Source organism: Pangasianodon hypophthalmus, chromosome 17, assembly GCF_027358585.1.
Source record: "Pangasianodon hypophthalmus isolate fPanHyp1 chromosome 17, fPanHyp1.pri, whole genome shotgun sequence".
Classification (NCBI taxonomy): domain Eukaryota; kingdom Metazoa; phylum Chordata; class Actinopteri; order Siluriformes; family Pangasiidae; genus Pangasianodon; species Pangasianodon hypophthalmus.
This window is the reverse complement of record NC_069726.1, coordinates 17,988,712-18,277,069: the sequence shown is the minus strand read 5'-3', so window position 1 is coordinate 18,277,069 and position 288,358 is coordinate 17,988,712. Positions and strand designations below refer to the sequence as shown.

At 37.7% G+C, this 288,358-nt stretch overlaps 1 protein-coding gene across 3 annotated transcripts; it reads left to right on the top strand.

The window, feature by feature from the left end:
• The first annotated feature begins 75,100 nt into the window (after window positions 1-75,100).
• Window positions 75,101-273,118, top strand: cntfr (ciliary neurotrophic factor receptor). Of its 3 annotated transcripts, none has more exons than XM_034312931.2 (9): window positions 75,101-75,410; window positions 164,265-164,346; window positions 194,671-194,904; window positions 231,765-231,882; window positions 234,775-234,941; window positions 237,416-237,579; window positions 261,200-261,389; window positions 264,514-264,637; window positions 267,318-271,860. In XM_034312931.2, exons 2-9 carry the CDS (start codon window positions 164,265-164,267, stop codon window positions 267,433-267,435), a joined length of 1,197 nt encoding a protein of 398 aa, XP_034168822.1. In that variant the 5' UTR covers window positions 75,101-75,410; the 3' UTR covers window positions 267,436-271,860. The 3 variants fall into 3 exon arrangements, with proteins under 3 accessions (XP_034168822.1, XP_026798664.1, XP_034168821.1); XM_026942863.3 differs by lacking the exons at window positions 75,101-75,410; window positions 267,318-271,860 and adding exons at window positions 104,530-104,805; window positions 271,896-273,118; XM_034312930.2 differs by lacking the exon at window positions 75,101-75,410 and adding an exon at window positions 104,530-104,805 and having other exon boundaries at window positions 267,318-271,859.
• The last annotated feature ends 15,240 nt before the right edge of the window (window positions 273,119-288,358 follow it).

The following is a 288,358-nucleotide window of genomic DNA, read 5'->3' as shown; positions in this document are numbered from 1 at the left end:
AAACCAACACAAACTGCTGTAATTCCTGATGTCCTTGTAGAATGTCCTGATCTTGTCCTTGTAGAATGAGGATATCACTGATAAATTAAAAAAAAAAATCTCTCTCTATATATATAATATCCAGCATGTCTCAGGTTTGAGGACATGGTCAATTAGCTAGATAGACAGACAGACAGACTGATAGAATGATTGATTGATTGATTGATTTATCCTTGAATGAAATTGTACAATAAACCAACAGAAATTACAAGGACACAGACTATGCAAAGAGAATACAAATTACAGTACTTAGTAAACTAATTAAGTAAGAATAAAATAGAATGCTAAATAGCAACAAAATTAAAGTGATCATAGTACAGGTGATGATGTGATGGTCTTTAGAATGTGTCATGAGAAAAAGAATCAATAATAATAAATACAGTGTGGCTGTATGTGTGTGTGTGTGTGTGTTTGGGGGGTGAGTTGTAATTGTACAGCCAACACAGAGTCTGATATTGGTGGGTATGGGGGTCCTCCTGTACCGCTGTTTGCTGCACCATGGCTTGCTCAGTCTGGGGCTAAAAGTGCTCCGCTGCATGATTAGGTGTTCATGGTGGGGGTGAGAGTCATTATTCATGAGGAGCAGCAGTTTAACCAGTATTCTGTCCTTCAAAACTGATTCCAGGGAGTCCAGATTGGTCCCAATGACCTGTCCAGCTTTGCTTATCAGAGTGGCTCTCATCTGATTTGATATGCTCTTCCTTTCAACTCTCATCTTCTTTGTCTCCTTCCCCCCTGCTGTCATTTTAATGACTCGACCACCTCTTATTCTTACACCTTTACTTCTCATCACTCTTTCTCTGGATGTGATTTGTTCAGGCTTCACAGTATCCTAATATAGCTAATTGCACTTGTGGTTTAAAAATCCAAGCTAAAATGACATACACAGTTTTCTTTATACTGTTTTGTTTGTTGTGCTTACATAAAATGGCATATACATTATTTGGATTTATATGAAAACCATTAAATAGTTATTTTAAGGTTTGAGAACTATCGCAAAGGTTTTAGGTGGGTGGATAACTGTTGGGTGTCACGGTGGTGCAGTGGGTAGCGTTGATGCCTCACAGCTCCAGGATACCTGATTTGATCCTGAGATTGGGTTACTGTCTGTGCTGAGTTTCATATGGTCTTCCCATCTGTGTGTGGGTTTCTTCTGGGTTCTCTGGATTCCTCCAACCTCCCGAAAACTGCTGCTAGGCAGCTTGGCTATACTAAATTAGCCGTAGATGTGAATGTGTGTGTGCATGGTGCTCTGTGATGGACTGGTGTCTCATCCAAGTTGTAATCCTGCATCAACCCCAGTGTTCCTGGTATATGTCTGGTTCCTCTCAAGGATTTTTGTCTCATAAAGTTTTTCTTGCCATTGTTGCTTTCAGATTTCTGTTAATCTGCTTTGTGACCATGTCTATTGTTAAAAGTAGTGTACAAATGAATTGAATTGAATTAAACTGACCAAAACAGTAAGTAGCACTCACACAGGGCTTCCTTGTTATTTCCCCATTATTTTTATAATGTTGCTTGATGCTCAGTGTTGCATCAAGAAAAATAAATGGCTTCATAGTTGTCCACTCAACCACTATGCATTGTCCAAATCATGACCAACGAAAAATTAGAGATGAAAGTCTCTACATACTAATACTGTTATAATATTATTATGTACTCTATTTACATTTGCAGGTGACAATGTTTCAGATAATTAGGTTTCCAAGAGATATGATGACTAGATATGGTGATGAGGCTTCTGAAGGTAAGTCTTATGAATGCCTCTCTAAACATCTACCAAAGCACTGCTGATCTTGGCTTTTTTTTTGTTTTTGTTTTTTTTTTGTTTTGTTTTTTTTACTACTGTCTTTATAGATGTTTGAAAGTATGGGGGAAATGTGAAACAGATCAAAATACAACTGTCCTGTATGTTTTTTTTTTCTTCTTTTTTTTCATATATAGCAAATACATTGAGAAACTGAATACCTATAGCAATTGTCTCCTATGTCTTGGAGACCAAATATAAGTTAACAAGGTTGTATGTCATAAATCCGATTAAAATTAAGGTTTAGCGGTGAAATTAGCATCCATGTCCTGTCCAAATCTACATAAATGCAATCATATCACCCATGTTCAAAATCATACACATTTTTCATCAGGTTTGTTAAAAACAAAACAACAACAAAAAATATGGCTATAAGCATTATATTTTATATCATTTTCCAGATAATTCAATCCTTTCATAGATATTTTCTCTTAATTTAGTCCATTTTAAATATATGAACAGACACAGTGCATAATCATATAGTTATATCATAGCAGCTTTACTTTTCTAAATAGATGAACTTTCATCAGCTACTGACTTGCAAAGGAATTTAAAATAAAAAAGAAAAGATCCAAGTGACACAAAGACCTTATAAAAGATTTTACCTATTAATTAAGACACAGTATTACAGTGCAGTGTCTCAACAGTACTGAAAAGTTCTTTCTGCTATTCTAGTCAGAATTTTCTTTTAATGTATTAACGGGCAAACACACACACACACACATACACACACACACACACATGCAGCTCAAGAAAAATGCTACCTTTCTGCTTCATTCTTTTTATGTATGATGCCAAATATATGACATTAAGAAAGGGTGAAATAACGTTTTGTTACGGAAATGAAAAGTCATGGCTGCTCTAAAGTCCATTGCTCTCAAAGTGTCCAAATAAACACACTGGACTTCAAAGAGGAGGAAAAGAGCCAGTTAAAAGGCAACACTGACATGCTGAAATGGAAACTGTTTTTTGCTTTCCCTTAGGAAAGCATGCTGCTGTTGAAATATTAACAGCAATGTTGACACTGCAGCTCTGATGCTTTGACTGGTGGTTAAAGATGTGGACGTCTGCTGTGTCATCAACACACTGATGAGGAAAACTCATGCTGTTAGAACAAATTATGGGGTAGTGTGATGCAGCCTGAAATAAAGTGGAATTACTGTTACTAGCCTGAAGTTCATTATTTTCCTATGTATTTTATTCAACTTACAACACAGCAATTTTTTTTTTATTCAAAGAATAACACATATATTTTATCCGTTTATAGTTACATTTAATGTTGGTACAAGTTCCTCATATCACTTATATAGCAGCTCTAAACAGTCGTTCCCTCATTTTCTCTTGAAGTTAATAAGAAAAAATGCAAATTGTTATTGTGAAAGTTAGTTAAGTAAGTTTCATCTCTGACGCTGAAGACTCCTTCCAAAAAAAAAAAGAATTTCCTCACAGAAAATTATTACACACATTCGTTCATGTGGAACGTCATTCTCCATTCATGTTTCTGCAAATGAGTTGTTACTATAGAAATGATAAAATGCTATGTTATTAATATAAATCTGTGATTTGAATTACAGCCAGAATTACTGTCCGAGCTGCTGCTGTATAAAATGAATCAACACTTTCTGATCAGTCGAGTAAGGAATAAAAGTAAGGAATAAAAGTAAGGAATAAAACATGACTGGACATTCTGTTATAGGAAAATTACATTTACAGTCACAGTTGCATTTAATGTTGTGGAAGTTATTTCCTGTTATTACTTATGTTATAGCAGCTATAAAAAGTTGGTCCTTCACCAGCTTCTCTTTTTTTCTCTCTCTTTAAGTTAATAAGATGAAAAATGCAGATTGTCTTGTGAAAGAGAAACCCAGAAAGTGCAAAGTCCTCTGTCTTGAAGACTTTCCTTTGGTGGAAAACTTACTGACTGTCACAAAGTACTGACACTGGAGACTCTTTTCAGAAATGTTAAACAACTCCTTGCAGAAAGCTTCACCATGTAAATGATGTCCGAGATAATGTATAAGAACAGGAACTGAATCAAACACAGTCAGCAGTGCTGTGGTATAAAGTGTTTCTATGTAGCCAAACTTCATGAAATGCAGAAATTCCTTTCTTCCATTTATTTAAATGGATAAGAGAGTATGCACCAATGGTGCACGCCCAATGAAATCCCCTCATCATGGTGTGTTCAGAGGTTTTTTTATGGTTAAGCGGTTAACTTTGTGTCAAAATCTCAAAATAATGAAACTTATTCAAGTGCTGGGTTTTAACTTGAAAAAGAAAAAAGAAGTTAGCAAAGTGAGTTCTCGGTTCTGGTGTAGAGCCTAATTAAATGCAGTGGCTCTGTGGGGAGGTCGGGAAGTCTTTCTAACTCCACAACGTGCATTGCCTCCTTTGGAGCAATTAGCCTGCACATTCTGGGGTCCTTCTACTGAGAGGTTCGAAAACCACTATGAGGTTTCTGTGAAGATTCCAGGGTGGCCATTTCTATCGGGGGAGGCTAATCAGGGGTACTGTGGTTAACTTTGGTTAAGTGCCACACACACACACAGACACACACACAGACACACTCACTGCAACAGTCTCCTGCTACACAGCTGTTCATACTCAGGCTTAACACAAAGGATAATAATATGGGAGCTAAAGTGTATAAGGAGCAGTTATTTATGGCTTTAAATTATACCAGGCTATGCTGAGGAGTTATAGTGAGGAGTTTTACCATGACTGGTGATTGCTGAACAAGTGCATGTGTTTTAACTTACATTTCTTATTTGGATAAAATAGTACAAAATGCAACAACAACAACAACAACAACACACTTGATTGTTCATATGAAATCAGGGTAATTAATTAACAGTTAAATCACATTGCTGTTTTCTACAGCAGCAGCTCTGACAGTTGTACCAGGTTTATAGTAATATGCTTGTTCTAATGCAATACCATTCCCATAGTAAGAACTTACACAACCTGTATGATGAATGCTTAAAAAAAGATTTAAACACGTGTATAATTGTTGATATGGTAAAGTTTCCTGTGAGGATTTCTGGCATGGGAAAGTCTCCATGACAGGGCTTTGCGGTTTCTCTGTAACATGATAAGATGCATTTTTTGGTCTTATTAACTTCAGGAGAGAGGAAAGAAGAGGCTGTTTTTAGCTGTCATAATATGAGTGACAACAGGAATTAATTGTATTTATTTGCTAAGGTGTAAAGGACTAAAACACTTCAGGACATGTTGCTATAAGAAAAAGATTAAATTTCAGGGTGCTAACAACATGCCCTGTCATGGTTTATTTCTCACTTAGTAAATACTTTTGACAGTCTAAATACATATGCTCTTTACTTTATATGGACATACATGCTGTACTTAAAATGAAATCCTAAAAAATGATATCCTCCCATTATTATTTGAAACTAGCAGCTGATGTTGTTGTTCTTCTTTCGGCTGCTCCCGTTAGGGTTTGCCACAGCGGATCATTGGGCTGCATATTTAATTTGGCACAGTTTTTACGCCGGGGGCCCTTCCTGACACAACCCTCCTGAGTTTTATCCGGGCTTGGGACCAGCACTGGGAGTGCACTGTCATGTGCAACCCCAGTGGCTGGGGTTGGTTCCCTCGCTGGGAGGCGAACCCAGGCCGTGGCTGCGAGAGTGAAAAAAAGGCCTAACCGCTAGTCCTCCAGGGACCTATTTGAAACTAGCACCTGATAATGATGAAATAAAGCTGGCTTATAGATCAGGAAGTACTTTAGCTTTATTGTTGTATCAGGGTATTTTTTTATTTAAATTTCTAAATTTCAATGTCCTTGTTTTTTTATATGTTTCCCCTTGTTTTTAGAAAGCACCTTCACTTCCAGTGCTTCATTTTAAACATGTATCTTAAGGCATTATTTCATATTTTATTGCAATTATACTGTTATACCTCCTGCAATTAACAGCCCAAGAAACTGTACTTCAAACAAGTCACACATTCCCTAACCAAATTGCCTAAAATAGCTTAGTTTTCTCCTCCTTGGGGGCCATTAGAAGTCAGCGATGGCCACAATAGAGACAGGCCCGTTCCCTTCACGCTCAACAAATTACCTTTAATTTCTCTCCTGTGGCTAATTTACCCAGGTTTTGATGTACCTTTTTATGGGCAGTGTATTAAAGGCTGTGGCACGCAGTAATGAGGAACTGCTTCCGTTTAATGTCAGCTGGCGCATTATTAGAATTCTCTGAAGAACACCTCCAATCTCTCCATTTTTTCAAAAAGGAAAATCCATTGCTAAAAATTAGGCTTTATGATTATGTCCTCAGACAGTCAGAAATTGCCAATACTGGCTGTCATCCTCATGTATTTATAATACCATCGGTTCTGATTGCTCTCTCCCTCAATATGAATATCATAAAACGTCCCCATTTCTAATCGTCAAGCCCAATATTGGGAGCAATGGAACCCAATCGGCTCTGTGGAGCCCCAGTGGCCAGTTTGTGTTTAATACACTTGGAATAATATATATATCTCTCTGGGCTGTCATATCATTTCCATATGACCCACCTGATCCCAGTTTGCGCTGCATTGTGAATGAGTTTTTAATCTTTAATATGCTTACTGTCCGGAAAGTGGTATTATGCAAACGCTCATGATTTTCATCCCAAGCCATAAGAATAAATTATGCTTTAGATCGAAATGGAGACAGAGGGAGAATAGGTAAGAGAAAGAGAGAGAAATTTATAATAAAATGTCTTGAATTGCATCTAATAAAGCGTTGATTTCGTTGATGGACAGGGGAGAGGTGGGGCTGGCAAATTGTTCAGAGGAATAACACAGCAAATAAGTGTACGTATAAAGCAGATTGTACCTAGTAAGGTCCCAAATCACTCATATATAAGTCTAATACACTAAGGGCCTGATTTACTAAAGTTTTTTATATATAGAAACACATGCGAACTTGGTAACACCTGCAAAAATGTGCAAGCTGATTTCCTAACAGGGCCTGTGGAGGATTACATCTTTCATGACCGAAATATGTGTTTGTTAAGCATGTTTTCCTTACCTCAGCTTGCGCTTCTACCTTAAGGTACAACACACAGAACACTGTGAATGCAAACAGATTCATTTTGCACCGGCAATGCAATAATACAATGCAATACTATAATAATCATGTAAAATAAAACATATGTTGTAATGTGAATTTTGCAAGTATTTTAATTGTAAAATTTACAGTACATTACTGGAAACTACCATAAAGTAAGATACTGTAAAATAACAGGCATTATCTGTAAAGATATTACAGTACTTTACTGTAAATATGTTTTACAGTTATTTACTGTAAATTTAAAGTGCTTTACTGGCAACTCTACTGCTGGTAAACTACTGTAAATTTTACAGTAAATGTTATACAGTGTATTAGACATTAGTGTATTACAGTTTATTGTTTTTTTTTACAATCTGCCTACATTTCTTTACTGTCTGCCTACCTGTTTTTTTTTCTGCTTGACTACCAACAGCAGTGACTAGTGAATATATTAAACTAATCATCCACATGCAACCCCTATTATACTTAAAAAAATCTTTAATCAGTATAATAAATGTTAATAATACTGCATAAATAGTTTCTGTTCACCCTTCTTTTTCCTACAATCATCCTATTCTACTTTCAGGGACTAGGTTATTGGTGTTAATGGAATAGATAATAATATGTTAAAAATTAATAGCCTTAATTTATTGCTCTTCAAAGGCTCAAAAAAAAAAATGCTAATGTAGCCTGGGCAGAATTTTAAGTGTGACACCCCTGGTCTAGACACTATTTCATTTCACATTCATAGCATATCACATTCATTATTTTGATCAGATTTTCAACATCTCACAGTGTCTTTAATCACTGTTATACTGGAGTGTAAATACATTTTTTTGCACTCACATAGAATAATTTCTTCTGCACTGTGGATTGATTGCGCTATTCCATACGTCACTTTCGTGCACACACTATGTTCAACTATTTGCTGTTTTTATGATTTGATTTTGTTCAAAAACAAAACGCATGTGAAAACTACAAACATTTGTTTTAGGCTTCCTGGACTGTCTTTCATTTGAAACTGCACGTGAAACTGCCCAGAGCATCGCGCTGCCATATTCAAAGGGTGATCAGTGGAAGCAGCGTATTGCAGGGGAAATCGCTGATGACAGAACTTTTCCTTACACTCAAAGGCTAATAGAGAGCACTTTAGCTAAAGTAGATTACGACAAGGCTTAATCAAATATTAGGATTCATCCAAATGCACACATGAGAAATCAGGGGTATTATATTCATATTTGAGATTAATTGCTTAAAAACCTTCATTATTAATCTTAAGACAACTCATTATAGAACATTCATTACATAATATTCAAAGTTTCAAAGTAATATATTAAGACTAATTTATATCAGAACTCTCTCTTTTCATGCCTGTATATATCACAGTCATGCTCATCTCATTCACTGATTCATTTCATGTATTTTATAGCATTATATATGGAATCCACCTAAGATCCAAGCTTCATTCTTAATAGAAACTTAGGGCTCATATTCGAAAATTCATGCAGAAGCATTAAGCCTAAGGACATGTATACATTATCTGGGATGGCTAAGGCTTGATCTCTGTTTGGGGAATAGGATACCTTTAGCAGAATATATTACAGGCTTCTAAAATTGCAAATGCACCTACATTTATACATGTCATGTTCCTGTTCCTGTCATTCTAGGCTACACATGTAAATAATCATTTGATATGTACATAGTAAGAGAATTTTACAATGACTTAAACAGTACCCTTTTACGAAAACTCTTAAAGTTTCTGTCTCCAGCCTTATAAGAGACAGTCCGAATCTGCCATCAATCCAGGAGTCACTACATCTCCACATTACATCAGTTACTCTCACCTGATTACTGACTACACCTGTTTCCTGTTTCACTCCCATTTCTTCAGTGTATTTAAATGGTGCACTCATTTCACTTCTTTGTGTTGTTTTGCCACTTTCCTTTGCAGCTCTGATCAGGTGTTTCCAGGCTTTAAACTTCTGCTTTACTTCCTGATCGCTTAACCCCTGTCTGCTCACTGTTTTTGGCTTTATCAGACTATTTGGAGTTGTTAATAAAGAAGCTTGCTACTTCATCCACCCACTCGCGCTTCACGACCGTGTCTCCACGTTAGAATTGAGAACCCTTTTCTATCCCAAAGAACGCTTGAGGAACCCTGGTTCTTTTTTTTTTTAAGACTGTTTGCTTTGTGATCATTGCTCTGTTGAAAGCATTTGTTAACAGGTTAAAATGAGCTGCTCAGTGTGGGTGTTAAATCTTATTGTAAATTCTATCACTTTTTATTTCATGTCTATAAAAGCAGAGGTGATTTGAGTCATGTGATTTGCTAAGCAAGGAATAGAAGAAAAGGGGTGGTGCTGTTATAGGAAAATAATCAACGGATGGGGCGGTGTGAAGTGGAGTTACTGTTAACAGCATGTCCTGAAGTGTTTATTGCTCTTATATCTCAGCAATTTGCCAATGATTACATTTTTAATTAATTAAAGAATGACATATCATACGTTTGCTCAGCTTATAGTTACTTTTCATGTTGTGGAACCTCCCTAAGGCAAGTTAGTTCCTGTTATCACTTTCACTGTAGTAGCTATAAATGGTTGCTCCCTCACCATCCTCTATTTATTTTTTTCTCTCTGTCTTGAAGTTAATATGACAAAAAACACAGCTGCTTATGTTACAGAGAAACTGGAAAGTTCTCTGTTCTGAAGACTTTCCTGTTATAAAGCACTGACACTGGAGGCTCCTTCCATAAGTCTTCCCCTGTGTAAGTTGTTACTATAGAAACAATATATATGTTAGAAGGAATGCATTAATAGAAACCTTGCAGCTGGCTCTACTGCTCTAATTTTTTAGTTCTAGAAATTTAATCAGCAACACAGAATGTGTTTATTCATTTATGATTCCTGTACTATTTCTGTTTCAGATCATCTTCCACCTCCTTTTTTCACAAGAACTCGCAAAGCAATACAAATGTAATTGCTTTCTTTCTTGTAACTTCCAAGAAGTATAATTAAGTTAAAATGGTTCACATGCATGGCATTGGCCCATAGCTACAGATTTCATGTTGTTTTCTCACTCGAGTTTGTTGACTTTAAGCTGACTATTGCAACAGAGGAAAAATTTGCATTTGAGAAGGAGTGTGGGAAACACATGAACGCACACGCACACATTCACACACACACAGTGAGAAATGTGGTGATGCTTTTAAGTTCTGCTACTAGGCTGTACTTAGAAAAGACATCTACATCCCAAATAAGATGGGAGACAGCTTACTCTGCGCACTCGAAGCTGTCAGGATATGTTTTACTGTGGTGACTCTTATGGCATGCACACAGCGGTCAGAGTGAAAGCGAAGCTGTCTCACTCCTCCAGAACACCATTAATCATAAGAATGCAGCAGGACATTGCAGTATCCGAGAGAGAGGAGGAGAGATATGGGAGATTAGCCGTCTGCTCCTCTTAAAGTCCAGATGTGTGATAAAATTTACCTTCATTTCAGCTCTACAGCTCAAACCCAAAAGGCCTTGCTCACATAACGATAGCTCAGTTCTCATCACAGCTAAAAGAACTCACTTATTTATTCTCTTTTCAAAAAGGCAGGTAGATACTTAAATAAATATGCACATCTATAGCAGTTATAATGGTTTATAATGACTTTTCTGTGATAATTATTTACCATTCTTCTGTTCAGTGACAAAAGTAGTTTTTTTGTCCAAATCTTTAATGATTATGTCTCTTTCCTACTGAATGCCAGCACCACTGAAGTCCTTGATTTTAGTCACAAAAATGGTAAAAATACACAAATTCTTTACTCAAGTAAATTGCAAATATTCATTGATAACTTATTCTCATAATCGTTGAAATAGTAAAATACAAAATTACAAACCCTTTACAAAAAAGTTACACAAATTTTACACATTTTACTTGTAAGGGTTAGACACGTTATTGTTATTATTATTTTTTTTATTATTATTTTAATTAGTAATACTTTTATTTTTGATGTTTCACATGATTTTATTTATTTGCTGTATATACAGTATGGCAATGTGATTTTATTTTAAGGGCACGTGGTTTTATTTTACAGATATGATCGCATATTTTTCATATGATGTCAGAACAATTTACTTCAGTTGATATATGCAAATTCAGGATCCAAGATCTTTTATTGTCATTTGCACAAGCTGCCTTCTACAATGAAATTCTTAGTTTGCACGTTTAAAAAAATGTGCTAGATGTAGTGCAGCTGGGAACAAGATTGGAAAAGCAATATGGCAGAAAAATAGGAAATGTAGAAAAAAACTATTAAACATAACTAACAGTGGTGTTAAAAAAATACAGTAAAGGTACTCAATGTGAAATTAAAGGTCATATTTATATGAGGTATTGTGCAGCCTTAGGCAGATAAATATTGATGTGAACATGATATGCTCCATCTGCACCTTAAATCATACATTAATTGTATTTATTGAAAGTATTTGCGCTGCTTTTCAGGAAACATAGCTATATAAATAAATCTCTCATGTGTTAGCTAACATGATAATGACCTGCTTCTATAAACTAAATAAAAGCAATACAGTATGGATCAAAACATCACCAAAACCATCCCTAATGCTAACCATCCCTAACTGCCAAGCATGCTGAGGAGTATTCAAATTATCCAATCTCATTTGGTCATTTAACTCTATGTCTTTTTTTAAAATTAGGTTTTCGTTGGTGGTTTTTCATTACTTTTTAGCAAAAAAATACTGCACTTGCATGAACATGGACAGCCAATCACACATGATATGCAGAAATGAAGTACATAAAGAGATTGTTCACCCTCTGTCCTTGCTGTCACATCCATTGATTTTTAAAGTTTTTAGGAATTTTAATTTGACTGAGGCAAAAAAAAAAAAAAAGTTTTTTCCTTTTTTTTTCTTTTCTTCTTCTTTTTTTTAATACAACAAGATTAGGTCAAAAGTCTTAAGTGAAAGAAAAACTGTCTGTGTTTAAATGAAGAATTCCTTGTTTGAGTGTATAGTTGAACTATGTTGACTGATGAATAGTGCACACTTAAATCTCACTGCTCAGGAAGCGTAATGCTTAGTTCATTGTTTATATAACAGTAGTAATCTGTACAAGTTCCGGTGTAGATGCAGAGTTTCTTTATTTATACTTATCCATGAATAAATGTTGGGGGGGTCACGGCTCTGACAGACATCACTGACAAATCCATACTTCAAACCCCGAAAATGACTAGTGCTAGCAGACAACAGAACATACACTCTTAGAAAAAAAGGTTAAACCTGGAAGACTAAAGGGTTTTTCAGCTTGTTTCTCTGGGGGAACCCTTAAAAGTTATATATAGAGCTCTATAACAGAGAGTTTACATTTCATGAAAGATTCCAAGTAGAAACTATTTAGAAAGCTAGAACTGTTAACCGTCCAAAAAACCCCAGAGCAAACCTTTTTTTTTTTCCTAAGAGTGTAGGAACCCAGCGCAGATAGTGCCCTAAGCCTTGCATTTCTCCTCCATGTTGACATAAAGTGAGAAACTACAATGCATTAGACTACAAGGAGGAATGAAGTTCAACACTGATCATTTGGGACACAGTCATGATCTTGACACGTCATTACTCAGTTGAATATTTGTGCTGGTGAAACGTTTGTCATTTTCCAGTCAAAGAAATTCAGAGTCATTTCATTAGTCTTTTCATCAAAACAGATATTGGTTTTAACCATTTACTGTGGCAAGGGTTGTCTACTGGCAGACCATGGTCTGGATGTGGACCTAGCAAAGTATTTCAGCATATCAAACCAAGGACTTGAAAAAATACTGTATCAATACTGAACCAGTCCACCCATGAAACAAACTGATCGTAATTCAGTGGGTTCTGTTTTGTAAACGTGAACCAATGCAGCTTGTGTAGCATATCCTCTGTTGTGGCCAATCACATACATTTATTTAAATATATGCATGGTTTGTTAATAAAAACACACCAAATACTCAATGACAAATGTTTGAAGAGGATTGGACAGAGGTGCATGCACTTTTTATCCATTTCAAGTTTAAAATAGGCGTATCTCATCAGAGGCCAAGTCTTTACCTTAACTAGTTGGCTTCATTTGTGCATTGCACCAATGATTAGGCTATGTTTTCTTCAAGAAGGAATTAATTATTGTCGAAGCTTAAAAGAAAAAAAAAAAAAAACAGCATAAGCATTACTTTTACAAACTCTCAGAAGAGACCAAGACCATATTTAGTGGGACCAGTACCCAAAACTAAATCCAAGTACAAATAGAAAGTTAATACAGAAAACGTCTTGAGACTGGACCACCACCTCCCGAAAACATGCTGGTAAGTGGATTGGCTACACACACAAATGTGTGTAAGTGTGTCAATCCATGTGATGGACTGGTTTACTATCAAGCATGTATTCTCGTTTTGCACCCAGTGTTCCGGAGATAGACTCCACATTCACAATGACCCAGGGGCTTCCTTCCAGTTCTATGATTTCCTCCCACCTCACAAGAAATTGCCAGTAGGTGGATTGGCTACACGACTGGCCATGGCTCTAGGTGTGAGTGAATGAATGTGTGTAACTCATGTCCCATTCAGAGTGTATTCCCACCTCATGCCCAGTGTTCCCAGGATAGATTCCAGATCGCTGATAATTTTTGCAATTTGTGTATTTGTACAATAACTGATGTATGGCATTTGTGTATGTTATGTGCATGTTTGGTTATTGTAAGGTGTGTATGTTTTGCTGTTTATGCAGATCTGAGTGCAATTGCATGTCAATGTAGTTTGATTGTATATGTGTACTATAACATCAACTGTGTTCTCTCCATTGCCCAAGACAGATTTCTACTAAGGGAGACAATAAAGGCTAATCTAATCTAATCTAATCTAATCTAATCTAATCTAAGCTAGATAATGTGCTTACTGAAAATGAATGAATGAATTAATGAATGACACATTATGATATACTTGAATATCAATCTATTTATTAATTTTTTAAATTTTTACATGCTGGTCTCAACAAACCCCTGCTGTGTTACTATCTGATATTGCAAAGGGGTATTTTGTAAGAAATCATTATTGAGTCTGCATTAATATGGGCATCAGCAAAACATTAAGGGCTCACAGAGTACCCTTTTGGATCACATAATAAAAAACCACAAGTGTGCCACAAGTGTGCCGCAAGGTATAGAACTAGGAACCAGCTCCTAAAATAACACTAGCAAGGGAGTAGTGAATAAGAGTGAAAAATAGATGGGTTATGTAACCGTTTAGCATTCTGAGAAGGCTCTTGTGATTCACACCTAGGTTCAAGTCATAGAACCTTTTCCTGCTTTAAGTAGCCACACTAATCAGGGCATTTCTCTGGAAATGACAAGGAGTTGTAAGGTCCTGAGAGATTAATGTCATTGACTGAAACACTCTGTAACACTATATAATACACATCTATAATGGGAAAAGCACACTAATGTGAAATAATTAATGTGAGCTGTACATAAGGAGTCATTTTAGCAGAACTAATGTCTAATTATGTAATTTCAGCTCAACTGCTGCTTTCACATTGCTCAACAATTGACTCCCTATGATTTTACACTTATTTTTTATAAGGTAAATTATGTATTAAGCATGCTGTGTTTAAGCATGTCCCACACGTGGCAGAGAGATATCTGTCCCCATAGAGAGTACTGTTGCAATCTTTGAAAAGCACATTAAAGATTTAATTGCTAAATAGAAGCATTACTATGGAGCCATATATCACTGTCATCATGATTTTATCCCCCCAGAAATCTTGCTTTGGAGCATTAGGGAGGCTCGATGTTATTTTCAAGATGTGCTTGAATGAAAAAGGGCTTCTGTGACATCTCAGTTACATAACAGGTTGGGCTGATTTATCTCTGCCCTGTGCATCACTATACTGCTTCTACCATAATTCCCTATGTCAGTTCTTGTTGGAATCCATTCTCTGAAGACCTGAACAGTTCCCTTAGCTGTTTTCTCTCTTTTCACAAAGAAAACACAGATTTGCAGCTCAATTGCTAGTCTAAACTCCTGTAGCTCTGCTCAGATATTCTGTGTAAAGCTTCTTTGCCTGTCGGCACCGTGGGACCGATTCCAGAGCTGAACTCCGAGTGGCGGTGGCACATCTGGGTTATCCAAGAGCGTCTCAGTCCCACTGCTTTTTTCTACCGAGCTAATTATACATAACCCCAGGGATGAGCCGACTGTGGTCTGACATGCGAGTCAGACACGCGTTTAAACCAGCGGGTCCTCCTTTACGGAAATCCCTATGTGCCCTCTTCTCTCCTGCATGGCTACCAACTTAAGCTCCCAGTTACAAATGAGAGAAATGCTGCTATCCCAGTAAGGGAGTAATTGGAAAGCAAGAGTGGTGGCACCTGAGAGGGAGTGTGTTGTGTACTCATGGAACACTGTATATATGGATGAGGGGAAGGTCAGTGAGTCATGAAATTGACTTGGGAGATGGCACTCAACCACACTGGCTCCCAACCCACTGCACAATCAAGGTGAGTTAAACTTAAATGCAGTGCATTTTTGCACGCAACTTATGGCTCCTCGACCTTCTGGCCATAAAACCTCCAGTCACTGAATTCGCTGAAAGTAAAACCACAGACTTTTATGAAATCTGTAAAAACAATCTAAAACACATGGCTCCAGAGTCACGTCATGACTTGTTCTTTCTCTTAGCACTGCTTTATACGCTAATCCTCCCATGAAAAAACCTCCTTGCCATGGAATTGATAAGGCTCGTCAACTTTCACAGGTAAGAAATGCTTGTTTACAGGCTGACTCTTGAAGCTAAAGTAATGACCCAACAGCCCCCTGTACGACTATGTATAGGGCTACTGCAGGGACCCACTTAAAAATTGAGAATTGAGTTTTCTGCCTCATATTGTTCAGCATCATATTTGCCTGCTGCCCACAACTAGGTTCTACATTCAATTATGAAAGACCTCTTGAATACCTACCGGGGCAGTTTCATATTTATTAGCTGGGGATGCGTTACAGAGCTGCTTCAGTGGTGCATTCAGAGAAGATGTATTTCGAATGAGGTTTTCTGAATCACAGAGTATTCAAAAAAAAAAAAAATTCACCTAATGATAATCTCAGTTAATTATCAAATAATGCAGCATTAATTGGTTTTGGATCAAAAACTCTCCTATTCATTTTTGTACCTGAGCCTCTCTTATGCTCTCATTATCACTTACGGTAGCTGCCGGTGTTTCGGGCCAATTGTTTTTGTTACTCAGACTTCTAATCTCATTGTACATGATCATTTTTTATACAGTGTGCTCCCTTTGTTATTCAGTGGTCTGAATACCAATTGACTTTGTTAGTTAGCATTTGTAATCAGTGGCTTGGAGGCTGAAATGAACTCCACGGGTTTAATAAATTGGATATGGTAATAATCGTAAAAAAACAGTTGGTCACTGTCACCTATAACATTCACATTATTGCTTTAAAATATATACTAATAATAATAATCATGTGAGGCAAGTGTGGAACAAGCGCAGAGATCGGCAATCATGTTAAGATCACATGGGTGATTTGTTTTGGTCAGAACTATTGACTGCTCCAAAATTTGCCATGGGCTTGTTCTGGGAGATGAAACTCATATGAATATTTTCCACAGAGTCTGGAGTATGAGATGAAAACTCTTAGGTAAAGCATGATTTAGCCTCATTTCCTTCATGACTGCCAAAATGTATCGTGTATAGAATCCTTGATGGGGATGGTGTGATCACCCAATTATTTCAGTTGCTGTCTGGGTACACATGGAGGCCCATCTAAAACTGAAGGTTCAATTGAAACGTATATACAGAAGCATTATGCATTACGGGTTGTGTTGTCTGAGATGTATATGTCGGATGCATCGTGTTGTGAAGAAACTCCAAGAAATATTATTAATACATGTAAATGTATATTGCAAATAAAATGATTCTGATTCCGATACACTCATTGGCCACTTTAATAGGAGCAGGCAGTTCAGTATTGGATAAAGATCAGGTAATGTTTTTCTAATCTTCAGCTGTCCAGTTTTGGTGAGCCTGTAGCCTTAGATTCCTGTTCTTGGCTCACAGATCGTCTGTGTTTGTAGCTCATCTACCTCAAGGTTTAATGTGTTGTGTGTTCTGAGATGCTTTTCTGCTCACCACGGTTGTAAAGAGTGGCTATTTGAGTTACGATAACTGTCCTGTTCCATAGCCTTCGTTTCTAATATTTCACTTTACTTACAGCGTGCAAATACAACTAATAATGTTTTATAATATCATGTGTTCGTCAATAATTGAAACTAATGTATCAAATGTATATACATTCAGTTCAAAAATCAGGGCAGGTTTCACTGGGTCTATAGCGTAATGCTCTTTGCCAACTCGTTTCTCTGGTTTCTCTGGTATTGGTAATATAATGTTATGAAAACCACGTATAACACATTTTTGTTTACAGTTCATAATGTATTATAACCCTGGCTCTAAAGTATAATTCAAAAGTAATTATAACAAAGTGTAAAATGACTTATAAATATATTATAACATGTTATGAATCTATTCATAGTTCATTACACATATGGCCTTCATAGAATATTACTGAGTTTATTTTACATTTTTTGAAACTTTTTTTCTTTCTTTTTTTGGCTTGTATATGAAAAGGTTGTGGGATTGTAGTTTCTGTAATGTGAGAAGTTTCTGTATAAGAAGTGTAAGACTCTAAGATTTTTCATTAATTTTGTTTACTTCATTTACTGTTTATTGCTAAAGTTATTAAGTAACCGAGTCTCTCTTGTAATTTATTTTTGCTCTGGGCAAATATGAGCTTATAACCAAATTATTATTATTATTATTATTATTATTATTATTAGTAGTAGTAGTAGTATTGTTGTTGCTGTTGTTGTTATTATTATTGTCAAAAGGACTCACTGATTTACTCTGAACTTTTCATGATAATTGAAATGCACTGAACCTGAAGAGTAAACAAAACTGTGGATTATTTAATTTAGTTAATATGATAGGTATTAGCTGAATTTGCCACAGTGAATATCAATAATTACTAAATGTTGAGCTTTGAAGTGAAGCTGTAATGGCTCCCTATTGAACATACAGTATAGAGCACTTGATGTGAAAGTCCTTATTCCATATCTTATGTAGTGTATCCATAGAGTTATTAGGGAGCTGTGTAGCAGATGGTGAACTGTTGGAGATGTAATGCACTACATTGTGTGTAGAGGACATTATTTCATGCTCTGTGTACTGCGCTTGTATAGGAACATAAAAAAAGATGGTCTGGATCATTGCAGTGAAAAGCGAGAAACAGTTTTCTTCCTATTATGAATAAAAATAAAAATAGAGGTATGCTGTCAAGAAAAAGGGAAGCATTTTCAAAGCAGTGGAATGTTTTTTACAGAGCAGATGTTGCTTTGTTTCAAGGTGAAGCCACTATAATGATGATGATGATGATGATGATGAAAAGGTGAAATTCTTCTAGAAACTGAGCAGACTGAAATTTTGTTCATCACATTCTAAGGGTTAATTAGTTCAGTCAAAACAACATTCAACACTATGATTCGAGTATCTCAGACAGAATTGCCTGGACTGTGTGACATGATATCAGAAGAATATGAAACAGAAGCCACTTCACCAGTGTACACTATGTGATCAAAGATTCTGTTGAAAATTTATTGGGTGTATCTGGGGTTTTGGTTTGACCATATTTCGTAAAAAAAAAAAAAATTTTTGCAAACTATTAATGAAATCTTAAAAAATAAAAAGTGCATTATGTTGTGCGTTTCAAAACCAAGTATTCTTCAATAGCTACTGCATTCAATTTTAAACATTACAGTTTAACAAACCCATAACTAATGGTTCCAATATAATATATGATACTGTATATCATGCCTGAGCATAGTGTGTGACTCGGGTCATAATCATTAATGCTTTTTCATACAGAAAGCATTGCATGTTTTTTTGAGATTTTTTAAAATTTTTTGACCATTGCTAAACTTTCTTCAGATGTGAATGCCTGTGAGGTTTTTGTGGACGAGTCAGCTGCTATTTTAAAGGCACCTAATAATATATTTGCATGTCTAGTTTGTGATAAAATGTTCAGACAGTAAAGGAACAGAGGATGTGGGATTTTTTTTTCTATCAGCTTTCATCTGGATATTTTCTGTCAAACATCACAACACTGGGTTATGCAAATTTACAGATGACCTTGTGATTAGGCTGCAATAGCCAGTTTAATCAGTCTGGAGGATGATGCGCTTTTGAATAACTTTATCGCTTTTTCACTCACAGTGAAGACAGTATTGGCGTGATGTGACCTATAACCTCTGAATTTTTAAGAGACTCAAAGCATACATTCTTTTGTGATTGCCAGAAGGATGCTATTTAAACAGTCTAGATAAGTGCACAAAGCATGCAGAAGCAGGCTACTCGCTACTGAAGGCTTGTGAAAAGGTGCAAAATAAGCTTTTTTTTTCTGTTACTCATAATGGCAGCAATATAAATGAATATAAATATACAAAAATAATGCTCGAGGAAGATGCCAGTACACAGTGCTGCAACATTTACATACATAGAACTGTACAACATAATATTTTGTGAGAATTTATTCAAATTTACTACATTTAACAGATAATTTCACATGTTCACTGAAGGAAAAAAAAAAACGAACAAACATCTGAGCATTCATCAATGAGATGTCTCATTGTCATCTATACTACAAATCCCACATCTCACATCTCAGTGATCAAACATGCAGCCGTAACTGTTCTGCAGAAATGGCTAAACTGTGTATGCAGAGGCAGAAAACTTCTTACCCTACTTTACTGTTCCCTTGATGGCTGTGGAGTACCAGAAAGCAGAGGTAATGACAACATGGCTCCAGGCAGCCATGTGGCAGCATGTGCTATGGTCATCCACACGGCCAAAGGCCAGCTCTCCCTTGTTAATGAGGTCCGAGGTCAACACTTATAAAACCTGACCAGGGTCTCCAAAAACACTGTCGAAGGAAATGTAAGATGGCTGCTTACATGGTGGCTCTGCTACTTTTGTCATCACTCACCTTCCCTGCTGGTGAAAAGGCTGGAGATTGCAGGTGCTCAGAGCATGGACATCCTGGAGAGCTTATAGCCACTTAATAAAGATGAAGATAAAGAGCAAAGAAAAAGGAGCTAAATAGAAGATGGATAAAAACACCTGCTGCACAGCCCACATAGAGGGAATAGAATATATACAATATATACACTATATGGTCAAAAGTATGTGGACACCTGACCATCGCACCAATCTTTGGGTCTTCCCTAAACTGTTGCCACAAAGTTGGAAGAACACAAATGTATAGAATGTCTTTGTACGCTGTAGCATTGCAATTTCCCTTCACAGGCCCATTCTGGTTCCAACATGACAATGCCCTTGTGCACAGTGCCAGCTCCATGAAGACATGGTTTGCTGAGGATGGTGTAGAAAACTCGAGTGGCCTGCACAGAGCCCTGACCTCAACCCCTCTGAACACCTTTATTTTGGATAAACGGTAATGCCAACTGTGTGCCAGGCCTCCTCACCTGACATCAGTGCCTGAATTCACTAATGCTCTTGTGGCTGAATGGCTAAATCCTAGGGTTACGTCCCATGCTCCATATATATATATATATATATATATATATATATATATATATATATATGGTGAACATATATATATATATAAATTTGTGTGTGTGTGTCATAAGTCCATATATATATATATATATATATATATATATATATATATATATATATATATATATATATATATATATATGTGTGTGTGTGTGTGTGTGTGTGTGTGTGTGTATTAAGCATTAAAAAGTTTATGTAGGTTTATGTCAGTTATCGTAAAGGATATATGTAGGTATCATGTAACTCTATGCACACTAAACAGTTTATGTAGGTTTATGTCCATTGTCATAAAAGACTAGGTAGGTATCATGTAACTCTATGCACACTAAACAGTTTATGTAGGTTTATGTCAGTTGTCATAAAGGACTAGGTAGGTGTAATGTACCTCTATGAACACTAAACAATTTATGTCAGTTGTCATGAAGGACTTATATAGGTGTAATGTAACTCTTAAACAGATTATATAGGTTTATGTCAGCCCAACTACCAAATGCTTAAAATAAACAAACATTTTACTTTGAGTTTGAAATATAAATAATGACTATGACACCATGGAATGCCCACATGTGCAAATTCATATTTCTGGATGCTCACCATATATCCATTAACTGGTGCTGTATTCACTACAAGTGCTGGTAAGTGTGTAAAATCACACTTCTCAGTTCCATGCTGATTACTGGCTGATGAAAATCAGAGCTAAAACACTGTTGGATATGCAATACATTGTTTCTTTAGCTGTCCCTGTAGTGTCAACATGAAAGTGAGAAATCAACTGTAACAAGCTGTTGCCCTTTCTTCAGAAGAATCTCTGCATTAGTGTAGTGATTGAAGTGGTTTTTGATACAACAGCGCTGAAATTGATGAAATCTGTACCACTCGGTGTGTTGCACTGACTATTCACTACTGTTATGAAACTTCATTGCTTTGTCAGATGAAACAATTTAGCAAGAGTTGCAGTATGCCATGATGATAAGAAAACATTTGCCTTTTTATTAAGTTGAGCGGAAGAAAAAAAAAAACTTTTCACTTGCCAGACTAAGGTAAAGAAGTATTTTGGCTCCAAATTTATTGATGTAAATGAATTGTTTATTATGCCAGCAATGCACTTAGTCTTTGGAGTGTTTCATGACACAATTTCCTCGCTGCACTCTGCATTAGCTATTCAAAGCCGCTGCTCAGAGTTGTTGAAGGAAACCTACTAGGTAGGAAGCTGATGCGATTGGCACTGACAGGATTGGCATTATATCACCTTGTTGATGACTAACTGCCCACGCATCAGTGGCTGATGAAAATCCTCCTGCCAAAAGCTTGGCCATGGCTAGTGTACTAGCAGTGTTCAGTGGGTTGTCATTGCCTGAGATGTCATTGGCCTTTCCCGGTTTGTGTTGTTATAGGTGGCAATTTTCTCTCTCTCTCTCTATCTCTCACTTCCTCCCTCTCTCCTTCTTTCTATTGCTTTCTCTCCATCTCAGTCTGACAGACTGGCTAACTACTCAGCAGGGAGATTGCTGGAGCAGCACAGCTGGTAACCAACTGCCTTGATTTAAGGCTCCACAAAAGCTCCTGCAGATGTCCTGCGTAACGTGTCTGGCAGCTCCTGTAGCGCTAGCCCGCTATGCCTGCCACCGCTAATGTGGGAGCTAGTGCCGATACCTAATCAGCAGCATGAATATATACAGCCTGTCACCTCGAGCCATGAATGGCCTTCTAAACCATCTTAATACAAAGGTAATCAGAGACAATCAGGGTGCAATCACTCAAAAACGGAGTTAGGGCGAATTACGGCGCAGTATATCACGTGTTGAGTTAACCGCTATCACTAGCAGGTATGGTTAAATTTAAATATAACTATGATATATTGCTTGCCAAAAAAGGGGCCTACTTTGCTAAAGTTGTGATGGGACATTATAAGACATGACAAGGCAAATGGTTTTACTCATAACTTCTAGCATTACCGTTTTTATGTGCTCTTTTTTTAAATGAGTAACCAGCAACACATTGCCCATAAAACCCTCCTTCCACTTTGGCCCTTGGCCTTGTCTTAGCCAAGCAACTTCTAGTAAAAATCAACCAATCCATACGCTGGTGGGAAACCTGTGAACTTTAGCCTCAGACTAGGTCAGAGACAGGACACTGGTGACCCCTCGTTTTAAGTGAATGTGATTCTTACCAAAAATTGCATTTATTTTGGCAGTGGCTTGCAAGGTAAAGCATAAAATATCTAGAAGATATTTTAGAAATAGTGCCTTGAGCTTTAAAATGGAGATGTCTGTTCTGCTGTGGCTGCCCTCTAACTATGCCCTGATGTTGCCTTCTTAAACGCTTCTTCACTTACTACAGAAAATACAAACATTACGTTTAAAAGAAATCAACTTTGATTTTGATTTTTGATTTTGTGATCACATAATACACACCAAAGGTTTGTTAGATTCATTCCTAAAAATAAAGGTTTAAGAGTAAGCCCATGGAAGAAGCATTTCTAGGTTCACAGAAGAACCTATTACTGCATGAGTCTTTATCCATTTCCTACCATAAAGAACCTTCTACCTGTCTACCTGATATAAACATTTATGGTATTCAAGACAATGTGAAACTAACCAAAAGCTGGTTTATCCATCAAAAAGCTCTCTCAGCAACTATGGGTCTATGGCATCACTTTCAGTCTGTTCAATTTTCTGGAACATCTGTTTCTGTTTTTAAGAAGGTACATTTGCTTTCATTGGTTTCTGGAGAAGGTTTTCTTTCCTTTTTTTTTTTTTTTTTTTTTGGTGATTAGGGTTTCTTAGCTTCCTGAAGGTGTTCTGCTTAGAACTTTTCATGAAGTGGACATCATCTGTTGTATGGTTCTACATGGAACTATTAAAAGTTGCCCCAAAAGGACAAACACACTATAGGACGCTAAATTTAACCTTTAATAGTGTATATTGGTTGGCTAGTAAAATAGGATCATACCACAGTCCTTTTGAATTCTCATATCTGATTCATCAGAAGGTTGATTAATTTCCTATAACAGCAGCTCTGACAATAGTTCTGGCTCAACCACATGGTTACACACATTCATCATTGTAATCCAATATACAGTGTTCATAAATTTGTCTACAACTTTTCCCTTTATCTCGAGGGATTGCAATGAGTGTTTCTGACATAATACATCCACAATGGGGTGCTTTCAATTTTTGAAATACAGCTTTGAAATCGGCATGAAAACTGGACATTGATATCACCAGCACTACTGCTCATTCATCCAGTTACCGAGCTAAAATGTCAAAATTTAGTAAAAATGATATCACCTACTGGGGGCATGTTGGCTTAGCGGTTAGCACTGTTGCCTCGCACCTCTGGGGTTGAGGGTGGAATCCTGTCTCTGCACTGTGTGCGTATAGTTTGCATGTTCTCCCCGTGCTTCAGGGGTTTCCTCCCCAGTCCAAAGACAATGCGCTGATTTAGCATTTCCAAATTGTTCGTAGTGTGTGAGTTTGCGATTGTGCCCCAAGTACCCTGGGACAGGCTTCAGGTTCCCCTTTTACCCTGTATAGGATAAGTGGTGTGGAAAATGGATGGATGGATAACACATACCTTGTTTTTGAGTTTCTACTCTTGTTACTCTGGTAAATTTTATTTTGTTGTATTTGTTTGTTTGTTTTTATAGAGAGTGATAGTCTTATAGAAGATGATAGTCTTATAGTAATTTCAGATCTAAGCACGTGGAAATGTTTACAGTCAAAAGTCATTAAATTTATAGTTGTAAAAATAAAACCATTGTGGTCAATAGGTGCTTCTACTGTTACCTTCAGTGGGAAACTCAACCGGCTGGTAGATGTCCATAACTCCTAATCTAATGGGTGAAAAAAAATTAAATGCTGTTGAATGTGATCCAATTTATAGGAATTTACATAAAAATCATTTTTTGCACAAGCAGTTCATTGTTTGCCTGTTCCTCTCCATCTAATATGTTATTATTCATGGGGTCTCAAATAGTACAGATTCATGGGGTCTCAAATAGTACAGTGAATGTGCTATTTAACAAAGAAAAACATGTAATTATTGATATGGTGAAGTTTTCTGAAAGGAGATGTTTATTTAACATTTATGGAAGGAGTCTTCAGTGTCAACACTTTGTTACTGTAAGTTTTCCACCACAGCAAAGTCTTCAGGATGTTGAGCTTTGTGGTTTCTCTGTAACAAGAATGAAGCAAGAACGAGAAAAAAGAGAGAGGCTGGTGAGGGGACTACTGTTTATGACATAATCGATAATAGGAATTTGTCTCAAAGATATTCCACAGCATATAAACGGTTAAAAGTATGATGTGTCATTCTTTAAAGAACTATAAATTGTAATCATTGAAAAATGCTGTAGTGTAAGAGGAATAAAACACATCGGGATCCGTCTTTGCATCTGGCTGTATTGTACCAACCCATCATTGATTAATTTTCCATAACAGCATGCCTAGTCATGGTTTGTTGGTGGGATTCTCACCAATGAATGATCATATCAGTAACTAAAACCAACTGGCATTTGCTTATACAAATGATATTGGACTTCAACTGATCTTTAAAATCAATACCAAAATTTTCAATTTAGTCCTAGTGCACACACACACACACACACACACCATCTCTTTTATTAGTATTTGTTATATGCGTGCATTATTAGCTTGTAGGATTATGCACTGTAAATATGAGACTGGCTGTATTATATTCAGTGCAGATTGTATACAGTGTTTTTTTTTTTTTTAATGACAGTTCCTCATAGGCTTGTTCTGTTATCCATGCACAATCAAAATTGATTGCAGCTGGCTGTCTCAGATGTGTGCATGTATGTGTGTTAAACATTGTTTTTTTGTATTCTAAAATCCTTACACATTTCCACTTCTTGTTTATTTATATTTCTTATCTTGTCCAATTTTTGATCTGTATTACATTTGTCAGAGTTGGTGTCCATTAAAAGGAGTGTCTCTTATCCAAATACATCATCCTGAATGCTACAGAGACCCCCTCAGTCCTCCCTCTTCTTCCCCACAAACTAAACAAAGATTTGTGCCCTGAGGCACTCGCAGACACACTATCACTTTCATAACACCATAAGAAGAAAATATCAGATCAGTCAGTCTTTGGAGATACAGGCTGAGGTGACCACAGCAGGAGGTGGTGTCTCAGAGAGATATTCCCGAGGCTTGGATGTGCAATTTTAAACAAGGTGCTATCCAGTTCCATGATCTCTGTGGATTGTTTCTTTGCTCCCAGGCATCCTTGGGGTCAGAGTATTTCCTCATGTTTTTCCAACGAATAACTGTAGTGAAACCAGCTGAAGCAAACAGTCTTTAGATGGTATCGTGGCATTTAAATGCAAACAGGTGCAAGAGCATCACCTGCGCCGACTCCGATTTCATCAGCTTGTTACATTCTCGTGGTCTGTTGGTATGAGAGATCGTATCCCTGATCTCTTCTCTTTCTTTTTTGAAGTATGTCAATAAGACACACCCATGAGAACAGAGTCAGGAAACTTTTTTTTATATTGTATAAACCTCATTGGTGTTTTTTTAAAATTCAGTTTTGTGTGGATAGGCCTAGAAGCGGAAGTCTATCTTTAGTTCCCCATGCGATAGGAGAGAACTAGAGAACCAGAGAAACATTGCTCATCCCCAGGGAAAAACTGTCCTTCACACAGAAAAGAACCCTGACTAACCAGCCGATGAGCAGCAAAGACAGAATCAGCAACAAGACCAATAGTGATTTAGACTTGAGGTTCTCCCAGAGGACAGAAGGAAGAAAAAAAAACCTCCCATGTAAATTTCTGTATATTTGTGTTTAGCAGTTTGCAGAGGGGAGATGAGAGTTAGCTGAACCATATCCATAGGTGCAGCATAGGCAAGGCCAGAGGCAGTATGTGCTCAACATGTTTATTTCTGCGTTGGCATGACACATAATCATCTTAAGGGTCAAAATTCCAAACACCGGCACACAGAACAGGCGAAACATGGACGAATTCATAATTATAGACATTGGAAACAGGCAGATAAGGTCAAAGATATGGTAACACAGGAATTTTGGGTAAACACAGGAACAGGAAATGAGGCTCAGAAACACTACATACACAAGCAGAGCTTCACAAAGACATGAAGGAAAACAGGGAGCATATATACAGACCATGATTACAAGGTTAACAAGACACAGGTGCAGGTGATAATGAGCAGACGGTGCTTGGGTGGAGCAGGAGCAAGAATGGACCAATCAGATACAGTCGGGTCCATAAGTATTTGGACAGTGATACAATTTTGGTCATTTTGCCTCTGTACGCCACCACAATGGATTTGAAATGTAGACGTTCAGCTTTAATTCATGGAGTTTGACAAAAATATTGCATTAACCTTTTAGGAATTACAGCCATTTTTTACATAGTCCCTCCATTTTCACAGGCTCAAAAGATATTGACTAATAAGCAGTTTCATGGCCAGCTGTGACCTGTTTCCTTATTATTTCATGACATATTAAGGAGATAAAAGATCTGGAGTTGATTCCAAGTGCTGAATTTGCATTTGGTAGCTGTTCATGGGAACTCTCAATATGTGGTTCACAAAGATGTCGAGGCAAGTGAAGGAGGCCATCATTAGGCTGAAAAGACAAAACAGACCATCGCTTCATTTCAAATCCATTGTGGTGGTGTACAGAAGCAAAATTATGAAAATTGTGTCACTGTCTAAGTACTTATGGACCTGATTGTCTGTGGAAATCTCATAATTCAAACATCTGAATTAACAATTTTTGTCTAAGATTTATCAGCAAAATAATGCTTGAGAACAGCATATTCTAATAACAAAATGTGACCATCTGAACATTAGATAGAGAATAGGTTTGCACACACCATAGTTTTTTAACGGAAAAATGGGAAATGTATGTTTAACTTTTTAACAAAAAAAATTCCACAAAAAAAATAAATAAATAGAACCAAGAGGTTAAAAATGAAATGTGGGTGTAACCTGTAAACAAGTAAAACTCAACAGGAAAATAGTTGAAACCCTGACCTTCTCAGATTCCTGAACTGATCTGTAGAAAATAGTGCATGACATCTCATAGAGTTATAACAGATATGTCAAGAACAGATAAAGACAAAGCATTAGGACAGAAATACCAGGAAAATGTGAGGGGTTTTACAACAGAGAGAGGATCTCAAAGCTGTTCAGGGGATATAAATAGTTTGAAGGAGAAGTTATAAAGTTATATAGTTATAAAGCTGGACATACAAGTTATTAGAGAGGCAAAAGTTGAAGGCAGATGCGACGTTTGAATATCATTTAAATTTATCCACTATTAATATCCTAACACCTTGTTCCTATAAATTAAGTATTATCTTTGTTTTTGTCCTAAGCGTATATAAACTTGCACTTGCACTCGACTCTAGTCTTGCTGCTTCAGTAATATGAGTAGAACATGCACTCAGCTCTGATATGTTATCTTTTTCATTCCAAGTGCTTCCATGCAATGTTCTTAATAATTCTTAAGTGCTACCACACAATATATGATTCATGTATTCCATGCTGAGATAATTCAGCATAAATAATATTTGATGTATGTAGATAATGCAGATAAACTATCCCTACTAACCAGCCTAATGGCAGCTCCTCAAACTGAAATTGTCCGAAGCTGAAACATTTCACAATGGAGCTCAAACAGGCCAGATACCACCTTTTCCAGGAAAAGCTCAGTCATCTGCTTGAGTCTCTAAAGCCATTTCCTTTCATTTACTGTCCATGTGCTGTGCGTTCTGGAGGCTGTTACAGGGGCCCTGGTCAGGCCCATTTTGGTACAAACATCTGCTCCAGGCCATAATGACACCGTAAATGTGTGAGGACTCGTTATATTGCCGAGAGTGGCTCAGGCAAGAGAATCCTCCATTCATTCAACGGATTTGTAGTATACAGAGATCATTAATCAGTAAGATCATTGATTAACTCATTTTTGTCCTTAATATGTTGATAATCTGGAATGGATACATGAGTGGTATTTGTCAGAAAGAACAAATTAAGCCAATTTGGCATGGGCAATAATTTCTTCATTGATTTCATTACATCCAATATAACCAGCTCTAATATATGCACATGTAAAATATGAATAAGCTGAAATCTATAGTCTTAAGAGCTTGAGATTAAAATATACTGTATATACTGTGTATACAGACATCACTAAGAAAAAACTGGGGACAGTTGCAAGATGAAAAAATATGAAACTATGCAGAGTCAAAAATAGTCCAGCAGTTTTTCCACATCTTTGAAAGAACTTAGATTCATTGATGGTTGTCTATTCTTTTTGTGAAGGTACATCATGTGAAAAATCATTTTAATTATATGAGAAATTACAGGCAACATTCAAGCTATACAGGGAAAAGGAGGACGTTTTAGATTTAAGGATGACAGTTGTTGTTGTTGTTGTTTGGAAAGTGAAAAATACATATCTAAAAAAAAGAATGAACACCTTCTGAGACGTATCCGTGTACTTAGGACATACAGCTCTACTGTATAGTGTAAACCATCTTTCCCTGAATTAGTGTGTGGAAAAATACAGTCCTTGTTTAACTAAATGTATAATATCAAGTGGTATCAGTGCTTTGTCAGGAGGTTTTCCACCATGGTGAAGTCTTCAGGAGGTGCTTTTTTTGCCTTATTAACTGGAGGCTGGTGAGGGAATGTGTGTTTATAGCTGGTATAACTTAGTAATGACAGGAATTAACTTGTCTCTTAGAGGTTTTACAACAATAAATTTAACTGTTAATGAATAAAAAGTATATCACTCAATAATTAATTAAAAATTGTAACCACTAGGAGTTTTTAGGACATGCTGTTATTGGCATTGTAATGTATAACTAAAAGTTAGTTTATTTATTTATTTTTATTTTATGCAATGCATCACAAAAATTTGTTTTACCTATTTTACTAGCCTAGAAAACATATATGGAATGTCATTTATAATGGTAATCAGTATACTTTAGTCAAGGAGAAAGGTAATAGTGAGACTGGTAATAGTCAGCAGTTCATGACAAGGCCTTAGGATGGCATAGGATCCACAGGTTCCATCATTCTGGCTGTTCTCAGCTAAAGAGTAACTATGTACCATATGTCAGTTGATCAGTTCTCTGTGTTGCATGAAAGATGACTTGTATGGTGCAGAATGGTCAGCCAAAACAGACAGGACCCCCCAAAGCTTGTGGTGTCTAAATTAGTTCTAATTCTACCAAATTCACTATGTTTCATGTATTGTTTATGTCAAATACCCTGCATTTTCATTCACAGCTGTGTCTTCTGAAACATTAAAGCATGAGCATCGCTGGCATTGCAGATGCTTATCAAACACTATCAATCAACTCAAGGCCACACACTTCATATGGAAACTGTTGACTGCCAGATCTTTTGCTATGTGTGACCACTTAAGCTGGCAGTCTGCTTGCCTTGGAGTTTCAGAATTAGTTAATTTCAGAGTAAATATTTGCTCATTAGAACCACTTTAAGATTTTCTCGCTCTCAAGCCATGTTTATGAAAGGGCCATGCCTCCTTCCATGTGTCATACATTGTTTACTAGAGAGCCTGGGAAGTAGGAACATATGTTGAGGAGATGGCCAAGGCATTTACGGGCTAACCAGAAGCCAACAGGAACTCTTTAATCTTACCCAAGGAAACGTTTAACCCCCGAAATTTATCTGGGTTACACCTTTAAAAGAAAAAGCTTAACGTAGAATAATTTTGGAGTTTAGATTTGGAGCACATAGCCGCATGGCTGCTCTGATTTCAACTGGTGATAATGTGACAATTTGATGTTTTAAAGTGCAAAGTGTCAAAGTGTAATTAAACCTTCAAACCTTCTGCTGGATGCATGATATTACTTTAATGAATTCTTCAAGTTGAAAATAACTGGTCCATATGTGAAATGGACACCATTTTCTCCTCAAATGCGAACGCTGATTTCACAGTGGCTTAGACATCAAGACAACCCAAAGCAGACTTCATTATAGATTTGATCTATTTTTAATGTTAAGGGTGATGTCTTGAAAAGCGAATAAGGAAAGGAAATTTAAATAAAATTCAAAATAAATAATCTGAGTACAGGTTAGATTTACACTAGAGAACAATTTATACGTGCAAATGTTTTCAAACTAGCATAGTCAACATATATTGAGATGAATATAGAAGTAGCTTATACTCTAATACGTAGATTCCTGAAATAAAGAGAGTTTAATAAATAGGCAATAAATAGAGGTTGTATCTAATTGATTCAGGACAGTATCAGTTACACAGAATGTATCCATCTATGTAGTGGGGGAAAAAAAATAATCACAGAAGAGTTCAGATACATTTAAATATTGAAGTCCCCCCAAAACACTTTTTGCATGTATGTATGAGTTTCAGCACTTCTCTAACCACTAATGAACTGCAGACTGTGCTGTGGCTGAATTCTGGCCAAAAACACCAATTATGAAACAACAGATTTTGACCAAAATTGGGTTTTTCACTCTATAACACACTTTGAAATCTCTACTTTAGGAAAATATAAAAATTCCCCTAAAAAGTACCAAAAAAGATATGTAATGATTTAATGCCTAGGCTGTCTGCAAAGAATTACATTAGGTCAGGGGTTCCCAAACTTTTTGGCCAAATGACCCCAAATGGATATTAATAATTTTCTGCACCCCCAAGCCACCCTACAGTTTTAAAATTTCTAGATTTATAATATCGGACTACTGTAACATTGGACATTTTATTATGTTAGTAACATGTCTATGTGTAATTCAAGTGACTCAAAACCAAAGGAATATTCCTTGCGCTGACTTACCAGTTGAGTAGGAAGTGTTGTGTTGTTATAGGAAAATCCATGCTGGGGTGGTGTGGTACGGCCCAACACGACGCAGAGGAGTCTGGTTTATACCTGATGCATGACGTGCATGTACAGAAGCAGCAACAACATGAGCAGTATTGTTCACACACTCACTGTGTATCTTCAGAAGATTTTAAAGCACCATTTGTTAGATGGCATGTCAGAGCCAAAACATCCCTGTCCATCAGGTTTCCAAATTGAGCTGTATAATGTTTAGTGATTTTATGCACCACGACGTTAAACACACTGACAAGCTCTGTCTCTCTTAAGCTTTCCGTTTGATTGTTGTCATGGGATGCGTCTCAAATCTAAAACTCAGACCTTACATTCAAAAGGATTTGCTAATCTAGAAAATCCATAGGATTGGTACACAAAATAGACCTTTTGGTAGGTTTGAAGGCAACATGAGAGGTTTTTAAAATTCAAACACTAACTATAATAATAAAATAGGCTAGTATTAGTACTCATTAATGGTCTAGAATAGTAAATAAGTATGCGATTTGAGACCCAGCGCTAGTTTGTTTAGTGGAGGTAGATAGACAGTGATATTTGCCCATTTTTATTTATATGTTTTATTGTAACTATGCTAGTGAAGTGTGTCACAATAGCGAAAAAGACTAAAACATTACATTAAGTAGATGTGGCAAGTCTGAATGTGACTCCCAGTAACATTTTAAAATAGTAATACACAAAATCTATCTTCAATATTTCTAAAATTAATTTGTAAAATAAATGAATGAAACAAAAGAGGAGATTGTGAGTTTCTCTCGTGACCCCATTTGTAAATCTATAACCCCACGTGGGGTCAGAACCCCTAGTCTGGGAACCCCTGCATTAGGTAGATAAGGAACCAGTTTAACAAACATAGCTGCAAAAACAGCTATAGGCCACAAATAAAAGTGGTTATAAAGAAGGACATAGTTCTGATATATTTCATAGTTCTGTCATATTTTTTAGTTTAATGTTTAATCTGTAAAATGAAATGCAAATTAAACCAATAAATAGCATTTGCTTTTCGACAATCAACGCATTGGTGTCTTTCAGGGGAGTCGGAATGAAATCTTTAAATGAAGGGTTTTTCCAGGCCACCACACATACACTTTAACATTCTCTTCATTCAGGATCACAATCTCGCTATATTCAAAAGCTTTTCAGTAGTCCACAGAAAGTTCAGATCACAGCAGTCACAGGCAGCTAATTAGTCAGATCCACAACAGACAGGCAAAACTGGAACCCACCAAAAATACTAATGATGAAGAGAAGAACAGTTTAGAATCACGGTTCATATAAGCGAGATACAGACACAATAAGATACAGATGAGAAAAAATAATCAGAAGGAGAAAGACGACAAAAGGTCTTCCATGTTAAATCTCATTAAATTAGACTAGAGCAGTAATTTCAGATAGTTTGAATCTCCCTAAACATCATCATCATCATCATCATCATCATCATCATTAGTGGGCACGGTGGCTTAGTGGTTAGTACATTAGCCTCGCCCCTCTGGGGTTGGGGGTTTGCATGTTCTCCCTGTGCTTTGGGGGTTTCCTCTAGGTCTTTAGTTTGCAAAGACATGCATTGTAAGGGGATTGGCATTTCAAAATTGTCTGTAGTGTGTGAATGTGTGTGCAGTTGTGCCCTGAGATGGGTTGGCACCCTGTCCAGGGTGTCCCCTGCCTTGTGCCTCAAGTTCTCTAGGATAGACTCCAGGCTCTCCCATGACCCTGTGTAGGATAAGCGGTACAGAAAATGGATGGATTATTATTATTGTTGTTCATGTTATAGCTGCTATTGTGTTTGTTATTGAGATTGTTTTGCTATAGTTGCTTTTTTGGTATTGTTTGGTTGTTGTTATTTTATTTTGTGATTAAGCTAACTAGCTGTAGTAGTCACAGTACTTACCAAGCTTAAGGTTTGCAGTTATGACAATCATAATAATATGAGAAAATATTACCAGTAATTGGTAATCCTGTATCACAGAGTAGTGTCAACGCTCAGCAAAACAGCCAAAGACCAAAACAGCATCTTGAAGTAATATGGTGGAGTGAAGGTTACTAGCATATTATTTACTTTTTCAAAGTGTTTTGCTCTACATCAGTGACAGTGTGTTTGGTTTTCTGTAGTAGCCATCCTGTAATTGCACAGAGCAGTCATATCTCACTGTAACAGCTGCAGCAAGGTGAGCAAGTGAGCAGGAACTCATGAGAGAAACAACAGAAACAAAAAATAAAAAAGAACATTCTTATCACTGGAGCAGAAGGTCTGTGGAAAGTTTGGTGTAGTTTGTCTTCAGTCGAAAAAGGCCAGTTTGAAAGAGTATGGATTATTAAGGGTGTCCCGAAAGTCTCCATACATAGGGGAAATTAACACTTTTTAGCAAAATGTCTTTCAACATTTTAAGAATGCCTTTGACGAAAGAAGAACTTACTGAAAACATTCACATGGCTGGATTAGGAAGCTGTCGCAAGATTGTGCTGGACATTAACAGGAAAGCACGTGCACATCAAGGCAAGCACATCACACACAACACTGTTGCCAAACTTATTAACAAATTCAAAAAGACTGGAAGTGTTGTGGACCAACTGAGAAGTGGTCCATGAACATCCACTGAAGAAGGCACAACCACCGTGGTGCTGGCATACACAGTTCCTTATGTATGGAGACATTTGGGACACCCTATACATGTCATTACGCAGTATGTAATTACGACAATAAGACAAATCAATAATAACACAAAAAACAGCTAACTGTCTGCTGACACTGGAGACAGCTTCTAAAAATGTTAAATAATTACTTCCTGACAGAAAACTACACCATATTAACAATTACACATCTTTTTAAATCAGTTTATGTGACGCATGTACCATACAAATGCCTTTGAAAGTTGTTATTGGTAGTAATGATTATGTGTTAGAACAAGAATTATATTTTTCTATTATAATAAATTAATCAGCACCTTCTGACTCATCAGAAGCATTCAACTTAACTGTGGTATGACTACTGTACCTGAAACACCCATCAGCGCCACACACACTAACATGCCATTACCATATCAGTGTCACTGCTGTGCTGAAAATAATCCATCACCCAAATAATATCTATTTAGTCCTGGTCCTGTGGTGGTCCCTTTCTATCAATGGAGGGAGTAGATAGGAGCTGACAAACTGATGTGTACGTGTACGCAAGATTAAACAGCATCTTCCCCTGAGCAACATTTTTACATTCAGTAGCTTGTCATGTCATACTAACAGGATGTTGTTGATGTGCTGAACATTAATAATGCATGCTATGTTTTTAGGCTTGGATCAAAAGTGTTCACGCTACCATGCTTATTTAGAAAACCCTGCAATAATTTGGAAAAATGGAACGTTCGAGAATGCCTTTCAAGGACCATCATTTATTCCATGGACGTCTCATCTCTTTTCCTTGGCGAAAAAAAAAAAATAAAATGGAGGGTGAATGTTTTTCCAGTGTGCAGCTCAAATAAAGATCAATTCCGGCCAGCGGAGCATGCCTTTTCTTTTGGGTGTATTTATAGCTTCTGTGATTGCAGATTGTTGCACATACACTTTCCATAACAGAGCCACTCAGTTTGATTTATTTGGTGGTGACCATGAAATATTTCATTATAAAGTAATATCAGGGGAAAAGAAGAGTTTAGGGTTGGTTTATATTTCAACAGATTTAAGTACGTGAATGGATCTGTCTAAAGCCAGGCTTCTTCATTCCCTCGTTCCCGCCTCCCTCGTGGCTCAGCTCAAAGCCGACGTCTGGTCAAAACATGGCTTTAGTGGAGTGTCCCATCTGTTTTAATTAGAGGACCACACAACTACAGGAGTCTGGTTGTATGGTTGTTGTGCTCCTCCTGTCGTTCTTTTATTTTGAGCTTTCAAAAGCTTGTTTTGTCTGTGTAGGTGTATGTATAAACATGACTGAGACAGACCGAGACATAATATCTTTCATTATTATCAAACAATGGCATAGGCTGTAGTCTCAGTGGTATTGTCTGATTCGTATTTTTTATTATTTCTCCTACAGAATTTTGGCCAATTTCATGTGTCTCAATATGTCTCTGTATAGTGTAGCTGATATTACTACTGTTAATGGACATGCCAAGTCACATAAACAGTACATAGTACACCATTATGGTGTGTGTGCATATTGAAAATATGTCCTCCAAATGGACATTTCTATGCCACATCATCAAGTTTTATATATTTATTCATTCATTTTGGCAGCAATCATCTCAGATGCTGCAGCAAATACTCCGAGTTCTCCAGAGTGCCATAAAGAAAGCAAATGTGGTTTCGCTGTGACTATCTATTGAACATAGGGAGCTCTTTATAAAATGAGAAGATAGTATTATGGCCCTCGTGCGTCTCTTATGGCTGCCTGTGATGCTTATTAATTCTTATAGCAGCGTTCAGAATTGAGAGCAGAGCACATCGCCATGCACCAGCTGCTCTGAATGGACACAGACTCAGACTCTGAGGGACAAAATGTAGCCTGCAGGGTTATAAAAACAGTCCAAACACACTTCGGTTTCACATTAAAGCCACACGTGCAGTGTATAAATACAAGAATGATTATAGAAGTAGTGCTTATATACTGTCACTTATATACTGTCACAAGTCTCACGTATAGATGAAGTAAGATTTCATTTCCACAGACTAGGCAGTTGCTCTTGACTTTTCTACTTTACTTTAAAATAGACTACACTGAAAACATCATTAAGCAGTTCATACTGTTAGACTATATAATGACATATAGTGTTGTTGTTATGAGGCAGCACAGTGGTGCTGCTGGTAGCGTTGCCGCCTCACAGCTCCAGGGTACCCGGTTTGATCTTCAGCTCAGATTACTGTCTGTGTCTGGAGCTTCTGTGCATGTTCTCTCCATATCTGTGTGGGTTTCTTCTGGGTTCTCTGGTTTCCTCCTATTCCCTAAAAACATGCCAGTAGGTGGATCTAGGTGTGTGTGTGTGTGTACAAGGTGCTTTGTGATGGACTTTTTTTCCTATTAACTTCCAGAGAGACACAAAAGAGGGTTGCCCTATTCCCTAAAAATAGGTGGATCGGCTAAGATAAATTGCCACTAGGTGTGAATGTGTGTGTGCATGGTGCCCTGTGATGGACTGGCATCCCATCTAGGGTGTATTCCTGCCTCACACCCAGTGTTCCCGAGATAGGCTCCGGATCCATTGTGACCTTGACAAGGATAAAATACTTATTGAAAGTGAGTGTATGAGAGTGTTGTGATTATGTTCTCATTACAACAAAACTGTTGCCAGCACATTACATTAACTAGAGAATTGTAGTAAGCTAATTTAGCATTATACAACAGCATTGTTGAATGCTCAATTCTCATTGTTCAGAAGGGTGTTGATTAATTTTCTCTCACAGCAGCTTGGACAGTAGTTCCGGCTGCAAGGTTTATATTAATGCACTTGTTCTAAAATGTAATTATTTCTATAGTAACAATTTACACAGGGAATGCATGGCAGATGCTCAACATAAACATTAAAAAAATATGTAACTGTTGATATAATCAAGGTTTCTGTGAGCAGATTTATGGATATTTAGCATTTATGGAGGGAGTCTCCAGTGTCAGTGCTTTATAGCACTCAGAGGAAATGATGTTCCTTTTAGTTTTCTAAAAGCCTACTGAAAGCCTTCAGGGACAGATAACATAACACGGTGCGTTTCCTTTGTCCTATTAACTTCCAGAGAGAGATAACAGAGGCACTGGTGAGGGAATGATGCTTTATAGCTGTTACAATTTAAGTTACAACATGAATTCAGTTGTTTTTCGGGCGTTCTGAAACATTAAATGTAACTATAAATCGATGAACTGTTTTGTTCTTGAATAAAAAAATTGCTAGAGTTGCCAGATTTGTGTGGTATAACAGAAATAAAACTCCTCAGAACATGCTGTTATTGGAAAATAATCAACTTTAGGGTGGTAACAGTAACTCCACATATACATATGGATATGGAAACTCTAACGTTCTCTTAAAATTGATAGATGTGACTTTCTGAAAGTATCAAATATTGCCTAATCCAGATTGGTTGATAACTAGGGGGACTGTAACTGTACATAAGACACAGGATGGTCAAAATTCTTAAATTATATTGTTACATTTAACTAAGTTCTAGCCAAAATAAAAAAAAATATATAATAATCATTGCTACATCATATAAACATGACTACTGACCTCTTTCAGCAATGATTCATTAGCCTCTGGAGCATGAATTCCTGGTTTAAATACCTGCAGAATCATCTCCTGATGATGATCTTGGAGGTGGGAGAATATTTTAAAAGACTATATTTTACGTGAGAGCAGATATTTGCACTTTAAATTTTGTGGATTATGCTACAGCATGCTACTGGCATCTTTAGCTAATGCAGATATACCAGAGATTAACAGTAGAGAAAGCTCCTGTAAGAAGCTAAGGGATTCCCCAGTGACTTTATGCCTTATTTGTATAAAGGCATACACGTGACAACAATACAAAATCATGACTTTTGTCAAAACAGCAAGACTGAGAGAGAGAGAGAGAGAGAGAGAGATGGTGATATTGAAGATATTAAAAACTAGTTTTACAACAAAACACCCCATTAACTCCTACTTAGCAATTAACTAATGGGGTTTGTCAGTACACTTACAGAAATGTATAATATTTTGTGGTTGTTTGTGATCTTTAAACTTCAGATGATTAAAAGATTGAAGAATGTGTGTGGTGATAAAAATTCAATGGAGCATGTACCCCTTCTGTCTTTACTCTTCCTGTCTTCATGCCTCCCCTTGTTTCTGACAGTCTACACTCATGCTGTGAATTGAGTCTCTCACCTCAGGCCTGGACATGTCTCTTTTAAAATGTGAACATGAGAGGAAATCAAAGAACCATATTTCCATCTCCACATCACTTCACCAAAAACAGAGGCCTGACAGGAAAACAGTCTCTCTACATCTGTCTTCTCTCTCTATCTGTCTCAAACTCCCACTCTTTCTCTGTGTGTCTTAATCTCTTTCTCTCTCTCTCTCTCTCTCTCTCCCTCTCCCTCTCCCTATCTGTCTGTCTCACTCTGTCTCTCAAATTCAAATGGAAATAATTTTATTGTCATGAGTTGTAATTAATAACTGTTAACTCTCTTTCTCTGTCTCTATTTTCTCACTCCCCTTGTCTTTCTCTCTCTGTTGGTCCCTGTCCCTCTCTCTCTCCCTTCTGTCTTTCTGTTCCTGTCTCTCCCTCTGTCTCTGTCTGTCTGTATCACTCTCCCTTTGCCTCTCTCTCACTCTCACTCTTTTTCTATTTCTCTCCCATCTGTCTTTCTCTCTGTCTCTCCCTCTGTCTGTCTTATTCTCTGTCTCTGCCTCTCTCTTTTTCTCTTGCTCTGTTTCTCTGTCTCTCTCACTCCTTTTGTCTCTCTCTCTGTTTGCCACTCTCACTCTCGGTCCCTCTGTCATTCTCTTTCTTTCCCTTCTGTCTTTCTCTTTTGCTGTCACAGTGTCTATCTCTTTCTCTCTCACCCCCTTTCTCACTCTCTTTGTCTCTCCCTTCTACCTTTCTCTTTCCCTGTCTCTCCCTCTGTCTCTGTCTGTCTGTCTGTCTGTCTCTGTGTTTTGGTCTCTCTCTTCCTCTCAATTTCTATTCAATTCATCAGTGCTTTATTGGCATGAATATTAATCACATTGGCATAATTCACATTGTTCCCAAAGCAGATAGTGCAAGTAGATTAGAACAAAATTTATACATTTACAGAATACACATATCTCAACATTTATGCATAAATAAAATAAACAAGCAAGAAACAGGTAAGCCACTCTCTCAGTCTCTCTCTCTCTTTCTCTCTCTCTCTCTGTCTCTCTCTCTCTCTTTGAAAATTTTAGATGTCAAATGTTTCCCTCCAGTGTGCATTTAAAGTAGACATCTGAACAGTCAGACAGTGACAGGGAGAAATGAAGTCTTAGGAGAGATTTACTCATTATATTGAAGTAGACACTGTTAGACAAACACAGGTCAATAGTCCGATAAGTGTGAGCTTCCTGTCAAGCAATTTAGTTAATCACAAAATAACAAAGATCAGAGATGTCTGGGTAAGACAGGACATAGCTTTATTACTCTGTCTGCATAACTGTTTAAATTAAAGAATTTTTACTGCTTTCCAGTTTTATGCTCACTGTGTCTAGGGAGACAATGATGAAATAATTACTGTACATAATGAAAAAGAGAAAGATGTTTTGTGAAGATTTATGTAACATTTATGTAACAATGTTTCTTTACTAATCACAAGTAACACAAAATAATAAATAATTCATGTTAGGGTATTAATTCATTCATTATGAGTAAATGCCTTATCCTGGTCAAGGTCATGGTGGATCCAGAACCTATCCGGGGAATACTGGGCATGAGGTGGGAATACATACTGAATGGGACATCAGTCCATCACAGGGCATCATGCACACACACACTTTCAAAAACTCATTCACATCTACGGGCAATTTAGCATAGCCTGCATGTTCCTGGAAGGTGGGAGGAAACCGAAGAGCTGAGAGGAAATGCACTTGGTCACACAGAGGACATGCGAAACTCCACATAGACAGTAACCCGAGGTCAGGATGAAACTGGGGACCTTTGAACTATGAGGCAGTAATGCTACCCACCCCATGTTAGGATATTAATTAATTAATAAATCTAAATAATATCAGTTCCTTTCGGCATATGATATAAATATGCACTAATACCTTTTATAATTATACTTTATAACCTTTTATATCCTTTATAACATCTCATTTGCATCCTCTAAACAGCTAGTACCTCTCAGTTATAATATTTGTACCAAATTTCCCTAAAATATCAGTTACAGCTCTGTCAGATATAATACTCTGCCTTATTCAAATCAGGTCTGCTTTTGCTTTTGGTTGATTTTGCATTAGGTTTTGGATGGACATCCTGTTGCTTTTTAATAAATCAGTAACAAATAACAAACGCATCCTTTATTTCCCATAAACCATGAGGGATGAAAAACATTTGCACTCAACAGTATTCATATAGCTTACACTATATGGCCAAATGTATGTGGACACCTGACCATCACACCCATATGCGGGCTTTCCCCAAAGCTGAAGGCACACAAATGACTAGAATGTTTTAGTACTCTATAGCTTTAAGATTTCACTGGAACTAAAAGGCCTAAACCTGTTCCAGCATGACAATGCACCCGGTGTAAAAAACGAGCTTCATGAAGGCATGGTTTGCCAAGGTTGGAGTGGAAGAACTCGAGTGGCCTGCACAGAGCCCTGACCTCAACCCCACTGAACACCTTTGGGATGAACTGGAACACTGACTGTGCACCAAGTCTTTTCTCCCAACATCAGTGCCTGACCTCACTAATGTTCTTGTGGCTGAATGGGCAGAAATTCCCAAAGCCACACTCCAAAATCTAGTGGAAAACCATAAAAAAAAAAAAATGGAGGCTGCTATAGCAGCAAAGGTGGGACCAACTTTGGAATGGGGTATTCAATAGGCACATATGGGTATGATTGTCAGATGTCCACATACTTTTGGACATTTAGTAGTGTACTTGGTGGTAAATTTTATAGTAGCATTTCTACTACAAACAAAAAATACCACTGGTGATTTTTAACAGCATTGGAAGTCAAGGCAGTCTTATGAATAAAATATTAGTTTGCTGCAACACAACAGAATTCGTTGCACTAATTTACAGTCTTAATGTTGTTTATTACATTAACTCATGCAGTGAGGATCTGTTCATATGGTGAGTTACTTTAATAGGACTTTGTGTTGGATTTCATTTAACACTAGTGATTTTATTGTTCAGGTAATGTTTTAAAGACATTCACATAATGAGATTTTTTATATCATCAAGCAGACTTCGCAGTCATTCTCACAATATACTGTATCTCTGCTCAACACTAACTTGCAACCTGGTGTTTGAGCAATGGGTTTAATGTAGCATGTGGCACATTTACATAATACAAATGTGCACAAGTGAGTATGAGTGTGTATGGGAGTGTGTGTACTGTGTTGTAAGGGCATAACAGTAGGACACAAGGCTATGAACTCTTTCTGGGTTTTATACCATTAAGGTCATTTTGGGTGTTTTAATTATTTATTTAATTTGCATATAAATGCTTTCTTCTGAGGCACCGGAGGCTATCAGCAACAAAGCAGAAATTTTCCTGTTTGTGTTTTCCACTGATATAAGTTTTGTGGCTCCCGACAGCACACTCAAAGAGACTATTAAGAAGAATAAAAATGGCAATGCGATCCTGCTGAGAATAAGGTAAATCTTAACTGAAGGAAGATGCTGCACCAGCCCTGCTTTCGGCTTAAACTAATCATAAGTTATCTTTCTCGCTTCAATTTTCTGCAGTTCAGACCCCGGAAAAATATCCACATACAGCAGATTTTAACTGATCCCATTTCAGAGTATAACACACTAATGCAGCTTTCAAGTGCCTCTCAAATGCTCCCACTTGCCAAGCCGTAATTATGGGTGTTCATTTGCAGAGCACACACTGTTCTAGTCTCGATGAGTTCTCCGCTTTATCTAATAACAGCTTCTTGATAATTTCCACATATAGCCTTTCTTTGGTATTAGTGAAGTGACATTAATGACAAAGTTATTGAAAATAACCCCCACGTTTTGCACCACGTTGATAGACATAATGTCCAGCATTGCAAAGGCAAGCACAGCAGCCACACCTAACAATTTTTGAACATTTGAACATTTACTACGGTACAGTGGCTTGCATGAATATTCGCCCCTCTTTAACTGTTCCACATTTTGTCGTGTTAGAAATGGAACTGAAATGGACTGGATTATATGTTATGAATCTACATGTCTATTTTTGGCTTGTAGAAATACCTCAGTAATTGCATGCTTGTATCACCGAGTCATTCGAAAATTCCGGGTTTGAATTCGTCTGGAACAATGTTGCGTTGAGGTCAGTGAGATTTGATTAATCACACAAGCATCAATATCACAAAAGTGTCATGATGCAGGAAGAGAGTTTTTTCTTGGTGGAGTCACTGAGGGACATTCGATTTTGAGTCTCAGTAGAATAGAGCTGGGTTTGTTAATAGAGAAGGAGTTGTAATTTCTCTCTAAGCACTCTGTAGGCCTGCATACAATAAGGCAACATCAGGAGCTTGTCGTAACTGACCTTGATTGAAATTCTAAACCCTACTATGCCAAATTGAGAGTGGAGTATTGGAGAATTGGATCTACAAATTGGTGTAATGGTTTCAGCACCTACTTCAGTGTTATTTTTTTAGCTATACCTGCAGGCTACTAAAAGCTCTGGTGTACTTCCCAGTCCTGTGTTTTAGTTACCTGGAAATTGAATAGGCCAAAAAGTGTTAGCTAACATAAAATAACACAATATGATATGGTGAGTTTGTTAGCTAGTTAAATGCATTAATAAAAACTAAGGTAAACAAACAAGTAAGCTATATGTCTCTTTATGACTATCATCCTCTTCTAGCAAAGCTTCTAATATAGTACATCTTGTTTGCTCACTTGACAAAAAGTCAACAAGTCATTGGCCAACGTTTTGGATATGAGATGTGGTGCTCTGTCCTCGCTTCACATGTAAAAGACATTACTAGAGCCTGGCTAGCATCTTTATTTTCTGTCAGTATGTTTAACTGTGCTAGCCAGAGAGTTGTATGACAGCTTTATGCAAAATTTTCTTTGCTCGGTGTTGTCTTATGTTTTTAGACATTTGCGTCTTGCAGATTCTGGAATGATCATATGTCATTCATGCAGCCAGAGTGCAACTCAGCCAGTGTGTGTAGTGCAGCAGGTGGTTGGATTTGGAAGTACACGCTATTTTGAGGTGTGTCACTCCACCGTGACGTTAAAAACAAAAACAAATAAAAACTTACGTTTTGTGAAATTCAAGAAATTGTGAATTTCAATTTCAAATCCAACGAGGAGTGTTTTTTTTTTCTTTCTTGTTGTTGAACATATTTGTCTGCCGGGCAACTACAAGTCAACAACTATTACCCCAGATATGCTATTTCGACTGACTTTCCCTGGTGTATACTTTCTGACAGTAACCAATCTTTTCCTAGGGACAATTTGTCAGTCCCTCTCTCTACCCTGTCCACCTCTACCTCAATCCACTTTGGATCTCTCTCTACCATGTCCACTAAAGGAAAGAGACCACCATAGGACCACTACGGACCAGATATTATTTGGTTGGTGCACCATTCTCAACACAGCAGTTTGTAATGACAGTCAGACACTAAACTAATTTTTTTTTTCCATTCCCAATCGAGCTCTACCCATCAAGCACTGTCACTTTTGACCACAGGTCTGCTGCTGGTTGTATATTTTCTAGGTGGTGGACTGTTTTTCAACCCAGCAGTCACACTGAGGTTTTTTAGAAATCCCAGAAATGCTGCTGTGCCTGATACACTACCACACACACTACCAAATCAGAACCACACACTACCAGGTCAGTGTGACTGCTGTGCTGAGAATGGTCCATCACAATAATGATACCTGGTCAGCAGTGGTCATAGAATGGTACCTTTTCAATGATGGACAGGGTAGAGAGTAGCTGACAAATTGCACATAGCCACAGATGTCAGTCATTTTTATTGACAAAGTGATGGTAGGTACATCTGATAAAATGGCCAATGACTGTAAAAAAAAAAAAAAAAAAAGAAAAGAATGCAATGCATCAAAGACAATTCATGATTTCTGTTTATCTTTAAAGAGAACAAAAGGTCCACGCTTAAGAGTGTGGTGTGGAAATAACAGGCTAGGTTGTGCAAGGACGAATTACCCTTATCTTACTTTGATTTATGTAGCTTTAAGCTAATATTAAATGGTAATGTCCCATAATTACCCTGACCTACATGAAGCATAATTCACATTCACTTTGTAAAGGTCCCCTTTGCCTTTCTTTCATTTCCCTCCAGGTGAAAAAGGTCAGCTGATATAACTCGGTGGCAGCTGCCTAGCTTTTATATTCTTCCCTTTCAGCTAATCCTGAAATTCACAAATGTCACAGACAATGTTTATCTCAATGAATGGAAAAATGAAACCACACTGCACAGTTTTTAGTTTAGTTTAACTTGAGGGATAGGGTGAGCTTTAAGGGTCTTATCTCATCTTTTTCAGTTATCTTTTGCCCGTCTGGGCCGAGACTCCAGGGAAGTAACCCTCTGAACAGTCGGTACCTTCTCCCGAAAATATACAACTCCTTGAGATCATAAATATTATTTCCCCATTTTCTTAAAACAATCTGTTCTTTCTCAGGTTTGAACTGCTGTGTTCACAGAACAGTTAATATGTTAGTAAATCTTAATTTTCTCCATATGGGCTAAATAGATACCATCTATCTTCACCATGTAGTTAAGTGAATTGACGTATTACAGTCTTACATCCTGTAATCTGCTGACATATCAGATGGACGTTAGGCATTAAAGCTAAGATATGATGATTATAACATAATATGTAATAATATGTGTGTATTATGTATATAATACATTATAGAATAAGGCTGAACATTCTGTACAATAACAGTATAATACATTACCATTTATAATTGAAATGAGCTCAGGAACCAGTGCTTTTCTGACTGAATTAATAAGCAAGTCTGTTTCAGTTCTTCTGAATAGAATGGTTTGAAGGAAATATGTATACACAGCACATTACTATACAAAACACTCAAAATAATGAAATGGACAGATTCTAAAATATCAAAAATAGCTCTATAAAGAGCAGTAAATAATTTTTTGAAAATAAATATTTGCTCTGACCACATTTAAAACTGCATCAACATGATTGTGCCTGTAGGAAATCAGTTCATAGGTTGTTCCAAACATCTTGGAGAACTTTCCTCTGTTGTGCTGCAGACTTTGTCTCTCACTCGCTTTCTGTATCTGCATGTCCCTGAACAGCCTCGATGATGAGATCAGGGCTGTGTCAAGGCTATACCATTAGCTGCAGAAAACATTGCTTTTTTTTCTTTTTGCTTATTTGTAGTTGTGAAAATATTTTTCCTCCAACACTAATGCAGAAGCTGTGAAATAAAAAAAAAACTCTTTGGACTTTTGACTTTTGGACAGTACAGTAATTGGAAGTAGACTGTATAGATCATGGAAGATAAATTTTATGGACCCTTTCAGTACAGATTTATTTAATGAACATAATCTAACTATTGAAATATTTGGCTAATTATTTAAATGTGTACAGTCACATTCTGACTATTATTGAAGTCCTAGACCTTTTTTTTTTGAACGTTCCAATGACCCCAATGAGTCATTTGCTCTGTGCTGATATTATTTATACTCTAACATGTTTATGAGTTTCTGACGTTCGAATTAAAACCATTCAATTCAATTGAGCAGTCAAATAAGTGAATAACTACAAGAAATCAAATAATAAGTGTGTATATTAACTTTGATAATGATGGATTGTGATTTTCACCACCATAGCGAAATTTTTAACTTTGAGAACCACTGGTATAGTGGTGCATCTGCAGAACTGCTGAAACTATAAGAAAACCTTTCTCCTGTTTTATTTTTTGGACTGAATTCTTCCTTGTTTTTTTCAGCTGTAACCTTTTTTGTTCTATATTTAGAATCTTCACTATCATCCCACGGCCATCAATCTGTAAGTGTGAAGGCTCAGCTGTACCTCCTTCCAATGTGTAAAAAGCCTGATGCAGCACCTTTTCTACCTCCCAACCATGCAGCATTGTCAAACACCTCAGTGCGCTTGGAGGAAAATTCTGCCTGCTCGATCACACCACACTGCAGGTGCCTGGGCTTCTGGGACTGTGGGTACTTGAAAAGGATGTACCATTAAGGGCAAAGAGATAGAACAGACTGGAGCTAGGTTTGTTCGTGAAACCACATCTAAGCCTAAAGCAGTCATCAATCCAAGCATAAATAAAATTTGCCTATCAAAAAAGCCAATTCACTCGACTGTGAAAAGACACAGACATTAACACTGGTTTAAATACCAACATAGCATTTTAGACAGTAATGCAAAGTAAAAGATCACAGTGCTAAATTGACGATGCACATTACTTCCTGATAGCTAGCTTTCAGAACATGACAAACCATGTCAAACAGAATTCCATGCCTAATATTCACAATTTTCCCCTCCAAACTGCATACTTACTCATTTACAGTCTCATTTTGAGTGATTCTCTTCAAATGATCTCATTGTGCAAAAATGACCTGCAAAAGTAACCTGATTAATATCCTGTGTCTAAAAGCTTGTCAGCAAAAAAAATAAGACTTTGATGCATTTGGTAGGATATGCATCATTTAACACTCATTCCATAGAAATTATGCTAATATGGCATCATTCCACATTTGATTGATGGTCCAAACACATGGTTCTAGCTGTCAGGACAAAAAAAAACACGAAATCATACCCTAGCAAAATCACATGCCAGCTAAGTTTGCTCCTGTGTAAAAATAGATTGGTGTAGCATATGCTATGATTTTTTTTTAGAATGTAGTTGTTATTTTACTGTACACTTTAATTAGAACAGAGAGCAAAGAAAGCTTATACATGGATAATATTAACCTGTCAAAAAAAAAACAATTCACTGAAAGCAAATGGAATTCGGTTCTAATAGCAGTTCATTTAGCTGAGTTCATTGAGGTGAACTTTAACCTCGTGAATTTCTGAAGCTATTAAGTGTGATATAAAGCAAAATAGAAGGAACTGCTAATTATTAAGAAGCACTCACACCAGCCTAGTGTCCTGCCATTTTTTTTAAAATCCTGCATATTGCTCACATTCACAAAACTAACCAACCAACCAACAAACAAACAAACAAACAAAAACTAGCTAGCAGGCTAGTTAACATGATCTCACATCACACATGTGTTTTTGTGATTTTAATTTTCCAGATATTTTTATCTTAAAGGACTTCTAAGATTTATAAAGGGCAAAAGCACAATGTGCACTTGAGCTCATTTTAACAAGTTGACTTTTAGAGATGCAGCCGAACAGGAATACATTATTCAGACTGATCATGTGATTTAAATGAATAGGAGATGCATTATTTTTTTATTATAGAAAGCTGGCCAGAAAGATTCACAGGGGATTGATATGCATCGGGACCGGGATCCTGCAGACAACAACAACAAAAAAAAAGCAGGAGGTTTCAACTTTGATGCGTGAGCAAGCTGTCAGATATGAAGCTCAAATAAAGAGCACAGTCGTGTTAATGCGGTCCTTAGTAACTGCCTAGTCAGGGTCACGATGGTTTAAATTAAGCTACTAATTTGTTTATATTTTGGAAAATAGAACCAACTAAATCCATTTGAAAATATTGCAGACAGGTACAAATAAAACCAACCTTGTGAGCGAGATTTAAAAAAAAAAAACAGTCCCACACACACCGAGACCAATTATGAACTGAATAATGATGCTGAGGAACAGACAGAGCCAGAATTCACAGACCATGCTGACGGTGCTGGCATGTCTTCCTCAGTTTTTTCCAGTGTTTTTCAGTGTTTCCAGTATTTCCAGGGGCAAAGAGTTCATTTTTAAGGAAAAAAAAGAAAAACAACAACAACAACAATAGCAAAAAACAACAAAACCTTCCTGTTTAAGCCACACCCATTTTGGGCTTAAGTCTGAATACAGATACAGATATGAAAAATTGAAGCTCCAAACAGATACAGATTTTAAAAGACAACAATTTTTCCATAGTGCTGTATGAAAAACAAAGAAGCCAGTAGCTGATAGTGCTCTGATATCGACATTATATCAAGACAACATTGTTGTCTGCAATTATTTGCAAGTACTTGCACTTTACTGCATTATCTGTCATTATTACTGTTATTTATATCAGACTGTTATTTGCACATTGTTGCAATTTGCTGTATTTTTATCCATTGTATGTATCCACTGCATCATATTGCATGCATCAGGCTGCCTACCTCTACCTTTATACTGTTTATCTCATTTAACTGCATCATAATTCTTATTTATTCCATTTAACTTAATTGCCATTTGCATTACTGATATGCATCATATTGCTCACCTTTACCTGTACACTGTTAACTTATTGCATCATAACCTCGTTACCTCATTTTAACTTATTTGCTATTTGCACTACTGGTTGGTTGCTAACTGCATTTCATTGTCTCTGTACTCGTACTCTGACAATGACAATAAAGTTGAACCTAACCTAACCTAAAAACAGAAATACAGTGTCTAAAGTCTGCTATCACTGACCACATGCTTTTCTGCATCATGCTTTCCCATTATATAGAACTGACAAGAGCTTTTATGCACATGGAAAGGAAAACACATGCTAATTGCAATTCATCACAAGTGATAATTTTCCTTCAGAGGTGCCAATCTAACAACAAGCACTCTTTCTGTTGTTTTGTAATAGATTTTCATGCAGGTACATGTTCTCAAGATGTCGACAAGCAGCTATGCAGATGATGAGCTTCGGTATGAAGTTGAGGGTGCTTTAGGTATCAGGATCTTTGAAGTCTGATATATGTACAAGGCTAAAAAAAAAGCAGAAAAGCTTTTGATGTCTTTTGCTTTAGCACCTTTGAGAGCAAAAGGAATTATAGAGTTTGTTTTGGAAATACCAAAGGTCAGGAACTCGATATTAGAGTGGAGCATTTCTTACTTTGATCAATGATGTAGGCAACAAAACTGGACCTTCATCCAGTTATCCAGTGGAAGTAAATATAATATATAATAAATATAATTATAGAAGTACAAGTGTAGATGTTGTAACGTGAAGCAATATGGTTAAGTTAATACACAGTAGATGATTTTACAACATTGTAAGTAAGAAGTAGCAGTGTTTCAACACAAGATTTAAAAGAATAGGTGCTAGTTGTTACATTTAGACATTATTGAATATTAATTAAAAAAATCTACAAGTCTATATAAGTTTGCATGTCTATAGTAAGGTGTAAGATTATTAAACTTAACACTTCACAACATTTTATAATTTATATCATCGTTTATAAGTTCTAAGTCATTTATATTATTATTTGTTAGACTAGGTAACATTTGAATAGCACTTACCATAGGAACATTCTGATATTGTTGGATATATATGAGGTGGACTGGGGAAAAAAACAACAACAACTGTTGCTATGGCAATAAAATGACAAAAAATACTTTTTGACCAAATTACATTTTAACAAAATGATGTGTAAATGTTCTTCCTTAGGTTACTTTCTAACCTTGCCTTGGCATCTGCCTGAAAAGATCATGTTGGATCCCATTTAATGAGGATATCTCTAAAAACAGTCACTCTCTCTAAAGACACCTAAAACCTTGCTAGCTAAATGCGATTTTCTCATGGAGTGAATGTCATGTTTTGAGTAAGTTGTTGGATAGCTATGAGTCATAGTGCAATGGCCATAAATACATTTCACCAAAACAATATCGAAACACTTTCTGCCTGCTAAGATCACTTAATGTAAATAAGTACCGAGTTTAACAAATGCATCTGTAAAAAATAGTCAGTCTGCCTAAAGATGATGTATTAATTGCTAGCTTGTTAGCTAAATGTGCTTTTCAAATACAGTGAATGTCAGGCTTTGAGCAGGTTTTTGGAAGTTTTTATAAGTCTAGTAGATTCAGTATACTGTAAATATACTACACACACCTATCCACACACATGCCTACACACAAACACGTGCACAAACGCACCTTTGCTTACACTGTTTGTGGCATTGCTTAGAAAGAATGCTAATCAAAAAAAAAAAAAAGAAGGAAATTTAACCAACAGAGCAAAACTTACTTTTTTAATCAGAGATTATTTCAGCATTGAAGTAAGAATTAACATTGATCAGTTGAGTCAAGAGGCTCTAGTTTGTCAAACACCGTGACTGTGGATGATGTTTATAATCAATATCTTATTTATTATTTTTATAGCTATTTTATTCATTACATTTAATTAAATGAAAATAAATCAAGAAATAGCCGTTGCTTCTAGACAACATGTTTGTGTCTTTCACAAGAGTTGGAATCGAATCTTTAAATGCAAAAGAAAAACATTTTTCAGTTCAGGACTATATTTAGTGGAAAATATGAAAATTTGACCAGGTTTCTCCACGCAGCCACACATATTTGAATAGAAGTTATCTTAGGGACATGATTTTATTGAATATATTTGAGGAAAAACACTCATAGACTTACACTAATAATTGGACTGCTTATCATTCATCATTCTATCTAAAGTGAGACAGCAGCAAAAAAAAGGAGAGATGTTTACAAGAAATAGCAAACTGTCTATCAGGATCTTGACATAAACAGCCCAGCCAAAGCATTTCATTTATTTTCACTTCGAGACGTTTTATAGTACAGGCAGATATGCGTGTTGGGCTTGGCTGAGTTTATCTTATTCAGAACTCAAGTGGCATGTGCTTCATGCTGAACACATACACAGCAGGAAACAGATTGTCATAAAAGCAGCATGCTTCTTTTAATGGAGGCATAAAAGGAAGGAAACTGTTTCTGTGGCTCAAATCTATAAATTTCAGATGGACAAATGATGGAAGCTTTATGATGGAAGGGAACATTTTCCAGAAGTTAAGCACTGGAAACAGTAAAACAGCAAAGCTCCCATGAGACCGCATCCATACTAGTGGGCAGATTATATATTATATATTCATAAGTATTTTGGATTGGTAAAGAACTTATTATTGCTTTGAAATGTTTTGGAATTAAATTTTTTACATTTAATAGGCAGATGGTATTTGCAGCTGGATGAAAAAGACATAATCTTTACCAGTTCCCACCCTTTAGCTTGATCTCCCTCCAATCTGAACACTAACACTTCTAGCTAACCTGCTTTACACAATATAAAAGCCTAATGTTAGCTACCTTGCTAATGAACCTGGCTAATAATTACATACTAGTTAATAACCTAAAAGCCTAATGTTAGCTAGCTTCTAGCATAAGTGGGTAATGGTTTTCATTATATAAAAGTTACCTAGCTAGTTGTTTAGTTTGCTAGCTTGCTAGTGATCTTGGCTACTGATTAATAACACAAAATATAACTTATTGTTAGCTACTTTGTTAGGTAATAGTTATAGCTAACTATTGCCTTGTTGGCTAATAATTACATAATAATTAGCCTAATATTAGCTGGCTTCCAACATATTTGGATAATTGTTTTAATTATATAAATGTTATCATAATGTTAGATAGCTTATAGTATACTTTGGATTACACAATATAATAGTTATTACAAGTTTAACTACCTCGGTAGCTTGGTTTTATGATACCTAGTGGGTCATTAGCTAGTTACAGAACTTGAGTTAACTGCTAAAATCAAAGTGCTACTGCTGGAGAGTTAACATTGGCTAAGTAACTAAATGTGTACACAACAAATTTGTGTGTGTGTACTGTGTAAATGTACTGTGTGACTACTGTGACACTCTCAATTAATATTAAAGTTTAAAAGTAGACAGATGTTCATCTAATACACCTCAGTGATTGACTGTAAGCATTCTTTCATTCAGTGTGCTGATTAAATTTAAATGAAATTGAAATGTATTTCACAGCAGCGTGATTTCTCAACGGCTTCAGTCAGACAATGTCTATAAACAGTCCTTATTAGCATTCTGAATTTAATCTAATGAATGTTTGTAATATCCCCCCTACAGCTTTGGCTATATTGTGTATACTTTGAATACTTTATTTCTTAATTAGACCCCATCCATAATGGAGAACTGTTTCCTTGAAAGGGAATTTACCCACAAAGGGATTACACAGTGGATTACATGGATTATAGAGTTTTATTTTTATAGCTCCAGTGAGGCAGAAACACACACATGCATGCGTGCACACACACACACACACACACACATCCATATACATTCATGTCGAGGTTTGACGTGCGTTTTTGACATGCTTTTCTGCACAGCACGATTGTAAATAGTGGTTACCTGAGTTACTGTAACCTTCATGTCAGCTTGAACCAGTGACCCTTCACCTCTGACCTCTCTCATTAACAAGGCAATTGGATGTTAGTTGTTTTTTTTGCACTATTCTATGTAAAAACAACAGACTATTGTGCTTCAGTTGATCAGTTGCTTCTGAAAAACCTCAAACCATTGCATCCGGCACCAACAACAAGACCAAGGTCAATGTCACAGAGACCACATTTTTCCCACCCTGATGCTTATCTGAATCTGCATGATTTTATACACATGATTGGCTGACTGGATGCAGTATACAGTACAGTATATCAATGTTCATTCTATATTTCCTTTTTGGTGTGTATCTGTTTAGAGCTCCAAATATTCTTATCTGTATCTGTATTTAGATTTAAACCCAAAGTGGGCATGGTCCACATTGTGTGGCATATAAATAAACTAGTAGCCTAATGTAAACCTCTGTGACCCTGACCAGGCAATTACTAAGGATGAAAGAACCTTGTAAATGCATCGCATAATGACTTATGTTCATGTTAATGAATGTGAGCTTTCTTCATTTCTTCATATGTAACTTTTTGTTGGGTTCCTAGTCCCTTGTTGAACACTTCTTGTCTCAACCAGAGATATATAAGAGAAAGAAAGAGACAGCATGGAAACACAGGTTAACACAGAGAAAGGGAGGAAAGAATTGTTATGTTGTTGTATTCCCACTTAATAAAACATCTGTGAATGTAAACCCCAGTTCTTCTAATTTCCTTTAGGGTATGAAATGTATTTTCTTCTTGTTGCTTCTTCTTCTTCTTCTTCTTCTTGTTCTTAACATTATATTAATTCAGATTTCTGCATTAGATTATGAGTGGCCAATTTATCATGTACAGAATAATGTGTGTGCACATCATAGATTTTTATTCCCACAAATCTTTGGCAGTTAATTATTAACGTGGCTATGTATATATATATATATATATATATATATATATATATATATATATATATATATATATATATATAAATGACCAGACATCCGTACTGTCATTCCTTTACCACAGGTTTACAATTATGATTTTATTTTTATGCCCAAATTACAGAGGCGAATCGTTATTGGCAGTATGAGCCACAGAAATTCTTGGCTGGGGTGTGTGGGGAATTAATTTTACACGCAGCAGCAACCATTTGCTCTCATCTGTCATAGCTCACCACTACATACTCACACACATACACGCACACACACACTGAGCAAGGCTACGAAGAAATGAAAATGAATTGGAAACTGTATTATGAAGCTGATCCGGCTCTCTGAGCCTGTATGGCTGAGGCTATAAAGAATCCAATTTGCTGTAGGGGTAATGGGGAGGATAGCACTTCCCGAGCACAATGGCGTATCTATGTGTATTTCTTTTTGCTGATATCTGCCGGTGGATTGTTCCTTCTCCTTGAAAAGACTGAAAAGACATGACACATCTTACAAAACACCCCTCCTGCAGGAGAAAGTATCTATCCCTAATGTAACCAACAGAGTGAATAAATCATCTAATCCTTCTAATATGCATAGTGTGACATTTCTACATATTTCCCTCTGCCTAATTAATTGAGCTTTTCCAACTAGATTGGCTGGTTTGCTGCTTGTCTATTTCAGGCCTGAGAAAATAGCTGGCAGGCAGAACGCTCGTGACACTGCCCTGCTCTAAGCTGTGATGGGCGTCAAAGCTTTTAAGCTTACGGTACTGCTGTCTGCTCATCAAGCATCAGGCAGAAGAGAGTGTGCTGATCCGAATGAGTGTAATGGGGCCTGGCTAACACTGGTCAATGCGCTGAGAGCCTGCACAATTGATGTGCCCGTGTGCCAGCAGGCCACATGCTGTCATGTGGGAGCTGCTGCTAGAAAAAGCGTCATGATTAAACAGCCTCTAATGCTGTTTCGCCCCTAATTGGTCTCCCTTTAGAGAGAGAGAGAACATGGCTGAAACTAGGACAATAGCTTTAACTCTTAGAAAAAAATTGATGCACTGGAGCTGAAGCTTCTTTTCAGTCTGATATTTTCAGTCTGAGAGATAGTACAAACTAGATAAAGAAAAAAATTGCTTCACCTTCACATGGTTAACTTAAGGGAAAATCCAAACTAAATGACTTGCATGCCAACATTTATTATCAATATGTGATCTTCACTTGAAAAGATTTATTTTATAATGAAATTCTGAGCTTTAGTTTAAAAAAGGGGCAGATTAGGGCTGAAAAATTTCTGGCCGACACTGGGATATCTTCCTTGACTACTTCTTGTGATTTTACAATGAATAAGATGACAATGGAGGAGCTTACATTATTGTTAATCTTGTCAATATGAATATTATGAGATGGTACATATGGTACATATCGATCATGGACCTGTTTCCATTTATTTTTGTCAACTTGTAATATCATAGACATTTAACCATGGACAAGCTCTTCTAGCTTCGACTCAGAACTTTCTGCCTTTGTTATTGTGTGTGTCAGTCTGGTGCTGTACCTGACATCTTACTATAGGGTGCTATACCTGACACCTTTCTATAGTACCCAAAACCATGTTCATTTCTGAAAACACGCGTAGGCGACGCTCTGGCCATAAGGTATGTGTGGCAGCCATGTTGCGTATGCATAGTTAAAACTGCATTGTATAGCTGCAATGCATTCTGGAACTTATTCTATGTTAGATTTCACATTTATATAGCATTCAACATCATTGGAAAATAGTGAGTGAGAAAAGAAGCTTTTGCTCATTTGTTTGTAGGCTCATTTGTTGATGGTTATCACTTACGTTTGATATTGTTGATTATTTTTTCTCCTATTAAACTCCATTGTAACTGCACTAGCAATAACAATGTCCCCCTGTGATGTCACCATGACGCACAACTACTAACTTCCTATGGGAATAACAAAAATACAGCACCAACCAACAAATTAGCATTACAAATATTTCAGGCTGGAGCTTTCCTTTACATATACACAAGTTACATCTACAAAAGTTCAAAGCATCACACAGCTCTGGCTGCTTTCAAGCCTGGTCTAGACAGCCTTCTAACACAAGGAATATTGTGCTTGTTATTTTATTTCGTCTCACAGTGGACAAGGCAATGCCAAAAGAAATACCTAGGGAAAAAATACACTTTTTCTCCCCCCAGGTGCACTTGCGTGTGACACATCATGGAGGAAACATGAAATTCAATATTATATCTCATTGGAATCTGCTCCTCAGGCACTGTTTCATAATGTGTTGTGATTCTTTTAGCGCTGTAGTCACAGATATAGGTGTAATGTCAGTGTTTCATGATTTGACAAGGAAATTCAAAGCATGTTTGAGTTTTGAAGTGTTTCTCCTCGAACTGAAGGCCATTATCGTCTGAAACATTCTGCTTGTCTAATCAATTACACTGGATAAGGTAATGTAGAATACAGAACTGAGAACTGTGTGTGTCTCTGTGTGTGTGTGTGTGTGTGTGTGTGTGTGTGTGCACTCTCGAGGGAGTTGTGTACTTCATGCACATTATTTCTGTATTACAGGAATCTTGATGAAGTGCTTTTATCATGGCTCTTTAAAAATATAAAGGACTCTCACCATTAAGCAAATCTGAATGCAGCTATTTTTATATATAGGTTAGATAAAGAACAGGCAATACACCCTGGATTGGAACGCCAGTCAATCACAGCACATCACACACACATTCACACACTGATTCACTCCTAGAAGCAATTTAGTCTAGTCACTTCACCTCCTCCCAACTATTTGGAGGTGGGAGGAAACCAGAGAACCCAGAGGAAACCCACATGGACACATGGAGGAAGAACTCTGATGCTGCACCACAGTGCCACCCTAGTTCTTTTATGGGCTTCTTAAATAAATTAAGTTGTACATGGTATACATAGTGCTTCATAACAATGTTATAAATGCTAAATTAATTACCACTTACGTTTGAGAACCTATAACTCATTCATTAGACTGACAAATGAGCATCTTACTAATTTCCTCTATAGCCATGCTCAGTCACATGTATTTTGGTTGGGATAGATAGATAGATAGATAGATAGATAGGTAGAAGTGTCAGTGCAGTACTGGAATGTTAGCAGTATAAAGTATAAAGTGGATATAGCCTTATATACACACATCCTCTGAGTGATGTGAAAGTGTCAGTGCAGTACTGGAGTGTTAGAGGTATAAAGTGGATATAGCCTTATATACACACGTCCTCTGAGTTAATGTGAAAGTGTCAGTACAGTACTGGAATGTTAGCAGTATAAAGTATAAAGTGGATATAGCCTTATATACACACGTCCTCTGAGTTAATGTCAAAGTGTCAGTACAGTACTGGAATGTTAGCAGTATAAAGTATAAAGTGGATATAGCCTTATATACACACGTCCTCTGAGTTAATGTCAAAGTGTCAGTACAGTACTGGAATGTTAGCAGTATAAAGTATAAAGTGGATATAGCCTTATATACACACGTCCTCTGAGTTAATGTCAAAGTGTCAGTACAGTACTGGAATGTTAGCAGTATAAAGTATAAAGTGGATATAGTCTTATATACACACGTCCTCTGAGTTAATGTCAAAGTGTCAGTGCAGTACTGGAGTGCTAACAGTATAAAGTGGATATAGTCTTATATACACACGTCCTCTGAGTTAATGTCAAAGTATCAGTGCAGTACTGGAGTGCTAACAGTATAAAGTGGATATAGTCTTATATACACACGTCCTCTGAGTTAATGTGAAAGTGTCAGTGCAGTACTGGAGTCTTAGAGGTATAAAGTATAAAGTGGATATAGCCTTATATACACACGTCCTCTGAGTTAATGTGAAAGTGTCAGTGCAGTACTGGAGTGTTAGAGGTATAAAGTATAAAGTGGATATAGCCTTATACACACACGTCCTCTGAGTGATGTGAAAGTGTCAGTGCAGTACTGGAGTGTTAGAGGTATAAAGTGGATATAGCCTTATATACACACATCCTCTGAGTTAATGTGAAAGTGTCAGTGCAGTACTGGAATGTTAGCAGTATAAAGTATAAAGTGGATATAGCCTTATATACACACGTCCTCTGAGTTAATGTCAAAGTGTCAGTGCAGTACTGGAATGTTAGCAGTATAAAGTATAAAGTGGATATAGCCTTATATACACACATCCTCTGAATTAATGTGAAAGTGTCAGTGCAGTACTGGAGTGCTAACAGTATAAAGTGGATATAGCCTTATATACACACGTCCTCTGAGTTAATGTGAGAGTGTCAGTGCAGTACTGGAGTGTTAGAGGTATAAAGTATAAAGTGGATATAGCCTTATATACACACGTCCTCTGAGTGATGTGAAAGTGTCAGTGCAGTACTGGAGTGTTAGCAGTATAAAGTATAAAGTGGATATAGCCTTATATACACACGTCCTCTGAGTGATGTGAAAGTGTCAGTGCAGTACTGGAGTGCTAACAGTATAAAGTGGATATGGCCTTATATACACACATCCTCTGAGTTAATGTCAAAGTGTCAGTGCAGTACTGGAGTGCTAGCAGTATAAAGTATAAAGTGGATATAGCCTTATATACACACGTCCTCTGAGTGATGTGAAAGTGTCAGTGCAGTACTGGAGTGCTAACAGTATAAAGTGGATATAGCCTTATATACACACATCCTCTGAGTTAATGTCAAAGTGTCAGTGCAGTACTGGAGTGCTAGCAGTATAAAGTATAAAGTGGATATAGCCTTATATACACACATCCTCTGAGTTAATGTGAAAGTGTCAGTGCAGTACTGGAGTGTTAGAGGTATAAAGTATAAAGTGGATATAGCCTTATACACACACGTCCTCTGAGTTAATGTCAAAGTATCAGTGCAGTACTGGAATGCTAACAGTATAAAGTGGATATAGCCTTATATACACACATCCTCTGAGTTAATGTGAGAGTGTCAGTGCAGTACTGGAGTGTTAACCCTAGGGAAGATGAATGATTAGTGTAATATATGGTGCAAACAGTGCAAAATAACAGGTATGGAACCACAGATTTGCAGCATAGTAGCTATGATCAGCAGAGCGACCACAGTTGTACAGTTTTACAGTGCAATAATATGATGAGTGGCATCAGTGCAGTAAGCAGAATGCAACCCAGTGCAAAAATGTAGCTTATGTCCAGTGTGCTTAATCTAGGAATAGGCTCTAATGCACAATAATATCCTGACTCATTAATGAATTGCTGTACAGGGTGAGCGCCATTGGCACCTATACCGGTATCGACTGGACCTTCATAACACATTCATAAGCATTGCCTGCATCTTTTATAAAGCCATGCTGCAGGATTTATAAGGCTTTAAGGCTTATGTCCAAAATGGTTCAAACATTCATGAAGTTTTACAATACAACTTCATGAATGAAGTATCATGTCATCTAACTTTTATATCTACTTCATATCACAATACTGGCCATTTGCATTCAAAATGAATATAAAGGTCTGTTCCAAATACAACTATACTTATTTAAAAAGCTCATATGTCATATCTAGGGTGAATGAATGATTCTCTTGTCCTCAAACTTAACTGGTAGTTAATTCTGCGTTCTTATATCCCAGCACTATTGAATTTTCAATTCTGATTGGTCAGAAGGAGTTGATTAATTTTCTGTAACAGTAGCTCTGACAGTAGATTACAGCATTAATGTACTTGTTCTTATATGTTATTGTTTCTAGAGTAACATCTAACACAGGGACTTATATGGCAGAAGCTCCACGTAAAGTTAAAAAAAAATTGTACTTGTTGATATGCTGAATTTTTTTGTGAGGAAATGTTTATATAGTACTTTTTTGAAGGACACTTCAGTGTCCGCACTTTGTAACAGTTATAACAGCTAACTCTTCCAACACGGGAAAGTCTTCAGAACAGACCACTTTGCACTTTCTGGATTTTGAATGGCAAATGTTGACATGCATTCTTTTGTTTTACTCGCTTCACAATAGAGAAAGATAGAGAGGTTGGTGATGAAACTACCCTTTCTAGCTGCTATAATGTAAGTGATAACTTGTTTCACAGACGTTCCACAACATTAAATGTAACTTTAAATTAATACATGTACAACATGTCATTCTTTCATTAATAAAAATTGTAACTATTGACAAATTACTGTTGTATAAGGGATTAAAACTCTTCGGGATGTGCTTTTAACGGAAAATAATCAACTTCATGGTGTTAAAAGTAACTCTGCTTCACAGGCCACACTTACACCATCCAGTCATTGATTATTTTCCTATAACAGCATTTCCTGTCATGTTTTTCCTTACAAAATGCTCTTATGAAGCATTATGTATAAACACTTCATAGAAGAATATTATGTAGTTACAAACACTAACAAGTGAAATTATGATATTTGAGGGTTATTTGTTTTTTGTTTCTCTCTTTAGCACATAAAACCTGTAATGAACCATTTATATATCCAGTACTGCTTTATGCAATACTTAATGCCCAATGTGCAGTATATATCCTTTAAATCAGTTTTTCTTCACATAAAATACCTCTGGTGCATGTGAGTCATGTGTTTTATGAGTCAGATAATGTGAAGAATATCAGATTTAAAATACATTTTATTCCTGGAGACGATGTCAGACGTGCAGCATGCACACTGCCTTGACTCTCTGACTTCCTTTTCTTATTTTATCTCTAGGCTTGTTATGTAACCTGTTTGAAATATATAGAAAGATTCAATGACCCTGCATGACTTTTCTCTTCCACTTTCTGCTCCAACCTGGGTATTTTCTTTTCAAACAGATGGTGTAAATGGCAGCAAATTGCACAGGCATTACTTTTTGGTTGACTACATTAAAGTGCAAAAGTGAGATACAGTGTAGTCTGCAGGGTGCACAGTAATTAAACAGATATGATTTTACCATGCTATTATGCTGATTAGGTTAAAGACTGTTTACTGAGTATAAGGACACCACCACCACCACCAGGTCTGATGCCACCAGGACAGTCATCATTAATAAGATGCTATGCACTTACATAGCTGTGGAATTGATGGCAATTTTTTAAAGCAATTTCCCACCATCCATTCAGCTGTTAAGACCATGGGGCATAATAATTGTGAAAGCACATCTGTTTGAGGCATGGAGGCTAATTGACACAGCACAGTTTTTATCCTTTCCTCTTTGCTTTGTCAGGCGGGCCTTCTACTGCTGCCTCAGTAAGCAAATCTTGTCCTTGCCTTTGATTTTAATTTTCCCATGTCACACAGTACTGATTTATATTTCTAGCATTTGCAAGTAGGTAGACCGAGGATTCTTATGTGCCAGAATTACTTATTCATCAGTGCATGGTGTCAAGTGATATTACAGAGTGCATTAGCGTAAAGAGCGAAGTTTCTCAACCATCTCTTTCAGAGGGAGACATACAGGGTTGGTATCCTTAAAACAAAACATATACAGTACCCTGAATGACTTGACGTTAATTCTGAGTTGAACTTCTTTCTTTACAATGCTAGTCTATTTTTACTTTAATTAACCGTTTCTTACATTCCCCACAATGCTGTCTGACTACCTGCTGATAGTGGTGGCAGTGGGATTTAGCCCTTGCTTCATCTATGACTAAAGAGAGTGGCACAGTGGTGCTTTAGTCCTTTTAGCTTTTGTTATAAGTAAGAACAGTAATTCCTTATGCTGAGAAATTTCAGCATTTATAATTTGAAGTGATGTGGTATGTAAGGAATAAAACACTTATAGTCATGCTGTTTGAGGAAAATAATAATCCAAGACACTGTGGTGTGGTGTGACCCTATTACCAACCTAAAGCTGATTAGCTGATTTAATAGCACATCCCAGAGTAATTTATTCCTCGTATACCAGGCAATTTGCCAACACTTACAATTTTTAATTTCCTAATGAACAACATATCATACTTTTTATTTGTTTATATTTGCATTTAATGTAGTGGAATGCCCGCAAAACAAGATAATTTGTGTTATCACTTATGTTATAGCAGCTATAAACAGTCGTTATCTCACAAGCCTCTATTTTTTCCTCTCCCTTGAAATGAATAAGACAAAATCATGTCACATAGAAACTATAAAGAACAATGCTTTCAGTCCTGAAGACTTTCCCGAGGTGGAAAATGTAAAGTTACTGACACTGGAGACTCCTTCCGAAAATGCTTACAGAAAACTTCACCATATTATACACGTTAATGTTTATGTAACACATTTTTAATTCATTTATTTGGAGTGTCGTTACAATAAAAGTGATAACATTTTACAACGAGCACACTGATATACACCTGACACTATTGTCAGAGTTGCTGTTATAGAAAATTATCTAAAATGATCTACTGGCCAATCAGAATCGAGAAATAAACAGGGCTATGGTATAAAAATGCTTTAATATAGCTATGATAGCTACCTACAAAAGCATCTCTTTTTGTCCTAGATTAATTTGTCTGTATATATGTGTGATGTGTGTATGTTTGTGGTGTTCATATAGTCTAGAAACTCTTCAGCACCCTTTCCTATGCAGCATGGATAGAAACGGAAAAGCTATGAGAAAGAAGTGACTTTTTTTACAACCACACAGAGACTGAAAATCACTGCGGCGGCACTTTGGCATAAACAAACTCCAACACAAACGTCCTTTCTGCTCTGCGATATCTTTAAAATGCCTTTGAGTTTTAGGCCACACTTTGATGACTTGAAGGGATGATGCTGGTGTGTGTGTGTGTGTGTGTGTATGAGTTTGGCATGTGCATACACTCTAAATATATTTACTAAAAGCATTGATATTGAAAGTGAGGCATTAGCCATAATAGCTTTATGTTTATCCTCCATGATGCTGTAACTCCATTAAAAAAAAAAAAAAAATGGTTCTCTAAAGAGTAATGGAAACCTGGAGTGTTCTCTGAAACCTCAATGAATATTGCTTTTTACTAATTATGTCTGAGTTGGCTATCATAATGAAACATTTACCATTGTCCTGGGCTTTTTTTTTTTATCTAGCATTGTCAAATTAATGGCTATTAAATTATTGAACTGAACTACAGAAAGAATTAAATTAAATCAGTTGAATTCAATTTTATATGTAAGTATTGTAGCTATTGTAACAAAGAAGCTGTACAGAAATTCAGATGTAGATTTAAATCCCTAATGAGCAATCCAGAGGTGACAGAGGTGAGGACAAACTTCCTGAGACAGTATTCGGGCATTGAAGAGTAAAGACAAATAATACTGAGTGTGTTGAAAGGATGTTCAGTGTGAGCATATTGGAAATAAGAGTCCTAGGATGAGCGCAGGACAGTCTTTATGATTATGGCAGCATTACTTAGGTACAAGTTTACAGTATCCATGTGAGATTATCTACTGAAGCAAAAGTGATTCTTGGACATAATCTGTATTTGGGAAATGTAACTCTTTAGGGTATCCGTGTGAGACCATCCACTACAGCAATTAATCAGTTCCATTCTGCTTTAGTCTACAGTGAGCTCTGTTTGTTCACCCACAGACTCAGCATGGGGCGAGACACACTTAGTGCTTATGCAGCCAAAGCCTGCTTCATTTGAAAGCATCTGTGTGTGTGTGTGTGTGTGTGTGTGTGTGTGTGTGTGTGTGAGAGAGAGAGAGAGAGAGAGAGAGAGAGATGTATATGCATGAAAGCGATTACAATACAACAAACAAGCAGATGGGGGAATGTTGATTGAATTTGCATGCTGAGAAACCACAAACAATGTCGACAAATTGGGATGGTCTCGTGCTGTTAATATTCTAATTAATATCTCTACTTCTAAATAGGTCTCGTTTGTGCCCTTGGAGGCAGAACTGGAAAATATTGCATAACTTGGGTATAAGTTAACTTTATTTTACCTACTGCTCATACTGTTTCAAGTTGTTTTTTCCGCCCAGAAAAAGGTGGAAAATGTAACCTTTCACGGCTACAAGTGGCAAAATTACAAATGATCTTCTTGGCTCAAATGCTTCAAAGTGAGCATTTGATACACTTAATGTAGTTTTATAGATATGCTCTAGCCTTTTGAGGGGCTTATGTAAGATTTGAATTGACTCTCTCCACCAGCATGCTCCTCAAGTGGGGTAGTGGGATGGTGGCAGAATAAATTAACACATTAATATATACTTAGATTTGCATGATCTTTTAGGAATGTGATTAATGGGAAGTGCTTGAAGTCTCACATGCACTGGACCTAGATCACTCCTGCATATCAAATGTTTATTCTTTGAAAAAGTATTTGATCAGCTACAGTTAATAGAGTATTTTCTTAGAGTTTCTCACTGATTACTTGAAATATTTCCTTATACCATAATACTGATTAAACAACACAAATGATTGCATTCAGTACAGATGAGTGCAAAAGTTCATATCCTTGAGTGAGAAAAAGGAATCACACAATAGCTACCAACCAGGGAGGGTGAAGGTTAACAAATGCTTCCTTCAAAATGTGAAGCAAGCCAACCGCATCTTTTTGAACTGCTATGTCACAGGGCAGCATAACACACTCAGAGGACAAGTGCTATTTGCCCTCTTCCGCATACATGACCTCACAGATGCATGTGATTGGCTGGTGTTGCTGTGATTGACAGGGGTGAGTGTATGCTGTCCCTCCCAGCCAGAGAGCACGGCCAATTTCTCTCCCATAACTCCTGGTCACAGATAGCTCTGACATTATTGGGATGGATTATCATGTTTTAATATTCTCTACTTGTGTTTTGATCCATGCTACAGACACTGACTGTGACTAATCCTTGGATTTCTCAAAGTAAAGAGCATGCTGAATAGCATCCTGCCTCTCACTACTGCATATTACACCAACTTGTTTACCGATTATGTACTTAGCTCATCAGCAGTTTCAGCCGCTGTAACTCTCCCCTGTGTACCAAATATCTTACAAAAGTCACCCCTCAACTGATCAGTTTTAACAGATACATTCATCTTACACACTATAACAAAAGTATTGTTGGTAAAACATCAAAAGGCTAATCAGTATCAACACGTTATTCCTTGTTGAAACTATTTTAGCCTGCTAGGGATTTTGAGACAAGCCGGAAGGATAAAGGCTGATGCAACACGTGCAAACTCGTTTCTTTGTCAATAATCCATATTTATGTGTTATCTCTTAAGATGTGCAGCTAGCTTACAAGCGAATACAGAGGAACAAAGGTATTGAGCGAGCTTTGGAGATTGAGCCCAATTACATCATGTAGTTCTACTACAACTAGTGTGCTTCATTAGTGCAATGCACCAATGATTAGGCTGTTTTCTAGATAAAGCAATTACTTCATGTCAAACTTTGTGCGTACAAAAAGAAAAGACAAGGACATTCTTTTTACAAACTGCGTCAAGACCAAGACCGTTTTTAGCAAGAACAATGCCCAAGTTCACGATGAGTCCAAGACTAGGACTAGCCAAAATCAAGTGAAGACCAAGTATTAAGGGGGTTTTGGCCAAGTCAAGACCAAATCCAAATGAAAGTGAGAGTGAGTCAAGATCAAGCCAAAAACCATCAAATCCTATTTGAGGCAAGCCTTTACTTCAACTAGTTGCATTGCACCAATTAGGCTATGTTTTCTACAGAAATGAATTACTTCTTATCACAAAGAATAGACAAAGATAAACATTATTTTTACAAATTCTTAGTTAAGACCAACACCATATTTAGCAAGACCAATGCCCAAGGCTGAGACAAGTCCAAGTACTAATGGCAATATTTCAGAGATAAGTACAAGTAAATACAGAAAATGTCTCAAGACTGGACTCGAGTCCTACAGCCCTATGTACTGTATGTCTATGGCTAAATAGTGGCCTGAACTGATAGGAGTACCAGATTTAGATTTAAACTGATCAACTCCAAGAAATCAACCTGTAAAATTTTTGAAAAATTAAGCAATCCAGTGTGTTGAGCTCCTGTCTGGAGTTGACAGCATGCGGATAAATTGGTGATTGTCGAGTTTCTAAAATGGATTATCCAAATGAAGTGGTATGATGCGGTCCAATGTGAAGTACCATTATTGTTACCAGTCCAAAGTTGATTATTTTCCAAAAATACAATGCTTTATTCCTCTTATATCACAGGTAACTCTTTATTAATTAAAGAACAACACAAGATACTTTTTTAGTGTTGTGGAACATCCACAAAACAAGTTAGTTCCCAGACACTATCCTCTCTTTAAAAAAAAATGAAGCAGCTCATTATTCTACACCAATCCACTGCTGTCTTTATAGTCTAGTTGGAGAATTACAAAGAATGCTGTATGTGTCAAGTCTGCCTAATTCATCTGTTACATAAACAGCATTATTCATTTGGATCCCACATATGCACAGGGAGTTCAAATCTAAACCCATTTGTGTAGCTTGAATTTCAGACTGATTTCTTGTAGTAGTAAGAGCTAAAGTATCTGAAGTGAAACTAAAATCTACAGGCACCTCTCTTGAAATAAAAGCACAGGGTTTGTTAAAAGCTCATTAACTCTGATGATTAACTCTGTCATGGTAAAAACAACCTCCATCAGCCTACCTGTTATTCACAAAAATCATGAATACTAATTTACATTGTTAAATAACAGCTATTTGTCTCTGAGCAGCAGGGAGGTATAATTTTTATTTGTTGCACTTACATGTATCGGGGTTAACATGCTGAAATAAGTGAAAAAAGCACAAAGGTATTATCTGAGCCAACTGCAAGTAACATCATATTCACTTAATGTCTTCTGATACAGCAATTTAGTTTAATTTTAAAACAGCCATTGTCTAGTATTAATTTCCATTCTTACTGTTGTTCAACTAGACCCAAATAATATATAAGACTTGATTTAGCTTGTGAATTATTGTGAAATGTGGTTTATTATATACACTGCTAAGGAGTGATATTTGAAGATTGATTCATGTTATTTAGAGACTTTTTGGGGACTTTTTTTTTTACTCTTACATATACAAGCTTTAGAAGATTTAGAAACATTTATTGGCAGATTTGAGGATATATAGAGAGTTATTTGTACTATTTGTAAGCTTACCTTTGGAGAACCTTGGAGAAAATTAAAGACATTTTTGTATTTTTTGTAATATTTGTTGGGAGATCATTGGGGGAAATTAGAGTTATATTTGTGTTATTTGTAATATTATTTGTTGGGAAAATTAAAAAATTAAATTATTTGTGCTTAGATATATTGGAAGTTTGTCTGCATATTACCAACTTTTTTCAATAGTTTTTTTTTTGTTTTTATTTGGTAAGCATTTATCTTCAGACCGAGTCTCTGAAATAATTTTCAAACCCAAACAACAGCTGCATATGCACTGAAAGTCAATTTGGTTCACAAATACTGAATGTTTTAAATCTGGCATGCTATTTGCGTAAAACCCATCAGAGCCATTTTGACTTTCCTCCCATCTAATTTCACATTTGCTTTGAAACATGACTTGTTTATCAAATCCTCTTATGATGAAATAGGCCATATTCAGGTCAGTCCACTCTGACTCCACACAGAGACACAACAAGGCCTTTATTTCCATGTTTGCAAGTCATTAGCTGCTTAGCTGACCCGCTAAACAAGCCTGGTGAGCAGGAAGTTTGCTAATGTAAATGGCATGCATTACCAAAGGCAGGAATTTAATGCAATAGTTAATTAGCTCCTAGTGGATTGTGGCTCCTGTGGTGCCTTTCAAAGGCAACTGTAGTCTGTCTTGCGTTGATTAAGATAAAATGGATGATGACGCATTAATTGCATGACTTGTTAGCTTTGTTAACTTAATGGTTGAGAGAGATTTCTAAATGTTTATAGTGAATAGTGCTATATTGGATGTCTGGTCACATAGATTAAAGTATATTAGTTGCAGTTTGACACCTATTACATGATTCCTACCCTCAGTAATGCCTTAAGTATGGATTGCAAAGTGCTATACTGTCATAGATTTGTAGTATTTATACATGTATGCTTTGATTGCAGTGCCTAATTGGTGGTAGAGTATTATAGTTACTGCAATGGTTTCAGTGGATCCATTGCCTATCTGAGGTGTGAATACACCCTGGATTGGACACCAGTTCATTGCAGGGCACCACATACCTTCACAGTTTAGTGCAGCCTATTCACCATTTGGGAGATGGGAGGAAACCGGAGAAACCCAGAGGAAGCCTATGGTGACATGCAAACTGCGGACCCTGGAGCCATGAGGTGGCAATGCTCCCCACTACACCATCAGGTCACACCTGACTGCTGCATTATGAAGAAAATACTGTAAAGGTACACGTAATGATGATGTCTTCTCAAAGGTACAACAATGGCCTTCCAAGTCCTTACTGATGTTCCTTACTGATAATTATGTGACTAAAGGTACTCCCGAGTGGCACAAAGATAAAATGTTGACCCTAGCTTTGGAAGATTGCAAGTTTAAATCCCAGTGATACCATAGTTGTCCATGGCTGAGAGTCTAAAAGAGCATAATTGTCATGCTCTGTGTGTAAAAAAGGCAGTTCTTTCTTTCTGTTGTTAATGAGAATGATACTAGCTCTTAGCTATGTATGTGGTAAACCACAGGTTCCCCACCCTGGTCCCGGACTTCCCCCTGTCCTGTGCATTTTAGTATGCTCCCAACATACCTGATTTGATGAATCAGCTAATTAACAGCCCTTCCTGAGGTGGAATGGGTGTGTGAGAGTAGGGAAAACAGTAACAGAGTACTCAAGGATCACTGTTGGGATCATGTGAGGTAGAGGACAGTGTCTAAAGAGCAGCTTGATAAGATGCAGTGGCTTTAAGTGTCTTCGAGGAAGCATGTGTTAGACATCATCTTCCCTGGTTGGTAGCTGTCATGTGGGAGAGAATAAGCCATTGGGTGGGATCCAAGAAAATCCAAGAAAAGAAAATACAGTTTAGCACTTTTTCCCCTTGGAATTAAGAGAAAATGCAGGCTGACTGGTAAAATTTGTCTGAAAAGATTTACAAGATGAAATGAAAGAAAAAACAAACCAGGATCAAGAAGAAGGTGTGAGACTAGTAATGATTATTTCAGGTGGCAGTATTACTGGTGAGAATTTGGTATTTGGCCATATAGCACTTCCTTCCCCAAATGTTAGTTAGGACTGTGAGATATGGTGCAATGATTTGTGAATGGAGGAAACTATGTGCTTTATTTCAGGACCATGGACAGCACACATGTGATTATATCAATTAATAGCCTGCTTATTTTATATGGTGTAACTTTTAAAACCTTTTGGATTATTATAATTAAATAATTATAATTAATAATGCACAGCAACAACATACTGTACAACATACTGTACTGTAAATATACAAAATGTACCTTTTTTTAGAGAAAGTTAAAAAAAAAAATCTTGTTTTTCTTACAATCCTGTGGGTCTCCAGACAAGATTAAGGGAAGGTAGTCTAAGAGGTATGGTATTCCTATACTAACAGAGAATTTTTGATACAAAACTGTATCTGTAACCTATTAATTATACCTTAACATATGTCATGTGACTATTTTTGTTACATGTGATTATAAAGGAAGATCTGTAAAACCCAACACATTAAATCTCTTGCCATGATTAATTTTATGTCTTAGTCTTCTTCATTTTATCCTAAGCGTGTGCAAACTTTTGCATTTTTCAGGTCTACTGACTTTCATTTTCAGTAGTTGAAACTTTAAGCTGAACTCACAGGAAGAAACGATTCAATTTTGTGTGGGGTTTTAGCCGTGCTGTGTGTGTTCAGGCATTCGGTAGGTAGTGATCCATGAAATGTATGCAATCAGGAACTCACATTTGTGTTAATTCTCAAGCAAATGTCAATGCTGAACAAATAAAGTAACTCTGTTATTAGTTTAATAGCCCATATTTCGCAATCTATCATCACGCCTGGGTGTAGACTTTGCTCCAGAGAATAAGCTTTTCCCCCGGGTCCCATTTTTTAACTCAAACTGAATTAATACGCAAATGAATAAACCAGGCAGAATGCATCTGAGTGCTTTACAGTCAGTATTTATGGTCAGGGTGACCTTTCCTACATTATTTAGAAACAAACAGATACTCAGGCTTCTAGGGTGGAATGGTCCTGTGTTACTGGGAATGTAGCCATTTCCATTACAGCAGTGCATGGCTGAATGGAGTAATGGACTTTCTATAGTAGCGCATCCATCACAGTTTATTATGTGACAGCGTGGAGTTTGTCGTGTGCAGTGACTGACAAGAGCTTCGTGTTGAATTTGAATATAGGGTTGAACATCATTGTACCTCTTAAGTGGGCACTTATCAAAACTGACACTAAAGCTCCCACCTGATATGTGTCTCACCATAAGCTACACTTTTCATAATAAATATGCAGATCATATACAGTGCCTACACTCACTGTCCACTTAGTAACACCTCAGAAACTCCTGATCTGTGATTTTCATGCATAACTTCTCTAGAGTTTACCCAGAAAAAAATTCATTGAGCAGCATTTCTGTAGACAGAAACACCTCGTTGATGAGAGAGATCAGAAGAGAATAGCTAGATTGGTTCAAACTGACAGAAATCACTATGGTAACCACTCTTTACAAATGTGGTGAGCAGAAATGCATCTCATGTCTGAAAATGTATTTGCATGTCTCATACTGGTGAGGTAATTTCTTATTCATGATACTATACAGTATACAGTATAGTAAAATAACACAGAGACATGATTAAAGATGCTGATGAGGACTTAAACACTGGCTAATTATTCAGTCTTTCATCCTACAACAGATTTACTTTTTTAGTGCAAGCTCTTGAGATACCTAGAACCATCCAAAGAACCATTAAAAACTTTTGTTCTATGAGTATAAGTATTTATACATACGTATAATGTATGTATACATTTGCATATGTCTATACATAACCATACAACGGTATGTTTCCCTAGTAAAGAAAGAATGGTGAATTGGTGAATAAAGAATGGCCAGATTCTTTAAGGGTTCATCAGTTTGTTACTATAAAAAGGTTCCTTTTAACCGTTTAAAGGTTCCAATAGAACACTTCAACAGAAAAAGCAAAACCTTTTGAAAAAGGTAGATAAAATACCTAAACTACTAAAGAACCCTTCAGGAAAAATACCTTATGTTATGCATTACATGTTGTTTGTATATAGTATCTACATAAAACAATATAACATAGTGTTTCCTTATTAAATAGTAGATTCGAAGTAGAACCCATTCGGCAGAACCCCAGAACCCCAGAAGAACCATTTTTGTAACAGTATACCATATGAGTAAGAGAACCATTTTCCCCCAAGAACATATAGTAATCTAAGAGAAAAGGTCTGTCATTACTAGACAGCAGACAGAATGGTTAATTCTTGATCCTTTAAGAGTTCTTTGGTTTGTCCCTTTAGGAGAAGCCATTAAAGGTTCCAAAAAAGAAATCTTCAACAGAGGCTCTCCCATTCACAGACACTTTAGATAGCTAAAACCTTTAATATGTCTAAAGAACCCTTGAAGAAAAAATGCCTTGTGGTATTCATTTAATGTTATTTGTATATTTCTATATGGAAACATATAACAGTGTTTCTCTTTTAAAGAGAGTTCTAAGTAGAACCCACTCAGCAAGTAAAAAAAAAAAACATTTTTAGAGGATACGGTAATCTAACATGAAAAGATATGTAATTACAAGACTGTAGAAAGTATGGTTAAATCAAGATCCCTTAAGGGTTCTTTGGTTAATATCTATAGGGATAACCATTAAAGGTTCCAAGAAAATTCTTGGACAGATTGTCTTCCTTTCAGAACAATTTAAGGTAAAACCCTCACAGGGTCCACAGCTCCATCCACAGCTTGTTTTTGTGCTTTTTCTCAAGTCTATGTAGGTGTCCATCAAGTTCTCTGCTTTCCTCCTACCTACCAAAAACATGCCAGCAGGTGAATTTGCTACTCTGAAATGCCCCGAGGTGAAAATGTGTGTATACATGATGCCTTGTGGTGGACTGAAATCCTATCCAGTATTCCCACCTCACACCCAGCATTCCCGGGATGTCCAGATCCAGCACAGACCCTGAAGGTAAAGCACTAGCAGAAGATGAATCATTGAAAATGATGCTATAGTGCATTCCATATGGCCGTCCCTGCAATTCTTCAAACCCTCATGGCTAGTTGTCTCTCTATAGTCTTTCTTCAACTGGTTTGGACTCAGCTCTGGTCACTGTCAGCTCTTATGGAGCCCTTTGCTTTGGCTGTGTTCTCTCACATGTGTCAATTGTGATAAAATGATCTGCCAAATGAATAAACATAAATGTCAGAGTCTCTGACCAAAATTAAAAAAAAAAAAGTCTCAGTAACAAAGGTTTAGTGTATTGAGTGTGTGCTAAACATAGAAAGACCTCAATAAATCTACTATTTCCTGAGATTTCCAGCAAAAAATAAATGTCAGACTTTCCAAGGTAATATACTGTATGTCAGGAATGTCATAAATTACAAGAGCTGAGGCCAGTGCAAGGAAAAACACAGAGCTTTCTGCACTATCAAACAAAGGCAACCTTGATGAGACAAGAGAGTATGAATAGTATGCTCATTTTTATAGTTTTAAGAGAAGTAATGCTACATTAGGAGTGCATAGTTTCAGTCCTAGAGGGCCAGAGTACAGCACAGTTCGGTGATTTTGCAGCTTTAAGACACCTGATTCAACTCAACAGGTTTAGTGTGTGTATGTGTTAGTGCAGAGAAAATCACCTCCAGGATTGAATGTGTGCCCTTGGTCTAGGAAAAACCATCAGATATCGCTATTGCTGAATTCTGGCCAACAGCCAAAGTCTGGGTTTTAGCCAAAATAGCATTTGTAAGATTTTCTGCCTATATCATACATTGATGCCCTGATTTAAGAAACCATATATTTCACCAAAATGTTTTTATTTACTTTTTTAACCTTGCCTAGGTTATCTTCCTGTAAAGATCATGTTGCATAAGGAGCCAGTTTAACACGATGGTAAAAACACTCAGTCTGTTTGAATATGTCTAAAGCCTTGCTAGCCAAGTGTGATTTCCTCACATAGTAAATGTCACACTCTGATTAAGCTGTTGTATAGCACAGCGGAACTGACACAAACCTAAACAGTTCAGCTTGTAATCAGGTACTGGCTGTCAAAATGTCCGCGATACTCTTGCACCGCAGTTGTAATGAAATCTTTTAATACAGTTTTCTCCTTTTTCTGCGTTTAAGGGTAGCCAATGGTACAACTTTACTTGTGGCTGAATTACATGCAAAAGAGGAAGAATTATACAGTATACAGTAGAAAATGTCAAAATTTCACAGTGTGAAGGGTTTTCCAGGCCATAATACATATTCTAGAGCTGTTTGTTTTTTAAAAAAACAAACAAAAAAAAAACCTGTAATAAACTGTACTGTTTGAGTGGAAGTGAGTGTGAGTGAACATTCACAGTTGTCTACCATTTACCTCAGGGGCATCTGTTGCTATGCAGTACACACAAGGGTGATGTTAATGTAATGTGTGTTGCATGTTATTTCTTTTGTGCAGCTCAATATATTGAACTGGCAAGTTTGAAAATATAATATAAAAAATGTATGTGTTCTCAAAATCTCTCTGTGTACAATTATTTAGTATCTATGACTTAAAAGAAAAAATTCTTATTTTATATTCTTACAGAAAAAGGTTTTCCATAATTATTCACCAAAAAGTGAGGACATTTTCTTGTCTCTAAATGTCTTCTGATTTTTTTTTGACTATGTCACAACATCCACACAATTCAATTCAATTCAATTTTATTTGTATAGCCCTTTTAACAATGAACATTGTCTCAAAGCAGCTTTACAGAACATAAGAAACAAAGAGCATGCAAACAGAAACAAAAACATGCAAACAGTCCTAGATGTTAGACAAAACTATTATCCCTAGTGAGCAAGCCTGAGGCGAGTGAGGCGACTGTGGCAAGGAAAAACTCCCTTAGATGATATGAGGAAGAAACCTTGAGAGCAACCAGACTCAAAAGGGAACATCCTCATTTGGGTGACACTGGAGAGTGTGATATGAACAATGTCCTTTCTGTATTTATTTATGGTCATGTAGAATTTTATGTGTATATTAATTTGGAGGTTGTTGTCTTCCTCAAAGTCCACATAGGGTTGGCAGCGTTGCTTTGAATACCCAAATCGTCACGAGGCAGAAACCGGCTGGAGCAGGTCCATCTCTGGATGCCTCAGGATCCTCGTAGGGTTGGCCTCTGTCTACTGGAGCTGGCACAATCTCTATGTGCCTCAGAATGGGTAGAAGAAGGGAAACGAGTGGAAAGGAATTAGTGTAGCTGCTGTTCATAATATTAGTAAGCCCTAAATCATAATGTGCAATTAATCAGATGTACTGAAGTAGAAGGTTATGGTAGGTGTTAAGTGTATGCCTGGCTAAAGAGATATGTCTTTAATCTACATTTGAACTGGGAGACTGTGTCTGATCCCCAAACACTGTCAGGAAGGCTATTCCAAAGTTTAGGACCTAAATACGAAAACGCTCTACCCCCTTTGTGTACCCCATGTGTGTATCCCCTACACATGGATGAAATATATAATAATAATTAACCAATAAGATTGCATCATATTTCACCTCCCCCTTGGCCCCACCCCCAGCTATCCTCATGTGGGTCTAACACTATATATGTTTGTTTTTGGAATGGTCACTTTTCACAAGCCAATCAAATCACAGTGTATTAAATCTAAATGTATACCTACATTATTTGCCACCCAGATATCCTGTTTCGCTTGGAAATACACAATTAAATGTGTTAATGCTAAATTAACGAAATGAAATACACCACATTAGAAAAAACAAGCAAAAAAAAGTTCCATCTATCTCTGTAAAGGACTCTTTGCTTTGTCCATGGTGGACCCCTTTTAGAACAGGTGCTTTTGTACTTTTAAACACGTTCTCAAGTAGAATATATGTTGCAAGCAAAAACTTTAACCATGCAAAGAGCCGTTGAAGGGCCCTTTTTATCAGACTGTACGGAAAAAATGCTTTATGAGTTTTGTATCATATTTACACTATGTGGCCAAAAGTGTGTGGACACCCGACTATCACACCCATAGGTGCTTATTGAACATCCTATTCCAAAGTTGGTCCCCCTTTGCTGTTATAATAACCTCCACTCTACTGGGGAGGAAGACTAGATGTTGGAGCATGGCTGTGGGAATTTCTGCCCATTCAGCCACAAGAGCATTAGTGAGGTCAGGCACTGATGTTGGGCGAGGAGGCCTGGGGCACATTCCAACTCATCTCAAAGGAGTTCAGTGGGGTTGAGGTCAGGGCTCTGTGCAGGACACTCTAGTTCCTCTACACCAACCTTGGCAAACCATGTCTTCATAGAGCTCTCTTTGTGCACAGGGGTATTGTTATGCTGGAACAGGTTTGGGCCTCTTGTTCCACTGAAAGGAAATTGTAAAGCTATAGCATACAACGACTTTCTATTACACAAATACAATTGTGTGCTTCTAACTTTGTGGCAACAGTTTTGGGGCAGAACCACATATGAGTGTGATGGTCAGGTGTCCACATACTTTTGGCCATATAGTGTATATATGTTATGTTTGTGCTTATACAAATGTGCCTGACTTCACTTTCCAGACTACACCTCCCATGATCCTTTGCACAAGACCTCATTACAGTCAAGTTCCTATCCCTGCTCACACTCACCTGATTACTAATGAAACTCACCTGTTTGTGATCACACTATTCCCTTTAAAAAAGGACTCTCAGTGTTACTCAGTGTTTCTGCCTGTTTTGGTTTTTGTTTTGAGCACAGCCTACTTCACATTTACAGAGTTAGTGTTGTGTTTATGTGGATTTGCCTAGGGTTAGGGTTAGGGTTGCCTGACCAGATGCCTTCCTCAGATTTAGGAGTATTGTCTAGCCCTTCAGTTTGTCTGCCTCATTAAAAATAATAATAAATAAATAAATAAAAAACAAAACAGTAAACCTGCATTTGTATCTGAACATCTGTCTACTACATACCTCCAAGAGTTCCTAGGTGTTGAAGCTATGAAGCCACGCTGTCCAACTACGCTCACCAGAGACAAGCGCACATAAGAAGCAACTGCAACTGGTATGTCAATAACTAAGAAATTTCCCTGATATTAAGAGAGAGAGAGAGTAAAAACAAATTCATATCTGAAACTTTGTCAGGTTTAACTAACTTCTGTTTTCATTGCCAAAGACATACTGTAAACCCTTATTGTATTAATTATTAATTTGATTCTATTGGTTTATTCATCGGGGACACGATGACTTAGTGGTTAGCACGTTTGCCTCGCACTTCCAAGGTTGGGGGTTTGAATCCTTCCTCCTCCCTGTGTGCACAGAGTTTGCATGTTCTCTGCGAGCTTTGGGGTTTCCTTCAGGTACTCTCTTTTCCTCCCAAAGACATGCGTTGTTGGATGATTGGCATTTCCAAATCATCCGTAGTGTGTGAATATGTGTGCGATTGTGCCCTCTGATGGGTTGGCACCCTCTCTAGGGTGTCCCCTGCCTGTACCCAGGGTTCACTGGGATAGACGCCAGGCTCCCCCTGCAACCCTGTGAGGGATAAGCAGTATGGAGAATGAATGAATGGATGGATGGATGGATGGTTTATTCATTTTTAGCCATTCAGGTACTAATTGATGAGCTTTGCACAGGAGTGGGTCCTACCTCATTTCTCAGAACCACATCTGCAGTATTAATAAGAGATGTGTCCTTTGTATCAATCTAACTGATGAACACGCTTACATTGCTGGAAATTACCTTCTGTACTTTCTACATTAAATCACAAGAAAATATAAATCAGACATTTTAAAAGGACCATGATACTGCATGACAAGCATGCAACTGAGTATTTTAGCTTCGAGCTGTTTTAGATTTGTAGTGCTAATAAATTAGAAGACTGGAGGCAATTTCACTGGATGCCAAAGCGCACAGCATATGTGCAATTTTTTATACCACAGCACTATTTTATTATGTATTCTGATTATTTTATTTCTGACTACTGCAAGGCAAATCACAGATTTTTATTAATGCACTTGTTGTAACATGTTTCTATGGTAACCGCTCATTCACAGAGACTTGTATGGTGGACGATCTATATAATCTAAGCCTAATAATAAAAAAGATTAAAACTGTATTCTTAGGTAACAACAAATGTTATAATTGATATGATGACATTTGCTGTAAGGAAACTTTTAACATTTATTGAAGGAGTCTCCAGTGTCAGTGCTTAGTAAATGTCAATAAGAGCTCAAGACAGATGACTTTGCACTTTGAATTTTCCAGTTTTTCAGTAACATGACATGCTGACAAACAAGTAACTTGTTTCATGGACATTCCACAACATTAAACATAACTGTAAATGGATAAAATGTACATGTTCTTTAGTTAATAAAGAGATTGTAATAATTGGCAAATTGCTGTGATTTGAGAGGAATAAAACACTAAGAGGTGTGTGGTTATTGAAACATAATCAACTTCAGTTTGTCAAGAGTAAGTTTGCTACATCACATTGATTATTTTCCTATAACAGCACATCCCCAAGTGTTTTAATCCTCACTTAATGATGAGATATACAGAAGCTTTTTGTTCAGATCTTGTAGGTATGTCTATCCATTACATTCAATCTTACAGTAAGCCAATGGAATTGTACTTTATTATAATAATAACTGACTGATATGAAACTGGGGGTTTATTTAAGGAAAAATAACGCTTTTGAATTGCAGTCATTTTGCACTGTTATTGTGTTTATATTTATATTTAGGTTTATGTCTTTGTTGATTGAATGGTTATATTTTGGTAGCAATATAGTTCTCCTTTATTGTATGCCATTTTAATAGTTCTGTATGTCTGTGTGTTTGTGTTGTAAGAGTCGGGCAAGGGTTAAGCATCTGTCATTCTGAATATAACTGCACTAAAAGCGTTCCCCTGTTGCATTATTGACACAATTCATTCATTCTGCAACTTTACTAACTCATGGAACACACTGTAACTATCAGACTAACTCCTACATTATTATTCAACCGTAAAATGTACTTGGCTTGGAACTATGCCATATTCTAATGAAGCAAAAGAAGAAAAACAAACAAACAAACTGATCAATTTTGCTCCTGAGTACACACGTGGTACTATTCACAACTGGCGTAGAAGAAACGTGACGCATAATTCAGAAAGCTGTCTTCTGCGTTTCACACAGCAGGGCTGATCTGCCGACATGGGACCTGAAATTTACATGTCAAAGAATGTTTATACAGGTTGGGGTGTGACATTGTGCTGCGTCCACAGACGGTTGTGTTTTACTTTACAGCTCTGGGGCCCAAAGTAGTGTGGAAACTCTCAAAGACTCTCTCAGGACAGATAGACAGTAGCTGTTAATATTAATTATTAGTGTAGCATTGGAAAAAAGGGGCCAGGTGAAGTCTGAAACCAAAATATATTTAAATTGTGGTTGTTGAACAGTGGAAAGAATTTGCACTATACTGTAGCTTGCGTCATAAATTTCAAGAAACAGCTGGAAACTCAGCTCTTCTCTTTAGTTTTTGTTTGTTTATTTTTGCTTTCTTGGCTATGCTGCTAGCTTCGGACATGATTGATCATTCGTGTTCCTCCCACTTACATACTCCATATTACTCTACTATTATTATCCAATATAGATAAAATATAATCACAGCCCTCTCATTTCAGTAGACATTTCATAATCAGAAAATGGTACATAATCTTTATTACTTGGTTTTAACACAGCAGTTGATTGCAGATCCATGCCAGTCGATGATTGTTTGAAGTCTGTTACCCAGAATCACTAGCCTACACTGGATGTCTTCCAGATTTGCAATGCAGTCATTATTTTCAATCCTGAATGTTTCAGAAGCTTTTTTGCCTTCCATTTTGTTTTCAGTTTGCTCAGTGAGGTTGGGATGACTGGGATGAGGTTGGGATGAGGTTGGGTGACTGACTTGGCCAGTCTGGAACCTTCCACTTTTAGGAAGCACTAACTTTTGATTTGACTGAGTGTGTGTCTGTGTATTTGTGTGTGCTCCTTTTGCCTTGTTGCTTTCTTTGAAGTCATAGATGACATGTCATAACCTTGAAATGATAAAATTATATATAACAATTTACTATTTAATGAATGGCAAAGTAATTGGAAGCAATTTTTTTAGGAACTGGACATGTTTATTTATAAAGACACTAGACTTTTTTTTAGGATTGATTTTATTATATATTTTATTATACTTTATACTTTATTATATGTACAATGTACTGTGATTTTTGTGTGAAAGTTACTTGACTCTGATAAGGGGGTTATACAGCTTATATATACACAGCAATTTAAGTGTGAAGTGAACTGAATAACAATTAGGCTTTCATATTCTTACACCCACACACATACATTGACCTTACTATCCTTGTGAAGACCTTCCATTGACATAATTATTAATGCAACTAATTAATGTTATGCCCAGGGGCCTAGGTTCCTTAACCTTAGCAACCAAAAGGAAACCTCTTGGATCTTTTAGTCTTTTTTTTTTTAGGGAGAAAAGCAGTTTTCCTTATGGGGGCCAGCCATATGTCTCCACCAGGTCATAAATGTCAGATATTTTATTCTTTCTGGAGACATTTGGTCCCCATCAAGATACTATAAAAACATGCACATACAGATAAACCCCAAAACACTAAGAATTAATATTATTAACAGGAAAAACATGTAAGTGATTGAGCTTTTGCTAGTTATTATTCTCTGTGCAGATAACAGTGTATATTAGTCGGTGGAAATACAGTACAATCTGTGTGTAACTGGAGGATTACACTGCTTTCACACTAGCAAGCAACATGTTGCTTGTAGTTTATCTCTTGCGAGTGTGCAGCGAGCGCTACTTTGCTAGCTTGTGGGCGTCTACCATCCGTTCAAAGTTTTTAGCTCGGCTGAGAAAAGGTAGTGGCCAAAATGTAGCCTACAGCAAACATTTATAGTGTATTTAAAATTAATTCTTATATTTTAATAAAGTAAAAAACGTGTGAAAATTGGTTGTTTAATGTACATAGGCTTTGTATTAGCTTTGTTAGCAGATTACCAGTGCAAGCTAACTTTATTAGCTACATACACTCACCAGAGGTGCCGCACTAGGCCTATATATCTATAGATCTTCTTACTAGTTAACCACAAACTAAATAACGCATTAATCAGTGTGAAAATTGGTTGTTTGATTTATGTTATGCTACAGGCTTCGTGTTAGCTCTGCTTCTTTCTTTCTTTCCCAAGATTTATTTTTCTTTGTATTGTACACAATGAAAGGTTGTACAGGATAAGATAAAAACATAGTTATACATTTTAATTTTTAATTTTTTTTAGTCAAGCAGTACATAGTAACTAATTGCAGATTGAAACTAAAGTTGTGACGGGGGAACACGCACCAGACAATTGATCCAAGGAATCATTTAAGCCAATCATTTGGACTTGTTGATCTACTGCATCATGGTAATTTGCACAAATTCACTTTGTATTGAGATATAAAGCACAGGTAAGCCTCAGGAACATGAAAGCCGGGTTACAGTTTGATGAAAGTAGCATGAAAAAAGTCTGAGCTCTGGGACTTATGGGCAGATGTGACAAAGCTGTATCAAAGTGATGGAAAGAAGAACGTGTGGGGGGAAAAAAAAAATAAACTTCTCACCTCATCGGTAAAACACGCTGCCATGGGCATCCATGGCTGTCAGTCTTGTCATTTATTGATGATGTGACTGCAGGCAGAAACAGCCAGATATCTGAAGTGGATAGAAGCAAGTTAACCCCTTAAAATCTCAGGAACCTGTTGTGGAACCATTAACGAGTAATTTAAAGCCCCAAAAAAGTGGTTCTTGGCTGTCCAAATTCCCACCAGGCTTCATTTCACTTACTCCAGACAAGACTGAAGGTTGAAATCCTTGAAAACAAGCAGGAACTAAAAGCAACTGCATTGCACACAGCCTGGCAGAACATCTCCATGGAAGACACCCAGCATATGGTGATTATTATGGTTCACAGACTTCAGGCAGTCAACAACTAGCAACTAATTAAACCAAGTAATAAATATTATGTTCCTTTTCCCAATTACTAAATGTGCCCATGAAATAGGACTGTTTATAAAAAGAAGCCTGTGGTTATATTTCATCTGATATAAAATTACAGCTGGCATTATGCATTTTAATCTCACAGTGACTGTGCAATTATGCAAAGCCTGCACTATATAAAAAGAAATGAGGTCTTTGCTTCATATAGTAGAAGATGCAAAACAAACAAACAACAACAATCATCATCATCAACCTGGGCATTTAAGTGATTTAAAAAAAAAAAAAAACCTAAGTAATAATAAACTAAACTAAGCTGTAGTTAAAGGAGTAAAAATGATTTTTTTGGTTATCTTGGGTGTTTAAGGGGTTAATTTGGTAAAAAAAAAAAAAAAAAAAAAAATTGATCCTGGGCCTTAAAGTGGTGAAAATGATTTTAAAACAATGTAACCTGGGTGTTTAAGGGTTAAAATGATCGAATACAATGTATCCTAGGAATTTAAGAGATTAAAATGATAAAAACAAACAATAAATGGGAGTTTAAAGGGTTAAAATGATCAAACAAATTGATCCTGGGAGGTTAAATGGTTTTAAAATAGTGTGTTTTTATGGGTAAAAATTATGAAAAAAGGGATCCTGGAAGGTTTAGTGGTTAAAATGATTGGGGGGGAATCCTGGGAGTTTTAGAGATGATGTTTAAAAATAGATCCTGGTCATTTAAACTGTTAAATTATTATAGAAATGGAGTAGATTAAGGGATTAAGATGATGAAAAAAATAGAGCAAGAGATTTTAAGGCATTAAAATAGAAAAAAAGAACTGCATCCTGGGAGTTTAAGGGGTTAAAATGATTTTTAAAAACACATCATGTGAATTTATGAGGTTAATTTTTTTGGCTCTCTCGACCTTCTCCACGCAGGTTTTTCTTGTTTAGTCTTGTTCTGCAATGGTCAGGAGGCATTAAATTATCACAAGGATAACATTGCTATATCTTACTTCTCAAATTAATTAAATTAATGAATCTCACAGTAAAAGCTTCGCATGTTTAAATTACACGTCTAAGTAAGCAATATTAATTAAAAATTTAATCATAGAAGTGAGTCTGATGGTGTATTTGCACGACTTTTGTGACTTTGCCGAGATTAAAATGGAAAAGGTCTCACAGTGCATTGGAGCAATGAAATTAAACTCGTGTTTGACAAATTCATTTAGCCTCCAGAAGTACACAGCAGCGGCCCTGTATAAATGTATATCTGCAGAAATCTGCACAAGTGTTTAATGTTTTAATAATGCATAATGTCACTGCGCATCTATCTATCTATTTATCTATCTATCTGTAGGTTCTTTTTTTATTAATCTTTCAAACGATTTCGCAAAAGATAAGCCACTTTCCTGGTAAAGATTTTGGAACATATATAGGGTGGTAAAGCAGCTTACTGTCGGTTCTTCATAATGTTTCTGGACATAAAATCTGAAACACTTTATACAGACTGCAATCATACTTACCCCACAAACTAGGATGAGCAAGATTCACTCAATCACGAGTATTATTGAATTCATTCATTCAATCGTGAGTTTGATCTGAGTGATTTTATAGCCATAATGAGCCCTTTTCACACTTCCACACTTCCAGGTTTTTGCTTCTGGAAGTAGCATTGACGAGTACAATTCAGGAGGCAAACAAACTGCTACAGCAGTGAGTAGAAATGGTTCGCTGTCTCAACAAAGCTAATCTGTCTCTCTGTCCAACTACATTTAACACTAAACAAACAAAAAACACTCATGATTCTCACTGCAAATGTTAACTTGTTTCTAAATTATCTAATAATACACCTCGATAAGGTTAGCAAAAGTAAGTTTTACTTTACGTTAAGTTTTACTAACTCTTTTACCTTTCCACAATTTTATCATTGTGCAGTGCGATTAAAGGAACTATGGTAAATCTGAAATAATACATTCACAATATCAATTAACTACATACACTCACCATCCACTTTATTAGGAACACCTGCACATTCATGCAGTTATCTAATCAACCAACCATGTAACAGCAGTGCAATGCAAAAAAAAAAAAAATCACACAAGGGCTTCATGTTCACATTAAACATCAGAATGAAGAAAAAGGGTGATCTTTGTGACTTTAACCGTGGCATGGTTGTTGGTAGCAGATAGGCTGGTTTGGGATCCTGGGATTTTCACACACACAACAGTCCTAGAGTTTACACAGAATGGTGCCAAAACCAAAAAACACCCTCTGTGCAGTGGGTCTGCACACACCTTTTTGATGAGAGAGATCAGAGGAGAATGACCAGACTGGTCTGAGCTGACAGGAAGCTGATAGTAACTCAAATAAACATAACCGTGCTGTGCAGAAAAGCATCTCAGAATGAACAACACACCAAACCTTGAGGTGGATGAGCTACAAGAGCAGAAGACCACATCGGGTTCCACTCCTGTAAGACAAAAATAGGAATCTGAGGCTATCATGGGTACAGGCTCATTGAAACGGGGCAGTTGAAGCCAGTTGAGGATCACCTGGTCTTTTTCCAGTCTTTTTCCAGTCTTCAACTGTCCAGTCTGGGTGAGCCTGTGTCCGTGATAGCCTCAAGATAAACCCAAGTATTTCATTTTACCTCTTACTGTTGGAAATGGTTGTAAATGTGTTGGATTTTTTTTAAGATAAAGATAAAAATTATGCCAATAAGAATATATCAATAAATCCGAAAGTTATACTTCAGTGAACAGAATATTGGGGTCTCAGTGTTGTTCCTCTAAACCAATGAGAAGGCGGCAGTTCAGGCACAGCAGACTGATAAGCTACAAACATAGACAGTGTCATTCTCTGCTTTATAAACAGAGATCTGTGAAGATGAAAATAGCATGGCAGCACAGTGAATATGGCAAATGAGCCAATATCTTTCATGCCATCTTTGTGAGGGAAAAGCAGCACAGACTGATATTACTCTTGTCATAGATTGGAAGGTTTTGTATTTTTCATGCATTAGATGAAAACGCTTAGCCATATTTAAAATTCTAAGAGCTAAACACTGCCACACTTTATAATGATGACTTCCATCCACACTGACATCCTACCAGAAAAAAAATAATAATTTGGCAAATGAAACAGCTGTAGCATGTGTTACTACTACAGGCTTTCCTGAACTGAAATATGTTCCTCTTTAACATGGATCTTAATCAGAAGTAATGTTCTAGCATTATAAAGTCTGTTTTTCCCCAAAAATTACAACAAAGAAAATTGAATTTTCTTTGAAAATGAAAGAAATTAAGATTTCATTCCAATTCCACTGAAAAATGCCCTGTTTACTTCTACTTTTGTAACAAATCTAAAAAACTGTTATTGACAAGTTGTAAAGAATTATAAGTTAACAATAGGAAATGAGTTTTCACACTGATTAAAAAGTTACTTAGGGCATTTAAACACAAGCCTCACAAGACTCCTGGGCAAAAAAAATGGGCCATGCACAAAATGGTAAATATTAAGCTTTTAATGGTCTTAACAATAAATCCTTGGTCAGAAAATTAGCAGGAATTAAACAAATGCACTCCTGAGAGCCCCTGTGCTACAATTTGCTGGTTTTCTTTTGCTGCAGTGAATTGTTTGGGGGAAAAGCTAGAAACAGGGAAATTCACTTCTATAGTCTTCTTGTACACAAAGCTAGAATCATGATAATCATTAAAATGTTTGATTCACTAACACGCATCTGGGTGTACAAAATTTTCCAAAAATATCTTCTGGGATGTTTTTTTTTCTTAAAAGATTAGTTATCTTTGGTTATTATTATTTGGTTATCTGCCACACCTGATGCACAAGGGCCACAAGGCTTAAATATTTAAAGAAATCAAATGGAAAAGCTCCCATACTAACTTCCTTTATCTGTTTGTTCAATTCATGCTAATTTCCTGACCAATGATTTGTTGTTAAGACCATTAAAAGCTTAATATTTTGCCATTTTGGCCCATTTTTTTTTTTTGCCCAGGAGTGTATATAGAAAACTTTGTCTGTTGTCATCTGTGTAAGTAGGTGCTCTTCTTTGTTTTGATGATGTATCGCTTCAACATTTTGACAGACGGTATCTGATTTTCTGCTCCTGTCCATTTCTCACACAAACTCCAAAAACTTGACCATTTAGACATCTTTTGGTACACTGACTGTTTTTACTGTTGTTTCATGAACTGCCTGCTTTTCCAACATGATCTATGCAGGCAGACGCCAAGGCAAGGTTAGAAGTAGTCTAAATAAAAACATTCCCATGTTGTTTTGGTAAAATATTGTTGCATCAGTGAGGAAGAAGCTTGAGCAGGAACTTGCTCTTTTATTGGCAAACACACACAAGGCACGAACATTAGGATTGGTGGTTCTCCGCAGAACTTAACTAGCCCATAGAGACCAGTGGGGGGAAACAAAACCCACCAGTCTCCACAAACGTAAAACATACTGGCACAGACAAAACAACACAACAAAATCCTACAGTAAAATCCAACATTAAACAATAACAATTAACGTAACAAAAAAGACACTAAAAAGAATTTAGTAGCAATGGGCGCTCATGGATGTGCAAATTAGTATTTGCGTTACCAAAATTTTTTAAAGTAGACATGGCAATGTATGTTATTGGCAGAACGACATTATCAGTTTAGGCTGTTTTCTAGAATTTACTGACATATGACTGATTTTCCCAGGTCTCTTCAAATATATGGTAGCAGCATTATTATTGGCTAAATTGCAGTTATGGCCATCTACTTTTGTAAAACTGCAGGCTTACCATGTCCTCAAGGTGGACTGAACCTGGCACTCTTGCTTAAAAGAAACAAGGAATCTTTGAGAGCAGGTTGCATGGCTGTGCACACTTGTGGAATGCAAATCATTGGACCTTAGATTACCCCAAAATGTGACCTTTTACGGTAAAAAAAAAACAGAAGCTTATTTGTGCCATCTGTTTGTATGCCGTGGTTTACCAGAAGTGCGAAATGTGCTATGCATGGCATGGGCTGATTACATAGTGTAGATGACTCCCTGGTGAACGAAGCCCGGATTGTGGTTGAGAGTCTGTGACGGTGCCAATGCCACACACCTTGTGCCATAGATTTACAGCTAAATGCAAAAGTTTGCACACCCTTAGCAATAAGTGAAGAAGACAAAAACTTAATGTCTATCAACAAGACATTTGCTGTTAGGTTTCATGGTACCATCATTATCAGTATAGAAGTATATCAGTATATAAGTAACAGTCACAAGTTATAGTGGAAAAAAAAAAAATAAAATGACAGTTCAAAAGGTTAAATAAATCAGTTCAAAAGTTTGTACTCCCTAGTCTGAATGTGATAATATTATCTAATAACTAGCATGCTCACTCTTTTCCTTTATACCTGCCTCCGATCTTTTTCATATCCTCTGAGAAGCTCTTGTATACTTTCAGTTGTAATATTTACCCTCCTACACCTTCTTTCTGACATTTGCTTTAAGCGCCAGGTTGCTCCACCAATCTTGTATAATACCATATATGATTATAATACTTCAGATTATGTCTGGAGGTGATGCCATGATCATGGCAAGAATTTTGACTTCTTGCTTTTGGTTCTTTTCAAACTATTTACTGCATTATGTTTGGTTTGTCTTATTGCAGGATGCCTGCACATTTCATTTTTAACTTCTTGAAACTTATTTGAGATTCCTTTGTGTTTCTATTAACCTGTGCACCAAAACAACCCACATAACCTAGAAAAAAAGCACACTAGACTACTAGATCACTGTACATCTAAAATCCAACCTTTAATGAATTGAATGACAGACAAGACTATGCCCCAGGCAGCTGTACTACATTTAATATTTGCTTTATCAACATATGGCAACCTTTCATATTGTCATCTATGGAATATGTAATTTTTTTTAGAGGCATAGATACGTTTTAAATTAGAAGCCCATTTCTATTTCTCTGATCCAGAAACCATGAGGGTGTACAAACTTTTGTACTAACATGTTAATGCTGTATATAATCCTAACTAGAAAATGCCTAAAGGAATTACTTATGTTAATTAGTTTTCATAACAAAGATCTATACAGGACCGAGGCTAGCATGTTCACTGGAACCAAGGCACAGATAAATGATCATGTCTGAGGAGGATTGTAGACTTAGATCAAGAATAATCTTGTTTTTAATTCAATCAGAGGGAAATCTGCATCATAATTAAATTTTTTTCCTTCATGGTCAGCCCTCCCTTAGGAACAGGCTAAATATTAAAAGTTAAAAACGGCATCTTAAACACAGAGGGGTGTTTTTCAAAGGCCAACGGAAACCAACCTTTTCATTTGGTTCCTCAGAAATGCAGCTCTATACCAACTCCTTAAGCCCCGTGCAGTTAAAAACTGTGCTGTCATTAAATGTAATGATACACTCAAATGAAGAATTGTGGCAAGTTTCAGTTTTATGCCACACAGTAATTTCAAATGGAGCTGTATTATTACATTGGCCTCTATATATAAAAATGGATTTAGAATAAACTTAAATAGCTGTTTAATCATTTCTTGTACTTGACTCTCTGAAAGCTCACTAAAGGAAGTACAAGGGATATGAATGAGTAAGTGCATATTACAATGTAATATTTCCTATATCACTTTCTGCCATAATTACTATACCACTATCATTTTTTAAAATGATTTTATGTCTACGTAGGAGAATTATATTACTGAGTAATTTGGACTAAAGACCTCTCCCTGAGACTCAGTGCACTTAGGAAGGACAATAGACTATGGTGCTTTCATTAACAACAAACTTACATTTGAAACCTATGCAAAAGGAGCTAAAATGTATTATCCATTATGGCCAGACTACACAGAGACGTGGAACATAGTTCGCTGTTCAGAAATGTAATTTGCGGTGTAGGACAGCCCAGTATGACAGATGGTTTGTCTTCAGCAAATCACATAATCATTCTATATACAGTAAAACAACTACAGTACACCTGCTTATGGGAATGTTTTCTTGGCACACATTGGGCCCCTTAATACCAATCAATCAACATTTGAATGCCACAGCCTATCTGAGTATTGTTGCTAATCCCTTATGCAGCCATTATATTTGCAGGAACATGGTAACTTTCCACTGGGTACACATCCTCACTAAAAAACGAAGTATGATGTGTTCTTTTTTTTTTGACGAAATATTGGTAAAGCAAGTCAAAAGTCAAAGCTAAAAGTCCCAAACTTTCATTTTGTCAGCCACTCCTGCCGTGAAGACGTGATCTCCTGTGGAACACTAAGGCCAAGGCCAGTATGCCACCCTCATCCATCAAAAGAATTGCACTGCCTCCACCTTGTAGTTGTCCCAGTGTACTTTTAGCTGAGATAGCATCAGCGCTAACCCTCTCAGACATGCACTCACTTTGTCTCTGGAACACTCTGCTTTTCAGAAAGCCAGCCTCTACTCGGTGAGGCATCTCACATTTTAGTGCTGGTTCACAGCAGGAATGCATGTCTGGGTCACGGAGAGGAAGAATGGACCACTGAGCTCTAGGAAGCTCTTTGTGTTGGACGTTAATGGTCAGGGAAAAATGGCTTGGAAAAGCCTGATATGACCTCAGTGAGGTCTTCTGCTCAGAAGAAAAATGTTTCTTTTATATTGTATCTCTTTATATTCTCCAGAAAAATATGCATGCAGCTATAATGTAGCTACTGCAGATGTATGCAATTGTACACATCTTATGAAACAGAATTTTTTCCCAATAACTTTCAGATGATGTTAACACTAGCTACCTGACCACTAGCATGCTAACTAACATTATTTAATAATAGCTAACTACAAGTGGATATTTCAGATAATGCTAGCTAACAGATGTTAAAAACAAGCAAAAAAATTTAAAACCATGCCTCTTGTGTTCAAACAGTGCAACTGCATTACATGAGTTATTAAAAGAATGCTGATTTTCACTGTGTGAATCGCACATTTCTTACGATGCACATCATCACGTTTTTGCATCTCAGAGCTTCGTGTCATGATGTATCGTTACACCTCTAATATATATTGAGATCATAAAACACTTTAATACTTCTGATGGCAACTGCTTGCACCAGAACTTTATCAATAATTTTTTAAACTGTATTGAGCCCAACCACCTAAATATTGTTGCATTTTATTTTATTTTTTTTGTATTTTGTATATGTTTTGTATATGACATATAATTCCAATTAAGTCCATTTCATTTCCAGGTTGCAACATTACAAAATGTGCAAAAGGGGGTGAATACTTATGCAAGGTACCCTACTACATATTGTGGTCAGTAGTGACAACATTCACTACAGTTTCTCTAACGTCTTAGATATCTTTTTGTTGTTACCAAACTACAGATATTTTATTGCATAGTAGGATCAGAAAAGCACATTCAGGTTACCTGACTGTGAGGAATATATTATTTCTTCCTGTTGTTGCTGGGACTTATCGGGGTTTTGTAGGAAAAATAAGAAGAACACTTGAATCTCGATGAAAGGTATTTAACTGTAATAACACGTATACAAGGTGTAGAATTTGCTGAATGCTTTCATGTGTCTGTTCTTGCAATTACCTGATTCTAATGTGACTCTATGACCTTGAAAAGCCCCCCCCCTCAAAAAGGGTAATTTTTAAAGTTTTATACCAGTTTTGAATTCTCATATCTGATTGATCAGGATTGTTTACTATAACAGTGGCTCGGACTGTACTTCCAAGGCAGGTAAAAAGGCAGGTTTTGTTGCAGGTTTATATTAACAAATACAGGTTTATATTAATGGGCTTGTTATAATATGCTATAGTTTCTATAGTAACAGCTCATTTACAGGGAATTGTATGGTGGACGTTCCACATAATCTAAGAATAAAAATAAAAAACAGATTGTTTTTAAAGTGAAAAACTAAGTTTTCTGTAAGGAGACTTTTATTTATCATTTTTGGAAGGAGTCTCCAATGTTAGCACTTTATAACGGTTTTCCACCACAGGAAAGTCTTCAGGATTTTGTGGTTTCTGGTTTCTTGGTAACATGACAAGCTGCGATTTTTGTTCTATTCAGGAGAGAAAATTAGAGAGGCTGGTGAGGACATGACTGTTTCTACTGTATGCTATAATGTAAGTGCTAACTTGTCTTGCACTCATTCCACAGCATTAAAAGTAAACTGTTTAACTTTACATTGTGAGTCCTAAACTAGTCATAATGTACTCTTTTCCAAATTTGAGGCCAAATTTAAGTAATAATTAAGTAAATTTACACAAATTGTGTAGGCTTTTTTAAACTGCTTTTCATCACTTTCTAGACAAACTTTATAATTTAATGGAAATATATGGGTATTTGAGAGACACATAACTGTTACTATAAAAATTCAATATTTCAGTTAAATTTTACATGAGAAGGGTATCTATCTCAGTTCAATTTGGCATTGCCTTGGGATTTGCTTTGTACAGCTTCAAATGCCGAACAAAATTTGAAGTTTTTGTATGGATTTTGCGTCTGATATTCTTATACCACAGGTTCTAAATATCGCAACCCTCTTATTGTTGCAAACAACACAATCTTTGGGAGCATGGTGATCGCAAAGTGTCTCTGCTGTCAGGGATTCAATGGCCTTACAACTTTGTCGTTGTTTAGTGCAAGTTGTTTGGCTGTCTGAATGGTTGATTGTTGACCTTGGAAATGAAGACTGATACTGATTTGCTGAAAATTAATTGCTTGTTGGGAAGAAGAACAGTTGATTCACTGCACATATTTAAATGTATAATTTTGAAACTTTGGTTTTGAAAACGTAATAAGCCTTTCCATGTCAAAGGGCTCGAGTCCAACTGAAGTCACGAGTCATCGATGTTAAAGTGAATGTTGAGTCACAAGTCTTCTTGTCGAAAGGCAGCAAATTTGTGGCTCGAGTCCAAGTCATGTGACTCGAGTTCACAACACTGGTAAAAATGAAGAAATTACCAATCGTCATTGTTGATAACTCAGTATAGTATAAGAACAATAAAACCCTTCATGATGTGCTGTGATTGGAAAATAATCAACTTCTAGATGATAACATTAATCTGCTTTGAGTCTGGCTGCATCACACCACACCGTCATTAAATATTTTACTCTAACAGCATGCTCTGCTGTATTTTATTCCTTAGATAATATCAATGAGTTTTTATTATTCATTATATTTCTTTTTTATTTATTATAGAACAGAGTGTTGTGTTCTTTGTAAAAGGTTTCATTAACTCTAACAGAGATGTTTGTTTACGTCTAAATTAATACACTCCATATTTAGTAACACAGTAAACACATCACAGTGGCATTATGCATTTCTTCAATTCCAGGCCTGACTTCAAGTTCTAAGTGTTTTTTTTTCTAGGTCACCAAATTGAATTTAAACACATGCCACATCGTATTAGAAATTTAATTTGAACTCCCCTTTATACTTTTAGTTTAATTACCTTTCTAAATAACTCACACCCTGATAAAGACACACACAACTCTTTCTTTCCACCATGGCTAATTTTAAATTCCATCCTTTTGTTGTGCATTTTTATTGAAGAGCATTTTCTCCAGGCCTGAGATAGCAGCTCTGTGTCCTCTTCAGAAATGGGAAACACAAGATCTGCTATTCAAAAGATTTGGTGTGAAATATATATGAAGATGGGCTTCATTTCAGAAATCGACTGCAACATTTTGAAGTGCTAAAAACGTCCGCCGCTCGGCTTCAATTAAAACCAGATGACTTGCCGCAGCAGTGACCGCAGCACACCCGAGCTGGAACCGCCACTTACTTTTCCTCATAGACTCGTACAACCTCTAACCTTAAACTTTCCTAAATTGGAGAATTAAAGAGCGGTCGCATTATTCCGACGCATTAAAATTATGTTCCAGTGCGTCCTCGAAATGAGTCACCTTTTATGACCACTGCTAAACACATGCTGCTGAGGTCGTAAAACACGTTTAGTGCTGGATTGCACATAAATCAGATCCTTATTGAGGCTTTGAAAATGTGTGTTTGGGCCACTGAGACATCCACCCTTTCCTCCGTTGACTAATTCCCTTCCCTCAATGAAATTTCCTCCCTTTTGGTCTTTTAGACTCACACTGCAAACTGGTAACACTGAGGGGAAAAAAATAAAAACAAAAAAAAAAAACTTCATCCAGGGGAATTAAAGCAGCCCAAATATTGATGCTCACTAAATGCATGTCAGAGAAAACCGAGATTGAGTTCATATGGTGTGCGAGCCGCAGGGTGGAAACGCAATCTGCTAATGAAATGTAGCCTGTACTGCAACTTCTACACTCTCTCTGTCTGTCTGTTTCTCACTCTCTTTCTCTTTCTGTATCTTTTTCTCTCTGTCTGTCTGTCTCTTTGTGTCTGTCTCTCTCCCTCTCTTTCTTCTGTCTCTTTTTTCTGTCTGTCTGTTTCTGTCTGTTTTTTGTTTCTCTTTATCTTGTTCCCTGTCCCTCTCTGTCCATCTATCTCTCAGTCTTTCTTGTGCTCTCTCTCTCTCTCTCCTTCCCTCTTTCTCTGTCTGGCTGTCGGTCTTACCCTCTCTATCTCTTGCTTTCTGTCTCATTCTCCCTTTATCTCTCTGTGGGTCTTTCTCTCTGTGTCTCTCTCACTTTCTCTCTCTTACTGTCTTTCTCCTGCTCTCTCTGTGTCTCTCTGTCTCTCTTTGTCCCTTTTTGTCTGTCTGTCTGTCTGTCTCTCTCTCTCTCTCTGTGTGTGTGTGTGCGTGTGTGTGTGTTGGGGTTGGGTCTGTGTTTTATCTGTGACCAACCTTTAAATATTTTCAGACGTCTCTCTTGTTTAACCCCCACCCCCCTCTCACGGTGGGACTTTGCCACGGAATGTGTGAAGCTCAGAAGTTGCGGTTAGGCCACTACAAACACACACACAGACACACACACACACACAAACACCCCTGTCTTCAACACTACACATCTTCTACCCTTGTCCACTTTTGATGTTGTTTGTGGTCTTTAATGCGGCTCATCTGGATGAATTGTCTACTTCCACTGTATCGTCTCATACCAAACAATAAGCCAGACACAATATTTCAGACAATGTAAAGCCACACATTGTTATCATCATGATCATCAGGAAGTATAGTGACTTCTTTCTTTGTTACACTTTTAGTAAATAGAAGGACACACTTAAAACTAATACAGCATTATCTGAAACGGAGTCAAGGATATGGTGACCTTGCGAACTACTGAAGAGAGAAATATTAGCAAAAGAGATGTTGAGATGTGTGTGTGTGTGTGTGTGTGTGTGTGTTGTGCTGAGTGATATTTCTCCAGCCCCGGTGCCAAAATTGCAGTTTGAATGTAACCTGTAATTAAATTTCACCTTTACAAGCTTTTGGTGATGAAAAATAATCACAGAAAAATGCAGTATGTCAATATTAGCTGAAAAGAGGTTGCGCTCTGTAAAAGGCAACATCCACTCCGAGCTCAGCCCATATTCATTTTAAAGGACATGTGCAAAACATTGTGGCAGTACGGGAGAAGGTTTGAGGCTAGAGATTACTGAAAACCAAACATTCCTGTCCTCCCACAGGAGAGCTACGTGTTTCACATTGGATTATTCAAAACCGGTGGCGTATCTCATGTAATTCCTGTTACATGGCATTTTCAGCAAATTTTTTCCAGCCTAGTTTACGAAGACGTCATCTCAATCTAAATCCCGAGGCCTGCTTTTCTTCCAAACTGCCAAATGTTGACCCTCTCTGGCTGTAAATGTCAGCATATGTGACTTGTTATTTTCTGCCTTCTAATTGGGATTGGTTAATACACAGTATTATGTGTAAAGACAATTAACTGCAGCACAATACAAAAGCAGCTGAATGTTTTATTGGTCTTGACGTAAGTAGCAAACTCAGACAAATGTTTATATTTAGCTGTTAAAGATAACATGACCTCATAATTTCAAAGTTGGAGCAATTTTCATGAATCAAGTTGGATAACAGGATTAAGCTTCAGAGTGGTGACCTTTGAAACAAAACCTTGAATTCATAGGAATTGCTTATTAGATCAGGTTCATCTTTAGTAGTTTGTAAAAGAAGGGCTTTTCTTAGAAAAGCCCAGTGTCATGGTTTCCCCCTTTGCATTGTGGTTCCCATGGTAATAAACACCATGTTTGTTTTGGTTCCTGCACTAGTCCTGTCTCCTCCCCTGTCCTATCATTGGATTGTTGCCTGACTGTGTTCACCTTTTCAGTGTTTACTTCTTATTATTTTGTCTATTTTGCCTTGTTTTGTCATTGTATCATTGCAAAGTCTTACCATATATTTTCGCAGGAAGCGTTTTTTTCCCAAGCTTTGTTTTCTTGTCTCCGCATTCCTTCTGGTTTTCTATGAAAGGAAAAAAGAGACATGAAAATGTGAAGAATGTGTGCTGATTGACTAGATAGTTGATATCTGATGAGCCTGGAATTCAAAGAACTGATATCTAGTCAATCACTAGAACACATTCTTCAAATCTTTGTCTCTTTTTTTTTTTTTTTTTAAACTTTCTTTGGATGTCCCTGGGTAGTGTGGATGCTTAACTTATTAACTTTAGAAGAAACAGCCTTTATTTTGTCACACATACATTATAGAAGAGTGAAATTATTTTCTTTGCATATCCCAGCTTGTTAGGAAGCTGGGGTCAGAGTTCAGGGTCAGCCATGATACAGAACCCCCGGAGAAGAGAGGGTTAAGGGCCTTGCTCAAGGGCCCAACTGGGGCAGCCTGGAGGTGCTGAGGCTTCAACCCCGACCTTCTGATCAGTAACTCAGAGCCTTAACCGTTGAGCCACTACTGCCCTACAATTTAACTTATTATTACTTATTATTAACTTATTTAACTTAATAACTATTTAACTTAAGTGTTTTTTTTTCATTGTGAATTTATATCTGAAAAATCTGAATTGCTGAATCTGAATTTCCAAGCACTGAAAAAAAACATACCATACAGTAGTTTCTTGATTTTATTATAACATATGAATTTTAAAATCTGAATCTCTGAAATAGAAATAAATCGACTTTGAATTTAGACATGGACGTTCATTCAAAACAAATACATGCAAATTTGTGTTTGCGTATATATATAATCTCCTATTTTTTAGTATAAAAATTTGTTATAGATTTCATGTCAGTACAAAAAGTTTTTAGTATTCCAGCACAAAATTAAACGTTACAGAAAAATGTTTGTATGACAGCAAAGAAAGCAGCATATTAAATAAGAGACCACTTTTCAGACAGAAAGTGTAATGAAGGCAAGTGCGACAATCAGAGTCATCAGAAGAACTGTGACTGGTTCTGCAAGCTGCTCAGTAAAACTTACCCGCTCATTTCCTTATAAAACTGCTCAAACTGTCCGAGACTACTCATTTTTTTAAAGCAATGTGTCATCATATCAGATATTGACTTTGTTTCAATTAATACTGTTTTTTGCCCTTTATAGTTTTTTAAAATGTAGAAACATTTAATTTCATTATTTTTGAAGGGATATTTGCTCTGATATATATATACAATACTCATGATATGATACAATACTCAAGGAACAGACTGAAAAAAATAGTAATTATTTCATTATTATAAGTAAATATTTAGTAGGAACAATTTTCTTTATTTGCTGGTCTATAGTAAGAAGATCATCATATAATCTGACAAGAACATGCTATCGCAGAGTCTGTTATGCAGTTCAGTCCAATCTTTTTTGGGATTTCATACAGTGTGACAAGTAATAATTTTAAAAGACTGCTGAAATTGCACCAGTCTAAAACTCTTTCACCTGCCTGTGCTTTGACCCCTGTTATGAACTCTGGTCATGATTTTTGAATTTGCCCAAATAAAGCACATACCGAATTTATGCACTTGCGTTCTCCCTCTACTCGGCGCATGTTACAAGTGGGCTGACATTTGATTTATTCCTTGCAAAGCTGCAGTTGGACATTATCATTTATCAAGGGAATGGTGGTCAAGCATTACAACCGCTTGGGAATTTCATCTATCTACAGATATCAAACCTTCCAGTCCACCTGTAAGCCTTTTAAAACCTTTCTACCTCCCGTCATGTTTCAGAGTGAGGCTGGGTCTGCATGAGAATGAAGTGGAGATTATTGCAGAGGCAATGTGCAACATGCGCAGTACACACAACTCCTCTATTATGTATTGGCCCAGACTTTTTGTTATTGCATCTAAGCGGGCTTTCAAAGAAATTTGGAAATAGACTTCAAAGTGTCTGTTAGAAGGACAGAAGATGAAACATGTACTAGCTCCTAGATAATGGCCTTGCTTTTGAATAATGCCCATGCCTTGCTCTTTTTTCCAGTCCCAATAAATTACTGACATGAATCTGTGCACTGAAAAAAAAAGGAACAGAACAGACCCTCCAGGACAGTGTCAATACAGAGCTAGTACACGTGTACACTCCTGGGCAAAAAAAAATGGGCCAAGCCCAAAATGGCAAATATTAAGCTTTTAATGGTCTTAACAATAAATCATTGGTTAGAAAATTAGTAAGAATTAAACAAATGCACTCCTGAGAGCTACTGTGCCATCATTTGCTTGTCTTCTTGTACACAAAGGTAAAATCATGATAATAATTAAAATGTTTGATGTAAAATTTAAACTGACACATGTCTGGGTACACAAAATTTTCCAAAAATATCTTCTGGGATGTTTTTTTTTTTCTTAAAAAATTAGTCATTATGTGGTTATCTGCCCCTCAAGGGCCACAAGGCTTAAACATTTAAAGAAATCAAAGGAAAATCTTTCCCAGACTAAGTTCCTTTATCTATTTGTTTAATTCTTGCTAACTTTCTGACCAATGATTTGTTGTTAAGACCATTAAAAGCTTAGTATTTTGCCAATTGGGCAATTTGCTATTTAATATTTTGCTCCTTTTTTTTTTTTTTTTTTCCACGGGAGTGGATTTGTGGAAAAACTTCAGTCAAACCTGTGAAGTATAGTATAGAAGCAGGGACCCTCACATCTTGTTTAGAGAAATTTCTCTACATTCATTCATTACACAAATCAATGCTGGTGCTGCAATAATTACTCAACAGTAGCCTTGTCATTTTCTTCCTCTTCCATTTCCATCAACTGTGCTTATCCAAACGCAAAGGTCACAGACTGATCACTCAAGTGTCATAGAATAAACACTAATATATCCAGCAAACAAGTCGATGGAGTTGCTGGAGACTTTCCCGTAATTAGTCTCTCATTCTCATTACCTATGGATGAACCATTCAAACATCCTGTCTAATGAGTTCCAAAAGGTGGATCATTGTTTGTTTCACTGTTGTCTGAGATTCCTCCCTCCCCAAATTGTATTCACAGCAGAGTGAATACGTCTGAGAATACGTCTAACATCACAATGTTTGCGGTGTTATGATTCCAGTGAGTCCAAATTCCATGTTCCCTTAGATCGTGTACTGTGCTTCAGGGCAAATTATTAATTTAACAAACACTGTTGCTTGTAGGAAGTGTGGTTAAAACAGTTAAAACAGATAACAATTTCTCCAGTAATGAATATAGCAAAGTTAAATTACAATAATCGAATAAGATAAGTAAACACAGTAATAAATATCGGCACATTAAATTCAAAAGACAAAATAATAAAGTGGGATATTCATCATAAAAGACTGCTTATATTACAAGTCTAATAAACATTTATGTGCTTTTCTGAAAAAGTAGCTTTGTCTTTGTCTGGAATTAGGACAGGCTACAGGGAATTTAAAAAAATGCATTTTTCCCAAGCATGCTGTTAGGTGAGTGGTTAGGGTCCTAGCATATTATTTCATGAAAACTGCAAAGGCTACAGCAAACAGAAAGTGGAAGATTGCCCTAAATCCTTAAGGTTTGGTGTATATCAGCGCTTTGGCTCCCTGGTAAGTTACAATGCTGATGGCTGACGAGCGTTGGATAGTGTGTGCCAAATCCATCTAATAAGAATACCATACACTAGCACTAATACCACGAACACATCCTTCTTGCTGATTCAAAAGAAATCACTGCAAAGTTTAGAAGTCTGTATCTGCATACAGTATATGAGACTCTACTTTGTAGTAGAGAGCGCAGGATTCAAAAATGCATCTAGGGCAAAAGCGAGCTAATTGACTCAGCATAACTAGCTTACAGCAGAATGCAAAAAGCAAAGAGAGTCACACCAGTGAAAGCTTAGCCAGAAAGCTAATGCTGAATTAGCCATATTTAATTTTATTACATTCTAAAGCACAGCTAGCTTTTGTTTTATTTGCTTGTTATATGCTGCTAAGAGTCAAACAGGGCTAAGGCACGTATTAAAGTAATGCTTATTTTTTGCTGTACCGAAAAAATATATCAAGACACCTCTGTATCGTATCGTTACACGCCTAGCATTTTGTTGTCTATTGTCCAGTGTTATGGCACAACTGTTCCCAATATAATTCCTCATGCAGAATTTGCCACTAGATTGCAGACTGGGCTGTTATTAAAACTGTCTCTAACAGTTTTAATGAACCAGGCGAGATGATAAAGAAATTAAATCTCTCGACACACAGTTTTGTGGTGAAACTTTGTAATGATGTAATGTGGCTGAAACACAATGTGCATTTCTCTCTGTATTAAAGTCACCCAAAATTTGTTTTGAAGTGCATTTTCTTTCTATATTGAGAAATAAATTGCTTAGCATGGCATTTAAACGGAAAAGAAAATGTCATTAGACAACAACAAAGGTGCAGAAGCACAGAAACATGCCTACACTTTTGCCCCCATCAACAAATCCCAATGCTCTGAATATGCAAACTGAAAGTGCTCCCAAAACTGATGAACTGGTTTAATGACCACAAGTCATGTTAGATGAATGTTTCCGCAAACATATTAGAGCAAACTGTCGCTCTGATGTGGGAGTAATGTTACATTAAAGATGTGAGTGAATTGCTTGTTCCGTAGATTAGCTAACATTTATTTACTCACTGCGGTCCATTCTGGACCCTACGCAGGCCACGTCCACGGCAGCCATTTCTGTCGTTTAAACTGGAGTGATGAAATGCATTTGCTTCAAAGGGACCTTGAAAATGGTTGCAGTTTGTGCTGTTTTATGCAGGGTGAAAAATAACCTTGGCAACAAGCTAGCATAAACGTAGATCAAGTGCATGTAAGAAACATTATATTTAGTTAAATTATTTAACAAAAATAAGCATTTTGATATACAGTTTTCATGTTTCTATTGCTACTATATCTATGTATGCAGTAGCCCCCTCTAGTGGCAGCTGGATAGCATCTTAGATACAACAGTAGTTTAATTCATTCATTCATTCATCGATTCATTCATTAATCATGGACGCCAATCCATTGCAGTGCACCATACACATTCCACACACTCATTCGCGTCTAGGGGCAATTTAGAGCTGCTAACCCACTGGACACGTTTCTGGGAAGTGGGAGGAAATCGGGAAACCCAGAGGAAACCTATACAGACACAGGGAAGACATGAGAAACTCCACACAAGCTCAGGTCCGAACCCAAGAGCTGTGAGGCAGCAACACTTCCCACTGCGCTGTAGACTAGCTTATGTGGCTAAATGATGTATGGTTGCTAAATGATAATTAACTTTAGTACGCCAGCTAGCTGTTACACCTGCCTACTAAGGTTTCTGTTTGGTTAAAATGTTGCCTGAAGGATGGAACTCCTTCATAATCATTAGCATTTTATTTTACAAATCTACATTCTTTCAGTCTGGCAGAACTATCATAGTATGTCTGAGAGCCACAACTCAGAGAGAGCCCTCAGCTGGCACCACTCAACACTGTTACTGTTACAGCGCAACAATATAGCAGTATGCTCTGAGAATGACTCGCCTAATATACCGTGTTTTTATAGTAATTTCTGAGAAGGGGAATTTGTACATTTGGCACCCGTACAAACATAAAAAGGAGCATAAGGAGAAAAAGAGACAAAAAACTCACAGCAACAGCCTGAGAGCAATATAAGGACAACCTCTTTGTAGTATGGTACCCCATTAGCATCTACCTCAGAATTAGCAATAGTTAGCTGTTAAGGTACCTGCTAGTTAGCAATCACAGCTACAGTTTACAAGGCTTTTGATCTTTTAGCTTTTTTTAAATACTTATTTTAAGCTCATATTAGCCATTTATTTTATTTATTTGTGATTTCGCATAGCACAAAACCCTTTGCACAAACTAATCAGGATGTAGGTGATAAGGACTTTGTGGTTACTTAGTCATGGCCGCCACGTAACTGTGATTTTGAAACCTACTTTGTAGCCGTAATAGCATATAATTCACCCCGGTCTTTGTATAGCTTTGCAGGTTGTTGTTCTTTGAGCTTAAAGGCTTTTAATGATATTGGTTTGGAGTAGAACAAAGACTGATGTTTTATGAACATTGACTGCTGTGTCATTAGTGAATGATTCAGTGAATTGCTGTCTGACCATTTTAAATGAAACTACAGCATTGTCATTGCCATGGACTACTAGCAAAACTTTTGTGTTTTGAAATTAGGATCCCCTCCCACTATGTGTCCATTAGTGAAACTATCACAATAGCCTTCAAAGTTTGCTTGAGAAATTTCAAATTCTCCTGATTTGTTAGCAGCGTATCCAGCTGTACCTGTTTATTTTCTAGGCCCTTACTAGTGTCTGTTCAGTTAAACAAATCAATACATGTTCATTATTCTCTTTTATCAAAGTTTTTAATGTAGCACAGCATGATTACACACTCTGCATGTAGTTTGCCAACATTTCGGGTATGAACTGCAGTGTTCGGTCCTCATGTTGCACATAAAAGATATCATTCACACAAGTCTTTGTTTTCTCTCGATATATTTAGTCACTGGGTTAATGTTATTTATAGCAGAAGAGTTATTTGACCGCTTTGTTCTAGAATTTTTTGGACTGTTTTTTGTTGGTGTTTCTATATACCTATGTGTTACTCATTCTGAAAAGATCGTCTGTCATCCATATTGTATGAGCTACTTAAACCACTCTCCTGTCAGCCAGATCATTCCTCAGCTGTTGTGTGTAGTGCAGCAGGTGGAGGGATTCTATGCTATAGTTACAGCAGCGAGATGTGCCACACAACTGTGAAGTGCATTACATTTAAACACACATAAATGAAAAGGTTTGTTTGCAAGTCACTGGCTATTTTTTACATGCACATCAAATTCTGTTTAAGCTCTATATTCGGGTTGCAGCCATATTCCAAATACAATGTTTACATACGTACAAGCATCAGAATATTCCTGTATACATGGTTGTTGTAAGAATGCATGAGTTTCCATTCTTAAATAACTTGCCTACAGTTAAGCGTCTGTTAGCACCCACAATTCCTTGCAGACTGAGCATGCGCATATATCTCCTTTCAGTGGATTTTCTGAATAAGGTGTTTACGTCCAGCAAATTTCCGATTAAAAAGGGCATATTCCAGGGGTGGGAATCAGAAATTGGAGAATCAAAATATTGTCTTAATCTGAATTGGGAAATAGGATCGCGGCATTTACATGACTCAATATTAATTAGAATATTGCCAAATTAAGATTACGTGATGTGCTGTAGATTTTTTTTTTCTGGTTGGTGAACCTATTTATCCAATAGGCAACTATGAATAAAAAGTGATAGCATGGATATCTGACAATCTACTCATCCTACACTATATACCTCTGTATATAATGTGTATATAGTATGCATATGCATGTTGCGAACTCATGACTGTTGACTGACTAAATGCTTCTGAAATGTGATGGTGTGTGAGTTTGTGCATACAAGCACATTTGAGAGAGAAATGCATAATAAGTACAGGGCTCCGATGTGATGCATCCACCCAGGCACAACAAGACAAACTTCCAGCACTGCTGCTGCGATTACATGGCCCTTGAAGGAGAAAAGTTCAAAGCATTCATCATGGCCCAGACCCAAAGTCTGACAGACATTATTGCACTAGGAGCGACTTTTGTCAGGATGACAGTTTCATCGTGTACTTTGGCTTGTTGCTTTCAGTCTCAATGCACTGAAGGGCTTGCGGTACTGCTTATAGTGGATCTCCACACTTTAAACATGACAGTAAGACAGATAAGGAGAGATAGTTAACAAAAAAACACATTAAGTGGTCCTAAACAATGGGATCTTGTCAGAATGTAGGTCACATTTGAGCAAAGATGATGTTTTCATGCGAAGTCATGAAAGCATAAGCGAAGGTACAAACACAAACCGTGGTTCTAATTCTAACATCAAATTTCATATCATTTTTTATGGCTTGAATGTGTGAATTTTTAAGAATTTGCAAATGGAAAGAAATTTATTTCTATACTGTGTTATGGCTGGTTTTGTAGATGGCTAAATGATGATGATTAGTGACTACTCAAACTAAGGGAATTTAATAATATACTCCCCTTATTGAGAGAGATACATTCAGTTTTCTGAGTGAATCATCGGTTTAGTCAGCAGTTTGGGAACACTAATAAAAGATGGATTTAGACCTATTATAGAAAGCCTGCAAACAAAAACCACACTATTAAATTACAGCTACATCAGATCTTGAAGACAGATTTACAACCTGAATCTGAGCACATTTGAAACTGATGATAATTCCTTTGTGCTTATGGATTAGGGCATTGGTTTTGCCAGCAGGCTGAGCTAGTGTGGATCCGTTGCTAAAATGCTAAAATTCAAATTAAACTCAGACCACTGTCTATTTTTTTTCTAACAATTATGGGTTAGGAATTTTCCACATCAAGGGTTTTCATGTATGTGTCCTTATTGAGTGAAGTAGAAAGCCAACCTCTTGCTCTTGAGTTGCTTATAAAATAGTACTTAATGAAGATATTCACATTCAGCTAAAACCCATTTATTACTTGTGTGGATTTATGTATTTATTATTACACTTGTGAAAGTCTTTTATTTCTCTTATACTACAGCAATTTGCCAATGGTTACAATTTTAAATTTATGAACGAAAAGCACATTATATTTAAGCATTAACCAGAACCGTTTATAGTTATATTTAATGTTGTAGAATGTCTGAAACAGAAAAGTAACTTGTAGTTCCTGTTATCGCTTGTGGTACAGCAGCTATAATCAGTCATTCCTTCACCAGCCTCTCTATTTTTCTCTTTCTTGAAGTTGATAAGATAAGACAAGATAACAGATCTTGTCATGTTACAGAGAAACCACAAAGCACAAATTACTTTCACATACTGCTGTTACAAAGCATGGACACTGGAGACTCCTTCCATAAATTTTAAATAAACATCTCTTTTTAAAGAAGAATTTAATAATTAGACATTTTTCTATATTAAATAATAGCACTTTAAAGAGCCATTTATAACAGGCTTGGATTATGTAGCTTGCCGGCCTGTGAATGAGTTGTTATTATAGAAACTATAAATTATTAGAATGAGTGCATTAATATAAACCTGTGATTTGAATTACAGCTGGTACTACTGTCAGAGCTGCTGTTCTAGAAAATGAATCACTTTCTTAGCAAGCAGATTGGAGCATTCTACAGAAACAGTGGTGTAATAGATTATAATACAGTGCTTACAAGCAATCCTTGGTGCATTTGTTGCAATTTGATTATGTAAGTATATTTCAGTATACTTTGATATTTCAGTTATTCATATATATTCATACTCTGCTGAAATTCATATATTTCAGCAGAGAACTAAGAAGAACATAAAAGTTGCAAATGAGACCAAGATGTTTCAGTAATTTGGTTAATACTTACATGAGAATGTAAGAAGATACAGGTAACAAATGCATTGTTATGGTTTTACCATTATATAATTATTTATTACTGGTTGTTGGAAATATTAACCTCAATCTCAGTATATCTAATGCTGTATATTTGTTAATTTATGTTCACATTACATACCATGTACTGCCATTTCCTACTTGCAAACCTTGCAAAGGTTGTACCAAATATTAGTTACTGTATTATTACTATATAATTACTCTAATTTTCGACGTTAACTACTACATTTTACTGTGAAAGTATTGCTGATAATATGTACAAAAAATATTTAAAGATGCAGTTTATAATGCTTGATTGTATCTCTTTATCATACAAATAATATAATTTAAAATATACTTTATTGCAACATTGCTTTGTAATGGATCTTGCTAGCTTCATGTAAGGCTTTTGTTCTCAATGTTTTCCATGTGGAACCTAGCTCCACCCCAAAATGAAGAGAGATTCCTGTCCCTCTTGGATAAAACAAAACTCAGGAGACGCTCAATAGAGGAGTTGGGGTCAGTTGGGGGTAAAGCTTATTAGCGTGTTTATTGCAGTTTACCTTGCAGACAGCAGAGGGCTCTAAAAATGACAAACGGCACCTTTAAACCATTAATTAAAAACAAAAGTATTAAATGTTTACTGGGTATAAAAGATATATGCCCACAGTATATGTATAAATATGCTCAGTCTGAGTGAACAGAAGCCCAGCACATGTCTTGTCTCTGACTGGCTACTGAGTTGCCAGTCTTTAATTCGCAGCCCTGCTGAGCTCGGTGTATTGATTTGTAAATGCACACCATGTGTGTTGATCTGGACTAGATTCTTGGCCTTGTTTCAATCTCTCCATTTGCATAGAGCGAGAGGCAGCAGGCTGGGGGGTCGGAGTCAGAAGTCAGAACATCTCATAGACGTGGCTTAGCCTCTTCCTCTGCTGAAAGACATGGCTGAAGAAAAGAAGGAGAGAAAAACAGAGGGTAGAAAAGGCAACAGAAAGAGGAATGACATGAGCACAGGTTTGATGGACAGAAAAGAGGGGAAGATTTGAAAGGGTGTGCTAGTTGTGCCGGGGATTTCTGCCACACAGAAACCATCTTCAGTCTCTTTATTTAAAGAAAAATACCTCGTTTTTGTTGGCTGTTTACATATCATGTGATATCTGTCTTTAATTTATGAGGAGTATATAGTCAGTGATAAAGTATAGGAAGCCACCTGTTTAAAAGCAGATGATGGAGCACTTCCCAGGGTACTTAAGCACAATCCAAACACTGTTTTCAGCATGTGTGGGAATGTATCGTGTGTGTGTGTGTGTGTGTGTGTGGTTTTCACGCAGCATACACTTCCTGAAACAGTGGCTAGGGGGTGCACTGTGGCTGGAGGAAGGAGCATTAATGTATTCATGCCTGGCTGCTGGGAGCTGGTCACATGGGGAGGCTGAGCGAGTTTAAAAGTGCTTTAGCTCCCCTTCAGACAGAGCAGTGTGAGCCGCCAGTTAAGACATACACACTCACACACACACACACACATACACGCACACAGACGTACACATACACAGTTACAGAGAGACGCGTGCAGCACACGCCGTGCCTACAGCAGAGCAACTTTGTGTGCTGGAGCTTCACAGAGACGCAAACTGGTCTGCATATACAGATACATTCTGTATTTAGTGTTTCAAGAGGACGGGAGGCAGTGTGGAAGTGAGGGACAGAGAGGAGCAGGAGAAAGCATCTAAGTGAGTACCTTGCCTTGCACTTTTTTTTCTCTTGTCTTTCATTCTTGGGGTGTCTGAGGAGAAATGTGCACACGGAGATGTAGGTGGTCGGTGATTTTGGACAGGAAGGACGGTACAGGCAGTGCGCACTTGTCAGGATTTTCCAAAGCTCCGCTGATGGATTGTTTCTAGCCGCCTGTCAGCGGTCCTGACTGCTTGTAATGGCAAAGCACGTGAGGAAGCGATATGAAGGGATGCCATCTAAGAAACGAGATACATGCCTTTTCTGAAGACAGGGAGCTAACAAAAGTGGAGGACTAAGAAGGGAGCGACCGAGCGAAAAAAAAAAAAAAAGAAAGAATGAATAGAAAGAGGGGGAATTAGAGTGAAAGTGGCAGGGGTATTGAAAAGCTCTGACACTGGGCAGACAATTAGCCACGGATTCTGTTATCTGTGGCTTTTCTGCCTGCGGCTGCCCTGAAGGCGCGGGTCAGGGGAAGAGCTGACCCGGTGTCAACACTCCTGCATGGGAGCCATTATCAAGCCCTGATTGATTAGTTTTAGCGGAAATCCCTTCTTCGGCGCACCTCGTCCACTTTCTGCTGCTGGCTCTATTCTTTAGCTGCTCAACCTCTCTGTCCCTTCGTTTTTGCATAGACCAAGTTGACTCTGATTTTTCTGCTACCTATGTGTCTCTTTTTCCTCACCCTTGATCTTTACTCTGTCTTTCTAATCTGCCTGTCCATCTCCATCTTGCCGCTATTCCCTGAGTAGTCTCAAGTCTTGCTGTAAAAGTGGGGGACATCCTTGTATGTGATGTTCTGCTTATATACACCTCCTCTCTTTCTTTCCCTTTATCTTTCAGGCTTTAAATAAACCTCTTGCCCTCCCTGCATAAGCCTCTGTGGGGAGTAGGGGCATTAACCTGACTAAGTTGACAGTGCTTTAATGACTCCCTGTTACATGCCTTGTTGAGGGGAATGAGAGGAATGTCTGAAAGGGTGCAGGACACCTCTGAGGCTTTTCTCCTTCCCAGAGCAACCTTTCTATTCGTAAATCCCTCATTCTAAGTCTTTAACAGAGCTGACGCTTAGTCTCCAGGTCTCTTGTGTCAGTTGGACAGTGTAGTCTTACCACGTGCTTCTGCTTTGACTAAGTAAACAACGAGAGAAAACGTTGTGCCACAAGCTCAGTAGGATGTAAATAGAAAAGTGAGTTTCAGTGCCAGGACGGAGCATGCTTTCTTTAATTAGGAGTAAAACCTTGGATATTGTGAGGAGCTGACCACAGTTAGTTTTGCGAGTTCAGAAGAATCAGAGTCATGCTGTAGGCTAGAAGAGTGTTGTTGTGACCGGTTTGCTTTCACGGGGTCCAAGCACAGGCCCCATGCCTCACAGCCGTACCCTCTCCTCTGTAATCCCGCCGTCCCACCTCAGAGCGGTGTTTATGGTTTAAACAGAAGAAAAGTGAAATAACACTAGCATAATATTTCCTTTAACATACTTACCCCTAGGATAAACATCCTTAAACAGATGTCGGAAGGGAGGGAGATCACAAGCAGTGGGGGGGTACAGATGCTCCCCTTTCTAACATATACAAATTCTACAAATTAGAAGCTGGTGCTGGAGGAATCCGCCACTTCTCACCTCTCCATCACTTCGTTTCACGTTTTACCTTGTATATTCTGGTTATGAGTTTATAGTCCTTCTGTTTGAGCATGACAACGCATCTGTCTACACGCTTGTACAACTCCACCTTCCAAAGCAGCCACCAGTCACCCACTGGGTGATCAAAGCCGGTATGAATATGCAAACCCTTAACTCAACTCCTGAAGGGGATCAGATTTGCCTCCCCCTTCAAGCTAATTAATCCCGGAGCTGCATGAAATCTATTATTCTGCCCTTTTAAACGCCTCCACAAAACCCTGTCTGTTAGCTCAGTCACATCGTTCCACGGCCTGCATTACAATGAACCCATTTAGCCCAAGTATGCGACTAAACCTGGGCATGCATGTCAGCGGCTTATTTCCATACCTCTTGACAGTGAAGGGATTCCGCCGCTACATTATGACATCCATCCCTCTTTGCCTGCAGTCACTCTAAATGAGAACGACTACTTTGTGCTCCTCTTTAAAGTGGCTGACTGGTCCAAGGGAGCCGTGTCTGGCAGGCACAAAAGCGCGTATGCCACGAGAGCTGTGCACGCTCGTAAGCGTGTTCAGATGAAGATCTTTGAAAAGTCAACTAGCAATCACACTCAAGTTGAGGTTGCTTTGAAAAAAAGTGTGCAACAGGCTCTTGGTAGGAATCACCACCTTTTACTTCCTTTAATTGCAACTTCTCTTCCAGCACTTTCATCATTTCTGAAACGAATGCTTGAGGATGTGATACTCAGTGCTCAGAGTGCACCAAAATAGTTAGAGCACAAAAGAGGAGCGAAATGGTCCTAGCCCCAGAAAATAGCGAATCTACTGCCTGGCTCTCGCATGGGCTTTTAATCTATTAACTGCTGAATCTTAAAACACTAATCAATGTGGCCTTTTATATTTCCATTAAACCAGTGAGGTAAGTGAATAAATAAAGTGTGCAGTCACGGTGGATGGCCTGTTCCGCTCTGAAAGCCTCTTTAGTAGCATCTGTAGCATGTGCGTTACCTCAAATCACGTTAGCGCAATAAGACGCCCCTTATTTGCCCGATTTAGTTTTTTTTTCTCTCTCCCTGATGGAGTGTCCACAATATTCATGATTCCGCATTCGATAGCAAGCACGCTCGATTATTAGTGAAAGAACGTGGAGGTTTTTCGAGAGGAGAGAAGATGTTAAGTACCGGATGGAAAGCAACAGCTCTCTTAATTGCATTTGCATTTTCCACTTGGCACCGGAAAACGCCAGAGTGCATGCACCGAGTTCCTTTCAGTGTGCGAGTGAAGTTTAGAGATCCATCCAGCCCAGTCCACATGTCTTTTAATCGATTCTGCCTCTCCAGACGTTCCCCTCCCTACAGCCTGAATAACGTCGTATTGTTAATGAGCAGCACAAATACTGCGTACTTTTGTAATAGGGTTCTTGATTTAATGACTTTTGTTGCCTGAGGGAAAGAGAAAGGAAAGTGGCAGCCTAACGTACATTAGATTTAAATGAAGCGCAAAGAAAGCGATGTATCTCAGCAGTGAACAATGCTGTTAAATCATTTCGCTGGCACAAACGGAAAAACCACAGATGGCGTTAACTTCATTTAAGCGCGTTCATTTCTGTTTGCTTGCATGACAGTACATTCTCTCTTCGCCACTCCTGTTCTGTCTAGGGTTATTATTAGACGTTTCGAAAAAACAAAAGCTGAGCTCCTTCCTCCATGTTGACCTGCTGCTACTTCTCACACCTGCCTGTTTAAAAACAGATTGTAATTGAGAGAGTCTGGCTTTATTAACAGCTCTCAAGGTGGGCTCAATCTGTCCCATAATCCTGACAGCGGCAGGATGATAAGATTGTCTCCTCTAAGCATGTTGCATAAGCCTCATTCTCTGCAGCTTTACTGATGCTTTTGTCTCAAAAAAATACTGCCAGCACAATCCTTTAAGCGAGACACCCTTAGCTCATTAACATGGTTTAATAGTTGTGCATACTTTATCCATTTGCATGGATTCCATCAATGGCCCGATTAAGGAAAAAAAAAAAACTTTGGGAGGTGAAAGACATGGAAAGCTTCAAATATAGTGAATTCACAAGGGGACATTTCTGGACAGAAACGGACTCTAGTCATGAGCTCGGTATGATATTCAGGACGGAGAATTGCCATGACGGAATTACCATGTAATTTCATCCAACGTTGCTTCCAGAAAGCTTTTCTCAAAGCAGTTTTTCATAATACCTGCATGTGTTTCGATTTACACAGATACCACTTTAAGCAGCCTGACATTTCTCTCATTTGGAGATATTTATATTCTATTTAATTTAGTAGTGGAACTTAATGAAACATCTTCTCTGAAGTCAATTTTATTACTTCATTAAATCGCTCAGTACTTTAGGTTGAGATCGAAACAAAAGAAAAACATCGTTATGACTAAAAAGAGGATTACTTTGATCAGATATTGTCATCTCATGTCATAGGCACTGCATGTGCAAAAGCTTTATCAAGTGTTACTGCTACAATGACAAAAGTATCAAGATCAGGTGTACCCCAGCATGGAGGCCAGATTGGCTACTTAATATAATAGGATGCAAATCAAATATAATTTGTTAAATAATGAGGAGGCCACAGTGAGAAATGAGAAATGTTGAGCTCCATTACCAGTTTATTAATGCTGCATTTGAGCTCAGCAGGTTTCAATAATAATTGGACTATGATTGCATTAAAATGTCTTGCTGAGTCCGAAGCTTATTTTCAGACTGTTTAGACACACACATGCCTTTATTTATTTATTTATTTATTTTATTTGGCCCTACAGGTATAACCTGTGCAGCTTATTCATATGTCTTCCTTAAGATGTTTTTCACACCCACTGAGGGAAAAGTGCAAGGATTCTGTGTCTAAGATCAATCATAAATGAGCTCAGGGTCAGATATGCCCCTTCGTATCATGTTTTCATTCAAGAACACACGCTGTGCTATAAAAGGATGAAACGCCTTTTAGGGGGCAAATGAACACTTCAGCAACAGCACTAGATTCCCTGTAGTTCCCTTGCTTGCTTCATGGACTAGCTATATAGTAAAACAGAGCGGTCATGGTTTGATAATTAATGGATGATTTGTATCAGATGGTACAGATTTTCACAGTTGCGTCATAAACTGTAATAACACATCAGAGACAGCGAATAGTGTACACATGTGCTAGTCGGAGGATTAAGTTCTCTCTCTACGCTCATAAAACGACACTGCAGATTAAGCTTCAATGAACACATCAAAAGCTTGTCTGACATGGAACAGCACTTAAGCTGTGTTCTCGCCTTGACTTGCACAGCCACACACCCCTTCTCTGCTGCTTTAAAGTGGCGGGAAGAGCGTTTCCTCGTTGTAGTGGGAACGTGACTCCATTAAACTTGTAATTTCATGCGTTAAAGTTTGAAAGCTTGACGTTTTGATGACGGTACAGCATAAAACATGACAGAGTAGTGCTCTTAGAGGAAAATAATCAACAATGTGAACAACTCTGATGTGAAACAGAGTTACTGTTACCATTGACTGCACCATTATTTTACAAAAACAACACATCCCTAAGTGTTTAATTTATTGAAACATGACACAATTTTTTTTTTTACCTATTTATAGTTAGATTTACATCTGCGAGACAAGTTAGTTCCTGATATCGCATATAACAGTTATATAAACAGTCATTCCATCACTACCCTCTCTTTATGACTTCAAAAAAGTAAACCAAAAAAAAAAAACAAGAATAAACTCGTCTGTCCTAAATCTTTCCATGATGGAAAACTTTTTACAAAGCGCTGACACTGGAGACTCTAACAAAAAAAAACTTCACATTACGTCTTTCGTTGTTAAGTAACAGCACACTTAAAAAAAAAAAGAAATCTGTTTATTATTAGCCTTAGATTATGTGAAGCGTCCGCCGTATTCAGTAAGTCCCCGTTTTGTTACTATAAAACCGCTAGCATGTTAGAAGGAGCGCATTAATATAAATCTGTGAGCCGGAACTACTGTCCAAGCTGCCGTTAAAGAAAATTAATCAAGACTTTCTGACCAATCAGATTAGCGAATTCAGCCGTGCTGTGGTAAAATGCACTATAAACCATGTGCTGAGTGCATATTCATGTTGGTGGTCATGTCCTGTGTGTGCGTGCGGAAGAAGGCATCCAGTTTTTCTCAACCAGCGCATATTGGGTAACGTTTCTGACAGGATGCAGATGATCAGATGCCTGCGATCTGTCCCTCAGCAGTACTTGAACTAATTCACATTAGCCAGCTACACAGAGTCAAATGAAAAGCCAAAAGCCACATATTTTAGGGCCTCATGAAATATTTACCTCATTGAAAGGCACTTTGTAGTTCTCTGGGTATGTTGTAAATACATGCCAAGTGAGATTTTTTTTTTTCAGGAGAATGTAGTGTTTATTTGACTGATCTTTTTTTTGTAACATGTATCTTTAAGGGCAATTGCTCAGTAATTATAAGGTGTCATCCAGATTGACGTTTGACAGAACTGCAGCAGCCCACAATTGAGAAACTCATCAAGTTGTGCACGTTCAAAAATAACCAACTACACAAGGAAAGAAATATTCACGGCTGGTTTTACTCTCCCTGATGAAAAGGGGCTGATTGAAATTTGCTCCTCATGTAGATATATGGCCTGTTCTCCACCCATTTCTTGTCGACCCTGGTGTAATTATTCCTCACCTTCCTCCCAGGGGAGTGGTTTTCATAAGGCCATCATTAATTACTGTACAAATGTTAGCTTTCACACTGTAAATAGCTTCCCCCTACCTTTTTCCTGCTAATTTCCTGTTGCTAATATAAGAAATGTCTGACAAATGTTCCTTGGTGCTGCAACGGGAATCAATTTATAGCGCCCCTTACACCTCCAAAATACTGTTTTCATCTCATTTGATGTCTTCTAAACTAAATAGACCTTCTGATTAATAAGCAAAGTAGCAAGCGGGATAGAAAGTAAGCAGCAAGTGTGCTAACGCTGGCTGAAAATATTACACGACAAGAATGCATTGAACAGTGTATAATTTAAGGGCAGTGACAGTTTCAGTGGTAACGCTATGGAAAATATAGTGTGACATAATTTACCTGCAAGAGGGCAAAGGCAGGCCATGCTTAGCAGGAGGCAAAGATTTAAACCTCACACGATCTGTCTGATCGGTGGATTTATGCAAAGCACATAAGTCTCGGTTAAAAGATTCTGGCAAGCGTGCGTGCGTGTGTGTGATCTTTCAAACAGCGTTTCCTATAAACCACATCACTAAATGGCTTTGTATGTGGATATTTACTGCTTATAGAACATGAATGTTTTTTTTTTTTTTTTTTAAAACATACAGCACATTGAACTACTTCCTGTCTTTTTCTGCTGCTCTCTTTGAGTGGATAATTCAGAAACAGTACCACTAAATATAACACATAGCTTTCTATAAATAGAATTATGAGCTTGTAATACACTACTAGTGAAAATATCTTGAATATGGGTGAACATATCTGATATTTCTCATTATGAGATGGTGAGAAAAACCAGTTATATGATTATTCATTATTAATTAATTTATAAGATTATTAATTATTAATTAATTTAGTTTCATTTCAAATCTTATTTTATTGTCAGATATTTGGCATTTTATTGCAAGTGTATTATTTCATTGAAAAAAGCTTAAATGTAAGTAAAAATATTTTAAATACAGGTGAATGTATCTGATATTTCTCATTATGAGATGGTGATAAAACCGATATTAATGATATTAAAAGATCATTAAACTTATTTCTAGGCATTTTTTCCCATTTCAGGTTTTTCATTGTCTTATTTTATTGGAAATATATTAAATATAGGTGAACGTTTCTGATAAATCTCATTATGTGATTATGATAAAGCCAATTATAACATTATTGTTCCGATTTCTAGACATTTATTCTCATTTCAAGTTTGAATGTACTCATTCCATAACAAATATATTAAATAAAGTTGAAAATATGTTAAATATAGACAATTTTTAGTTGAATTTATCAGATATTTTTCATTAACTAATTATGATAACCATTATGATTATCATAATTAGTTAATGAAAAATGGTTATCATAATGGTTAGCATAATTAGTTAATGAAAAATGGTTAAGTTATTAAGCCTATTTCTAGACGTTTCTTCTCATTTCTCAGATGTTCTCAGATAACGTTCATGCCGAGTTTATGTTAAAAACAACTTCAAGATAATTAAACCTTTTTCTAGGCATGATCTTGAATATAAGTGAATTTATCAGATATTTCTCATTACGACATGATGATAAAAACAATTCAAAGTTTATTAAATCTATTTCTGAGTACTTATTCTCATTTCAAGTTTGAAATGATCTTTTATTAGCAGATAATTTCTGCTTATTTCAAGTATTTTGAAAGGAGCCATTTGAATTAGTCAATTTAAAGCTTGTAGTTAGAAGTAAAAAAAAGAAATAATTGTAATTATCTTATATTTGTGTCTCATAATCTCATGTGACATGAGAAGTATATTGACTTGATAAGATGTCATTGTTTGCAGAGTATCTCAGATGCCACACTGCAGATATTAAACGCTGTATGAATTGCTAGACTGAGAGTGAAAGTACGAAGGTGCTGCTGGTTCGTTTGAATTTATGCTTGTTGTGATTCACCTCAAGGGCACAGTGAAGACATCGATAATGTTTGCACAGGATCGCTGAGGGACTTTGTCATCTTGATGACATTATGCTCATTGAAAAGCTTGTGGATCTTCTGTGTTTCAGGCTTTACACACTGTAATCACAACTGGTGTGATATCCATCGGTGATTTCTACTCTATTGACTTTGCAAATGACGTGTGAAATGAAGAAGTGGAGGGAGTTAAGAGGTTGACGGGTGACATTGTATATATATATATATATATATATATATATATATATATATATATATATATATATATATATATATATATATATATATATATATATATGTGTGTGTGTATGTGTAATATATATATATATATATATATATATATATATATATATATATATATATATATATATATTAGATAAATATCAATAAAATAGAAAAATGACGCCTTATACCATCCATCATTGCTTGTTAAACACAGCTGACTCCTTAATATTTTATCAATATCAGGGTTACCTGCAAATATTTCATACCAGATCCAGCCCAGTTACCCAATTTCTCACAACACCAGTTGTTTTTTTTAATAACAGAGCAGCTCAGATGATAAAACATCAAATAACTCCCTCTGTTTTTTACCGTGGAGTCCAGGACGATGGAGTATAACGCCAGCTGTATTAGGGTCAGCAGGCGGGTCTCTCATGCAAGCTCATGCTCTCGGAAAAATGGCGTGTTCTGCTGGATCAGGGTATAATTGTGTGCTGACAGCAAAAACGTCCATTCCTACAACACATTGCATTTTTTTCCCCTTCCCATTAAGGACACATGCTGGCTAGACATCCAGTACTTTCAGTTTGCATGAAAAGTTTGATGAAGCCAAATAGGGTTAAGCTTGTGGTAGATGGTCTTTTATTATTTCATTTCTATGAAATCACATGAAATCTAACTACATCACGCTTGATTGATCAGATTTTTATGAGATCACATTGATTGAGGCCAGGTTGGATGGTTTTTACTCCCTCTGTTCAAGTAAGTCTACGTTTTACTCTTATTTTGCTGAAAGCAAATACAAATTAAGCTAGAGGCACTGGGAAAAGGAAGGACAGGAGATTATTAAGTTTGCAGCAAAGAGGGCAGGGAAGTGAAGAGAAACCCAGAGAAAACAAAGCTAAATAGATTGATGCTAAAAATGACCTCTGGTCACTGATTCATGCACTCACTAACATGGGTAAATCTAAAAAAAATCATCTTACTTATCCATTAATGCCTTTCCATCCAGGCTGAAATGCCATTTTTTGACCACCAAGAATGACCTGTGTTACTGCAGACTAAATCAGAGGTGACAAAAGTGGTGGAGTGAAATTCATGCTAGTGGACTGTCCACATATGTCATGAATTCCTCCTCTTCACAGCACATTTCCCAGCAGGTTCTTGCTTTTTCATTTACATTGACATGTACCTTTGTTTTGGATTGAGTCTTGTCTCCACCCTGTCCTGTCATTGGTGCGTTTTCCAGATTGTGTCCATGTGTTCTGAGTTCATCCCTTGATTACCTTTCCCATTTATTCCCACTATGTATTTGTCTCGTTGCGAAGTCTTGTCACTTCTATCATGTAATTCTAAGTGTTATTTTCCTGATTCAGAGTCTAGTATTTCCTGGTTTTGCCCCATGTGGATTGTCCTTGTTTACTGTCTGCTTGTGATTTGACCTCCGACACGGACTTTGATTTTGATTGTTGGATTTTACACACTTCCATCCTGACTCCTCTAAATACTTATTAAAGCATGGGTAGTTTGAAATGATTTTAAACCTCTTCAAGTTCCTTTGCCATTTCCAAACCATGGACAAAACAAACTTTGGGCCTAAATACACTTCCTACAGGCAGGTTTGTCCACTCGACAGCTTTATTGGCAACATCCAAGTTTTGAAATCACTGCTAAAGTCAAAAATGGCATAAATAATTTGTATTGAAATAATCTGTAATAATTTGGTCCTTGCCTCAGATAACACTCATAAAAAGTGTTTGTTTCCTTTTGGGAGGAAGGGACATTTTCCAAACTGTTAGAGAGAATTTTCCTTTTCCAAATAAAATCAGCTTGAACTCGTCCCCATTGTTCAGTCGGCCTTGGACTAGGCTTTCGTGATGAATGAAAAGTCTTGTCAAACACTTCTGTGTGCCATAGCTTTTTCCCCTATGAGACCTTATGAGTCTTCATTTTGTATGAAGCATAGTATGAATCACTTTAACTTTTTGTTTTCACCGAGAATAATGACAAAAGAAAAAAATCAGTGTGTTGTGTATGTTCATTGTGCTCTAATACAGTTATAATAATGCTTATGCTGCCATGTGACATGAATTTCAGGGTCTTCTGTCTGAAATGTCAAAATTAATTGCCGTGCACAAAGGTTTCCGTTGTTTGCGGAAATTATCAAAGAAACTATCATTTGATGTGAGACATCAGTCTGATATATCAGTGGCTTGTATTCAGTACAAGATCAAATAAACTTCAATCAGCTCCTGTCTTTGGCCATCAAAAGCAATCCTTCTTAGCAATCATCTAACTGAGAAAAAAAAGCACTTATATTACAGCCTGGTCCTCCAATGTTATTGAGTGAAAAATAGATTGACCCGTATGCCAGAGGTCGTCCGTCCTTGAGCTCCTCATTGCACAGATGTTGTACGCTGGGTTTCCTGCTGCTGTTGTGGAAAAGTCAATGGATCACGAACTTGGCATCAGCAATAATGTGCAGCTTTTATCTGCTTCTACCGCTGCTTCTCCACAGCAATCACGACCTGTGTGACATTGCAGCGGTGTACAAACGACCCCAGTTATTTAGAAAGTCTCATAAATGCACCAAAGAGAGCTGGTCATTCCAGCACAGGCTATCAATTATGTTGTGTGGATGAGCCCTGCTAACCTCGGTAGCACAGACTCTACTAGCCAGCTGGTCACTTACAAGAGTCTTAATAAGATCTGCCCTTGCTGCCTCTCCTTCTCGCTGTTTAAGTGAAATCAGGATTTATGTTGCTGGCCGAGATGACCCTTGCATATGTCAGGCCTGGGAGAAGACAATTGAGGCCAGTGGACTCCCATTAATGCTGCCGTGGCCTTGAATGGTGATGCATACATTACCCAAAATGTCAGAGCGTTTTATGGCCCTGTGGGATATAGATGGCTCGGTGGAATCATAAGCAGCTGATCTATAGACAGCAGCCGCTGTGCTGGAACATTGAAAATGCGAGTAACGCTGGATATGAATCAACTCAGCATCCCGTTTATAGCTTGGCCGCACGTGTTACCCGTCTGTAAAGGATTATCTGTGTTTATTTGCGTGTTTATTTTCGTGGTCAACATCTTTTTTCTTTGACAAATAAAAGCGTATATTAGTGCTGTAACTCTCCAAACATATGAACATATTGCAGTTTAGCATGTATCAAGATGCTCGTGCTTTGTGTTAACACAGCTCTCCGAATATGCGTCGCAAGTGTTCGCCAGCCGCTCCATCTGTTTCGGGTCAGATGAGAGCGCCGTCTGTCTGCTTTGCTTTCATTTCTGCGTTCGTGGCCTTGCATGTAAAATAAAAAAGATACAGACTGGTAATATCAGCAAACACAATCAGACAGAAGGCTGCAGCTGCTGATACGGATGAGGAAAGGTGAGCCTCTGTGTGGGAGAGCTGAGTGTTCCCGAAAGCTGGCCGTCTCAGCGATTCTCTAGCTCTTCTCTGCACTAAGCACTTTTTACCTGCACTGGTGTTATTCGAGTCCAGGTGATGTATTGAAGCTGAGCAGGCTGGTTAAATGAGTTGGACTCAACATCAAAGAACAAGGCAATGCAATCACAGAAAGTGCCTGATCTTAGGTAAAAATACAGTGAGTGGCGCAACAAAAAGTGTTCGCTCTATTGTCTGGAGATCTCGAGTGTGAATCCTGACGATGCCACAGCTATCCATGGCCAGGACTCACGAGGCTGTGCTATGTGGATGGCAGGAATGGTGTACTCTGTCCCCTTTCACTCAAAGCAACACGAGGCAATTGTGGGTGTCTTGTGAGTTTATGTATGCGGAAGAGGGCAGATAGAGCTTTCCTCTGAGTGTGTTATACCGCCCTGTGACGCAGCACGAGCAGCAGCTTGAAAAGATGCATAAGCTGGCTTCATGTGTCTCAGATGAAGCCCATGTTTGGCCTACCTTCCCCGGAAGGTAGCTGTCATATAATGGGGAGAATAAGATAGTGGGTGGGAATTGACTGAGTTGGGAAGAAAATAGTTGGAAAAAATGGGTGGCATTGTGGATCAGCGGGTTGTATTGCTGTGCTGAGTTTCCTCCAACCTATCGAATACATTCCAGTAGGTGAACTGGCTACTCTAAATTAGTCCAAGGTGTGAATGAGTTTGTGAATGTGAGTGTGTGCAGTGGTGTCCTGTGATGGACTGGGTGTATTCCAGTCTTCTGGAGCTAGATTTAGGATCCACCATGACTATGGCCATCTTAGTAAGAGACACCAGGCCACACACACACGCCATGTCACTCCAAATAAGCTCCAAATAAGTTGTAGCTAAACATGACAGTTTTTGCTGCGTTGAAATGGAGAGCAGATTTCACATCTGAAATCAAGAAGATCATGAGCTTTATTATATAATTTCTCATCTGCTTCATTCAAATCTTTCAGTAATCATGACCCCTCTACTAAAGACTGTTTGATTGGGAACTGGCAGAGAGGATTTATCCCTTGATGACTTAAGACCACTTCATTTGAACAGGAAGACTTAGCATAACAAGCGTTATATGGCTTCTCTAATGCTGCTAATCTGTGTTTCATGCCTGCGAGCTGGAAAAGAGGCCCAGGAAGCATGTAATCACCCTACCTGTGAAGTGAAGAAAATGTTTTCTCCATGGCTCGCTTTGAGCCGACACGCTCGAGAGGCAAACACCTGCTTGCTCGAGCACAGTATAGAAAACACTCTGATGGGTTTTTCGAAGTGAGCCGTGCTCTGATTAGGACAGGCTTTTAGTAGCGCAAATACTTGAGGGACAAAGGTGAGGTCTAAGCGACTCCTGCAGAAGCTGTTGACAGGAAGACGCATGGCTGTCTGCGACTCGGTGGCATGTGGTGTTGTTTTGGTCGTGTTGCTAAGTGTCTGTTGCTGCGGCGGGCGATGAAAGTGCGTAAGGACAGGGATTGTGTTTCCTGACATTTGACCAGAAACAGAGTCGAAGACGGACTGGTGAGGAGTGCAGCACGCTAAATTTGGAACCAGATTACATTTAGCCAGTCACGTGACCGTTTGTTTATGAATGGGCCAATAGATGCCGATTCACGTTCTCAGAGTTACAGATCACAGCTTTATCCATACTTTATTCAAGACTTTATATCTGCGAAAACATTGAAGTATAGGATTTTTATTTTTAATTTTTTTTTAAAGTAGGATGTGTGATAATACAAGATCTCCGTAGTCTCACTCTCAGAAACTCCGCCCACAGAGCAATGAATGTGTACTCAATTAAATTTTATTTGCACAGCACTTTTAACAATAGTCACAAAGCAGTTTTACAGAAATCTGGGGGTAGATTTCGATCCCTTATATGCAAGCCAGAGGCAACAGTGGCCAGGAAAAACTCCCTGCGATGACACAAGGAAGAAACGTTGAGAAAAACCAGACACAAAAGTGAACATTACGATGTGCAGATGTAGAAGACTAAAATCAAGCAGTTCTCAGTGTGTTGAAAGCATGTTCAGTATGAACAGGCTGTGAATAAGAGTCCTGGGTTGAGAACAGGATAGTCTTTATGATTACAGCTCTTAGTCCAAATCTACAGTGTTCAGGTTAGATTATGTAATGCACACACGGAATTTTGACTTTTACCATCTCTTTGGCTTTATATAGTCATTAGATCAAAAATGGTTCTGAGCCTCATGATATCCTAGACTTTTTTTTTCCTCTTTTTTTCAACACTTGCCTCTACATGTCATGCACAACTGTCTGTAAGGGTCAAATTTCCTTTTCCTGTATAAGTAGGTAGTTATTGGCCAGGCTGAGTGGTGAAAATGAACAAAATCTCTAGCAATTTTTGATGGGAAAATGATTCTTTTTAGTGATTTGAATCTTTTTTTATTTTTTATTTTTTTTCAAATCTTTCCACACTGACTTGTTCTGCTTTTTCTTTTTGGAATTGGTGGTGAATAGATTCACAGTAGTATATTATCTATTACAAAAGACTTATTATGACTTTAATTTCAGGTCATTGGCCATGCTGAGTGACAAAAATGAAGAAAATATGAGTTGAATCATTTAAATTATTTGAGTCTTTTCTTACTGATTCTTTTTTCAGATTTTTCTTCCTTTTTTTGGGGGGGGGAGGTTAGGGTGATTTTTTTTTTTTTTTTTTTTTAGAATATGTATACAAAATACTATCTTACAAAAGGTTTCTTATGACTTTAATACTTTAATTTCATTTCTTTCATTTCATTTCTTATAAAATACAGCATAAATATTTTTATATTATTAATTTCTGTAATTAAGTCTTTACATTTTCCTGTCTATTATTGCCTGTGAATGGACAGTAACTGTTTCCTAATAGATCTGTGTAGGAAGAGTTAAATTTAGTCACTAGATATGTGAACAAACGAGTGTTTGTGAATGAAAAAGCTGAATGAACAGATCTTTTAGAGTGTAGCTAGAAATCCAGCTTAAAATAATAAGCTCTCTGTGACGAACTAGAACTACCATGTGCTCAGGAAAATGTATCTAACTCCTTACGTCTCTGAGATTATAAATTGGCTGTCAAGGCTTCTGAGTCAGACTCCAGTTGCGTGTGATTGAGCAGCATGTTATCCCTAACATCCCTTTCTTGTTTTTCGCTTGCTGGGGTCTTGAGTAGTGATGGATGGTCTAATCCGTCCTGCAGTTCCTGTCCTGGTCACATGTGTTCAACTCCGTTTGGGTGTCTCCTGCTTTGGCATGACTAATTCTCCCAAACAGTGTCAGGAGGCACAAGGGTCGTCTTTAGCTGTCACAATGTCATGTCAATATGTGAAGCAGGTGGAGTGGGAGTCATGCGCATCCCATGAGCCTTTGGGGAAACCAAGCTAGTTTGTTTTTCTCCAGTCGCCAAACTCGCGTCCAGAAATGGCAGGTTTATTTTCTGTTGTGGTGAGACGCTTATGGGCATATTTTCCTGTGCAAAAAAAAAAAAAAAAAAAAGCTGTGAATGTGTGTGTGAGAGAGAGAGACATAGAGAGACAGAGGTGTCATTAGATATGATGCAACTGCTCTGTAATGTGTATGGAGACTGGATTAAGTTTATTACTCATAAATAATGCAAAGAAGGGATATACGACTGTATAATTAAGTTTCTTTCAGGTTTGAAAGCCATGACATTGACAAGTTGTGACCTTAGTATTGTCTGGTTCTTTCTGGTAAATAAATAAATAAATAAATGGGAGATAGACTTTTATAACACTAAGGTCATAAAATGTATGTCTCAGGTAGCTGTATGCACTTTTTAAAAAATATTTATTAATTTATTTATGATTTTCCCCCCAGTTTCCCCTTAATTTGGTTTCCTCAATTCCAACCCACCCTCAGAGGAAAGTGTGATCTGCCCTCTTCCACATACATGAGTTCACAGATGCCCATGATTGGTTAGTGTCACTGTGATTGACAGAGCAGACAGCACAGCCATTTTTTCTCTCTTAGCTCTCAACCGTGGACTATTACAGCATTATCAGGATTTAAACTCATGATCTCCTGATATTAGGATAAACACCTTTCGGCTTGCTTTTTTTAATCACTGCATTTGTTCTAATATGTTATCATTCCTATAGTAATAGCTAATTCACAGGAACAAGTATGCCAGATGCTCCACATAAATCAAAGCTGATAATAAATGAAATAAGAAGCTAGTTGATATGGTGAAGTTTTCTTTAAGGAGGGAGTTTTGTATCAGTCAGAGTTAAATCTGTTCTTTTATGTTTTTCCCCACAGGAAAGTATTCAGTCTATGATTTGTGGTTTCTCTGTAACATGACAAGCTGCAATTTTTTGTCTTATTAACTTCAAGACAAAGAACAAAAGAGGGGCTGCAGATGTTCCGCAACAGTAACTATAAATGGATAAAAAGTAGAAAATGTTGTTCACTAATAAATAAAAACTGTGTAATATTTGTCAAACTGTTATGGTATAAGAGAAACAAGACACTTCAGGATGTGCTGTTATTACACTGGGCTGCATCACACCAACCTCGGATTGATTATTTTCTTATGACATGTAAGACTGAAATATATAAAAGAAATCCCACACACAATGCTTTTGGGTAGAATTTATGTTTCAAAAGATATGTTACGTTACATTACGATTCTACACTTGACTTACACCATGTTGTCAGCATCGTGACTGCATCCAGACAGGACTGAGCCATTCATCAATTTTTTTTTTCCTTCTTTTATTTCTGAATTGCTCCAGTTTCCACATTTTGCCCTGTTATTTTTCTTCACTGACTTTAGGCTTAAGGCTTGAATGTTTAAAATCACATCTTTTCAGTAATGTATTACTTTGTTTACTCATGACTTCTCCAGATATTTTCCCTAAAATGTTACTAAGCCTACTCCTAGATACTACATCGATCTTCCTTGGGTTTTAACCCAACCCCTTGCTGATTAATTACTTGTGTCAAATGGCTTCCTTCTAACAACATCTATATAGACATTCTGTACATTTTTGTGTCCCTGTGTTTGTCATGTTGTATTTGCGCTATCCTATGTGTGCTGTTCACGTGCCACCATGGGCAACAGCACAACAAATGATGTACAATATCCTGCTCCATCATGCGCTAAGGGAGCTGGCGTCAGCACTGAATACTCAGGTGTGAGCAACTTAATGAAGTTAAACAGACCCCCAACTGAGCACAAATTCAGTAAATGAAACACCCAAAGGATTTTTCTTTATCTTTTTAGCTTGAAAGGAGGAGCTTTTCTTATTCACAGCCCTGACAAAAGTAGCTCAGTGGTGTCCTAATTCTCTTTTGTGCCAGTCCAGCCCTGAGACCTGTGTCGTTAACCTGCATTCACAAAAGACCAGCCTCCATAACTGCGCTGGCTTTTAGTCCACTTTACAAACTGTTACACATTGTAAGTCTTCAGGAACGAAGGCCTTCGAGGCTTGGGCTTTCAGGATAATACACTGATATAATCTGCTATCACAATAAATTAAAAAATGAGAGTATTTTTACATGGATAATAACCATGATTATGAAATGTCGCGTATCATCAATTATCTTAATAATATGAATTAATGATGCATTTCCCGAAATTATCAACTTATTCAAATGTAATGTGGAGTGGAATTTAATGTGAAATTCTACAATGTTTTTGTGTCCTTACTGTGTGTTCATCATGTTTAACACATTTGTAGTAGTGCGTTGCCGTATTGCCTCAGGCCATCTCTTTAAATTTTATAGCAGTACACTTCTAAGTTTTTTTTTTTTTTTTTTTTGACTATTCGCTATATCTTATCTTTTTGTGGGTGTGAGTGTGTGTGTGTGTGTGTGTGTAGGAGTGTAAATAGGAGATGGAGGAGGTGCAGATTTTTAAATACTAATCATTTTAGCACTTTTATTTCACTAGGCTCAAGGTGACCTGAACATCGTGTCTGGTATAAATATGATTTAAAAACAATGATTAGAGAAATTTTTAGAGCCTTTTACCAAAAAAAGAAAAAAAGACAGAAATGTCATTCTGATCCAAACTGGTCTTCATTTCCCAGAAACATAAAAAACATGAATATAATTGTTAAATGGTAAAGCGAGCATCAGATTGAACATTTTTCTTACTAATAGTTAAGATCTGAACTTTTGGAAATCTGACTCCAGAACAGAAAAGTTCATGGAAAGTTGATGGAATTACAGTTTATGCTTGCGTAAGTGATAACAAGATGTTCGTGATGACAAGATAACAAGATGATAATGATGTTCCACAACATTAAATGCACCTATAAATGGATAAAAAGTGCATGTTCATTAATAAACAAAAAAAAAAAAAAATTGATTGATCACAAATTGCTTTTTTCAGTTTTTCTACTGACACAAGACTTTATTTTCAAAATCAAAATCAGGTATTTACTTTAGCCATTTCATATCAGTACACCAGTTTGTTTTTAATATAGATCAGGGCAAATCACAATCCCAATATACTGTACATCAACATAATAGCAGTATAAAACATAGTTTATAATGTACAGCCCTGGTGCAGTAAAAAATAAAATGATAGTGCTGGACTCCTGCCTGGCAAAGCCATCTGCATGTATTAAAATACAATATGGAACTTCTTCTCTCCATATCGAGTCTGCTTTTTGTCCACAGGAGATAAAGGGAACAAGTACGTCAGTTAGCCAGACATCTCAGCCCATGTGAAATGACGGCGTGTTTATTATTCCATGACCCTTGTTTACACCAGCCACAGTTACACTCGGTAGACGAAAGAAAATGGCACCAATTTTTACAGTCTGATTGCCGAGCTGTCAGAAAATAAAAATGCACAAGACTGACCAGCAGGTGAACCAGCAGGATGTGCTGCTCTGATATCTGAAGACTAAATGTAGCTGACAGATTTAGGAGAAACTTCTAGAAAAATGGGTTTAATTTTAAGTTTTGTTTTTTGTTTTTTTTCCCCCTTTAGTTTAATAGTAATTAACAAAACATTTAAATCTCCTACATATCACTAAGACTAAAGCAAAAACAATCCTAAATGGTTGCTGCAAGCGATTCAAGTGCAATCGAGTTTATGTGTTCGAAATATTTTAAAATAATGAGTGTTATAAAAGACATTTTATTAAACTGATAGTCTGGGTTCCAAAATCTAATTGGCTGAACCACATTCAAAGCTGTTGTAATATCCTTGATATACACACACCCAGAGTAATGGAATTCTGTATTAATGCACTAGGTTTTAACCTAAGAAAAACACTTCTGTTCATTTCATAGACTATGTTGCTTAGCAACCAAAGCTTACTGTTAACAGACTACAGTGCACGTATGTGCAAACCATGTCTTCATGGAGCTCACTTTGTGCACAGGGGCATTGTCATCCTGGAACATTAGGGAAGATATGGGAAATTATATTGCTACAGAATTCAAAGATATTCTAGACACTTATGTGCTTCAAACATTGTGGCAACCACATATGAGTGTGATGGTCAGGTGTCCACAAGCATTTGGCCATATACTATATCATCTCCAGACTGTCGGACAATTCAGTCGGTTTTCCTTTAGATGTCTATAAGATGCCTTTAGATGGTTTAGGGTTGAGACTGCTACATACTGTATGAGCGCTGTGTAAATCAATACTCTAGTTAAATCTAAATGCCGATAAAATCATTATTTCTCATGTTTTATGAATCACCGTCATTCATAAAACAGAGTGCCCATAGCAGCATAACAGAATGTGTGAATAGATTTTCAGAAGAAACTCTTATGTAGAACTTTAGGTGAGTTTTTCGTTGGCACTAAAGATTTTTTTTTGTGAAAATGACCCCAGGACTTTGTTCTTCTGGCAAAGTAAGGTAAAATGAAGATGGGTTCAACATAAGCTGGCTGAAAGTGTTATGTTTTTTTTTTTTTGCCAATTTCTAAGAAATGGTGCAAGCAATTGGATTTAAGCTTACTGCTTCTTTTCAGCGTCTCGCTCCCTCAACCCACCCCGCAGCATCTTTTATTTTGTCGCCAACACACTGCGATCGATAAGGTTGATACGGACGGGTCTGCTCGTCAATGGCGAAACCGAATCAGGCACCAGAGACAGAGAATAAGACAGAGAAAGAGATTAAAAGAAACAGAATGAGACAGAATGTGATGAGTATGTGATAGAAAGAAAGAGAGATCGAGAGAGAGCGAGAAGGAGACAGACCAAGGACCGAGGAAGACAGAGGATGAAGAAGTGAGCATGAACTTCCTCCTCCATTAGCTCAGTCGTGCTTCTATGCTTAGTTATGCAGATGTCTCTCCCACCGTGACTGCACCTCCTGTCCCCTGGGGAGGGCTTAGTGCAGATAGGAGCCCTATGGCTCCACTAGCATTGCAACAGTGTTCAAAATTACCATTCAGAGAAGGAATCAGAGAAGAAAAACAAATTAAATGAGGAGAACGGAAACAGAATTAATATGCAAGAGCCGAAATAACAAATATTCCAAATGAAATTAAATGAGGTACAAAAGCTGTGATTGACAGGTCTTCATTATGTAAGACCTAATCATAATATTAAATAAACAGTGTGTAAAATTATTTGTATAATATATATATATATATATATATATATATATATATATATATATATATATATATATATAAAGTTGATGTTCCTGAGCTGCTGCGAATCGCTCTACACACTCAGAAATAAAGGAACCACACTGTACTTTTCCATGTCACTGGGGTGGTTCCATCAATGGTACATAAACCATAGGTTGCAGAGCCACAGAGACATTGATCGTTAGGTAGTACTCCCTCCTGCTGCTCAAGCAAGAGAGATGAGACCGATCGACCTACCATCACAAAGCTATGTGTGTACATCTGTGGTCTTTTTAGTGTTGTAGTTGGTAAGAACTTGCCAGAACTTGAGGTTGTCAAGGGTGCTTGGACCCCACAGATTGCTGCTGGTAACTATAGTTTTTTTTGTTTTAGCTCCTGAACTAGCTGGTGATGTACACCATGTACACTCTCCCAAATAAAGGTACCAAACTGTAATTTCCTTGTCACTGGGGTTGTAACATCTTTTGTACCAGTAGCATGTATGTTTTACATGGGAAATTGCATGTGGTGTACCTTTTAATTTGCTTTTAGAGTAAAGCTTTATTGTTATATCACAGGTTCTTAAAGTCCAGTTAACTACCTTAAATGATTTTTAAATGTATAAATATACATAGGCATGAAAGAAGTCAGACTACATGGTGACAGGCAAGAGTTGGCAACAATCAGGGAGACAAAGAGTAAGAGAAACCAAACAGAAATGAGTGAAAGAGTCAATATGACACTATAAGAAGAAAAATGATTCAGTTCTGGTGGAGTTTTAGCTTTTTTTTTTTCTTGCTGAACAGATATAGCATTTATTTGTTCTCTAATTTGGAAAAAGCTTGCGAAAGATGATAGTAGGCCTATTTATCCTCATTGTGGAATTTGTGTCATTACCCAGTTGTTTTTTGGGGGTTGTTGTTTTTTTGCTAGAGAACTCATGATAGCTGGAGAGTGACTAACAGGAGGTGTTTGTGTGTTTGTCTGTATTTTTGTCTTTCAAACTCGGTTACATCAGGCGAGAGTGAGTCATCCGGGGTGTCTGCTTGCCTCAGTGTGTATATTTGTTGCTCTGTGTTTTAGCTAGCATGACACTATTAACTAATGTGTTTGACAAGCTGGAGAAGAAAATACACACATTGGAAGTGGCCAGATGTGTTCTCTGCACTGTATTTTAGCTAGTGAGGGCTCATGGGCTATGTCCATTGGCCTCGGATATGCTCTGCCGCCTCAAATAGACGAGATATCGGATAGACGAGAGCTAACAGCAGCAACAACAAAGCAGCCGGTTTTGCTCCTTTCTGTTTGACCTGGTCCTCAATAACTGTGACAGAAATAAAAAGTTACTTACTCCTGTAATATCAAGGAAAGGTAAACAGATTATATCCTCATATAATATATCCAGAATTATATCCTGAGATTAGTGAATGTTTGGGCTGCATCCCAAAGTGTACACTACCATGGTTAATGGTTATCAGTACACCAATACTATATAGGTACAACTTAGTGTGCATTGTGTGATTTGGGATGAAGCCCTGAATTCTCTCTATGTGCTTTACTTGGCACTCACAGACATAAGATTAATCTTATGTTATGAATAACGTTAACCAGGCCTGCTGTAGAGTGCCGTCAATTCTGTAGAGAGTCTCTGTTTGAATATAATTTAGATCCACCAATGCATCATTAATAATATTTAAAATAATAATAATATTTAACTTGTAAAATAATAAAAAATAAATTAAAACCAAATAATTATTATTACTAGTTTTTAAATTATTTTTTCATTATTTTACAAGTTAAATATTACTATTATTTTACGTATTATTAATAAATATTACTATTTATTGCTATTTCTTAAATAAATTGCAATTACTATATATCATTATTATTTTTTATTATGTATCACAATTGTTCCACTCCATTTAATTCACCTTGAACTGCATCCAGCTGCTATTTTTAGTTGTAAATTACAACTGAGCCTACTTAAGGTGCAATATTTGTATGTTAGGATGGTAATTGTGCTGTGTTGTCTGTGATGTGTGTGTTGAATGTATCATGCTGTGACCAAACACCAAGAAAAATTCCTAATACATGTAAATGTATATGGCGAATAAAAATGATTCTGATTCTGATGCACCATATTTGAGTAAATGCATTACATTAGCTCTAGGATATCAATTTCATTAGTTTTTCTTCTTTATAGCTCGCTGTGTGCACTTCAGTGGAAGACAAAAAAGACCTTTCTGAGGTTAAACAAGGTTTATAGAGTAATCACATATCTCCAATAAAGTCGACCTGTTGCCCCTGAATAAATATTTAAATGCATTAAAGTTGCAGTTGTTGTGGCTTTTATGAATAATTGATCATGCATTTTAAAATAGTGGCTTCCCTCTGCAAACTCCCGCGTTTTTTTTTGTTTTTTTTTTTCCCCACATCATTGTGATTAACAACGGAGACATGTGGCTTTAAATGCAAAATGTGCATGATTAATAATATATTATTAAGCTAGAGTGTTTACACCTCGAGAGGTTTGCCAGAGTGTGACTCTGAAGCAATGCTGGAGGTGTTGCTTATGCAGTAACACATTTTAATTTCATTAATTATCTAACGAATAACATCAACGAATAGCACGCATGATAAGACTGAGAAAAGCTCTAACATACTGCATATGATAAATATGTTTATTTTTAATCAAGTAATTAATAGGATGTGTTTCATGTATTTCATTTAAAGTTAACTTTGTAACTAATGTGCATATGGAATTGCAGTACTTTTCATGATAAGGTTATTTCTTATTTCTTCATTAATATTTGTCCTTTTGGAGACAAATCGATATATGAATTTGTAGTCAGGAGTCAGGCACAGAAGGACCAGGAGGTTTGATTTTGCTAGCAAACAGACTTTATTCATGTGCTATCCAGAGGTCTAAGATGTGCAGCTCTCAGATGCACACACACACACACACACACACACAAAGTGGTGAAACTTTTAAATACCTCATCTCTATACAATTCTCTGAATTTTCGCAGTTATGCTCTGAACTTCACCTTACACTCTCATGGTGTAAAAGCAACATGCTGAACCATTTGCTTCATCTTTTGCATCTGTTCAGCACAAAGGTGAACACATGAGCAGGAGATAAATGCAGAGAAAGTAACATTGTTATAAAACATAAGGAAAATAGTGAAAAGAAATAAGAAGTGTATCCCGCAATGCTGTACTGTATATACTGTGTATATTTTGCACCATTGCATTATCAGTGTACGTATTCATTCCTTTGTACTGTATACGGTATAGTATAGTGATATAACTACATGCAAATGAATGACTTCAGACTTGTCTTGGCATTGATATTATTTTTAACTGTCATATCTCACTTTCAAATAAGCACTATTAAATTGTTCTTGAAACCAGACGAGTGCCCTTTCGCAAAGGATAAAGACAATTAAGTCTAATACGCTGCCTATGACTATTGATGGCATGTGGAATATCTATTGTATTCTATCTATTTTTTTAAAATAATCACCTATAATAATATCCTAACATTTATCAAATGCTAATCTGTGTAGTACTTGACCCAGAAAGCGTTAATGATCAAAGCAGGACAATTTGCGCGAAGGAAATAAGAAGTTCAGAGAGTCATATAATGATTGTGTTGTCAAATGTGTGGAACGTGGCTTATGAGAACACTTAAAATCCAACAACACAACATGTGCAGAGGCATAATCATATAATCATTCTGACAAAGACAGGCAAACACAATTCACCCCACCCAAACACCCCCTCATTTTCCACATCTCAATCTCTCTCTCTCTCTCTCTCTCTCTCTCTCTCTCTCTCTCTCTTTGTTGGGAGAAAGTGTCTATGTTCCTCCTCTCATCTCTAATCTTTATCTATTCTCCTCTTTTCATTTTTCCCCTGAACTCTCCTCTTCTCTCTACCTCTCTTCTCTTATGCTCTCTCATGCTTTTCCTGTGTCCTCTCATCCTACACTGATGTCCTCTCATTTCATTCCTTCATCCTCTCCCTGCCCCCCCTCTTTTTTTATCTCCCCTCCTCTTATTTCATCTTCTCTCCTGTCTTCTTTTACCTTTCTTCCTTCCTCTCATTCACATCACCATTCATCCTCCCATCCTCCATGAATCTCTCCTCTTCATTTGTTGTCTCGTCTTGTCTCATTTCATCTCGTCTCCTATCGTCTCGTCTCCTCTCATTTCATCCCCTCTCTGTATGTCCACTCTGATCTATTTATTTGTCCTTTCCTTTCTCTCCTTTAATCTCCTATCCACTTGTCTTTATTTTCCTATCTCCTGTCTTTTTAATTCAATTAGACTCCTCTCCACTTCTCTCCCCTCTACCTTTCTCCTGTCCTCTCTCCTCTTTTCCTCTCCTCTAGTTTCATCTCTTCCGTTCTCCTCTTCTCTCCTCTCTTTATTTCTCCACTCCTCTCTTCTTGTTCCATCTTCTTTTATTTTGTGTTATAGTCCTCTATCAATTTATTTGTCCATTCCTTTCTCTCCTTTAATCTCCCCTCCTCTCCACTCGTCTCTCTTCTCCTTTCTCGTCTCCTCTTCCCTCCTCTCGAGCTGATACAGCAGAGCAATGTGATCTTCCATATTATAAAAAAAGAGGCCAGAGCACAAGGAAGTTATTTACTCTGCAGGTCAGAGCCCAACCCTCTCTGCCGCTCCCGTGTCTGACAGACGTCTCCAGTAATGCGTATCCTCACGTTTCACCCCCCGCCCACACGGCTCCTACTCTTCTTCTCTCCTTCTCTGTCTCTCCTGTGCGTACGCCTGATACTTCCATCCATTACACAGTCAGACAGTAACCCAAAGACTCCCGGCTCTGCTCACCTCCGCTGCTTTGATTTAATAAGAAGCAGGGGGCCGAGAGCTGGCAAATCTCACCGGAGCACCATGGCGTAGTCCGCGTCTGCCAGTGGACAAAACCTGGATAAACGACCTGCCATTATACTACTGCACATGGAACACAAATATCGGATATTTAATGGAGGTTGCGATATGTTATCGGCAGGTTTTCAATAAATGAAGACTGCAGAGTTAATCATATATTAATAGTGATCATGATTATTGGTATGCTGTTAAATAATTAAACATAATCGACTGATATTGGTGAGCTTGACTACTTTGGATTATTAGGTAAAATTTATAAACTCAACAAATAATGAGCTAAATTTATTTATTTATTTATTTATTTATTTATTTATTTATTTACAGTCTAATTATTGACATTGATTTCTTTTTTTTTTATTTATTTCTGTAATTTCATGTTGGCATTTATTTATTTATTTGTTTATTTATTTTCAGTCTATTTGTATTGACATTTCTTTATTTTTTCAATGAGCTTTTTTATTTATTTCTGTAATTTATTTATTTTCACTCTAATTACGTTGACATTGATTTATTTATTTTTATTAGCATTGACATTTAATTTTGTATTTGTTTTAATTATGTAATTTCGTTAGTGCATTTATGGCATTTAACCAGCACACCACATTAATGAGACTAATTTTTTACACCTTCAGAGAGGCTTGTAAGTTTTCTAATGAAAGAAAATAAAAGTATTCCGTTACAATATGAAAGATAAGTGCATTAAAACTGTTTTGTTCTTCAGTTCTTCTGAAGAACGGTGATAAGTACTTGACAAATAATGATTCATACATCATAATCCTTACATATGCAGACTATTCCTACAAAGCTACAATGTGTACTTTGATATTATAGGTTCTCTCGTTTTCCTTTGGTCACTGCATATTCATAAAAGGCGATGTGTATCAGCAGACTGTCAGCCTACTAATCCCTGCTTTCTGATTGGCCGGCAGACAGAAGTGTGATCCTGTAACGTTGGCCACTCCCCCTCGGTGGGCGTATTAGCAGGAGGACGTGTCGGTCGGATCGGCTTTCAGATCTTTAGAGCAAAGCCGCTCAGCTGCGTATATCCTCAGCCTGAGTGTGAAGCGCTTAAGCCAAAGAAGTGAAAGTGATCTATTAGGTGAAGTTAAGTAACGCAGAGATCCAGGAGCACGGGCTTTTATGGATGACAGTTTGAAGTGCCTCCTCAGTGCCTCTTTAAACAAGTAGCCAAGGTTGAGAGGAGGTCAACGAAATGTGTGAAACAGAACATTCATACCTAACAGGAGCTGACGCAGAGAGATTAAAAAAGAAATCAGAATCTGCACATCTGCTCCAGTTCTCTATATATTACTCACTGACTGAGGCTCAGTTTCCTGTAAGAATTCGAGAGAGACTGCTCTGTGTGAGCGTGATGCTCGTGCTACCATTTTTGTGCTGCTGTGATGCTTTTGGGAAAGAATTTATTACTTGATTTTTTTTTTCAACATATTTAGTCATTGCGAAGATTTCTGCTTTATTTGATTTGATTTTCTATTTCATATGCATAATGTCCCTTCTTCTGTATTATGGATAATGTGAGTAGTTACTCCCATATTATGCTGTGTGTGTGTGTTTTTAAGAGAGACAAAGTGAGAGAGATACTTGCACTTCTTAAAAGCTTCAAACATTCAGAAGTCCCTGGGAAGCTTACTTCCTCATTTTGTGAATGATGGTCATGTGGCCACAATAACACAACGTGAAAGATGGCTGACTTTCTAATGTCTTCATTTACTTAATCAAAATTTCTCACCTTTTTTTATTGTAACGTAGGCAGGGCTAAATTGAGTAAATCTTTCTCCCAACATTGCTAACCAGAATATTCAAACTGACTCTGCTTGTGTCATTGTGTTTAATTGTGCTTGAGTGTCCTTGCCAAGTGAGATCTGGGACACACGGATGTCAATAAAGTGTGCATTAGCATATTAGGCCACACCCATTAGAGCCGTTATCAGACAGCCTGATTAGACAATTCAGCTGATTTCTGAGCTTCTGTTTTTCATTTGTACTTTGCTTTATGTTTATTATAACCCTGAAGTTTGGTATCATATGTATAATTATTTTTTTTTGCACTATTATGCCTTGCTGTTTCTCTGTAGACTCCATTTGTTCTTCCTTTTGCACTCTATTTATTTTTTTTTTTGCACCCTTTATTTCATATTTATTGGATTTATTCATTTTCATTTCTGTTCTGATCCTTTGATCTCTGATTCACATAGGCTTGCATAACTCATGTTAAAACATATCTAGCTTTCAGGAGCCATGCTGTCATGCCAGAGGGGCCATTTGGATTACAAAGCCGTGAATCTGTGGCCATCACTCATCACTCAGTTTTAGCTATTCCGCTCATGAGCCCATAATCATGCTGAAGCGAGCAGAATTAAAGGAGCACTGTTAAGGACCTCCTTAATGCCGCCGTGATGAAAGGAGCTTAATGAACGGCATATTAAGCCGCTGTTTCCTCTGGGTGAGCGCAGGGAGATGATACCAGGAAATCATCATGCAATTTGTGTCACATTAATGAATCAAAGACCTTGTTACGCAAATGAATGGGTGGCCATTGATTAGTGAACAAGGTATGTTTTGATAAGCAAACAAGGTTCCTGGTTATGGTTCTCAATTTTGTGTGTTTGTGTGTATATATATATATATATATATATATATATATATATATATATATATATATATATGTATATGTGTATATATATATATATATATATATATATATATATATATATATATATATATATATATATATATATACACTGCACATACATGTACACTTAAGCATGAACACAGTCTGTACTGAAAGTTTTTTTCAGTAACACATTTTCAGACTTGGCTTCTGCACGTGCTTAAGTTGATTTTCTGGGCTCCCAGATTATGTAAATTAGCTGCATGTAGTTCACTCCTCTGAGATGGCCAGATTTTTCTTGAGTAGAAGCGTCTGAGGCTGTGTTTTTCAATAGTGTACTTACCTTTAAGAACATGCCCCAAAAAAAAACAGGGGAAAAAAATGCTGCATGGAGAAGGAAATAGCATTTTTTCCTTTTGTTGTAAAATGTAATGATATAACATGAAACTAATATGATGATATATGAATGAGGAGATAAAATCTAATATGATAATATATGAATGAGAAGATGACAAGCATAAAAAAAACGTGTGTCTAGTATAGTCCTAGTTGTAAACATCACATTAATCACGACAAAATTAGCTTAATTTAGCAATATCTGACAGCTGAAAAAAATAGCACTTGATCCAGCACCTTGTATTATTTTACATTATTTTTCATTCTTAATATCATGTGCCAATTGTCAAATTTCTAAAATAATGTCAGTGTTTTGGTGAATTCGGTGTGCTCACCTCTAAAGAAAACATGCTGGTGGTTTGAAGGATAAGCTGACCAAGCACTCGTCTACTACACTAACAGCTGACATTAAGTGATTATCCATAAAATGCTTCGTCCTTGAGATGAGCCATGTCCCTGATTAAGACTCTGTCTCCTCTTCTGTCCTCTGTGTGAAAAAGAAAACTTTTTATGGAGTAAAGGGACGACACTATTTAATTAATAGTGTCATATTTATTTATGGATTTGATATTGGGCTCAAATAGCATTCTGTAGTTTCTCTGAGTGTATTTACAGCCCAAACCATAAATTCCACTGTGACTGTGACATATTGTGGTTAAATCAAACTTTAACACTTTTTATGCTGCTTTCAATTCTGGATGAAGCCGCTTTTATGACCTACATTGTCGTTATGTAGTGCCACATTCTGGCTGAAAGACAGGGTATTTGAGATTGTCCCCTTTTTTTCATAGCTTTTCTGCTTCTCCAACAGAAGGCTGCTGCATGCTTCATGCTTGGGTCGGTGCATGCTCAGTACGCACCATTAAACGACAGGGCCGTGGTCATGTATGGTCATTAGGCCGGTGTGCATGCATGCGAGATAGATGAGAGACAGAATCAGACAGAGGAGGAGAGTGAGAGAGAGAGAAAGCGAGAGAAGCTTTGTGGTTAAGCATGTATAGACTGTTCTAACAGCAGCTTGGATTTAATTCCATCCATTAGGGATTTTGCCATAAGGCGCTCTGCTCAGCGTTCATCCATCAATTCTGTTTTTCCTACAGTAGAATGACACACATGAGTACGTTTGGTGGTTGTAAACAAGGGTACCTTTGGCTTTGATAAATCTGTGGGTACTGTGCTTTTAATCACACCGTCTCTGTGTTTGCTTCACACACTAATACTCACATTTGGATTTCTCTGAGCGCATTAGTGACCTTCTTATGCACCAGACATCATTCTCCATGCCCTTCCTCTCTAATCCTCTGTATTGTCTACTATAGCAACATGAGCAGCATGCCAGGCTCTACTCTCACTACTCTGCCAGTTTTATTATGCTCCTCCATCCCCATGGCCCTCAACACATCCCCCCCTCCACACACTCCTCCACCTGTGTTTGTTCCAAACTTGGCTCGTCACGTACTCCGCCGCACATACCTCCGAGCTGTAATCCAAGCAATGCTGGAGAGCTCCTTCTGCACACGGCTCCCTCTGCCTGCTTCTCCATCTGCCTCTGCGTTAGTGCAACTCCAGAGGGCCAAGTCTATCTGGCTGTCTCACCCTCTCCCTGGCCATCTCTCTCTCTCTCTCTCTCTCTCTCCCCATCTCCATGCTTTCTCACTCTCTTCTGAAAGATTTGAGAGCCTGACAGTTAAACAATCTCTTATGACCACTATCTCCGAGTATGGAGTGAGATGTTGGGGTTTGATTTCATGCACAGTACTTTCACTTCGAAGAGATTGGATAAAGGGGTGTCTCAAATTTGTTTGAAAGGAAGGAAAAATCAATGTCTGGTCCCTGTTTCTAAACCATTTCCAAATGCTCCTCTTGTTTGTCAAGTGATGTTTTGGAAAAAAGGCTTTTAAAAATAATAGCCTGGTACCACTTTGCGTTAAGTTTCCATTAACTAACATTATTTCTGCACTATTTATCCTTAAGAAAACAAACAATCTTCAGCAGTAATAGAAAATAGGTATTATTAACAATATAACAAATTAAGTTAGCCCATGTGTTAATTGATTTTTGTTTAAATGTCAATGAAATACACTGCAATCAACTCTTTATTCAGTCCAAGTCTAAATAGGTCACAGCATATTCTGAAATGAACTTAATTCTGGCCTCCAAGTGTAAATATTGGAACTGAATTTTGCTAAATAATAACCAAAAACCATTCATTAATGGGTAATTGTGGGCTTAACTTTGCTTTGTTTATCTTTTTAAAAAACATCATTTAATACAAGTGTTAGTTACTTTATTAATGTTACTTATGGTGTATAAGTCATTTGTTGATGTTAATTAATGTATTAGAGATAATCAATATCTCCAAGGTATGAATTAGATAGGTGTTTGAAGAGTTACTAGTTTAATTAATTAACAATTAAATAGCTAATTTAACTAATTAAATAACTCTTCCCAAACAAAGTAAAGCCACTATATGGACACCTCTACCTCAAATCTACCTCAATCCAAATTCATTCGCTCTCTAAATAAATAAATAAATAAATAAATAAATAATCAAAACATAACTAGACAACTAGTTTTGTGAATTTCAGACAACTGTTGTGAATAATACATTATTACATAAGCTTACAACATTTAGGTTATTATGATAGTAGTGTAGCTTGAATATCTGACGATAACCATCTGCTAATAATGTATGACATCCTTATCTAGAGCGACATACAAACATGATTTTTACATTTATTTCATTTAAAGAACGGAGCAAGGGCCTTGTACAAGGGCACAGCAGTGGCAGCACTGGGATTTGAACTCACAACCTTCTGATCAGTAGTATAATGCCTAAATGACTGAGCTACCCCTGCCTTATCTAACTTGGCTTAACTTATCTACCCACAAGGTTAGCTAGCTACCTATAGCATGGTCAATCTAATTATTTGTGGCTATTTTGGTGCATTTTTGTACCATTTTTCCCTATGTCTATTATTGCATGATATCTGTTTTGCAGAGTGACTCCTGAATGCAATCTTAATTTGCAATCAGGATACTTTAACTGCCTATAGAAATAGAGGCACTGATCTAAAACTAATGAATCGCATTAATCAGAGGTTCAGAGCTTCCTTATCTCAACATTTTCTCACATTTGCAAATGTAACATTTTTATGCCCTTGTTAGTTGATTTGGGAATAATTTTGATTGAGATTGAGATGTGGTTCCCTTTAACTGTACATGAATGTGACTTATGACTCCAACAGTGCTTGCTAATTTAAATTGTGGATCCCTAGCTAGCAGAGTTTCACTCACGGGAATTAAACAACAAAACATTAATTGGCAAATACTTTCTTCAATAAGCACTCTATTGACCTACGTTTCTGGGCTCCAAACAAGAGTGCTTTAGTCCATAGCAGAAAAAAAGCATGGTCTAGCACTCTGAATGTAGATGACTCTTTAATTTTCCCCTGTGCTGGCTATGTCTGCTCGATTAAGCTGTCTCTCCTCCTGTGGATGGCAGACACCAGCCGCCTGTCTTGCTGCACCACCATTTGCAGCAAGGACAGCTCGGCTCTGAGGCCCATAAACAAGTCCACCACACATGTCCATCAAACCAACGCAGGACAACAACCTGAGGTAGCTCGGGGAACTGCTTCTCACTACTTGCTATCTGCTCCAGAGGCTTTTGTTGTCTTGTTAATGGATTTTTATGTAGATTAGTATTGATTATTAGCTGTGAGTGATTCATCATAATGGGATTGATTGCAGTGGCTGTGTAAAGGTGAAAACTATGGACATGGCCAAGAGAAAAGACGTGCCTCTGGTGGTTTAAATGTCTGATAATCACCATGCTTCATCTATCCACCCACTTAAATTAACTTTGCACTAATGCCAGTAAATTAGTCCCAATCTCATTTGAATGCAAGTCATTCGGTAACTGCTTTATCCAGGTTAGTGTTAAGGTGAATTCTGAGCCTAGACAGCAATACACCTTGAATGAGACACTAGTCCAACGCAGGGCACCATGAACAGACTAATTCTCACCAGTTGACAATTTATTGCGTCCAATCCACCAACTAGAATGTTATTGGGAGGTTGGAGGAAACTGGAGAACCCAAAGAAAACGCAGGCAGGCATGGGGGGAGTAACTATCTGTGTGAAACTGTACACACAGATAGTAACCCAAGCTTAGGATCAAACTCGGAACCCTGATGTGGCAAAACTACCCCCTGCGCCAACATGCCACCCGAATGCAAGTAGCATGTGAAATTACCCAACTAGCCTTTGGATCCCTGCTTCTGATCTTCAGTCCTGGAGACCTGCTGTCCAGTTTCGAGTTCAGCCAACACAAGATCTAGATCATGAGTCTTCTCGATTCACTGCATCAGCTGTGTTGACTTTGGTAGGTATTTATTTCAGAAGAATTGCAGATCTCCAGCAGTTGGGCTAGTGACCCTGCCAAAGGTCAGGGTTTTTGGTTTTTATTTACATCCTGGAGACTCACTGCTCTGCACAGTTTTAACTTTTCTCCACTCCAACACAACTGATCCAGACCTTGATAATGTGTGAGTTGGAAACAGGAACTGGACTTAGCTCAGGGAGTCTGCAGGATTGAATTAAGCAACACCTGTTTTAGATTAATTCTACCTTTCACAATTTAGACCAGTTTTTGGCATCTGTACCATGCAAATTGTCCTTGATAGTTTGCTCATACAAATTTTAAAGCCTTAATCCACTGGAAAAATGGACAGGAATTCCTGTCTCTCTCTGTAAAGCAGCATCATAATTCTACCAAAAAGGCAAAGCCTTTTGATGGCGGTATCTCGATATGTTTTTATTTTACCTCCTGGCAACTTAGCACCCATTTCGTCCATGAAATGTCAGCCCACAGAGTCATCATAATGCAGCATGTATCTGTGTAATTACACGCACTCAGCATTGGCTAGTACCCTTTTGGCGAGTATTGCTGTACCCTTTTCGGCAAATGCCTGGTTGAATGTCTCGCAGCTCATTCCAGTGTGAAAGGTCATCATTTCCTTCAGCTGAACACATTTATGCAAAAGGTCTTGGGCGAAATTCCAAACCCCACAAGGCCAGCCAAAGGCAGAGTGACATGTCCTCAACCTTTTCCCCAATTAAAGCAGCACTGTGAAGCACTGTGGGGTGTTGTTTATGAGGGAAGAAGCTCAGAATAAGTCGAGATCAGAAATATGAACGGATTTCTTTCATAAGAGGACTAATTCAGGCATTTAGTATGAAATCGCATGGAGACAGCTCCAGGATCTGAACATGTATAGGCCCTCCACACTTAAAACTGGCTTTCGTAAGGGGTCTTTGGACGATTATGGTCCTTCCTCTCTAAAGTGGGTTTGTTTAGAGCCTTTTGTGAATGGGAAAGCTTGTGTTGTAGATAACACAATCAGTTGTACACTGATCCTACATAAAAAAGAGATTCCTCCAGGGGCACCAACCGAATGACCTTTAGAGTGAAGTGTGAGCCTTCATTTTTGGTGACTGATTAGGCAATATGGTTTACTGATTTTTAAAAAAAAGTGTAAAAATTGCAAAAGTGAATCAATATTGATAGTTATTAATAGTTAATAGCATAGCAAGAGTCTGGTTTAGTGCTGGAAGTTTTTATTGAATCTAGAGTCCTTAATGGTTACCCTAACCCTGACTTTTGCCTTACCTTCATCTATTCACAACTATTAATGTTGCTTGAATTGCACAAAATATTTCAGGTTATCTACTGTGAGCTTCATCCCTCAACGCATAAGGGTCTGTACAGAGATCCACAAAAGGGCAGGTGCTCAATGTTAAAAAGGGACAGATGGATCAAGATCTTAAAACACCACAGCATAACTACAGCATAACTTGTGGAACTATAGCAAGCAACATTCAAGCAGAACATAACAAACCACTACATATTATATGATTAGGCATTTACAAATCACATTATGATCATTATTTCAAGATTAGATTTCAAGACTGCAGACTTCTTTCAGTTTCAGGCTGTTAGAGGAGAGAATCAACAGTTCCCTTTGTGCCTTCTCTCCAACTGAGGCACCTTTGTATTAAATACAGAAGGAATGATAAAAATTTCATATCTCGAATAAACCACAATTTAAAAATAAGGTTAAAATAAAAAATTCTAGCACAAGCTAGATTTCACACACACACCACACACACACACACACACACACACACACATATGGATATATTTAGCCAGTTCGTAGCTTAGTTGCATGATTTCATAATGAAATGTACCACTGTAAATATCACATGACAACTGTTGGCCCAAATGATTTTAAACACTGTTAATTCTCCACGTTCACATGGCAAAAATGTAGGGTTGCAGGTTGTGGTTACAGTCTACCCTCAGGTCACATGATGTCGAATGACAGATTGCAGCCAGGGCCTTTTATGTATAGGTAAATTATTATCAATTGAAACTTCGTCTCATGAGAACGGCCTCTGGCAAGACTTTTCCAAGAGAAAAAAAAGATTTGGGCACTGAAACATCAAGGGGCGAAGGGGCAAGTCCTCGCAGTTGAAAGAGTTCTTTTTTCTAACATTGTATAATTTAATTACATGTAGGACATACATTGAAATTGCAGTCACTCTTACAAAACATGTAAAGTTAGGTTATCTTTTCCACATATCACAAAAATATTTAAAAGCAGTGAAAAGTATTGACAGATTGATTAAATCTTGCTGACAGTCTCTTGGAAATCTTGGTACGTTCCCTATTGCTATATTGGAATACAGCCACTTATGTCATGTTCCTTGCGCTTTGGATTAAGTTTCAGTGGGAAAAAATCATTTTTTTGCATTCTTGATGAGCTTACTATGTGACAGGCTCCTTAGGCTGAGATTTACAATTTGCCTGCTCAGCTGTAAAATTAGAAAAAAGGGGGAAAGCTTAACTCTCGGTTCAAGCCATTGCACTTCAGGGACGGTAATTAAAATCACATTATCACAAACAAAACATCTGGAATGTAACTGCCAACCAGCGCTGGCAGTCTCTCGCTCAGTTTAACTATGGCAATCAGAATTATTCAAAGTCAAAGATTTGCTTGCTGTCTCTCAGTTGTGTGTGTGTTTTTTTTTTTTTTATACATCTCTATAATTCTGTCTTCAAAGCTACCCCGAGACAAGACAGACGTGTAAGTGGGTGTTTTAGGCTTTTGAACATAAGTAGTGTAGGTTGATGTCATTGGTTTTAAAAGAATTAAAAAGATCCAAAATGAAACAGTCAGAAAAAAAAACGCTTCATAGAGTTGTATTACACCCTTAAGTGCAGAACACTGTGTTTTCCAATTTTTCAATAATATAATCCACTTGCCTTGGGAAGTCTTTCAGTCCAGTCTGTTGCATCCTAATGCCGAAGTCTCAGCTAATATGCAGATGATCATGCGGCACATGGTATGAAAGGCTGCCAAATTTGCAATTCATCTCCAGCATTTGCGAAATAATCGCCATGCTGCAGTTTTAATGCCATCAACTTGATCCATAAACGATGGATTAACTACAGGTCTGCATGTGGCGCGTCCTGACATGCGTGTGTTTGTGGAGGATTGATCACTGCTAACGAAGATATGTGGGGCCAGATGGGCAGTTTATCGGTTCTTCTGGCTACTTCCTGCCAAATGTGCCATCGGTTCCATGGCCGGCCCTTCCAGAGCCTCCTCTGTGACATTATTGCCTAATGTGCATGTCAGTTTAAATCAGCCGAGTGCACCAGATGGCAGCTGTACGGCGAGGATGAGTCTGCCAGTTGATACACTGGCCAAGCCAGATGCATGAGCACATAGTAGTGTGGATCGGATATGAGACAAGCCTAATCTGTAATGTCACTGCTGATAAATTCATCAGTTTAATTTTAATCAATGTGTTTTAACAGATAATGAATGTAAATGGGAAATGGGAGCGGATATAATGCAACGTTATTAGCATGCCTTGCAAAAAAAACAAACAAACATATAAATACAATGCAAATGAAATCCGTCCTCGGTCTTAGCAGCCTCAGAGGTAAATTTACATTGTTTAACGCTAATGAAAGAAGCATTCAGTAGAAAAGCAGCTGAAACAACATGGGTACTTTACTTACTCTATTTCCCAGTGCAATTTTACATCTGTAGTAGCTCAAGTAATTATCTAACTACGACTCAAATAGCCATCAGTAAGCATGCTTGAGTGAGTATCATCACGGCTTTGGCTTGCTTTGCCACCTTCTTCCCAACCAGCCATCAGCTTTGAACCTAATGATACCGCTCTAGGAAAAGTAATTTATACCGCCGACTGCTCGCTCTAATTTGACAAAGCTGAGAGCGTTTAATTCCTCTTCTGCAATGATTTCTCAAATGACTTCCACTGAAAAGGCAGTGCACGTTTTTTTCTTCAGTTTCCAGATAAAATACATTAAAAAAACATCTGGCATTGGGATGCACTACAATATTATTGGAATGTGTTTAATAAACAAAGGCACTACAATATAAAGGCAAATACAGTATTGGAATGAAAAGCAAACGCATACAGTACCTATTCCTTACTGAACTTTTTGGAGAAGGGATCTAAATATAGTATGCGACTTCGTGTAATGTTGTCTTAGCATTGATTGTGTTTGTAATGTTTGAACTAGCGTGACTCACACTATAATCCTCTGTAGAAAGTGACGCATAATAGAGAAAGAATCCACTCGAGTGAAAACTTAAGCTCTAATTGAACTTACTACTACAATGTAAGAGTCATCTGTATGAGGGGTTCTTAAGCTTTTGTAGCTAGAGAATCCTTTAACTGTGAAATAAATTCCACTGACCCTCTCATTTAAAGGTCATTTAAATGCATGCAATAATAATTTGCCTATTTATTAGGGTACGTGTATAATGCATGCTGCACGAACAGCTCCTTTCTTTGTGGACTAAATGATTTTCTTATTCAAGTAGACTATTCTTTTAAACTTGAAAACTTTCTAAAGAGGCACTGGGAGTGAAATGTTTTTGTGAAGTATGATAGATGGTGAAAAAAAATCTTCCTTCTTTATTTTCTGTCTATTTACAGAGATATCCAATGACAACTCAAACGTGCTATTTAAAAAAATGAATGAATACACAGATGAAAAGCTTAAAACTGGTGAAACATGGATTGGTGAAAGATAGAGGAAGGGGGAAGCAGACAGAACTATAGGAAGGCAATACAATGCAAACGGACGCAATAGCGTACAGACAATAGCGTACAATCTTTTGTCTGTTTGGTCACAGCTACGCGGCTGCCGCTTGTAATTTGCATGAAGTTGAAACCAGCTCAACTATTTTCGCCTCTCACTTTTTTCCCGCACATTTTTTTTGCTACTCCTCATTGGAAAATGAATGGGAGTGAAATTTGGGGTGATGAATTTCCTCAGAGTGGATATTGCATCCTTACAGCCATAGAACTTTCCAATCCTGAACTTTCACACTGGAACAAATTAGGTCCAAGTTAACATGTTTTTAAGTTATTGAGGTTTGGATTGAACTCATTCAATTCAAGGGATCAGTCAAATATTCTAATAACTATAAGAACACAATAATAAATATGCTAACTTTGATAATGGGTTGTGATATTCTAAATTAAAAATCATGGACCCTCTGGCTACACTTCACGAATCTCACTTTGACAACCACCTGATGTATATGAATGATATACAATTTCATGTAATTAGTATAAAAATACCTACAGGTAAATGTATAAGTAGTGTTATTGAAAGACTGCCTGCGCAGTATACCTTTTTTTCTCCAGCTTCCTTTTTGAGTTGTATTTGTTTGAGTGTCTGAAAATTGGCACGTTGGGATTGGGAGTGTTTCGAAAATCGCCCAAAGCGAGTCATCTTTCAGCGCTCTCACAGAGTAAGATCCCACTGATCCCACTAATCCCTCTGATTAACGAAATTTAGCTTGACTTATCCATTACAATAGTAGCCTCTGAAGGCCTTTGATATCTCCATTACATGGATACTGTAGCCCTAGCCGCATTAAAAAAAAAAATACCTTGGTACTTGTCTATTCATATACAGAACATTGTTCAGGTGCAGGTGTGGCATCATGGATAATCTTTCTCATCTCCGGTGGGTTAAAAAACCTTTCATTTTTCTCCCGCTTACCTCTAAATTTCTTTGGCAATAGGATCTGTCTCTGAGGGATTTGCTGCCCTGGCATTAACAAAGAACGTCAACCTCCGCTTCCACCATCACTGTCGTGCCGCTCCCCTCTCATTGTCATGTTCAAGTCTCTGATTTATTGCTTGTGTTCTGTTTGCCCTCCTCCAGTGCCTTCCCGCATCACTTTTCACCCGTGTTATGTATTCTGCCCTTTTTTCCCCCCCGACTCTGTATGAGGCATAGCCCATTTTTTCACAGTTCGACTAATTAGTTTGGTCAAGCAGCTTCCCTTTCCAGGTTTCCCCCCCTCACTAATCCTGCACTGCTACTCTTCCAGACCAGTGAACCTGGGTGAGATTTGCAAGCTGCTCACTTTTTAAATTAATGAAACACCCCCCCCATGCCATCTCCTTAATCCACCGTGTGTCGTGCTGCGTTCCTGAGTAAATCTATTTAATGTGGCTTCTTCCACAACGCCTCGTTGGGCGTGGTTTGTAAACCTAGAGCCTCGGATGCCGTGGCCCTCCCGTTTGATCCAGTGCCACTGATGCAGCTGCTTGTGGGCTGCTTGTGGTCTTCGTATTCTCTTACTCTGCCCTGAAGTTCACTCAAACCTCGCCTTTTCTCCACCCCGGCCTGGGATGACTTGCAAAACATCAGTGCTGTGAACCTGGAATCGCTTTCTTGTCTCTGGTCCCTGGTGGTTCTCTGAGCCGGAGGATCCATCTCACTCCCATTTAAGGAGGTTTCCCTTTCATCCATGATAATATGAAACCGGATTCAGGCAAGGACGCAGTGAGTGCAGCGCTGGCAGCCTCTCGCAGCGTTTTTTATCGACAGGACTGGACTGGACGAGCTCACGGGGTTTTGCATGGCCCGCGGCTGTGGCCGGCCTTCTGATGCGATCGCATGTAAACCAAGCCCCGCCATCCGCTAAAGGTCATTGTTCAAAGAGCACTTTAATAAAGAAGCAATATGATGATTTTTTTTTTTCACAAAAGACCAGCTGCTAGTCATATTCAGCCACATAAATTGTATGTGTGGATCTGTGTGTACATGTGCATGTGCATGTGCATGCATGATTTATATTCCGAAGCTCAATATAGGAGCTATGTTTGTAATATTTTATCATCACAAAATGGTCAAAGGGCTTGTCCATAAATCTACCATAAGTAAACAAAATTATATCTGAGAAAAGAAAAAAACAGATTGAAATACACCCAGTTTAACATGCAATTCATGTAAGCAAAATAAATAACTCATCACATATCCTGTCAAAAAAAAAATGTTTTCATAATTAACATTTGATCTTCAACGGCATCCAAGATTTTTTAGTTTTAACTTCTTTCAACAGCATGTTTTCTATTTTCACTTAACAGTTGCCTACATTACCCATTACCACAACAATATTTACTGTGAATTTGTCCTTTTTGTCCATTTTGACCTAAAGAATGCGATGCAGCAGCGCTTTAGTCCTTTAGGCTGTTCAGCTCTCTCACCTCCTCATCTGTACACTCTGCTCAAACAGATCAGCTCCCAAAGCTTCATCTTTCATACTAATACCACCATCAACACCTTTGCACTTGTCATCTCATAGATAGCTATCTAGCCAAGCTGAGCCTCAGCGCAACCCTTTCATAGAGTCGCATACTGTATGATGTCACTGGAAAACAGTGAGTGAGAAAAGAAGCACTTGCTCTTTAGTTTTTCAGAGCTAACAGCAAACTCTCACTGTAGTTTTTGAGATTGTTGAGACTTTTCTCCTATTAAATGCCGTTGTAACTGCGGTAGCAATGTCCTCCTGTGACATCAGTGCAGAAAACAACTGCTAACTTCTCACAGGAATAAGGAATAATGAAAATACATTTAGCATCAGAATCGCTAAGCACATCGCAAATATTTCAAGACCATCTTCATTTCGCTTTCTTCTTATTTTCCTCAGCTCTTAAAAAGTAAGCTTGTGACTTCTCTTCCAAACGATTCGCAGTGATAAATGCTTTGGCTGATGATCTCAGAAAGACAAGGGATAGATGTCAGGGATGGGGGGATGGGGGGTGGGGGGGCTGGGGCATAAAGGCAGAGTGTTGCTTCTTAATCCTTTAAAAGCTGCCATGAAATCCTCTGCATGGACTCATCTTTTATCCACTCTCTGATCCCATGAGCAAGTTTTTCTCACCTATCCCTGTCCTTCATCAAGGAACGTTCAAGTAAATACAACCAAACACACGGATACAACCGACGGCATAAAAAGTTAATGAGAGTGCGATGCGTTTATAGGCGAACCGCTGTTTAATAAAGACTTGTTTGCCTGAATGTTAATTACTTTTAGAATTTCAATCGGCAAATAGGACAAGAGAAGATTAGTCTCCTGTTGACTAAAGTCTGATTTAAATTATTTATTAGGCAGCATCTCATTACTTTGATCCAAATTGATTTAACCGACACTACGTCTGATGTGCGATTACCTCGTGAGTTAATCCTACGTGTATTATAATGTCCTTATGGTCATGTGTATCGGTACACCAAAGGGCTCCTAACTATTAGCATACAGCACAGTCCTAATTAAAAAGCACATTATTCTGAAAGGCATGATAGAAAAGACAAAGCACCACTTTCTGCTTTCTATTTCACACAGGTGAGAGAAAGCTTTTATCATTTGTAGTGATGTGTGGAAATGAAAATTCATAGCAGAAGCCAAAGCCAAAATTTTGGCCTGAATACCAAACACTGAACAGCAACAGAATCCCTAGCGCTCATAGTTTTTGGAATATCGCGTAAATGACAGCAATTTTCAATGAAGCGTGACTATAAAATTACAAGGTAAAATCTTACATGTACAACATGAAATCATTGTCTATTCACTCGCTGTAAATCCTTCACTACTTTTAATCTAAACTATTCATTAAAACTAGGGTCAGTCTTTTTCTTTTCTTTTCTCTTCTTTTCTTTTTTTTTAAAGTCAGAACAGTTTTTGGTGAGGTTCTTCTCATATTTTTGCAGCTGTCAATAAAGTATCTGTGCAGAGAAAAAAAATAATAAAACACCTCCACATAGATGGTGTAAAACATATTGAGTGGACCAGCAACATCCAATCAATCAGAATAAAAAGGGACATCTAATTATAAATCATTTAGGCCTTCTTGCCTAGACATATGTTTTGAGATCATGGCTTTGGAGACGCCACTGAAGTGTATTTGTATTGTGCTAACTTCTGCCGAAAAACAGACTATTTCTTTAAGCAGCATGCTATTTAATAGCTAGAGTTATGCCTATATTAACATGAAACAAGCAAAAACAATAAAAACCAATGAAGATTAAACAAAAGTACCCAGCAAAGTATTTCAGTGAACTCCCAGTGCCGGTCCCAAGCCCGAAATTGGGGAGGGTTGCGTCAAGAAGGGCATCCGGAGTAAAAACTGTGCCAAATCAAACATGCAGACCAATGATCCGCTGTGGCGACCCCTAACGGGAGCAGCCGAAAGAACAACAACAACCCAGCAAAGTATTTCAGATCGAGCCAAGCACTCGAAAACTATTGTAGCCGAACCGATCAATGTGTGAGGTCATAGTTCAGTAACTCTAGTTTTTTTAAGCATCATCATTTGTGGCTTCTGTAAAAGATCTGTCTGTACTTCACATGCATTTATATAAATTTATTAAGCTGAAGACAGCTCATTGAGAAAGGAAAGTTTTTCAGGCTTTCTTAGATTTTTATTATGGTTTCGCAATATCTCAAGAACGAGTGGTTGGATGTTTGTAGGATTTATATGGAACTATCACTGTAACCTGCAGATGAACCGATTACATTTTGATCCAAACAGGGTTGAGGTCACAGCAAGGTCAAACGTACAAAATATTTTATCTTCAATCATTTTATCTCCTTCCTGTTTAAAATGTATTTTAAGGCTATTTCAGTCATAAAAGTTAGTAACAAGAAGGGCTAGACTTGATGACACCATTGGCATAGAGTTCTACATGTCTCTTTCATTTATCCTCTCTAATCTGGTTAGTGAAGTGATGACATGGCTTGTTAAACAAGTCAGTGATGATGACTGAATGGAGACTTTTATTTTATCTGCTTCAAGGCCAAAATAGGGGTCTCATCTGTTCAGTGTTTGTGGTGCTAGTCAAAAGTGTTAGCTAGTCAAGAGCTAGTGAGAAACACAGCATAAACCTCTTCCAACTGTCATATTTATAGCTAAAAACTAATGATTAAGCGTTAAAAGATTTGTACATAAGCCTTTGTTAGCAAGAAATATTATGCAAGTGGAGCGTTACAAATTCTAGCTGAATACCTCTGGTATAGATTACACTTCACACTCCAAATCACTCCACAACCAAATCAATCAAAGCTAGTCAATCAAAATGTTTCCGATATCAGAATAACATGTTAATGACAATGGCACTCTTGTGTTGAATATTGCCTGTGCTCGTTTGGTAGCAGTAACTTTGATGGACAGAAGCATAGTGCTCACACATATGGAGATAGATAACCTAGCTGTAAACAGAAAAACAGCTTCAATTTCACAGACAAATGCATTTTACTATGACAGTGTGGATTGTTCTGTTATACATTACAGGCCTTTTGATTGGGGTCTCGCATGGTGGAGAATTTCTCTGGAACTGTGCTATCTGCTTGAAAGAGCTATCAACAGTAACCCCGTTGAAAAAAAAATATTAAAAACATAAAAAATAAACTTCCTAATGGGAATCGAGTTGATGGTTTTCAATAACCGTAAAAAATCATTAGATATTGATGGAAACCATTAGGCCAGTATCCATAAGAAAATGTTTCTTTCGGATATTTATTTGACATTTATTTGGCATCATTTGGTTGAACACTGAATGCCATCTTTTTACTCTTTTTTATATTATTATTATTATTATTATTATTTGATTTGATTTGGATGAATACATTCAGTGGCTGTGCATTTGATGTTCGCTATTCATGAGATTTTTTTTTTTAAATTTATCACTTTACACCTTTAGCAAGAACAATTTGTAATTAGCATTTCCTTACTGATGCTTCAGTTGTAATTCTTAGTGATGCGCCTGTGCCTCCCACAACGATCTTTGAGAAAGAGGCTATCCAGGAGTTACTTGACCTCACTGAGTGGGGAGGTGACCGTGGCTGCATGCATCGAAGCTAATTATATAAATAGCAGAGGTCACAGAGTGCTGGTGTTGCCACTTCACTTCTCAGCTTCATCAAATCAGACTCATCAGACACTTGAGCACTTCTTCCCATCACCTGACCTGCGAAACACGAATCAAGTCTGTATTCATCAAGAAATAGCCCAATGATTCATCTGGCACAACATGCTCACAAGGAAGCAGTGAGAATAAAACCTTGTCATATTTGCTTTGTTCAATTCATGCCTGATAATTTTCCCTCCATTTCACCATCGATCAAAAGCCGCAGCAGAAGACAGGAAATGCCTGCACTCCGTCTCCGTGGCTGAACTCAATATGCTGATGTTACACAAGCTTTCCAGTGGCTGAGAGAGCTTGAAGGGCACGGCGGGCAGAGTGTGTCCCTGGCAGCGTGCCTCTCCACCAGCACTGGGTTCATCTGGCTGGAGCTTAGGAAGCAAACCTCATCTGAGTTCCTCATATAAAACTCTGCTCTTTGATGAGAAAGCGGAGCCTGACAATTACAATTACTGCATTATCGATCAGCTTGATAGCTTAAATAAAGAAAGCCAAGGGTGTAAGTACTATCGAAATTCAGGAGAGTGATTTAAGCTAAGGTGTAATGTTTTATTTCCCCTCATATATCACTGTCTTGCTGGAGCCTTAGTGGGGTGTTAATACATTTTAACATGTTTAAAAGCTTAAAAAAACATGGTTTACTTTTTTTTTTTAAATTCCAATCAGAGTTGTGTGATAGATTCAGTACTAATAACAAACCTTAACGGCACCAAATCAAAAACATTATTTTATATTATAATAAATATTTCATAATATACCATTTTAATACTTCTACTACTACTACTACTACTACTACTAATAATAATAATAATAATGTGACTGATAATAAAAATGTTCTGTTAGTGCCTTACAGGCATAAAAATAAACTTATTATTATTATTATTATTATTATTAAAATGGTATAATGTAAATTATTTATTGTAAAATAAAATTATCTAATTATTTTGGCAATAATAATAATAATAATAATAATAATAATAATAATAATGAGTTTATGTTCACTAACAGAACATTTTGTCTTTGTAACTGTCCAAAAAAACACAAAAATTGATGCAATGCTTTAAGAAATATCTGCTGTAAATAATGGTTTGGTTTGCTATGTTATTGGAACATTACTCACGCAACCTTCCCAGATACGCTTCCCAGTTAGGTCAAGTGATATTAATCTTATGCCTTAAAGGCACCAATATTATAATATAAATATCACAGACTGACTGTTATCTGAATCAAAAGGTAATTACTGCTGTTTTTTTGTTGTTGTTGTCACTGTTGTTGATTGTTATACTATAATATGAAGGAGAGCCTGCTACATGTAATTTCGCCTTAACTGAGTTAAAGTAACTGAGATAGAAATGCATGCTGACAATTTAGCACAAAACAGCACTGTAGCAAGATTTCCAATTTAAATAAACATGCTGAGTGCCAAAAGTCACCTGTAATGTGAAGCATCATGTGATGAAAGAATAGACAGCCCAATATGGCTCCCAGTCATCTCTCACACTAACGTCTTTATGCTTCTAATATACTCATATCTACGACTTTCCTCGTCTGGACACCCACTAAGAACTGTTTGTAATTATGTAATGTAGCAGTGAAGCTTTGGCTGAGATCCAGGGCATGGAATAAAATGCACGCTCCCATCCTGTATCCAGGCTCTCCCTGGCTTTTTTTTCCCCTGTAGCTGTAAACCATGCTCAGAGGCGATCAATATGCTCTCTGGTAGAGCAGCTAATGCACTTGCCGCTGATTCTGCTCAGCATGACAGCAGCAGACAAGCCTGCATAGAGTGTTTATTACAGACTGTCCAAAATGAGAGGATTGGGAAGGAGAGCCAGTCAGTTGTGCACCAGCACATGACAGAACCAGTTAAGTGTCAGCAACTTCAACCTTGAATATAGATATACAGATATATAGAAATAAATAAAGCTATCCTGGTTAATATGAGGTAAATGCAGGTGCCAGTATTTTTATTTTTTTTCCCAGTTGCACATCCATGCTGCATCCTTGATTGAACAGCAGATCATTATACAGGGAATCATATTGGCATGTCTCAGCCTGTCTGTTTCCTCCCTTAAACACAGCTTTATCCCCTCCTCAGACTATCAATATGCTAATATCCTCTCTGCTTGAAAGGCAGAGTGTCATTTTCTTCCCCAGCTAATTTTCCTGTGATAAAAAAGCGCTTTTTGAGTTGCAGTTGGATCAATAGATCAGTGAAGCTTGAACTATATTAGCTTACAAGCTGAAGGTGACATAGATGAGAAGGTGTAAAGAATAGTATAGCCTCACATCCTTGCTAGATCCTAGTCAATAGGTGCACCAAAAGAGACTCAGCTCCATTAGCTGTCCCTATTAGCATGCCATTAGCACTTAAACTTTTGTGCTGAGTTGCATTCATGAGAGAATGAGCAAACATGCAAGAGGTGCTGTCAAATTTCAGTGCAATCAAATTGCATGCAATGAATTGCTATCAAAAAGCATCTCTAAATTTGCTCAATTTAATCACTTGTTTATCATTAGCATGTAAAGTTGCCAGCTAAATGGGTTTGTCACTAGATTTGGTATTTGATATTTGTTCAAAAAAAGATCGTAGAGAAAAATCTAGCATATTTTGAGCAGACGTTAGACACTGTTTGCACCCTATATGGGTTTCCAGCTTGTATCAGAGCTGCTGTTTATGTGAGTTGAGAGAGCAGGGTCAGTGTGCAAAGCCTGACAGTGTTGCGGAGCCTCTGTTCCCAACGACCAATCACTGATCACCGTTGTTCCCAACAACCAATAACTGATCATCATTGTACCTAATGACCAATAGTGGATCATTAATGTTCAAAAAAACAATAACTGATTACCGTTGTTTCCAAAAAAACAACTGATTACAAAAGTTTCCCAACAACCAATAACTGATCACCATTGTTCTGAACAGTCAATAATTGATCACCATCACTCCCAACGACCAATCACTAATCACCATTGTACCCAATGACCAATAATGGATCACTAATGTTCCAAAAAACAATAACTGATCACCATTGTTCCCAATGACCAATCACTGATCACCACTGTTCTGAACAACCAATCACTTATCACAATCATTTCCCAACAACCAACAAGTGCTTACCATTGTTCTCAACGACCAATCACTGATCACTATTGTACCCCATGACCAACCATGCATCACTAATGTACCAAAAAAAAAACCAATAACTGATCAGTTGTTTGCCAACAGCTGATCGCTGATCTCCATTGTTTCTCAGCAACCAATCACTGATCACCACTGTTACCAACCACCAATCACTGATCACCAACCACCAATCACTGATCACCACTGTTACCAACCACCAATCACTGATCACAATTGTTTCCCAACAACCAATCACTAATCACATTGTCTGTCCATCTGTGCATTTCTTTGCTCTTGGGGATATTTGTTCCATCCGTAATCAGTTCCTTCATGTCTGTTTCTCAAATCTTCACTACCACTGCTTTGTTTCATCTGCATTTTTAATAGAAATTATCAAATTTTGGAAATACATAAATTTTGCATATTCTATTCTATTCCATTCATCTTCCAAAAATCTTCCATCTTCATGTAACACGTTTTGGTATGCAAATGATCATGATGATTCAGTCTATGTGCAAATCAGTCTGTGACATCATCCGAGGACATCTAGTGTCTCTTTGAGCATGCATTAGATACTTTCCACTGAAAAGAGTTGGCAACGCTGCTAGAACGCTTCTAATTGCTTTTGCACTCATTACAGATATACTATATCACATGCTTTTTGCAAGCGGCAGCCGATCAGAGTTTCCACTCTGTGGAATGGACGGTGTAAGATAAGATGGGAAAGAGCTGCCATCGTCTTGACTTTGAGGGCAATGATGGAGAGGCAGAACCAAATCAATAATCTAATTCCAAGACAGACGTTCTTCAGATGGGCATTCTCTAATATCAGTTGCACTCTAATGCGTCGAGGTGTTTTTTGCTGCCGTGAGCATTCTCATACTCACGTGCCTCGCACTCCTAGAAGACTTTCAGGTCAGTAGACAGAGGTCATGCCGACTGTTTATGCACTCGTAATTGAGGAGTGAGGATCAGTGGATGAGCGAGCAAGTTTCAGTTTTATAGAAAGAAAAGAATCGACTTGTTAGAGCTTTGCTTGAATTCTCTTTGAAGCTTCGGTCAGCTTTTTGCTTCAGGTTTTGGCAAAGTCACACTCCTTCAGCATCGATGGATCTTGTCTTTCTCATTGTGAAGCTTTTATCTGTTTTTTTTTTTTTTTTTATCTTTTTTCCCTTATCAAACAAAGTTTCACTCTCTCCAGCATATTTCATTCACTTCACTTGAGATGGCAGCCCACCAGAGCAGGGAGTGGTGGAGTCTGGCTACTGATAATCTCATAGTTGCTCGGTCAGGTGGGCCGTGCTGAGGTTCGACTCTTCTGTGCGAGTCAGTGCAAAATCGATGGACTCTGTCAGGAAGAAGGGTGCAGACGTGACAATTTCCAGGCTCGCTATTGTAATCACGCCTACTCGCTGGGTGTGGGATGCTTATCCCGCAGTTCTGCAAAATGAAATCTGAAATTAAACTCGGAATGGCTATGGAAAAGAAACATGGTTTGTGTAGCAGGAACAATCCCAGTTGGCAACAGTCAAAGAGAAGCAGAGAATGCACATGAGTCGCTTCATTTGCTTCATGCCTGCTGGCTCGTGTTCATAAAGCTTACACATAATCATTTGTTAAATAGTCCGTTTCATCGAAAGTGATATACAGGAAAATTACAAGCATAAATATACCACTTTATTCCCACTTGATGCTGTTGGATTTGTGAGTTTCATTGTTCCTATATCCTAAAACATGATTTTCAAAAGGTTATGAAATTGCCAGATTGGTGTTTGGGTAAAATTTTGTTAGCATAGCACTAGATTTCCTATTATTTTTCAGTACTCAAATAGCCTGATTCACACTGTACATACTGTATGAGCTCAGATGGACCTGGCAATAGGGTCCACAGGCTGAACTTATCGTGTCCTCTACGCCAATTATTACAGGATGGTACAAGGTTCCAGGCAACTTTTAGCCAAAGAACCTGCATGCTAGTAGCTAGTTAGTGTCAGCCTCACACGATCTCTTTAGGGAATATCTGATAATTTTCATGCAGTTAGCTGGACGCTTACACAATAAGCTTTTCATAGCACGAGACTGAAGAAGGTTTACAGCATCCTGGTATCTTTAAAAAAAAATGTGTTTCAGTCAGTGTTTTATTTGTTAGTGGCAAGAAAACAAGATAAATGTGTGTATTGGCTAAGAGACTGCTGAACGTCTGTAGTTGGTAATTTGCAATGTCTGGCTTCTTCTTGTTGAAGTAGGCAGTTCTTGGGTTTTGGTTTAGTGATGAAAATGACCAGACTCTTTAGCGATAACTGGACTAGACACCTGACTTGCGAGACTACTAGCTAGGTAACAATTGTTAATGTTGGTGGGAATATGATGATGCAAATCAGGACATATTATAGATATTGAAATCTCAAAATCTAATGAGAGCTAGTTTATGCCCTTTTATGCCAATTTTAGCTTAGTAGAATGTTGAGAATGTTTAATTTATCCCGTTTTCTGAGAATGTTTCTGCGATTACATAACGTTTATCATGTTGCTGAACATTTTTAGTTGTAGGAACTTTATTTGTTTGTTGGATTTTGTCTAACTGACATTCTTTGTGCTGTTTGGCAGAAAGACATTACATAAATCATTTTAAATAGCGTCTTGTGTCAGGTTGTATTCCTGCTTCATGTCCAGTGTTCCTTGGAAAAGCTTTGAATCCCCCAAGACCCTGACCAGGATAAAGCGCTTACTAAAGATGAATAAATAAATGCTCTTTCAAACATACTGAACATATTATTCTACAAAGACCATTTTTAATGATTTCCAATGACATGTCCTTGGATACTATATGCAGCAACTGCACATATGTCTCCATAACAAAGTGCAGTATATGATTTGAAGGCTGTTCTATACTTCTGTCGCTGCATTAGCCTCATTATCTCCTGTTGCTTTTTTTCTTGACATTCCTTTTCTCCACCTCATGTTAGTGCCAGAGAGTGCAAGTGCCCATGCTGATGGAATATTTCCCCGGCGTGTAATTTGGGGGAGCTGGTGTGGCCATCCTGTAATGGATTGTATGCCTAATAGGCAATGAAAGGAGCAGGGAACTGGGAATAAAATCCTAATGACTCTGTCAGTGCCGTGACGAGGACCAATGCTCGCCAAAACCTGGTATCTCGGCCTCGGACGCCCCCTGGGTGTCTTTCTAATTCTGCAGGCTGCCTGTACACTACCACTAACAGTTCTGACGCTGCACTTCGGCCTCATGGGATTGCCACATACTGGTTTCGGAACAGTTTATCCACACTCATCCACCTGCACGTAGCTGCAACCTGGGAAGCTTATTATGTAAACTGAGCCTCGACAGAGCTGTGTACACACACATAAGCTCCATACATACACGCTTAGTGTATGTGTATATATATATATATATATATATATATATATATATATATATATATATATATATATATATATATATATATATATATATATAACAGTACTCATATGCAGTGCTAGCTATGCACAAGAAGAGAATGTATACTGAGTTATGTACCACGTGTCAGGGTTCTCTGAGGCATCAGCGTCGTGAGAATGAGATGAAGGAAGTAGAGAGCAGACACACACACAGGCTGTGTTGTTGACACCTGCACTCACTGACTCACAGAAAACGCTCTGTGAGTGACAAAGTGGCAGCATTGGCTTGCTTCAGGGAGTGCGCCGAGGTGAAATGGTTTCTCTGCATGCTAAAAGTCAAAAGCATGTTCAGTTGCTCAAGGCTTGAGTACACACTCTGTCTCTCACTCCGTCTCATGTTCCTCATATTTTCATATTTCTGTCAGGTTGTTGCATTTTTTGTTATTTTGAATTATGCTAGTGTAGTGCTTGTTTCATACGGTGCAGTAATTTATTGGCTCCTGCTCGCTGGTTTGTCAGAAGAACAGATGTTGTCTTCCTGTGGAGGTGGCAGGCACGGGCACATTTAGCGTGCGTGCTGCAGGGCATGGAGCCTGCCCCTGCGCCAGCCGCGAGCTGGAGCTCATCCGAGACTGACGCCTAGCACTGCCACCCAGCTGTTAGCGCTGGTTTCACTTTCAGCCTTATTTATAGGCGATGTTCTACAAATAAATCAGCGAGAAAGCAAGACCAGTGCTTTTCTGGTTGACATGGTTGTGAAGTTCATTAGACACCGGTCCAATCAGAGCAACCAATCGTATAGTGACCTGATTGGAAAAAGTTCACAATGAGCTGTCTAAAAGTTATTCCAGAGATTAGAGTTAAAACATATCCTGCATATTTGCAGAGAAACTATAGGAACAGTCTTCGTTTGGTGTTTTGATGTCAATCAAATCATCTCTTCCTATGAAAGCATGTACTTTTAGAGACTCTGTAGTGATAGCTAGACGTCTACCTTCTAGCAAAAATATATGATTATGAAATATATGATTATTATTATATATTATCAGATATAAATGGGGAAACACTTTTTATGAAGCCCATATTCATAAATTGTTATAACTGTGCTTAGAATTCTTTGTAAAATTTTATCATTGGGTGCATCAAGTTAATTGAATATGTTAAATTATCCCTCAATATAGGTACATTGTAATACAATATTTATTTACAAAAGTTATTTTCTAATATAATAAGGAAATGCTTAATTTTTCTTTTATATTAAATATTTTTTCAAATTTTTTTATATTTTATTTTATATTATTTTATTCTTACTTTATTTGCCTTGTCTTTTAGGTATGTTGCTGGAACACTCTTATTTCCTCTTGGGATCAGTAAAGTCTTATCTTATCTTATCTTATCTTATCTGATCTTGCCTTAATTGCAGATTAATTACAAAAATGATAAAGATACACATATGTATCATTGACTTAGAGCAAACACCCCATATTTTTAGAACAACAGCAAAAAAAGTTTTAGAATAAAACACCCATGTACGTTATTTATTTGTTTGTTTGTTTGCTTGTTTGTTTGTTTTAATTTTGACAGTTCAACCTCTATGATGTGCCTGTATTTTTATTGTAATTAATCTGGAGTTAAGAGCTTTTAATGTAGAGTTTATATTATTTTTATAATAGTTTAATGGTTAATGGATTTATATAGTTGCATTATAATTATTCACAGGTCAATTATTAGTTATAATATCTTACCTTCTAACCACGTGGCATTATAATGAATAATACAACTTTTGTTCCAACATGATTATCAGTTTTCAAGGAATTATGTATAAGCACCATGTTATTAGACATTATGAAGCATTATTATGGTTTATAAACTGACTAGGAATCATTACTAACCTAAAAAAGCACAATTTTAAGCACAGTTATAATGATTTATGAATATTGGCTTTATAGAAAGTTTTACCTTAAAGTCTTACTCGTGTTTTTCTGTGATAAAACTGAGCTAAATTTTTTTTTGTTTGTTTTTTTTTTTTTTTTGGACTGCATATTCATGTATACTCGTAGGTCCTGGCATTTTTAATGATGATAAATATCCATTTTTAGTAGCTTCTTGGCTGTTATAATGTATTAAACAATGTATTATTCTATATAAGTTATTCGTTATTGTTTTAATTTGCATGTCTAGGTGTACTATGAATAGAATTTGCACTATAAATAGATAAAAATAGACGAAAAATGTTGCATCTTTAAAAGTTATCCTGGAGATTTGTTTACAACAGTTAGCATGAAACAATATGTACTTGCATACTTGCGAATAGGTTATGGGAAAAATTGTGTCGTCCTGAAAGAATGTTGTTCCTGGGCACATTTAGTGACAAAAAAAACAAACAAACAAACAAAAAAAACTAGACTAGCTACCCAGACTATTTGTTAGCTAGAATGTTAGTGATGCAAGTGGGACTAGTTTAGCGCTCTTGCTAATGACAACTCTGTGAGGCATAACTCCTCTGGCAAAGCATAGATATTAACATACTGTTGTCACCTTCTTGGAATGAAGACAGAAATAGAAATATAGAGACATTTTCATACACCCATCATTCTGTAACAGATGCTCACCTCGGGCTAGAAAACTGATCATTATATCACAAGCCATGCATCACCGAGTCAGTGTCAAATAGCTCCAGTGTGCTTCTGTTCAGCAAAGACAACCCAAAAATGAGAAACCGCAACAGTCTGATCACGATGATGATCATCATCGTTCATATCCATGCCTCTCACAACCTGTTCGAACACTTGAAATGACTCTGGCGCCATTATTGCCTCTTGGTACACGGTAATAGCTTTTCAGCAGAAGGGCGGGATTCATAAACATTAGACAACGCTGGCGTATTGGTGTCGTTTGGACATATTTTCTCCCGACTCGCTGTGGAGGAAGAAATCTGGGCCTGCCTCCAGAAGAACGCACAAGCTGTCCAATCTGCATTCTGTTTACCAAAACACAGCTTTTCCAACACCACCCCCCCATTCTGACCATCCAAAGATTCATACGTTTCGAGCTGCTATTCACAGCTTTGCATTCATTTTATTATACACTTGCACTAAACAGCACTATAATTATACACCACCACGTCCACACAAGCTTCCTTATAGAGGAAAAAAAGCATCTTGTGTGCATCCTGCTGGTGGGACGCTTGCTTATTTAGCCTCTCGGTAATGGGATGGGCTGCGCGGTGTGGTTAGCGCACCGGGTGGTCAGGGTTGAGCCTGAACCCCGACCAGGAAAAGCCCCATTCATGAAGGCTGTATTTTGAGGGCTCGGAGAAGCCAAGTAAATAAAAGTATTTCTGAGCTCCCATACAGAGTTCACGGCCATATGCGCTTTCCCATCAATAACTAATTTAGAGCAGACACACGCAGGGTGAGCCAGGGTAAATACGCGAGAACACTGGCGTTCTCTGAGGCACTCTGTGAAAGGTAACACAGCATCATTACATCAGTTAGAACGAGTGAATGAATCAGTTGTAAATGAGCAAGCCAAAAAATCAGCATTTGTCTTAAAATAGTCATAAAGCATTTATTATCTCCTTCATTACTTCTGCAGAAATATTTAATGCTCTGTCTTAGGCATTTATGGATATTACTATTTCAGCCACAAATCTTTTTATGAATTTATCATAAGGAACTTATACTGTTCAGAGTTTAAATGCAACGTGTATCGATTGCACAGAGCTCGATAGCGCATAAATAACAGGGCTAGTGCAAAGCAACAGCTCATAAACCTCGTATATCCCTTCGCATTGACACCGATAACTTAAACCAGAGCATTCTGTTCCCAGCATGCACTAGCAGAACGCAGGCTATCAGGAGTAACCTGGCTTCTGCCACCCACCGTCCCACTCTGTTTGCTTTGGTTTGATACACTCAGCAGGGTCGAGAGGTCAGCCCCAGGGATGTGACCTGTATTTGGTTAGGGTGTGGAGCAGGTCTGGGCTTGTGTACGGAATCCAGATGGCTAAACCCCTCGTCTTCTTGCTAACCAAACACCGCTACGCATGTATGCATGCATGCTCACGCACGCTAGCCCACACTCGCACCTAAACACACATTTACCCAAACACTCAGAGTTGACAGGTGCTAAAAGAGACGCCTGGGCTGACAGCCTATTGATTGCAGCTATTTATTCATACGCAAACACCAGACCTGCAGCTCTCAACTCGAAGTCCACTCGTTAGGCAGGCCTTGACAGGATTGATGTTATCTCTCGCATACAATTAGACACAAAGCAGAGGTCAGGTTTGTTGAATGCATGCAAGTAGGGCCGTGAGCCTGTGTAGCATGACTGCTAATCTGAGAGATTTCTGATAATAGGTGACTGAGGAGGAGAATTATTATCAGGAAGCCAAGCTTTAATTATGGGAGATGGCTTCTCTCGGTCTCTGTGTGTGTGTGTGTGTGTGTGTGTGTGTGTGGAGGGATGGCTCAGGATGCAAGATTGTGAGATTGTAGTTATGGACTTCTGTTTTGTGTACACACAAAGCCTCGCTAATTAAAAATTAGATTCCTTTAGCCTGTGGAGGATACCAAAAAATACAGGATACTTCCCTTATTCCTCAGTGTAAATATTAATAACCCAGATCTGCCAATGCTGAAGAGGAATAATGCATAGTCCTGCAGAAGGAGGGGGTGTAAGAGGTAAAACACAATAGACAGTTTTAAAAAATAATATATCATATTAAATATATAATATATAAATAATATATATTCAAATAACCCTTTTAAAAAACCACTTTTCGAATGTAGCTACTGGTAACCGTGAATCATTTCCACTAGTGTTTGAACATGCCTTTTAGTGTTTTTAATCACTTTCTAAGGATCATTAGCATTCAAATTATTTATCAAGCATTACATTTGACATTTCATTGTAGGCCGATTCAATCTTTCTTTTTTTTTACCTCTTTTTTTTTTCCTCTTTTGGCCAAAAACTGATGCCTTTTTTGACTATTTTCTGTCAAAAACTGTCAATAGCCAAAATTTCGGTGGCATCTCTAATAAATATAGTTAAGTGAGGTTAACTGTTAGCAAAGTTGAACACATTAATATATTTTATTTCACATTAATGAACTCAAAAACAGCGGGCCTCACTTATCAATCTTGTATTAAAGTTGTGTGTAAATGTGTAAGCCAAAACAAACTAAAATATTCTGTTGGATTTACAAAAGTTTCAGAAATTCTGACTTTCTTTGTACTCATGTGTGTATGTTTTTTTAGATTCTTTAATTAATGCCAATAATATAAAATGATACTTTCGTGATGATACCCTTTGTCCCTGGCCAGATGAGCTAGCATAAGGATTTATGATTTTGATAAAGTCTACAAAGCACTTCTGTAAGTCTGTCTGGATAAGGGCATCTGCTAAACGCTGTAAATGTAATAAAAAAAAGGCAACTTAAACTTGACAATATATTTTATACATGAAAGTGCAGTAATCAATGCAGATTATATGATTTGAAGTCAATCTAGTCAAGGTTTACATTAGTTAGTCTTCTTACACATAAATTTACACACACTCACAAACCTCCATGGGTAGGATACGAACATTTTTTATGAATTTACTGGATTTTCATGAATACCAAATTTCTTGTGTAAACACTTGTACAAACAATTTACAAATAAATTCGTATCCTGATTGAAAGATGAGGCCCATTTTCCATTTACCTTTACAGAAAGCGAGGATGCTGTATCAGTGCATCTTTCAAGCAAGAAAATCAAGTCCAGGCATGAGCACTGGTCAAAAACATTACTAATATGAGATGAGGAAAAGCGGGCAGGACTTCCTGGGGGTCAGATATTATCAGGAAGTGCAGAACATCTACACAATGATCAATTATTCAAGCTTGTTCAAGAGGTCTCATCCGCCATTTTTATTTTTTATTTAAAAAAAAGCAGATTTTTGAATGCTCTAATGTTAAAACGCAGAAGTTATGCGGAATGCATCAAAATTGGCAGGTCTGAATATTCTCGTATGAAAAATATTTTGACTTTATTAATAAAAGCTACCTTTTAATATGAATCCTAAAAAAATGCATAGGACGTCAAGTGAGAAAAATAAATAAATAAATAAATAACTTCACTCCTGGGAGGCCACGCCTCTCCGTTTTTAGCTCTACAGCTAACACTAGACATCCACCTAAACCTCACACATCTATTTACATTAAACAGAGCAGATAGATTCATAACGGAGTATGCGTTCACATATTTCGAGCTTTTTCCAAGAAGTGAAATAAAACACACTCTAAAAGCAGCTTTTAAGATTTCTGCTGGTGTGTCAGTCATCAGCATGATGGGACTCTGGCCTCTTGCTGTTATGGGATTCTTTTTTTTTTTTCTTTTTTTTTTGTGATACTTGGTCCTGTTTTTCGTCAGGATTCAGCCTGGAATTTCCAATTTAAATGCAAATGATACAGGACATCACAAAAAACCTGGGATGAGAGAGAAAATCATTCAGTGGCCCTAATGAATTATATATTTTAATTAATTTCAGGAGCTGAAACGTCTATTCAGCATCAAGGCCCTAAAAAAAAGGCGAATGAATAAATAAAAATGGAAGAAGGTGAAGGAAAGAGAAATGGCAGTCAATAGGCAGGGGATATTATAATATCTTCAGTGCCACAGCATGACTTTAAGAAAAGAAAAGATTCTGAGCTGTCAGATATCAAACTTATTTTTCCAGCTTTTAACAGGCTAAATGCTAAGCACACGCAAGAGAGAAGGAGCAGAATTCAAGAGCAGTGACAGGGAGATGCAATTTTAATTTCACCACTGTCAGTGCATTTTATTCTTGTAATGCCGGAAGAAGTATGGAGTGTCAGTCATGTACGGTGCCTGATGGTTGCCTTAAACCTTTCCAGAGAAGCTCTGCTTTTGAGCTGTGCATGTAAGTGAAAGTTTAGAAGAAGCCAGGGCATATGTTATGCAAATACTTTTTTTTTTTATATATATAAATTTTCTTAACTTTGAGATAAGAAATGACAGCTGAGTAGAGCATGAGTACCATTAGTTAGAGTCTTTTAGTATTTAACGGTTTATTTTAGAGGACAGTTGAGAAACACTGCAACATGCTTACCCAGTGATGGCACATCATTATCCTATAATTCAAACCACACTCCTTAATTAGCATTATTTATGACACTGAATGCTTGATTCTGATTGGTCAGAAGGTGTTGATTAATTAGGGTGTTGATAAACAGCAGCTCAGACAATACTTCCAGCTGTGCTTCTTTTAATATATCATCATTTCTTTAGTAACAACTTACACAGTGACTTGTATAGCAAACACTCGACATAAACGCATAACTGTTTTTGATATGATGACGCTTTCTTTGAGGAGACATTTATTAAGCCTTTATGGAAGGAGTCTCCAGTGTCAGTGCTTTGTAACAGTCAGGGGTAGAGCTGTAAGTTGATGTTTTTAAACATGGGAAAGTCTTCAGGACGAGAGAATTGCTAACATGATAAGGTGATTTTTTTTGTCTTATCAACTTCAAGAGAGAGAGAAAGAAAGGCTGGTGAGGGAAGAACTGATGAAGAACAAATGTTTCATGGACGTTCCACAACATTAAACATAACTATAAATGGATATAAAGTATGCCAATAGAAGATTGTAGTCCTTGGTAAATTGCTGTGGCATAAGAGGAAGGTGTGATTATCAGAAAATAATAATATATAATTAACACTTGAATTAATAATGACCACCAAATGAATCACCGATGGAATAAAAATTGATTAATGCAGGCATATATTACTCAGTTAATATCACATGTGTTAAAATGGCTGCTTCTGGAAACCTTTACTGCTCGAATTGCTAATTTACGCATTACCATTCGCTCTCTTGTGTGAACAACGTACAGCCAAAAATTTTATTGATTCATTTCATATGTACTCGATGTCTGTTTCTAATCTGCCGCAAATTTCCGTGCGATGAATCCTGAGTGAATCCAGTCTGGTGATAAAAGGCTAGCTTAGCAGGCAGACACATAAATTAAGCTATAATAAGTAGCAGACCAAAAGCTAAACATTCTCCATATTCACTGTGTGGACAGATAAAAGTACCACACAAATATTATCTCTGCATCACGCTCACTTATCCGTTCGATGTCAGAGCCTAAGGAGAGTTTGTTCTATTGCTGGTGAAAAAGCCCTTGTGAACTGGGGCTAGGCTACGCAAATACCATTAGCATGTTTGCCCTTGTAGTGTGTCACAATTTCCTGTTTTAATGAATGACTGCTTGATGGGAGTAAGGCAGAGAATTGAAACAAGTGCAAAAAAAAAAACTGTTCGTTTTCTGCTTGCATTGCCTTCCATGGCTAACTGGGGGGGATTTTTTTTCATGCCTCAAATATTGAAATATTGCACATCTGCTTCTTAAAAAAAAAAAAAAAAAAAAAAAAAAACCTTCTTGTGTTGATTTAACTGTAGGGTCTTTTTAATGTTTGAAATGCTGGACATGCTTCGAGAGATAGATTGATACCCAGACCCTGGGAGGTGTTATTCTTGGTCTGGGTTTTAATGCTCCATTTGGGGAGTGAGAGGGGGAACAAAAGGAGCTAGAGAGAGGTAGAGAAGGGATGGAGGCTGAAAAGATGGGATTGAAGTAGTGTTGTGAGGAGCGAGAATTTTGCATGTAGTACTGTACTTCTTTAAAGGCCATAAAAAAATGACAGAGCCTGGCATTGTGCTCCTTTTCTCTTTCTTTTTTCCCTGAGGCCAGAGAGGTCCGAGGTTGAGGTCAGGCTTCTTTCGGGCTTCCGTCAGCCCTTTACAGGCACGTGTGTGTGGTGTGTGGAGTGAGTGGAGTGAGTGGAGTGAGCGCTCCCTTCAGACGCCGATTCTTCTGAGCAGTCTCTGTAAAACAGGAGAGGGAGAGAGGGAGGGTGAGTGATGAACTGAAGGAGTGAGGGAGGGAGGGAGAGCAGAGTAACGGCAGAGGATGAGGAGGCAGTCAGAGAGGAGAGTGAAAGGGACAGAGAGAGGAAGAGGAAGCTCCTGATGTTGACTCAGCATCAGTGGTGCTGGGTTTTATTCCAGGCTGGCCGGAAGTTTACCATTGCCCCCCGTGTGTGTGTGTCTCTGCAGATGGCCAACATTGTGACGTCGGTGTGCTACGTGGTGCTCGCAGCTGTTGTGGTGGTGTATGCCCAGCGCCGCGGCCAGCAAGGTAAGGCATCCTTACATTCCCATCCATCTTACATACCATCCTCTCTTCTCCATCTGCTCACGTTTCCTTTCTTGCCATGTGCATGGGTCTGGACCTTTACGGCTTTTAGATATTGATCACTCAAGGCTTAGGATGGTGTTTGTTTTCGCTCTGGTCTCGCGTCTTTCTCTTCACATTGGAGGACAACTTTAGTGCTTTTTCAGCCTAGTCTCTATCAATCACATCAGATGTGAAGTTATCATGGACAGGAATCAAAAAACCTAAAACTTGCTTATGAGTGATGGATGTCTGAGCACAAACAACCTTAGTTCAAGCTCACAACTGAGCCACCATAACAATCAATCAAAGTTTTAGGATGAGAGAGCTGTTAAAGGTCTCTTAGGAATACAGTAAAAAGTCATTCTGGTTACTTACGCTTCTCTAAAAGTGTTATAACGTAACCACAAATTCTTCCTTTTGAACAAATATCTCTGAAGCAGGAATTATAGAGATTTAGGGCTGAGTCTGTGGCTTAAGTTTAAATGTTATGATAGTATTTACGCAGGGAAAGTTCTCTGTATTCAGAGTCATGCTATGCAGGTACTTAACACCTCTGAGGTTGCCAGATTTTTCATGAATAGATCCTTCAGGATGGGAGTTTTTTATGTGTCTATATCACTGTGTTTAAATATAAGCATGCACTTTCCTTTACGCCTAAAAACAGATAGAAATTACAGACGAATAAAGCAACTTTTCTCCCTTTGCTGCCAAACACTTTATCTATCTATCTATCTATCTATCTATCTATAATAGAAGTGAAATATATTGTGAATACATTAACGCAGTTATGAACAGAACTTGAAAAGGATTATCCTAGTCATGATAATCACATTAATCACACAATGGGTTCCATCCACATTTGTTGTATATAAGAATATAAAACAGCATCTGATACAGCGTATCCTATTTTCTTCATGATGAAGGAGGTGTGAAAAACACTGCATCTGCTGTTGAGAGTCTTTTTTTTTTTTTTGTATGCCTATATAGTAAACCAGACACACACTGAAGATATAAATTTGAGGTCATGTGTGCTAGGAATATAAAATTGTGCCCAGGTTTTGGTTAATTTGTGCTGTTCTTTAAAAAATATATATCCACAGTTTGATGGTCAAGCTGACCATGCGTGCGCTGATATTGTGAGAAAAAATGAAAAAAAAAAAGAAAAAGTTCAAGTCCAGAATCACTCATAACCATGACATAACCAACCCTGTGTATGTAATTGCTGTGCAACTGTCACAAGTAGTACATGAGTCTGTAGTTATGTCTGAGATCTGAATAAGGATATGACACTATGCATGCTTAACTCAACTCTGAATACATCTTATAGAATTTCATTCACTGAAAAATTCTAGACACCCATTCTAATTGCGCAAGTGAATAAGTGGGTTTTCTGTTCTTTTCTCAGTACAGAGAAACGTGTCGAAATTCTGGTCGCACATATGCAGCAGATGTGATAGTTAAAGATTAAGATAAAAAACGATGGAGAATTCCTTTGAATGCTTAAATATTTTTTGCATATTTCCACATTATCTCCTTTCTGGTTGAAACAAAGAGTGAGCTAAGGGCTTGACTGGCATTACCTGACTGCGTGGTGGCGTGTGTTTGTGTGTGTGTAAACCTGTTTAAACAGTTTATATATAGATAGATAGATAGATAGATGTAAGGCATCTACACATGATAGGTACAGCACAGTGATTATAACTCAAAGGCAAATTAAAAAACCCTGTAAATGCATGTAGGTCTCTGTAAAAAAAGCCCCCATAGATAAAATGTATCTAGTTATTTCTTCCTAACTGAATTAGAAAGACTTATTCCAGCATTAAGACGATCGATTGCTGTTGGGTCATTTGAGTGGCTCTATCTTACTTTATTTGAGTGTCTCAGGCTAATTAGTTCTAGATACACAAATAAATCAATTTGTGCGACCTAATCGTTCCAGACTAATCAGTTTCTTTAAAACTGGCTGGACTCAGACTGTCATAGAGCTCTCACTGCACCGGGTTTATCCAATGCTCTCATTCTGTCATCATCTCCCAAATTACCGCGATGGTCATCGCTCCCTTCGGCCCTGCTTACATCACTGCTGTGCTTCACCATGGCATGACTGGCGTGATGATGTCACTGTCAGAGGACACTTTCACTTTGTCACGCTGTCGTCAGCACTGCTCGGGTGAGGTACATGGCCTCCCAGCTGAGCAAGTTCAGACTTTACAAGATCTCACATAGTGCTGCTGCCATAAAAAAAAAATTTATTGGTAGCACACTGACAAAAATACTGGAGTGAGATTTAATCAAGAAAAGTGTAGTAGCAATTTCCACACATAAAGTCTTAGTAATTTTTAACTAAATTAATTTTAATTAAGGTTTACATAGCACCAAGAATTCTTATAAAAGTGTAAGCAAATTTAACTAGCAATTTTCTTTTTTTTTTTAGCAACTTTTACTCAAACTTGAGTTAAATGCTTAACTATTGCCCAGATAAAACAAGTTTGACACTTTTATTTAATACAAGAGAGCTTAAATGAATTATGTAAATCAGAACACTGTAAAAAGTACACATCATCTAAACGCTATGTCTTGTTCTCGTTTGGAAACATCCAATTTCTCGAATCATTTATCAGCATTGCTGCTTAATGGTTCCAAAAGTAGAACTTCAATTGGTACATGTATTGAAATCAGCTTTCATAAAGACTAAATTGGCAGAACCAAACATGACTACTTAACTAACTCACGCATACACACACACACAAACCATACGCCTGACTGAGAAACACAAAGAGGGTGAACCATGAAAACTTCACAGAAACACTGGATCTTTCAAAACATCTCCTTATACAATAGACTTAAGGCTTAATGCCGACACAAAACAAGAGGAAAAGGATCCATGCATAACAATCCAAACGAAATCAGTTTAAAGTTCCATAAACGCATATGCAAATCGAGCTCAAAAACCATTCCCCTACATTAGTATGCAATCAGTTCAAGTAAACATTACTGCTTCATTTTAGTTTTGTGTGCACTTGCAAAATAATAGTGCATTTAACCCAGTAAAGTAAGTAAAATATACACTTTGGGTTTAGCCATATATTTACATGAATGAATTTAGTACAGAACCTAAAGCATTGAAGTAATTCTATTAATTTACTTTTCTGTATAAAAATCACAGATTTGTCTTTGTCAGATTTACTGAACCACTGAATCTTTTTTTCCAGTGTATTGAATCTGACTGAATAGTATTAGTGTACATTGTATAATCTGTGATTAAAAAATTAATATTATAAAATTTAATTATTTGAGTAAGCCAAAGATCATGCTCCCAATTGAAAAATAAACCTCTATGCTTTTAGAAAAAAAAAAAAGTTAGATATAGATCCCTTACAGTTTTCCATTGAGACAAGCTGTTCTCTCTCTCTCTCTCTCTCTTTTTTTTTTTTTTTCTAATGGTCTAGTGCAGAATAATTATTTGGTATAAATGGGCAGCAAGGCTAAGGCTTCCCTCTCTGTTAAGGAAAAATACATAAAAATAAGGTTCAAAATATGGCATCCATGTCTTCTTATTTTCTGTTAACAAAAGTGGATTATTTTTTTTTACTTTTGTGGAACCAAGAAAAACAGCATCATTGATGCACATAATGAAGAAACGAGGCTGGGGCTGATTTCTTTCTAGTCCAGACTGTAGAATCATGCAGACTATCATTAATTGTCATGTCAAGTGATTACACTTCCCCTAGATTTCTTGTGCATTGGGGCTAATTTATTTAATCTGGCTTCGCTGATATGTCCATAACAGTACCTCAGTACTGATCGAGAAGTTGCACATGAAATACAATAGCAGTTGTAATAAACATGAACCATTTGAATTACTTTCTTGCGCTTGTTTGTTAGCAAAAATTACACAAACCAACCAAAGACAGTTTTGTGTAGTTTGAATGAAAAAGCTGGTTAAACTCGACATCAGCTTTTCTGTTTACCATGCTTACTATTCTGAAGAGACACACCAATCGTAAATGGTGCTGTCTTTCAGTGAGTGTGTCGCGTGTGTATGCATAAGAGTTTTGTGTCTTTGAAGAGATCCCATGCTAGGCTTAAGCATAATGGTTTCATAATAACATCTCTGAGTTACTTACAGGTATCATGACAAGCTTTCACTGATTATTTGTATTTTTTAACAGGCATACAATCTTTTAACGATGTTCTAGGTAGAACTCTACAGCAGACACTTTACTGTTTAGAAAGCATTGAACTATCTAAGCAAACTTTTTTCCTAAGAGGTGTAGTCTTAGGCTTGTAAATGTGTAATGATTCATTTTGTATTAAAAGGTACAGCTCTTCAGGTTAGGGTTAGGGATGGGGTTAGCATTTTCATTTACATGAAAAAAAAAACAAAATCCAGCCATATTGCTGTCATTCATTCAAATTTGTATGAGATCAGGCCTGAAAACTTGACACACCGTTACAAACTGTAACCTTTTACTTCAGATAAGGACATGTTTGTTTGTGTGACAGAAACATAGGATTATACATATGTAATATATCGATTGTGTGTATGTAACTAACAATATATAGTAAGAATTTTCGACACCTAATCCTAAATCTAACCCTAACCTTGCCCTAGCTAGAAAATGTGTCATCATTGCGAGACTGTTTGGAAATCGCACTGAATGGTAGGCTAATGGATAAAGACGATGCTGTAACAGCAAAGATGACAGTGGCTTTTTCCTATAGCTTCATCATCATCTCATCTCTCATTCTTTTATAAGTTTCATTAGCAGACCATGCAGTTAAAACGTTTGAGACAGTCCATACAGGTATATGAGATATGATTTGTGTGATATTTCTGCCTGAATATAATTTCAGCAGAAGACGGACATCATAAATGTGCGTGACAGCCCGTTCTTCAGCAGAAATGATGTATGAAATCCCATCACAAGTGGTCACTGGAGACGCATTTATAATGCCAGGTGTGAATGGCTATGCGTCTCAGGTGTCCAATCACCCAGGACGCATGTTAATGCCAGGCATGTACGGGGCCATAGTCAGGACAATTCACAAACCCAAACACACATATACACACAGCGGGTGCTGACAATCCACTCAGGAATGTTTGTGTATGTGATGAAGGTGTGATGTGATAGTTATAATTAACGTCAAACACAATCCAGAAGGAGGTAACATGAGCACAAACAATGATGTACGTTAATGAAAATGTCGTCCACTTGAGTAATTATATGAATGACCTGATGGCACAGGTCCCCGTCATTAAACCTTCAGCACGGCTCATCAATCTCCTGCAAAGGTAAATAAACCAAATACCATCCTCGCACACGTTTGGCTCTCAATGCTATTGTCTCAGACCCCTAAGCTATAGACGTAGACCTTATAGACACAATAGACAATCAGAGTTTGTTCATTTATAAAATGAATGCTTACAGCTGCTGTCTGCTTTCATTCTTCTAATGACAAATCATCAAAACAGCCATCGCTCCACTCTGAGTGTGTGGGATGATTGATTTGCTCTTGTGTGTGTGTGTGTGTGTGTGTGTGTGTGTGTGTGTGTGCATGTGTGTACACAATTAGATTTGTGTTGATGTGGAATGGCTAGGAGCTCAGTTATACTTGAAGCAAGACATTTGTTTTTTTAGTTGTGCCTCTGCTCATGGGATGACAGTCATCAGTAAAGACTCATTTCACTAGAGAGTTATTAATAATCCTATGACCTGATTTGAAACTTAAAACTGACTGACTTAAAACTTTAAAAGGCCTATAGACTCTACTTGTCATGAATGCAAATGCCCCACATAGCCAATTTATTAATTGTGTTTTCCAATTGCTGTATAATATGCCATTTTGGTTATAACTGAAAATGTTGCATTTCTATCAACCAGGGGAAAAATCAACAACTGCAGTACCTCATAAACAAAACTGCTTGGTAATTCTGTTAAAAGCGCCCAAGTCTATCGTGTGCAGAGGAAACGGTGCATCTGTGATCACTTTACTATTCACGACTAGTTACAACACACCTTAAGGTTAGTAAAAGAAATTCTGCACCATGCTCACTGACTTTATGTCCTGACCTACAATTGAACTTACTATCAGCTGGTGCAATTGGCTGCTGGTCTATTTTGGTCTACTTCATGAGGCAAGCCCATTGATGTAATTTCAATAATAGTTTAAAGAAACGAATTAGCCGTACAGTTTATGTCCCTTCAAGGGCACACAAAATGCCAGTGCAGCTCAAGATGAAACTACATTTGTCAGCCTACATTTGAAAGCGTAATTTAGCACACTCGGGTCATACCATCTCTGATACTTATCAGAGTACATTAAAGTGCTTTACTTTTTTCTAGCTAGTTTGAAAGGAAAGTATCCATGTATTCCTCATAGCTATGCTCATATTACATTAAAAATAGATCTACTTCTTTTAATTAAACACACAATTTGAGTGTTTTCACAGCCTAGAACTGTAAATGAATGCCATTTTAAGAGCCTGTGCTTTAGCCGTCATTAAGCGACGGAGGACTGTATAGTGCTAATTCAGTCGGTTTTTCTTCAAGACTCTCCCCTCTCTCTCTTGATCTCTCACTCACTCGCTCACTCTCTCCATCAGGAGCAAGCAGACAAAGCCTCTTTTCATTCCATCAATCATTGCGCCGGGAGTCCAGACAAGCCCATCACTGGCATTTTAATTATTCATGAGCTCCTAAGTGCAAATGAGACACAATCTATCTGTGCACCCACTGTCCTGGCCACTTCCCATTCTGCTGAGTATGGCACTGCTGTTGCCTTTAATCTACGGCTTATTTTAGCATTCGGTTCCTATAGAGTCCTCATGTATTCCAGAACCTTGTTGTTGAGTGTTCGGTCGTGTCGAAGCTAAGTTAATTGCAATGTGAATTGAGTCCTTGTGAGGCTACGCTGGATTACAGGAGCTAATGTACAGCTATCAGAATGTTAGATTTAGCTTATCCAACGGTGCAGGTAGGATTAGAGGAAAATGTCAGCTTGGATGTTAATCCCAGTTCACACTTCTAGGGTGTTTTAAATGAAAAACTTTTCCACATCTTTCCTAAAGAGGATCAGGTGTGTATTCTGCCACCACAGCATGCTGCGAGGTGTGTGAGAGTTTGCGAACACTTAGTCCCGAGTACAGATGTTGTCAACAGCTGGATCTTGCCGCACTCTGCCTGGCGGTGGAGGGAAAGAAAGCAGGTGTGACCCAATGTGTACAGCTAAAGGTCTCATTATCAGGTATGAGGAAGAAACAGAAAGAGAAAGAGAGAGGATGAGGAAATAAAAGTGAGTGCAATGGAAAGTTCACAACCTGGGTTTCCTTCAAGAAAAAGCGAAGGAAAAAAAAAAGGTGTCAGGTGCATGAAATGATAATGCTGCCATCAAAGTATGCAGAGAGCTCGTTTTCACTCCCTCTTTGAGTCACTCTCATTCTGCTTATTATATCTCGTGTCAAACTACAAAAGCCAAAAGCCTCATCCCTGCAAGCCTCTGAATGGCTGTTTACCACTGTAGATGTCGGAAAATAAACAGCGTATGAATCATTCAAATGCACGTCTGTCCATTTCCTTTTCCTGCGATGAATCAACATCATAGATGCACTCTTCACCAACAGCTCAGTATCCCAAACAAACACGTCTCCCTTGTTCACCATTAAACACATCTTTTCTTCGTTTATTCCAATCGTGTTTATTGACTCAGCGTCCTACGTGCACACACTCTCTGCTTTTTCAGTATTGTACCGATCTGAGAAACTAGTTAGTGTCAGATGTCTCCTTCTGCCTGTGACTAAGATGTGGAGAATGAAAAATGATGAGGGATTGGGTGGAGGGTAGGTTTGTGGGGGCCACACCGGAGAAGTATGGCCCAAATCTATTTACCGTCCAAAATGTGATTGTTTCATAATTGGAAACGTGGATTCTGCTTCCCGTGTCGTTCTGATAGCATCGCTCCATAAATGGACCTCCGGAGTCTCGTCTACAAATCCCAGATGCTCCAGCACCATGATTCCAATCTCTTCGTCTCTTGAAAGCAGGAACATGATAGTCGGGTGGGCTGTATTGATAGATTCTGTTGTGGTGTTGTTCCTTCAATGCGTCCGCCTGCTCTGAATCTTCCCCCGAGCCTGTAAGACGTCTAATAAATTTGGCAACAAGATGGAGTCCTTCACACAAGCTCTTCTGTGAAATAGATCTGTTTCTTTCCTGCTGATGGGCCAAACAACATGGCCAAGTGAGTCTCAAACAGACATGAGAATGTTTACTCGTGGAGGTCAGCACAGCAAATGTTGTCAGCTTGTGTGTACTCCAAGATCTTCTTAAAGACGTTACGCAATGAAACACAGTTAAATTATGCTTCCATGTCCACTAATTCATCTAACTAGCGAGGCAGCTCTGAACTCGGGTGCACTCTGTATGTGTTTTTGCTCATATCCGCTAGTCTTATACACTGCCGTGGGTGGAGGGTTCAAAGAGTAGCAACATCTTGAGATGGTACAAGAAAGTTAGGGGCCCCATGTAAAACAAATGAGGGTTTTATAGGAATAAAGTAAATTACGTCAATGTGATTTACAGTAAGGGTTTTTTTTCCATTGTATAACATATTTCATTAAATATTTTGAGAATAGGGCATAGAGTACTGCAGAGTTCCACAAATCCACTCCTAAAGTCCAGCAGAGGTTGTTACCAAATAAGATTTGTCTGTAGATTGCCGAACTTTAAGTTCATGAGTGAGAATATGGAATCTTTCCAGACACATGCACATGCAGTCCTTAAAATATTTAAGCAAAGACGGTAGCAGGAATGGTTATAGTGGCAAGAAGAAAAATAATTATTCTGTGCATGAGCAAATTAGACTCACGGCTTCCTACTGCTGTAGCCCATGGTTCTACCAAAGCAAAAACACAGGTTTTTGACATACTCAACAAAAACGTGGGGTTTAGTTGAGTTAATTTCGCCTTTTTTAAAGTGTGTTGAATTAGACTTGTATTTAAACTACATAACAACACTGTTCCTTCCATGAATTCAAAGCAATTTGGTCAAAGATTTAATTTAATATTAATTAGATTTTTTCTGGTTGTATGGTAAAAACTGAAGTTAACACGCTTCAGTTTGTATAATTGTACAATGATACAAACACTTCCAATGAGACTAGCTTATCTTCTAATAGATAAGCTAATTTTTTTTAGGGATTTGGCTCCTGACCATTGATGGCTGTGGCATTGTTGGGAGATAGTGAGTTTGAATCCTGGCAATGCCAAGGCCATCCTTCAGCAGAAAAGAGTTTGCCATAGGGTTGCACCACTTGGGAGCCCTCTTGCTTTTTTAAATGAGATTTTCTTAGCAAACGAAGACTATCAAACACTCAGTTCCACCATAGCATCAGAGTTGATGCTTACTGACTTTGGTTTCCATGGCTACAGCATGAACACAGATTTAGTTCCGGGTTGCCATAGATGTCCCTACAGCCATCAGTCTTTAAAGTCAATATTACTCAAAAGACAGATTTAGATGGGACTAAAATCCCAGAGAGACTCTGGAAATGATCACATTATCCACTGCCCCATGTAAAAATAGTCCAATTTGAACGGGGCTACAGATTACTAGCTAACGCTGGCTAACGCTAACTTGAGGGCAGTTATAAAACTATGCCTACTCACAAATGTTTGAAGGGCGTGTCTTTAAATGGAAAACTTGCTGAACTCTGTAGGACTCTGGACCTCCAGGACTGGGACTAGAGGAGCCCTGGTGTATTGTATGCTTGTGTATTTTTCATGCTGCAGGTAGAAAGATTATTCAGGTGAAACTTATTGAGCCTGTGGATAGCATTTCAAATTCCCTGTGTCATTCCCAGCCAGCTCTCTACTGGACCACTGTGAAGAATCACGCCAAGAGACTGACCAAAAGATCAAAGATGAAATGTTAAATAAAACACTGAATGTTTAATGAAACCTTTAAAGTCCGATATATGCACTACTGACACCAGTCATGTTTGATGTGTTTTACGTAGCCTTTAATGATCCACACCATGTAGAATACTAAATCATATCCAACCTAAAGTATAATACAGAGCTAAAATGACCTCCAATAGCCCGCAAGATTTCACACTGGTTTTTTTTAGGTACAATGAGACTGCATCCTCTGAGTAAATTATTAAAGAGACTTTTAATGTAGTTGCTAAAAAGTGTAGCACAGAATCATTATTTACCCATTAGCGTAAAAGCTAGCATTAAGCCCTTACTAACCTCAGGTACCTGAGATATGATGTAGGCCTTGTTTACAAAGATCAGAACTGTGTGCACATCCGGATACACTTTCCTAATATCTGGAAATAATAGCAAACCAGCTGGTTGTTGCATCACTGCATAACTGCTGTATTAGAGCTCCTAGAGGCAATATTATTGTCTCATACTATATCCTGCAAGGTCACGTTTATGGCTAAATTTAAAAGCATGCTCTTCTGAGGAAAAAAAAATGACCCCAAGATAGGGTCCATATGCAACACATATAGGAAGTCGATTTGAGAAATGTTTCCTTTAGGGACACATGAGTAAACAAACAACCAAATGCTGAAATCTATCATGCAATTTCTCATGTGGTGTCATTTCATGATGCTGCTATGGCAACCTGAAAATGCTTTTCGTGAATGAATTTTGTGCATTGGGAGGTTGAGTAGACAATACGTTCATAGGTCAAGTGAATGTCATGAGAACACGATTGCAAGGCGCCTAGGATGCTGAATATAGATAAGCTTATGATTGAGGCTAACAATTTTGCTAGCTATTAGAAGCTATTGGTTAGGTCTTACATTGTGTTTTTCTTGTCGTAGAAAAAAACACAGTGTAAATAGGAGATAAGTGCTAAAAATATCAATATTTCTCTCAGATATGTTGGTAAATTACTGAGAAAAGATCCCATTAGAAATGACCCTGTTATTATATTTTACATCGATCTCTAATCAAACGTACATGACTTGCTATAACAAAACATTGCCTCACAACTCGTAAACTTAGAGCTATTGGAAAATTTCAACTTCCAAAGTAGTGAAAACTGAGGTACAAACATCTTCGTAGATGATTTTTTACGAGTTTTGACCCCTTGCTATTGCGATATGTGAGAAACCTGAAAACTAAGCTGTACTGCTTTTTCAAATAAAGTAGCTGTCAGACCAAACGTAAATACAATTCACCCAGTGGAAATGCAAATTCACTGAAGGGGAAAGGATGTGGGAAAAGAGGGATGCGAAAGACTTCATCTGTGAGAACTTGATAAAAAAAAAAAAAGTAGAAGAGAATCTTATTTTTAAGTATTGCTCACACCAGACTGTATTACTGTTTGCTTGGTGCACATTTGGGAAAAAAAAAAATCTGTCTCGTACACCGACACACGCTAGGTATTTTTTTTTTTTTGTGGTAAAATTCAGTTTTTTTTTCCTCTCTTTGCCTGCTAGGATTTTATTGTTAGCAATGCTGGTGTCTCTGTAAATGCTACATTAATATGAACTCTCCTGGAAAACATAGTGAACATGACCTCATTTAAATGCAGCATTTGTGTTTGCTGTGATTGTATTTAAATTGAGCAGCTCGGAGTAATATAGACTACATCAGTCCACAGCTTGACACAATTACATTAAAATGACTGAACTTATTTAAATGAATGTAATGATAGATTGGACCCGAGTCTGTGCGACTGTTGGTCATAGGCAGCATTGAGCCTGAGGCTGTTTGTGTGTCACACTTTAAACCAATCGAATGTTCTTCTTTCTCTGACTAACCTTAACCAAACTTTCAATCAACATATCACTGTATAGCCCTGGGCAACTTCACACCATCCAGCCATCTTCAGACAACTGTTTGATCTCTCTCTCTCTCTCTCACTCTCTCTCTCACACACACTCTCTCTCTCTCACACACACACGCACACACACACACACACACACACATGTACCATTTGACTGCTTTGTGAGGACCTTCTACTGACAAGATTGTTACTGTAAGTAATTAACGCCATAGACATAAATCTAACCCCAAATGTTTGTTTGTTAATTTTCAAATAAAAGCTGCACTTTAGGTGAAAAACAAGATTTCTGTTTTTTGTGAGGACCAGGTGATTTTTTATGGATATTACATTAGCAGGACATTTGGTCCATTTTGGTCCTCACAAATGGCTAACAGACTCTCACTCGCACACACACACACACACACACACACACACACACACATATATCTTACTATCCTTGTGAGGACCTTCAACTGACAATTCTTAATGCAGAGAAATTAATGGTACTCATAAACCCAAGTCTAACACTTCAGTAACCTCAAGTGGTTCTTTTCCTTTTTTAATAAAAAAAATATATAGCCAAATGTTTCCACATGGTTAAAATGGTCAAATATTCCTATTCTTGTGGGGACATTTGTTCCTCAGCAAGATATAAAATCTTGCCCACACCCACAGATGCACAAACACACAAGTTGATTTACTGTCTTTATGAGGACCTTGCATTGACATAAGGATTATTGTAACTAATTAATGCTATGCCTTGACATAAATCTAACCACAACCTTAACCTCTTTAAGCAAAAGGAAAATGTTGGGGTCTTTTAGGGCTAAATGTAAAAAATAAAAGCTGCATGTTTGGTGAGGACCGGGTGATTGTGTGGATGTTATCGTACTATCCTATTTTATGGATAGGATATTACATTAGGAGGATATTTAGTCCTTTTTGGTCCTCACAAAAGGCTAAACAGACACACACATGCACACACACGCACGCTCTGTACCTCCTCATCTTTGTCTCAGGCTGACACTGCTTTGTAAATAGACGTTGAATGTGGCCTTGGCCTAAGTGTTTGTGGGATGGAGGGGCGGCTGGTGTTTATCGTTCTCACATTGTGTTGTGTGCGTGTGGATGTGCGGATGGCCAACCAGATGTGCTGGAAGTTTAAGGAAATAGTTTCTCTTTTTCTCTGGACCATTTCGTGGAAAAGTACTCCTAGAAATTTGACGCCTGTGTGAAAAAAAATGGTTCAGCGCAGGTGTGTGTGTGTATATATATATATATATATATATATATATATATACTGTATATAGTGAAGTGAAGTGAAGTGACTTGTGGCCAAGTATGGTGACCCGTACTCGGAATTTGTGCTCTGCATTTAACCCATCCAAGTGCACACACACACTGTAGTGAACACACACCCGGAGCAGTGGGCAGCCTTTTTTGCTGCGGCGCCCGGGGAGCAGCTGGGGGTTCGGGGCCTTGCTCAAGGGTCTCACCGCAGTCGTGGTATTGAGGGTGGAAGAGAGCGCTGGTCATATATATATATATATATATATATATATATATATATATATATATATATATATATATACATATGTATGTGTGTGTGTGTATGTAAAGATTAAACCATGTTTTAATGGAAAATAATCTATGGAGTAGTGTTACTATTATGGAGTTACTATTGCCACCAAGTTCATTTTCCATTAACAGAAGGTGCCGACAACTTTTATTCCTCTTATACCATAGCAGTGTGCCAATGATTCAATTTTTTAATTTCTTAATGAACGACAGCTCATGCTACATTTAATTCTGTGGAATGTCTGTGAAAAAAGTTACTTTCGTTTTAATACCTATAAACAGTTATTCCCTCACAAGCCTCTTTTTTTCCCTTGAAGTTAATACCAAATAACAAAAAAACACACAGCTTGTCACATTACTGAGAAACTGGAGAGCAAAAACTCCTCTGTCCTGAAGACTTTCCCCTAGCAGAAAACTGACTGTTACAAAGCACTGACACTGGAGACTCCTTCCATAAATGTTATATAATCATCTCCTGACAGAAAGCTTCACCATAACAATGAGTAAATGAGTATACAGCATGTTTTTATTTGTTCAATAAAAACACATTTTTAATCTGTTTATTATTAGTCTTAGATTAAGTAGATCGTCACCACGAGTCCCTGTGAATGAGTTGTTACTATAGAAACAATAACATGTTAGAACAAGCAGATTAATATAAACCCGTGACATGAATTACAGCCAGAGCTGATGTTACAGGAAATTAATCAACACCTTCTGACCAAACAGAATGTGGTATAAATAAAAATTAATTAAAGAACAGTAAGTCTGGAGCATGTGGTGCATGTGCAAATGAAGTATTTATTGTTTTGCTTGTTTTCAATAAGCCTGGTGTTCTTTGTAAAAAATTCTCTGTTATAAAAGGGAGTTATAATGCTATTGATCAGCACTGGTACATTTTTACATACACACTATATATATATATATATATATATATATATATATATATATATATATATATATATATATATATATATATATATATATATATGTATGTGTGTGTGGGTGTGGGTGTGCAGGTGTGCGGGTGTGTGTACACCCACACACACACACACAAATATCCTAAGACCAGAGGAAAGTTAGGGCACCATACAAGAGGCCTCTTTATGCAATTTAAAAGGGATTTATGTCCAAACATAAACCTGTAATTTTCACCCTCTTGCTCTGTCTGATTTTCTAAAATTACATTTTTTTAATGTTCAATAGGCCTATTTCTATTGTTGTACAGTGCTGCCAATTGGCTACATACAACAAAACATGCCCCAGACTCAACATTAAAATAAAAAATTAAATGTAAAATGTTATTCTTAAACCATTTAAACATTTTCCCCCATGAGAGCATCATAATATGTGCAGTATAGGGTTAATGTTCCACTGCCCTGCTGTGTGTCTAATGAGAGTGTGTTCCAGCTTAGTTGAGCCTTCACACTTTCAGCTTCATGATTAACTGGCTGTCAAATGTCAAAAGGCATTAGAGCTACTGTAAAAGTTTTATAGTACGTCTAAAAATAGCCACCAGTCACAGCGATAAATAAATGGAAACTCATCCAGGCTGTAAATCGTACAATCAACAATGCTGTCTGAAATGGTTAAGGTCCTCATCAGGAATGTGGGCGGCTCACAGTCAAACACAAATAAACACTCTTTATAATCCTCCTATAATGTTTATTGGTGATTTCTGTGAATGATAACTAATAATAAATAATTATTTGTGCTATTGTGCTTTCCCTATGCACTAGCTAGCGCACAAAAGAGAATTACACAGGGTGGTGTTTTGCTTGTGACCTTTTCAGCCAAAGCAACATAAGCGATTCCAGGTTGGAAATTGGTTTAAAGTGCGGCTGAATTGGATTGCCTAAACACAATGGAGTAGATGCATTTTGCCTGAGAGAATCTCCAGCAAACACACCTGATGGAAAAAAACAAACGAAAAAAAACAGCTCATGCCAGCATGAATTCAATGCAATTTGATTCATCACTTCATCCCGGCTGGCCTGATGCTGCTTTAGCTTGTTACAGCCATGATGGTAAAAAAGAAAAACCAAGCATCATGCTGGCCATTCTGATGACCACTTCATTTATCAGTTCACTGAAGATGTTTTGTTTTTTTTAGTAGAGAGCAGTCGATGAAAAAAGAGGATATATTTTGCCTAGCACAATTCTGAGGGGTCGTTTTTAAGCAAACACAAAATACCTGTGTAATTTAGCACAATTTATACGGCTGAACTCTCGAATATGATTGGTCAGGAGGTGTTGATTAATTTTCTATAACAGCAGCTCTGAAAGTAGTGCCAATTATAATTCATGTTGCAATTTTATATTAGTGTACTTGTTCTAATACATTATTATTTCTATAGTAACAGCTCATTCACACATACTGGTACATTCACTGATGGATGCTTCGCATAATCTAAGACTAATAATAAATTAATATTAAACTAATATTAAATCCATATAAAAATCATGCTCTTTTAACAAGGAAAAATAGTCTAATTGTTAATATGTTGAAGTTTTCTGTAAGGAGATGCTTATATAACATTTATGGAAGAAGTCTCCAGTGTCAGTGCTTTGTAACAGTCAGGACAACAGCTGTAACAGCTGTGTGTTTTTTTCCCTTTACCTTCAAGAGAAAGAAAAAACAGCTGCTATAACATAAGTGATAAGGAACTAACTTGTACTATGAAGTTTCCACAACATTAAATGTAACTATAAATGGTTAAAAAGCATTGATTAATAAATTCCACATTGTAATAGTTGGCAGATTGCTGTGAATAAGATGAATAAAATACTTCAGTATATGCTGCTATTGGAAAATCCTGAACTTTGAGGTGGGCCTTATCACACCACAGTGTTGTTGATTAGTTTTTTACAACAGCATCCCCTATCATGTTTTATTCCTTATTTAGTTCTAGGACAGAAATATCAATGTGAAATCTATAGGTCTATTATTATTAAGAAACTGTCACTGTGACGAGCCACTGCAGCACATTTTGAAGGGAAAGACAGCTGATTTGATTGCGTATCACAGCACTGTATCATTTGATGATATATTAATTACGTCCCCAGCTCTTATTACACTCATGCCACTCTTCACCAGGTTACCACCTGCGCCAATAGTCACGAAATACTAATATTAATAATATTTCTGTCACACCAATGCTACAGTCTTGTGCTGTATTTTAGTGTTTGATTTGTGGTGACAACAAAAGTGCTTTTAGATTGTATGTTGATGTGCAAGAGGTCCTGGATGAAAGAAAATCAAAATTAAAGATTGGAGGCAACACAAAACAGAACAGCAGATTTCATTATAGCAATTTACGACACTGTATATAAAGTCAGGTTGCTTTATATTTTGTCTGATGGGAACCAGTACTATCCATGCTTTTACATTTAACTTGACTATCTGTGTCCTTGTGCACATGGATCCACACTAAAAACCAGTAACAGACTGATAAGACCCATCACTGGACCACGACTGGAACCAGGAGTAATTGTGAGCACTGTACTGTCTTGTGAAAAGGCCCGTGTGGCTGGGTGTGCTTCACTTCAGGGTTTGATTGCAGGTGATAGGAACTTATCTGAAACAGCACAGGCAAGGCTGCTGTTTATCTTCTGAAGAGTATCGATCCGCTTGGATCTTTCAGAGAGAGAGAGAGAGAGAGAGAGAGAGAGAGAGAGAGAGAGAGAGAGACGCCGAAGGCCTGGAACATTCTAGACTTACTGATGCGTTTATCCCTCCCTCTCTGTTTCTGCTTCTCTCTGTCTTTCTCTCTTTTCTTCTGTGTCTTCTCAATCTACTATTGGTTATTTCTTCAGCTACTATCTCAGGATAGTAGCCCCTTGTGAAATATACAGAACGTGCCATGAGACTTCCCTGTGTTGCTGCAGAGATACAGAAATACAGCTCAGACAGTGAATGACAAAAACAAACTGGTTAAAATATTGACATACATATGGTTTAGCAACAAAACTTTAGATGAGAGCATTGTTGAATTCTCAAATCTGATTGGTCAGAAGGTGTTAATTAATTTCCTATAACACCAGCTCTGACAGAGACATTTATTTCTGGAAGGAGTCTCCAGTGTCAGTGCTTCGTAACTGTGAGTGCACTTTCCAATCCAGAAAAAGTCTTCAGGACAGATGACTTTGTGGTTTCTGATTTCTTTGTAACATGACAAGCTATATTTTTTGCCTTGTTAATTTCAAGAGAGAAAAAAAGAGAGGCTGGAGAACTGTTTATAGCTGCTATAATTTACATGATAATAGAAAGTAACCCATTTTGTGGCCTTTGTTTAACATTCAGTGTAACTATAAATAGTTAAAATCATGGTGTGCCATTACTTAATAAATTAAACATTATAATCATTGGCAGATTACTGAGGTATAAGAGTAATAAAACACCTCAGGACATGCTGATATTGGTGGAAAGTAATCCACTTTGGGGTCTTAAAAGCAACTCCGCTTTGCATCAGACCGCATAATTCACATCAACCCGTTGTGGATTATTTTCCTATTACAGCCTGCTATGTTATGTTTTGCTTCTTACTTATTACATTTTCACTACATTCACTACTCCTTTAAAACAGTACAAAGCACTTCTACTTCACCGACAACCATCTTAACTGAAATTTGCATGATTATCATCAGTCATTACAAAATCAACATGTCTGCTTTGTTTCTCTCTCATTGCCTCTCTTGTGCTCGTCCACTGTTGTTGTCTCTCTGCAGGCTCATCAAGCTAAACACATTAAGCCAAGCAGGTTGCGATTTGGCAAGGAACACTTTCTGTTTCAGAGCTTCATTAATCCGGGGAACGATGGAAATTTGAACAAAAAAAAATAGCTTCTTGAAAGGCGTCAAGCGTTGCACCTTGGTCCCCGAGCACCTCACAGAATTAGTTATGCGCGACAGACATAACCCGAATGCGAGGCTGATGAAAGTGTTCAACTACAATGTCTGTTCTGATGAATTATGGAGGGAAAATGCCACTTGAGGTTCACTGGGAGCGGAGGATGTTGGCAATGGATTTAATTTATAATGTAATGCAACGGCCAATGAAAAATGGTGTGAAAAAATGCTGTGTAGATGTGTTGGGGTGTTTCTAATTGGTCTTCACAATGTATGGGGGTGTGCTGAAATCTGTGCACATGCTGTGAGAGGTCAGAGCCTATTTATACAGCAAAAACATTCCCCTGCCATTCACGTCTGTATAGCTGCTTGTTCATCATGACAAAAAAACCACACACGGTACAAGTGAACCAGCTGACCCCGGCTCTCACTACATAGTCCCCGGTCTGTCTCAAACGCCTTTTGATGTATCACGCGCCGTGCCTTATGGCTACAAGCATAGAACAGTGCTGAGTAACTCTGTAGAGTCTGTGTTGATAGTTACATAGTGCTTCCTCACACATTCCCAAGCTCCAGCAGCTGTGGACGACCTAAAGAGTAATCTTCTACCTCAGCGTGATGAATACCGTGTTTTTCATTCCGTTCTCTGTCATGCTAATTTATCAAAGTGATGCTAGCATTGTGCGTATATGCAAGGCTTAGCCTGACATGTGTGCGCTCGCAAAAGAACAGAGGACCCACAGCAGTCAGACAGCAAGCACGGCCCATTCATCTTCACACCTTTGTATAGAAGCACATACACACTGAGAGAGATAGAGAGAGAGGGAGAGAGAGAGAGAGAGAGAGAGAGGGAGAAAACAGGTCAGGAAATCCACAGTTGTTAGCATTAACCTTCCACATAAACCTTCACTAACCTTCGCCTCTGAAAGGCGACAAAAACCGAGCTATACAGCGCCGAGAGCTGCAGTGAAGCTATTATGATCCTGTTACCTCTCATTTACAGTTTCGCCTCTGACTGGAGGCATGTGGCCTTGCTTCAGAGGTCACTCGCTATTTTGCAGGCTGATAGAACAGCGAATGCTGGATGGGAAATCAGTACACACACAATTAGCAGCCATGAAATGAGCTCTGAAGGTCACATTTCATGTCAAGAGATTATGCATAGCATGTACGGTGTATTTGAGTGTTAGCACACCTACTGAAAGTGGCTTAAGTTGCACCATCACAAGATGGGATTTTTATAGCTGCATAAACAATGACCTTGTTTAACTCCATTGCTGTATAGTGCGGTGACGTTTGGGTTTTAATTTACTATGGAAATAAAGCATGTCTCAGGATACATTAACCAAAGTTACCAAAGTTATATGTATATATATATATATATATATATATATATATATATATATGTGTACATATATATGAGTCATAACATCAGCACAATTACTGTACATGATCTAACGCCTCTTTTTGTACGTCTGGCAGGGCCAATAAATCTACTGAAGGAGTTTCCTCCGTAGACTGGGGGATGATGTGTGTGTTTAGGCTATGCAAGAAGGAGCAAAAAATGAACTGAACACTTGTCTCCAACAACTAATGCCTGCACTTAGTTTTCATTTCCTGTGCAGACCAATTGTTGAGTCGTGGACATCTTGTTGAGAAACGATAAGTTCAAAGAAGATTTAAGTTCTTAAACTTGCTATTTCTGGCAAAGTTAGCAAGGCTAACATGACTACAGGCCAATACCACATTCATTACCAATCTATTACACGGTATTTAATGCTGTGATTGTTTTCCTTGAGCAAAAAAGGCACTTTGGATTTAGCTCTGTGGTGCAGTCAGCCTCTTTTTAGAGTGTTCACAGTGTAAAGCAAGTCCTCCTAACAGGGAACACTGCAGAGGTAATAATAGTTCCACTCTGTTTGTACCTCAGTTCCCCACAAATTTACCCATTGGGGAAGATTCCTCACTTGAAACCAGCATATAACCACATGCCCATCCAGTAGCCATAGAAATAACACGATTCCACAAATGCAGATGGGCTCAGATGCATCTGTGTCAGTAGGGTTCTGTAAGGTAACATCCATTAGAAAAATGGCAGCTCTGCACAATCGACCTCTTCTCTGTCTCCATGCATTGTCAGAACCTCTATCAGTGGAAACCTCCACCCACAGAGATGCCCCCCCCCCCCCCCCCCCCCCCCCCCCCCCGCCTCCCCGATTGTTTTCTCCCAGGGATCCATTATTGCAGCGACACGCACAATGCAGTCCACCCATTTCCTGACTGGAGTTAGATTAGCATTGAGTGCAAGGAAAACAAGGCCTGCGTGCTATTCTGGGTGAAATGTGACAGACCCTGTGAGTAGCATGCCACCCATGAGACTAGAGAATAGGACCCTAAGCGGGGCAATCACACTGGGATTACTCTGAGGTAATGAGAGAATTTAGCTGAAGTTGCAAGAGATTTTGGCTGTCTTGCAATTTTGGGCACCAACCATTGGGTAGGAAGAATTTGCCAAAAAAAAAGAAAAAAGAATTACAGAGAACTTGATTAGAATACAGTTTATGTGAGAGGGATGTCAGGGGAGAAAAATAGCAAGGAATATGAGATAACAAGAGGCATTGCGGAATTCTGGATAGGGTTATGGCCAGTGGAACAGAATTCAGAAGCCTCCTCTCGCCTTTCCTGTCTAAGGTTTCAATGCCTCACTGTAAGTCTATTAGCCGTCCTGTGCTAGGTTATTGATAGAGGTGGTACAGCAGGCCCAAGGTAAAGTGTTGATAAAGGCCAGAGGAGCATTGAAGATCAATACTTCTAATGGCTTTGCATTATAAGTGCATGACTGAGAACATCCTCTTAGTCCTCAATTAGATCTCATATAGCATGGTAAAAATGTTTGAAAAAAAACCACGTTTGGCTGTTCTCTTTCAGTGAGAACGGTGCTCTAGGCTAGAGAGAAAAGAACCTGACATTGAAACAGTGACTTTCAAGTGGTCAACAGTAGCCTGTGGCTTGATTCAAGATTTTATTCACCTTATTAATTGCCAGGTCTGGGTAATTCTGTATGCAGTATTTTCAGAATGTATGTATGTATGTAATTCAGAATCCATTTGTGACAAGGATTTATGGTAGCAATTTTCATTGTGGTCAAAGACAAAATTACCAGGAATTGTCTTTTCCTGAACTTTATAACAACGATATCTTTAATTCTTTATTTTTAAGATGTGCCTTGGCCTGACATGATTAATGATCTGTGAACAGTAGGAAATTTACAGACTTTGGCACACTAAACTCTTCTCAAGTCACTTGAGTATCTAAATTGGAGATATGTGACTGCAAGCGTACATCGCACTGAATCATAACATTCCACACACACAACTTTCTCTTCTGTTGCAAACTTCACAAAAGTCCAAAGCGTGCCTTTCTTTTTGCATTGGGATTGATGTGGAAAGAATAACAATGGCTGAGCAAATGGAGACAAATTATGGTGCGGGCTGTTGATGTGGCTGTCAAAATAGGAGTAAAAAATGAGAGCTGGGATTGTCTCTTGGACCTTGGGCGAGGAGAGTGGCGTGGCAGTTTTAGGCATCGCTGAACTTGACGTAAACTATGAGAGTGCTTTATAATGACAACCATGTATGTTTGGGTGATGGGCGCTCAGCCTTGGTGGACACGTGCGTAAGCGTGTGCCTTAAGAAGTGGAGATGGACACCAGGCAGGTTCTTTCCCCAGATGAAGAGATCACAACAGCTAGGGGCTGTTTACATTCCACTGGCAGGCCACGCATATTGCTCATTTATAACCAAGACAAGGTTTAGCGAAGGATGAACATGCAAATGATCAAGAGACCATGCAGCATGTCTCTCTGCAGTCCCGTGTGTGATGGAACAGGTACACCTGAATTAGAAATGAATATGAATGCGGCACTGTGGAACACAGAATTGCCCTCTGCATGAACTGCAATGTAGTTCTATTAGGAATTTCTTCCAGAATAATTTTAAAAATTGGCTATGATCTCTGTAAGAGTGATTTGTGCTCTTCCTCACATGCTTCTTGTTTTAGCCAAAGGAAAAAAAAAAAAAAAAAAAAAAAATCAAGACAGATGAGACTGGGCCAGCAGCCCAAATATCTCATAACGACCACAACTTCATAACTGAACATTACTGCTGCCAATTTCACATGTTTCACTGACAAAACTGATATTGCTAACACTAAGTATTAAGTAGATCTGTCAGAATTCATACACTAGGAATCGGAATTTGAATTCCAGTAGGAATTTCTTCCAGAATTCCAGAAATACATTCTATGAGGCCCATATTCACAAATCTTTACAACTCTGCTTATAAGTCTTATTAAGTTTGTAATGAATCCTTGTCACCATTTTCATAAACGGTAATAATGAATAATAAAGAATAATTGCAACATGTCATATGTCTATTTGATATGTCATGTGGTGTACCGCACAAAATTTATAACTAATTACAAACTGTAAATAATTATAAATCAACTGTAATATTCATTATAAAAAAAAAATAAATGCAATCATTTTATTTTTGTAATGTCATTTAGAAACACGTAATTGTATATTAATTCCAAAAATACAGACACATTATTAAAGGTTGGGGAAAAAATATAATAAAATGCCCATTTTCGTAGCACCTACTTAACCTTGGAGGGAGGAAGCTTGGTGCTACATAATGTACGTGTGTCCTTGCCATTTTTGGAAGCAGTCAGTGATGATATTTTCAATGTTTATAATGTTTTTATAATTGTTAATAAATATCACAGTTAGTTTATTATAATTTACAGGTTATGAAGATTAGTTATAAAGGTAGTGCACCACACCACATGGTATTATCATGAATAGTTATACATTAAGATTATAAGTTATCAAGGAATTATTTATAACAAATTATGAAAGGTTTGATTTTTTTTTTTTTTTTTTTTTTTTTTACAAATAAGCACAGATTATGATTTATGAGTATGGGTTTGCTTAGAGAATTCTTCTAGATTCTCTGCAAATAATTTTAGAAAAAAAAAATTTCTAAGAAAAAAAAAAAAAAAAAAAAAAAGCTTTGGCATTGGTTTCTAATAGCTTGTAGACCCAATGATTCCCAACAATCTGTGTTATCTGTGAACCCTGTACTGACCTCTGCAGTGGCCTGAATCTTACTCATGGACTGTAAACGCACTTTGCTTGGAGCTTTAAGGGAAAATTTCTTGGCTTAAGGAATCTCTTCAAATATGAATGAGGAATCCGGTTAAAAACTGAAACTGAGGTGAAGTGCATTGAGTTTTGACCCCATGTTTATTTGGGGTTTTAATGAAAACTCCTCCACAGCTTTGAAAAACAAGTGAGCATTGTGTACAGTTCAACAAGTCGGCAATGGAGTGGTTTGTGCTCTTTCTTACACGCCTCTTGTTTAAGACAGAAAAAAACGAGGCAGATGAGACTGGGCCAGCAACCCAAATATCTCACAATCACCACAACTTCATAACATAACATTACTGCTGCCAGTTTAACATGTACCATTGACAAAACCGATACTGCTAACACCAGCATCAATCAGACCAGTCAGAATGGATACACTAGGAGGTTTGTACTGCCTCGTCTGGTGGCAGTTCAGTCTTTTTTGGGTATACATGTGGTAGAGGTGTGGTGACTGAATACAAATACATAATTCAGATTGAACAGATATCGTGTTCTAAATAGATATAAATCCAGACCTGAACAGGAAGTGCACTAGTTCTTTTTTCTTTTTTTAAATATCACTTGCCAGAATGTTTTCACAGGGTTTCTGGTTGAGACTAGCAGTGTACATCGGGACTGAGCTCCCATGGGATGTAACGGAGTCACACAAGTGGTTTTTTCCCTTCATGTGGGTGCAAGTAAGCTGTCAAATATGTATTGTAGCTTAGGGGACAATGAAAGGCCACATTCATTAACCTAAACATGCAACAACGCATTTACAGCATCTTTAGTAACTGCCTGGTCAGGTAAAGCATGAGGTGTAACTGAGTCACATGTCTCTCTAATTTTTGTTTGATACCCCAGGGAGCTCTAATAAGGTATATCCACCTTAGGTAGCATGTACTATCTGCTTATCACACTATCTTTTGGATTTTGTTTTGCTAAGTCAAACAGGGTGGAACGAGAAGTCCAAGAACAAAATCCCGACTATCCCATCCCTGAGATCCATGTGGTGCATCATGGGAGGTCTGTGAGAAATGAGAGAGAGTTTAGAAAAGTGCCAGGGGCAAGGAGTTAGCAAGGGCTCCCCTCTCACAGGCTAGAGCAAGCAAATAAATGGTCAGTGTGGCCAAGCTGATGCACAACGTATTTACAGCATCTTTAGTTTTAGAAAATATTGCGAGCAGGTACAAACAAAAATAGTAACATCATGAGTGGGATTAAAAAAAAAAATCCCGCATACATCTCTAGTTGACAGCAATTATGAACTTGAGTGATGTAGCTGAGGTTGAGGAACACACACATCATGCTGACAGTGTTGGCACTGCTATGCCTGTTTTCTCCGAGTGTTTTCCAAGGGCATTGGTTAATTAAAAAATGAAAGAAAAAAAACTTGACTTCAGGCCATGCCCACTTCAAATTTAAATTCAAATACAGATACAGATGTGGATATTTGGAGCACTAAACATATATAGATACAGGTAGTGGCATGTTGTTACACACCTAATAATTGGTATATGGAATTACCAACCCATGCCCCTAAAAGTCCAACTTCTGGGTACTGGGTTACAATGAGGTGCCCCCATTTCTGCAGTATTTCTGCATCTTAGAACTAATTCACTACATTATCAAAGGTAGAGAAGATGCTTGATTAATTCAGGGGTTTGAGCTGTTGCTGTGCAACCCATTTCTAGAACTAGGATCCATTTCAAATGATAGCTGTCTCTGCATATTAGAGAATTTGCTGTGAGTGTTACGAGGTGCTTTAATCTACAGCATTTGTGATTTGCCTTGGTGTGTGGCCTCACGCTTCCTTTCATTAGCAGACATGGTTGAATTTGCATGCAGCCCATTTCATATCCTCTGCCATGGCATTCAAGTTTCCGTCGAAATAATGAGCGACTGAGCATGAGGATTATCAAAAATCAGCGCAAAGGAAATGAAGATTTATTATTTTAAATCACTGTGGAATAGCATAAGCAGTAAAACGAAAAACCTTGGTTATGATCTGTGACTTAAAAAGTCAGGGTGTAATCCTAACTGATAAAACTATGCTGCCACTATTGTACCTTTGAGCAAGGCACTTGACCCCAAACTGCAGAAAGATGCCATCCCTACGGATCCCTACAAGTCTGTGTTCCTTGCTTTGGGCAAATGTATGAACTAAATGGCCTAAGAGTAACACTGACGTTTTGCAATGCTCTCTGCCTGCAGCAGTTGGATGTTGTAGCATTGTACCTGTTCTTGTTAAACAGTTTAGGTAATACGTAACATGCCTCACATGCCTCTCTAATATTTGTTTGATACCCCAGGGAGCTCTAATGAGGTATACCTTAGGTAGCATGCTTAGCATATCTGTTTATCACACTCTCTTTTGGATGTTTTGCTAAGTCAAACAGGGTGGAACAAGAAGTCCAAGAACAAAATCCCAACTATCCCATCCCTGAGATCCATATAGTGCATCATGGGAGGTCCGCAAGGAACGAGAAAGAGTTTAGAACAGGGCCAGGGGCTAGGAGTTAGCAAGGGCTCCCCCTTCACAGGCTAGAGCAAGAAAATAAATGGTTGGTGTAGCCAAGCCCACATTCCCAAGCTATAGCAGTTAAGCCACCAGAGCTACAGGGGAAGGACAGATTTGTGCTGTATTGTTCTGATGCTTCCTAATCCTGTTGACTTTTCCTCAGCTTGTAGCTTTGTGAGACCTTTATTTGTCGGAAAATACCCCACCGCATAACAATACAATATGGTAGCGCATGGACAGGGTTCCTTAAGCCTCAGAGTGTCAGCTTAGAGCAACTATAAGCCGGTGGTCACCATTGTTGTGTGCAGAGTCATCACAGAATCTTAACTACAAATGGTGCAGATCTGAAAAATAGCTTCCTATCCTGATTGTGATCCAAGCATATCTATTCATTTTGTATTATTTACTGTTATCGTGTCCTATTCATGGTGTAGTCCCACGTTGCACTCAGGATAGGCTCCTGATCCACCATGACTCTGGCCAAGATAAAGCTCTTACTAAAGACGAACAAATGAGTATTTATTTATTTTATAATTATTTATCTATTAAACTCCACCCTCAAGCACCCTCTACAGGTGTTGCGTTTTCATTTGAGGACAATGAAAACTCATCAGAAGCAATTAACCTGATCAACCAGGTTTTCATTAATAGAGGCAGCTTCTGGCTAGTGATGCCCCATTTGTATGGCCACTTAGCTGCTTTGTTTTTTGGCTGAATGTTTCGTGAACACAGACACAGCTGTTTCTCATCTAGACAGGAGTTCCAGCTGTGGAGCAAATCCCCTGCACAGCTTCCCAGCCCGGCCTGCACATCTCTGCCTCGTAAAAAAGTCAGACATCCTCCATGTGGGTGTGGAACGGCCTCTATCTCATTTCTCCCCTGAGCCTTTACTAAGCTCCATTGCCAGTTTACGTCTGCAATGTGAAGTGTCAATTTTGTCGCTGCTTTGCATCTCAATTCTGTTTTGTTTTTCTTTCTCTGTTGAAAAGGCACTCAGTGATTGTCCTTGAAGCTATGTGTTGTACTCATAGCACATTAGTGTGGACTGGCTGATCTCAGAGGATGGCTACGGTCGATTGTTTGGCTTGTATAAGGGTGTTTCAAGACAATATACATTATTCAAGTGACAAACACATGAAGTGATTTGGCAGCAGGTTAGAAATGGCCATATTGACAATATGTGCAGAAAAAAAAACAGATAATAGATATAGATATTAGATAATCTTGTGACAGATGCACCTTTTGAAACTGCATAATGTGGATTAAGCATTCCAGGCCATCAAATAGCAGCAGATATGATTTAATGCATTCAGGCATTGTTTTATCGTACTGAGGGGCAAGCGATTAAGTGCCCTATTACTGCCTGTTCAGGATACGATAAGCAGAGTAGAAAAAAAATGCATTTATTTGCACTTTCAAACGTACTGGCTGCCAAAAGCAGCCTGGCAAACAAGAGAAACCGACTATCTCTTAATGAGAACCCTCAAAGAGAACAGGCCAGAGGGCAAAGCAATGACTCCAATGCCGAGCGTGTTTTTGAGAGAAGCTATTCACTGGCTTGTTTTACTCAGCTATCTTCTTGAGAACTCAGTTTTGAGGGCATACACATGAAATCGACACCTTTAAATTGGCTTGAGAGATCATCTTTTATCCACTGGGTGATTTTGTATGAGAATCACCATCTGTGGTGCATATCTGGAACGTTATATGTGTAACAAAGAGCAATTCAGTCATGTGTTAGATTAGAGCTGCTGTTACATATAAGTGGATTTTTTTCAACAGATGAAACACATGAAGTGTGTTCAGTGGTGAACATGCTCTAAAGATTCAACTGTAGACTTTATAAGGTGTTCAGTCTCAACTATTGAGGCTGTGCCTTTAAGAAAGAAAGAAAGAAAGAAAGAAAGAAAATATCCTTGACAGTATTTACACACAAAAAAAATTGAGCTGTAATTTAAACTTTGGGGACTTAGAGAGCTAACTATATGGCAGATAGATACAGATAGAGGTCTGGGGAACCATAGACATAGAATAATGGTTGCTCTTTATACCCCAAACACTGTAGAACCAACTTGATGCAGGCACTGTGAACACACACCAATATAACACCAGGAAGAGTTTAAAAAAAAAAAAAAAAATGAAATACCTCAAACCAGTCTTGGTAGTTTCATTAGGGATACTGTTCTTAATGTGTGGATTTCTTCAAACATTCAGTTGCACTTTCAGTATTCAAAAGTACAGTAAGATAAAGTCTGATAATTAGCATCTTTCCACAGTCAGTATATGGATGTGTTGTACAATTGTCAGGTATCGCTGGTGGAGGTGGATGCAAGTGCAAGTAATTTATTGTGGAAAGTACAAACAAAAAGGTGAACACAAAAACCATCAACATGGATACTATGGATATGGGGCAACAACCATACAGACTATAAGCAATAATATGGCACACATGACAACGACAACAAAAGCTTGACAATGAGACTTAAATAGTGGTGCTAACAAGGCATAACAAGACAGATGAGAGCGATTAGTGAGACCTGTGGCTTGGTTATGTGGTGTGCTGGGGGTGATGAGTAGTTCTGTGCCATTCAGTGCTACCATGACAACAATTAACTTCATATGGGCACACTGTAAAGTTTCCTTTCGACATAATAAACATAAAACCATTTTTTAAACATAAAAATGCTTTCCCAATTATTGTAATGGTATGATAGCTGAAGCAGGATGCAAGTATGTGCTTAGTTTATTAAGGGGAATCCTAAAATGAAAAACATAGACAATAGCAATCAAAACACAGCCAGACATAAGGGGTTAACATGGTGTTATTAATTATCAAAAACAAAAGAACAGACCAGAGGCAGTAACAGGAAGAACAACAGAAAATAAAAGCAGAAACAAGAGAGAACATGCAACAGTTAAAGGGACAAATGCATGATAAGATGTTGCAAAAAAACAAGGAAACACAGAGGGTATAAATACATGAACTGGTTAAGGGGAAACAAGGAACAGGTGCACACAATCAGGAAAAAAATGAATCTATCACAAGATCCAGGCAGAGACAGGACCAAAACATAAACCAAAACTAAAGTAGACACAAATCAGTGAGGGGAAACCATGACAACTGTTGCATATTTTTTTCCTGCAAAACACTGGTTTCAAAATTATCGGCACCTTTACTATTTAATATTTCCTAGAGCCTCCCATACAGAGAATAACAGCACTGAGCTTTTTGGCTAACAAAGCTGGAGACACTTGCAGAGGGATTTTGTTCTACTCCTCCATGCAGAACATTTCAAACTTCTTTATATTTTTATGTTTGTGCATGAGTTGATGTTTACGATTATTGTCTTGCCGAAAGATCTATCTATGGTCAGGTCTTAACCTTCTGACAAAGGCAGCCAAGTATTGAGCTAAATTTCATGATGCAGTCAATCGTTTTCCAGACCACAATTCATCGTAGATATTCTTTAAGGTTGTCAACAATATTTTATTATCAATTTTATGAAGTTCTTATGAAGCTGTTTTTTCAGACAGAATATAAGTATAGTATTTTTTTTTCTTTCAAATTATTTAAGCAGAAAGCTTGATATTTTATGCATAGTTTATTTTATATTACCAGATTTTTCACAATTGTTTTAAATGATACCAATAATTCTGGAGCTGCTTATCCAAATCCATATAGAAGTGCTGGGTTTAAAGCAGCACTTTTATTTTTCATCCTGTTCATTTTTAAGTTGTGTTATCACAGCGTGTGTAAAATTCATAACTGCAGTTCGTCCAGAGGATAAGATTATATGACTATGCTACACGGTCTAAATTGTGGGGTCAGGCCAGAAATTATTTTTTCATCTAGCTACTGTCTTTTTTATCCATAATGCTGGGTATGATTTATTTTAAATGCAGAATGTAAATGTAGAATTAGTCTCAAAGTGCATATTTATTTATTTATTTATTTATTTACTTAGTATATTTGTGACATGGGCAAATGTCCAGCACTTATGTTGTTCAAGACTGCTTCTCAAAGCTGCGGGGAAATGTGATTCTTAGACTTTAGGGAAAACAGCCATGCCTTCCTATTTGGAAGTAAACAGAGTGCAATAATGAATATTCTATTGAGTTCCTGACTCTGAAACAAATGAGGTATTCAAATGGATTATGAGATATCGAGAAATATGAGAACTTTATATTCCGTATTCACAGTTGTCACACAAGGGAAAAGTGTATTTTTCACTCGTACAGTTTAACGCAGAATACTAAAGCTGCAAATGGTCAGATATTTTGTCTGACTTGATATATTTGACCTGTTGACATTTGACGGATGCATGACATACTTATTATTTATTATACTCTGCTTTCTCACCCAGGAGGCAGGATCCAGTACGCGAGGATCGGCAGCAATGTAACGATGCAGTGTGGCTCTCTGGACAATGATGCCTCAGTCACGTGGAAGGTGAATGGGACAGATGTGAAGGCCAAGCGGCGGGAGGAAGGGCCACGACTTATCCTCATGGAGGTGGACATGAGTAGCAATGGCCTGTACAGCTGTTTCCAGAATCCCGATGGCCAACGGCGTGACCAGATCATACTTCGCATCGGACGTGAGTATAGTCATTCGTCTTCAGTTCTTTTTCCCTCCTTCACTTCCTCATGTCTCTGAATCCTTTTTCATTTATAATTTTCTCTGCTCTTTCTGTTCCTTCTCTTATTGTTCACTCTGTCTGTGTCCCCCACTCCTTCCTGATAGCTTGAACCCATGCACTGTTTACTGAAACTCTTTTTCCCTTAAACAAGCCCGTCATTGCTTACGGCTTCTACCATCTTGCACTGTCAAGGATGCGAACTTGTTTCAAACCCCATCATTTATGAAAAATCTTGTAATAATAATCATAAACATCATCATCCCTTCCTCTGTCCACCCTCCCCAGCCTTCCCTACTTGATTCATGGGCTGTGTTTGGGTCTTCTCTAAGTGGTTATGGGGTGTGGTGTCATCTTGGACATTAAGCCCTGTCCAGATGTTGCTGTTAAAAATGCCGCTGTGCTGAACGGGGTCATTGGCAGGCCAGAGGATCAGGCAGGAGGATCCTGCAGCCCTTTTCATCCATCCTGAAAGACAAGCAACAGCCATCTCCATCCCAAACTGCAAACACATAAGTGATCCTTCTTGGAATGTGTACACAGTTTAATGGACTGCTATCTCATTTGGCCTAAAAGACCATGTAACCCCAGGTCAGTTAAGCCTTAAGACTTGCAAACATCATGAACACAGGTGGTTCGGGGAGTGAGTTTTGTTCAAGGGAATTTTTTTTTCAATCTTGAACAAGTGGGAGCAAATTAGCATGGATGGCCACATGGTGCCAAGCACTGTAATCAATAATGGTGACTAAATGCTACCCATAATACTCTCTGACAGCAATTAAATTTACTAATTAAATTAATGAAATTGGAAAACCAAAATGAGACAAGCTTGCTTATGATTTCGTAGTGAGGAATGTGCTTTCTCAGCTGTGTATGTCTTCACAGGCCTTTGAAAATGCCCGAATGTAATATCACTGAAAACATGAGATTAATAGGTTCAATATCGGCCATGGCATATAAAAGAATCACTTTATTGCTCTTTATCTATTTTTATTGGTACATACTAGCTCAGATTCATGCACCATGTACCATAGATCTGGTACAGCTATTCATACTAGAGTGCTAGAGGTGAAAATTTTAAATTCAATTGCATTGGTATCATTTATATAAAGAGGGATAGGCTCCTGTGTATGTGTGTTAACTACTAGGCCTGTCACTGAAAATCATCCCAGGGTGTGGAGGGAACAAACAAGCTTGATCTGGCCTGCAGAATTCCCATGTTTCCCAAGTTTTCCATTCCATCTCTTTAAATCATGCTCCAGTTTAGAGGCTTGAAATACATAACCCAGATTTTTTGCTCCTGTAATTACCATCTCTAAGACTAACTCAATCATGGACAGTGATGATTTTTGTTATTGCTGATGTTACTTTTTAAAGACTATGGCATATTTGTAGAACTTTTAGCATAATAAACCTTGAGAAAAAGCTTTAGAACTAGGGTATTCAACTAAAAAGGTCCATCTACATAGAAGCTCTTTGCTTACAAAGGGCCAGATAAGCAAATAACATGACTGAATAGTGACAACAGTTATGTTTTAAAGCTTAACCATTAGTGATTAGTTCATGGCTATAAATAAGGCTCATTAATTTGAAATATTTATGTTTTGTTTTGGACTGGCGCTGCATGTTACCACTTTTGACTAGTACTACTTTTGATAAATGAGATTTTTGACCTCCAACTGATGACCCCTGATCTAGAAGGTGTAGAATAGTTGCTGTGGTGTCCTGCACTATATATACAGTATTTCCCTCCTTTCTTTTGCTTTATTTGCTTCTTGTGCCAGCGACAGTTCCCTTAGAACTCTTTGCTTTTCAATAGTCAAACTTTCAGTGACAACCATTCCTGCAAGTTACACAGCACAGATATCTTTTGAACCGCAATGTGCTGCCTGCTGCAATTGAGCATCTAGAAATTCTCTAATTCTACCATTCAGCTTAGCTTTAAGGCACTGATTGGGAGAGAAATTAGATTTCCAGGCTGAATTGCCATTTAGTTACTAAGCTGTGCTGTCAAACCAACCTTGGAATAACACACAGTGGCCTGGACTTCGGGGGAAACCATTCCAGAAGGACCATAAACAGGGGGGGAAAAATGCAAGTTTACTGTTGTAAATTTCCCGTCTCGAGACACAAAGACAAACAGCTTCCTGTTTGCTTTTGCATCTCGTGGCTCGTCTTTATTGTGCCATGAAAAAAGAAAAAGCCATTAAGAATGCTTGTACCCTGGAGAGAAAGCTGTTATCCACCCAGATGAGGTAGCTGGTGTGACTCGGCGCTGTGGTTAGGGCCTGAGGAAGCTGCTTATGTTGTTGTCAGTGAGAGTGTGTGTTGGTGTTTGGTTCCTCTGCAGAGTTTGTCAAGAAGGGACACACGCTGAGGTCACCAGTGCTTTGCTTGTAAATGTCGCAAACAATGAAAATGTTATTTCTGTTGCTGCTTTACGAGGAAAAATAATAATGTAGAGTACTTTTTAACTAGTTTGTTTCTTCTCAAAGTCCAAATATAAAAATGAAGCAATGATATAATTAACCTTTATAATTATGTGATCCATCTGTGGTCTACAATTATGAGCCAGATGTCTTCTGTAATCATTCCACTAATGACCCACTGATGTAAAAATTTAGAGATCTCTTCAGCCTAATATTTTTGAAAACCATTTCTTCCTACTTCTAAGCAAAACTGTATGTTTTTCCACTGTGATGCATTCCCGAAGGTTCATCTCAAAAAGCATGAACGATCTTCTGACCTACTCTCCAACTTATTGGCTATGACAGCAAAACCAAAAGTGGTGTTCCTTTATCCTAATCTCTAAAATACACACAAAACAACAAATATATGTACAAATTGCCCTGTGGGTGAGTTCTTTAAAAACCATAATGGACCATTTTTGTACCAGATATGGTTTGTGTAGTATTTCTTAAAGAGATACGTTTTTGTGTGTATTTAATTAAGGCCAGGCTCGCCACACGGATAGCTTTGTTGAACGTGATTGATATTTTGTTTACTGTTCAGATCCACTGGGATTCTGGAGAATGGGTCAGCCAATGTAGCAGACACTAATTATATCATTTCTGGATGGAAAAAAATGCACTAGGAAAAGATAAAAGCAAATGAAAGTCATCCTATGAGACGGGGCCAGATTTTGTTCTTATTAGTCCTTCTCTAGTTTGTTTTTATGGCTTTCATTCTGAGTGTTTGCTTTGCCCTCGGGCACTGGATAATTATTTAAGACAACCAAATGAAATGGTGCCTCTAGTACTTAAATCGGTGGATCTGTAAAGACAAAATAGCACACAGCTCCTATATCTTGCCTGTTTCTTGCAAAAGTGCCTTTTATAGTGATGGTATAAAATCATATGCAGCGCTGTGTCAGCAGACAGATGATTTAATCGCTCAGTGGAGGCGAATAAAATGTAGTGCGTTTGATGGATTTGGCAACCTTTCCAATGACGGCTGTAAATTTCACCCTGAATGTGGAGCGATGGAAACTCCTTTCCCTCTGCTGGTCTTTTTTTTTTTTTTTTTTTTTGGGAGTTTTTCACCTACTGGGATTGGGGAAACATAGGAAGAGGAAGAGAAATATAGAGATATGACACTGGTGCCATTTTCAGCTGCACGTTTATGGGGTTCTGCTGCTTTGTCTAATCCTTAGGGAAAAGGAGATGTGATATTTGGCTTTAATTTACAAGCCAGCTCCTCCAGGATTTCCTCTCTAATCCAGCATTTTCCCCATCCCATCTGTCCTGCGTGAAAGTTCTCATGAAGAGTGAGAGACAGAGGGAAAGGGGTGAAACAGAGGGAAAGAGGGGGAGCCTTATTTCTGTAAAGGCAGCCAGGCGGTGCATCTGTACATTCAAATGAACTGGTAATCCAAATGAATATTGTTATTGTCAAACTCATCCCCATTTTTAAGATAGATGTCACACTGAAAGAGCAAGAGATCGATAAGTAATTTACATTTTTGTGGTTCACTTCTCTAGGCGTAAGCTTTTTCCACAGTGGCATAATAGTATTGTTATTGTTGAATAGATGATGATGGTGATGATGATGATGATGATGGCAGGAATCCAATGACACACCAGATACAACAGAGGCAGCATCTATAACATAATGTAATATTAGAGTTTTGAGCATTGTAAATGAATGGAGATAAGTTAGATAGCAGTTATTTAGATTAGACATGACATTGTATCAAACATTGCATCAGGAGTATTCAACTAAAATTCGTGAAAGTACAGTTACAAAACTTTCTTTGCTCACAAAGGTTGGGATAATCAACTAACATGACTGGATGATGACAACTTTTACCTTTTAATGCTTAACCATTAATGATTAGTTTATGGCAGTAAATAAGACAGTTTGAAGTGGTACTTCAAACTTATGCGTACTCTAAACAGATGATTCTACATCTATGATCCTCTACGATTTGATATCTATTTTTAATGTGCTGCATTTCTCTCTGTTCATTTTTAAATGTTCTGTTTTTGTCATTGAATTTTTTTAAACAAGCCATGTCTTCAATTTGCTAATAAGCCCAGATAGATTAAATAAAATGAAAGATTTGAGAAAAGCTCTCTTTTCCTGACATAATGTTTTTTGCCTTGTAGCTAGTCTCCGGTCCAATGAGCTTCCTTCAGCTAAATAATATACATAAATGCATGTGATTGTCCATAACAGAGGATCTGCTACAGAAGCAGAGCTGGTTCATGTATAGAAAACTTCAGTCACTGAAATACAGTCAGTTTTTTTTTTTTTCCTCATACTGCGCCTTGAGTTGCTCTTGTACAGTATTTTTGTAAGTACTTGGGTCGGTCTCTTTTGGAAGATCCCTGCTCTATGCCATACTGGCAGTGCTTCAGGGAGTAATAAGAAACTGCTAGCTCAACTCAATCACATTTAAGGAAGTTAAAAACACTTCAGCAACCAGCTCCTTTCCTAAAAAGCTGAACATATGCATTAATTCCAACCATCTGAAAGTTTCAGCAGTAGAAGTTGACTGAAAAAGAGTAGCTCAGCTTTACACATTACGTAACTTGCTCATCGTGCGTTATCGAATTGAGCCACACCAGATGAACAGCTGTGTTCTGATTGGCTGCTTAATCTTGTGTAAAATATTAAGCACAAAAGATTCAGAAGAATCCAACAAGTTGTAATAGCAGTATAGGAGGAATGAAGCATAAAATGTTGAATTCTGGCTTTTGCAGATCCCACATGTAAGTACTTTGGGTAGATGAAAAGAAGTAAAGCAGAACAAAATACAATAGCAAATTCTCCGGGATGAGCCGGTTTTATTACGGAATAACACGCGCCTATTGGTCTTGGCTTGATTGGAAGTCTGAGTGGTGGACGCTTTGCTTTTTTTTTTTTTCCACACTCCAGCATGTGCCTGGTAGATGCAAGAGTTCAGATGATCGGCTTGATGAAAGCGTGAAGAAGGTCTGTTGATCTGGGGAGGTTTAACTTCAAAAGACATGCAGCCCACACAGACACACTTACATACACACAGACACACACACACATCCATACTGGCCTTAGGGAAGGGGCCAAGTTTGTTGCTAGTTTCTTAGCTGAGCATGCAGCAGTCTAATGCTTAACAGCATCAATAGTATCAGGAAGTAAATGTCAGGGAGGATTTTGATGATGGTGCTACTCTGAATAACCTCTAAGCGTTGTTAGGATAAATGTCACAAGTTGAGGTTAAGTTTAAATGTGTCTTAACAGTTTTTGGTGACTGTTACTTTCCTGTGATTCTTCAGTGCCTGGAGAAAGATGTAAAGATGTAAAGCAAGTTCTCTGTATGAGTTACTAGAGTGTACTGTATAACTGTATCTGAACTGAATCTGACCACATTTTAGGTCCTGTACGAGGTGAAGAGCTGTTCACACTTGCCATTTTCAGTGATCACTTGCAGAATAATGTTGACATGGCAGTTCCTCAGTCTTCTCAGGCGAGACAGGTAGTAATGCGCTATATTTGTTAAGGCAGAAATGTACATTATGTTATTTTCAGCTGTTTCCTTCCTGCTAGGATCTATTTTGTCTGTGGCTGAATCCCAAAATAAAGTTGGGTATACTGTGCACTTCACAGGACACTACCATATTATACTCAGTGTAGACACAGAGACTAGTGGCATAGTGACTTCAAAGAAGAATTTGACTTGGATTAACTGTGTGTTTGAGGAGCTTAAAATAAAATAGAATAAATCAAATAAAATAAAATGTATTTGAGGACAAGCTAAATATGATGGATTACTGAAACCGTTTATTATAACAAAGATATTGCCTCCTGTTATTTCCTTCTTTTTGTGATTTTTTTTTTTTTTTTTTACAGTTTAACTTCCTGTGTTTTATGCAAATGCTACTGCTAAAGGTTTCTCTTCTTGAACAGAGTTAATTAATAAATAATTAACATTAATTAATTCAAATACTAAACATTCTATGTAAACTTTTATCTATATTATTTGGAATCGTTCCCTCCGAAATTGCTATTTACATACCTAATGGCAGCTTTTACTGTTAATTAATTTTATTTTTTAAGAATTTTTTTTAAGTAACAGTACTTTCACATGTTTTTACTCTGTTTGTTAGTTATGTATCAGAACACATTGGCGTTCAAACGAAACAGGTGACCGTAAGCATTGCTGATCACATTTGCACATGGTTTGAGCGATCCCAGCTATACTTAATGCTGTCTACTTGTGATGGGATCACCCCAGATGGATGTTAATACCAGCTCTGAACAGGGTCTCATTTCCCTCCTCATTTCTGTTCTTACACATTCAGCACTGCATCTGAAGTGCTGATTTTTTCAGCTACCACTGCACCACTGATGTGCTCTTTAAGACTGTGGCTTACTTCCATTGCTTGTCTTTTTAATTAATCCTACCAAAGCGCTGAGGCACTTCTGTGTAAATCTCTGTGGTCTGACAGCAGAGTCAGGTCTTTGCAAAAAAAAAAAAAAAAGCCACCTCACTGGAAACAACATGAACGGCAGCAGGCAGGTCCAGCTTTCTAATGTACGTCGCTTTTTGGCTTTTGAATACAAATCAAGTGTGCAAATCCAGTACGATGAAATACAGCGCTGTTTAATGCTGCAATCTGATTGGTCAGAAGGTGTCGACTCAGTCTGCATACTCCAGTTCCCAGCACACACCACAGCCTACCAACATGGTCACCCCAGACTACACTCCCCAGAACACACATATGCTGCATCTCAATTCACCTACTATCTGTCCTAAATAGTATCCGAGATTAGATTTAGTGTGTTCCAAATCATAGTATATTGAAATGAGTATCCCAGAGGTACTCGGATGGTCGTCTATTTCCGGTAGATTTTCAAAGTGTGGAACTGTGGACACTTTTTCAGCTAATATCGCCCACAACTCCTTGCACGAGGGAGGAGGAGTTTTGTGACCATTTGCTTCGCTGAATTCAAGGACGGATTTTAGAGAGGTGCAAATGAAATGTGGCAAAGTTATAAATTATATAGTATAAATTTACATTTACATTTATGGCATTTGGCAGACGCCCTTATCCAGAGCGACTTACAATAGTGCTTTGAAGTCTATCAAAAATACATTCTGATATTGGCTCAGGTCACAAACGATGAATACCTTCAGTCCAAAACTCTGTTGGGGAGGTAATACACAAGCGCTCAGACAATCCTTTTTTTTTTTGTAAGTGTTAACTTAAGTACTTTATGAAGAGGTAAGTCTTTAGCCGTCGTTTGAAGACTGCCAGTGACTCAGCTGTTCGGACATCTAGGGGAAGTTCATTCCACCACCTTGGTGCCAGAACAGAGAAGAGTCTCGATGCATGCCTTCCTTGTACCCTGAGAGATGGCGTGACCAGTCGAGCAGTGCTTGAGGATCGGAGGGAGCATGGTGCCATGCGAGGTGTGATAAGTGCTTTGAGATAAGTGGGTGCTGGTCCATTTTTGGCTTTGTAGGCAAGCGTCAGTGTTTTAAATCTGATGCGGGCAGCTACAGGAAGCCAGTGGAGGGAGAGTAGCAATGGGGTGGTGTGGGAATTATATAAGGAAAATTATATAAGGAATAATGAATGAAGAAAAGTTGAAATGCAATGAGGAGTTTGTATACAGTGACATTGTTCTCTTCCAGGCAACAACATTCTCTACCGTTACATGATATGTTAGTATGTCCCAGTACTTGTGTACTCTTCTGCTACACACTCAAAAGTATGTACTTTTTCTTCATGAAAAGAGTATATACTTTTAGCGCATAGTATAAGTAGGCAAAATGAGACGCAGGGATACTCTGCCCCGTTCACAGTCATGGGACTTCTAACTGAGCACACCTGTGCTCAATCACACACACACACACACACAGGACTCTTTAAAAGAGAGTTTCACTCAGCAGAAAGTTGAGAAGTATATGCTCAGTTTTGTTGTTGTTGTACCGGCCGTTACTATGCCTGTCTCCGGAGTCTGTTTATCTGGTTTGACCCTGCCTGATTCCTTGATTCTTGTTACTAGTCTTTGCCTTGTTTGTAGATCGCCTGACCTTTGCTTGCTTATTGATTCTGATTCCGCCTGCCGATTTGGATTTGTATGCGCTGACCTCATTAAAGGACAAAAATTGTACTGCATTTGTATCCGTCTCTGCCTCTTTTCATGACAGAAGGTGTTGATTAATTTTCTCTGACAGCATCTCTGACAGTAACACCTTACACCATCGACCCTCCATGTGAACAGATTTTTTTAAAAAAAGTGTAATCATTGATATGGTGAAGTTTTCTATGAGAGGATGTTTATTTAACATTTTTGGAAGGAGTCTCCAGCATCAGTGCTTCGTAACAGAGCTGTAACTTTGGAACATGAGAAGGACTTGAAGATGGAGGGTTTTGCGGTTTCTCAGTAAGAAGAGAGATAAAAGAGAGGCTGGTGAAGGAATGACTGTTTATAGCTTCTATAACATATTTAACAGGATGTATAACATGTATATGTATAACGTAACAAGCAGTAGCCGGAACTAACTTGTTTTACAGATGTTCCACAACATTAGATGCAACTATAAATGGCTAAAACATATGACATGTTCTTTATGAATAAATACAAACTGTATTCATTGGGAAATTGCAGTTGTATAAGAAGAATAAACACTTTAGGATGTGCTGTAATTGGAAAATAATCCATTTCACACCATCACACCACCTCTGTGTTGATTATTTCACTATAACAGCGCACCTTGTCTTGTTTTATTCCTTATATAAAAAGCCTCACCACTCCAAATACCACCACTTTTTCAGGAATCTTCTATGATCCTGTCATGAGCTCTCTGTTTGCTACAAAAGGTCCGTTTTTTTTCCCTCCTCTGCCAGTGAATGCACAGAACAGCTGGATTAAATGATAAATAATTCAATTACCGAGCCAGCAATGACACTTTCCAAAACGGTACCAGCAGGTGCGGCCGAGTTCAGATTAGTTTTATCACCTTTTTCAAACGGAGGAATACATTCACACTCCCCACAATCTCCTGCGTCTCGGGTCGTTGGCTCATCACGGCTAATCTACGAAAATAATAGCCGAAAGGCTTAGCTAAAATACCAGAGCCAGCCCTGTGTTTCAGTGACTTTTAAATTCAATGCCTCAGGTGCACAAACCGAAAATTAAAACCAGCCTTGAAGGCAAAGGAGTAAATATCAGTTTCACATGTATAAGCTTTATAGCGGCAGTAAAACACAAACATTTGCCTTCAAGTGAAGGTGACAAGCAGATTATCAGACATTATTTTCTGCGGAATAGAACAGCCTTTGGAGTGTGATGAAAAATAAATTATGTTCATTATGATCAGGATCTCAGCCAAGTATATAAATAATGTAGAATTAATGTTTGAGGAGTGTGTCTCCTCAGCTGTAATGAGGGCAAAGTTGGGTCTACGCTGTGAATTATTAAAAAGCAGAGCAATTACAAAAATTACACTACATGCAACGGAAAGGCTATTAACACAGATTGCATTAGCATGCACCTTCGCTGATGGAGTTCCAAATGTGTAATGTAGATCCGCTCTCTGCTAAAAGAAGCTCCGTGCTGAAAGATTTTTCTGTTCCACCGCTCTCTGAGAATCGGCTCAGGTGCAATCTGACTTCCTTTATTTTCTCTGCTTAATCATTTCCTGTTAAGGTGTGAGAAACCAATTAGAAATGCAGGACTCACAAGCTGAACACAGAGAAGCCTCAGGAGACTCCATTACACTATAAGAGACTGAAATGTCTTGAGACTTTTATTACACTATAACACAGAAGTACCAAAGGAAATGATGTTTGCTTTAGCGATGTTTGCTTTGTGCATGCAGGCAGATTAACTCTCGCTCTTCCTCACACACACTCGCACATCCTCTGACACAGCCTGGCATTATAAATGGCTTAAATCCTGTTGTTTTATGACCTGCATGAGGCTATTACTTTAATAGGACGTTATTGATTTCCTATAGGGAGTACATCGGGATTAGTCATAGAAGTCAAAACGACCCTGCCTAGCACATTAAGTACAGCTACCTTTGCTAAATATTAAAAAAATATTTCAAATAAAAATCTGCAGGCTTCTCTTCAGTCAGCGTATGTCGTGTTCATTCTTTTTTTTGTTTTGAAATTATATGAAAAGGAGACGTTCAAAGGAGTTTTTGGGTTTAGAATAATAAGTATTACAAAAAACATTGTATCTGTTGTATTTCTTCTTTGCTTGTTTTTCATTATTTCAGATTAATTCTGGAGTGAACGATCTTTACTGACCCAGATGTTTATCAGCAGATACTGCACACCTTGTAGGAGGAAAAGCATAGATTAAAGATTTGTTTCTACTGCTAATATGGATCACAGGCTTTTTAAAACCGGCAAGAGGTTTTACAAAGGTTTTTTTATTATTATTTATTTATTTATTAATTACAAAAGACAAGAAAAAGTTGATTGAGTGCAGTTGTTGAATTCTTTGTGATGTCAGCTGACGTTAGATAGCTTTTCGATTAACGTGGGTGGGTGACTGGCCGGGTCGTTAATGTTAGCTAAATGGCTAAATGAATCATTTTCTACAGGCCTCCAGTCAACAGTGTGCAATTTCATATTTGAATGCGTGAATATTGGATTTCTAGACTTTGTGTGGTGAAACATGAAGAAACAATTCAAAATGGGGTATAATGCTTTATTTATGTACACGCTTATGATCCAGACTTGGACATGGAAGTAACATGGAACTGAAAGCTGCATGACAGATGCAGTGGTGTGCATGGCAAAGCCAATGTGTAATTGATCTGTCTGAGATTTCAGCATGCACATGCACATGCACACTGCACACAGACACACACACACACACACACACACGCACACATATATGCACACATACACGACTGTCAGAAATCTCTAGTGCACAGCCCTAGTAAGGCCAGTAATGTTGTGTATCGATTGCCTTCCTCTTTTCTTAATGTTCAGTGCAAAGTAATTCTGATGAATGAGTATCATTAAGGTCATCAATATGTGCAGGAGTGTAAAAGTTCAGTTAATTAGAATGATGGTGTGTGTGTGTGTATTGGTCTAAATAATGCTATTTTTCTCTGTGTAGACGCTCATGATATTGTGTATTTGTGCTTGGTGACTCCTGTGAACTGCAGCTACTGCACTTGAGCAACTTAATTAGTGACCCGAGAGCGATGAGACACTCTCTATATCACCACACTTAATGAATATTCATGCTGAGATAGTTAATTATGAATATAATTAGAGAGCAGGGACCCTGAAATAGAGTTTGTGTTTACTTCTGCCATTAATTATTGTCCTTTTTGGAAGCAGCTTGTTAGTCTAAGTTCACATTCAAAAATGGGGTTATCACTGCAGAGTGCTAAAATCCAAACTTGATCTTTTTTTTTCCCCTTGGTTATTAGATTAGGCCTCCAGTAGTGAAAAATGCTTCCCTGGTAAATGGATGTCATTTATTAGTTTGACAGTCAGCAAATGATGACTGCTGCCATTAATCAACCAGAGCCTGAAAAAAATGGGAGGAGAACGGGAGAAAAATGGCTGATGTTCATCAGTGTGTCTATTCTGAGAATGTACAGAATCTTTTATTGGCACATCAGTGCATCAGGTCTGTTGGGACATTTTATATTGTGATCCATGGTAGACCATAAATCTGGAGACGTTTCTTTTGTTCTTTGCTTTTCTGTAAAGTTATTTGGGATGCGCTTTTAAAAAAAAGCTTAAAAATAGGCTTAAGGGTTTTTAACCTTGCTAAAATGGAACTCTCTTTAGTAAGAAAGGTTTTTTGGTTGCAGTGTCCTAAACAGGACCTTTAAATTTGATCATAGATGGACAAACAGAGGAATTAAAAAAAAAAGGGGGGGGGGGGATGGGGGGGATGGGGGAAGGCGTTCCACAAATGTTCTTTACATAGTTAATGGTTCTGACACCTAATAAAATGTTCTATATATAATCATTAATGTTTAGGGCCTGTCAATTTTAGGGGAAAAAAAAGGTTTCTTTAGATAGTTACAGATTAATACTACACTAAAATGGTTCTGTTTAGACTCCTCTGATATGGAATCCTCTGTTTCATGGTTCTACATTAAAACCGTAAGGTTTATCCCAGATGAGCAAACAGAAGAACCCTTCAGGCTGTGGCTCTTATTGATCCTCAAGAGTTTTTTTTTTTTTTTTAGTTAATGGTTCTAACCCCTAGTAAACTATTTCTACTTAGAATCCTTCTGTTTCTGGGTTCTATACAGAACCTTTAAGCTTTATCACCAATGATCAAACAAGAGAAGCATTTAGGGAGTAGGGCTTTTAGGGGGGAAAAATGGTTCTTCTAGGGTTGTTTGAAGGTACTTACCTTACTAAAACCCTGTTGTTGGGTTGTGCGTAGCATCTGTAAGGGTTCCCCTGAAGAGACTCCAAGCTAAAGAATCCTATATGGTTTTAGCTGTAATGTTTTTTTTAATGTAACGATGTTTTTTTTTTTTTTCTAAGTCTGCAGCATTTTTTATTATTTATTATGGGTTTTTAACATCCCTAAGGCACTGCTGAGTTTACTAAGAGTTCATTTTGACTTTATGCTGGAAACTTTATACAGTTTCACTTTAGGAAAAATGGCTAAATGTAAAACTCCAAAGAGATCTTTGGGGAACCCTTCAAATGTTCTCTGTAGATCTCTACCCTGTCAGGAAAGGTTCCAAGTATAACCCCTTTGAAGAAAGCTTATAACCCATAACTATGTTAAGAACCCTTGGAGAAGTCTATTTTAAGTGTAGCACCTTAAAGCATTGAAACCTCAGGGGGTACTGTCTTAAAAAGTAAAGTTACTAGAAAAATGTTATTTAGAGTGACGCCATAGAAAAACCATTTTTTGGTTTCCTGGAAAATACAACCCTTTCAGAAGGCTGCCACAGGGAACTAGAGTTTTTTCAGTGGTAACATCACATGAAAAGAAGTTCTTCAGAGAACCTAAAATGTTTCTTTGACCATCTTCCCCACTTTGGGGGACCATTGGGACTTTATTTATTTTACTTAATTCATATTCATATTTTTAGATGTGTTTACTTCATATTTAAGGGTTAGTATGGATGGATGGTGGGTGTAGGACATAACAGATAGGACAGTCAAAGAGACAAAACAATAGACAAGACAAGACAGTAGACACGACATGAATATGGTATTTATGAGGACGGTGGGTGAAGGGGTTAATGGAGGGTAGTTGCAAAGAGCAGTAGTTGGTATGTCAGTTGAGTTAATTAACTTGTATAACACCAACTTTGGTTGCTGTGAATGTTGCGCGTCTGCGTGTGTAAATTAGCTGCGTGTTTTGTGAGTATTATGCTTGAGCTGTGTTGTATGGCTTTGGTGATATAGTTTGTCTGCAGGAACTGTATTGTAAGCTATTGTGAAGTCATTCCCTGGTGTCTGTAGCTGACGAGTGGTGTCCAAATAGAGTTAAATTTGGTAGATTTATTTTCAATTGAGGCAGAGTGTTTTTCCATTGTTATGTAGACGATTATTAGGTTTCTCCAGTGTGTGATATTAATGTTATTCTTTGATTTTCAGTTTGTTAGTACGGTTTTCTAGGCGATGGTTAGCGCTGTAAGAAGAACTGATCCCAGGTGTATCTCCGAGTAAGCAGAGTAAAGGGGAGAGTGGGATGGTGTGATTTGTTTCCAGAAGTGCTTAACTGGTGTGCAGTCCCATATGGCATGTATGTAATCATCTTGTGTATTTTGTGTGCATTGCGTGCAGATGTCGGTTTCCCTGTAGCCCATTTTATTTATCCTTCGACCCGTGTAGTGAGTTTTATGGATTTTGTATTGCATCAGGTGCAGACTAGCGTTATTAGCTATGTAAGACATGTTCTGTAAGATTTGTTGCTAGGTCATCTTCTCATTTTTTACATGGTATGGTAATTGTAGAGTTGGATTTGAATATTATTTTTTATATTTTTGATAGAACTTTAGTTGGTGGTGAGATATTCAGAAGTTCTGATACTAATGGAGGGAGGTCTAATGTGTTGTCTTTTAGAGCATATAATGTATCTGAGTTGTAGAAATTCAAAGAATTGTTTTATTTTCAAATCCATGCTTCTCAGCTAGGTATGAAAATGATGTAAAGGTGTTATTTTGACATATGTGTTTAAGGTGTGTGATGCCTTTTTCTACCCATGTGGAGATGCTTGTTATCTTCACAGTGTTTGCGAAGTCGGGGTTGTGCCATATGAGAGTGTGTTCGGTTAGTTGGAGTGGTGAATTTATAGTTTTATAAAATTTCCACCAAGCTGTTAATGTTGCTGCAAGCCTTGGCCTTTTGAAGCAGGGGTGGCATTTGATTGCTGTGCTAATAAATGATAGATCCGAGTGCTATCTGATGCATAGTGCTTGTTCAGTATCTAGCAATATCTCACTTGTCTGACTGGGTTTTATCCATTTTATTGTATAATGGAATTGTTTAGTGTTATAATGTTGGTGAAAGTTTGGTGCATCAAATGGTTCTTTAGGGAATCAAACATAGTTCTACTATGTACTATGTCTGTCTATAGAATCATTTATGGCACTTTTATTTTTAAAATTGTTCTACGTAGACCCTTCATCATTGTTGCATCTACACCCTGCATGTAAACCCTGGAAATCAGACAGATGTGGCTCTGGCCAAAGCTTCCATGTCTGCTATTACATGTTGCTCTGGCAAGCGTAACCCAGCTATTTATTGCTATTTGTTGCATAATAAATATGCATACTGCAATGCTTCTCGGAAACTCAGCCCTGACCTTTTATTTCCAAACAACGTTGATAAGCTCCCTCATGATTTGTCAGACTTGGTACGTTGGAACCAAAGCTTCAGATGCCTTGCATTAAATCGTTGCCTTGCTTTAGAAGTTCAAGTATGGAAGTCTAAAAAGAGGTAGTTTATGAGTAAATGAAAATGATTTAGCAATGCATGATTTGCTCAGACCTAAAAGGTTTTAGCTGCTAGGTGTGAAAGAATATAATCACCATTGCCTTAGGCTGTCACACTAATTGGTGATGTGCCATAATAACAACAGAAAATGGTAAAGAAGTAGAGTGTTTCTTGGAGAAATGATTCCTCCTCAGAGAATGACTTGGGTTTTTTTTCTGTTAAAGAGGCTTTAGTGGATACAGTGTTAAGAATTCCCACCCAGTTTGTGTGTATGCGGATAAGCTTTGGGACTTTCCCAGGCTTAAGGGTACATTAAACCAGGGGTATTAGGGGGGGGGTTTAGTGGGGTCTCCATTGTACAAAATTAGTTTATATGCTTTATACATATTTAAAGCACTCAGTGTGTTCTGTGATGGTAGAGTTCAGTGATGTAGATAACAGTGTTATTTGTTTATTCTACACACAAAAATGGACATCCATCTCTCGTTTCTAACCTAATTATTCAATTTGTTTATCCAAACCCATTCTATATTATGCAGTTCCTGTTAGCCTTTTTGACAGGGATGTGCTTTTAGAGATGAATCTTGTGGTCAGAAGTTTTTATCTGATGCTGCCAACAATTAGGACAATGACAATTCGGCTCTCGCTGGAGTGCAGGAAGATGAGCCACCCAGTCTGTAGAATACTTCTGAAATGGATTAAATGCCCCACACAAGACGAATAGATTAAATGTTGTCAAATATTGACATTAAGTGGTGTGTAGAGCATACAAATAGTAAATGCACAAAACAGGAAGACTGTTTTCCATTCGAACACGCAACTCTTCCGGCAGTTGTTCCTGAAGTTTGATTAAAATGTACGCATAAGGCAAACTGTCCGAAGTGTAAACCCACTTTCTTTCTGGTTCTTCTTACCTAAGGGTGCTTGGTGCTTTCTCATATTTAGTCTATTTAGTCTGTTTGTATCGAACCCATCTCACTAAAATTGAACCACATTAGACTGGTTGTTTTGTTCCACACCCCAAGTGTGATTGCTGTGTTTTCTCCCTCGACCTGGTTCATTTATGCAGGTGAAAACACAGCAATCACACTTGGGGTGTGGAACAAAACAACCGGTCTAATGTGGTTCAATTTTAGTGAGAAAACCCATTTGACCCTGAATTGACCCAAATGCAGGCAGTGAACCAAACATGCTAAACATTTTGTGTTGCATGCAGCATTTTTCATAGATGTGAACTGCTAAACTGAGCCTCAAGGTATATATCAAGCCCCAACATATAGAACTGTAGCTCTGCAGAAATGTGATGTTTTATGTTCTGAATATTTGGACCAAAGAACAAATTTTCTTTTGTTAGATAAAAACTGTTAGATACTTAAAACATTCTACTTATTTCTTTAATTATCAACTCATTTGTTTTGCATCTACTCTACATTCTCCATGCTCAGAGAATTTTTGTAATTTGCACACACACACACACACACACACACATAGATTATGTTTTACATGCACATTTAGAGCCACACCTCAGCCATTTTTTTTTTTTTTTTTTTTTTTTGCTTTTTGGTTCATTTAATTATATGCAAACCTACCCAAGCCAAAAGTATCAAATTTCACTCTGACATGGATTCTGCCCATGGACTAATAGATGTTAAAGTGTCTTGAGGCACTCCTGAGTTTGCCAAGAGCTCAGTTTGACTTTAACTATATTAGAAACTTTATACAGTGTGTTCTATACTTTAGGGAAAATATATACTTATATAAATCTACAACCCTAAATTCTTCTTTGGCTTGTCTTTCTCCCTTAAAGAGGGGAACCCCTTTTAACAGAGTGTTTCCCTATCAGAAATAGGTTTTAAGCAGGACCCATTTAGCAAGCTTAGAGCCCTTAACTACTTTTCCTCAAAGGTTCAAATGTATTGATACTCATATTGGTCCTGACTACAGCACACCACCAGCTGTTAAACCATGCTCTTCTGCACATAACCTCCATACCTGTATGATAATCGCTTACCCAGATGTGGCCATGGTCAATTTACTCCCATTCATTACTCATCATGCATGTACACTAGCCTATTCCGATCCAGGAGTCAGTGTGCCACACCAAGTGATATACACGTACATTTTTAAAGACATCTTTGGACAGTGTACTGTGAATGAAAAATCGAGCAGAAATAGGAGAGTTATGAATATTTCATGAAAAAGGAAGCCTGCTGTATGTATTTTTATCTCTTTACACACTCACACTGACAGTAATAGCTCAGAAAGGCCGCAGATGCCTGTTTTGAATGGCGATCTTGTCGTTCATAAAGAATGGATGACCACAACAAGGAATATGAAAAAACGTGAATCAAAAGGCTTTCTCACCCTTAAGGCTTATATTGCATTTTACTGGAGATTAAACTTAGCCTTTGAAACTAGAACAGAATAATAAGTGCCATGCAGTGGGACTTGGGTTTACTTAACATATGCAAGGTTTAGCTGATGGTTTTGTTCTGGGAGCTTGGCTCTTGAATTTGAGACTAGTCATTTGAGGACATCATCCCTATGAATTATGTAAGACTGGTTTGTTTGTTCTGTCCTGACCGAGATGAGGTTCCCTTGAGAGGTTGATCTGGTTAGCTGTAGATAATATAGGATTTATATTATTATACTATAAAAGGCATAGCGACACGCTTCATGGGTCTTTCCTAGATGACATGAGTCGTGGTTCAGGTGAAACTCTGGCTGTTGGACAATTTAATTGGATATCAGCAATCCTATCACAATTTGTGCTAATCCTTTAAAGACGATGGAGAAAACTAGATACAAAACTAGTGAGGCGTAATTTTATAGACTAATAACAGCCAAAATAATATTTACATTTTACTTACATTTAATTTTCCTACAAAGTACAAAAGTGGCAGCAGCTTAGCATAAATAATTTGAATCCAGTGATAAAATGCAAATAAATTAGCAGTGGCTCTGCATGGGGGTTGTGGTGGAGTGATGTTACTGGTTAGCACAAGATTTTTTTTTTACAAAAGGATATTTAGGGGTCCAAGCACCAAATGTTCGGAAACCCTACTGGAATTGCTAGGATTTATATTCTTTATTCTTATTATTCTACATGATTCCACACTAAAATGCGATCCAGAGCAAAGACCGTAAGTCTTAGAAACTCTACATTTGGCAGGATGGTGCAGAATCCTTACAGATCCTCGAGAAAGTAAGGCGATCCACATTGGCATGGTGACATTTTATATCTTGGACCATAACTGTGAGTCATAGATACAACATTCCCCTGATTTCTTAGTTTAGTGTGACATTTACAATTTGGAGCATTTAGCTCTGCCTACTTCTATATTGAGCTAATTCGCATAGCACGCAAATTCAAAACCTACTTTTGAAAACTATTGCTTGGATTTTTGCCAAATCTTCACAAAGCTGGTGTCAAATTACTCAGTCTGAAAGTCTGAAACTCCATAATTATCAAAAACATGTTGATAATTTGGAACAGTAGGGCAAAGCTTATTTTACTGAAACAGCTGTAATTCAGAATGGGTTGCATGGATTCACACAAAACTTGAAAAACGATTCTGACAAGATTCAATAGAGGTTTGCAAATGATGTGGTGAAGGCAAGCTACAATTAAACTAACTAACTACCTTCTCAGGAACAGTAAATCTGGTTGAGCTGAAATTTGGTGTACTGCATCTTTGTACTAATCTTTCAATAAGTTCCTAATGAGGAAATGATTACTTAAACAAAATGGCTAAAATCTGCCAATCAGCAGTCATTTGACAGGCTTACAACTGAGCCCTTATAACAAAACCTGAACATTTTGTTTATCTATGGTCTTTATGTTCTGTGCAACTTGGCAAGAACTGGCCACTGGGGGTACTACTTGCTAAGGGTGCTTAGACCCCTCAGATTTACACATGTAGTTATATTATTATTATTATACTTATTTTAGATATCACCCAGCCCTAGGTGAAATCTGCTGTCTTTTACATTATGACCCCACAAAAAAGATGCACATGTTCTACGTCTTTGATGGCACCCCAAAAAAAATGCATTGCCGACTCACAACAGGGGTCTTAGGTTCAGGACACTAGACTGAGATATATTCCTTCCAAACATACATACACTTACCCACTTCCTGTGACACTGATGTTAGGCAATTGGGGCTCAGAGCATACACTTATTCTATTGATTCTCAGGGTTTCCAATAGTCTTTGTGTCCCTGGGTCTCATTTTCTGTTGCAATGTCTCTCAAATTCTAAGCAGGGTCCAAAATGGTGTTATCCTTTCTTCACTTTCCACTCAGTGATATCTGAGTTCTGGAAAGATTTCTTGCTTTCTTGTTCATTGTGCTGATCCTTTAAACATCTCAGTGGATCAATAAAATATTTTTCATGGCAATGCTTTCCAAGAAATTACCCTTTAGCCATCTCTAAGCTAGGCTGCATTGTCAATAGAAGACATTACACACTATGCAACATTCACACTACAATTGTGCACTCATTCTACTCAATAAATAAACTAAACAAGACAATTCCTGCATCTGTAAGAATCAGATATTTTCATATTGAATTTTATATGGTTTTCATCCAAATACTTGATCTTCCAACTCCTTTCAGGACATTTTCGCAAAAATATAAATATAAATAAATCTGTTAAAGAAACATGGGAGAGATTTTTTTTTTAAATTTTGTTTTAAATTAATAATAGCTTAATTGGATATGCCTCCCTGACACACTTCTCCTAAATTAGAATAGGTTAGTTATATTCACCAAGGACTCACAGCTGTATGCTGAAAAGAAACAAAAGCAATGCACTCCTTGAGTAAGTTAATCTTATTTGTGGCTCAGTCATTTAAGAGATGTCCAACTATGCCTTGTTTTCCCATTAGTAGGTTAGCACAGAGCAGAGCCGCTAGCATCAAAAATGATGTTTCGTGCTTCATTTTTATTTTTTACCTCTTTGTTCACGGTTGTGGGGATTGTTCTGAAAATTAATTGAAAGAGAAGTGACATCATAAGGGTTTAGAGTGTCAAGCTAGGTCAATGTTTTGAAAAGTGTTAGCCATCATTTGTATAAAAATTATTTTGTCGTCTGTAGGCCTTGAGACGATTTAATAGCATCTTCCAAGCTAGATTTTTTTTAGGATGATCTTTTATCTGGATTTTCTATTATCTGACCTGATAGTGATCTGAGTCACTTAAATCTGAATGCAAATTACCTTCTATTGAGAAAATTTCTCTCAGGAAAGAAATTATATTCAAGGAAGACTCAAAACTAGAGGTTAGTAAACACAAAAATAAAATCGATATTTTTGAACTTTTTTTTTTACAGTGGTTGAACTAAGGGTGGCACAGAGGTAAATGTGTACAATACCGCCTCATAGCTCCAGGGTCTCTGGTTCAATCCTGTGCTTGGGTTGCTGTGTGGAGTTTCAGATGTTCTCCCAGTGTTCACATCCCAGTGTTTCATCCCACCTCCCAAAAACAGGGCAGTGGATGAATTGCCTACTATAAATTGTCACTAGATGTAAATGTGTGTGCTTGGTGCCATGTGATGGACTGGTATGTGATCTTGTGTCATGCCCATTGGTCCGGTCCAGTAGGGTCCAGTTCCACCATGACTCTGATCAAGAAAAGGCAGTTACTGAATATAAATGAATGAAGGATGGAATGAATAGACCTAAGCAGTCCATTGGTGTCTTTTCAGTATTATAGCAAGCATTTTACATGTACAGCCAGTACATTAAACTTGAATATTCAAGATATTGTTTAGAAATTGAATGAGCTCGAATGAAAAATCTGGTCCTGACCTGATCTGTTCCTGAATACAACATAAAGTGCATAGGGGAAACCAGGGCATCTTGTATGAAATTATCCATGTGTGTGTGTAAGTACTGATCTGATATATTCTACTAGCTTCAACACAGCAAAGGCTAAGTTGAATCCTCTGATCAGTTAATGATTGTTGACTCAGACAAAGAATCTTTTGTGAACCAGAATGATCTGTATATCCAGAATCATTTATTTCTGTGTTAAATGGCAGCCTTAGTTCTGGCACAATCAAGACAGATGTGTAGAGAGCTGCCTCTGCTCATGAATGCTTTAGTGGGTGTCGACAGGTTAAAAATCCTCAGACCAAAGTGACAGAGTTTGTTCTGGGCTGCTTTCCATTAGGCCTTGCTAATGACGGCATGTGGAGACAAGTTCATGCCATCAGATAAGTGTGGAGAAGACGCTGGGCAGTCTGGCCTTGGGCATAGACTGGACCAGCTACTGTGTAATCTCCTAATCCCATTAATTATTACATACAGTCATTATGGAGAGAGACGTAATCCTCCTGAGAGACTCAATCCTTTTAGGAAGATGACCAGAGGGGAGATATGGAGAGCACAGTGAACAAACTAATGCTTTCACTTTATTTTATTTTGTTTATTTATTTATTTATGCATATAAGCTTCTTAAAAAAAATCTGTATCAGACACTAGAACAGCCTGTAACATGTAGAACATTTTTCAAATATTCTTGAAATGGTGTTACATTATTTAGTAGCTGGACATGGAAAGCAAGTATTTTTAAATAATATAATGTTGACTCAAAAATACATTTATGCACGAGAAAGAAAAGTAAGCTAGCTTACTATTAAAATTACAACCTCAATGCCCTTTCGCTGCTAGTAAACAATATTAATTAGAGTCAGCAAAGGGAATCTGGCTTTGTTATTGCAGAAACTTGCTTCTGTGCACTGTTTTTTTCTCCCTCTCTCTTTTTTCCTTTTAAATTGTGTTTTCCAATTTGTAAATGGACCAGATGTCTGGGAGTGAATCTGTCCGATTCTCTGGAGATGGAAGCGCACTGTCTGCCGAGGCCTGGTGATTTGTCCTCATTGCAGACGTCACTGGCATTAGTAGAGACAGAGGGTTGTGTGTCTAGCCCATAAGTCCTAAAAGCCTAATGCGAAATTGCATATTTTCCCCAAATCGCTGTTCATGCTGTAATCCGTGGTCAGCACTGAGTGCAGTGCAAGGGTGCAGTTTGTATGGTGGTGAATGGCTCAGAGTGTAGGATAATGACAGCTTTGGTTGAGACTTTCACTGAGGTCAGTGTTTGTTCCTGTTTGTTTATATCCGTTGGCTTGGTTTGCTATGGTTAGTCCTTGAAATACGAACTTTTCTATAACTTGTTCAACATAAAAAAGAGACATTTTGTATTATAAAGCTTAAGCAATACACCTCTTTATAGCTTTTAGATGAATTATAATTTATTGCATATACTTATGGTGTAATCATTATGGTTCTTGATTGATTCTGTGGTTTGCTGTGGAATGTCGTGGTGGTCCAGACTTTGATAGTCTACACCAAGCGTGACTGAGAACCCAACGTCAGTGCCTTCTCTAGCCACAAAGGGTATGTTTCTCTGTTTGCCTCCACCACATTGCATCAATTTGAAGGAGTATGAAGAACGTCCTCTTTCCACACTGTGGTTCTGGGAGACAGAGGTAAACATGATAACCCTTTGGGCAATCATACCTTCCTGTGCTGGACATGACCCCACCATTGATTTCATCCTTGTGGAACTGGTGCTTTTGTGGAGAGAACATGGCCCTAAACGCAGCTGCAAAGTGCCATAATCAATTCCTCACTCCCCTCCATACCCTGCTTCGTAAATTCAATATTCAGTTACAGCTGCTGGATGTCATGGTGCTGGAGGCAATCTGTCTCATTTTACCCTTGCCTAGCATTCCAGCTGACTGTTATTCTGCCCCTTTAGGACTCACTTTTTTATTTTGTTGCTTCCAACATTTTCTAGTTGTTTGTGGAAAAGTTGTTCTTAAGTCATGGAATGAGAAAGGAACATTAAGAAGAAGTGGTGAAAATTATCATTCACCAGAGCTACACTAGTATTCAATAAGGACTACTGAGAGCTATAAGTATACCATGAAACAGTTATGCATTACCAAGGTCATTCTAAACAGGACACAGCACCTCAAACCACAGGTTCTTAACTCTAGTCATGGGGCACCTGCTGTCCTTGCCATTTTAGCGTCTTCCCTAAACTAGCCAGCTAACTAACAGCCCTTTCTGAATTGAAGCCGGTAGGGAAGAGTTACAGCAGGGAAAACACTAAAATGTGTAGAAGGGGTAATCCAAGACCGGGGTTGGGAACCAGTGCCTTAACCCTTACATGAAGGAAACTAAGAATAAAACACAATACTGATTGAGTATGAGCAATTACTTTTTTTTAACTAGTATAACTACTTCCTAAGTTGGCACAAATTGGTTCCAATCTTAGAAAGCAAAGCGCTGATTTCGACTTGGGTACTGAGCAATCATTTATGCTGTCATTGTAGAGCAGAAATCAAGCCCCATGCACCTCCTTCAGGGATTCTTGGCTTACCAATCAGAAATATTAAGCTGCCTCATATTTCCATGGGAACACTGTTGGTGAATTGGCACATGCTATGGAGGAACCACTCAGCTTGACCTGTCATTTTCCTCTCAGAGAAAATTAGGCTGAAATTAGAGAGCATTTGTCCTCGTTTTGTCCATGATAGGACTATTTCCACTGCATTTACTTCACATGCTGTATGATTTGCCATTTGCTTGTTTCAGTTGCTCTTGTATCAGTTTTCATCTGGTAACTGCATTTGAGATGGAGGAGCAGATTGACATTTTGGACAGCCCTCAGATTTGAAGCCAACTGTAGGAACCTGCTGAAGTAATAGAAGCTCAGTCCCACAGGTCAGATGACTTAGCGCACTCAGACGAATTGGAATTCTGGTTGAAATTGAAGCATTCCATCTCAAAGGAGAAACGTCCATCAGTCTGCATGAGAAATGAAGCTATGACACATTATATGCCAGAAGTCAGCTTGCCTAGCACCCTGTTCATACTGCAGGTGTATGAGCTGACCAACCATAGCCAATTCACTGAAACGACATTTTCCCGGTGTCACCTTTTCTACCTCAGGAATTTCACTATGCTTTCAGCTTGAGTGCCAAAATCCAGACATATTTTAGACTAATCCTCTTGATGGGACTTCTAATCCGCAGTTTAAACCTCAAACTTTTTAAGTATCAGCTGCATTTGGCAGACAGCCACTGAATTAGTAGCAAATAAGGAATTGCCTTTGAAGTTGCACTCCAGATGACTTTTCAAATATTGAATGCATGATTTAGAGAACATTATAGCATGTTTACCTAGGATATGACGTATTCATAACCACTCTTAGCCTCCTCTGATATATCCACTGATACGTTGCATCAGGATGAAAACAGGCTCTTGTTCACTGCCACTTCAAAGCACCCATGTGGCATTAAACTGCAATTGCATTTGGGCCTGCCACACTAGATTACCTTGGCATTTTAAGTCATGTCTTGGGACAGTGCTGGCCTTTTGATTTTCAGCTCAATTACTCCTGCTGCTAGGATAATAAGAGGCAGCAGTGCCAATGTACACAACTTTTGGTTCCCTGCAGCCAAGTTTGCGAGCCCTGTACCTGCAGTCAGGACTCATGCACAAGGTGGGTAAAACTGATTTAACCTCAGGACTGCCTTCTACAGTCAGTCACAAGATTATAGTAGCATTTCTCGTTTCGTAAGTGGCTACAAGAGCAAATTCTTGGCTGATTGGAAACAATAGGGACTGGTCTGCAGCAGGAGAACCAACGTGGTCAGCAAGGAGGGAAAACCCCCACAAATCTATGCCTTGCTTGGGCTGTTGCCCTCCTCCTTCCTCTAAGCCCTAATAGCTGGGAAGGCTATGCGACAAAGGGAACAAACAGGCATGTAATGCTGCCGTTCCTTGCGAATGACACGGGGACAGGAATGCAGAGGTGGGGGGGATGCTGGGAGCCGGAGTCCACTGTCAGATTAGAGCCATTAGCATGACTGTGGAATGACAGGGAGCTCCGCCAACACAATGGCCTTCATTTATCCCCTGCCACTCTGTGTAACATTAGAGCTGCCGCACTCGAGACTGGGCAAGAAACCTCCCAGAGTTACACTCAAGCATGCATTCACATTTAGTGTGTGATCCACCAACACAGGGTTTTATTTTGAAGGGCAGAAAAATCACTAAATCTATTTTGGTTTTCTTTAATGTTTTTCTAAATTACAATTAGGTAATCCTATATTAAGTGAAATCTGTGAGATGTCAGAACTGGCAAGATCTAAGAGCTGCAACTTGATGCTTGGGATATTTTGTTGCTGCCCTTCCTTTGAAGAAAGCCTAAAATTCCACTAGCGGAAAATATTAAGGATTCAATTGACACCAGATTTCTTTGTCATACCTTCTAATCATGCAATTATTTCTGGGAAATGGAAAGCTATACTGTATGCTGACATTCAGTGATCAAAGTGTGGTATTTGACTCTCTACTAAAGCTGTTTGAAACTACTGACAGTTGTCCTGGTGTACTTGATTAATGACACCTCTGTTCAGATCCACTTTACACATAGACACCTTTGTTTTCTGACTAAAGCGTGTATGTTACTGGATCCTTGAATTATGGCTGGGATGATATGAAAAATTCATGGTATGATAACTGTGTAATACAATCGCACAGTTTTTTGTATGAGCACTCTGCCCCAACTCTTCTCTCTTTCAGTTAATCACAAATGCTGTATTATATATACACACACACACACACACATATATATATATATATATATATATATATATATATATATATATATATATATATATATATATATATATATATATATAAAACAATGGCTTTTTTGCTAACAAAAATTTTAGAATATCCACAAGCCAAAGTAGCAAAACTCTCTCTCTCTCTCTCTCTCTCTCTCTCTCTATATATATACATATATATATATATATATATATAGAGAGAGAGAGAGAGAGAGAGAGAGTTTTGCTACTTTGGCTTGTGGATATTCTAAAATTTTTGTTAGCAAAAAAGCCATTGTTTTCTATATATAACGTTATAACTATATAACGTTTATAACTATATAAATAATTATTAATGTTGATGATTTCTCTCATTCTAGTGAAGCATTTTGTTATAATTCCTTCTAACTAATACGACCTCACATTAGTTAAGCCTAAGCATATTTACTGGTATATCTCATCATGGTCCTACTTTAGATGTTTCCCCCAATGGTGTATCTCCTCCACTCTGTTGGATATTTCGTAGCTGATTATTGGTCCTTAACCATCAGGCTGAAATATGTCAAAGGCTGAAGATGTACACAGCAAAAGAAAGAAAGAGAGGTTGTCGAGTTAATTCTTGCCACAAGCTTTTACATAGCAAATTAAGGTTTCAGTTGGCCTCCAATAGTCCATTTAGACTTGTTTATTCTATACAATTTTTGAAATAAATTTTATCCTGGGCTTCTATTTCCAACTAATTAACTGGGAATGCCTGAAGGATCAAGCAGAGTGCACAAGATTACCGGCTTAGTCATGTGCCTTCTGTTCATTCAATCTTAATAGGCTTATTAGTGATGATGTTTCACTGATATAAGAGCTCAATTTCAGGAAGTCACCAGATGACTGTCCATCTGTTGAATGAAGACTGGTATCTAAATGAAGATATCAACTGCACTCTAATGAACTGTACAGTTTTTACTTTTACTGTAATAAAAGTAATTTTATTTCTATAATAGTCTGTTATTTCTGTAATAGTCTGTCTAACCACAACGTTTAGTCACAGTAGCAGAACCTGTACTGGAATTCCCCCAGGAACTCTTTATATGCAGGATTTCCAGGAACTCTTTACATCCTTAAACTTCCCCAAATATCTATTTGTCTCTATACAGTAAGTGGACAGTACATAATTGGTCAGTGGAAGCAGAAGAACTGTTTTGCTCCAATGATTCCTAATGCATTTGGAACAGAAGGCTAACTGTATCTCTGTTTTATTCACATAGGTTAGCACTTTGCAGGTACACCTTGCTCTAGGTGCCTTTACCTCTTTCTCAGACTTGTAAAGCCATGGGGATAGAGATAATCTCATAATATCATAATGTTGTATGGCAACTAAAGTAAAACAGCTAGTAGTGAGAAATCTGTGACTCATTATTTCCCTATTTATCTTAGCCTACAACACAAAATTCCAAAACATAACATAAAATGCAGAGAAAATTAAAGGAGTCTTTGAAAATCTTTTTTTAAGAAATTCTTTCTATTGTCCTTTCAGTGGAGTAGTCCTCAGTGGTGTTTATACTTACTCAAGTAGATAATTCTGCACTAATCCACTGGCTTTAAAGCACAAAATATGTGCATTGTCCCAAATATCATTTCCTCAATCATTACTAATAATCCCCATAAAAGCTGAGCTTCTGTGCTTTACAGGCTTTTACAGGCAGGTATCTGAGCTCACACAAAAAATCTTTAAGACACACATATCTACACAAAATATATGTTTTATATGCAAGACGAACAAATACAGTATTTCTCCTTATCCACTACAATATTGACACATTTAAATAGTTGCCTGTTAGAACAAGCATTTGATCAGCAACATTCTTCCTTCTACCAGCTAGACTTGATCCATATTGAGCCTTTAAATAGATTATCACCTCATAGTGGCAAAAAACAAAACATAGCATAACTCATGGACATGCTTTGAACCATCTTTTGTGATCAAGTTACTCTCCTTTTCAAAGGATGGCAAAATAATGTTTAGTTTACAGATTCAGTGGTTCGGTATTTTGCACTAAACTCTTCGGCTTTTTTGCTATGTTCGCCATACAACTCACGCTTGCATGAGATAAGGCAAGAGACAAGTCCTTACCTAACCTATCCCTTCTTGATGGCTCATGTTGACCTTTTGTTATTGGCTAGTTTAATCTGCGCCTTCTTGACATTTGTCCAAACCTGAAGGTGAAGTTCTTGTTGCCTTTGTACCATCTTATAAGCACCACAGTTTGAAAATGGAGCCTTTTGTTATCTCGGCTGAAAATATCTGGCCAGGCAGATTTCTTCACGTAACCATAGAACCCATGGGTGATTTTCGTTCTTAACTGAGATTGATTTGCGAATGATAGACTGCAGTCTATCTGGCAGACCAGGTTGAGGAGATGGGATATAAACTGAACCCTCAGTCAGAGGGTTCTCTAATGAGGGTGCTGGCTATTTTATGCAGTCTGAATTTGAAACTGCTCAACCTATTTACTGTAATTATCTATGATTAGGTAAAGGACCCATAATATCTATCCCATACATGTACCCTGGTTCAAATTCTGGTGTGGATTGCATTAGGGCAGATCATTTCAACAAATGAGGTTTGTCTGTGCTGGATGCTTGTTAGGCACCAGAGAACAGATGTTTATACACAAATCCAATTCTGTCTGGGTGCTGCTTTCCCCTCTGGCCTCACTCTCGAGGAAGCTTTAGCCTGCATCATGATATTTCGTGATGTCTGACCAATCGATGGGTATTTTCAGCTGATGAGTGGCAGCAGCCTGATGTGTGATAACCTCTTGTTCTTTAGTGATGTCAGACCAATCAGTGTGTAGTTCTAAATAAGGAGTGTCTACAGACAAATGTTTGGCATCTGGGATGTATGAGAAAGTATCAGGTACTACATTACGATTTTTCTTTCGGGACGAGACCAAATCCCTGCAATCATATAGACCCTCTTGAGGCTGATTAAACACCCATAGAGTGCACAGGGGTCCTTAAATATCTTCCAAATATGCATTCCAGGTTTGCATGTGCACACTACCAGTAGGAATTCTTTCTCAGAAGTGAAATAATTTTATTCATGAGTCTGAACTCATAGGTGACTATGCACTCTACTCCATCTACCTACTGCAAATATGCTGTCCCCAGCAAAGCTAAAAGTACAGGTCAGTACTGTATGCAACATGCATGTTGAAACATTTCATGAGATCAGAAGATCTAAGGACTGGTGGTGCCACAGCAGCTTGCTTAATCAAAGTTGTGTCTTAGTGACCAAAGCTTTGGGCTTTTGATAGGAAGATTTCAAATCCTAGCACCACCCAGCTATCCCAGTTGGGTCTGAAAACAGTTGATGTCATGCTATGGGCTTGGAGTATGTACCTTTCATCAATGTAAAGGAAACAACATTCGCGTTTAAGTTTTGTAAAAACTGTTTCCATAAGACAAGTAAAGCAGGATGCTCTCAAGTTTAATAAGCAGTACCCACTTTGAGATCTCCTGAATATGCCATGAGTCTAAATTGGTTGACCTTCAAGATAGGTCTTGAAATTCAATTTACAAAAGTCTACACCAAGTACTACCTTCTTTCTTGGATACCAACTCTACTTGTGATGGCTAAGAAGATGCTGAAGGTCTGACTGTGCCCTTTCAAGCATGGCATCAATTTTCTTCTTGATGGTTTGTTGCTCTTCAATTAAAAATTTGTAAAGGTGCTGTCTCATGGTTGGCTCCTCTGTAATAGTAGTATGATGGATGACAGTGCAGGTGTGCTCCAGTTAAGTTGTGCATACTGCAGGGTAACAAGCTACAAGTTTGTGTATCAGCTTTGTCCACTATACTGCTTGTCTGGTATGGTAGATCTGGGTGATCCTATGTATCTTGCAATGTAAGTTTTTCACAGTTCTCTATTTCATGGTTTATAGTAGAAATGCGGACTTCCAATGCATCTTGTATATTTGCTTCCAGCAGCTCTTCACTTCCTCCAAACTCACTTCAAACTCACTTCCACAGGAAAAGAAGGTAGAAATTACAACTCCTGAGGTTCTTCTTTTTTTTAGCCCATTTTCTCCTAATTTGGCCAACCAGAGAGGGTGAGGGAAAGCACATGCTTCCTCCAAGACATGTGAAGCCAGCCACTGTAGCTATTCCAATTGCTGCTGCTCATGCTACATCATAGGGCAGCTGAACACTAGGAGGAACGCACTAACTGCCCCTTCCATATCCATAAACTCACAGATGCCCATGATTGTCAAGTGTCACTCTGACTGACAGGGGAGAGATGTAATGGATGTAATTTTCTTTTGCACCACTCAGGAGCCCTCCTGAGGTTCTTCTGCCATTTTCAACAGATTGAGTCATTGAAAGTCATATTCTTTGTCTTTGATTTTCTTGTTCTTTGAAACGTACAACAGAACGTCAACCCTTAAACAATAAATCATATTAAACAGCCTTAGCCTTTAGTTGATTGGGCAGTTCTCAATAGTCTTTGCTTGACTAAGGCTGCAGTCGAGTAAAAAAAAAATCTACTGCTTCAGAGCAGCATGACTGACAAGTGTTATATGAACAACTCCTTTCTTTTCATTTCATTTCCTGTTAGAATTCTTCCTTATAAATCTAAAGCCTTCAAAATAGATTACAGCCTGCCCTGACAACAATGCTGACACAACCCCAAGCCCTGACCTTTTAACAAGGGGGTTAAATGGATATTTCTGCATTTACAAGCAAAAGGTTGCCATGCTTTAGTTTTTATCTCATTATCTATAATTAAAGAGTGATATTTCTAGTATTAGAAAAGAAGCATTAATATAAGGCTTCAACCATAGAAAGATTTGTAGAAGAACTTGTTCAAATTTGTATAACCAAACCATCCTATCTAATGGCAAACTGAGTGAAATGCAATTATAATGCATACTATGTTCAAGCTTTTTATACCCCACTGATCCATTTTAGTGAGAGAAGTGCATATTCAGGGTTTTTCCTGAGCATTTCCTGTTAAATGGATTGTTAACCCTACACAGAATATTACCTGGTGATTTACTGCATCTAAAGGGCAGTGGATTTAAACTCTAAGACATTCTAGCATCATTTCCAGCGAGGCTGCTGACTCCTTTCTTTCTTTTCCCTTTTGTCTTTTCCACTCTGCTTGTCCTGTTCGTAAAGACAAACAGCAGAGATCTAGAAATGTTTCAGCAGCAAAATGCAGCTAGCGTAACAACACCCTGCTCTGTTTATATGAGAGTAAGCAGGAGTGTAGCGGGTTTTGTGGCTGGATAATCAGAGACCACTGGTCCCCTTTTTCACTACATACTCAATGGAGATTGATGATTTATTGGCACATTTCATTTAGCCAAGTGTGTAAGCTGTGGTCTCCTATATGCCAGGCACACTCAACTTAGATAAGCACCTCAGTACAGGATTTACAGGCTTTCTTTATATTGGACTTTCGATTAGCATCCTTGAGATGAATTCACATGCACGCATCGAAGCAGCTGAGTCGTTCCCCGAAGAGATGCCAGTCAGGCACTTTCACCATGGACACCTGGCTAATTTATGATGATGGTTTTTCCCATTTGAATTCCTGACTCCTCTTTGCTTGTTGTGAATCTTTACATAGAGATGTCCAAGAGGGAGCCATTTAGGTTTAATGGCATTGAGTACAGACAGTGTTGGAGTAAATGTAGAAAATCAAGAGGTGTGTGTAAAATATGTATACTTTATGTAAAATTTACTGAAGTGATAATTGTTCAAGATCATAAGTTCATAAGTCCATTCAGCAACTTGGACAGGTAAGACGTTGCAACCATTTAAACAAGCAAATACCTTTTGCTGTGTAAATAATTTTTACTTAACATATGCTGCAACTACAGTCTATATCAATCACCAGAGCTAGCTGTATAATAGAGTATGCATTTTTAAATCTTCGTGCTTTGTGCATTTATGCAAATTGAATCTTTTTGCAAATACTACGAAATATGATATATTAACCAGTCATGAAGTGATGAAATGTGGCAATGTTTAAATAATCATTCATTCATTCATCTATAGTGACTGCTTTATCTTGCTCAGGGTTGCAATGAATACAGATCTTATCCTGGGAACACTAGACCTGAGGCACGAAAACCTCAGTAATATGCTTGGTATTTGAATATCATTAGACTGATGAACATGCCGATCATGCCTTGCCATTAACACCATTAACACCTGGTATTTATGTGTTTTCTGATTGTCTGCATTCTGTACACATTGTGATTGGATATCATTTCTCCCACTCAAAATGCAAATAAAATAGCTATATAAGGTGTGGCCTCAGACAACTGGTAACATTGTTGTCAGTTGTTAAGTTTACCTTTTCTATGCCAAGGAAAGGCATCTCTTTGGAACATAAACAAGAAGTTGTATTTGCAACAGTATTGTCAGGAACTGGTACTACTACACTGAATTACTTACTATGGATGATGGGTGATCGGGATTTCCACCCAAAATTATCCAAGCCATAATAAATGATCCATTTTGTACTTTTTTTGCTATGGTTGTTTGGAATAATGTCATGACAGGTACCATAGTCTTAATGCTAGCCTGATGAAAATACACTGCTAACTGAGTCTACACTTGCCTGAGATATGATGAGAGGTTTTCTGACAAATCCGAACACATTCTGATTGTAGTAAGTGCTATGTGCATTTACATTGTCAAATACTGACCAATTTTGATTGAAAAAAACAAAAGTGCATATAATGCAAGAAACACACTGATATGGCCAAACATGCCATATCAGTGTGTGAGTTAAATGCCTGTTAACTGTCTAAATTAGCAAGGGGGGCTTGCTGTTCAGTTAGGTGGGTTTTAATGTTCCTCCGCCTCCCTATCTTATCCTCATTTTCCCTCTACCTCCATCCAGCCCCCTCTCTAATGTCTGCTTCCAATTGCTGGATACATAGCTGGCATTCCATACCTGTTAAAAAGAAGCAGTTGGGAGGGGAGTCAGTACTTAGAAATGATAGAGGGAGTTGCCTTGGATCCACTCACGCGCCTTTTATGTGGCCCGTCTGCTTGACATTTGTCAGCTGACCCCTGCGACAGTGTCTTTCATTGTGCTGACTCTTTAACAACCTCAGATTAGGGAAGCGAAGAGCAGGGGGCCATGCACTTAAATCTGGGTGAGGAAGTTTTGTCAGATGAATTTTTGTGTCCAAGTGGAATCTAGATCAAATAACATGTAGAGGAGTTTACTTGATGTTCCAGAGGGCTTGGACTAGGGCTAAATCTCAAATTATGCTGTCAGCACTTTGCGAGATGTCTAATGTTTGAAGGTAAAGTGGGGTTATGGAGTATCCAGCCAAGGCCAAAGACAAACGGTTTCATATGTTAAAAGTAAATTGAGTCAACAGTCACCAAAGGCTCTGGACGCTGAACAGAACTTTCTCATCAGCGTGATGACTATTTCTGACAGCTAAATCGGTGCACTATGTTGACTTGTGCAATTATCAGCGTTTATTACAAATAGTACTTAACTCCTTTTCTACCTTCTCTTATGGATTCCAACCACTGACATGTTTCTGAGGGTATCGTTTAACTCCCCTGCATAAGACGTGACACCATTTTGAAGACTTACACCAAGCTGCTCTCGTTTTCCTATAGTCACTGGGGATGGGAAAGCTCTTGAGAAGCCCTACCCTGCTTTCTTCATGCACATTCCTGCATTGAAATGAGTACAAAGGAGAGGCCTGAGAAATGCTGGACAAAAGTCCACGTAGACACACACAGTTAACCTTCTCATTCAAATCCACCAATCCATCCACATTCACTTCTTAACAATAGCAGCAGAATGATTTTTTTTTTGTATTTCACTATGGTGACTATGGAATGTTCCTTTTTGAGCTCTTCAAGTCATTTAGCATTAGAACACCACATGCCTTTGGTGGTGTAATCATGGGTTGATTAAGACGTGTCAGAGAGCTGCAATTGTCTTACTTTTATAGCAAATAAGATTAAAGTTGTGTGTGCTTCTGATAATTTTATTTGCATCATTTGAAATTAAGGGTTTTTTTAAGTTTGTGGGCTTAAGTGATTTTGTTAATCAGGCTAAAGCTGTTGCTGTGGCAAAAGAACCTTAGATGAAATCATGACAAAACCCAAAAGGGAAGAATGCAGATGTATTTCTTTGTTGTCACTTCAAAAACACTGTGCCCTCCAAAAAAAGGGGGAAAAAACGAAACATAAAGGGAACAATAGAAGTGTTGCTAGGCTGCAAACGCTCCTGAAAAAGCAATCTTGTTTTGTTTTGCGGCTTTTGCCTCTTTGCAGAATGCGTCTTTGAGATGCTCCTCTGTGTAGATGTCCATCTGCTTTCATTTGAAGTGAAGTGTGTGTGTGTTGGTGGGGTTCCGGTGTGTGTGAGCTGTCAGAGTGCCTGTTTGGCCCCAGGTTGAGGAAAGGCCCCCTGTGGCATGGAGGCTGGAGCGGAATGCGCCTCCTGAGGAGGGGCTCCAAAGCCACAGAGTGACAAGCTCACGGCAGGAATGTTGGGGTCAGGCTCATCGTACTCTGACATCCACCCCTTTCTTCCTAGACTCACTCTGCTACCTTATACTCTATCTTTTCTCTCTTATACAGTTTCTTTCTCCTTTCAAACCCAGTGGAGGATGTTCCGATGTTCAGACCTTGAGAGACTCATACTGTGACACCAGGCAGACTATTACTCTTTTTCCATGTGACAGCAGAATATATTGCAACCCCTTTTGCAATCGCATGTTGTCTAGACTGGGCTGATGTCATCTTGTAGAGATAGGCTTCCTTTTACTCATCGAAAGCCCATAGACCATTTGGTGATTGATCCTCCAATGGGACTAATGAATTGAGTGTCAGGGTCACTTCAAAGGCAAAAGCAAAGTACGGAATTAAACAGAATTTGTTACTGAAGAGGAAATTGGATAGTTTAATTTTTGGAACATTTGAGATTGAATATGTTAAATCAAGATTTACCAGCATGTTAGGCAGGTGAGAACACAGCAGTCACACAAAAGCAGCATCTGAGTGAGGTGATCTCTGTCTGGTTCTGCTTCTCTAGCACTGATTGATTGCAGAGAGAAAGTGAATAATCTCTGAATCGACCCAACTGCAATAACTGAACCAAAAAAGTTATACATTTTGGGTTCCAGGAAGCATTTTTTTGTAGGTACAAGCTGCTAAACTGAACAAAGGACATACCTGTAGTGCAGAAATGTGATGTGTTCTGGATATTTGGACAACAAAAAAATTAGACAAAATTAACACTTGATGAGATGCACAAAATATTTTAAACTTCAGGGTGTCCCAAAAGTCTCCATAAGTTTCTCTTAAATTTATCATACTTAGTGTGTGTATATATATATATATATATATATATATATATAAAACAAAAACTCTGTCATTGTTCAAATACTTCTGGACCTGTATAATATATATATATATATATATATATATATATATATATATATATATATATATTATTATTTTTTTTTTTTTTTTTCAGATAGCCTTTAAGAATGCCTTTAACAAAAGAAGAATGTATTGAAATCATTGTCATGGTTGGATCAGGAAGCTGTCACAAGGTTGCGATGGAGTTTAACAGGAAACATGGCAAGCACATCACACACGACAGTGTTGCCAAACTTATTAACAAACTCAAAAAGACTGGAATTGTTGCTGACTAACTGAGAAGTGGACATCCACTGACAAAGGCACAACCGATGTGTTGTTGTCTAATCGCATACATAATTATCTAATCATTTATTTAGCTCCAGCTCCAAGTTCTCAGGTGATTCCACATGGCAAATGCTTTTTTTTGTACATTTTTCCTTTGCTATAACTCTGATGCTTTTTGCCCTACATGTTCGTTTATATGTGTGAAACCAAACCAAACCAATTTGCAAGCAAAAAGTAACAATTCTGCACTGACTCGGCAAACAGACTACTAGGTGTTAAAGCACACTTAGCGTATTAGTCAGTCATCAACTGCCATCAAAATGGGTTTTGTAACAGTATGCTATAAACACAAGTAACACTTCAGTTGAAGGCCATTTGTATAATGGACACAGAGCTCTCATCATTACAAGTCATCATCATTATTAATGACTTATCTGACATTGACAAATGATACCAAATAATGTGCGCTAAGTGCTAAAGGGTCATAAATAACTCTCGTGCATGCATCTTACTAATACAAAGTACTACACGATTATCAAAATGTGATAATGTTTTTTGACATGCTGCGCAGTCAGTCTTTATTTCCTGTCCTTTGTTATCAGGACAGTGGTTAGTGTAATCAGAGCTGAAAAGATTTGAGCCCTAAAAGCGGCTTTGTTTCTTATGGAAAAGAGAAGCGCTCACTTGGCATCGTGGCTTAAGCCCGTGTCTGGGGCAGAAAGGAAGAGGCGGCTAATATTATGCATCACCCGGGCAACTGGTGCGAATCATCCGTTTCAATTTTGGTGGTGAAGGGCACGGTCCAGTGGTGGTGCAAGAAAGGGCCCTAATCTGGAAGGAGGGATGGGGCGGTTATTGCATTCCCTCTTTCACACCCACCCTCCACTCCTCCTCTCTTATCCTCTTTCCCCTCTCTCCTTTTTTATCCTTTGCCAAAGAAAAGACAAATAGGTTTACATGCAAGCAGTTACTGCAGGCTAAGAGACCTCTGGGACTGATATTTTGGACAACTGATGGTTATCTGAGGAGTTGCAGTAGGCTTGACAAAGTGCTTATTTTCTCTTTCTCTTGACTCCTCTCCCCCCTTCCTCTCTCTCTTGATAGTTCCTCCGAGGGAACCGCAGGTGACATGCCGATCAAACACGTACCCCAAGGGCTTCTACTGCAGTTGGCACCTCTTGCATCCCACATACATCCCTACGGAATTTGAAGTCGACGTCCAGTAAGATGTTTTGTCACTTTTTTCTATACATCCTGCCCCTTGCTGAAATCTGTTTCTATTTCTGCTTACTGTCTCAATCTTCATCTGTCATCCAACCCTCCCTTTTTCCATTCCCTATCTTGCTGTCTGTCTCTTTCTTTCTCTCTGTCATGTGGTGTCTGGCCTTGTGTAAGAAAGCGGCTTGCCTGAACCAGTGATCTATGCAGTCAGCTTCTCCCCGGTGAGAGCTGATTAGGCCTGTCTGACTAGGAGAGACAGAACTCAGATTCTCAGCCCATACCCCTTGTGGGATAATACCAGTCACTGACTAGAGCTCTCTCTCTCTCTCTGTCTCATTCTGTCACTTCCCTCTTTTCATCAGTCTCTCTCTACATGACATTCATTTACATTTACTCATTTGGCTGATTCGATTTACACTTGAGACAGGATACAGTGGAGCAGTGGAGAGGGTTAAGGGCCATGCTCAATGGTCCAACAGTGGCAGCTTGGAGGTGCTGGGATTTGATCTCATATCCTTCTGATGAGTAGCTCAAAGCCTTAACCTCTGAGCCACCGCAGTTCTTTTTCACTTTCTACATCATTTCTTTCTTTCTATGCTCTCTTTCTCTTTCTTCTTTTCTCTTTTTGTCTCTGTTTTCTGTTTCTACCTCACTCTTCAACTCTATGTAGCTTGAAAAAAGTGGTAGGAAAAGCAAAATAACTTAATAACTTAACTCCTTAATTACTGAAGTCTATGTGATACAGCAAGCCCTAGAGAGGCCTCTACAGAGGCAGCCTACATGTCATGGCCTCGCGTCATGCCAAAGAGCTGCCTTTCCGGGATCGTTTTGTACTGATCACAAATGTCACTAGGCAATTTCACAGCAGGCGGCTCCTCATTAATTTTCTATGGCCAATATGTCACATTTGAATAATCGTTTTTGTGCTTCTAAACTTGCTAGTGTGACTTTAAACTCATTGATTAAAAATGGTCCTTAATTAGGGAACAATGGCCTTTATTAACCTATCCTATTAACAGATAAGAAAATAATTAATAACATTACAATGTTGTGGTGTCCAGTTTTGTTTTGTTTTTTTTTTGTTTGTTTTTTTTAGTGTGTAAAATCTAGCAACTGATGCAACAACTTCTGAAATAACAATAGGAAGGCAAGATAGTATTCACTTCTGGGGATTGAGCTTTTTTGCCAGTCCCTTTGCTCTAGGGAAAGAAAGAAAGGAAGTGATATCAGAAGAACAGTAATGATACTGTAACAGCACCCAGGCTTTCTGGCAGATGGCATCCTGGGGCAGACTCCTGGCAGTCTCCCACTCAGCAAATCTATTCTTGTCTTATGCTTTGTGGCAAAATATCCCATTGGTAAAAAAAAATGAGCTGAAATGTAATGTTGTACCATAGTGAAGGAAAACCGCTTAGGGTGATCTGATAATAATTGTCAGACAAATGATAATAGTATGATGATTAAGGAATAAAACATGGAGGTGCATGCTGTTATAGGAAATTAATCAACACATGGCGGTGTATTGATGGCCATTACCATTCCAAAGTTGATTATTTTTCCTATAAAAGCATGCTCTGATGTGTTTTATTCCACTTATACCAAAGCAATTTGCTAACTGTTACACTTTTATTAATGAAAGATCAAACTCCATAGTTTGTATTTACTTCTAGTTACTTTAAATTCCCATCAAACAAGTTAGTTCCTGTTATCTCTTACATTATAGCACCTTAAAACAGACATACTGTTTAAACATACATTAGCTTCTGTTTGCTCATGAAGGTAATATTGAGACAATATGCAGCTTGTCATTGGAGAATCTGGAGCACTGACACCGTAGCACTGGAGACTCCTTCCAAATACTAAGGAAAGATCTCCTTTCAAAAAAATTCAACAATTAAACATGTTTTTTTAACAGTATATGTGCAGCCATACAAGGCTCTGTGTAAGCTGTACAGAAATGATAGAAATGATAACTTATTAGAACAAGTGCATTAATATGAACCTTGTATCCAGCATCACTGCAGCTGTTATAGAAGATTAATCAAAACCATTTAACAGCAATGTGATATAATCATTGTTATAAAACCCTGACAAGAAAGCAACACATTGTGATGACTGCAGGTTCAGCTCTGAGATTCTCAAATGTACATTTGAAACTTTAATGGAGATTTCTTACAGTACTAGAAACTGCATGCTCAGTTGAAATCGCATGCTCAGTTGTAAGTCATTCTTTACTTTTTTACTTTTTATTCTTTCATTTACTTTTAATAAATCATGGAGATGATCAAAATCATAGAGATGATCAAAATCATTACGCATTTTTTTTTCTGTTTTTTTTTTTTAAATCATTTTCTCACCCAGACACAAACAGAAGTCTCTATAAGTGACGACTTCTGAAGACTTCTCATTCTTTACTTTCTTACTTTTTATTCTTTCATTTGATTTTAATAAATCATGGAGATGATCAAAATCATTATGCAATTTTTTTTGTTTTGTTCTGTTTTTTTTTTTTTTTAAAAAAAATCATTTTCTCACCCAGACACAAACAGAAGTCTCTAGAAGTGACGACTTCTGAAGACTTCTCATTCTTTACTTTCTTACTTTTTATTCTTTCATTTGATTTTAATAAATCATGGAGATGATCAAAATCATTATGAAATTTTTTTTGTTTTGTTCTGTTTTTTTTTTTTTTTTTTAAAAATCATTTTCTCACCCAGACACAAACAGAAGTCTCTAGAAGTGACGACTTCTGAAGACTTCTCATTCTTTACTTTTTTACTTTTTATTCTTTCATTTGATTTTAATAAATCATGGAGATGATCAAAATCATTAAGCAATTTTTTTTGTTTTGTTCTGTTTTTTTTTTTTTTAAAAAAATCATTTTCTCACCCAGACACAAACAGAAGTCTCTAGAAGTGAAGAGGGACGACGTCCATAAGAACAGATGCCATGTGAAATTTCCTGAGCTCTTCTCTAGTTTTCCTTACCAAGTCAATGTCACGGCGATCAACGAGCTCGGGAGAGCATCCACAGCCACCAGCTTCGAGGAGTCAAACATGGGTACTGCCTTTATTCTCTCTCTCACAAACTTCACATGTGAATAATCATGCTTTCCATCTAGTGTGTATTTTCTAAGGCTATTACAACATGTCTGTACAATGTATCCACCTCACATATATAATTTTCCTTTCATTTAATTTCATTTCTGCACTTCCACCATTTTTGAGGTTCATGTAGTGCTCCTGCTCCACATGTCCGAAAACAGAAAGCTCTTAAGCCGGCATTCACATTACGCACATTCAAAATAGGACACAAAGAAAGTAGCTGCAAGGGATTCATGAAGTGCTAAATACCTAAAAATAAACATTTTATGGACCATAAAAGTGTTTTGATGGACAAAGTGCTGTGTGGGTTTGAGCAAATGAATACACTTAGCCTATAAACATCGACGTAAACTGTACAGGTTTAAACATAACCCTCCCTTTGCCAGGCAGCTGGTGGAGGACCGTTGCTGTCCACAGCCATTCATGTCAATTACTCAAATCATGTTTGGCATCTCAGCCTGTGTTTCATGCTCGGCCTGAGAATAGCACTGTAATCATTTAGCAGGGGCAAAAGAATGGAAGTGTCCAAAACAGCTGGCTCATACTGTCAGACACAAAGATATCTTGGGACCGTTGAAATCTTCTCCCCATCGAGCCGGGAGACACCATGCAGTGACTCTGCACTGGGAATGAAGGGAATATCTGGTCTCTGGGAAGAGGGGGAAAAAAAATCCAATAAGGATGGGAAAAAAATAGCATAGGCTCCCAGGAACTAAATGAAGTGTTTACATGCATGGCTGCATGCATACTTGATAGTAATAAAAATGCTAATGCCATCTGGATTACTGGATTAACTGCAGAAATATTTGCCTCCTAGTGATAGCGATGATTTATGGGGCAAGAAAGGCCCCCATTTTAAACCGACCACAGCAAATTTGATTTGATTCAAAAACTGAGTTATGATTAGCGTACGTTTTGGGAACAGTTAGGTAAGGCATTCATGAACCTTTATGTGGTTTTAGTGCAATAGATTGGTCTGTGAATGCGAGAAACAAATTGCAGTAGGTTTAAATGCAAGTATAGTCACTTTGTCATCTAAAAGTCAGGTTTATGATTAATTTTATGATTTCATGATTAATAACAGAAATCAAAGCCATTCTAGTCTGCTATTCAAACAGATCAAGAGGAACTACTGCAGTATCAATATATGTAACCTGATATGTTGTTTAAATTGTATCTTTAATGGAGAGTGTGAGGATGGCTGACCTGAGTGTACACAGCAGTATCAGAGAGTGTGGTCATTAAAAACGAGTGCAGGGTGCTGTGAATTGAGAGCACAGAAAAGTATTCGCATACAGAGAAAGAGCACTTCAGTTCAGCGAGCACTGATCACTGAGACACACGTGCTCGACTGGGTCTACAGTTTGCTCATGAGTCAAGGTGCATCTTACAGCTCATTTTTAACAACCACACTCACTGATACTGCTCTGCAAGCTCAAGTTGGCCATCCTCACACTCTTCATACTGTTTAAATGTCATAATATTAGTAAATATGAAATACAGCATGAGGAGTTCATCGCTAGCAGGACACAGCAGCAACCAACCTAAACTGAGCTAAATAAAATGCTCCATGATGCCCCTGAAAAAAGGGCAAAAAGTTTACGTCCTTATCAAAGAAAGAGAGAAAGAAAGAGCGCTTTGATTTGTTGCCTTTATGTTCCATTACACAGTCATGCTGCTTCATGTTCGTCCTGTTAGGTCACTCATGCATTTGTTCGGTTTTTGTGTACGGGGCAGCGGCGCCTGCCCTCCTTCCATAAAAGCCTGAGAGAGGCTGAAAGAAGGCTAGTCGTGTGTTTGTCCCAGAATCGGTTTAAACAATATCCACACAGTGTTTCCGAGTTGTAAAAGAGTGTTTCAGCCATGCCAGGTCAGGACTCTGCATATAAATTTAAGCCAACTGTGTGTACCATGAATAGTTAAGACACAGGAGAGGGAGGAGGTTTGGACGGAGCTTACCCCCATGGTTCAGGGCATCTCTTTGTCCTCGTGTGTGTCTGTGTGTGTGAAGCTAAACCGCAGAGCAAACACTGTGAACCTCAGCCACCATGGGGAGGGAGGAAGAGAATGACCATGCTGTTGCACTCTGCCCATTTCTCATAAACCTCAGCTCAGTGGGGCGACCCAGAAAGAACTGAATGCATTCAGAGATGTTTTTGGCCTAAAGACTTTCTCGAGACGTGTTGCAATGCGGATGCCCTCGAAGATGTGTGTATTATGTCAAACAGATTTTCTGCTCAGCGGGAAGAGGGACACTTAGACGCCATTGTCTTGTGCATACTTCCCCTTTTTATAATAGAGTGCTTTTCTGATGCTGTTTGTTTGCACTAATCCCCAGTGGTAGCTCATTTCAAAGCAATGCTGTCCCCAGTGCTACGATCAGGACGCAGTGTAGACACAAGCTCTGATAATGTCCTTGTTGATCCACAGTGAAACCAGATCCTCCAGAGAAGGTGGTGGCCAGACCCATTCCCAACAACGCACGCAGGCTTGAGGTGACCTGGAACAGCCCATCCACATGGCCGGACATCGAGTCCTTCCCTCTTAAGTACTTCCTGCGCTACCGTCCCCTGATCAGAGACCAGTGGCAACATGTAAGAACAGTTTTCTTCTGATTTGCGAGGTGTTCACCAAAACAATATGGAAATTTTATTTACTTTTTAATCTTGTTTGGGCTTTTTGCAAAATCCAAAAAAAAAATATATGTTGGATAAGGGTCCAGTTAACACATGCAGAGGTAAATGCAGTCAGTCTGCCTAAAGATACCTAAAACTTTGCTACCTACGTGTGATGTCCTCACACAATAAATGTCACAATTTAATCAATTTGTGATGATGCACTTTCATGTCATCATCAAAATGGAGTAGAGCACATACACACTGTGACAGTGACAGCAGTTAATGTTTTATGAGACACAGAATGATGATGATGCTGATAATCAAAGTGAGAACTTCATTGGCTACTTATAATTCTTTACAATTTGTTGTATGTTATGTAATTAGGTTATAAATGTAGATGTAGGCAGGGCATCTTGAATGCGATTTCATATATATATATATACCATTTATTAACTGATTCATTGAGGTTGGGATTGAAGCATCTTCCTAATTCACCATTTTTAATTTTGGCTTGATCCTGAAAGTTTACTCACTGGTAAAGTACAGTGGATTGCTTGAATTGTCATATTTTCCATTCAGAGCTTGAGATGCATTGCATCAGATGGCTTGACTGAACTCCTACAGTCTGTAATCCCACCCTCAAAAGTTTGTAAGAACTTACTGGCCCATTCCAACTTTAGTCAAAGGTAGCAGAACAATCAGAGTCTGTCAGACTTACAGTGAGACTTTAGCTGGCTTTCTTTTATCCAGACTATAGTGAAAGTACAATCAGTGTTTCTCACTGCTGGGATCTCACTGGGATTATTGGGATTTAACACTAGGAACATTAGTTAGATATCAGGTGTGCACATATTCCACATTTCACTCAGTGGATCACACAGGTAGCATTTAGGAATTGACAGTAAATAAGACTGAAATTGGTAGGATTACAGTAGAGGATGAAGGGTTATCAGATGTGGATCTTGCACCTGCATTGTTGATAATCTCTCAGGTTGTCTCTGTGGATGACACTGATGAATGCTTTCTCTATAACTGCTGATTTTCCAATTGAAATACGGCCTGGGTCTGACAGATTTGTTTCTTTGATGCTGAAGGCATCCTGTACAGTAGTTTTCCAACCATCATGGATTTGTTCAATGTTAGCATGCCAATCAATCAGGCTACATCATTCATCTGTTATTCATGCTAATTCCCACACGTAGCTCTGTCGAGTGTGGAAAAGCATTCAATCGATACCACAATTGCATTTGTAAAAGACGTGGAAATATTTTACTACAGTTTGAATATTGTGATAATATATTGGTGCATTTATTAAAAAACTAAAAACATCCCTTTATAATTTTGTTGCTGTATTTGATACACTATATGGTCAAAAGTACATGGACGCCTAAGTATTGAACATCCCATTCCAACACCATGGGCATTAATATTCAGTTGCTCCTCCTTTGCTGCTATAACAACCTCTCCTCTTTGGGGAAGATTTTGGACTGTGGGTGTGGGGATTTGTGCCCATTCAGCCAGAAGTTCACAAGAGCTTGGGCGCTGATGTCCGGCAAGATGGCCTGGTGTGAAGTTGGTGTTTCAATTCATCCCAAAAGGTGTTCAGTGGGGTTGAGGTCAGGGCACTCAATCCACTCGTCCACTCCAGCCTTGGCAAACCATGTCTTAATGGAGCTCATTTTGTGCACAGGGGCATTGTCATGTTGGAACATGTTTGGGCTTTTAAACAACAGCATACAAAGACATCTATACAATTGTGTGCTTCCAACTTTGTGGCGACAGTTTGGGGAAGGCCCACGGATGGGTGTGAGGGTCAGGTGCCCACAAACTTTAGGCTATATAGAGTACATCAAATCTAATGATGTGTCCTAAACTACATAATACTGTATTAATAGTGTGCACTGATACTGGTACATGTTAGATCCCTAGGCAGCACAGTAGTGCGCCATACTATTTATGTGTATGTGATTTGGGACACAAACTGCACACAGCAAGTGCTAGGATTTTTTAATCATTTTTGGAGAAAATAAGAATTCAAAATGTGTGATCAGCTCCAAGGAATATTGACACAAACTAAGAAATATTTTATGGCTTCATAATGCTTCAATTTTATAATTTCTAATTGCTTCATAATATAGTTGCTCCATAATACCTTCAATTTTTGGACACTCAGATCAAATACTTGTGGAAAAACATGTTAATCAGATTTATTGCTGAGTTTGTACTGGAAAGAGTGATTTTATGTACACTATTATTCAACAGTATGGAAACACTAGCTCAGAGAAGGTGCTTAGTTTTTTTTTTTTTTTTGGTTTTTTTTTACTATTTTATACTCATTTAGAATAAGATAAGATAAGATAAACTTTATTGATCCCACAGTGGGGAAATTCACTTATCACAGCAGCTCACAGACAGTTAAAGTGCAGGAAGAAAGAAAAGGAAGAAAGAAAAGGAAGGAAGAACGAAAAGTTAAAACTATAACTATATATACACCTTAGGAATAATAAAAGAAATAAAATTATATAAAATGTATAAAATACTGCACATTTGAACATCACAGTAATGCGGTGTTGTAAGAAAAAAAATTATAGAAAATTATAAAAAAAATAATAATGAAGAATTAACAGTAGAGATTCTCAACCAGCCCACAAACTCCACCCAGGAGGCTTTTCTTAAACTTCCTAAACTAAATAGGCCAAGCTCCTCGCAGCTTTTATATTAAAAACTACTTGTTAGGGGAAGCAATTTAATTTTAAGTAGATATTTTCTTCTTTTAAAGAAAAACTACTTATTTACAATATATTCTGAATTAGAAATAAAATTATATATGAAAATTTACATAAAATGTAACATAAACATAACATAAAATTTACATTTAGATTACATTTAAGAAACAAATTTCAACCATAAGCCTTTAGGGAAGAAAAAAAATCTTCAAATAAAAATAGACTAATAGTTGTAGTAAAATTTCACTGTAGTAAAAAAAATGTTTCTAGAGGATCATTTCAAACAAAACTCCTTCAAGCCAAGTTCAAAACATCCTATTTCTGTAGAAACGTTGTGTATTAAACTGAACTTTTACTACATGTACAGTTTTCCTGATATTCATATTTCCTGAACATGATTACCTCAGACTTATTCTTAAAGCTTCCCAGGATTCACAAAGAGACCTGTTTAAGTATTCACCTTTGCAAGTCTGAGCCAAACGAGGACAGTTTATCAGCTAAAAGAAAGCTAATACTCTTTTCCTTCACTTTACATTGGATGCCTCATCTGTTTTGTAGGGGCCCACGTCTCAGTTGTGTCTCACATATGATAACACTCACTGTATCATTGTAAGAGTGCTTTGGAGAGATGAAAGAAGCAGGTCAGAGTGTAGGAAGCCATCCATTTCTCTGAGTCAGACGTCACTGACTGATGGACGGCCGGGGCTTGCAGAGGTGCTCGTGTTCGTGTTCATGTTAGAAGGTGAAAATATGCAACAGAGAGCAGTTCAGTGGACTTGACTGGTTGACCATGTGTTGGATAACATGTGCTAGCATGTGCTGCCATGTCCACTATTTGCAGTGTTATTTTGATTGGATTGGAATATGTAGGATTGAAACACATGCTGGAAAATTTGACTTATATATTTGTATATTCAAGAGTATGGCATATTTACACTCAAAGTGATTTTTTTTACACATAGTGAGAGTTTAAAACAAACACACCAGAGATCCAGTAGTCCTGGAAATCCTGGAATCATTTATCAGACCTGATAAAATAGCCATTATGTTTTGGAAAAGTCATGAACATTTTGTTAGTCGCCTTTTTTATTCTTTATTTTTTGTTTGTTTGGTTGGTTGTTTTTTTTAATAGATATGCAGGTAGGTACGCATATCAGTGTATACATTTAAATATCATTAGAAGTTATAGAATAGTCAAGGTATTTTTTGGTAAAAATGTGTGAGACATGCATTTTGATCATATTTTTTTAATGCTGGCTTGATTTCCGATAAGATATTGACTTATACATGACAACTCGTGTGAAGTCATCCTGCTAGTGTAGCAGCAGAGAGGACAAAAATTGAATATATATGATTAGCAACATAACAGCTAGAGAAGCATAAACCTGAAGGACGTTATTTATGTTTCAGTGAGATTTAGTGAGGAGGAACAATGCAAGTTCATGGGTTCACATAATTCTAGTACTCTTAATAACTCAAAAGACAGTAATAAAATATGAGTTTATACAGTAGGTATATAAAGCCAAAAACTGCTCAGGGTCAATAAATTACTGGTAATGTTGTAGTTATGGATGGTGCAGCTTTACTCTTACTCATAGGCAATATTGTGTATGACATGAACAGGCCTTGACCCTCATTCCACTTATTTAGTTATTCAATATTATTCAGTGCATACTATGAATTATTCAGCAACTGCAGTTAAATTAATTGGAAATGCGTGTGGTTACGACAGGGATAAATGTAAATCTGCGAGTTTAAGGCGTTTCAGGCTCCCAGAAGATTGAAAGACAATCACTGAAAAACTGTAGAGCAGATATAACACTGTATCATGCAAAGAAATCACATTTAAATTCTAATTAGAAAATGTCAACCACTGCATTGACTACATCTAGTTGGAATGTGTTCCGTGATTTATCTGTGAGCTGATTTCTTTGTCCCTGCTGTAGTACTCAAACCATCAGTGAGCTGTAGCAGAGTAGAGTATAACTGCCTCGTGCATTCTCCGCATTGGCATTTATATAATGGTTGAGTAGAAGTGTGATTTTTGCAGTATTGTTGAGAAGAATGGCTGCAGTGGGAAATTCAATAGATCCCTGTTCAGGCTCGATTGCCATTGATTGTCTGGAGACAGGAATGAGGAGAAATCCACTGCCAGAGAGCCTTGACATGCTCCAACATGTCACACAGGGCTTTAAAGATAACCACGGCATCTCAGAAAGTTGACTGGCTGACCGCCGCTTGAGCTTCAATGAAAATACATTATAAGACTTAGTTCCATATTGACAGCTTAGATGGTTGAATTGTTGCTTTTTGGACTGCAGTTCTATTAATGGCTAAATGAAAAAAAATAAACAGCAAGGGCTGTTTGCGCTATTTGAGTTATTTTGCTGAAAAACATGCTAAACATTACCTTTTCTTCTCAAGAGAAAAGGAGCAGCAAGTGATAGATTGAGAGTGCTGAGAGAGGGAAAAGGCCTGAGACGGCTGTGAAATGGCCACATGTGTTTCACGCTTTGCTTTTTTGTCCAATAAAACCAGCAGGCCAGAGGACAGACAGAGCGAAGAGACGGGAGGAGAGCGTGAAAACGAACATAGCAGGCCATTTTTCTTTCTCCTCCTTTTCATTTCCAGAAATGATGCCTTTAAAGTCGGGTCTTAACGAGCAGCGGCGCTGCCACTCGCCTAAATGAGAAATGACCTAGCCGGTGAAGGATTCTGCAGGCTTAGCGAAGCAGATTTTGCCTTAAAGGGCACAGGGCTTCTTAGTTCAGCTCCCAAAGGTGTATCCTGTTACAGGTGATCATGACTGTGTGACTGATCAGTGTTTAAGTCTGCTGTTTTTTTTTTTTAACAAATCACACTGATGGTTGAAGTTTTTAAAGGCTGTATGCCAGGATGCCAGAATGTAGCAAGATATGGAGCTAGGAGAGATGCAGGAAGCATGTGGATTTTGAATAATTTATGGATGTCCATGATAATCATCGCAAGTCCTCCACTGGTTTTAGAGTATATTAGAAGTACATTTTTCAGAGGCTATTCAGGATGTGTCACCATATGTCTTTTTTTTTTTTTTTTTTTTTTTTTTTTTTTTACAATGACCATGTTTTTGTTGTTCACCATTTTTACACCAAAGAAAAAGTTGGCTAAGGCTGGGGCCACATTAGAGGTTCTTAACTGGTGACTATTTCAGTGGATTGAAATATTTCTCACTTGAAAAATACTGTAGTAGGACTGATCAATAAAAACAAAATGGCTGTAGTAGCGACTCCAATTTTCTAAACATGAACCACTGTGGCTTCTCTAGTAGATCTGCTGTTGAGGCTTGCTTTAGCCATTCACGTGTATTTACTGTATGCAAATTATTTAGGTGAAGGCAGCTCATCAAGAAAGGGAGGAATAAAATGAAGTAACATGTTAACATGAAGCCAGTGTGAAATGAAACATTTATTTATATCCATGAAATGCTTACTAATGGTTAAAGACAAAAGTAACTGTTGTGTCCTTTCAGTGATGTTAATTGATTATCCATACATTTATAAGAAAGGAATTTTAGGTGAATCCCCCTGATGTAAGATAATCAGGCTAATGTTAAGGCTGATTCCCTCAGGTGTCCAGATTTTAGGCTTGTTTTAAATGATTAGCTTTCTAGATTATTCTGTGGTGGTGGTATGTGTGTAAAATCCAGTGTTAACCCCTCTGATTTACTCATTGTTCTGTCTTTGGCTGCCCTGATTTAAAATGATAAACATGTTCAGTATTTATGACTCAACATCCAGTAGCGTTAGGGGAAAGTGGACTGTCTTAGGGCAGAAGGCAATATTGGCATTATGCCTGAAAGACTAATAACCAATGACAGGTGAGCTGAACTGTCAGCTGACAAGTCATGTTTATTCACAAGAAATCCTGGGAGATCTAGGTTTTATTGTGTGTGTGTCTGGGGGATGGGTTTCTGCTAACTGAAGGACGATCCAGAGCAAAAGTCTTCAAAATTTATCACTATATCTGGGGTCTCTAATGCTTTCAACGGTTGTATAAATGTCATTCACGGTTGTATAAATGTTGTAGTGTGGCCTAGGCATAATGCACTCACAAATTATAAGTTGTAGCTATATTTGTTCGAATAACATGTATAATGTTCAATACTGTTATATTTATGTTGCTTTTTTTGCACCTAGAGTGAATGTAGATGTAGAGGCTCAGATATCAATACACTCGCAAAAATATATTGACTATCTGACCATGTTTCATAGTTAGCATTAGCCATTAGACAGCTAACAGCCATGATATCACTTTTCAGTCCCCATCCATTTTGGCACTGATGACAGTGAGTCATAATGCAGTGGGCATTGGGAATTGGGCCATTGTTCCTTATGTGTGTGTGTGTGTGTGTGTGTGTGTATGTGTGGCTTGTCTGTACATGGATTTGTGTATTCAGGGCATGAATGATCAGCTGTACCCATGTGTACCTGTAAATATGGATGAGTGTGAGATGTGCAAGTTTGCTAACTCCTATTCCATGTTACTCAGAGGCTTGGTCGAAAAGTCTGCTATTTTATTCATCCAGGGCAATGAACTGTGGATGGGAATGCTATCACTAAAGCTAGTGTTCTTCCATATCAGTCTCTGTGGCCTTGGGTAGTATTCCCCACCTCATTTATCGATCTCATCAGAATGCAAAGCCAGTGGCTCTAGGGTGTGTTCCCTTTGCCCTTCTATTCTGACACACACACTTATTTAAGACTAGCATACGCGCAGAGACTTTTTTTGGGGACTAATTAGTTTGTTGCGGAGACCTGCTCCAAAGCAGTGGCTCGTCCTTAAAGGGGACCGCTTCAAAAGCACTCCTCTATTCGCCGTTTTCTCCCACACTCGAGTCATCATCTCTGCACGCCTTCACACCATGAAAGAAATCGAGGGTCATCGGGAGTCGCTTTCATCTGTGTGGCCTTTTCTTGCATTTCAATTTTGTTCCTGAGCTTTTTCTCTGTTGTTGTTCTGTTCTCTTCTCTCCAGTCGTGCTGCATGGCCCAACTCCTCCTCTGTCTCCGCTGCCCTGGTTTTAATGGGCTTTTGTGCTTCTGCCAAAAGTCACTCTCCTCCTCCAGCCGGCACTTAGATTAATCAATAGTCCCCAGCATTGCAGTACCATTAGCATGGCAAAGGAAATTAGAGGCAAAAAAGGGGGCCAGTCTGCTCTGACATCAAGCTTATGAAAGCCGACTCCTTCACCGCTCCCTACCCCCCTCCTTCCTTTATTACACGGACAAAAACACTAGTACATTTATCTGTATTGCTTGCTTTTTGGTGTCCGGCAACAATTTTCTGCCTACAACACACATTTTTTCAAACATTTTCTCACCCTAACACATAATTGTATCATGACTGTAATCAGCAATGATCGCTTTTTAACACTGGCAGTGGCAAGTGGTTATTATTCATCATTATTCATCATCACACTGATCAGTCCTTGTGTCTCATTCGTATGCTGACACTCAACCCTTTTTAACATCTTGTTATGTAGTCGATTTAGCAGAAAAGCCTTTATTTTGCTGTGAACAAACCTCTATTTGCGGTTGGCGCTGTAAAAATGCATGCAATTCCTTGCTGTCTCTTTCTGTCTTCCTCTCACTTCTTCATCAGTCCACTCGTCCCACCATCCCGATGAATTCCAATATACTGAATAAAGAGCATGGTTTAGCTTTCTCCTTTGTCAAGTTTTAGGATTTTGTCTTATTTTTTTGACAAGGTTGGAGCATAAATATGACAATTGTGTCCCATTTGCTTGTTTATTCACACAACCATAAGAGACATGCAGTGGCAGCTCACCTATAGGAGCAGCCATTTAACAAATGTTAATCTTCATAAAGTCCTCATTCACAACTCAACTTTTTAAATTCCATTGAAATACTAATTACCTCTTTTAAGTGACTAACAATTTAAAAAGTGTTGCTATTTGTCAGATATAAGCCAATGTCTAGTGATTTGCTTTCCTTTCTAGATTTGGCGCAGTCATGGTCACTGCCCAATTTTAGCTTCATTCAGTTATTATTGCACCTAGTGAATGAGAACTGCATTGTGCTCTAATAGAGGATCACTGGGGCTAGAATCACACTGCCCCACGCTCATTCTGTGAACATTTTCAGTGGGGCAGCAGCAAACAATAATGACAACAAGAATGAGGATTTTACGCCATATTGCGCTGGTTTCAAAATACTCCGCGACCACCAAGATCGTGTTATATAGCAAATAATTGCTAAAGAAATTTCCACAAACATGGGGATTATGGAGCAAACAATGTCTGTACATCAGAAATGAGTGAGCACCATTTTTACTTTCCCAAGCAGAGGCTAAGAAATAGAAGAGAAATGTCTCCCTTTTCCAATGCCCAAATTTTCAGGGCTAGATTCAGGTCTTTTATGTGATTTTTGAGATGTAGTTGGGCTGGAAATTTTCCTGAAACCTGCCAACTCGGGTTAATGATATTAGATCCACAATGGCAATGGGAAAACCCACCTGCTGTATGGAACAGAGTTAAACTAAGGTCTAACGACTAACAATGTACACTAGATGACTGTATTTTGTCAACTTGCAACTATTACAGGGTTATTCTGGTCAAGTGTGATGGCCTCTCGACTTAATTTTGTTTAAAGCTATGTCATTATTAATGTTGTCCCTCCCCACCAAAATCTGCTGGACACAAGATACATCAAGGCCAAATCTGGTGTGATCACTAAACTCTAAGCTCAATTTAGCTTATACAGCAGAAACCATGACTTGCTTTCTTATTCACTATTAGTTCACGTTTCTAGGTGAATTCATGAATTTACATGACTGACATTCATCTGAATGGAAACTAAAGTGCTATTGGAGCTGAATTCCTTTTAAGTCCCACTTCCTGTCAGTTAATTGGCATTTTCTTCAGATTAATGTTGTTCATATGCTAATTGATGATTAACTGCAGTATTTTTAAGTGATTTAATCAAACATGTACTGTGAGTTTAATGAGCTTTTTTTCAAATTGTAGGTTAATTATTAACTGCATGTACAGTGCAGTGCAAAAGTTTATTTTGTAATGATGAAACCAAGACATTTAACATGGGTTTAGTTTAACAAATATTCCTATTATTACAAATAACAAAAATGGTCAAAAGTGTCTTGTAAGATATTAAACATAAAATCAGAATTAACTGCAGAAGAATGGAAAATCTCATCACATAACTTTGATTAAAAAAATTAACAATAAAAAAGATATAGAAAAATTTATTTCTGAATGTGATATAAATGTGGACTTCTACATTCCTTCGCTGAATTTTTCTACTGTTGTTTTGGGTATTTGTTAACTTTTTTTCTACTTTTTGTTTATATCCGTGACTATATTTAGTCCATTTAGATAGATAGATAGATAGATAGATAGAAATTGCAGCATTACATAGGTGGATAACAAATACAATAAAAATAAGATAAAAAAAAGCACAGTGCAAAACAACAACAACAACAATAATCTAGGCAAAAATCAATGAGGGGTATTTCTATATGGTTTTCCCTGTTTGTAATCTAATCTTTTTCTATCCATTGCTAGATCTGGGAAAGGTTTGGCAGTGGGGAGTATAGTAGGTCTTTTCATCTTTTCCCATTGGCTCTTAACTTGACTGCTCACTGCAAACTGCTTGGGAATTTGAGCCTGCTTACCTTAACTAAGACTTAATAAAGGAAGCATGTTGACTGCTTTAGGTCATTAGACATGTTAATGAGGCACATTCAAATAAATTAGCTACACAGGGATGCCAACATCTGAGTGTATTAATTAATATAACAGTTGACTTAGACACAGTTTTTGCAATACTTGAAAATATAGCATAGAAATACAATATGTTACATAAATTAACTATAAAATAAAATAGGGGTACATTTAAATATTTTCTTTTGTGTTCAATTGTATAGGTCTATAGAAGGCATAAAACAATTGATATATTGACTTTATTTCAAGTAAAGCGTGATGCACAGCAGCTGTGGAAATGCCAGGACCGGCATTTGTTGCAATTCATATTTAAATCAATAAGAAAAGAAGCATCTGAGTTCAAGGCCTTTGAGTGGAAAAGGCCGCCTGTCAATAAGCTATAAGTCCACCACATACAGTAGACTCAACTGGGGATTCAAAGCACTTGATAATCTATTATCCTTTTGGTTAAGGGATTTATACCTGAAGATGCCTGAAGATCACAATATGCTTTTCAAATGTACATGTAATAGTGTTTTGGTATGAGTAAAGCTGTTTATTCAGCACAAATCCTTCAGAAAGGGAGAGAAATGGTCCAAACTTTGCATCTGTGCTGTAAATTCAGTCTGTCAAACTATTAATCATATTTACAGTTCAAGTCAACACAAGCACCCAAAGGAAATTGCAGAGTCAATTTGGTGTAATTTTATATATATAGTATATCTTTTCACTGTTGAATTCTCACATCTGATTGGACAGAAAGTGTTGATTTGTTTTCTAGAACAGCAGCTCTGACAATAGTTCTGGCGGCAAAGCAAATCACAGGTTTATATTAATGCACTCATTCCAATATGTTAGCATTTCTATAGTAATGGCTAATTCACAGGGACTTGTATGACAGACTCTACAAGCAATCTAGGTCTGACAATAAATCAATTAAAAAACATATTATTTAACAAAGAAAACATCCAGACATTGATATTGTGAAGAATTCTGTCAAGAGATGTTTATTTATCATTTTTGGAAGGAGTCTCCAGTGTCAGCAGATGCACATTTTCCACCACATAACAAAATGGAGGACAATGAGTTAAGTAGTTTTCTTGGTAACAAGCTGAATGTCTTGACTTTTTAACGTCAATAGAATGTGATAGAACAACTGTTTAGAGCTGCTATAACTAACAGTGTGTGATAACTGGAACTAACTTGTTTTTGCAGATTTTCCACAATATTACGCGTAACTGTACATGAATAAAAATTACAATGTGTTGTTCTTTGATAAATACAGAAATTGGTATAAGAGGATAAGAGCTATGATATAAGAGGAAATAAACAACTTCGGGGTATAACAGCATCACACCATCCTGTCGTTGATTATTGTCTAGTAATAACATGGCACAAAGTGTTTTATTCCATACTTAATATTTAATACAGCCAGTACTTGCAATGTGATAAAGCAAGTTGAAGGGACATTGGGGTTATTTTTCAATTTGCCTTGGTGAGGTTTTTCTGATGGCCTGAAAGATCTGGTGAAAAATGCACCTCAGCTTTGGGTTTTCTATCCTACTGCTTCCTGTCATATCGTCGGGTAAATCCATGGGATGTCGGAACATAAAAGTTTTATGTATTCATAAGCCTTGCTCTGTGTTGCAGCTTGCAGCGAACTTAGGCAAGAACATCTATCATGGGTTAGACTCTTCAGTGTGTGTGTTCGTGAGACAGGAAAGTGCTGTGAGCATGAGAGATCTAGTCTGGCTCACCTCCTTTGTTTACTCACAGCCTAATAGCAAGACATGTTGTGATTCATAATTAGAGGAAATACTTACTTTGAATATCATGAAATCACAGTTAACCAGCAGAACATAGTTAATAAACTCTGTTGTTTGATAACAGAGTTCCAGGAGTTGCATAGTCATTTCTCTGTGATAATTGGAAAGGTGTTTCCACTTGCTTTGATATTAATTGCACCATCGTCAGCTTGGCATCAAAGGTACGGTAGCCGGATGGACCATTATCCATTAAACCTGTTGGTGTGCTGCAGTAAGCCAATGGATAGGGGCTCAGGGAATTGCTCTCATTAGCTTGAGTGACAGCCCCGGCTTCGCCCGACCAATTTCATCCCATCACTGGAAAGTCAGATGTGAATGTTGGAAGTGGCACATAATTGCTTTTTATTTCCATGACAACAGACATCCTCCCGGCTCGGCCGCCAATCGTATTTACATTTTACGACGCGAAGCCGAGGAGGCGCTATGGAGAGCTTTGCGGGTCTGACAACATTTTTACCCATGCCTCCTTGGGTTCATGTTCAGGCAACTGAACCAATTAAACACTCTCATGCATGGCTAGTGTGTCAAAAACTATTTCCCAGGAAATAAACATGGAGTAGATGGATGTTAACCCTGAAAGTTTTCTGAAACCTGTCGAACTTCTTGCTTTCATTTTTTGCCTATCCACTTTCTTTTCTTTACTTTTCTTTGTAATACACTTTCTTACTTAAGAAAATTTTTAAAAAATAAGTATGTTCCACCAAACCTGCTCACACTAGGGGTTTATATTGAATCGGCCTTGGATACACAAGCAGCACGCAAGAAGCCCAAGAATTTCAGTCCTGGATAAAAGAATTCGGGTCCCTCAAAGCCTCAATTTCCATACCAAAAGCCTGAAGTCAGGATAGGGTGTTAGAGTTAAATTGGACAGGATAGGGACGGGAGACGGGGGTCACTGGCCTTTCCCTTATGCAATCTCCAAAGCATGTACAAATCTCTCTTTTCTCACCGGTTCCCCCTCACTGTATGGGTTAAGCCTTTTTTCAGCAGCCATCACAGATATACAGATTAAAATAGAGCCTGTGGATACTACTCAATGAACCTTCTGAGAAATGGGATGAATTAAACAGCCCCCCTGATATAGTTGAATCAATAAGGAGGTGTTCGTGTGTAGTTTTTAAAATTCCTGAAATCAGAATTAATAGAACCCATTCTTATGAGTTCATTGCACTCTTATTAAAAAAGGCTAAATCAAGAAGCATTAATAGTGCTTTGATTATGCCTAGGGCTGTAATTAATGCCGAGGTCCACATTGTAGACCTACTTCGTTTTTAATTTACAACAATGCTGAATGTGTATTACACCAATTGCTAACTGCTCTGACTTGTGTTCACAGTTATCTCTTTCTTAGTTTTGGTATTCATCCTCCTTTTCGCTATTGCTTTTCCTCAGTGATTATTGAAAAAGCATATGTTAAAATTGCCATGTCATTTACCCCACAGCTAACAAGAAGGAATATCAGCTAACATTACTGCAATCAACTAACGTTAATGTGATCAGCTAATGTTACTGTGATCAGCTATCATTATTGCAATCAGCTAATGTTACTGTGATCAGCTAATGTTACTGTGATCAGCTAATGTTACGGTGATCAGCCAACGTGACTGTGATCATCTAATGTTACAGTGATCAGCTAATGTCATATTGATCAGCTGATGTTACAGTGATCAGCCAACGTTACTATGATCAGCTAATGTTACTGTGATCAGCTAAAATTATTGCAATTAGCCAATGATTCTACGATCAGCCAACATTACTGTGATCGGCTAATGATACTGTGATCAGCTAACACCATCACAATCAGCTAATGTTACAGTGATCAGCCAACATTACTGTGATCAGCCAATGATCTTGTGATCAGCTAATGTTATAGTGATCAGCCAACGTTACTGCAATCAGCTAATGCTACAGTGATCAGCTAATGTTATGGTGATCAGCCAACGTTACTGTGATCGGCTAATGTTACAGCTATCAGCCATTACCGCAATCATCTAATGTTACTGCAATCAGCTAAGGTTACAGTGATCAGCCAACGTTACAGTGATCAGCTAAAGTTACTGCTAATGTTACAGCTATCAGCTAATGTTACTGCAATCAGCTAAATGTTACAGTGATCAGCTAACATTACTGAGATAAGCTAATGTTACAGCAAGCTGATTTAGCAACTAGCAATGTTACAAGTAGTTTGCATTTTACAAACTGCCCATTGGCCTCACTGTTAGATTCTCTTGGAATGCAAGTTTTTCTGCATATTAGGCTAAATTCTGCCACCATATTATTAGGACGACAATGTTTCCATATTGAATTTGACGACTGGAGGTAAAAAAAAAAAAAAACAAACAAACAAACCTCATTTCTTCATAGCTAGTTAAGTGTCTGTGTCTACATAAAACCCTCCAACTGAGTACGTTCCTATAAAAGGCTATTTGAGTAGAACTGTTTCAGGAAGCTAAGATCCTTCAACTAATCAAATTTCCCTTGAAAACCCCTTTCAAATCTTTGAAGAACTTACTCTACAAGTATTAGCAAAAAAGTAATATAAATAGTGTGCAAAACATGAACAGTTCCACCGCAGACTGATGTATTTGGTGATAGAATATTAATGTGCACCAACTGAGTAATAAATTGTGTTTTGCATAAACAACAGTGAAGCTCTGCATCCTAATTGGGATTAAATAATATTAGCTGATATTAACTGCACGAAATATCATCAAAGCCAAACCCAAATAAACTGTCCCAAGGCTATTGAATGAAATCAAGCTTTATTTTTAGATGGTCACTTTCTCCGTCTCCTTGTTCGCTGCTCACCAGAGAATATGAATTATTTATTTATCGAGACTCTATTCCGATATTGTGCATATTTTATGAGTACTCTCAGGCAGAGTTGAATGAAAAGAGATTGGCATGGTGAGCTTCTGATCTGAGTCCTGTGCGTTCACACTGCGCTCTCAGGCCTTTGGTGGAAAGAGTGTGTGTTTGCTTAGGGATTAGATAGAATAGGTTTTAAGATCCCTGTGTGTATGAGCTGGTCCATTGTGAAACTCACCTTAACAGTTGGTGCTGCCTTTCTGTTTCACTCTGTTCAGTTCTTTAAATTTGGTTGGTGGTCAAAGTGAGTGAGAAGTTGGTCTGCTTAGCTTTTATTCATTCCCAGCCTATTTCTAGACTTTTATGGCTGAGTGAAGGGCCTTTGTGTGTGTTTTATAGTATTTTGTAAATTATTTGGATCATCTCTCTCCCATCTGTCCTCATTAAGCGTTGGATGCACCTGCTTCCATTTTAGTTTTTTTGTTTTTTTGCCAGTGGAGGTATTTATCTCAATGCAAATTCCAGGTTAATGCATACACTTGGCAAGCTGCAGAATCTGTTTCTTTGTGGTTTTGTGTTGTTTGTTTGCAGGCCCGCAGCAGTAGATGAGGACGTTTACAATGCTAGAAATCCACCCGAATTAGCTGCCAATGGTCTGTGGTGATGGATATAAACAGTTAGAGTAACCAGTTCGACTGAAAGTCAGAATGGAGCAGTTATTACTGCGTACCTTTAATGAAATTAGCCTTATAGATGTGATGCTTGAGTGTCCTGATAAAGACTCACATTTCCTTTCTGAGTTCAAAGCCTGCTTTGAAGGTTAAGTGCTGAATTAGAGAAGGCCACAAAGAATTTCTGTCTCCACTGAGCTTGCTCAAGGCATGGATCAGGGTGAGGGTGCGGTTATCAACAGTCTAGCACTTCACCTCATATATTAGCTAGATAAGTAAGGAATTAAACATGAAGGGGATTTACAATGCTGTTATAGAAGAATAATCAAAGATGAGGTGGTGTAATGTGACCCGACTCGGTGAGACCTTACCATTACCACCTCAAAGTTAATTATTTTCCAATCATAGCATGTCATGAAGTGTTTTATTTCTCTTATACTACAGCAATTTGACAATGATTATAATTTTTATTTATTAAAGACTGACAAGTTGTATGTTTTATCTGTTTATAGTATAAATAAACGCAGTGCAAGATCCTCAAAACAAGGTAATTTGTGGTATCACTTACAGTACAGCAGCTATATATAGTGGTTCCCTCATCAGGCTCCATTTTTTAAATAAATAAGACGCATTTAATAAAATGCACATTGTCATGTTCCCAAGAAATCACAAAACTTTCCATCCTGAAAAGTCTAAAATCTTAAACTTACAGCTTTACCTCTGACTATTACAAAGTGCTCACACTGGAGACTCCTTCCAAAAATGGTAAATAAACAGCTCTTTACAGAAAACTTCACCATATTTTTAAAAATTTTGTCTGGAGCAACCTCCCTAGAAATCCCTGTGTTACTACAGAAAGATGTTACTATAGAAGTGATATATATAATATAAACCTTGCAGCCAAAACTACTGTCTGAGCTGCTGTTATAGAAAATTAATCAACACCTTCCAACCAATCAGAATAGAATAGAGCATTCAGTGGTACAATTGTGTGTGGTATAATTTGTTTTAATATTGTTTCACAGTATGTATTTAATTCCTGATTTATGAAGCTTTTTGTGTGTAATAATAAATTCCATATGCATTATTGGTCACATTGTGGGTGTGTTACAAAGAATAATTGTTAAATGATGTCAGTTACAAAACAGGGGGAAGAAACAATATTTAAATGAGGTTTTTGTACTTGTGATTTCAGATCTTAAAGAGACTCCTGGAAGAGTAACACTGAAACTGAAATCTCAAAAAGCAAAATAAAAGAATGTAGACTCATAAGTTGCAGTAGATTTAAAGAAAAAAACCTTTCCACAGACTCTCTCTGAATGTGCTGGAATCAGAGATGCAAATGTGCAGCAAATATTCAATAACAACTTTACCGCAGTAATATTGTCATCATTTTGAGAAACTTTCTCATTATTCTAAAATAGTGAAACATATTTCGAGAAATGAAAAAATAACCTTTTCAATTTTGTCTTCAAATGGTGGAAAACGGGCTTCCACAAATGTAATGTAATGTAGTTCAGGCTGCAGTAAATCACACTGCGGGTGCTAGATTAATGTAATTGCATCACCGCTGCCCTGTATTTTGCACTTCTAAGTAGAAACACCCCATATTGCCTATTGCATTTTTGCTCATAAGAAAGACGTAATCCTCTGTAAAGCCTGTTAGTAAATCAGCTTTCATGTGTTATCATGTTTCCATGATCATTAGGGGTCAAACTTTTAGTAAATCAGCGCCTCAGACTTCTTTGAGATCAGAAATATGACTTTTGAACTGCACACTGCCTCAAGGCAAATGTGAATGAAGAATAATCACTACAAAGAAATGTATATAGGAGCAGCAGTGGTAAGCATCAGGCAGCTAATGTAGCATGTCATATAAATAATTCACAGGACTATAACGAACCTGAGTGGGTCTGTAAGTGTTCTCGCTGGGGAATTCACAAAGGTCAAGTCAGCTGAGACAGGGGTGTACACTGCCCTCCAGTCTCCGTTTTACTGCTCACAGATCTAATCACACCACTTTCTATTCAATTCATATCCAATATAAGGGGTTCTATATGACATATATTATGAGGTTGTTAAAATTCTTTTGTAACAGGGTTTTTTTTTTCTATAACCTGCTGCCTAATAATGTGTGGACATTAAACGCTGAAGACATCAGGTTCATTTCCAAGGCTTATTCTATTTTTTTTTTTTTTATGTAAACTTATTAGTCTTATTTATAATCCCACTATCCAGAAGAGGATGGGTTCCCTTTTGAGTCTGGTTCCTTTCAAGGTTTCAGGGAGGTTTTTCCTTGCCCTATCCTCAGGATTGTTTGTTAGGGATCAAAATCTACATCTGGATTTCTGTAAAGCTGCATTGTGACAGTTGTGACAGCATTGTGTGTAAAAAGCGCTATAAAAATTAAAATAAATTGAATTAATAGAAGGAGCTGCATTGGATGTGAGGGTCACATGTGAGACATGTGAGCGTGCACGCTCCTTAATGATATGATATCTATAACATTATTCATGACCATATAAATAGCCTTGTCTCTGACCACTTCTAGACTGACATGACTGTCCATTCATTACATTTACATGAGTAACATTTTGAATAAATGATACTTTTAGAGTGAGTTTTAATGGATGATCATTTTTACACCTATTTGAACAAATTTGTATATTTTTCTTTTTTGCTAATTAGACATGTAGTTTATTTGGTTCTTTATCTATAGCATGTAAGATCACAAGTTACGGCATATGAGTCTGTCATTTCACAATGAAGCGCCACATAAATTAGTGCCATTTTGAACAAGTCACTAAGGTGAAGGAATCGGTCACTGTTGTGCACCGAGTAATTCACTTAGTTCAGTTGCTCCTGACATACAATTTATGTAGATTTAAAGTTGTATGTGTTATCTGTGTGTGTGTTTTTTAAACCTTCATTAACTGTGTAAGCTTCTTGCAACTGCATCTATGCCAAAACTGCACTTGCTCCTATTTGGTCAGTGACTCATTTCAGTCATGACTGAGATTTACTCATCTGTCATTCAGCGGATCAGTGTTTGAATCAGTGAATCTTTCCGTTACAAGCAAGATTTCCTCCTTTAGTGTGTCAGCGATTAAATCAGCGAAGCTTTCAGTCATAACTGAAATTCGCTTCTCTGTCATTCCGAGGCTCAGTGCTTATCAGTGAATCTCATGACTGAGATTCTTTCCTCTCTCATTCAGCAGATTCATTGAGTCAGTTAGTTCAGTGAGGCTCATTTGAGTTTGGGTGTATGCAGTGGTAGTCTGTGTTGGGCAGAGTGTGCAATATATATATATATATATATATATATATATATATATATATATATATATATATATATATATATATATATATATATATATATATATTATTATTATTAATAATACAAAATATTAAGCTTTTAATGTTCAACAAATCTATTTATATATATATATATATTTATATTTACACTGCTTAAGCTGTTTGTTGTCTATCCTGTGAATGAAGTGAACAAATGACTCAATTCACTGAAAAGACAGAAATTACGGAAAGTTTATTACAATACTAGCAGGCACTTACACCATTCTACAACTACATGGTTATAACAGAACCCAGACCTAACCCTGAGCCCAACATTTAGGCCACAGGTTCCCAATTCTGGTCCTAGAGTACCTGGAGTACCCTCTATTTTTCACATTGTAGTGGTTTTCCCTGCTCCCAACACATCTGATTCAACTAATTAGCTAATTATAAGCCCTTCTTGAATTGAAGTGGGTGAGTTTGAGCAGACAAAACACTAAAATGTGAAGGATAGGGGTACTCTAGGACCAGGATAAGGATACTGTGATTTAGGCTAATAATCACATGGTGTGTGAGTGCTACTTTTGTTCTTACAAGTACATATTGGATTTAAAGTGTTCGTTAATAGTCACATTGTGGAATTTAATGACAGAATTAATCAGATAACCATTTTTCACATTTAAAATGTCTACATTGCTTGTTTTTTTAACAAAAGAAATCTGTGTTGTGATTAAACCATGTTTAATGGTTTATAATAATTTTATCTGCTTGATATTTACATGAAATTATTGAACAGTTCTAAAATAAAATCGAGATCCTTTGAAATCAGGATATATATAATAATATTTTTTTAAAAAGAAATGTTCATTCAAATTCTTAAAATTATTTCACAAAAGCATGTACAGTCCATGTTCTTATCTATTAATCCCAATGCAAGTATTTTAGTATTTTAGTGTACATTCTTACAGTTACTCAAGCACTTATTTGAAAGACACTTTGACATTTACCTGAATCACTTTGTTTATGTAACAGTTTTTATTTAAGTGAGGTTCACCCACTCAGTAATGTATACTCACTGATTCACTCTTTCTTTCTATCCATCTCTCTGCCTATTTATGTTTATCTAGATCTCCAGATCTTAATCTGTATACATTCAGTGTTGTGACCCAGTTCAGGAGTCATCCTGTTTACAGAATGCGAATGCATACATAAATGGCTTATACCCAATGAACAAAATATCTGTGTTATTGAATAAGACTGTGGCAGAGACGTTAGACCGAAGAAACATCCTGTTCCTTACTGCTTATGTACTCAGCAGTCTCACCACTACATCCATGTCCTCATAGACTGACCACACACCATCCTGCAGACTTACAGATCTGACCTTGTGCTGAGGTTTTGTGTACTGACCTCAGTAGCTCTAGCGTGATTATGGGGTACAATGTCTGTGTGTGTGTGTGTGTGTGTGTGTGTGTGTGTCAGGGGGTGGGGGGGCAGTTGGGTGGGGTTACCATGGATCAGGTTAAATTCTTCCTAAACTCCTATTTGCATTCTTGGCTCTAAAGCTCCTCATAAGTGCCTGGTAATTGGGAGATGGTTTGTGGCTAAGACAGGGAAACAGAGCGTAGAAGAGAAACATCCGCTTTAGCTCCGGATCCGGGAGAGAAACTTCACTCTGGGACGAAATCAGCCTTGCGCCAGTTGAGTGCACCCTACACTGAGTGCCAGCTTCCAGCTGGCAAAGTTCACTGCATTCTTATCTTTGTAATAAAAGGGGTTAAATCAAAGGGGTGACAAAAGCATACGAGTTTGATATCCTTACAGCTTCAGTGTCTAGCTGTGAAATGTCATTACAGACAGACTAAGACCTCCGCTGGAATGACAATCGAACAGCTCTTGCTAACCCATGTGCATAAAGAGTTCTCACACTTTTGGAGGTTGGGGGGGGAGGGGGTAGAGTGAGTGGAGAACATGCCTTAATCTAAATGAAAGGGATTTGGCCATTGTTCGGTGGGTTTTGAGGAAGCACTGGGGAAATGAGCAACACACTCTTCCAATTATGAAAGAAAATGTTCAATTAAAATGTAAATGTGAAGACTAAATGATATCAGTCCTGGGTTTGTGATTGTTTTTCAGCATGTCCATGATGGAGCGCAGGCCAGACAATCCTATCAGAAATTCCCATCAGAAGAAAAAAATGGCTGGTTTTGCACTTTGGTGTTTCACGGTAAAGCGATTAGGTGCCACACAGAGGTGTATTCTTTCAAATTTAAATTCAAATGAAAGCGAATCCACGCCCACATTGCGCTCTGAGGCTGGTGTATGTATCTCTGATGGAGAAGTGGGTGGAATGGTTTTCATTGCATCGTGTCATTTGGAAGCTACGCCAGCATCTGGCATTGTGGCATCGAGTATTACTGCTGATTGCTTAACTGTGGTGGCACTGTTTTTTTCAGCTTTGTTGTGTTTGCGTGAGAGATGGAAGAAAATAAAAGAGAGAGTAGGGGACAGAGCTGGGGTGCTATGTGGAACAGAGGGGTGAAGGATGCCCAGATGACTCATGGGCTTTGGTTGATCTTCGCCATCACGTTTTCTCCAGGCCTCAGCTGTAGTGCATTAGGCAAATTTCCTCCTTCTTGGGGGGAAACACTGTGCTCTGCTTTTGCTAGTGAATCTCTGCCTTGATCACAGAGCTCATATACACATGGTCCTCAGGTGTGAGGGGTCAGCGAAACCTTAAAGTCACACACGCACGTTCGTACAGACAAAGTATTGGGAGAAAATCAGACATATTGTAACAAAGCCCTTGTTGTTTTGTTTTTTTTTTGGCTTGTATCTAGGAACATTAACAGTAATTCCATAATTTTAGTTTTTGCAAACCATTACTACTGCATTATTGCATTATTCTCGGAATATTACAGCCTAACCTGTTGAAAACCTGTTGAATTTTTAATGAAGCTCTAATAATCTTATCTGCTGGCTTGATAAGAAGTCATACTCAAATTATAAGCATAGTATGTTCTGTTTTCATTCATTCGTGCATTTCCTAAACAGATGCTCAATCATCCATGTTACTGAATGACCAGGAGATCTTTATCACACAGAAAAGCACTTTCTATATAAATACATATAAATTGTACTTGAACATGCTTAGGTTCAGGATGGCACGTTACCAGCGCAAGGCTTTACAACAAACACTTCAAAATTTAAAATTATAATCCACAAAACAGGCAAAAGGTCACTCTCTCAGCAAACAGACTATTATAGGTGAGGTAAGAGCAAACTAAAAGAAAAAGGAAAAAAGAAAAGGTCATATACTGAGACATACAAACAATGAGAAGGCGCGATAATGCTCAGAGTAACACTGGAAGGACTTTATGTGAAAGCTAGCAAGCACAGAATAGTAGATATACAGTGCACGATTGATTAGGTGATGAGGTGGAAATGGTGGATTAACAGATCGGTGAGGATGGACTGCGATGTGACAGATATCTGACAAGCCACTCTTTCTTGCAATAAAAACTTTTGACCATAGATACTTTTTCTTTCTTTCCAAGCTTTTTGGCAAATTTGGCAAACAGTTCTGAACTCCAGTCCTGGAGACTCTCTCACCAGTTTCAGGCCTTTTTTTCTCAGCAAAACCTGTATCTCTGTACATGCGTACTTTTAGTTTGAGTAATGTGTTCAAACTGGGAAACTCACCAAGTGCTCTAATAACACACGGACAATGTACTAAAACAGCTGACAAATCAACGGTCACAGCCTGCTGTAAATAGCTGAAGGGGTGGAGCTGCCTGAGGGTGATGTGGTTATATTTCATTAAAAAAAAAAAAAAGGGGGGTTTTAATGGGTCGATGACGTAAGGTACCGCACAGTGACTTGTCATGTTGGGAATTTATGATTTGTCCTATTAGAGTTCCTCAAAAATCAGGTGCTACATACTCAAGTACATAGTCTAGTCAAGCTTTTTGAAACCAGAGCCCCTTTAACTGTGAAAAAAAAAAAAATTCACAAGCCCCCTCAGGACAAATTTATTTTCTGAACATAATCTAACTATTCAAATATTAGGCTCATTATTTTAAATGAAATGGGTACATGGGTTTTTTTATTGGTGCCTTAGAGCTTTGTTTAATCCTGAACTTTCCATCGATAGAAGACATTAGGTTGACATTATTTTTAATGAGGTTTGGATTAAACCCATTCAGTTCAATTGACCAGTCAAACAGACTACTAATTATAGGAGCACGATAATAAATTGAAATAGATTTTGGTTAAGATTTCTGCTACTGTAATAATACAAAGAAATCACAGACCCCCTGGCTATGCTTCACAGAGCCCTCTTTGAGAGCCACTGGTAGTACACAATGTACAGTACACCATTTGAGATATAGTTTGTGAAAGTAGAACATGCCACAACATTGAATTTGTGAGCCATGTTGAAATATGGCAAGTCATATTATGGCAGTATATGATTTCATACACCAATGATTTAATCTCCAAACTGTTTTCCCCATTCACAAAATCCCTGACTCTCTCTGTGCTCATGATTAACAGGTGGAGCTCTCAGACAGCACCTCCCACACCATCACAGACGCTTACGTGGGGAAGGAGTACATCATCCAGCTGGCTGCTAAAGACATGGAGATCGGCACTTGGAGCGATTGGAGCGTGGCTGTACACGCAACGCCCTGGACAGAGGAACCCAAACCCATCACCTCCACCACGGAGGTAGACTTGCCCATAGGTGAGCCTCATCAGTGTTCCCACTGTGCAGTGTATGGTTTCTTTCACATTTTATTACGTGGCCTATTTTCTCATCAAAGTCACAGGAATGATCCGAAGAAAAGTGGCAACAAACCTTAGCTGCTAAATTTGATTTGAGGAAATTGTTACAAATTCAAATTGCTCCCATCATGAGACCATGCTGTGCCGTCCAACCTTTAATAATCAACACGGCACTGCAACGTCAGACTGCCTCCTGCTGGAACACAGGGTCGGTACACATCAAAAATATGTTCACATGGCTAATAGTGACAAACATACACTCATTAAAGATTGTACTGGAGAATTAACTAGGTGTATCCAAAGCTTTAACATACTACCCTCGTAGTTCTTGTAGCTTTTTCATAATGAGATGTCATAAAAATCTGTTTCTGGTAGAGCAGAAGAAGATGTAAAATGGAAAGTTAGCAAGGTGGAAAGAGATATTAAAAATAATCTGTAGTCTTTGATAAAAACACCTAGCATCAATCAACCCTACACTCTCAGAAAAAGGTACTAAACTGTAAACTGAGGTGGCACGTTCAACGGTACATCTTTCAAAGGTATTGTTTACTTGGAAAGGTGTTTGTAGTGTACATTTAAAACAGTGGCATCAAACAGTTCTAATCCCTTTGACAGTTCTAATCCAGCTCACTAAATGCATTAGCATCCGTGTTTTAAATAACAGAGATATCAGTTTGCACCAGAACTGATATCTCTGTTATTCAATTAGGGGCAAAAATATAGCAATAAACTTAGGGCTATATACTCAACTACTGACAAAATATGTTAATATGAAATGTACATTTCGGATAAATCCCAATATATTTACACATTTAAGAGGAATTTAATGTTATCGGTCTGCTAAACTGATTTTTTTTTTTTTGGTCCTTCATACTTGACATTGGACAAAGTGCAATGTGCCCAATTATCTAAAATAGGTTCGACATCCATGCTTCAAAGTATGACATACTTGGATTTAAGATCCAAGTTATGTATATTAAATCATTTTTAAAGGTATGCTATATTCACATGACCATGATAAAGATACATACTAAGGGTGCGGAAGATGCACCCTTCAAGATTAAAGAACAAGAAATGTATATTTCAGTACTTTTTTTCCTGTATTTTTTCTGAGCGTGTAATAGTCTAGTCAGACCACATGTGTTATGAAATACATATCATTAAACTATGTTCTAGTCTGGAAGTGTCGAACTCATAACTCACAGAGAAATGCCGTTTGTGCTATTTTTATGTCTCACTGTAGAAGGTGTGGAATTGATAGGTGTGGATCTTTAAGGTTCTGTTAAGTAGCCTGATCCATGGACTGGTTTTAGCTGGATATGTTTATGTGCGTTACAGAGTCGACCCACCAGCATGTCTGTCAAAACTATGAAGTCCTTACAATTGCGTCTTCATAACTACTGAGATTTGATGTTTCTGCACATCATAGAATTGATCCAGTGATTAAAGAAATGCTAGTCTTTTTTGTAATGTTAATGGTCTCAATCTCATCTAGCAGAGGAAAGACTTCTATAAGACACAACAACTGCTTTGACTCTGTTCAACACAGTTAAAAAAAACATTGACAACTTGATCACTGTTATTAGAGGTAATATGTGGGCACTACTTTGCTCGTTTTGATCCAGCAGACAGTATTGAATTTCTTCCACTTCGGAAAGCCAGAGTGTTTCATTCATGCTATAGTTGAGAAGTCGGAGAGAATTAGAAAGTCTGCGGAACTGTCAGTTTTCTACTGCTGCCAAATTGCTGTCAAAGGCTATCCTCTCAAAGTGCCCTTTCTTTTTTTCCCCCAGCTTTCCCCATATCCTGGTGTTTTATTTGCTTTATGCAGTATAATGCTATTGATTGCATTCATTCACTTGGTTAATAGTAATTTTGTTGCTATGAGGGATTTGTATTTTGTATGTTTTTTTTGTATTTTGTATGGTTTTCATGTACACCGTGAAAATAACACAATAAACAAGCAATATTAAGTAAGGAATAAAGCTGTTACCGTTACTATAGCGAAATTTATTATTTTCCGATATAAGTATTTTATTCCCCTTATACTACAAAAATTTGCCAATGATTATAATTTTATTAATCAAATAATTGTATGTTTTATTCCTATATTGTTATGTTTAAATCTGTGGAACATCAGTGAAACAAGTTAGCTCTTGTCATCACTTGCTTTAGTTCCTGTCTGTCTTTTTTCTCATACTTAAAGCTAATCAGACAAAAAAAAAAAATCAGCTGGTCATCTTACTAAGAAGCCACAAAGCTTTCCCTAAAATTTAAAGCTACAGCCCTATCTATGACTGTGAGAAAGCACTGACATTGGATACTCCTTCCCTAAATGTTAAATAAACATCTACTTACAGAAAATTTTCAACATATAACAATATCAATCTATATCAATAATTACAATTTTAAAAAAAAAGCTGGAACTTTTGTCAGAGCTGCTGTTAAAAAAAAACACCTTCTGACCAATCAGAATCCAGTATTCAGTAGTGCTGTGCTTGCATATAAAATGAATTATTCTTGCTTGAATATAAAATAAATCAGTTTTACACCCATGCAACATTACGACAACAACCATATGAGTAGAGAAGCATAATTTCACTTGTTTTGAATATATAGGTGTGTTTTGTCTTCAAAATTAATGCTGTTTATTATACTTTTTTCATTAAGACCTTGCTTCAAACTATAATTAAAAAAAGATATTCTGCATCCTTATAACTGGCTACATTCTAGGTTGATTACAGCAGTCGTACAAGGCCACTTATATTAAATTTTCATGCTGATGCTCCTGTCTCGTACAGGACCAGTCTATGGAAATAACCTCTATTATTACTGCATTTTTATAGTTATTTTCTTACGATGCAAATGCATTAACTGGGCTAGAAAAGCTGATATGAGCTGACCTTCCCAAACAAACTGCAGTTTATTTGAATGTGTGGTCAGGTTATTTTTCACCTTCTATAATCACATTCATGCAGAAACATTTATTAGCAGTAGAGTTGACACTAATTGCACAAACCACCCCAACGGCTGCTTGTAATTGTTCTAGTAATACAAATTGTGAATTTCTGATCTCTCTATAGAGACCACTCCATCTGCTGCCCCACCGTCACCTAGGCCTAGAGTGGGTGGCGCTACAGGAGGATGCAGTGCCCTCCTCTGCTCATCCCATATCGTCCTGGTGTGTGTCCTGCTGTCCATGATGTGGTACGTACAGTCTTCTGTCAGAGCTACCTCATCTTAATTCCTAGAATGCTGTACTACTCACATGGAATGTACAGTAACATTTTATTTGAATAGGCTGATATAAAGATTGTCAACAATAGGTCAGGTGACCATGACTCAGGCCACCTACTGATTCCACCTACTGATTTTTAATAGGTAATCCATAAACTGTCAATTTGTTCTTAGTGATATCTTGTTTTAAATCCAGTGTATGTGTTCCTTTGCTGAAAGATTTTGATGTGGGGTGGCACAGTGGTAGGCAGCAGGTAGCATTACTGCCTCACAGCTCCAGGGTCCCCAGTTTGATGCTGAGCTTAGGTTACTGTCTGTGAGTTTTGCATATCCTCTCCAAGTCCATATGGCTTTCCTTCAGGTTCCTCCACTTTCCTTTCTGCCTCCCAAAAACATGCTGGTGGCTGGATTGGCTACACTCCTCAGTGTGAGTGCGCGTGCACATGCTGTCCTGCGAGGGACTAGTGGCCAGGATAGGCTCCAGGGTGTATTCCCAAACAGGGTTCCTGGGATAGCCTTCAGGGTGTATTTTTGGAATAGGCTCCAAGGTGTATTCCCGCCCAGTGATAGCGGGATAGACTCCAGGGAGTATTCCCACACAGTGTTAACGGGAAACACTCCTGGGTGTATTCCCACCCAGTGATAGCGGGATAGACTCCAGGTTGTGTTCCCACCCTGTGTTAGGGGGAAACACTCCTGGGTGTAATCCCACTCAGTGATAGCAGGATACACTCCAGGTTGCATTCCCGCCCAGTGTTAGCAAGATAGACTCCATGGTGTATTCCCACCCAGTGTTAGCAGGATACATTCCAGTTTGTGCTCCCACCCAGTGTTAGTGGAAAAGACTCCAGTGTGTGTTCCCACCCAGTGTTAGTGGGATCAACTCCAGGGTATATTCCCACCCTATGTTAGAGTGATAGAATCCAGGGTGTATTCCCAACCAGTGATAGCAGGATAGATTCCAGGGTGTTTTCCCACCCAATGTTTGCGGGATAGGCTCCAGGATGTGTTCCCAACCACGGTTCCCAGGATAGCCTCCAGTGTGTTTTCCCACCCAATGTTTCCAGGATAGGCTCCTGAGTGTTTTCCCACCCAGTGTTAGCTGGATAGACTCCCGGGTGTATTCCCAACCAGTGTTCCCAGGATAGGCTCTGGATTTACCTTGACCCTGATAAAGATAAAGCAATTACTGAAGATGAATGAATGTTGACATGTAGTAGAAAATCTGTTGATAGGTTGGTTGTTGATAGTTTACAAAGCAGACTATGTTATTGAAGTGTTCCTGGTTGATGGGTGATGCACTACACAATAATAAAGCTGTGTAACATTTCTCTAATTCCCACATTTTGTGCTTCTATCAGAAATCACTTCTGAAATTCAAAGCAATGGGTATCACACACTTACCCTGCATTCCAATACTGTTTTCCAATTACTGCAATCTTATCGACTTGCCCTTGCCATCTCCCCTAGAGGCAATGCCTTATTGGCAAATTATGGGCTGTTTCAGTACATTAACAGGCCCCTTTTGATGGCTGGCTGATCGAGTCAACATAACTGCAGACTTCACAATACTTTTTTGCCATGTTCTCCTTCTATGTAAGACAGATTACATAATTTCATTTCTTTTCAGGCATAGCTAGCAAGTATATCAAATCACTGCATTGTTCTTGCTACCACTTGCTGCAAGTGGTCACTCATGTCATGTTGAAGAAACACACATTAGAGCTGTGAGGACAAGTCGATGAGGGCATTATATTGAAATGCCAGCTAGTGCTGTCCCTAGAGACTCCCACAAGTCCTTGTTAGGATGTCTACAAGTCATCCTGTCCACTTGCAGAGGGCAGCCTAATCCACACACCCAAAATCAGTAATCGATCCTCAAGAGCAGCTAGTTGACAGGTCAGCCAAGTAACGAGCAGAAGATTCATTATGTAGGCATACAGCACACATGTTTACAGTGTGCTTATTCACCCAGAACTCAGTATAGTGGCATAATGAGCACTGCTCTAATTAAAGCCTGCTCATGCATAGGATCAGGAGCCTGTGGCTCTGTGCAAAGACTGGGGCATTAAGCTATGTCACCTTCTAGCTTGATTGACTGGGATCTGCTTCAAGGTGGCGGGGAGTCTTATAGGAGAATCTTTACACCGTGTAGTATCATGGAGTCCATAGCTAGCTTACTCTGCAAGAAGGAGATTTAATTGGTGAGTCATTAAAGGTCTGAGAAAGGCATGGAGTCAGCATCACAGGTGTCTGTCTACCAAATCCAGAAAGCCAGATTCAGGCTGAAAGAATTTTGATGTCGATCAATTTTTTTCCCCCTTTCACAGCAGGCTATGGTAAGACACTGCTGAGGCCACTGCATTCCTGTCTTTGTGGAAGTGTTGGGATGTGAAAGCAGGGTTAGTGTTTGGATCATTAAGTCTTGTAAGTTCAAATCCCAGCTTTGTCTAAGCTTTGAGGTTCTCTTGCTGTTAGCTGACAGGGCTCCTGATCCTTGCCTTAGGCCAGCCTGAAGGTGAGGTTCAGCAGTTTTTTTATTTTAGAATTCTACCATGTTAATGTTCTACCAAGTGTCTTACAGTCAATTTGACCAAAATGTTGGGCAGGTTTTAGCTGAACTGTCATGAATTCCCCCTTTGTGTTGCAGTTCCCATGGAAACAACTGCCGTGTGTTCATTTTTCTCTTTTGTTCCTGTCTCCACCCCCGTGTTGTCATTGGCATATTACCTGAATGTGTGCAGATATTGTTTTGTATTAGTTCTTAATTTGTTTGCCCTTTTATACTTTGTTGTGTTGGTAAAATGTTTCGAGGTCCTATCAGGCTTTTGTGTTTAAGTCTGAGACCTTTTTCCATGTTCTAGTTTCCTGGTTTCTAATCTTGTTTTTCTTCAGTTTATGATTATGTATTACCCTTGTTTTGTGTTGCCTGCCTGTATAAGTATTTATTGACAAAAACCGTTGGGTTTATTTGAGTAAAATTGCTATTGCTTTTCATAAATTAGATCTAGATTTAAAAAAAAAATAATAACAAAACAAGTCAAATCCATCCATATTTGATAAAAACACAATAGTTTTTGTTTAATTTTAGTCATTTGGTTACTGTTAGATTTAGTCTAGACTTAATTGCTGAAAACAATAGCAATTTTAGTCAGCTAAAACCAAACAGTTTTTAGTCAATAAATACTTATTACACACAGACAGGGTTTGGATGCAAGTGGAGGGTTTTATTGAATGAAAAGGCCAAGCCAAAATCAAAGTCAATAGACAGGCAATGTATCGGGCAGTTATCAGACAGATTTAACTAGGCTAGGCTAGGCAGAACTCAATAAACAAAACAGACAGGGTCAATACTAGGAAAGTGTGTACACAAACAAAAGGCTCAGTAACATCACAAGTGAAATGCTAGCCGAGACACTTTGCAAAGTTTCAGGGAAAGTCCGAATTATTTATGTTGAGTGTTCTGATTGGGAACCTGTGGTTGTGATTAGAAGTCTGGGGAACTGTAACAAGTTGAGTTTGGAGTTTGGTGTTTGGCTAAGGATTCTAGAAAATGGAGTTTGCTTTGGTACATGGAGCAGGCATGACAATACTAAAGTGTTAGTGTTTTGGTGGGGTTTTGCCTCAAATTTCCCAAATATGTTATTATAATTTTCCAAAACTGAAATGCATGAATTTCAAGTATTTTAATTTCCTCTTATGGAATGCTAGAGTCAGCTCCGCTTGCTTATTAGAAATAAACCTAAATCTATATCTGTAGATGTGTAAAGCTGCTTTGTGACAATGTCCATTGTTAAAAGCACTATATAAATAAAATTGAATTGAATTTACTAGTATTCTTCCTAAAGCCTTTATCTTTTTTGATATCACTGGCTAAATGAAATAATACAACATAAACAAAACTATTTAAAAAAGCATTATTAAATAAGATTCCAACCTACCCACCCTATTCCAAACAGAAAAAAAGGAAATATGATGTCTATATCTAAAACCAGGTATAGCTGGAACAGGCATATTAATATTAAAGCAATGAAAACAGCAAAATATTTAGACAAGGTGTCTCCAAGACCAGGGTTGGGAACCGCTGTACTCAATAAAATCCCGCCTTATCATATGTCTTTTTTTTTTTTTTTTTTTTTTTGCGTTGTAGAAACTCATTTCCTTTAGCAATACTGCAACCTGTAATTGAGGCAGACTTTTCAGTCCTGCTCTTAAATTTAAACATGTTCCAGGATGTTTTTTTTCCTGATGAGACTACGTGATTGCATGTTAAATTATTCACTGAATCATAAATGAAATGCTTAAAACTGTCTGCAATTATGTTAAGTGTCATGTTTCCTGCTGCATACAGAGGAACTGATCTGCTTGTACAAACTCCTCAGATGAAATGTGTGAGTCAGAGAAGCTCAAGACTCTGATATAAGATATAATATATACACAAGGTCTGCCAAATTTGTGCAATTAAAGAGTGACTAGTGCAACATGTACAACCAAACTGTGAACTGTGAAAAGTATAGTCACAACCAGTGTTGGAGAAGTTACTTGTACTTGCAGTTGTAACTCAGTCTACAAGCTACTCCTGATTTAAAATAGTTAAACTACAGCCAAACTACTCTTTTGATAAAGTAGCTAGCTACACTACAATCTACTAAGAAAAGGTCGCTAAATATGTTGCAGTTACTTTATCACGCTGAGGAAAAGCAACTGTGGCATTTTCATTTTACTGTGCAATACTTTATTGCACAAAATATAATTGCACATGCTTTGTACAGGGTATGGATAGTAAAAAAGATTTTGCTTATGGATTTGTGAACCACTCTTAGTCAGAAGTAGTTAGCATTTCTTTACTATAAAACATTTATACAGACAGGGCTCACTCCACGAATCTTGGTTCTGTTCATTTCTGGAAATATGTTGCTACCTAATTAATACTCTTATGTTCATCAGAAGTGAAATCCATCCTCTGTAGCTTTGTAGCTGTATTTATCCTCTGTAGCTGTATTTCTCCTGTTATACTCTAGACAGGTCCATGCTTGCCTGAGGTGCATACACCTACATGCATCCTACACTCATTAGAAATAACAGTTTGCACATTATGATTTACTTGATTTAAAAAAAAATAACAAACTGGATATGTGAAAAGAGAAAAGGCAGTGGAGCATTTTTTCATGCTTCAACCCTTGTTGAAAAAAAAAGTCGCTAGTTACTGGAAAACCTATACTGTAAAATGCTAAAATGTAGTAGTATTTATGTAGCTGTAGTTATTGACTTCCCAACACAGCTCACAACATTACACTACTACTTGTTGGGAAAAGAGTAGCTCCTTACTGGAAACCCATATTATTTTTTAAATACGTACCTCAGCTACTGCCACACTGCTAAAATGTATAAGCTAGTAGTGTTGCTACTAGTAGTTAGCTACTCCCTAACACTGCTCACAACATTACACCACTATTTGGTGAAAAAAAGGAGCTAGTTACTGGAAAAGCTATATTCCTTTCAAAGTAACTTAGCTACTGCTGAAAGTAACTTAGCTACTGAAATGTAGTAGTATTTATGTAGCTGTAGTTATTGACTTCCCAACACTGCTCACAACATTACACCACTACTTGTTGGGTAAAAAGTAGCTCGTTACTGGAAAATCTATATTATTTTTAAAATACGTACCTCAGGTAAAAAAAAAAAAAAGGTACCTAGTTACTGGAAATGCTATATTTTTATGAAAATATCTTAGCTGCGACACAGCTAAAAAATTATTTATGCTAATAGCATCAATATTTGTAGCTAGCTACTCCCTAATAGGGTTGTCACAATACCAAGTAATATGACGATACCATGCAATATTGTGTTAATTCATAATTCAAATCTACAAAATGAACCAAAAATGAAATACATAGTTATAAATGAAAACAGACAAACCAGATTTTCCTCTGAATACTTTATTAATGAGAATGAATAACTGGTTATCTGAAAAACTCAAGAACAATCATACAGTTAGCAATCAACTAATTCAGTGTGCCACATATTTCATCTATTGTTCCCTAGAAATCATTCAAATGGAAATTATCCTCAGAGTGCTAAGAATGAACACAACATTAGGAATAAATAACTGAATTTGGAAATAAACTCCAAAAAAAAGCTTGCTTACTAGCAAACACGGCTAATTTTATTATTTACACACAGCGGTTTAGCATAACGTTAGCTCACTTACTAGCAAACATGGCTAATTTTATTATTTACACACAGCAGTTAGCGTAACATTAGCTCGCTTACTAGCAAACATGGCTAATTTTATTATTTACACACAGCAGTTAGCATAACATTAGCTCGCTTACTAGCAAACATGGCTAATTTTATTATTTACACACAGTGGTTAGCGTAATGTTAGCTCACTTACTATTAAACAGGAAATCTTTAAAGATTAAGGTAAAGAAATTAGGTTAAATGAAGTTTCACCAACCTTTGTGTATTCTGCAAAAGCAGTGTGTCATTTTAGCGAAAATAGTAGTAACTGCAGCACATACAACATTACTTACATTACTTACCGTAATGATGATACTACTGTTTAAAAAATACAGTGGCATCGGCGGTATTTTGAAGCTTTAGTATCGCAATACTACCGTAATATCGGTATACCGTGCAACCCTACTCCCTAACACTCTTACTTAATTTTGTGAATGTCTTGTTCTCAGTGACAGCAGGGACATAAAATGAATACGCATACACACAGGACCATGTACAATCATTGAACAACAGATCTTGCTTCTTATTTTCTTCAGTCAAGTATTTCAAGTCTATAATAATGCCATGGTGCTTGCGAATAGCGAGCATGGTAATCAGAAAAGCTGCGCTTAGTTTTTGCCATCTCTTTCATTAAAAACAAGGAACATGTACGGTTTTGTCATTTGTATGACTGTGTAATGTGTACTTTAAATTAGAAATATCAGTGAAATTAAAACTCCCATCGGACCACAAAACTAGGAAGTGTTTCACAATTTACAGAATGGGCTAGAAAGAAATCAGCCTCAGCCTCTACTTCATAACCATCCTACTGAAAGGTAAAATAATAATAATAATAATAATAATAATAATAATAATAACTACTTCAAAAGTTAATGATGTACATGACAAAAATCTTGAAAGAGAAGCTCATTTATACATGCTTGTTGTCGATTTTAACCTGACACTCTCTTTCTCTCTTTCTCTCTCTCTGTCTCTTTTTTTGCAGATGTTTATAATTCATTCCTGTGGAAAGTCTTCTAGTTCTATTTTGCACATCTAAATGGATATCGTGCATTGATAATTTAATTCAAGTTTTTTTTTTCTCTCACACAAAGAAAAAATAGTAAGATTAATAAATGATGACATTAAGAACAGAAGGGGGAAAAAAGAACTGAAACGCATCACGGGCAGCGTGGCTGAAGGTGGAGTGAGCGCAGGCACGGGACTCTGAACCCCAGGGAAGCTAAACATATGGGGACACAAGAGTCAACAGGCTTCTGTCTCACAGCAGCACAACAATGAAAAAACAAACAAACAAAGCATCCATCCTTCGTTCCCCTTTGACTTTTTTTTTTTTAAACAAATCAGAGCCTTTTTTGATGTTTTGCACACACTGGAGATGATGGTACAAGCTCAACCTTTGTGTGTCATGAAATTCAGCAGCATACAGCTAACTGGTCATGCCAAAGACGTGGAGATTTCTCTTTCCCACGATCCTTAGCTTCCCCAAGCCTGTGTCTGTGCGAGGGACTGGAAGCTGCAGCGCAAAATCTCCATCCAGCAAACTGGAGCTTCATAGACTGAGGACTAACAAACTTAGAATGAAGGTCATCATTTTGATTAATTTTCTCTTTACAGCATTTAGCTTTCTTTCTTTCTTGCCTTCTTTCTTTTTTTCTTTTTAATTTCTCTTTATTGTATTTGGCCCTTGATAATGAGAGGCTGAAAGACAGACGCTTACGCACGCGCACACACACATACACACACACACATTAAAAAAAACAGTGTCTTACTCCATGGTGGTGTACTGGACTGAAATTTTTAAATGGAATAAACATGAATTGTATCTGACCAATCAGTTTATTAGTTCTATGTAGAACCACTTTTATTGCTCAAGTCCATATGCCTTTTTTTTTTTAATCAGACTTTAATAGCCAATGTCCAAATTTTCTGTTGCTTTATCCAAGGAATATTGTTGTGATTTTATGTTTTTTGTTTATTAAGCAACATACATATAGCATCTTAGTTTATTTTTCTCATTGACAATTGCTTAATTCTCCACGATCATATTTTGTAAACTACGATATGTATCTTTAACATGGAAAAAAATACTTTATTATTTAATAATGTATGTATTAGCCTTAGATTCTTGTAACCTGTATCTGGGTTCTTTTTATAGATGTATATAAAACAAGAGGTTGTTCATTAAATGTGACCATTTCACAACGAGTTGGACCAATCGATCATTTGTTGAGTATGTGCCATTTCATTATCAGATCTTAATTCATAAATGAATGCAGCAGAGATCTGGGAATATTAACAGTTTATTAGTCATTTATTTAATATTCCCATATTATTACCTTATATTGTAAGTGTTAGCTGTTACTAATTAGCTAATTAATTCCTGTTTATGAAAGATGATTTAACCCTTGGTTTGAGACACACTCATGTGTAATCGAAAACTGTCTGAATATCCTGTTTACATATTTTTGTTTGCACGTTTCCTTCGATACCAAAAACCTGTCAGGCATTTATTATTATTTCTTTTATAGATGAATTACAGTACATTTGAATGTTTAACCTGACATACAGTAACTCCAAGGTACTTTGAAGTTTGTACTGTAAAACAGAGCTTTGTATGAAACACTTACAATTCAAAAGCTGCCATTTATATGGTATTATAAACTACAGCGCTATTGAATGTTCAATTCTGACTGGTTAGAAGATGTTGATTAATTTTCTATAACAGCAGGTCTGACAATAGTTCCAGCTGTGACACAAATCACAGGTTTTGTAGTAATTAATAGACTTGTATGGTGGACACCCACAATAATATAATTAATAATAACTAAAAGAAATCCTATAATTGTAAATGTATAATTGTATAATCATTAATCAGGGATGCTTTCTGTAAGGAGATTATTTAACATTTATGGAAGGAGTCTCCAGTGTCAGTGCTTTGTAACATTCAGTAAGGTTTCTGCCACAGAACAGTCTTTAGGACAGCCGACTTTTCACTTTCCATTTTCTTAGAAACATGACACATAAGTGATCTCAGAATCTAAATAACCAATTTGCCTCACGGACATTTCATAAAATATATTTATAAATGGTTAAAAAGTATGACGTCATTCATTAATAAATTAAAAATTAGATAAATGTTGGCAAACCACTGTGGTATAAGAGAAATAAAACACTTTGGGGTGTGCTGTTTTGGGGAAAAAAATACCTTTTGGGGTGGTAACAGTAACCTCTTTTTGTAAATGTGTCTGAAAATAGGTTTAACACTTAATGTAAAGTGTTACTTTTTTTGAGAAATAGTTGAGTAGTTTGAGAAATACTCATATAAAATTTTAATTTATCTGAATATCTATCTGAAATATACCGTAGAATTTGCCATCTGTAACAATTTTTCATCAAATGACTGAATACTTTTATACTTTTTATCCATTTATAGTATAACATTAGTTATAACATTGTAATATTTTAATATTGCTGTGGAATAACAAGAAAGTCTTCTGTCCTTAAGAATTTCCTGAAAACTTAGTTACAGCTTTATCTCTGACATTGATGACATTGATGACTCCTTCCTTCCATAAATGCTAAATAATCTTTTCCTTATAGAAAAAATTACAATTACACATGTTTTTAGAAATCCTAAGGTAAGTTGTTACTACAGAACCAATAATGTATTATAATGAGTTAATTAATTAAGAATTGATCTAAACCTGTGATATGACTTGCCTTGTTATAGAAAACTAATCAACAGTTTATGGCCAATCAGATTCAGAATTCAACGTTGCTATGGTAATGTGAAATATCTGAATCCCCCCATTCTGAAATGTTACAGCAATTTTTTTGTCTTGGATTGTTTTTGAGCATGGAAGAGATTTTTGAAAGATGCTTTTGTTCCTTGCGAAACTGTCTAAATGTTCTCGAATAGGAGCTGCGCCTGGCAACAGACGACTTGCGTAACCTTTAATTAAGCTGTCCTGGGTCTCATACTTGTGACATGAAAAAGCCAATCCATAAAAAACCCTACAGGTTATACAGCATTCTATGTCATGAATGCAATTTACTATTTTTCTGAATGCATTCCTTGATTGAGTTCCCTTGCATGGTAAGAAAAGGCATCTTGTCAGCTCGTCCATGTGTCGCTATCTCTGGGAAAAATTTACACTTTGTCTAAACATCATTCTCCCTTTCTATCCACCAGCACTCTGTTGGTTCAGCTTCCACTTTTCAGGCTTCTAGACCAAAAGACGTGAGCGCTTATTAGCAGGCAGAGGAGGAGAGGAAAATCTTGCTGGAAAATCAATGGCCCATAACGTTCAGCTGGAGACCTGCGGGCTCTGGTCAGGCATTAAGATGACAGATCTGGTCTAGCCGAGAAGCACAGGAGGCTTTGTTAGTTCCGTGGATCGAGAGTTGAGGTTTGTGATGGATTGCCTATGGACTGTGATTTAGGCGAGCTTTTAAAACGTGTCAGCACATCTGCACAGGAGTTCTGCTTCTGAAAATGCTCAGTACTGATGGGGCTCTAACATGCACTCCTGGCACCAGCTCTGGCAGGGGAAATAGCAGAGATTTGTGGAAGGAGAGATGAAATGAGTTGCTTGGGAGTATAATAGAAATGACAGCATTTTATGAGCTCCCATTTTGCAGCTTGTGGGTTTTTTTTTTTTTTTTTAAATTCAGCTTTTCACTTCCCCCAAATAATTGCAAAGCATACAGTAAGTCAACATTACTCAGCACTTCACTGGCTTTACAGCATGTGGTGTTGCCTTTCAGGCAGTCACCTAACATCGACATACTGTATACAAGACATCTTGTAGCCATAAAATATCAGAATATGGAATGCGTAAATATAGATACACTTTTAAAAACAAAAAAGAGAATATTTCTGTTTTTCATTCCATTCAATGAACATGGAGTAATTAAGTAATTAAGACCCAGACCAAGGTAAAGAGGTTGCTCTAGAGGAAGCTTTTTAACGTTCCCAAATAGGTCGAGCTCCTCATTGCTTCTCCTAAGTGCTACTTGAAAGCTACTTGTTTTGGAGAAACAATTTAAATAAGATTTTATTTGCAAAACAAAAAATATACTTATTAAAATACACTCACTGACCACTTTAATACCTGTACCCCTGCTCATTTATGCAATTATCCAGTCAGCCAATCATGTGGCAGTAGCGTAATGCATAAACAAAGCATGCATATACAGGTCAAGAGCTTCAGTTAAGGTTCACATTAGATATCAGAATGGGGAAAAAGTTTAATCTCAGTGATGGCTGTTGGTGCCGGGGTATTTCTCATTCTCATTTTCACACACAACAGTCTGTGGAGTTCTGCATTTTTCAACAAGAGATCAGAGAAGAATGACCAGACTGATTCAAGCTGCTGACACATGATTGGTTGATTAGATAGAGTTGCATGAATGAGCTGAGATACAGGTGTTCCTATTAAAGTGGCCAGGGGGTGTACCTGTATATTTCGATTCAGAAATAAATGTCTCTGTCCATTTACATTACATTTTACAGTCAAATTTCAACAATAATCCTTTAATCAAAATAAGACAAAGAAAAATATACTGTATGTTAAATCTAGTGTCCAAACCTCTGATTAGTAGTATATTCAAATGTCTTTTTCATACTTTACTTGCATTAAGACTGGCATAACTATACCATAAATGTGCAATTGTATAGTAGTGTCATGATATCATTGTGATTTAATATCATAACCGTTTACATCACATCCTCATTTGTCCTGAATGTGCCCTAGTTGACATAATACCTGAAATAAGGATTATGACTGTAAAATATCTTATGACAGTGTTCAAGTAAAAACAAATCTGTCATGAGACATGTTTTAACTAGAGTACACTTAACATTAAAGCGCAAATACTGGTAATGGAAGCTTGACCCTCTTATATCACTAGATCTCTGCATCCATGACATGTTTATGACATGATGATATTGGTTTTATGATGCAACGTTTAGGTAAAGTGTTACCACACACACCTACACATGCATGAGCACATATTGCCGATTCTTAGGTTGTTACATAGAGCGGAGTCAAAAAGGAAGCTTTTGGGAATTTTGGGAATTTTTTCCATTTAAAACAGGTGTTTCAGAATGTTTCAGAATCCTGAAAAATTTAAATCAAAGAAAAGAATCATTCAATATCTTAAAAATTCAATAATCAAGATTCTGCGCTGTATAATATTGACATATTGACATGTTTACTCCTTTCTGCAAAAGATCAAATTACAGACAACACTCGAATAGATTTGATCTCTCATGGATCATCAGGTTTTTTGCAAACTTGTGGAGTCCATGTGAGCTCGAACTCGCACACTGTCATTAAAGCAAAAGGTACCAAAGACTAAGAAATTCCAAAATTTTCACTCATGTTGTTGATAATATGCGGATAACATAACTGTTATGAAAAAAAAATCTATTAAATTAGATTAGATCTATTAAATTAGGAATAAAAATCTATTAAATTAGTCTCAGCTGTCCTCAAACGCTGGATATAATGCTAACCATATTCTCCACTTCAGCAGCTAAATCTATGTACATCACCCAGAAATGAAAATCCAGTCTCCTCAATCCTCCATTCCTGCTGTTTTCAATTCACACACCAACTGCTAGCGCAGCTCAGCCTGTGATCTGATCTGATCAGCGTTTTGACATTCTTCATCATTCATTAGGTTTAAACCCCCAACTGTGGATTTCAGCGAAATCAATAGCTCATTGCTCGCCTGTCGACTCCCGGACCTGCCTAATGACAGGTTCGACCTTTCAGAGAGGCTAACTACGAGACTGACATCTAATCACTTCAGGGCACAATCACCATAGTCTTTCACGATTTCACGAAAGGTGAGGTATACCTCAAGGAGATTCTGTAACTTTGGATAATCTCCAAGCTCAACTTTAACATTTCCATTCACAGCTGGTGATGATGTAGAAAAATCTTCCCAGTAAATGGAATAAATGACCCTTGGTGCTAATTGAAGTTGGCGCTGATCACGCTTAAATGCATTCAGTGATTTGATAAAATGATAGTAATTATCATTATGGACCTCCGGTTATTAGTTGGACTAAACCTCATTAATATATAATATATTAGGCTGTCATCTAAAATCACTGGACTGCTTTTTTATCATTTGTTCTGATTCCAGTCTCAGATTTTTGTCTAATTAAAAGGCAGCACAGTGGTGCAGTGGGTAGCATTGCCGCTTCACGGATCCAGGGTGATCTTGGGTTACTGTCTCTTTGGGTTGCCTCTGGGTTCCCCACTTTCCTTCCACCTTCCAAAAATATGCCATTAGGTGGATTTGGCTACACGGAATTGCACCGAGGTTGGAATATTTGTGTGCATATGGTACTCTGTGATGGACTGCCATCTGGTCCATGGTGTATTTCCGCCTCATCCCCAGTATTCCTGGGATAACCAGGGAAAAGTGAGATTACTAAAGACATATATTTGCCACTTCCAACCTCCATTTTGACCTTAGTGAGAAAACTATAGTACACACCATCTCCAGTACAAACCAGCCAAGCTAAGGACAGATAAATAGAAAGACTTGTCACCTACCGACTGCCACCACTACCACCGAAGTCATCTTCCCTCCCAAAGCATTCAGAATTCATGAAGGTATGAAAAGAAACAGGATCTCTGAATTCTGGCCTCTGACAACCTTTCATTTGGAAAGATGAGAGGCCAACATGTACACACTCTGAAGTGCTGCAGACAATTCAGCGAAGCACCACTCACACACACAGGCCAGCATCCACTCTTATTTTCTTTTCTTTTCTGTTCTTTTGGCAGAATGATGAGGTACATTTTTTTTGTTGTTGTAGACTTTGACCCTAAGCTTTTAAGTCATGAACAGAGAATACAACAGGATATTGGGTTTGTAATTGGAGTGTTGCCTTAGCGAGGTTTCTGTCAACTTGAGAGTATTGCAAGTGATAAAATGAAAGTGTTAAAAAATTGTTTGTGAGTTTTGCTGCTGGCAGCGTCTTTGTATTAAAATGACTTTATATGATAATGCTTTACATAATGACAACAACGCCTTGCTTCATCAATTAATCTCTATAAAGCCTGTCCTGGATATGTTGACTCAGATCTTAGATGGAAATGTATTTATGTGCTCAATCTGATATGGAGCTGGTATTAATAATATAGATTTACTGATAAATAAAACCACTTGCTATAGTAATTATAATAGACTTTGTCAAAGCATTAATGCTGTGAAAGAGCATTAAATGGTTAAAATGCTGTGGGAGAAAAAATATGAATTGTTAAAAATGGCTCCTTGGGAAAATTGGAAACGGGGCAAAATAACAAACCCGAAAGCTTGATATATCAAATATGATACAGCACAAATATCAAGTTTGCAAAAAGATCTTTTTATTGCACACTGGGACCAATTAAATGTTTAATCTTGAAAAATGAGAATTTTTAAAAGGTTTATTTAATGTGTCAGGCTTTTTAGGAGTAAGATAAGCTATTCAAAATAAAAAAGAAAGAATGAAATTTTTTATATACAATATTTTTTTTGTTTGTTTTTATCCATCTTTCTATCAACTACTAATACAGGTGTAACTGTACAGACAGAATATACAGATGACTGATTTATATTGGCCAGTTTCTTATTAAACTTCTGTCTTAGCTAATCAATGCAGTAAACAAGATCCATAGACAACAGCATAAAAATACAAAAATTGATCATATAAAAGCTGATAATTCCCACCCACCTACTAACTCTAACATCTGACAGCTGCTAACCAGGAAGGGTGAAGGCTAACACATGCTTCCTTCAAGAGACATGAAGCTAACCAACCACATTTTTTTCATACTGCTGCTCATGCTGCATCACAGGGCAGTGTAACACACTCAGAAAAAAGAGCTATCCGCCCTCTTCCGCATACATAACTAGGACTGACAGGATAGAGAGAGAGAGAGAGAGAGAGAGTATGACATCCCTCCTACCCAGAGACCACAGCCAATTTTGCTCCCTTGGCTCCCAGCCACGGATGTCACGTCACAAGGGTTGACATAAGCCTTACATACACGTCCCAGCGTCACTGTATAAAAGGTTAATACAATGCTTATGAATGTGTTCTATGTATGATTCAGGTGTTATATGAGCTTGCCATCAAAACTGATGAAAGTACTCCTTCTGCTCGTTAGAATAAGCCTTTATAAAGGTTTATGTTAGTTGCCATAAGTGCCTTATGTAGCACTATGATTAACATGTGTTACTAATAATTTTATATAAAATTTCTCAGAGGAAGCCTTTAGTTTTTTGCCACCTGTCCTTTTAAATCCGTATTACTTACTACGTTTTTTTGATTTAGCCGAGCAGGCTCATCACAGACCTGCAGCGTTTTCTGAATTGGGAATATGAGCACTGTTTGGATGGTCATGATTTAATCTCGGCAGTCTCTGCTTCTCATTAGTTCCTCACATCAGACCTGCTGCAGATGTACTCTGAGCCATAAGATCTGTCTGAGGAGCATTGCCATGCCTGCTGGAGGAATAGCCCGAGCCTCTTCAGCAGGAGAGCACTAAAGGTGCCATGTGATGTGCATTATGCGCAAATCATGCTCATGCAAAGGGTTGAGGAGAGGAGCAGAGCATCGACGTCAGATTGAGAGGGCTGAAAAATCCCAGCTCATCCTGTTCCAGCTTCACCAGCTGCTTGGAGAAACAGCAGCAGAAGTTGATGAATTGGAACATTTCCCATCTGGGCTGAAGCCAACCTCCTTTCATGCTCCCAAGTCTGGGGAGGAAAGGAAGGTCGAGTCGAGGAGGTGCTAATTAAATTCAGCCCTAGCCTGGTGCCTTGTCCCTTTCCTCTTTAGTTGTAGGTCAGACACAGAGCAGAGGGTGTGTGAAGGGTTGGAGGAGCTGTGGGTGAGAGATAGCAGAGGGTGAAAGGGCCAAGCCTCCTCTCTTTCATGCAGTAAGGCATTACTAAAACTGATTTATAACGTGCTCCCCCCATCTCTGTGGACCTACTTTGGCGTTCCTGGCTTGCTCTTGGCTGTGATGTCTGTATCCAGCGTCCAGGGTCCAGATATGGAGCTTGTGGGGAGTCGGTGAAGCCTGACACCATGCCGCTAGGGCAGTTTTCTGGGGTATCTCATGACACGAGCCCCCTGCTTCAAAGCCCCGCCATAGTAGCCTGACTGACACTTTTATGACTTGGCAAAAATAAATAAATAAAAGCTGCCGTCAGCAGCAGGATGTAGCGCTCGTCTGGAAAGAGCTCCTAATCCGCAGAGACTATCATGGCCAAGACGCAAATCCCAGCAGCCACACTTCAACCATAAAGCCTCACGTGTTAGCATACACACACCAGACAAACGCACTTATTGGTATGGTTTGGGAAAATGCACTCTTAAAGAGCTCAGGAAATTATATGAGCTCTTCAGTCAGTGGAGGCTCTGAAGTCCAGCGCAAATCAATTCTAGAGGAGTCAATTGCTCAATCACTTGCTTACCTTTATAAGACAGTGCTTTAATAGGGGTAAACATGCCATGCGAGGCAGCCCGACTGATTGAGTGTGATTACTTACACATTATCCAGCTCTAAATAACATCTGATTGGAGCTGTATAATTTAGTGACAGAGAGAACTCAGTCATTTTATCCCTTATTTTACAGTCTTTCACACCACAGACCATATAATTATCCCTGCTCATCATGCATGTGTGTATTTACATGCACATGCACGTCTGTAACATGAAAGCTTTTACACACAATTTGATGCAATTGAGGTAAAACAGTGAGGCACGTGTCACAACATAATTACACTGTGATGAGTTTATAGAGATGTTTTTCTCCCTTCTACTTTTGATGTCTTAATTAAACCAAGATTTATGTATTACATCATGAAAAACTGCTTGTAGGAGCTTTTAAGGACACCAGGTAAGTACAATACCCACGAATTGTCTCAGTATCGATGTTCCAGCTCATTATGTTTCAGTCCATGAATCTCAATAGACCCTGTTCCAACACACACGCTGTCCTCTCATCGGGGATGGCATTAAACTCAACTGTCACTGTAACACTGTCTTCTCTGTCCAAACATATCTGAGTTAGTGCCTAATAAAAAAAATAAAAAAATAAAAAAAACGTTCCTTCCTCACTTTTGTGAATATGGGCTGCCCCCTGCTGGACTAAACGTGCTGAGGATATGATTTTATTACTGGCATGCTCAACAATAATCCTGTGTGTGTGTGATAAATCACAACAGGGTGGGCTGTTATAGAAAAATAATCAACAATGGGTGCTCTGATGTGCCTCAACACAAAGTCCTCTTATACCACAGCAACGTTTTTATTATTATTATTATTATTATTATTATTATTAATTAAAGAATGACACGTCATACTTTTTATCCATTTACAGTTACATTTAATGTTGTGGAATGTCCATCACTTCCATTCTATCAGCTATAAACAGTGGTTCCATCATCAGCCTCTTTTTTTTCCTTTCTACAGCTTATCATATCAGAGAAAAACTGAAAAGACCTAAACACTTTCAGAAGTCTTGAAGGCATTTTCTGATCATAAGACAGACCAGTATAATATGCTCCTTACAGTTTCATGCCGGAGTCATTTTCTGATAAGGTCACAGTAATAAAGGAGACCAAATAACCATTTGCGGCATTGGTTTATAAAGACCTAAAATGTCTACTATGGTAGGACAGTTTGATAAGGTAGGACAAATCATTAGAACACTAGCACTAACCTCTAACCACTGCTGTCAGAGCTGCTGTCAGGTAAGGAATAAAACACTTCGGAACATGCTGTCATAGGGAATAATTCACAGTGGGTTGGTGTGAAGATGATCATTTTCCTGTAACAACGAGTGCAGTGTTGTATTCCTCTTACACCAAGCTGATTGGCCAACTATTGAAATTTTTTTATTTATTAATGAATGATGTTTTTTAACCATTTATATTTACATTTCAGCAGGTTTGAGAGACAAGTTTGTTTTATGTTGTTAAATTTAAGATTTTTTTAGACTTATTTTTAGCCTTAAATTATGTGGAGTGTCTGCCATACAACGTGTATTAGTTATTGTTTTAAAAATGGTAACTTATTAGAATGACTCAATAAATATTAACCTTTGATTTACCTTGCAGCTGGAACTCCTGTCTGAGCTGCTTCTGATCGATCAGATTGGAGAATTCAACAGCGCTGTGGTATAATTACACTTGAGGTGAAATCCTTAGCCTTATTCAGTTAAAGCTTCATCCAGAATATTCTTCTTCTTTACTTGATTATCCCTGAGTACGGTCAGGGCTTAAACTGGAGTATGAACTCAGCGGAGTGCAAACTCCCGAACTTTAGTTATTGGGAGCTGAGTTCTGGTATTATACATTGATAGAGCTGTAATTCATAGCATGGAATATTACTGATTAGAAAATGATGTACTATGGTGTTATTGGTTGAAATTCTTTCATTTCAAAATTGTAAAATGGTTTCCTTCAGTCAAAGAGTACTGTGTATATACACTATATGGTCAAAAGTTCATGGACGCCTGACCATCACGCCCATATGTGCTTGTTGAACATCCCATTCCAGATTTATTCCCTGTTTTGCTGTTATAGTAACCTCCACTAATCTGGGAAGGCTTTCCACTAGATTTTAGAGGGTGGCTGTGGGAATTTGCTCATTCAGCCACAAGAGCACTAGTGAGGTCAGGCACTGATTTCGGGCGAGGAGGCCTGGGGTGCAGTCGGCGTTCCAGGGCATTGTTGTGCTGGAACATGTTTGGGCCTCATAGTTCCAGTGAAGGGAAATTGTAATGCTACAGCATACAAAGACATTCTATATAATTGTGTGCTTCCACATTTGTGGCAACAGTTTCAGGAAGGCCCAAATATGGGTATGATGGTCAGGTGTCCACATACTTTTGGCCATATAATGTATACTGTATATTAAATCAAAATATCTTCATTTGACAGTCCAGGTTAAATGGTTTACTGTAATTAACTATCTTTAACAGAAAAGAATCAGAAGATGTTTTGATATCATTTTGATAACAAAACTGTGCTTAACCCAAAAACCAAGACATCAGAATTGGGTTTTAATCACATTTCCATGATTTGAATGCAGAGGATTCCATATAATACCACTTGAACCGAATGGTGCTGATCCCAAAATGTTGGCACCCATGAAAGAAGTTGAGCTCTTCTACTTCCCATCCATCCATCCATCCATTTTCCATACCACTTGTCCTACGCAGGGTCACAGGGGAGACTGGAGCCTATCCCAGGGGACTCGAGGCACAAGGTGGGGGACACCCTGGATAGGGTGCAACCCACTGCAGGGCACAATCGCACACACAGTCATTCACACACCTTCCTAGGCATTGGATCAGCTGTGGGTTCATCACTGTGTAAAACTGATTGATGTACAGTAATGATTAGCATTTGAGATTAATTACTTTACTGATTACAATGTATAAATAATTATTAATTCACAATAAAGGAACTTTCTTTTGTAAATCTCCCATTCACAGAACCTACCTGTTGCATTGCATCTGTACTGTATTTTGTACAAAGTGGTACAGATGTTTTCTTTTAACTTAAACGTCAAGACATGCTCTCTGTTTTTTTTTTTTGTTGTTGTTGTTTTTTTGTTAACATCACGTAAACTGCTAGAATTATCACATGCTTGCCTTCACATAATATTCACTTCATATGTGTACTGTATATTCACTTTAATTCTATTCTACGTTATACAAATTTCTTTATCCCAAACTGACAATTACGGCAGCAGGTTTAAAAATTAAAGACTCAACATTATGCCGTTGTTTTAATTACAATAATGAATAAGAATATGTATATATGTACATGCACTCACCAGCCAATTTATTAGGAACAGCTGTACATCTGCTCATTCATTCAATTATCCAATCAACCAATCAGGTGGCAGCAGTCCAGTGAGTGGCAGTTCTGTTCTGAACGCACTGGTCAAAGGAGAATGACCAGACGGATTTGAGCTGTGAGGAAGGCTACAGTACCTCAAATAACCACTCTTTACAACTGTGGTGAGCAGAAAAGCAGCTCAGAATGCACATCCCCTTAAACCTTGAGGTGTATGGGCTACAACAGCAGAAGACAGTGGCCCATATAACGTACTGAAACTGTATGGTTGAAGATTCAAAAAAGATTTGAATAGATAGATAGAGAAAGATAGGTATGTAGATAGAGAGAGAGTGAGAGAGAATAGAACAGAAGAGATTTTTTTTTTTTTTTTTGGCCAGAGATCTAATGGTACAAAGCAGGATATAGCCTACATGAATATATGTAAAGGTATATTGGGACATTACATTATTACTTCCATATATGTTGCACATTTATATGATTCAGTTCAATATGTGGATCCCATAAAGTTCTTTCAGAGTTTTAAAGTCAGCTTGGTTTCAGCAGTCATTGCTTCCAGATGCTGTGATGGACATCAGTTTGACCTCCATATGTTTGACAGGCTTGAATCATTGCAAAGCCATACTGTATATTTCCAGAAGATGTCAGTATAAACCAGTATTTTTAATTCTCCAGCTCATAGTGCTTAGATTGAGTGAGAATCTTCACTCACTTTCAGTAAGTGGTAGGTGGTAGGAAACTGGACCCAGAGAGCACCCACAAGGACACGGGGGGACCGTGCACAGAAACTCCACACACACGGTCACCCGAGTTCAGAATTGAACCCGGGACCCTGAAACTGCGAAGCGGCAATGCTACCCATTGTGTCTCTGTGCTGTGCTGTAACGAAATACTGAATATTTCTACAGAAAGAATATCTGCTAATCCTCCACACATACACACACACACACACACACACACACAATAGAATATTGTTATCAGAAATTGATATATTTAAAAAAAAATTTTCTTTCAACCACAAGGCCATTTTCTTAACCAGGATCTGTTTGTCCAGGATCTTACTGTGTGATTAATGGAGGAATATAAATCTTCATAAACAAATGTTAAGTGCTATACAAATAAAACTGAATTGAATTGAATTATTTAACTCTTCAATATTCCTGTGAATCCTTTTCAAACAAGGTATTTACTTAACTCTGACGTCCGACCCAACTCTAAGCTTCACTCCTCTGAAGCCAAATAGGGAAAGGAAGATTGTGATGTGGTTATGATGAAAATAAAATAATAAAACTAGGGTTAGAATTAAAGTTATGTTATAGCTAGTGATGGAAAATCCATCTTTTCTGTGAGACTAAGCTCACCAAATGTCTCATTGCTATTTTGTGATATTTTGTTCGATGCTTGTTCTTCTTTAAATGGCTAATATAGCTAAAGTCTTGCTTTACCTTCTAATTAGAAAAATAACATTAATTAGCATAGCATTAAAAAGATGTTTTAAATGTTAACTTAAAACCAGCAACTTTGTGCTTTGGCAAATAGGTGTACAGTAAGCTTCTATGCATTAGTGTTTTTAATATCAGCTGTGCAAATATGTGCTTCATTAAGAAGATTGCCCCTGACACTGCTTGCATCCAAAAAAAAAAAAAATAAATCAAACAGCCCATATATGCGAGTAGGCTCTCAGTTGGTTCACCTACGAGGCGACTCAAAGAGCTGACTCATTCATGAAGAGACTCACTATTATCTGACCTTTCTCTCTACTTTTGAAGAAAGTCCACCAGGCCGAGAAATTCAGCTGCATGATGTCCTGTAAAGTTTTTTGGAACTTTGTTTGTTTTTTTGTTTTTTTTAAAGCCGCATCGGCATCCTCAGATGAATGAGTAGGCATATTCGCGGTTATCTTGATGTGGCATTTCGGTGTGTCTGGTTTGCTTGTTTGGATTAAAGGCTAAAGAAGATCCTATGCTGTGGAAAACATTCAGGGTTGTGTGTACTTGACAATATATACATAAAATTGCACAAACACAAATTTTCAGAACTACTAATAATTTTAGTTGGCCAGTTGTTTGATTGATTAGCTTGCCTGTTTAGTTTTGTTTATTTTTGATATGCTATGTGCAAGTTTCATATGTCCTCAGCATCCATTCATGTCAGAACCTGGAAACAAAATAATGCCAATTTATTCTAAGTAGTGTAGAAAACAATCTTAGGGAAAAAAAGGGTTAATGGATTTAGCTGTCAAAAAGCATTCTACTACTTGGTTCAGTATAGAACTTTTTAAAGGTTCCCACAGAAGGACAAACAGAAGAACCCAAATACATCACTAATTTAACCTGTATTTCCACGTGTGTACAACTGAGCCCTACTACTACTACTAATAGTAATAATAATGTACATCATCATTATTATTATCATTAGACGAGATGCACAGTAAGTAAGATCAGCATCGTTGTTACCATTACTACCATCATCACCTTGAATCTCATCATCATCAATGTAATCCTTCTCTTCCTCAACATCATTGTAATCACTGTCACCATTATTACCATTATCAGTATCATCATTATCATCAATGTAATCCTTCTCCTCCTCATCATCATCACCATCATCACCGTCACCATCCTTATCATCATCATCATCAGTGTAATCCTTCTCCTCCTCAACATCATTATCGTCATCACCATCACCATCCTTACCACCATTACTGTCATCATCATCATCATCATCATCAGTGTAATCCTTCTCCTCCTCAACATCATTATCGTCATCACCATCACCATCCTTACCACCATTACTGTCATCATCATCATCATCATCATCATCACCATCATCAATGTAATCCTCATCATCATTGTTGTAGTCAACATTGCCATCATCATCCTCGTTGTATTCATCATCACCATCTTCATTACTGATAAGATCATCATTAGAGGAAAACATCTTTATCATCATCAACATCATCACATTAGTTGCACAATGCATACATATGTATCTTCATCATCATGATTATCATTAGAGGAAATGCACTGATCTGGATCTGAAAGTCAGCTCTCATGCAAGTCCTTTCTTTAATCATCTTACCTTAAACAACACAGAATACCTCGATAATTTAAATCAAGGTTTTAACCTTGCTTATCCTCTTTCAGATAAGACACCTAAACCAAAAATATCTTTTCAGTTCATACTTCCTGAGTAGCATAAACCTAACAGGAGCACAGTTAAGTAAAATAATGCTGTGTGCACTACCTCAGCTATGTTTACTTGCTTTGAGGATTATTCAGTGACAGATGATTCAGTGAGTGTTTGCTCATACAATATTCCCCAAACTATTCACCAATCTAGGAGCTGGATTTTTTAGACACGCCCCTCTCATTATCACATGCTTATATGATAATGAGAGGGGCGTGTCCAAACGAACCCAGCTATTAGACTGGGGAGGTGTTTAGGAAATTTATGAGCAAATCAGGAATCAGGTAAATGTCTTAAACATGTAAAAATGAAGGAATAGGATCCTATAACGTTTTTTATTATTTATTTTTATTGGCTGTTTATTGAGA

Bases quoted from the DNA above. Each gene is read 5' to 3' on its own strand.
- cntfr (XM_034312931.2), top strand. From the start codon at position 164,265: ATGGCCAACATTGTGACGTCGGTGTGCTACGTGGTGCTCGCAGCTGTT. The intron at 231,883-234,774 runs GTAAGATGTTTT...TTTCTCACCCAG, and splicing joins GAATTTGAAGTCGACGTCCA to ACACAAACAGAAGTCTCTAG. The intron at 237,580-261,199 runs GTAAGAACAGTT...CATGATTAACAG, and splicing joins TCAGAGACCAGTGGCAACAT to GTGGAGCTCTCAGACAGCAC.